General features: G+C 39.3%; 5 protein-coding genes, 2 long non-coding RNA genes and 1 pseudogene across 17 annotated transcripts; 4 read left to right on the plus strand and 4 right to left on the minus strand.

Moving 5' to 3' along the window:
- Nucleotides 1–10,718: 10,718 nt before the first annotated feature.
- LAMP2 (lysosomal associated membrane protein 2) lies at nucleotides 10,719–53,149 on the plus strand. Of its 3 annotated transcripts, none has more exons than XM_079123404.1 (9): nucleotides 10,719–10,927; nucleotides 23,757–23,875; nucleotides 24,612–24,825; nucleotides 28,723–28,881; nucleotides 29,470–29,657; nucleotides 30,524–30,646; nucleotides 33,399–33,462; nucleotides 34,048–34,212; nucleotides 46,531–53,149. In XM_079123404.1, the coding sequence occupies exons 1-9, from the start codon at nucleotides 10,723–10,725 to the stop codon at nucleotides 46,671–46,673; spliced, it is 1,380 nt and encodes a 459-aa protein (XP_078979530.1). In that variant the 5' UTR covers nucleotides 10,719–10,722; the 3' UTR covers nucleotides 46,674–53,149. The 3 variants fall into 3 exon arrangements, with proteins under 3 accessions (XP_078979530.1, XP_078979531.1, XP_078979529.1); XM_079123405.1 differs by lacking the exon at nucleotides 46,531–53,149 and adding an exon at nucleotides 36,656–38,282; XM_079123403.1 differs by lacking the exon at nucleotides 46,531–53,149 and adding an exon at nucleotides 43,865–44,385 and having other exon boundaries at nucleotides 10,720–10,927.
- LOC306650952 lies at nucleotides 37,131–43,858 on the minus strand. Its single transcript, XR_013761062.1, has 2 exons — nucleotides 38,066–43,858; nucleotides 37,131–38,035 (listed from the first exon to the last, which is right to left on the minus strand). It is a non-coding gene; the product is annotated as an uncharacterized lncRNA (long non-coding RNA).
- A 2,777-nt stretch (nucleotides 53,150–55,926) lies between the features above and the next one.
- On the minus strand, nucleotides 55,927–95,867 carry ATP1B4 (ATPase Na+/K+ transporting family member beta 4). Of its 5 annotated transcripts, none has more exons than XM_079123410.1 (8): nucleotides 95,487–95,867; nucleotides 91,281–91,545; nucleotides 87,119–87,247; nucleotides 86,755–86,859; nucleotides 83,157–83,353; nucleotides 82,456–82,512; nucleotides 80,093–80,188; nucleotides 55,927–59,164 (listed from the first exon to the last, which is right to left on the minus strand). In XM_079123410.1, the coding sequence occupies exons 1-8, from the start codon at nucleotides 95,547–95,549 to the stop codon at nucleotides 59,105–59,107; spliced, it is 972 nt and encodes a 323-aa protein (XP_078979536.1). In that variant the 5' UTR covers nucleotides 95,550–95,867; the 3' UTR covers nucleotides 55,927–59,104. The 5 variants fall into 5 exon arrangements, with proteins under 5 accessions (XP_078979536.1, XP_078979535.1, XP_078979534.1 ...); XM_079123409.1 differs by lacking the exon at nucleotides 55,927–59,164 and adding an exon at nucleotides 73,763–75,754; XM_079123408.1 differs by lacking the exon at nucleotides 55,927–59,164 and adding an exon at nucleotides 73,763–79,373 and having other exon boundaries at nucleotides 91,293–91,545; nucleotides 95,487–95,866.
- LOC306650943 (testis-expressed protein 13C-1-like) lies at nucleotides 59,143–64,020 on the minus strand. The gene has a single exon (XM_079123444.1). It carries the CDS (start codon nucleotides 61,240–61,242, stop codon nucleotides 60,682–60,684), a length of 561 nt encoding a protein of 186 aa, XP_078979570.1. The 5' UTR covers nucleotides 61,243–64,020; the 3' UTR covers nucleotides 59,143–60,681.
- On the plus strand, nucleotides 69,772–113,954 carry LOC306650960. Its single transcript, XR_013761071.1, has 2 exons — nucleotides 69,772–72,345; nucleotides 113,799–113,954. It is a non-coding gene; the product is annotated as an uncharacterized lncRNA (long non-coding RNA).
- Nucleotides 98,278–113,398, plus strand: LOC306651068 (histone H3.3A-like; annotated as a pseudogene). The gene is made up of 2 exons: nucleotides 98,278–98,370; nucleotides 112,596–113,398. The product of its transcript is annotated as a histone H3.3A-like (transcript).
- Nucleotides 113,955–158,803: 44,849 nt separating the features above from the next.
- On the plus strand, nucleotides 158,804–218,740 carry TMEM255A (transmembrane protein 255A). Of its 3 annotated transcripts, XM_079123426.1 has the most exons (10): nucleotides 158,804–159,028; nucleotides 165,593–165,735; nucleotides 174,147–174,209; nucleotides 176,365–176,454; nucleotides 181,396–181,464; nucleotides 182,896–182,967; nucleotides 183,378–183,466; nucleotides 199,574–199,736; nucleotides 208,160–208,303; nucleotides 216,366–218,740. In XM_079123426.1, the coding sequence occupies exons 1-10, from the start codon at nucleotides 158,971–158,973 to the stop codon at nucleotides 216,522–216,524; spliced, it is 1,050 nt and encodes a 349-aa protein (XP_078979552.1). In that variant the 5' UTR covers nucleotides 158,804–158,970; the 3' UTR covers nucleotides 216,525–218,740. The 3 variants fall into 3 exon arrangements, with proteins under 3 accessions (XP_078979552.1, XP_078979553.1, XP_078979554.1); XM_079123427.1 differs by lacking the exon at nucleotides 182,896–182,967; XM_079123428.1 differs by lacking the exons at nucleotides 181,396–181,464; nucleotides 182,896–182,967.
- Nucleotides 218,741–219,243: 503 nt separating this feature from the next.
- ZBTB33 (zinc finger and BTB domain containing 33) lies at nucleotides 219,244–227,566 on the minus strand. 2 transcript variants are annotated; one of them, XM_079123374.1, is made up of 2 exons: nucleotides 227,213–227,566; nucleotides 219,244–224,129 (listed from the first exon to the last, which is right to left on the minus strand). In XM_079123374.1, the coding sequence occupies exon 2, from the start codon at nucleotides 224,125–224,127 to the stop codon at nucleotides 222,109–222,111; it is 2,019 nt and encodes a 672-aa protein (XP_078979500.1). In that variant the 5' UTR covers nucleotides 224,128–224,129; nucleotides 227,213–227,566; the 3' UTR covers nucleotides 219,244–222,108. The 2 variants fall into 2 exon arrangements, with proteins under 2 accessions (XP_078979500.1, XP_078979501.1); XM_079123375.1 differs by lacking the exon at nucleotides 227,213–227,566 and adding an exon at nucleotides 226,980–227,197.
- Between the last annotated feature and the right edge of the window lie 55,307 nt (nucleotides 227,567–282,873).

The raw sequence follows: 282,873 nt of genomic DNA on the forward strand, positions 1-282,873 counted from the left end.
TGACACAGTGGTGCACACCTGCAATCACAATGATTTTGGAGGCTGAGGCAGGAGGATTGCAACTTGAGACAAGCCTCAGCAACTTAGCAAGACCCTGTCTCAAAATAAAAATTAAAAAGGACTGGGGATATGGCTTAGTGGTAAAGCACTCCTGGATTTGATGTCTACTACTGCAAAAAAAAAAAAAAAAAAAATCTAAAACAGAGAACTGAGAAAACAGAGCCATTCTAGTTGGGGTAGAGTGAAAGATGGTGTGTCCTACCCACCCAATCACCCAATCTCTCCCTCCCCCCTCGGACATACTACCCCTGAACCCAAGGACTCAATGGAACACAGTTTGAGAAACACTGACATAATTCAAACTTGTAGACAGTGGAGGGAAGACTGCTCCAAAAAGATCAAGTAGCCTGAATAGGCCACAAAATGAGTAGTGGGATCAGGAATTAGCTCCACTGAAAAGGGAATTCTTACACACTGCTGGTGGGAATGTAAATTTGTATAGCCACTGTGGAGAACGGCATGGAAATTCCTCTAAAAATTAAAAATAGAACCACCATATGATCCAGCAATCTCACTCCTGGATATATATCCAAAGGAAATGAAATCAGTATTTTGTTTTTGGTACCAGGACTGAACCTAGGGGTGCTTAACCATCGAGCCGCAACCCCAGCCCTTGTTTGAAAAATAGTTTTTAGTTGTAGATGGACATAACTTTATTTATTTTTTAATGTGGTGCCAAGGATCAAACCCAGTACCTCACATGTGCTAGGACGTGCTCTAACACTGAGCCCCAACCTCAGCACCCCCTAGCCCTTTTTATTTTTAATTTTGAGACATGGTCTCACTGAGTTGTTTAGAGCCTTGCTAAGTTGCTGAGGCTGGCTTTGAACTCAATCCTCCTGCCTCAGCCTCCCCAGTCAATGGGATTATAGGCATGCGCCACCACACCAGTCTGAAATTAGTATGTTGAAGACACATCTGCACTCTCATGGTTCATTGCAGCATTATTTATAATATCCAAGAGATGGAAATAACCTAAGTGTCCATCAACAGATGAATGGATAAAGAAAATGTGGTCCATATGCACAATGAAATACTATTCAGCCTCAAAAAGAATGAGATCCTGTCATTTGAAACAACATCAATGGAACTGAGATCATTATATTAAGTGAAATAAGTGAGGCACAGAAAGACAAGTATCACATGCTCTCACTCATATTAACTTTTTCAATTTAAAAAGTTGATCTCAACTGGGTATGGTGGCACATAGTGACTCAGAAGGCTGAGGCAGAAGGATGACAGGTTCAAGGCCAGCCTCAGCAATTTAGCAAGATCCTGTCTCAAAATAAAAAAAATTAAAAAGAACTGGGATGTAGCTCAGTGGTAAAGTGCCCTTGGGTTCAACCACCAGTACCCCCACAAAAGAAAAGAAAAGAAAAGAAAAGAAAGAAAGAAAGAAAGAAAGAAAGAAAGAAAGAAAGAAAAATTGATCTCAAAGCAGAAGAGATTGAATAGTGATTACTAAAGGCTATGAATGGTGGGGAGATAGAGGAGGTTGGATAATGGATACCAAATTATAGTCAGGAGAAATAAACTCTAAAAGGGCACAGCGGCACACGCCTGTGATCCCAGCAGCTCTGGAGGCTGAGGCAGGAGAATCATAAGTCCGAGGCCAGCCTAGCAACTCAATGAGACCCTGTCTCAAAATAAAACACATTAAAGTGCTGGGGATGTGGCTTGTGGTTAAGCATCCCTGGGTTCAATCCCCAGTACCAAAAAAAAAAAGCACTGCGTTCTGTGGTATAGGAGGGTAACTAGAGTTTGCAACAATCTATCATGTATTTTATAAAGAACTAGAAGAGAGAAGTTTGAAGGCGTCAAACAAAAAGAATAGAAAAATATATGGAAATGTTAATTACCCTGATCCGATTTATACACGTATACATGTATGGAAATATTGTGCTGTACCCCACAGATACATGCAATTATCATATGGTAATGAAAAATTTTAGAAAGTGTAAGGAGATGAAAATGCTAATTACCCTGATTTGATGAGTATATTGTACATATGTATCAAATTATCACATTGTATCCCATAAATATGTACAATTATGCATCAATTAAGAAGAAAAAAATAATAAGAAAGCAGCTGTCCCGACTTTTTGTTGAGAGGAGTGAGTGAAAATTGACCAAATTATGTTATGCACATATATGAATGTGTCACAGTGAATCTATTATGTATAATTATAATGCAACAATAAAAACATTAAATAAAAAAAGAGAGAGCATGTCTTAGGTGCAAGCACTATGCTAGATGCGACAGCATGATGCAGTCTCAGCAGGGCCTGCAATATCTAGCTCTTAGGTTTTATTGTCTGTTCCTAGAATCTAACCTGCATCTCAGAAACCACAGTGTCTGGTGACAAAGGACTGGAAAATATGGCCTGGGAAGGAATGGAATCAAATGAGCTATATTTATTTTTCTTTTGTCTGTGTGTGCAATATGCTTCTTTATAATACATTAAATAACCATATTTAGTAGCATGTCTAATAACTCAAAATTCCATCATAGCAATAAATATGAATACTCTTTCAAGATATCTGTAGCAGATCTATTATGTAAAAACATATGGCCAGTAGCAGTGGCACATGCCTGTAATCCCAGTAACTGGGGACATTGAAACAGGAGGATTGCAAGTTTGAGACCAGCCTCAGCAACTTATTGATGCTCTAAGCAACTTAATGAGACCCTGTCTCAAAATAAAAGATAAAAAGGGCTGGGAATGTAGCTCAGTGGCAAAGAAAAGCATCCCTGGGTTCAATCCCCAGTACCATGAATTAATAATTAAATAAAATAAAAACTTTAAAAATCTGCAATTTCTATTGCCAGCAAATCACAAGTACTAAAAATTTCCTTCTAGCTCATAGTGTACTGTAATAATTGAAGGAAGTACTAAATTTCAGTTAGAAATTATGAACATAAAAATGTTCATATATGTACATATGAACATATGCATGCACGTTCATAGAACCCTAAATTCTATCTCTGGACCCCAGATTAAGAAACACTGGATTAAAGGGTAAAATAAATCCCTGAGCTATATTTAAAATAAATCAACTGAGCTATATTTATTTTTCTTTTGTTTGTGTGTGCAATATGCTTCTTTACATGACATAGGAAAATTAATTGATGATGTAATTTATAACACAATGTATCAAAATATATTAGTAGATTTTTCAAAAGAAGAAAGCAATTATTTAAGTTTTTTTCTGAGGTGTAATTGACAAAAATTGTATACATTTAAGGTGTTTCACATGATATTCTGATGACTTATTTTTATTAACTTCTATTAAATCCTTAAAGAAGGGATTGACAGGATGCAGGTCTTCTGCAAAACCATCAAATACTTACATGAACAGTAAGCTGGAAAAGGACATAAATAAGATCTGCAGAGAGTGAAGTTGCTAGGAAATTAACACATTTAAATTCATGAGAGTGCTAAGGTCTCCACCTAATACATTGTGTACCAGCAGTAAACAGGGCCTTTAGCATTTTCCAGGCCTTTCTTACTGACATGAAACTTTAATGAAGGGTGCCTTCTAGAGCACAAGGCTTGAGCCAAGTGAGAATAGAACACTAGACAAGAAATACAGAGGTAAGAGTTCTATTCCCAGTTCTGCGGCATACTTGGGTGAGTAACTTGACCTCAGGGAGCAAAATGACAGGGTTGAAGCAGACGAGGGCTCTTCATGTCTATCATTCTGTATCACTAGTCTGCAACAAGTGGCTGCCATCTTATGCCAAAGGGCTATCGGCAACCTTTTCAGTCACACTTGCAGAGAAAGGTTATTTTCATCAATGGTGTCATTAAGGGTGAGGTAAGAATTTCTGAATCTAAAATTCTCCAAAATCCTCCAAACCCCTACTTCAAAGGAAGAGAAGAATATGATATTATTTCCATTATTTCTTAAGCAATATATCATTTTGGAGTTTGACAGATCATAATGTCTTGGGATCATTCTATTTCATAATCTATTGAGTGGAAAGAGAATATGGAAATCACAGTGGAGAGTTGAGTAAGGGTGGTGTGTGTGTGTGTGTGTGTGTGTGTGTGTGTGTGTGTGTGTGTGTTTGTTTGAAAGAGAAACAGCATGAAAGACATAGAGAAACAGCCAGGCGTGGTGGTGCACACCTGTAATCCCAGTGGCTCTGGAGGCTGAGATAGGAGGATCATGCGTTCAAAGCCAGCCTCAGCAACTTATAGAGGCCCTGTCTCTAAAGCTCTAAAGATAATATAAAAAGTGCTGAGGATGTGGCTCAGTGGTTAAGTACCACTGGGTTCAATCCCTGGTACCAAAAAAAAAAAAAAAAAAAAAAGACAGAAACAAAGGCTCAGAAAGAGTCAGACAAGGAGAAAGTAGAAGTGGTCAAAGTGGAAGTCAGAAGTTTGCCAACATCAGCTGGTTAGGATAGTGGAAAAAAAGCACATATCCTGCCACTTTCCCTAATGTGACACAAATGGAAAAAAAAAAAAAAAAGCCTGGGAAATAAGCTGGGGAGAGCCTTTCACTAGCTCAGCACTGAAGTCAGATGGTCTCCAAAAGCCAGAACCTATTCTTATATCTTCTGTGTATTCATTAATTCAGAAAACTTTTACTGAGCACTTACTATGAAGATAGACTGGTGAAAAAAATGACTACATTCTCTTCCCTAAAGAAGCTCATAACTAATACAGGGTCTGTACCAGTAAAGAGAAAATTACATGAGCAAAGTCCAGGGTGCTAGGAGAACCCATAGCCTAAATTTCTGAACTTCATCTTGGTTGGTTAGAGGCTTCCTCTGCCAAAAGTCATGTTCCCTGAAGGAGGAACAGGATCGAGCCTGGTGGGGAGATGGTGGGAGGAGAAGGAATGTGCTAGGCAGAAGTAGGACTACAGGTTATTTTAATTTTCTTTTTTGTGTGTGTGCCTAGCAGTGTTTTAAAGATGTTCTTCATTCCACATGAATTATATTTATAGAAAAAGAATTATAAAAATGAAGGGTAAGGAGGACTCTCAGGTCAACCCAGGTATCTTAATTTGTGTGTGGAGAGGTCCATCAGATGCACAAAAGGCATGAAATGACTTTCCTAAGGTTGCATGATAATTGGATGGCTGAATGGGTTCCAGAATTCTAGTTCAGCATCAGAACTACTAGATCTGGCTTTGCTCTGGCCACACCAACAATGCTCATCTTGTGGTACCTCTTCAATTTCTAAAACACTGAATGGTAAATTAAGATTCCCTATAAAATAGCTGGGTACAGTGGCCCATGCCTGTAATCCCAGAGACTTTATACATTTCAATTTCTGTTTTTGAAGAGTGATTGTTTGGGAGGCTGAGGCAGGAGGGTGGCAATTCAAAGCGGCCTCAGCAACTTAGTGAGACCCTGTTTCAAAATAAAATATAAAAAGGGCTGGGGATGTGGTTCAGTGGATAAGTACCTCTGTGTTCAATTTCTGGTACCAAAAAAAAAAAAAAAAAAAAAAAGCCCTATAAAACAAAATGGTGGTGAGTTGGGCTGTTCCAGGTACTCATAGGACTATGGCAGGAGAATCACTGGAGTCCAGGAGTTCAAGGCCAGCCTGGGCAACATAGCAAGATCCTATTTCAAACAAACAAAACCAAAAATAAACCAAAAAAATTAATAAAATGGTGCAGTTCTGTGATGCAATTTTTATACTAACAACATGGTGATGCTGCAGATAGACCTAGATGTGGGGATTTGTTGCAGGGGTGTTAAGAATATTTTAAAAATAAATTATGGTAGAGCTATACAAATAAAGGTTATGCAGCCATTTAAAATAATGAGGTAGAATGGACAGGGGATGTGGCTCAGAGATACAGTGCTTGTCTAGCAATTGGTAAGGTCCATGGGTTTGGTCGCTAGCACTGCAAAATAAATAAATAAATAAGAGGTAAAGCTATGTGACTTATAAGAAACATCTTCAAGACAGGCTGCTAAGTGAGAAAAGCTAATAACTAAGCAATATGAAGACTGCGCTCACATTTGTCTAATTTTAAAAAGGATATAATGCTGGTGTGTGCATAATTCTTTTCTAGAGAGTACATAAAAAGAAGCTATAGATAGTTGTTTCTTTGAGGAGAGGGACTGGGATGCAAGAAAGGGGATTTTATACTAATTTATTTATTTTTATTTTTGGTGCTGGGGATTGAGCCCAGAGCCTCATACATGATAAACAAGTGATCTACCACTGAACTACATTCCCAGCCCATATACTTCTCAGAATTATTTCATTTTTAAATGATTTGCCTTAATTAATTTAAAAATCATTATTATAGAAATAATCCGTTTGTTCCATGAATTTAAATACTGCAGAAATTAATATAAGTCCCTTCTCCCCCACTTTTTTTTTTTGTTAAAGCTTTGTGGTTATACATATATGACAAACTCATGTATGCATGGACAGCAATTTCAGTTCATGATCTCCCTTTTTCCCCTTCCCCCTTTTCCTCCCTTCTTTCCCCTTCCCTCTTCCCCTTCCCTCCCCCACTTCTCAATCACATCTGCCATCTGCCAGAGGACAGGGAATCCCTGATGAGTTCAGGATCACATGGCTCAGAGGGCTCAGAGCATGGTCCTAGGTCCAGCAGTATCTGGGCCACCTGGGAAGTTGCTAAAAATGCAGATTCTCATGCCCTACTCTCCCTATCAAATCCACAGTGGGACCCTCCAGGTGATTGTGATGCATGCTCAAAGTTGAGAAACACGTCATTTTAGCAGATTAGCTTGGATGTTTCCTTTTGCAGGGGAGGTTAAAGAGAATCCTGCTGGGGAAAACTAACTCAAAATGGCATACCTCCATTTATCCAGAGAGTTCCAGCTCAAGGGTTGGCAACCCCTCCATCCCACCTCTCTGTAGGGTTGCATGGTCACTAGAGTATCTCGGCCTGAAGGCATTATCCAGGAAAGGGGAAAATGCTAGAAGGAGAAAGGGAAAAGAGATTGTAAGAGAGCGGGCTGGGGTTGTGGCTCAGTGGTAGGGCACTTGCCTAGCATGTGTGAGGCATTAGGTTCGATTCTCAGCACCACATATAAATAAATGAATAAAACAAAGGTCTATCAACAACTAAAAAATACTTTTAAAAAAGATTGTAAGAGAAACTAAAAGGAGGATGAGAACATAAATATAGAGAGAATGCAAATTAAAAAATAAAGATCACATGGTAGCAAGTAGATGACACTATTCTCTCATAGCCACTTGTTTATTGACTAAGTGATCATCATTTTTCCATTCTTAATCTCTGAACCTTTAAGTTCATTTCTTCCTCCCATCCCTACATTTTATTGTCTGTCATTTACCAAATCCAATGGGCTCAACATTTCTTACACCATTAAGTGGCTTGACATTTAGGGAAGTGTTTGTTAGTGATCCCCTACTCTTTTGTCCACAAGTCATGAACCCTCAAAGTTACTCAAAAGAGTCATTATCTACATATAGTGGTAGGGGCAGGCCTGCTGAGGAGTTTTGTGCACTGGGAAGGTATGAGATATGATCAGGAAGCACATGGAAGTGCTCTGAATACAGAGGTATCAGCAAGCAAGTGAGCAGATGTGAAGCTTGGATAAGAGGGTAATCTCTCCAAATTACTCAGACATGGACCCCGGTCCCACGTTGATCTGCCTCTCCCACAGAAAGCCCCAGAAAAGTTCCTTCAACTTGGGCAGGGTAATGACATGCAGAAAGGGAAAGATCTCAGTGTTTCAGGGGTAAAGCATTAAACAATTGTGACTATGAAAGCTCAGACCCACCAAAGATTTGAGAATTTTTAGCCTATTTATTCTGACAAAATGTCTACCATGTTCCAAAACATCAGTCTGTCTCATGAGGGCGCATGTCCCAGTCAATTTTTTTTTTTTTTTTTTTGTGGGAATGGGGATGGAACCCAGGGGTGCTTAACCACTGCCTACATTCCCATGCCTTTTTATTTTTTATTTACAGACTGGGTCTGCTAAGTTGCTTAGGGTCTCTCTAAGTTGCTGAGGCTGGCTTTGAACTTGGGATCCTTCAGCCCCAACCTCCCAATTCACTGGGATTACAGCCATGTGCCACAGTGCCCAGCGCTATCTCAGTCAAAGAAACAGCAATTTTTGTTTGAGGGAAATGTTTACCTAATAAGACTGCTCATATTTCATTGTGTTCTGTTTCAAAAATTGTGCTGAGGATGAAATCCAGGGCCTTGCCTGTGTTAGGCAAGTGCTCCACCACTGAACTGCATCCCCAGCCCCTGTTTTGTAAATTTGATGACATTTGCAGGAGATAAAGGGCAGCAATGTACTAAACCAGGTATTTGACTGCTTGGGACACCTTGTTTCCTTATATTTTAAAAAAATAAATGAGTGTTGACTTATATAGAACCCTGGAATGGTGAATCTTTACCACTGAGCTACATCCCCAGTCCTTTTAATTTTTCATTTTGAGACAGGGTCTCTCTAAGTGACTGAGGCTGGCCTCAAATTTGTGATTCTCCTGTGTCAGCCTCTTGAGTCACTGGGATATAGGTTGTACACCACTGGTCCCAGCTGCCTTTGAGGGTTTTGAGAAGATTACCACACCTAGGCCTGACTCCAGAGCAACAAAATCAGGATCTCAAGGGATGGGACCAAGGGGCATCTCTATTTTTAAAGGTTCACAAGTGATTCCAATGGGTAGTCAGGATTGAGAAACACAGCTCTGGTCTTACTATTTCATTTTACAGATAAAGATACAGAAGCTCAAAGAGATGAAGCAACTTTCCCCAGGTCACACTGCTAGTAAGTGGTGTTTCACACCCAGTTCCTCTGACTGCCAATCCAATATTCTTTCCACTATGCTCTTTTGTCTTTTCCTCTAGAACATAGAGTTTTGCTGAGTATTAAAGTTATGCAACTTACTTTGAGAGAGAAGGGCCAGAGTCCATTAGTAAGGATTCTGAGGGCTCCACTCAGTCATGTGTTCTTTGAAGACTGCTATACTCAGAAGACAGGTCTAGCCAAATCTTACTGATAGTGTGGCAGTCAAATGACATCTTGCTAAAAGTAGTGACTAATACTGTAGTGGGTATTAGCCTTGTGTTGGGCAAGCCACTCGCTCATGAGTTAGTTTCACCCACAGTATTCTCATTTTCAGGAATTAACCAAGTTAGAGCAAATGATAGTGTGGGTAGATCAGTGGTTCTTAACATTTGGGTTGGAGTGAGAACTAGGGTGGGGAGTCAAAGGTTCCATTTGAGAATTAGTTAAAGCTATACACTTCCCCAGAAAAATACACAAACATAAACATTATATGTAAGTTCTGAAGATTCACTGAGGAGCCTTTCCATCCTTCAAACTTCTGCCCAAGCACATTTATAGACCTCAGATGAAGATCTCCTGAATGAGATGATTTTGAAGTTCTGTTTTAGTGTTTTCCAAATGTGGCCCAAGGACAAAAGCATCAGAATCAGAGTGTTTGTTTAAAAGAGAATAACAGGTTTTGCCCTGTGTGGTGAAGAATGCTTTCTCAGCTAGCCTGGAGGCTGAGGCAAGAGGATTGCAAGTTAGAGGCCAGCCTCAGCAATTTAGCAAGCCATTCCATAGTTTAGCAACTTAGATCTTGTCTCAAAATAAAAAATAAAAAGGACTGGAGGGGCTGGAGTTGTAGTCCAGTGGGAGAGCACTTGCCTAACATGTGTGAGGCACTGGGTTCAATTCTCATTACCTCATAAAAATAATAAGAAAAAGAATTAAAAAATCCAAATTGGTATTCAGCTTAAAGTACAAAGGACTGGAGATGTAGTTCAGTGGTAAAATGCTACTGGGCTCAATCCCTAGTACGAAAAATAAATAAATAAAAAGAAGAAAAAGAAAAAGTAAATAACGGATGTATATATAGAGCTACCATAGGTTTTTTTCTACTTCAGAATCTCAGGGGAATGAAGTACTGGAATCAGTCATGTTTTTAAAAATCCTGAGATGATTCTTTTGAAAACTAACATTTGAGAATTAGCATTTTATTCCAACTTGAGATTTTTATGGTGTTTGAATGCTTTGATCTGTTGCCTCAGGTTTTGTCTTTTCACTTGGAAGTATGTCAAACGTTTAGTATGAACTCATTACAGAATACATGTATATAATGTTAACAGGTCTATCTTGGTAATAATATGAATGAGCTTTAATTTTCCCCCTTAATCCTTTATTTCTCTGGTTTTTTTTTTTTCTTCCTCTATTTAAAAAAAGACAGTTCCTCTTTCTGAGTTCAATTTCCCCATTCGAGAAACAGTGTGTTGTAACTTGGTAAACTTCAAGATCACGTCCTCCTCTGGTGGTCAGTGACTCTATACTACCCCCTAGCTTCCTGGCCTATCTAATAGCATAAACTACATAGTTAACAACAGCGTTTAAAGAGTAATCATGTATTATTTTGTATGCCTAACACGACTTTTCAGCCAGCAAAACTCTTTTTCTTCCTTAAGGCGTCAGAACAGAAATAATCTACTATCTACAGTCTTCAAAAGTTCATCCTCTCTCCTTAGCTGTAGAAAATACCGTCCGCACATACCTCCTAGGAACACAAGAATGGTTGTGAACCAAAAAGTCAGGGCGTGGTCGCCCCGCCCACCAACCCCTACATCACCACCCCTCTCGCCGCTTTCAAGCGTGGGGATTGGTTGAACGCAAGAAAGAGCCCCGCCCCTGGTCTTATGACTCGGGCTGGAGCGGCGTTTCTTGGCTCTCACAGCGCTGTGGTCGGTGGTCATCAGTGCGCTGTCCCCAGGTCCAGTGAGCCGTTTTGCTGGTGTTGCTGCCCTTGTTGTCACCGCTGCCTCCAGCTCTGTGGGATCATGGTGTACTTCCGCCTGTCCCCGGTTTCAGGCTCCGGGCTCCTTCTGCTCTGCCTCGTCCTGGGTGAGTTGTTGGGGCCCTCTGATTAGTTTCTCAGCTTGGGCCCGGGGCGCCGGTTCAAAGGCCACAACCTGAAAGACTGGTCTTGGGGGGAGGGAGTCGAGAGGCTCAGCAACTGACACTGGGAGGCGGCAGTTGCCCCAGGGAGGCGAGCAGTGACCTAGAGAAGGCCTGACTGAGAATGGCAGGGAAGAAGGGCCCATGAGAGTAACGAGGGGCAAGGGGGGGGGGGGTGGACGCCAAGGGAGTAGGCAGGGAAGAGTGAGCGCGGAGCAGGTCGGGGTAGAAAGAGTAACTTAGGGAAGACACTAAGAAGTGAGCGCTGGAGGGCGGTCCATGCAGATTCTGGGGCGGCAGAGACAATTAGGGGAGTCTTGGTTTCCTGGGATCAGGGAAGAGTTTTGAAGATGGTGGAAGAACTACAGGGTGGGAAAGAAGATTGGGAGGGAAGACACCACCTGCGTGAAATAGCTGGCGGTGCAGCAGGGGGAGTTTGGGTGGGGAGCAGGGGACGGTAGAGCTGAGGGGCAGGGAGCTAGAGGTTTTGTAGGTAGGAATTTGAGGCTGTGGAGTAAGGATGAATGAAAAGATGAGGAATGATGCTGGATTTGGCATTTACTTCTCAGAGTTTTATGGGTCCCTTCACCTAGGTTATGGGACCTAGGTTGGTTAGGGCAATTTTCAGTAGAGAAAGCTTAGATCCAACCTCTAGAAGACTCAAAGAACGAGTGAGGACTTTGGTGGGGAATGAATATCCGACTTGGAGGTGTTGAAGATGTCGATTTTCTATCGGTTTTGCTACTTCCTCCCAGCCAGACCCTGACCAAAAAAATCCCTAGACGCTTCAGTTGGGAAAGTTTCCCAGATGTGAGCTTTGGTGGTTGTGTATCTGACTTTTGTATACTACCTCTTTGCTGTCAGAGTCTCTTGTTTTCTTCCTCTCCGTCACTCAGTTGGTCTGCTACCCCTTTTTTGGAGGAAAGGGTAGGTAATTTCTTGAGGATCAGGTTGTTACCGGGTCCTAAGAATGGCTAGATGAATGTTGACTGATCGTGCTGTGCCCCAGTAGACAGTGGGTCTTTAACAGCTTTAATGCCTAAACGTGAACTTCGACCACAATGTTTCTTCCTGACCTGATTTGTCCTGAGGTTGTTGTAACCCACTGGCTCTTGCTGTTTGTGACTTAAAAGAAGGAACAGACACAGATGGTAGTGGGAAGGAAATAGACCTATTTGGGGGTCCAAGAAGGCAATGTAATTCAAATTTTAGTAGAATAAAATCAACACCCTGTAAGACTGGGTTCTGCACCAGTGGATATTTGGCAATATCTGGAGATATTTTTGGTTGTCACAACTGGGGGATTGCTTTCTGGCATCTGGTGGATAGAGGCCAGATATGCTGCTAAATTCCCTATAGGCACAGGACAGTCCTTCTCAACAAAGAATTGTCTGCTTCAAAGTGTCAGTATTGTCTAGGTTGAGAAAATCTGCTTCAGAACCATAGCATTGGAAGGGATCTTGATTATCTAATCCATTCATTCTCAAGGACCTTTCCTGGGGGGTCTATGAGATCAAAACTTTTCAGAACAATACTAAGAAGGTGTTTGCCCTTTTTACTCTTGCCTTTCACCTGTGTACAGTGGAGTTTTCCAGAGGCTACATAATGTGTGATGCTATCACTTTCCTGATGGCTCTAATGTTCTTGTGTTTTATTGATTTCTCAATTTTAATTTCTACTACAGTGAATACCAAAAGTTTTAATTCACATAACCAAAATCTTTGTGAGGTCCTCCGTGGATAGGAAAGTAAAATGCTCCCGACTTCAAAATATTTGCAAATCCTTGATCTAGTCCAACTGACCATAGGGTGCAGAAAACATTAGCACTTTTGAAATGGGGCCATGAGGCTTTGCTTGAACACTTAATTTGAAGCCTTAGCTGTACTGCAAAGCCCTTACCGAGGGCTGACTGACCCTAAGAGTGGCTTGTTTACAATGGAAAACACCTTATCAGTGACTAGAACACATCTGACCAAGGCATCTGGTAATCAGTGGTTCCCTGCCAGTTGAATCTGTGCACAAAAACAACACAGTTATTGTTTAGAGATAGGGAGAAAAAAAGTAATAGTTGTCCTACTTGTTGGCTTTCATGTCATTAAGTTTTTTTTTTTTTAAATGAAAGCTTTTTTTGTTTTGGTTTTACAAAAGCAGTGCTTGCTCACTGCAGAAAAAAAAAAAAAAAACAGGCAAAAAGAAGCACATAAAAGAACCCATCAGCTCATCTGCTAGTTTGCCATTTATTGATTGGGACTAACTGGATTCATCCTCTTGGAACATTTCCAAGATTGATTCCCTCCACCTCCAAGCTCAGAACATGGTTTGGAGCAGTAAAAGTTAATAATATAGCTAGATCCCATTTTAAGACTCCAGGATGCAATGGAAAATATCTTTCTGTACAGCTGCTTTTTCTGACAGCTTTTGGTTCAGTGTGGAGCTCAAAGTCCTTCCATGCCCCTTTTTCTCCTAAGAATTTAGCAAGTCTTTAGTTGTTTGGTGGGTTTTGCACATTATTTTTCTATATTAAAGTAGATACCAACAATAAGTTCTCAAAAACTCTATAAGTAAATATTAGTCAAGTATTTTATATATATACACATATATATTATGTATATATGTGTGTGTATATATATATATATATATTATATATATTACTTTGTCAGGGTACTATAGAGGGTACCAGTGAAGAAAAGTCTGTCCTGAATTTGTAGTCTCATTAGCATTAGTGTACTAGGTGTGCCAGTTTCACTTTGTAACTTTATAACTCTATCCCAGCTCCATCAGTAGCCTTTTAAAAATAGCTACTTTAGGGCTTGAGATGTATCTCAGTGGTAGAGCACTTTCATGGTTCCATCCCTAGCACTGTGGAAAAAGAGTTGTTTTAGAATAAGAATAGAAAAGAATTCTTAGAGTCTATATATTGTTCTTTTTCACAGAAATTCAGTTATGCTGATATTTATTTGAATGAATTTTAACTGATCAGAGAACATTCTGGAAGAAAGCTATATAACTTAGAGTCATTATAAAAAGGGCAGTGAATGAAAGTACTTTCCTAGCATCATTGCTTAATTGTTTCCTTTGTTTCCAAATCAGAGATTTCAGAATTTTTCAGTGGTTTTTGATTCTTATAACTAGCTTGACTTTTGGTTTTTTCAGGGTTGAGTGAGGCTTTCTTTGAGCATTGATGCTCTTCTGGGTGGGAAAAATCTATAAATATCCTTAGTGTTTACTGGTGGGAGTGCCTCCATTCCACAAATGTTTTTTGAATGCCTATTGTGCATCAGCTAGGTGTAAGGGAGGGAGCAGTGGACAAGACAAATGAGGTCCTGCTCTTGTGAGACTTACATTTTAGTAGGGGAAGAGAGTCCAACGTGTAAATAATATGATTTCAGATAGTGATAAACACCGTGAAGAAAATAAAGCAGATAATGAGAGGAAGGAGAATGAGCAGATAAGAGGGGTGGGTGATGGGGAATGACCTGTTTTAATATTGTGTTGTCAGAGGGCCATCCATTGTTGAGTGACATTTGGACAGAGACCTGGGTATTAGAAGGAGGCCAACCTGGTGACCATTTGGGGGAATAAGAATAAATCTTGTCTTTCCCAAATGCTTTAGGTTATAAACACTGGCCTATTTTCTGTGCCCCCCCCCCCCCCCCCCCCCCGTTATAGTCAAGTCTCTTTTATGGGTATTAGTTTTGAAGAGCAGAAACAGTATGTAAATACTGTTATTTCCCATGGACTAGCTAGCACCAGGCCTAGTACATGGTTAACCCTCAGTAAATTCATGTTGAGGGTATTCATTGGTTGGCACTGGGAAATATAATGGTGAACTAGACTGACTTGGTCTCCTTTCTTTCTGTGAATCTTTTTTTTTTTTTTGGTACTGGGGATTGAATGCAGAGGTGCTTAACCACTGAGCCACATCCCCAGACCTTTTTTACATTTTATTTAGAGACAGATTTTATTTAGAGACAGAGTTAGCTGAATTGTTTAGGGTCTCAAAGCCCTTGCTGAGGCTGGCTTTGAACTCAGGATCCTCCTGCCTCAGCCTCCCGATCTGCTGGGATTACAGGCATGTGCCACAGTTCCTGGTGAGAAGTAGGTTTTCACAAAGAGCTAATATCTCTCCTACTGGAAGCATCTGTAAAAGAGAATGTAAGTGCTGAGATTTTTCTGCAGCCTTACCACATTTTGTTTAACCTCTAAATTTGACTTCATGGTTCTGTCAGAATTATTCTAGCTGTAATGGAGATACTTGAAAGGACACACTTGTTATTAGTTCATTATCAGTGGTTGCCACATCTGCTAGGATTATAAATAGCTATTTCCCATGTATACTTCCCCTATATTCTTGGTGGACTTTGTCTATAATCAAGGATTTTTTCATAGTACTGGAGCTGACTTAAGTGTCCCTGGGTGTGGGAAGTCTGCCCTTCCTTGTATAGTGACAAAAGTACTCTGATCATAATTTCATATTAAAGTGATCAGAGATCCCCTCAGATCCGAAAATTATTTTATAAGTACTTGTTGGTATCCTACTGTGCATTGCAAAAGAATGCTGGAGGTCTGCCAAACACAGCAATAAACAGTTTCCATTAGTTGAATAGAGTTGAATCTCTTTTTTCTTACCTACTGTCTGACCTTAAAAAAATTAAGTCATTTTGTAGGTTAAAACCATATTTTTATTAAATTTTAATGTTCCTTTTCACATGTCCAACGTTTGTAGCTTAAAATCATACTACTTTTCCATTTTAAGAGATTTACCAGAAAGCAAGAGTATAAGCAACTGAATGTAGCAAGTAAACCTATATTAGGAATTGTAAATGAGGAACAGTTAATCTGACTTAAACCTATAGGAAAACCATCACTGAATAGAAAAAAGAAAGAGTAAGTAGGTATGGTATGTCTCTATGTCCTGTTTTTTTTAAAGACTTTTTTGCCAATTATCATTCTGACTGGATAAAGTTGAGTGCAAAAGTTTTTAACTTAAAATGAAAATAAACATGCCTGAAAACTGGGAAGGATCCCTTTTAGGTATTGTGTTTACTAGAAGGGAGGCTTATAAACTGGACTCTCTAACTTCTTGTTTGGCAAAGTTCTTTTAGCTATGAAGACATGTAAATGTTTTCAAAAAACCTGTTAGAGGAATATAAAACTACAATTCTCTGTAAGAGTAACTTGCCTGAAGTCTCACAGCTACTAAGTTGGACTACCATTAGAATGCTAGCTCTTCAACTCCAGGGATGGTTTCTCTTTTCTTTTCTTTTTTTTTTTTTTTTTTAAATACGGAGTGGGATGGGGGAGGGTTGGAACTCAGAAGTGCTTAACCACTGAGCCACATCCGCAGCCCTTTTTATATTTTATTTAGAGACAGGTCATGCTGAGTTGCTTAGGGCCTCAGTAAGTTCCTAAGACTGACGACTTTAAACTCACAATTCTGCTTCAGCTTCCTGAGCTACTGGGATTACAGGCAGTGCTGCTGGGATTATAGGCATGGGCCACTGTGTCCTGCTGGGCTACTCTTAATCACTTCATTATAGTCTTTCTTAGGTCATTGTTTTTTTGTTGATTTCATTTTATCACTGATGTTACCATCTTCCTCCACTTCCAAGTTTTGTTTCCAGAAGAGTATTTTTCAGCTACACATTGGATCACACTAATTAAAACCTAGCCACTTTATCTTATTTCATCTTATTTGCTTAGACAAATAAGATCTCAGTTCTAAAAGGACCTATAAATAACCTCTTGGAAACAGGATTGAGAGGATATTTGAATTTGGGAGTATTGATTTTGAGGCAAGACTTGTGTTTTCTTTGGAAAATAAACTCCCAGCTCCATAATCATACACTCTAGGATATATTCAGCTATGGCTTTTTTTTTCTTCTTGGTACTGGGGATTGAACCCGGGGTGCTAAATTTTTTTAGTTGTAGATGGATACAATACATCTATTTTATTTATTTCTTTATGCTACTGGGGATTGAATTCAGGGGCACTTGACCACTGAGCCACATCCCAGCCCTATTTTGTATTTTATTTAGAGACAGGGTCTCACTGAGCTGTTTAGTGTTTCGCTTTTGCTGAGGCTGGCTTTGAACTCGTGATCCTCCTGCCTCAGCCTCCCGAACCGTTGGGATTACAGGCATGCACCACCATGCCCAGTTTATTTATTTTTTATGTGGAGCTAAGGATCAAACCCAGTGCCTCACATGCTAGGCAAGTGCTCTACCACTGAGACACAACCGCAGTCCCATCAAATTTTTTAAAAAATTTTGGGACAGTCTTGCTAAGTTGCTGATCCTGGCCTTGAATTTAGACCCTCCTGCCTAAACCTTCTGAATAGCTGGGATTATAGGCATGCACCACCACAACTGACTACGGCTTTGACTCTTTTTTTTTATGGTGCTGGGGATTGAACCCAGGGCCTTGTGCATGCAAGGCAAGCACTCTACCAACTGAGCAATATCCCCAGCCCTCAGCTTTGGCTTTTTATTGTATTTTATTTTGGGATGGATATATCACTGAGTCACATCCCTAGCCCTTTTTTATTTTTTTATTTTAAGAAAAGGTCTCCCAGTCCAGCGTGGTGGTGCATACCTGTAATCTCAGTGGCTCAGGAGGCTGAGGCAGGATAATCATGAGTTCAAAGCCAGCCTCAGCAATTTAGTGAGGTCCTGAGCAACTTGACAAGACCCTTTGTCAAAATAAAATAAAAAACAAAAGGTCTGGGGTTGTGGCTCATTGGTTAAGCACCCCTGGGTTCAATCCCTCTTCCAAACAAACAGACAGACAAAAAAAAAGGATCTCACTGAGTTGCTGAGGTTGGCTTTGAACTTGTAATGCTCCTGCCTCAGCCTCCTGAGCTGGTGGGATTATAAGTGTAAACCACCGTGTCTGGCTCAGCTATGGCTTTTTAATGTCATAAAGTCTTTTAAGCAAAAATGGTTTGGCTATTCCTACCTCAAGAACAGCAATAAGGATAGAAATGGCAATGTGGCAACTTGTTGTTGAAGTATAAATATTCCACCTGTAAATTTATCTTGTGTGAAAAGCATTTTTCCTAGCTTGAAATCCCTGCCAGAATTTATTGAGGAGAAAACTGACATGAAGTTTGAGGGGGTTTCCAGAAGACTAATAGGTTCATGATTTGAAAGTGCTAAAGGACTAGCCTTCCTATAATCAGATTAAGTTATAGTTCAGGTCTTTTTATTGCTGAGTATTTTCACCTTGATGTAATAAATCAGTATTTATTGAAAATCTAATATGTATTCAGTACTAGTAGGAATGGTAGGAAATAGAAGAAAAGTAATACACTTCATCTCCTCCATCATGACACGCATGATAGATGACATTCATTTAAAAGGCACACTCCTGAGGGCAGTGGCATAGATAAGATTATCTGATTAAGGGAGCATATTAGAATCCAAATGAGCAAGAGAAACATTATCAAAAGGGAGTCTTGAATCTGTCCTTATATATCATTCATTCACAGACTTTGGTACTTTTTTATTGGTAACAAATACTTGCTATAATTTTCCATGGCACACTAGCTTGTTGTAAAGTGACAGGTGAAAACTGCTGTTTTGGAGCTTTTAACAGTAAGAAAGTCAGGATTTTTCAGCATAAAATAACTTTGTGTAATTTAGGATAGTGTAAAATATACCAAAAAATGGGGATATGCATTATGACTTCTCCTCCAGAGCTTTTATAGTCATGAAAGCTTTGTGGACAGTGGTTGCTGAAAAATGGATAGCATATCAGTCCAGGTTCTTGATTTCAAACAAGAGAAATAAAATGATTGATTCTAAGAAGAAATGAAATTTATTTAAAAGCTACTGGGATATATTGCATGCCCTTTGACTCTATAGTTTCATTTATATAAATATACACCCAACACACACACACACACACACGTTTACTGGTATATTCACTAATGTTTACAGCAGCATTTGTAATAGAACCAAACTGGAAACTATCCAAATGTCCATCAGCAATAGCATGGATAAGTAGCACATCAAAAGCAGTGCAGGGCCAGGCATGGTGGCACATGTCTGTAATCCCTGAGGCTGGAGGATCACAAGTTTGAGATCTGCCTCAGCAGTTTAGTGAGGCCCTAAGCAACTTAGTGAGATCTTGTGTCAAAATAAAAAAATAAAAAAGTGTTGGGGATGTGGCTCAGTGGTTAAGCACACCTGGATCCAATCCCTGGTACAAAAAAATAAAATAAAATAAAATAAAAAGCTCTGCAGCAGTGAGAATGAATAAACTGCAATTATGTACAACATGGTTGAATCTCACAAAACAATATTGAGTAAAAGAAGCCAGACACAAAAAAGAGCATAGTGAATGATACCATTTATATTAAATTGAAAAGCAGGTGTATACTGTTGGAAGTCAGTGTGGTGGTTATTCTCAGGAGGGTATTAGTAACTCTGAGAGTACAGTTGGCCCTTCTTATGTGTGGGATCCTTATCCACAGATAAAACCAACTGTAGATCAGAAATATTAGGGGAATATTGTATCCTTACTGAACATGTATAGACTTTGTTCTTGTTTTATTCTCTAAACAATATAGTATCACAGCCATTTATAGAATATTTTTACATTTTATTAGATATAAATAATCTAGGGATGATTCAGAGGATATCGAGGATGTTCACAGATTATATGCACATACTATACCATTTTATATGAGCCTTGAGCATCCATGAATTTTGGTATCCTTCAGGGTCCTGGAACCAATCAATTCCCACAGATACTGAGAGGTGACTGGTGACTGTATGTGTAAAGTTCCATTCCTTGATACCAGAGGGTTCAATTTGTGAAAATTCTTTGAGCTGTATGCATTTTCCTTACATATGTTATGTCGTATACTTTTCTGTATGTATGCTATTTATCAGTAAGATGTTAGGTAACTCAGAAGCCTGGAGTTCCTGGCTCTACATCCCAAAGCCTGATTGATGCCCTTAAGTCACTGAATTGCACTACCGCCACCACCAGGCTGAAACTTCACCTTGCACCACTGACCACTGCCGCCTTGTTGCTGGGGCACTTGATCCAGCTGCAGCTACTCCCTGGCCCCTGGGGTGCTTCGTCCATTCCTGGCCCCATTCTTAGTCTTCCTATTCAAAGTCAGGTGTGTGTGTGTGTGTGTGTGTATACACCTTTGTTTAGGTAGAGCCTAATCTGAGTTCCTCTCCTTGCTGTAAGGGAGCTGGGAAAGTAAGTATCCAATGTTTTCAGAGTCTGTATTGGCCAAAAATTATAACCAGGTTTTATGGGAAGCTGGTTCAGATTTTGGGCAGCCCAGAAGAGGAATGTCTTTGAGGTGAACATTTAAGTCAGTAGAATAAAGTAGATTTCAAGTGTTAGGAACGATAAAAGCCTAGGGGTAGAAGTTGAATAGAGTGAGGTATCTGGGTCCAGGGAAAACAGGTTTAACTGGATTAAAGGGTGTGTTCTGGGAAAATGGTGTGAGAGGCATTGAAGAAATAGGGTGTGACAGGATTAAGGATTACTTTAAAAGTCAGTTAGAGGAATTTAAATTTAATATGGGAATTTTGGAAGCAGTAAAAGTTTTGAACATGAGAATGTCCTGAGAGGAAGTGGTATTTAAGGACTACTAATCAATCTGGCAGCACTTTCAAGGGCAGCGAGGAGACATCTATAGTAATTTAGGAGTGGGAGTAGAAATAAAAGGCAAAGGTTGGGTTTAAGCGAGATTTGAAGGGCAAAAACAATAGAACTTCATGAAGAGAATGAGCTAGAAGCTATGTGCAAAACACCTGAACCCTGTACTCCAGTGCCTGGCTCTACCTTTCACTTAGAGATAGAGGGACTAAGGGAGGGAGCCTGTTAGGAGGAGGAAATAGAAGAATGAGTTTTAGTTTTGGAATTATTGAGTTTGAGATGATGGATATTTGAGCAAAAGTGATTGCTGTGCAGTTGGAGATGGAGACCAAGAGTGGAAAAAATCACTCTTTCAGGCAGAAAGGGTATGAAAGGATTGGAACTGTGTGTTGGGTCCCTTGGGGCATTTCTCTGTTCTCTGTCATGGGCCACAAGGTTAGATAGATTATCTTGAATTTTATTTTAAGTGATAAATGTGAACCACAACCTGTGCCTTCTGCTTCATAAAGCTCCAGTTTTCCCACCTCAGGACAGCTTGATCCTATTACTATTTTACATGATTTTCTGTTACTCTAATATCTTTTTACAGAAAATAATTAATATATAAGATTTTTTTCTCGGTTATTTTTTAATTGCTTTGAATATGAGAATATGCTATTATTTATTTTTAAATTTTATTTTGCAAACTTAAAACATAACGAGGTACCATGTGACATTTTGATACATGTATATATGTGATATCTTTTTTTTTTTTGGTACCAGGGGTTGGACCCAGGGGCACTTAACCCTGAGCCACATCCCAGGGTACTTTGTTTAGAGACATAGTCTTGCCAAGTTGCTTAGGGCCTGGCTACGTTGCTGAGGCTGACTTTGAACTCGTGATCCTCCTGCCTCAGCCTCCCAAGCTGCTGAGATTACAGGCATGCACCACCATGCCTGGCCTCAGGTTACACATATCTGTCTCCTCACACATTTATCATTTCTTTATGATGAAAGCTCAAAGTCGTTTCTTCTAGCTTTTTGTAAAATGCAGTAGTTGTTATTGTCTATAGTTACCCTACTATGCAACAGCACAACAGAGTTTCTTACTCCTGTCTAACTGTAACTTAGTACCCATTGTTTAACATCTCCCCATCCCTCCCTTCCCGTATTCTTTTTACCCTTTGGTAACCACCATTCTACGCCTAACTTGTACTCCTAAGAACACAACAGAAAAGGCCTAACTTGTACTCCTAAGAGCACAACAAAGGCCTAACTTGGACTCCTAAGAACACAACAAAAAAGGAAATCGTTATTGCTAATGAACGTAGGTACAAAAATTCTCAATAAAATACCAGCAAAGCAAATCCAACAACATATCAAAAAGGTCGTTCATCATGATCAAGTGGGATTTATCCTAGGGATGCAGGTATGGCTCAAAGGCCAGGGACTTTAATGTAGACTGAGAGAGATAGTGTATGAAAAGCAAACCTGCAGATGATTAGAAAAGGTCGGGGAGTTATCTGCTTGGCTGTAGGGTAGCCCTAAGATGTATATGCCAGCTCCATTTCCATGTTGTACTTAGAAAAGAATGGAGGGAAAACAAACAAACAAACAAACAAAAAAAGGGAAACTAAAAAAGAGTAGAATGGATGGAAAACCTTTTTGAGTCTCACAAAGTCTTTTTGAGCCTAAGCCATTACATTTAGTCACAGTCAGTAACCACAAGCTTTAGCGTACTATTGGGGCTTGCTAAGGCAGCCAGGTTTCCTAAGCATGACGGTAGGCTTTTGTGTACAGCTTTAAAGCTGTTGCTGAGGCATGCCTTCTTGGTATTCTTCTGAGGATTTTATTCTCTCTGGTCTAGAGCATGTCCCTACCTGTAGATGACACTGGATTGCTCAGTTATCACTAAAGGGTGTGCAGCCATCTTAATAGGAAACAGATTACCCCTTGGGTAATGTGTGAGACAGTGAAGAAAATCTTCATATGGTTGCCAATTATTTATGCTGCAGGTGTGTTTTCTGGAATATTTCCCCTCTCTGCATTAGTAATTTGAGGCCTTGGGCTCTTTGGTTTAGTAGGGAATGTTCCTATGAAGATTAGAGTCAAGTTAGCTGTTGGCTGAAAATTCCCAAAGCCTTTCTGTCTCAGTAGCTCTGTGAATTTTGTCTGCCTAAAGAGGTAGCATAGGTTGGGGGAGCAGCTCACTGGTAGATGACTTGCCTGTAATGCTGTCATGCGTGAGGCCCTGGGTCCCATCCCCAGCACTGCAAAAAAAAGTAAAGAAAAAAAAGCAGGTTGAGAATTTAGGAAGCAATTTTGAGTACATGTCAAAAGATTTATCAGGCCTTCCTAGTCAATTCTATTTTAAAATGAAAGCGATAAACTTTGCATTTATAAAGATTAACCTTTTTCTTATTAATCTAACAGGACTTTGCAATACTCTTTGATCATGTAATATACATGCTTTGAAGAGCTATCCCATATCTAAATCACATCAGCGTCAAATCATTTGGGAAGAAATCTGTGTGCCCTAGGGCATGTACCTTACAACAGACCATAGAACATCAAATCTATTATTATTGCAGAGAAAATTTTACAAAGTGACTTGAGAGAAGCAGGAATTCAACGTCCCCTTCAGAAGCTCCCCCTTACTTCATTTATTTATTCCCCAAAAGGGAAACTATAATTGCCTAAGACAGAACTAGCAAGGTGTACAGAAGAATATGGAAATGATTAGGAGCCAGAAGGTGAATGTCACCAGTCTGCCATTACTTAAGCATCCTAAGTCTAGCAACCATTCTTTGGGAAGGGAAATACTACTTTTTAAAAATTATTTTTGTAGTCATAGATGGACAGCATGCCTTTATTTTATATGTTTATTCTTATGCAGTGGTAAGGATCGAACCCAGTGCCTCACATGTGCTAGGCAAGTGCTCTGCCACTGAGCTACGGCCCCTGCCCCAGGAAATACTACTTTTATCAATAGGATTGTATTAAAAATATATAAAGAGAAAACAATCACCAGGTTACTATATATATTTAAAAATACTTTGCTTCATTTTAGAGCTGGTTGAACTTAAGTAGTAGCTAGAACTTGTTTTATTGTATATGTATGTGTATATGTTTGTAGTACAATTATTTATTTTTTTTAAACAAATACAGGAGCTGACCGGTCTTATGCATTGGAACTTAATTTGACAGATTCAGCAAATGCTACTTGCCTTTATGCAAAGTGGCAGATGAATTTCACAATAACCTATGAAACTACAAACAAAACTTATGTAAGTAAATATTTGAGTTTTATAGTAGAAATTTAATTCTGACTCTTTTTATTCCTTAGGTACATTTTTACAAATAAGGTTTCATGTTAACTGACCTAACTCTTAAACTTTGTGGGCTTTTTTAACATTATACACTTGTAGGTATTCTGTTTGGTGTGGGAATGCATATTTCTTCTAATCAATTAGTTCTTTAGAGTTTTTCTTAGAGATGGGCAGATGATCTGAAGCTGCATGGTATTCCGGTCTAATCACTTCTTTAATGTATTTAAAATATGCTAGCATTAAATCTTGCCCTTTTAAAAAAATAGCTTGATATTAAAATCTCCCTTTTGGGGGATCTTCTCTTAATCCTTTCATATTATTTTCTTTTTGTTAGGGCCTACCTACTTTAAAGCCTAATTTTTAAAAAAAAAATCAGCTTTGGAGCTGCAGGTATAGCTCAGTGATGAGCATGTGTGAGGCTGTGGGTTCTATCCCCAGCATTGCCAAGCAAACAAACAAAAATCAGCCGGAGAACAGTAGATCAGGAAAGTTTCCCTTTTCCTTTAGACATACATGAATTTATCCAGAGGACTGGAGTGTAGCTGGTTTACATGACACACCAGGCAATGGGCAACCTGGCTGCAGAGAATGTGTGACATAGACTGAAGTGGTACACACAGCTAGTCTCCCCACGTTTGTTTGGTGCTCACTGTAAACTGTTTGTTCCTCATCCCTAACCTTCTCCTTCTTTTAGAGAACTGTAAACATTTCAGATGTTAGCACTGTGAGAGATGAGGGAAGCACTTGTGGAGATGACCAGAATGGTCCAAGAATAGTGATACACTTTGGATCTGGATTTTCCTGGATTGTAAACTTTACCAAGAATGCTCCTGATTATTTGATTGACACCATCTCATTTTCCTACAACACTAATGATCACACGATTTTTCCTGATGCTGAACATAAAGGTAACTTTAAGAACTGAGTTTGTGTTATGTTGTCTTGCTTTTTATTAATAACATGAGCAACTCAAAAACCATCATTATGCATGTCTTTCCTCCTAAATAGAATGGAAATCTCATGACTTTGTATCTCCTCTTGTGAGCCCATGCATAGCAGTGTTGGACATAGCAATGATGTTGACTGCGTGGCTTGAGTGCTTTACTCTGTACAGTTTATTACCTGGTGTTACCTGTGGCATCTCACTTAACAACCTCCTTGGGAGTTAGATATTATCAAAGTTTTTACAGGTAAAGGGAATGAGGCTTGATGACATTGACTTTCCCAAAGGTCACAAATCTAGTAGATGGACCAGCAGCTGGTGTTCAAACCAAAGTCTCTTTAGCTGCAGAAATTGTACCCTTATTATTTATTTTATTCAGTAGTAGGCTCTGAACAAATGTTGAATGAATGAGAAAATCCTTTGCTGATAACTGTTTTAAATATGTGCAAGTTCAGTAACCTGAAGCAAGAGGAAATGCCTCATCTTCAGATCTTTTTATCATTTAGATAAGCTTCTGACTAAAAATTAAATGATGATTAAAGTTAAAATGACAAGTCAACATTTGCTGCCATTTTGGGACAATTTCAAGGTCAAATTGAACTTGGGAAGGCATTGGCAATCAGGCTATTCTTGTAATGCCCAGAACAGAAATTTGTATTAAAACATTTTGAAGACATGCATAGTGGAGATTTTAATTTTATTGAAAACATAATTCTCTCCTTTCTTCTCCTCTGTTGAGATTAGCATGGTATTTGTGGTTGCATAGCTCTTCTCACAGATAGTGTTTCATTCTGACTTCAGAAACAGAGGCAGATAGATGGGCATTATTTGCCCAGATCTGGGGATTAATAACTCATTTGGATTTAGAATATCAAAAAAACTGTATTTTAAAGATTCAGAAGCATGTGAGTTCACATAAAACTTGGAAGATAGCACAGAATGAAACTTGAAAATCAAATCCTAGTTTTCTTTTTACTGATCTCTTAGTTTGAGGATAACTAAGGCAAGTTATTGGCTATATTATTTATTTACACCTTAGTGTCCTGCATTGTTTTTGAGAAGTAGGATAAAATTTGTCCCTCATTTCAAGGAGCTTAGAAACCAGTGGAGCTAAATTGTGTTCCCAGTTATATGGAAAATTTGGAAAACATTGAGCTCAGTCTGATTTTTTTTTTTTTTTTTGTACCAGTGATTGAACTCAGGGGCACTTGACCACTGAGCTACATCCCCAGCCCTATTTTGTATTTTAGAGACAGGGTCTCACTGAGTTGCTTAGCACTTTGCTTTTGCTGAGACTGGCTTTGAACTTGCAATCCTCCTGCCTCAGCCCCCTGAACCACTGGGATTATGCCACTGTGCCTAGCCTGTTTGTGTTTTTGTTTGATGTGGGAGAGTGTTCATAAATCTTTTCTGACAATGTGAGGAAAGCTCTAGATCCTCTCTCAGAAAAGAACAAATGCACAGTAAAGTCTGCATATGGCATGTAGTCCCTTGCACTCATCTGTGTGGCCAAGAGTGCCAGCTTCAAAAATGTTCTTATCAGTGGTCCTGATAAGAAGAGGTCAGTGCTAGGTGGAGGAGTGAGAGGCTGGGTGGCCAAGTAGGACCTGAGCTGAAATTGGGCTAAAGGTTCCATTTGAATAAGCAGAGGATTTTGAGTAGGATGTTTCCAGCAGGGGGAGGCATAGTATGTGCAACAGTAATTGGAGAGCTGCCTGATTAAAGTAGTGGCTGCGTGTGTAGCAGAAGGAAAACAAAGTTGGCCAAGTGCACTGGGTCTAAATTTATAGGGGGCTTTGGAAGCCAGGGAAAGACATTTAGCTTGATGGGGTAGGCACTGGGGAACCATTGTAGGTTTTTTAAGCCAGAGAATGATATAACAAAAGCAGAGAGTAGTTTGTAAAGAATATTCTGAAGGATTAATTCAGAAATGAGGAGACTGCAGGCAGAGGTGCCAGCTTCAGAGACTGTTACAGTTATCAAGGAATGATGTAATAAATCCTGAGCCACGTGGGCAGTGGTTAAAGGAGGAGAGGTTTATTCTGATGTATTTGGACAGAAAAACTGACATGCTTACATCTTTCTCTCCCCCTTTTATTTAAACAAGGGAAGGATTTTTTGATTACTATTTTCTATGTAATAAGATATCTGAAATTTATTGGGAATTTTAAATGGCTTCCTTAAATGCACTGTTGGTAATTGTTTTTGAAATAATTGAGTATTTTGAAATTGTAACTTCAAAGCTGTTATTTTTTTAAAAATCATTTTCTTGATGATTAAAATTCAAAAAAATAAAGAGATAATTTAACAGACCCACAGGTACTCATTACCCATAATTAATAAATGCCATTTTTTAGTGTTTGCTTCATTTTATTTATTTAAAGAGATAAAAACCTTACAGATAATTTGAGGGTTTTTTGTACTCACTCCCCAGCTCCATTTTTCTCCCTGCCTGCTAGGAGGCAACCACTCTCACAACTTTGGGGTGTAAACTTCTTGTCTTTGTGCTTATGTTTTATTGCATATGAACATATTCATAAACAAGACATAGTTTTAAAAACTTATAGTTTCATAGTATAACCCCAATATGTCTACAACTTTTGTTTTTTTACTCATTTGTGTATGAGGTCTGCTTATATGCAGCCAGTTCACATATCTGTTCATTTTTGTTAACAGTGAGAAACAGTTTTGGGAAAAATGTTCTAGATCATTGGTTTAACAAATAATCCCTTTGATCATTAGCCAGGTGCCATATGATGGAGAGGTAGCTACCTGATCGAGAGGTACAGAACATAAATATCCTGTATTATGGGCCTCAGAATACTTTCTTTTCTTGTTGCTTCTCCAAAATAAATGAAACTATATAGATGTATGTGATTGTAGTCTTTTTTCTTTTTTTGGTGGGGGGACTGGGGATTGAACCCAGGGGAGCTTTACTACTGAGTTACATCACCAGTCGTTTTTTGTTTTGTTTTTTTGAGACAGGTTCTCACTAAGTTGCTCAGGGCCCCACTAAGTTGTTGAGATGGCCTTGAATTGGTGATCCTGTTGTCTCAGCCTCCTGACTCACTGGGATTACAGGCATGCCTCACCACGCCCAACGATCGTTGTCTTTTGAAGTTTTACTCTAGGTCTTCTAATAAAACCTGAATAGAATGGCTGTAATGTCACTTTCACCTTCTGAAGATTTCCTGAAATGGAACAGTCTTTAGATTTCATCTAGGAAGAAGTTCTGTAAGCCCATTAGAGTTGATATTACTTAGGGATAGTAGCACAAAAGTAAGGATTTGCTATAAAATCTGTGATTAATCCATCTCTCTTTCTTCCTTATCTATAGCCACTAAGTCCTTTTAATTCTACCTTAGATAGATGTTTTCAAATAGACCCCTTTGTTTTCTTCCTACTGCCCCCCTTCACATTTCACCTCCCATGCCATTGGCCTTCTAATTGGTTTCCCTCTTAAGTGGCTTTCTTTAAAAGTTTTCTCCTCTGCCTATCCCCTACAAATTTGCTCCCATCCTTAAAATAAACTGTTTATGTCCTATTTCCTGCTTTTAACAGTGAAATTAGCCCTCCATTGCCAATAGAAAAAGCCTGTACTGTCCTTAGTCGGTAGAAGATTCTTCAAAATGAGACCACATGCAGCTTGTCTTTTCCTCTTACCCCCCATTCCATTATCCCTATTCCCTGTGTTTCAGCTACAGTGAACTTGTCATTTCCTTAAGCATGCTTGCTATTCCCTTCAACATCCCTTTGTCACTTTGTGCATGAAGTGAGGAGAAGAACGATATTACACATATATTTATATTATCACTCTTCTCTTGCCTTTTTGGAAACAGTCATTGTTAATCTTGTTTTATAGGAAATATTACCATTGACAAACGTGTGGCATTAAAAATTCCATTGAATGACATCTTTAGATGCAAAAGTTTGTTAACTATAGAAAAGAATAATGTTACTCAGCACTTTTGGAATGTTCTTGTACAAGCATTTGTCCAGAGTGGCACGGTGAGCACAAAAGGTAAGTACTTAAAGTATGTTTTTCTATACTTGAATCCTAATTTAAGAGTGGTATTAGATATATTCCATGCTTATATAATCACATCAAAATGGATTCTACTGTCATGTATGACTAAAAAGAACCAATAAAGTAAAAAAATAGTATATCAGGTGGTATTCATTAAGGTCAGTATCTGAAGCATAATGTTTTAAGACTTGTAGCTCACACTAGACTATAAAGTATTTTGAAAAGAATAGCAATTCTTGTGGAACTTAAAATTCAAAGTTTGTGATATACATGTGGAATGGTCTTTCAGTAAGTCTTTTTTTTTTTTTTTTGGTGTTGATGTTAGTGTTGGGGGTTGAACCCAGAATCTCATACTAGGCATGTGCTCTACCATTGAGCTACATCACCAGCCCTGGAATTGTCTTTCAAAAGGCTCTACCTATATTGTTTTCAGCTGATAAAACCTAATTTTTATTTGATCACATCCTCAAATAGCTTGATCATTTGCTTTTTAGTAAAAGCTTAAAAATTAGATTTCTATATTCTAACTTTGACTAAAAACACTTTTGTTTATTTTGTCTTTTGTTTGCTTGTTGGTTTTAGAATATCTGTGTGATGAAGACAAACATTCCACCACAGTGGCACCCATCATTCACACCACTGTGCCATCTCCTACTACAACACCCACTCCAACAGAAAAACCCAAAGTGGGAACCTATTCGGTTAGTAATGGCAGCAACACTTGTCTGCTGGCTACCATGGGGCTGCAGCTGAACGTCACTCAGGATAAGGTATGACTGCCTATTTTTATTGCTACAGCCTTCCAAATACTGCGTATCCTACCATCAGCTCAAGAGTAGTGTTACTAGAATGATTCAGTTTTAAATGCAGATTTGATGTTTACTTTTTGAATTTTGATTAGTTCAGAATTACTATGAGCATGAAGAGTTAATATTTCTTGCAAGGTATTGTCTTGGACAGCAGAAAACCTAGCAGTTTATAGGACTCTTTGGAGTTAGATTCTGTTTTCCCTTAGTGGATCAAAGTATACAGAGCTTATCTTTATTTCAGTAGCTTTAAAATCCTGGGCTGGGTATATAACTCAGTGGTAGAGTACTTACCTAGAATGCTTGCGGCTCTGGGTTCCATCCCCAGCACCACGAAAAAAAAAACTATAAATCCTTCACACTTTTATCTGAAATGTACTATAGGTTGTTTAGGAATAGTGCAGCTTTCAGATTTTTCCAGCTATTTGATGACTCAGGTCGTAAAGACACATTCAAGTACATGATAGCTTTTCTAGTTGCAGTGTTCCACTAGGGCTCCAGAGGGAGTGCCAGTGAACAAATCCTGTTTCCAGGATCCTGTGATTGAAAGAAACTAGACAGATGGCTCTTGTACTCCATAAAAATGTGTGTTTTCATTTGGCTCATTACCGAGGAAGCTTCCCTCTTGTTGTTGTTGTTGTTTTTTAAGTCATCTGAGTCATAGCTTGAGGGTTCCTGCCAAGTTTGTTTGAAAGTACGACACCATGAATTTAAGTATCCAAACAAAGGAGGTTTTGTTCTACGTTGAAGTTGGTCTTATTAGAGTGTAAGGCTTTGCTGTCAACTTTTATAGTTAATCTGTACCTTCCCCCCCTCTTCTTTCCCTGAAGGTTTCTTCAATTATTAACATTAACCCCAATACAACAGGCGTCACTGGCAGCTGCCATCCTCAGACTGCTCAACTTCGACTGAACAGCAGCATCATTAAGTATCTTGACTTTGTCTTTGCTGTCGTGAGTAACAGATTTTTCTAAAGTTGGATTCATTCTCTGAGAAACATATCTGAAAGTTTAAATATTTTTGTATGGGGGTGTTCATGTCTTGCTTTATTTTCCATTTCAACACTATTTAATTATACAGTATAGTCTGTTGATCCCTGTTCATCTGTCAGAGTCTGCTTGGTGGTCTGTGGGCTGGACTCTTGTATTAATATTCACCAACAGTGGCCTTTCTATTATATAGTCTCTAGGGTAGGAGCAAGAATTAACTCACATCAAAACTATCTGTCTAATCTCTCCACATTTAACTAATTTCCAGCATAATATTTTTTCTCTATTATTGGTCATCCAACTCTCATGTTTGTCTATTATAATATTTTCAGCCCTTTGGAAGTAATGCCATTTGTAATAGTGTCAGTAATAATAGTAGTTAACATTTGTTGAGTATGATCAGGCCTCTGTATCTGTGGGTACTGACTGCTTCCATTGATTCAACTAACCTTGGGTCACAAATATTAAAAAATAAAGGCTGAGGGTATAGCTCAGTGGCAGAGTGCTTTCCTAGCATGTGTGAGGCCCTGGATTCCACCTAGCACCACCAAGAATAGAAAAAAAAGAGTTATCTCTGTGCTGAATATGTACAGACTTAAGTTCTTATCACTAATCCCTAAGCAATATAGTATAACAATTACTTACATTAGGTATTATTAGTAATCTAGAGATGTTTTCAAGTATATAGGAGGATGTGTGTAGGTTAGGTACAAGTACTACACCATTTTATAATACTAAGGGATGACTGTACTTTCTATATACAAGGCACTGTGTAAGGGAATGTATTAACTCATTGAATCACGATAGTTTAAAATGCCAGCATTCAAGTTTGTGTCGTTGTTCATGTTTGTATCAAAAGCTGAACCCTGAACAGAAGGTTTCGGGTTAAGTACATCTGTCTGATTTGGGAAACTTAATTTCTACCATCTAAAAAGCAATTGTTATCCTCATAATATTTCTGTGAGGGGATGTATCTGTATACATGTTGTAGCAAATGGCAATGAGCAATAGGGGAGATAGCTATAGGTAAGGGAAAAATGAACCACCAATAGTTATCAAAATAAGAGTTATTATATAATTGGATAAAAGCAAGTTCTTTTAAATCAGATTATTGACATATATCTCATATGTAAATAAGAGGTATGTTGTAATTTCATATCTGAACTTGGTATCTTGAGTCTAAAGCCTTTTTCTCTATAGAATATGTGTTGCGTAATTGAGCATTATATTAGACAATTATATTTTAGAAAGGTTTGTGAAATCTTTCCTTTCTCACATTCAAATAATTCCTCTGTTATTGTACATGTATGGCTAGTGAGTCACTGTTTAAAATGTCCAAGTAGGCTACGGTGTGGCTCAGTGTTAGAGTACTGCCTAGCAGGCATGAGGCCCTGGGTTCCATTTCTAACACTGTAAAACTAAAAAGAAGAAGAAAGTTAAAAATGTCTAAACTTGTTTTCTTCAGATGGGGGTGGTAGAGTGCTTACTTAACATATGTGAGACCCTGGGTTCCATCCTTAGCAATATACACACATACACACACACACCAAAAAAAAACCCCAAAATAACAAAACTAATCCTTTTCAGTATGGTAAGAGTAGGTCCCCCTAGACATTCTCTTTTAAAGTTATCTCATAGAAGTTATGGTTAATAAAAATAAGGAAAGTTATATTTGGGGTCATTCCCTTTTGAGTGGTACATCTGACCTTTCTAGCTATGGTAGGCTTTTTAAAAGAACATGGCATCTTCTGACTCTTACAGGGAAATGTTTAATATTAATAATTACAATACTTATTTTGCCCTGAAGACGATTTTAAAATATAATCCAGCCAAGCAAGTTATAGTATGCCTATAATCGCAGCTATTCTGGAGGCTGAGGCAGGAGGATCACAAGTTTGAGACCAACCTGTGCAATCCAGCAGGACCCTTTTTCAAAATGAAAAAATAAAAATGGCTGGGTATGTAGAGCACCCTGGGTCCAATCCCTAGTACCAAACAAAAGTCTGGGAGTGTAGTTCAGTGGTAGAGCATATGTTTAGTATGCCCAAGGTCCTGGTTCCATTTCCAGCACCACAAAAAATAATAATAATAAAATTAAATTAAAATTTTTTTTAAATGTAGTAACAATTTCAGCTACCTGGGAAACTGAGGTAAGAGGATCACAAGTTCAGGGCCCGTCTGGGTAACTTATCAAGACCCACGAAAGTAAAATTTTATAAAAGGTCTGGGGATATAGTTAGCTGACAGAATTTGCCTACCATGCATTCGTTCCTGGGTTCAATCCCAGCACCAACACCAAATGGAAAAAAAAAAATACTAACAAGAAGAAAAATAAATAAAATTATCAAATGAACAAAAGAGAATAGCAGTAGAAAGAATAGAGCTGGAGAGACTGAAAGGCAGGGAATCCAGTGAGAGACTGTCATGATCCAGACTAGAGGTGTTTTGGACTCTGAAATTGAGGGAACAAATCACATTGTGTGTCTAAGAACCACATGACTACTCTGGTGGTCCACAAGCTGGAAATTAAATGCAGAGGAAAAGAGTTCTGCCACATTGAGTTCTCTTTTGCTTAGCTGCAGTTTATTTGGCCTAGGTCTAATCCATGGTTTCCTCTTCTCTGTATTAGTACTAGATTACTTTTCTTCTATAGATATTAACTCCACCTGTAGACAGTTGTGATATGTTGATTAATTGGATGCTCTTTTTCAAACAGAAAAATGAAAACCGATTCTATCTGAAGGAAGTGAATGTCAGCATGAATTTGGTTAATGGCTCTGGTAAGCAAAAAGCATTGGCCTGGGGAGAAGAGTGTGAGTTATACTGAAGGACTGGAAACTATACATATCTTACTATCAGAGTGCCTAATTCAATGGAATCTCATAAAAATGTACCTTAACCACCACTTAAAATATGTAACTTTGAATATTTGAGTTATGATATTCTATATGTTGTTGTATTCCATCTTTTCAAAGTATGGTAGTTAAGAGTTAAGGATGCAAATGATTTTTGAACTGTAGAAACATCTATAGAAAAATAAGGGAGGTAGTGTACACTTGTAATCCCAGCTACTTATGTGGCTGAGTCAGTAATATTGCAAGTTTTAGGCCACTCTGGGCAACTTAATGAGACCTGTCAAAATCAGATAGAAAGGGCTGGGGATGTAGCTCAGTGGCAGAGCATGTGTGAGGCCCTGGGTTCAATCCTTAGTACTGCCAAAAGAAAAAAAGTAGTGGTAAGAATTGCTTTGTTTAGGCAGACCATGTTTCCTAAGCTCCCATACTTTAGTAAAAAATACTGATAACTCTCCATTTTTGATGTTGATAGGATAAGAAGTTACTAATCTGTATTTTTTTTATGGAAAGTTTTCAGCATTGCAAATAACAACCTTAGCTACTGGGATGCTCCTCTGGGAAGTTCTTATATGTGCAACAAAGAGCAGACTGTTTCAGTGTCTGGAACATTTCAGATAAATACCTTTGATTTAAGAGTTCAGCCTTTCAATGTGATGGAAGGAAAGTATTCTACAGGTAAGAATCAAGCAAGTTTTATTAATAATTATGTTCTTATTGACTGATATATATTATATATTGACTGATAGGTGGTGTTTTCTTTGAGGCATGGAAATTTATATTGGAATAGAGAAATATGAACTCTCCCCTTGACTGTAGAGTTCTCATGGCACTGAGTGAGTTGTATAACTATATTTAGTTCATCATTTTGCTTAGATGTTTTTGTGATCTGAAAACCATTTGGAGCTTTAAGTGAGCTTATTTAAAATATAGTCCCATCTTGGTTTGAGTTTGGAGGGGATGGTACCTTGGAGCAGTAGCTTTGAGTATCTTATATGCCTTCTTGGGGCCATCTTCTCATTGGAAACATTTTCCTACCTGAATGAAAGCAGTTTGGTCTGATCTTAAGACACAAAGATGAAGAGGGACAGCAAAACTCAAATGCTGTAATTTATGTTTTTGCCAGCCAGAATGATCTGATGAGTCCTCAAAAGCATGTACCACTGCAAATGAGGCTTTTTGAAGATCAACTCAGAACTAATGATAGTATTTATAAGATTTTTGATGAAAGTTCTATGAAGGACTCATTATAATGTGTTCATGTGAATGTGAAAGATGTATTTAGCATTACAAGATGAAAATTTGCATCAAGAAAAAAAGTACACAAAATTCCTTAAGTAACTTGTCCTTTTAAACCAATTACTTAAAATTGGGGGTTTATGTCTCACAGATTTGCTGAGCAGAGCTATTCCAATCATCCATATCCTTTTAAACAATTAATTCTGTGGTTTAGAAGGAAATGTAGAAGCAGTGTTTAAAAGTGAATATGCAGTGAGCCATTCAACTACTTCTGCAAAAGTGATGAATAACTAGTCTAACTTGGTTAGGCCAAAATAAATTGGACTCTTCGCCCTGCCATTCTTGTGACTAGGGATGTTAATCACAACTTTACAAGTTATTTTTAAGAATTCATTTTTCCTTTTGTTGGTTTTACTTATGTACTTCATTCTTGATCCTTTAATAGCTTTATTTTTGGAGCTTTAATTTAGCTCCCTTAAAACATTACCATAATTTTAGGTCCAGATTTGTGTTTAGAATTTAGAATCATTTGCAGTGTTACTATCTGTTCAGACCTATTTATCTATTCAGTTATAATATAGATGAGCTGTTCTCTTTCTTTAACTTAAAATTTTGGTTTTTATGTGCATAGAATTTAAAATGTCACCCCAAGAGGTATACAATATTTAATACTGATGTTAAATGCATAATCTATTTGTAGAACTAGGTTCTTGGCGGTGAGTACCTATAAATACAGCACATAGGTAATACTTGAGTGTATGTGGGGAGGAAATAGAATTGCAATAAGGTAGAAGAGTGTTGATTGGATTTTATTGGATCAGGCTCTTCTCCAGAAATAGAAGAATAGTCCCTGTAGGCTGCTAGCCTGGACCAGATTGATAAGAAATGTAGTAACCACACTCAGGTTAGTAAGAGGTCCTAGTTTCTTGACTCATGCAGCTACTGAAATCATGTAGCTGATTTTAGAGGTCTGAAAACTTTTTCTTAAAAGATCCACTCAGTGTTTTTTAGGCTTTGGGGCCACACTGTCTCTGTTGCAACTATTCAACTCTGTCATTATAACACAAAAACATCCATAAGTAGTACATAAACAGATGAGTGTGGCTGTGCTCCAATAATGCTTTTTATGGATACTGAAATTTGAATTTCATGCAACTTTCATGTGTCACAAAATACATGTCTTCCAGGCTAGGGAGATAGCTCAGTTGGTAGAGTGCTTGCCTTGCAAGCACAAGGCCCTGGGTTCAAACCCCGGCACGATAAAAAAAAAAAAAACAAAAAAAAAACATGTCTTCCCCCACAACCATTTAAAATTGTAAATACAATTTTTAGCTCTTGGGCCAGATTTGGCCATGACTGTAATTCACTCCTGATGTAAAGGAACTCTAAAGCCAGCCTGGTTATTCTAATCTCATGATATCCTACTGTCCTGTTTTCCGCAAAGACACTTACAGTACCACTGGGAGGCTAATCTGACTATGTAGAAATAGGCTAAATTAGCTCTCTTAATTTCTGATAAAGTGATACTCCTATTTTGAAAAGGATTTGGAATGTAAACCAACACACAAACATACACACATAGGTATGTATACCATGTAATCCAGTGTGTGTTTATAGATATAAATGAATTTATACATTTTCATGTGTATGAATATATATATATATATATATATATATAAGCATAAGTAAAAAAAACAAGTTTTAGGGTTTTAGTTTTAGAACAGCCCATAATTTTCTATAGCTTTATCATAAAAATATACCTGTCATTATTAAAACTGATTTTATAGGAGCATTTCTGACTTTTGAATCAACATCTTTTACTTTTGGACATCCTTTTTTTGATTATACTCATTATTTGTTACACACTTTTTCTCACCTACAGCCCAGGAATGTTCGCTGGATGATGACACCATTCTAATACCAATTATAGTTGGTGCTGGTCTTTCAGGCTTGATTATCGTTATAGTGATTGCTTACCTAATTGGCAGAAGAAAAAGTTATGCTGGATATCAGACTCTGTAACACTAATCCACTTGTGATCTCTGTTATCAAACAATAAAGCAAGTACAAGTTCCAACCTGCAATACTGTTCAATTTAAAGTATATTTAGTTGTAGTCCTGCTCTTAGAATGGGTGGTTTTTAGAGATTTTTGAACTTAAACAAAAAATCCTATAAACTATAAGTTAGCCATGTGATTTTGGTTTCCCCAGCCAAGGAATCGTTATTTCTATAGTAAAGGACATGCAAAATCACCTGAATTATAGATTCTACTTTACTGTTTTGAATTAGTATTTCAGTGTTTTCACTTATCTGAGTAGAAATATACAGTTTAGGAAAAACAGTTTTTGAAAAGATATTTTTCCCCTGCATGAGGTTGAGCTGGGACAACACATACTATAGTGGATTTGTACTTGCTCCTTTTGATTTTTTTGTGATTTTGTTTGCAGGTTAACTTAGCTACTTTGGCATTGCTGCATATTTGACCTATGAAAGAGATGCTAGTAGATTTTAACAGGGCCTAGTGTATTATGTTCTTACAAATGAATGCTTTTCTCATGCTTTTTGGTTACATTTGTATTTAATGTGGCTGTAATGACAAAAGACACAATGCTTTTTCAATTTCAGAATAGGTGTTAATCTTATTGTTTAATCCTTTTTTAAAAACTGGACGTTTCAATCTTTTAAATTGCAAGACACAAGACTATTCCAACTGGGCATTTCAATCTATTTTTTAGGTGCTTTAGAGATAATTGCTAGGCAGTGCCAATTGAGGGCATTAGTCTTTTTGTACCCGTAAATTGGCCTCTACACGTAGCACTAAAATTAATGCAGATTTCTCTTTAACCTTCCAGTCTTTCTTATTGGTGGTAATATATTTTATTCTTTTCTTTTTCTTAAAGAAGAAATGCCAGTATGTCCTAGAACCTAGATAAAGTGCACTTACACTTAGAAAATAACTTGTACTCAACCCAAAAGTCTTGGTCTTCCCTTGGTTCATTAAAAAGTTATTCATTTCCAGTTTGCATTGATTGCTACATTTACTAATTTGGCTTTCACATTTAAATGGTTCTGTGCTAATCAAAACTTACATTGTTATTGTTCATTATGGTAGAATCATTATTAATTCATGTACTTTGTATTCAGTTTTGTGCTAGGAGAGATGTACCAATTGTCTGTTTACTGTGCACCACCTAATGCTTATGCAAGAAAGCAAACTATTTCAGCATGTATAGTTAACACATCAGGTATTCCTTGCAGCTTCTACACACACACACACACACACACACACACACACACACACACACATGCACACAGGTATGGCTGAGCAAATTATTTTTTAAAATATCAGTATGTAGCCATATGTGCAAGGTTCCTCTGGTTATTTGGGGAGCGCAGATTATAAGCCTCCCAGTCACTAGGAAATGAAGAACTAGGACTGGGGATACTATTCAATGCTGGAGTGCCTGCCTGCATGCACAGGGCCTGGGTTTCTATACACAGTACTGCACTGCAAAAGCAAAAACAAACAAACAAAAAACGAGGAACTATCTGAGTTCCAAAAGATTGATGTTGAATGCATCGGTACATACACACACACATATAGAGGTAATTGCACGTTAGCATGTTTATGTCTGTAACTGTCATATTGGAATGATAAATATTTGCTCATACTTAAATTTGCTGCATGTTTAGCCTGAAAAACCCTACTGGCTCAGAATCAGATTCCTGATTAATGTAACTCCTCTCTTAAGAGCTACTTTGAGCTGCATTGCCAGCTTAAATCACTTCCTAAAGACTAAATATCAATCTGATTTTTAAAAATTATTTTTTATTTAAAATATGTTTTAGTATAAAATTGTTAATCTTATAAGAGTAGGTAATGCTTTCAAGAATGTGAGCCTTAGAGATTTTTCATGAGTCAAAACAGCAGCTTTAAAAACAAAAACAAAACAAAAAATTGGAAGCACAAGTGGGTGTCTCTGGCTTAAAGCTGTTAATGTTTCTAAACATTTCTATCTTTAGATTATATATCTGATATTAAAATACCTCTAATAAGCACTGTTTTATAGAAAATCTGACTTCAGTGAATATTTTTGTATTCTACATGGGCCAGTTTATATACTGCTATTTACACTATTATTTCCTATAGCCACATGTTCTCTGTATCTTTTGTAGTATTTTGTTGTTGTTTTATTTTACTGGGTTTGCACCTTGATGGTAAAACTATTTGGTTTTGGGTGTTTTTCATATTATAGCATTTGTATAAAGAAACTGGTCCATGTAAATACTTTTCATGTTTTTTCTCAATGTTTAAACCACTAGTTGTTGTATGGTATCTCTCTTTAGATATTTGCCTGTTTGCTCAACATTGCCTCTAAAACAATAAAGATTCTTTTATTTCTGAAGGAAATTTGCTCACATTTTTTCCTGTTGTTTAAGTCAAGATTTGTATACTACAGAATCATAATTTCTTTCAAAGGGAAAAACTTTATAAATGCTTAGAAGTAGAAATGTTCTTCCTCTGGAAGAAGGGGCATACACAGGCCTTGACAGATGCCAAACTGGCTACAGAAGAAGAGTCATCTGGGAAGTGTGTGTTTAATAAAACTACACACTTTATTACAAACATACTTCCCAGGTTTCCCCAGGCTCCTTCCCTAGAGTATATCACTTAGTCTGGGTTGAGGACTGTGTGTGTGTTTGTGTGTGTGTGTGTGTGCGCACACGCGTGCGCACACACATTTCGCTGCTGAATCTGATGCATAGCCAGAGAGGAACCCAGTAATCTAGAATATTTATTTCATAGTAAAAGCTTCAGAGTATCTCTTCCTATACTTCTCAATTCCTAAAGTGAGGCCAATATTTAATATCTGTACATAGCAGCTTTTCATAGCAGCTATCCAAATTGAGCTATTGATCTGAAGCAAAGTAGGATTGTGTGCAATCCATCTCTTAACTCATCTTAAAATACTTCAATCTTCCAATTTCCAGATAGTTTCCTGGTCGCTGTAGTAATCACACAAGAAAACTTAGCTGGTAATTTTTCTCTGGGTTACCCAGTTAAGCCATAGGAATGCTATTAGTCATTTCCGTACTGCTATTAGCTACCATCTGATTTTGGCCAGGTTGCTTCATTCCTGGGATCTCAGTTTTCTTCATCTAGAGACTGGGGGTTTTAAAATCCTGCTACTCATTTCTTTGAGTGATAATTTCTATTTCAGAGAAGATAAATATACATTTGAGTATTTTTAAAAGGAACCTGATAAGAAGCTACTTGTTATGTATCAAGATTATACTTTACATTTAATGAAGCATTAACCCCTCAGTCTACAGTGTACCATCTTGTTTCCTGCATTTTTTTCCAAGAGGAATTCTTATAAGATTCAGATTTTTTTCTTTCATTTGGTACTGGGAATTGAACCCAGGGGCACTTTACCACTGACATACATCCCTATCCCTTTTTATTTTTTATTTTCAGACAAGGTCTAAGTTGCTTAGGGACTCACCAAGTTGCTGAGGCTGGCCTCAAACTTGTGATCCTCGTACCTTAACTTCCCAAGACTCTTTTTAAGATTAATAGCATTTCCTCTGATTTTTAAGATTAGATAATGTCAAATTTTCTTGCATTTGTTTCTCTCACCCATCTCCTTTTTCTTTACCTTGGCAACTAATTTCCTGCATCAATAACTGTCATACGTTGTCTTTGAAAAGCACAGACTTGCATAAGTGGTAGAAGCTTTTCAGCTTCATGTGATTTACTTCAGTTTGAGTATAGATCTAAAAGGAATATAACAAATAGAATGTCACATAAGAATGTGATTTTTAGAGTTGATCTTCCAAGGAGAAATCTTGACTAAATTGCTTTTTTAAGGGAGTTTTTATATTTTGTCATAAATGTATATCTCAGCTTTCTAATTCTTATGCTGAAAACTGTATTTGAAAATTTTCTGAACAGAAAATTGAAGATTAGCTGTTTATAATCTACATGAAACTTTTCATTGAAATTCCACTGGTCATGAAACTTTTTAGTCCTGAAAAATAGTCATTGCATCTGGCTATTAAACTCCTCCACAGATGCACTTTTCTTTTCCCCGGAAATATTTTCAGTGTGGTATTAAGTGTACATTAGGCAAATAGGTCAAGTCAAAATGATTATGGAATGAGAGTTTCTTTTTTCAGGATACAATCCTATTAAATTACTGTTTTCCCAAAATTTCTTTCCATTACCTAAAGAAATTTTAAAGGTTGAATTCATAAAATCAATAGTTATTATAAATTAATATTTCACACGCTAATTGAGAGCATTTTAAGTAAGTGACAGCATCTGGAAAGATCTTTGTATTAGCAGAATTGCCTTTTTGATCTACTCTGGGAATATTTGTCTTACATGAAAGCCTTATTGGCAGTATTTGTGAAAGTCGTTTCAGCACTAGGTCAAATACCCAATTTGGGAAAGAGAGGACTATGGGTCTGTTGCCAGAATAAGAAATTAATCTACTAATGAATTTTTTAAAATCCAAGAGATATTAAATTCAAAGCATAATACTTTATGATTCGTGTCACCTAATAGTTTATAGGCTGAATGGTAATTTGGGAAATTGAAGGGGTGGCTCTCACTGAAGACTCTTAACATCATCTATTCACAACTCACATCTGGCAATCTCAGCTATCTGGATTCTTAACAGAACCAAGTTAAAAAACATCATTGAGCTGGCAGCCAAAGTCAATGTCAAAAAGTCCATAAACTCCAGGGTTGCATCTTGTTCCCAGTTACTGTCCCAGAGGCTTACAGAAAAAGAAAAAAAAAAAAAAAAGCCTGGCACATTTCTTGAATGCAGGCAAACTCAGAATTGCCTTCAGCCTATTCATTCTTACTTTTGACCCAATTCAAATAGACTTAATTGCCTGATTTATCAATCCCTGGTAGATTGCAAGCTAGGAAGAGAACTAGGGCAGTAAGAGGCAAGGAAATGGGAAATAGAAGTGGCAGTTTAACATGTGGGCCCTCTTTTTCCCTTTACAGGTATGTGTGCATTTGTACTATTTCTCCTCTTTCTAGTGTCTCTGTAGGTTTTCTCTTTTTGGTCAGTGCTTCTGAAATACCATTCCTCCTGCCTCCTAGGAGACCTTGTACCATTCAACATCTTCAACCTCTCATTTGCTAATAGCTCTTTCCCTTATCCTGTAAACATTTGTCTCATCCAATAAATATATTTAAGTCTCTTCCACCCATCTGCCGTGTTTTGTCTTTGTGTTCTCCTTCTAACTACCTCCATATTGGCTTCTCTTTTCTTAATCATTCTAAACTTCTTTTTTTTTGCGGTGCTGGGGATTGAACCCAGGGCCTTGTGCTTGCAAGGCAATTCTAAACTTCTTGAAATGAGTATATATTCTCTATCCCACATTCTTGATCACTTCTCATTCACTTCTAATTCTGTGGTAGTTTGACTCATACTCTCCAACTGTCAGTATTCCTAGATTCAATGGACATTTTTCAGACTTCTTTAATACTTTCTTATTCTCCTATGCTAATTGAAACTTTTCCCTTCCTTCACTTCAGTGGCGCTGTTTTCTACCTGCTTTTTCTACTTCTTTTTCCTACTCTTGTCTGTCTCTCAAATATTGGTGTTCCCAAGGGTTTTGTCTCTGGTCCTCTTTTTATTTGACTTGCCCTCACTGAGAAATTTCTTTGTACATGGTTTTAACTACCACTTGCTTTATATAACCACTTGATTGGAACACAGGCATCTTAAACTCAATCCAAAATGGAGCATCTCTCTCTCTTTGACTTTTTCTCTCCCAACCCTCCCCTGCCAAATAACTACAGACACAATACTGAAGTGCATATATTCTTGGATTATTACCATGATGAATGGCAACAGCATGTACATAATCACTCAAGTGCAGAATTGGACACTGTCCTATTATCTCCTCCGCCTCCACCCTCTATGTCCATTTGGTCAATTCTGCCTTCTAATTGAATCTCGTCTGTCCTTTCTGCATCTGCACTTCATTAACCCAGTTCAGGACCATATTATTGGTCACTTGGACTCTAGTAATAGAGGTGCCTCCTAACTTAACTACCTCTAGGCTTCCTTCTGCCATCCCTTCTGAAACAAAAATATCCTGCTTAAAATCTTGATGCTGATTTTTTTTTCTATCAGGACAAGGCCAAACAGGTCACTGTTGTATTTCTAGGTATACAACAATACATATATAACAATACATATAAGTTGGTTCTAAATACACTTTTTCTGCCTCCTGTCTAGCTGACCATTGTTCTAGCTATGTCGGCTTGCTTGTGTTGCCCCTGAAGTGCTGTGTTTTCTTATTCATATTTTTGTCCATGCTGTTTCTTACACCTGGAATATACTTATTCCATTACCTGCATGGGTAATTCGTACTCAACCTTAAAAACTCAGCTCAAATGTCACCTTTTCACAAGTGTGTCTTGTATAACAAGGCTGCATTGAGTGTGCCTCTGAAACACTTCCATTGATACTTTGCATATTACTTGCCCCAAACACAACATATTTTGAAATTATAACCACTTATTTCCTTGTCTGACTCACATTAGACTGAGCATCTTGAAGCCAACAGGTATGCCACCAGGGTTAGTTTTTATCTTTTATCCTTACTTAATGACCCCAGATTTCTATGAATTGAGTTCTGTGTCTCTTTTGTGTAGTTGTTCATTAGTTAATTAGTTAATATACAATATTCCAAGCACTTTGCTTCTTCAACATCATAACACTTTGCCTCTGAAGCTCACAGCTTGCTCATCAAGGAAAGGTTAATTATATTCATTATATTCATTATCTTCTGTTTAAGAAATCTGAGAAAAATGTGATCATTTTGTCCATCTTTCACCCAAAAAGATTTTTGATATGTAAAAGTATTTGATTTGGTTATTTGGAAAGTCACGTCTGTGGAACATCTCATTTGCTAATACTGAATGCCAGTGACTTGTTATCTTGGTGTAAAAAACAAAATGTGTGTGCTGGGAAGTACTGTCATTTTAACTTAAAATAGAAAGATTTGAAATTTTGTCATTGTTTCTGTTCTCAATTGTCCTTTCTCCACGTCTAGCTCAAGACTGCAGTGCAGATGACGACAACTTCCTTGTGCCCATAGCGGTGGGAGCAGCCTTGGCAGGAGTACTTATTCTAGTGTTGCTGGCTTATTTTATTGGTCTCAAGCGTCATCATGCTGGATATGAGCAATTTTAGAACCTCCAATCTGATCGATTATATAAAAATACATGCAAATAATAAGGTTTTATTGCCTCTCGGTATAAGAAACACTTTGCTCCTTAAATGATATGTTGAAACTTTAATTCTTAAATTAGTCCCATCATTTTGAGATCAGTCTTTATTAATAAAACTGCTCTCTCCAATTAGCTTAAAATAAAAAATGTTTTATTTACTGTTCCTGAAGACAAATTTGTTAAAAAGAACATCGATATGCTGTGTTTCAAGGTCTGTCTTACGAAGCTTTGCCTAAATTTTGATCCTAACCTAAGATGCCTGAAACTTATTAACATGACCATTATAAAAACAAAATATGTAGTGTGTTTTAGTGGAATTAATAAATATTGTTTCACTATTGGTTTTCTGTTTCAATTATAAGGACTATCCTGATTTATACTCATCACTGTGCCTTTGCATATGGTTCATTAAATAAATATTGATGTGGCATAAATGCCCATCATGTGTACTTGAACTTGGTTTTCAGTGGAATGAAACAAACAGTGTCCTTAGGGCCATCCACATGTTTAAGGCTATGTGACTTTTGCTGATTTTTTGAGTCCCAGTAAAGAATGAAATCAGTGCTGTAATCCCAGCAGCTTGGGATACTGAGGCAAGAGGATTGCAAGTTCGAGGCCAGCCTCAGCGAATTAGTGAGACCCTGTCTCAAAATTCAAAAAAAATGAAATCAGTATCTTATGTTTGTGATTTTTTTTTCCCGAGGTACAAAACAGACCCAAAGGGCTACCACAGAACTTAAACTGGCTCCAGAATTAGAGTTCTTTATATTTATTTTTCAGCAATATAGACTGAAAACATTTAAGCATATTTACTTGCCTTTTATTCCTTGTGTTTTGCTCCTTCTTGGATGCCTGATTAGCATTGAAAGATAGAAATATTCTATGAACTAATTGGGACAGATTGTGTTGTGTTTCTCTACCTCATCTTGTTGCTCTCTGGAGCATTAAAATCTATTTAGTGTTGTCATCAGACTGGTACTTATGAAATGTAAGCTAACAGCAATCTCAGAAGGGAGGCAGTGAAGCATAGCAACTAGGCTCTTACTTCTTCAAGACAGCCCCCATGGGGCAGAGCATCGATGGGGGTATAGAGGCTGTTGGCATTAAAATGAGCTAGATAATCAGCCCTTATTGAAACATTTTATGGTAAAAGTGAGGTACAGATATTGAATGTATAGATAACTAAGAAGGAAGCCTAATAGATGAGAAGATTTTCACATTGAAGTGAATGTTTGAATGTATATATCAGCTTGTTCAGAGTCTATAACTTACTGATTAACTATTCAGTGTATCTTGGTACCTAGCTTTCAATCTCTGGTTGAGGGCTTGCAGTAAAACACAGTAAATCTTTCCAACAAAGGCTAATGTGGTTATTAAAATTCACCTTATGTTTTCCAAACCTTAGTAACTTTTTTATGAATGGGAAAAGTGTAAGAGGAGGTAAAGTTAAGATTAGGGGAAAAGTGCAAGTTATTGCTCAATAATAAATCACACCAAATATCACATTTTGTTACTTGCCCTAGAATTATGCTGGAGAGGACCTTTAAGATAATTTACTCTAATGCCATAGTTTTTGAAAAGGGGAGTGACTTCACTGAGGTTACACATCCTGCAAGCAACAAAACCATTGCATTTTGAAAAAACTTGCCCCAATGAAATCTAATTATTCAATAGTGAAACAACTGCTGGTTTAAACTTAAAATAATGAGATCACAGTTGGGCACTTTGAGCTGCTGTACCATATTTTGCTTAAGTGTTTTTAAGCATTGAATATTGGCCTTTTCAATAATACTGTACTGAGACACTCCTATTATGACCTCTGCTTGTTATTACTCAAACCCTAAACATCTTTGGATGGGATCACAAACATGGGAGGAAAAGAGAAGGGAATGAGTACTTGTTGACTGCCTGAAGTGTATCAGATACTTTAAAATACAATTCGAAGGGATCTTTAAATACCTTATAATACAGATATTAATATCTACCTTATATAGGTGAGGAAAGTGAGGCCTAGTTTAAATAATTTGACAAAGTCCATTAGATAGTACTTGAAGGAGTCAGGATTCAAATTCAGTTCTGCCTAAATTCCGAGCTTGAAATTCAAATTGCACCCGTTGCCTTCCTGGTGGTCCATTTTTTTTTTTTTTAAGTGTAGATTGCTCCTTTCCCTAGTGCCATTAGACAATTAAACCTAAAATCTTCCCATATTGGGCAAGCACAATTTGTATTTTGGACCTTTTCCCATTCATTTTCCTTTAACTTCTGCTTTTTGTACTGAAGAATTTGGTGTGATTTTAGATGATGATAATAGATGTAGGGTGATCAGTTGCTATGAGATGTTTGGATGGGTCTTAAGAAATAAGGATAATACTATGAAAGACTAACCTGTGTACACTCTCAAAATGCTTATTTCTTGTTTGCTTGCTTTGCTTAATTGCATTCTTTACTAATTTCCTCTCCTTGCTGTCTGTCTGTTCTTTTCTAACAGCTGAAGAATGTTCTGCTGACTCTGACCTCAACTTTCTTATTCCTGTTGCAGTGGGTGTGGCCCTGGGCTTCCTTATAATTGTTGTATTTATCTCTTATATGATTGGAAGAAGGAAAAGTCGCACTGGTTATCAATCTGTATAGTCAATGAGATCTCATGCTTTTTTTTTTCTTTTTGCAATCAAAAGTTATGTTTCCGTTGGCTAACAGCCAGGAAATACTGTGCAGTAGATTGATTAAGATCTATCGCGGACTAACCTCAGTGAGTTGCTAGCTAATTTGGGCATGAGTAGCACTTACTTAAGAAAACAAATGTATTAGGATCATTTTTTTCCTATTTTTCTTTCTCCTCCTTTGTTAAAATGTAATTGAAAGAAGAATTATGGCTCAGAATATGTCTTTTAAAAGTAAATAATTATTTTAAGCCTCTGGATCCAATTATGAAAGCATTTCTACTGAAGTATAATTTTATATGTTGTAGTTACTTGTATTTTGCTACTTTGATGTTATTTGCAAAATCAAAGCTGTTAGAGAATTTAACGTGCTTCCAGAAATAAATTCAAGAACATAATGAATTCATTTTCATTGGTGACAAACATAAAATTTGGTTCACAATAAGACTTCCTTTCCCCATTTCCTAATGAGGATTATTAAAATCTGTGTTTTTCTTTTAGTTTTAAAAGAGGACTGGGAGTGTAGCTCAGAGGTAAAGAAAGTACTTGTCTAGCATGAATGAGACCCTGGGTTCAATCCCCAGCACTGCAAGAAAATAATATTTTACAGTAATGTATTAAATAGCAAAAGTCTGGCAGTTTTTGCCTTTGCCATTAGTGGCTACTATATTTTAACAAGGATGTCCTTTTTTTTCCCTTTCCTTCTGGAGTTTGAAATAAATTGATGACTTCATATTTGACATTTATGCTGAAAGATAAAGTAAGAACTTCAGCTTTTTTCAGGTGTTAATTTAGAATGGACTATTAAGGTTATGATTTAGAATTTTTCCCCCTCAGAGCCTTAACTTGTTCAGAAAGTTAATTCATCCTGCACTTAAAAAAAGCCTCTGTATACTTTGCTCATGTTCCTCCTGTACTCTCCTATTCCCTGTATGAATAAGTTCAAATTGATATTTCTTTTTTTTTCAAATTGATATTTCTAATGCATTGATTTCTTTTTTCTCACAGCAGCAAGTGCTAACTCTAGAGGCTAGTGGGCCCTGATGTGTAATCAGTCATTTGGCTGCCTAGCCAAAGCTGGACCGGGATTATTCTGTAAATTTGTTGATCCTGATAGAGACTTATATCCCTGTAGAGACCTCTAATGGCTCTGGCTTCTGGAGTAAAATACTAGAGACCTCTCATCCCTGTGTCTGCTTGATTAGTTCAGCTGCTGAGTTGCCCTTTTATTTGGAAGCACAGTGCTATGGTTGTGTAGGACCCAAATGGCAGCTTTACACACCTGTCCTCGGCATAAGGCAGATATTTATTTTACCAACCTATTTTATCTCTACCATGAACTAAAAGCAAAAATTCCTAAAGATCTGCCTTTACTTCAGAAATTTTCAAAATTAAGGTTAAGCCTAAAAAATTGAGTTTAAACCTTAAAGCTAGTTTGTTATTAAATCCAAGGATTAAGTCCCAGTCTACCTCTCAGCACAATGCATATGCTCACCGCTGTATTACTGCCATTAACTGATGCCAGAACTCTGCCAATAACTGGAATTACAAAATTTTCTTAAAGAAAGAAAGTTCATCAGCATTCTTCCTGACAATCTTATCTATCTACACATATACTCCAGACTGGAGTAGGAAGTCAGATTACTCAATTACAACTCCTTTCGAACTCTGTAGCTCTGCTTTGCAGATCCAAATTCTCTGTTGCTATAGCATATAAAGAATGTTTTCTTTTAAAACATTCTTTGAAAACATTTGGTTATTTGTTATTTGGTAAAAGGAATTTGGTCAATATGGTACCATTAAGAACAGTGGCTTCATTTCAGTACATATTTTTGAGATGATTGTCTAAAAACCAGATTTGTTACCTTGCTTAGTATATGAATTGGATGTTCAGAGATGTTCAAAATTGTGAATTCATTTCAAAAGTTTTCTAACTTTTAGGCAGGAAACTAGTATCACTGATTCTTCATTAGGTATCATAACTTTTCTGAGATAATTAGCAAATGTTTAATTCCTTGATAATTAAAATACAAAATATTAACCAAGGGTTAAAACAAAAGCTGCTTTAACTCCAATAAAATATAGGAGGCTCAAAATATATGAACTGAGTGTTCAATTAGCTTTACTCGCTAAGTTCATTTTTTTGTTAGTACAACAGTGGATCAAACAGCAGGGCTTTAAACTCATGGATAGAATGAATTGTTTTTCACCTAAGCTTCTTTGGGAGAACTGATGTTTACTGCTACTTAAAAGTTTTGGACATAGCAATTTAGAGAACTCATTAATACCTGAAAAATAAAAGCATACTGTGGTATTCCTGTTTGATCTGATGTGTGACTTTAGATTGATGCATTAAAAATAATAAAGATCATGTATTCCATGTCATTATGGCTAACTCCATTTTTATTCCATAAGCTCAGCTTTAAGAGCATAAATTGATTTGTATAATTCAAGTTCCTTAAAAATCTATTCCCTTGAATCATCAATCGGAATCATGATCTCATAGATCTGCAACTCAAATAAGTCCCATTATTAGGAAGGCAGTAGAACTTTTTGTACAGACATTTCAAATATGGGGGCCTACATGGTCATTAAAATTCCAAGAAAACATTAAAAACAATGTGGAAATTTAATGAATGTAAGTGTTTCATGATAAATGTACTTTTAGCATTTGTCTATCTGCACTGATGAACTGTACTCTTGCATTTGTGGGACTGGTGAAGGGGCTCTCTACTGAGGTTCTACTGAACCTGTTTTTCTTCTCAGTTATTTCATTGAATAACTTCACAACTCTGTGCCTCCCTTTAAGGTTACTGCTAGCAAGAAGAGTGATTCTGTGTATGTTTCTTGTGAGGGTTACCATGCATCTAAAAAGTCAATTTGAAGGATCATGTTTAAGTTCAATGTGTCTACTTTCTGAATATTAGTATTGCCTTTAAAATTCTGAGGAAGTGTTTTTCTTTCCCTTTGCTTTTACTCTGTATTTTGATGGCAGTATGAATTTGGGTTGCTTTTTTTCAAGAGGTATGTATAACAAATAACAAATTATGGTATACAATGTATTTTTAGGAGAAAGCAGCTATAGTTTTATTGAGTGGTTCCAGTGCTATGTACTTCACATGCATTATTTTATTTAATACTCACAGCACCTCTCTAAGGTCGGGTGGTATTCCCAATTTACAGATGAGGTGACTGAGGCTTGAGTTTGTTACTTAACCAAAGTGGCATAGAAGTTAAATAGCAAAAGTGACATTTGAACCAGCTTGGTCTACCTCCAAAGACCATGCTCTTAACCATGCCCTTCTAGGAAACGGGAAGATTTACAAAAGCATATGCCTTATATTAGTTGCAGAAATCTGGCTTCTGTACTTTACTTTCTTGTATGTAGTCACTTTACCAATGTTCTTCAGTATTCTTAAAATAATTTGAATTTTGTCCAACCCATTTGAAGGGCAGACAGATGTTGTGACAGCATAACTTGAAAAATCAAAACCAAGGCCAGTTTGAACTGTGTGTCATCAATAGTGTTGAACCCTGAGTGTCACTTTTTTCAGAGTAGCCTCAGTTTGTTATTCTGATCACGTATCATTATCATTCTGCCCTCAAACTCTTCTGTGCCATGAATCATTTTGACTGTGCATTAGTGTGTTTAAGAGACTAAATGGAACTGTCTCTCTCCTCACATTCCTTAAATTAATGCCATCTTTACCCCTGCTCCCAGTCATCCCTAGGCTTCAAGCGCAGTGTAGACATGACACTCCCGCAGTCCCTGCTAGGTAGTTCTGAGCCCTAATACACAATCCCTACTCAAATCTAGAGCCTTTGTGAAAGGGTTTCAAAAGGCTCTTACTTGGACTGGGGCTGTGGCACAGTGGTAGAGCGCTTGCCTAGCATGTGTGAGGCACCAGGTTCAATCCTCAGCACCACATAATATAAAGTTAAAAAAGTCCTTACCTGCATATTTCAAATTGCCTGCCCATAGCCTTTACCCTCCCCCACAGCCTTTACCCTTCCCCCACTTCACCTTCTGCTTTCCTGTACTCTCCACTTCAGCCATACTAGCCCCCTTGACACTCTTCGAAGACTCTAAGGGTGCTCTCATGTCAAGGCCCCTGCACTTGCTGTGCCTTCCACCTCGAAAGATCTCCCTCCAGCTCTCTTCATGGCTCACCCTTTAACCCCTTTTACTCTAATCAAGTCTGTCAGGTGAATATCCCCTGACCACCCTGTTTAGGATAGCACTCTCAGCCACTTTCCATTCCCCTTATCCCTTTTCACCATCTGACATGTTGTATCATTTACTTGTTAATCTGTGTTTTTCACGTTTCTCACTGGAAGGTAAACTTAATGAGTAGGAGTTATTGCTTTATTTACTACTCTGTCCCAATACCTAGAACAGTGCCTGGCCCACAGTTCACATAGGATAAATGTTTTCTGAATGAATAAGTGGTCATCTTGTGTAACAGCTAAACATTTACTAAGCACTTATGCCTTATTTCATCAAATCTAAAATGACAACCATTGTTAAGATTAATACTGCCAATTAAAAACTGGTCATAAGAGGCTTACTGATTTTAAGGAAGTTAAAAATGTGAAAAAAAATGCATTTTGGAATTGATATGTACCAGGCACTGTAGAGAGTGTTGTACATGGAAATCATCTACCATTAATCAATTAATGATCAATTAACTAATAACTGATCACATATCATCCAAGCAGTCCAGCCAATGCCTTTAAGCACTTTGTCATTAAAGCCTTCTTTTAGTATAATATACTGATTCTGTGTCATTTTCAATTCCAAAAATAAGTCTGTATCTGTTTGCCATATTTTTGAATTTTAAAGCAAATGAAATATTCGATATTCACTTTTCCTTATTTTAAGTGCTATATATTATAGCATGGTGGGCATGTCAAAACAGAATTTGAATCCTAGCTCTCTTAAATATTGCAATAGCCTTGTGACATTAGACAAGTTATTTAATCTATCTAAGCCTAGGTTTCCCCATCTCTAAATGAGATAACACCTTTTTCTGTCCTGTAGGATTTTAAATAGAATTAAAGTAATGCTACCAAGTATACAGTAAGCAATAAATGTTAGCTTTTAATGATATCAATCTGAATTTTATTCCTAAAGACGATAAATATCAGATGTTTAGATAAGATCACAGAAGAAGGAAGTGGAGAAAGAATAGGGCTCAGATAAAACCTTAAGGAGCTGGACGTGGTAGTGCACACCTGTAATCCCAGTGACTTGGGAGATTGAGGCAGGGGGATCACAAGTCTGAGGCCAGCCTCAGCAACTTAGCAAGGCCCTAAGCAATTTAGTGAGACCCTGTCTCTAAATAAAATACAAAAAAGGGCTGGGGAATGTGGCTCAGTGGTTAAGCACCCCTGGATTCACTCCCCAGTACCAAAACATAAAAAAATAAAAAATAAAACCTCAAGGAACAGAAAGCTACTCAAACTAGGTTAAAAGAATGAACTGTGAAGTTACAGGGTAAGTTTCACAAAATCGTTGGACAAAGCATATCTTGGACTCAAAGGAATAGAGAATTCAATTTTTTAAGCTTTAACTGAAAGAGCACACCAGTGATCACTACCAAGAAAGTTGGGGAAAAGATGGATAGTGACAAAACCACAGCTAGAATGACTATTTCAAAAAAGACAATAACAAATGCTAGCAAAGGATGTAAAGAAAGGGAATTCTCATATACTGTTGATGGGGATATATATTAGTACAACTGTTATGGAAAGCAGTATAGAGGTTGCTCAAAAAACTAGCAATAGATCTACCAGATGATCCAGCAATTCCACTACTGAGTATGTATTCATAAGAAATGAAATCAGTATGTCAAGGAGACATCTGACTTCCAGTGTTCATTGGGACGCTCTTCATGATAGCCAAGAAATGGAAATAAGCTAAATGTCCATCAGCTGATGAATGGATAAAGAAAATATGGTCCATGTACACAATAGAATATTATTCAACTTAAAATATGAAATTCTGTCATTTGCAGCAACATGGATGGAACTAAAGGATGTTCTATTAAGTAAAACAAAATAGACACAAAGACATGTACCATGTGTTCTCACTGGTATATGGAAGCTAAAAGTTGATCTAATAGAAGTACAAGATAGAATAGTGGCTACCAGAGCCCAGGAAGGGTGTGGGGAATGGGAAGATAGAGAACGGGTATAAGGGTGCAGTTGGATAGGGGGAATAACCTCTAAAGTTCTGTAGCACAGTAGGATAGCTATAATTGACAACAATTAATGAATATTTCAAAATAGCTAATAGAATTTTGGATGATCTCAACACAAAAATGATACGTGAGGTGATGGATATGCTAATTACCCTGATCCGATCACTACATACTGTGTAGTGAAATGTATTAAAATGTAACATTGTATCCTACACATATGTACAATTGTATGTCAATTAAATTTTTTAAAAAATAAAATATTCTTCAGATTAATAAAAAAATGAATAATGAGTACTAACTTGCACTGCATTTACTAAAATGTGTTAAAAAGCTGGAAACTTTGTATAAGGGTATTCCAACAGCTCAAAGAACAAAACAGTATATACACATGTATACTCGTGTGTGTGTGTGTCTGGTATTTGTTAAAGATGTTATTTTCAGATCAGTGGAGAAAGAATGGAATATTGAAAAATTATGCTGAGATACTAAGATATTAGATTAATTATTTAGTGAAAAATACATTTAGACACCTCAACACCAAGATAAATTCAAATATGATTAAAGAATTAAAATTTTAAGCTATAAAAGATAATAGACTCAAATATAGATAGCTGTATATATTATCCCTAAGAAGATCTATGCATAAAAGAAAAAAGTAACAGTGGAAAAGATTTTAATATATAAAAATTTAATATTTCTAGCCATTAAAATGCCATCAGACACAAATTTAAAGACAAATGTAAAAACAGGAGAAATTACTTGCTATCTTAAAGTATGACAAAGGGTTAGGATAATATCCTAACTATCAAATACTGACAAAACAAAATGAATATTCCATGAGTGACCTAGAATAAAGATATTAATAGCTAAACCATTATAGAAATACAGATGGATAAGCAATGTGAAAAATGTCTGTCTTCCTAATAAACAAACGCAAATTAAAATAAGATACCTTTCAAGCCAGCTAACGTGTTTTTAATGACATAATATTCAGTCTTGGCCATGGTACAGAAAATTGCATGCTAATATAATGTTGAGAGTGAAAATGAAAATTTGGATACAGTCAAAATGCCAATTGGATAGAACTAGTTAACTATATTATGAAACATTGACATGACAGAATGTTACGCAGCCATTTACAATCACATTCTCAAATAAGAATATGAGAATCATGTCTTACTGTTAAGTAAAAAAATGAACATCGTAAAGAAATATGTCCCATTCTGTTTTGGCTAAGTAAAAGTCTATCCCCACCCTCCTGTGTTGTAGTTTGGATATGAGGTGTTCCCTAAAAGCTCCTGCTAATGCAAGAATTTTCAGAATTGAAGTGATTGGATTGTTGAGAGCTGTAACCTAATCAGTCCATTTTAGTTTGAATGACTGGGTGTAACTGTAGGCAGATGGGGCATGGCTGAGGAGGTGTGTGACTGGGGTCATACCCTGGAAGGGTGCATCTTCCCTGTGGCCCCTTATCTTCTCCCCCCTGTCTCTGCTTCATGGCTGCCATGAGGTGAACTGCTTACCTCCAGTGCATCCTTCAGCCATGATGCTTTACCTCACCCTGGGCCCCAGAGCAATGGAGTCAGCCATCTATGGACTGAGACCTCTGAAACTGAGCCCCAAATAAACTTTTCCTCCTCTATATAACTGCCCTACCACTAGGAAGGTATTTCTCCCTGTGCCTATACCTTCCTACCTGCTGGGTAGAGTCCACCACTGGAGGTTCCAGATTGGAGCCACTACATTTGAGGCATCTATAAAAGAATTTATCTTCTCTTTTGTGTATGTATGTGTGTGGGGGGGTAGATTTTATGTGTATAAAGTAAATACATCAAAGTACAAACTGCAGTCACCTCCAGGTTTTCAGATTATGGGTGGTTTTAACTTTTTTTTTCATACTAATGTTTTACTGATTCCAGTTTGCTTTGATAGTCAGAAAGTTCTTAGGAGAATGATTTCCTAAGAGTGGGTTTTGAATCTCCTTGGTTCATTCTTGCATTCTGCACATAAGTAAGAGTTGGCCCCATGAAAGAACAGTCTCCACTTCTATCTGATATCAAGGTACTCTCTTCACTTGAAACATGTTTTGATCAAGTTAAAAATCCTTTGTTTTACATGGGTCATTGGTCCAGTCACTTGGTTCTGATTCTGCACAGTCGTCATCCCAAAGAGATGCAGAGGCACACATTTCTGGCCTATTGTTGCCTTCTGTGACAGGTAAGAGGTGCTTCTCATCCTTATGCCTTTCCACATGCTGTCTGCGGATGCCTTTACAGGAAGGGTCTAGGTTGGGCCAGTACTTAAAGTTGAGTGAGACAAACAGGAGTGGAATCGTTGATGGCAAGGGCCTCTGGGGCTTCTCTGCCTCTGAATCTCTATGTGCAGGTTTTGCAAGGCCATCCCCCCTAGGAGCCATGTGTGCAATTCTCCTTGCACCACGTATGTCCTTTTCTAGCAACAAAGCCTGATTCTTTCACTACCTCCACCCACTTCCCTTTTCACCAGAAGATCTCTGCAACTCAAAGTTCCTCCATTATTTTCACATCTTTGGGTCAAGGTATTTATTGGCAGACCCTGTTAATTGGTGTTAACTAGTAAGGGTAGAAAGTTAAGGCATTGTGCTATAGTAGAAAGAGCATGGAGTTCAGTACCAGGCAAGTTGGGATTGGAATGCAGGCTTCACTGATTCTCAACTTTGGATAAGTGATTGAGTTCATATCTGTAAAACAAAGTCAAATATCTTTCCCGAAGAACTTAAATGGAGGCATCTATTAGACCTATAACATGTAGCTGTCATGATCACTGTATTAGTTCATTTTGCAGTGTTACAATAATATGCTTGAGGCAAGCAACCTTTATAAAGAAAATAAGCGGGGCTGCGGAGATAGCTCAGCTGGTAGAGTGCTTGACTCGCAAGCACAAGGCCCTGAGTTCGATCCCCAGTACCAAAAAAAAAAAAAAAAAAAAAAAAAAAAAGGAAAATAAACTTATTTAGCTCTCAGTTTTGGAGTTTCAAGGGCATGGCACTGACATCTGCTCAGCTCAGGTTAGGGCCCAGTTGGCTGCATTACATGGCTGGAGCACTTGCGTGAGGAAGAAATCTCATCTTGAAACAGGAAGCCAGAGTGACTCAGGGTCAGGCTCAGGCTTCTATAACACATTGCTCTGGCAAGAACTCCAGGAGACCAATATTCCTTTCTGAGGGTGGTTCCCCCAATGGTCAAAGGTCCTCCCACTAGGCCATCTCTTTAAGGGTTCCACCACCTCCCAATACTGCAGCCCTGGGTACCAAGCTTTTAACACATTAACCTTTGGAGGGATAAACAACACCCAAGCCTTAGCAGTCACCAATAGGATAATAGCCATAAAGTCTCACATAGTAGACACTCAATGATATGAGTAGGCCCTCAGTGAATATCCATTATATCTATTACTTCATCATTACAGAGCAGAACCCAGAGGGCAGGGAAAGGAGCCAACATTTGTGGGGCTTGGAAAAATTCAGTAACTTGTTTGAGGTCACACAGCTAGTGAATAGCAGAGCAGGTATCTGAACCCAGTTCTCTAGCTTCAAAACCCACAGTCTCTTCCAACAGACACCTCACTGCCTTTACCTGCTTGTGCTCAGCCTAGGATGAAGGGAGAATTGAGAGCCAACTTAAGTGACTAGCCAAAGATTCAGGCAGGTTGCCATGCAAAATGTCTTCCTGCAATATTAGGTAATCTCATCAAACTATATAAAAACTACACACAGACCTACAGATATTCCAATGGACATCAGAGTGTACTGTGAAACCCTTAATAAACCAACCATAATGAGATCTAGGGTGGTTTGTTCACATTACACTAGGGATTAAAACAAAGGTCCTCAAATTTCAGCATGCGGCAGAAACATCTACTAGGCCCAACTTCCAGAAGACAGAACAGATGAGGTGGAGCCTGAGAATTTGCATTCATGACAAGTTCCCAGGTGATCCTGATGCTGCCGGGCCATTAAGAACCACATTAAAATGTACCATAATACTCTCAAATATCATCTGTGCCTCATCTTCCCCAAATTCCAAGGAAATATCATTACTCACAAGAATATCACAAAACCATCCCCCAATCCAGAAAACCTAGCTTTAAGATCTGATGTCCATGATGTACCCCTTTGTAGACAGCACTCCCCTCCAAGTAACCAAGGCCCTCTCAATAATCACAACTCTGAAGGAAATGAGAATGCTGGTGAGGCAGGGTCACTTTTTACTCTCTGCCCCCATTCCTGTCCCTATTCCAAGTAGGTGCCAGCCTCTGACCCTTTTTGCCTCATGAAATGTTTATCTTGTGAGCAGACAGTGGAGAGCATGGCTGCTTCCCAGAATCATGAGCCCCTTGATAGGATTATGCACAGGAGTGAGGGGATGGTGTCTCGGAGGGCATAAAGGCAAAGGAAATTTCTGCACATGAGACATCAGGGGACCTTGGGGAGACAAGGCCTCAGGGAAATGACCTCTGCATACAGAGGGAAGATGTACCCCAGGCTTTAGGCATCAAGCTTAGACAGAAGCAACCTCCCACCTAAGTCCCCTTTCCCCCCATAAACTTCACCAGTCCTGGAGCAGCAGACATGACCACCTTCAAGTGACCATGTGGGCTTGGATAGTGAAGGCCCCAAAGAGGTGACCCCAATTCTTGGGTGACTGGCAAGAAGAGAAGGGGCCCTCCAATAGGGAATGAGATTGAAATTCCCTTCACCTCACTGAGACAGAGAGAAGGATTTAATCTGCCACCTCTGAGCACATCTGCCTCCCACAAGTCCTCCATACACACTACACAGAAGACACATGAGGCAAGTACAAACTCTTTATTACTAGCTAGGATATGAAAAACCCCAACAATGGTTGATCTTGGTGAGCTGGGCAGGATCTCCAGGGGAACTCCGGGAAACCTGTTCAGAATGGCACCTCCCACTCCCTGGGCTCTACCCTGGCTCCTCCTTGCCTTGCAGCTGCCTTGGTAGAGCAGAGAACCTGCAGATAACACATTCAGTGGAAGGCAAGGGGCCCAGGGGCATTCTGGAGAGTGCTGGCCTCATCCAGTTCTATTTTTAGCCCAATTAGTCCTTCCCAGAGAAGCATCATACATACATAGTACAGTGGCCCTGATGTCTGTCTTTGGAGTTCATTTTGTTTTTCATCCACTGTTCATCGAAAAGGATCTTGGGATGGGGGACAGCCTGGGGTTGAGGACTAGAGTGTGTAGCACATACTCCCCCCAGAAATGTCTTTATAAAAAGACAGCCCAGTGATCTTTCAGGCAGGCTGTAGGGCAGCCAGGAAAAATAGATGTGAGTCTCAAGATAGGAAATCAGTACAGGATCAGGAAAGCCCTGCCTGTCCTTTTGCCAGGATACTTTTCTGATTTTTTGCCACTGCTCATTCATCTTCTTTGGGATTAATGTGATAAACACTTGGTCACTCACGATCTTTCATGAAAGTGTCTTTGACATTGCCCCCAGAACCACAAAAGTGGATCTTTTTCTTTCTGAAAGTGGATCTCGATGTTGTTGTTGTATGTTATTATTGTTATTTGGGTACTGGGGATTGAACTCAGGGGCACCCAAGCACTAAGCCATATCCCCAGTCCTATTTTGTATTTTATTTAGAGACAGTCTCACTGAGTTGATTGGTGCCTCGCTGTTGCTGAGGCTGGCTTTCAACTCCCTATCCTCCTGCCTCAGCCTCCCAAGCTGCTGGGGATCACAGGCATGTGCCACCATGCCTGGCTTGATGTTATTTCAATTGGGTTTTTCCAAAGGTCACATTTAATGTAAGACAAAGGAGACACCCCTGATCCACATATCTTAAATTAGGCTCTCTCTTGTCATCTAACCAACCTTCCCTAACTGGATAGTAACATAGTTATAGTTTCTAACACATACTAGGCCATTAGTAAATTTTTGTTCAATAAACTAATAAATGAAATTAAATAAATGTGCTACAATTGTTAAGATTTAACACTCCTGTCTCAACCCTTCGGACTCTGCAATGACAGTCCCTTTTCTCCAACAGGATTGAGTTCTAACAAAATTGGTCTGTTCTGCCTTGTTCCAAAATTCTGTGCCAGAATGTTTCCTTATCCCTGAGGCCTTCATTCTCTTTTTAGCTCCAGCCAGTTGAGGTCTTAGATGAAGGCTGCTGAGAGCCAGAAGTGTGTATCATGAAGAGTCACACAGTGGGAGCCGGAGCTTCTTCAGCTTCGCCCAGAGTTCCTGGAGCTTAGAGACACAAAGAACAGACACTATGAATGTTATAAAAACAAATTGAGAAAAAAATGTGAACACTGCTACAATTTACAGTACAACAATAACATTGTCAGGAAAAAAAGCAGTGTTCCTAGAACATAATGTATCTTATGTTCTAAAAGCATTGTTATTCCCAGCAGAAGACCTGGTATTATGGGAGGAGGTTAAAGAGAGTACAGAAAGGAGAAAAAGAGAATGTTCCATAATATCAGCTTCTTCAGAATGTCAACCAATCAACAGCAGCCATCCAGAGTCCACCTGTGAACTTAAATGCAATTGGAGAAATTTTCCTTTCAAAGATTAATTAAGAGCCAGGCACGGTGTCGCACACTTGTGATCCCAGCGATTGAGGAGGCCGAGGCAGGAGGATCCTGAGTTCAAAGCCAGCCTCAGCAAAAGTGAGATGCTAAACAACTCAGTGAAACCCCCATCTCTACGTAAAATACAAGACAGGACTGGGGATGTGGCTCAGTGGTTGAGTACCCCCAAGTACAATCTCTGCTACCAAAAAAAAAAAAAAAGATTAACATATTTGACAGAACCTCATATTTTTCAAAAACAATACAAAATATATACACACATACACATGTATGATAGGAAACACTTTCTCCAGTTTGTATTAATGTGTTAAAAATGGTTATTGCAGGTTGGTGATGTAGGCCAGTGGTAGAGTGCTCGCCTAGCATTTGGGAAACCCTGGGTTCAATTCCCAGCACTGCAATCAATCAATTAATCAATCGATACCAGTATTACTTGATGGTGGGATAATGCAATTTTTGTTTGGGTTTTCACTTTTTTATGATGTAAATAAAGGAGATCTTTTTATTAGAAAGGGGCCTCCAAAAATTGATTTCTCTTCAGAATATATCTCCATTGTTTTTCTACCTCCTTGAGTTCAATAGGAACTTGTTTTGGGTGAAGTCTTCCCACCTCACCAGTTATCTAGATTTTTCTTACATTTATAGCAGGTCAAATATCAAGGAAAATGAATCATACTTTACATTGCAGGCAATCCCAATCCCTCCTCCTGAGGTCTGAGGCAAGTTTCTCCTCTTGCTGGGATTCAAAGGTTTTATCATCTTTTGGCAGTCTGGTCATCTGTCCCTAAGGCTGTTGTTTCCTTGGCTACAGCTATGCTCAGAGAGGTTTATTGAAGTGGGGCCTCACAGGACGTTCCTCCTGGCTTTGGATCCCTGAGGCTTCACCTGACCTATTCCCTGACCTTGGCTCCTCTGGTGGCACCAGTAAACTATTTTCCCCTGGGACTCCAATGCAGCCAACTGTAGGCCAGGTGAATAGATGTACCCAATAGGCAGCTCCAGCCACTTCTATTGAGATTACTCTGGGTAGGCAGGTGTTGGTCATGGGCATGCCATTGGGAATGGTGTAAAGAATGGCACTGGCAGAGGGGTTGAACGACCTGGGCCCAGGCATGATGGGGTGCCACACCTGTTTGGGATGCCATCTGGGCCTCAGACTGCATATCCTGCCTACTCTTGCGACCCTGTGGCAAGTGCCTCTCTCCGTTCCCCTGCATCCACAGGCCATGCCTCAATCCTGTGCTGCTCAGCTGGCGACTCAGGAGCGACTTCCTGGGACAGCTCAAACTGGATCAGCCTCTCATGCAGGGCGTCGCGCTCACCCAGCGCTGGCTTCAGGTCATCTCTTGTGCTATGCAATTGAGAAACCACGTCGTCCCGCTCCTCACGCAGCCACTGCAGCTCAGAGGCCAGAGCCCAGGCGGCACCCTCGCGCTCCTCCACCTGATCCTGCAGTCGCTGAACCTGACGCCCCTGCTGCTCCCACTGCCTAGCGGCCACTCGCACCCCCAGGGCCAGGGCGCTCCAGGCGCACGCCCTCTTAATGGCTCGTGGCACCTGCGGATCAGCCACGACGGAGTGCAAACTGTCTTCCACCTCGTTCCAGGGCCGTGATTGGAAGGTCAGGTAGAAGTCTGGGCTACCACCATTACTGAGCACCTCTTCATTGATGAACAACACCACCTCGCTGTGGCGGAAACCGCTCCTGGGGTCCCGGAAGTCAATGGCCATGACCGCAGCGGCCTAGTCAGCCGAGCTGCCCCGCTACTGTAGTAAGCCTTGGGCTACCAACTGGCCCACCCCTCACTTCCTCCCTCTGTCTCGTTTCAGTCCTTGCACAGTCCTAGCCTCTTCGTTGGCCTGCTACCTCCCTCTTTCTCCTCACAAAGGCCCTTTCCCTCTCACATCGACCCCTAAGGCAGCTAAAGCGGCAACGGCTTAGCACGTTACAGATGTGGGCACTGAGTCTGGCCGCAAGGCCTGCTGGGACCAACATTTCCTTGACAGAGCTCTCCCCTTCAGTCCGGTCAGTCGGGCTGCTGCTCTGCAGGGCAGGCCACATGGGGCACTGCAGTGGGTCTAGAGTGCACTCCTGTTTCCAACAGTTTCTGAAGGACAACTCCCAGCCACATTATATGAATTTCTAACCTGGTGAGGCAGGAGAGTACATGGGTGAACTCTTTTTGGCTCAACTTCCTCTCCTATAACTCTAAGTTGCTCTATCAAACCTTCTATACAGTCCAGAGCTGTGTCATTGTTCCCTTCTCATCTTAAGCAAATGACCTTGGGGCCCTGCTTATCAGGAAAATCAAGGGAAGAAGTTATGAAGTCCTCCAGCTTTCCTTGCTAAGCCCTATCTCCAATGTTTCCTGTTCTACTTCCCCAGGGATTTTGATGCATCTAATTCCCTCTTGACTTTCCTGCATTTCTCCCATGTCCTGGCTACTAGATATCCCATACAGTAAATCTGTTAAAGTTCTTTCCAGTCTTAAAATACTTTCCTCCCTCTAGCCCATGTCTTGGGTTTCTTCTCGCCACCCTTTTTTCTCATTAGAAGGATTGCCTATGCTATGTCCACTTCACTGTGTTCCCTTCACCATTCTACCTGCTGCACTTCACTTTTCACCCCCAAAGCTCCAGTGAAAATTCTAAAAGTCTCCAGCAGTTTTTCAACCTCAGTACCAACACTGGTGGATACTTTGAAAGTTTGTTCTCACGTTGTCTTTTAGCAGAGTGCAGTTGCATTGAATTATACTCCGTCCTGTCTTAGTTTCTGCAACATCAAATTCTACTTATGTTCTTCCATTGCCTCTGGCTTATCTTTCTCAGTTTCTTTGAACTACTTGTTCTTATACCCAAGGCCCCAAATTTGGTTTTTCCCCAGGATCATCTTCAGACCCCTCCTATTTACATTCTCTGTGTTTTCCTTAGATGTGCTGATTCACTCCTGTAATTTAAAATACTACCTCTATCACAACTCTGTATTTCCAATTTAGACTACTTCTTGGTTATCAGATCCATAATCTTTTCTTCCTTTGACACTTATTGAACACAGAGTAATTTTGCTTGACAAAAAGTGGTAAAAAATATTGAAAAATTCCTGACCCTCATGGTATTTATATCCCATTGGTACAACAATAAATGAAAAAAGCTAAACAAGTAAGCAAGATATTTATAAGTTGTGATGTGTGCTAAGAAGTTAATATACAAGCTACTGTGAAATACTGGGACTCCACAGGGGTTTGAGACTGTTGTGTGTACATAAGAAGTTTAGAGGGGCTGCAGTCATAGCTCAGGGGTAGAGTGCTTGCCTAGCATGTGTGAGGTGCTGGGTTTGATCCTCAGCACCACATAAAAATAAATAAATAAAACAAAGGTATCATGTCCATCTACAACTTAAAAATTTTTTTTAAAAAGCTTAAAGAATATCTCTGAAAAGATGACATATGATACGAGAGCCAGAACTCCAGTGGCAAAAGTATTGGTGTAGAAAAAGCTTCACATATCCAAGGAACAGAACAGATGCCAGTGTGACCAAAGCATGATAAGTTAGGGAGAAAACCAGGTGTGGTGGTATACACTCTAATCCCAGCAGCTTGGGAGTCTGAGACAGAAAGATCACAAATTTGAGGCTAGTTTCACTAATTTAAGGAAACCCTGTCTCAAAAAATAAAAAAGGGCTGTGGACATATCTCAGTCAGAGAGCACCTCTGTTCAATCCCAGTAACACACACACACACACACACACACACAGAGAGAGAGAGAGAGAGAGAGAGAGAGAGAGAGAGAGAGAGAGAGAGAATGGAATGAGATGCTGTTGGAAACAAAGGTGTCATCTCACATGGCCTCAAAAGCAATATTAAGGTGATTGAGTTTTATTCTAGATGTGAGGGGCTGACACTGTAGTGTCATTGGTAGTATCATTAGATCTGAAAAATTTGACTCTGAATTTTGCATAGAAAAGAGATTGTATGGTGTCCAGAATATAAATAGGTGAGACAGTTTTGAAGATATTGCAATTGACTGAGAAAGAAATGATCAAGGTTGGGCAGACGTGGGGCTCAAGGAGAGAGTGAAGGGTGAGGCTTAAAACTGTTAGTAGTCAAAAATAAAAAATGGACTTATGGGGCTGGGAATGTAGTTTAGTGGTAGAGCATATACTCAGTATGTGAAAAGCCCTGGGTTCGGTCCCCAGCACACACCCTCCTCTGGTGAGTCAGATTTTTCATTATAATTTACCTCTGATGTCTAAGTGATGACAAAAATGTACCATGCTTCATTTAATTGAATTTAAACTTATTTAAATAAACCATTATGGCACTCTATGAAGCCTGAAGCCTGTGGCCTGTAAGGAAGGTAAAAGTTCCATTGAATGCCTTGTTCAAGAGCCCAGTATTACACATTCTGAGAAATGAAATTAAGTACCTTGGTCACTATCGGTAATGTCTGGAACTCCAAAGGGGATAAGGAGTATCTGGGTGAGGTTTCATGTTGTATATATGTGTGTGTGTGTATATATATGACCTTGATTTATATTTTACCCAAAATTTAAGTCTATGAAGCAGTAGATTGCTAGAGTTCTTTAACTCAGAGAGGGAGATCCTGAAAAGAAATTATTATTGCTGCCATCATTTAAATTGAAGAGCTAGACCATTGGCAAGGGCCCAATAGTCTGTAAAATGGTGCAGATGGGACTGATATTCAGTTAGGAAGAACTGTGTTAAGAGGCCTGCATGAAGTTTGGCTGATTATGTTGACCCTTAGGTCCTATTCTTTATCAGGGATGTCCTTTTTAAGGAATGAAAAGCCACTCTCCAGTGAGTTCCACATGTATTGGTGAATAGCTATAACGTATATATTACTGTTCACTCAGTTTACTTCAGAGAGCTACCCAGGTATCAAGGGACCTTGTAGAGGGGTGTCTCAGTTCATTTTGCGTTGCTATAACAAAATACCCAAGATTGGATACTTTATAAGGAAAGAGGTTGATTTTGGCTCATGGTTTTGAAACTGAAAAGTCCAACTTGGCGTGGCCACATCTGATGAGGTCTTGGGCTGTGTCGTAGCACAGTAGGTGCCATCACACGGTGGGAGCACCTGTGAGAGCAGTGAGCAGGCACATGCAGAAGTAGTCAAACATATGAGGTGTCCTCACTTTATCACAGCCCGCTCTTTTGATAGCTAATCTAGTCTCATGAGACCTAACCCACTCCCACAAGATGGACATTAATTCCTTCTGAGGATGCTGCCCCCATGGTCTAGTTATCTCCCACTGAACTCTACCTCTTAAAGGTTCCACCACCTCTTTATACCATTATATTGACTGGAGACCAAGCCTCCAGCACATGAAATTTGGGGGATAATCTGCACCCAAATCATAGCAGAGGATGACCTCCTCCAGCACCATGACATCTGGCAAGGGACTGAGGACAAGGGAGACCACCCCTTCTACAGGTGGGGTATGACATAGGGCCTAGGTTTGGTTTCATCCTGTAGTAAGAAGATGTGGTGACCATGGCATGCTTGTGGGATACTGTTTTTATGACCAGTGTGCAGTGAGCATTTCAGTATGAAGGGCAATGGGCTCAAGGGCCTAATATACCTTTATTTAAAGGAAAGTTCAGTATGTAACCAGTAGTTGCTTCTCTAAAGACATACAGTATAGTGCTAGGGAGGGTGGTTTTTGCATCAAAAGCCCATAGTCAACTTATGGCCATTGTGAGGCATAAGAGGCAATTACTAAAGCCTCTATCATGAAAAGAGTCTGATAGAGGAGAACTAAAGGGAAGGGCTGTTGTATTGCAATTTTAAAAAAATATTTTGTTTTAGTTGTAGGCGGACACAATACTCCTATTTTATTTTTATGTGGTGCTGAGGATTGAACCCAGGGCCTCGCGCATGCTAGGTGGGCACTCCACCATTGAGCCACAACCCCAGCCCCTGTATTGCAATTTGAATAGAATCTAGAGCCTTTTGTTGGAGGAAGGCCTATTGGGGTGGATTGATTTGCAAATACCTGTACAAGTGGGCTTAAATGAAATTTATATAGGAGAAATATGTTGCTTCCTGAAACTAAAAGGCTTAAAAGATATTGGACTTATCCTAACTTTATAGGGTCTGAGAATATTGAAAGCTATTTATTTATTTATTTTATTTTTTGCAGTACTGGGGATTGAACCCAGGGCCTTATGCTTGAGAGGCAAACACTCTACCAACTGAGCTATATCCCCAGCCCAAAAGCCATTTTTTGACAATGTCAAATATAGAGCAAACCTTGGTCTGCCAAATAATTTTCGAGAATTTAGAGAGTTGAGGTCTTGTTCTATGTGTGAGGCAACAGTGTATCTACTTTTTGAGTTCCTTTGTACTTCTGTGTTCTTAAATGAGAATATCAAATGAATACCCTCAAAAGAGGATGCCATGAATATGCTTTCTGTTATGGTTTGGATGTGAGGTGTCCCCAAAAGATCATGTGAAAAACAATGCAGGAACATTCAGAGGTGAAATGATTGGGTTATGAGAGTCTTCACCCAATCATCAAATTAACCCCCTGATAGGGATTAACTGAGTGGCAACTGAAGATGGACAGGGTGTGACTGGAGGAGGTGGGTCCCTGGGGGGATGCCCTTGGGGTATATATTTTGTATTTGGTGTGTAGAGTCTCTCTCTCTCTGCTTCCTGATCATCATGTGAGCCACTTCTCTCTGTCACACTCTTTTGCCTTGATGTTCTGCCTCACCTGGAGCCCAGAGGAATGAAGCAGGCCTTCTATGGATTGAGACCTCTGAAACCATGAGCTCCAAAATCAACTTTTCCTCTACAATTGTTCTTATTGGGTGTTTTAGTCACAGCAGTGAAAAAACTGACTAAAACAGAAATTGGTACCAAGAAGTGGAGTTGTTGGCTGTGACTAACATGACCATGTGGTTCATAAGCTTTTTGGAATTGGTGGGAGGACTTTGGAGATATGTAGCAGTGCAAGCTGGGAATGCTTTAGGTTGTTGTAAGCAGAGTTTAATGGCCAGTTCTGGTGGGAGGTCAGAAGCCCAGAATGTCAATAGGACGGTGGACAGTGAAAACAGAGCTCAAGAGGGTGTAGAGGAAAAGGGGGACACTATTGGTAACTGGACTAGAGACCATTCCTGTTATGTTCTGACTGAGAAGTTATCTGCATTTCATCCATGTCCTGAGACTTTCTGTGAGACTGATTTTAAAAGCGACGGACTGTTTAATCTGGTAGAAAAAATTTCTAGGCAGCATAGCATTCAGGAAGTGGCATCATGGCAGAAGAGTGTGGTGGAGGGAAGAAGCTCACGTGATGATCAGAAAGGAGAGAGAGAGAGAGAGAGAGAGAGAGAGAGAGAGACTCCACTCATCCACTCACCAGATACAAAATATAAGTTTGCTTATAAATTGCTGAGCCTGGCCTCAAGCTTGCAAACCTACTGCCTCAGCTTCCCAAGTCACAGGGATTACAGACATGACTCACTGTGCCTGACTGCTTGTGTTCTATTTTATGTTCAGTAACTCTACTAAAATTTTAGGGGTTGTGTTGTTCAAATTTAGAAGGATTCCTCAGGTATTATTCTAATTTGAACCCAAGTATTGGTTAAGGTCGTGAAGGTTTCTCAATTGTTGCATTTTAGCAGGTATTAATGTTAATTTAGAAGTTACATTATAGAGATGCAAAAGCAATTCAGCATATTTATCTTTCTATTTTATAAATTTCTATGTGTTTCCAATTGAATCAAATTGTAGGTCTCTGTTTCAGCATTTTTCCTCCTCTGTATCCAGATTTCTCCTTTTCTCCCTCCTTGCTTCCTTCCTTCATTGCCTTCCTTTCTGCCTGCCTTTCTGTCATTCTGTCTTTTCTTTCCTTTTTTGTGATTACTAAATATACTCTGGGAAGTTTCTTTTTTTTCACTATTTTTTCAAGTTTTAAAATTTGTTCTAATTAGTTATGCATGATGGCAGAATTCATTTATGCATTTTGATAAATCATACATAAATGGAGTATAATTTATCATTTTTCCTTTTTTAAAATACTTTTTTAGTTGTAAATGGACACAATACCTTTATTTTATTTATTTATGTTGTGCTGAGAATCAAACCCAGTGCTTCACACATGTGAGTCAAGTGGTCTTCCACTGAGCTTCAACCCCAGCCTGAAGGCTCTCTTTTTTTAGTTTTTGTGGTACTGGGAATTGAACCCAGGGCCTCACGCATGCTAGGCAGTCACTCTATCACTGAGCTATAGCTCCCAACCCTGTTCATTTTCTTTTGAGGCAGGGTCTCACAAAGTTGTCCAGGCTTGCACCAGACTTGTGATCCTTTTGACTCAACCTCCCAAATAGCTGGGATTACAGACCTGTGCCACCATACCTGATTTCCACAGAGGGAGGGATGAGAGAAGAGATAGGGAAAGAAATATTGAATGAATCTAACAAAATCATGTTGTACAAATATATAAATGTACCAAAGGGAATATCTCCTTTATGTATATGTAGAAAGTACCAATCAAAAATAAATTATTACCTCATGCACATATATGATTGCATGGCCAATGTGATCCTACAATATGTACTATCAGAAAAATGAGAAATTACACTTCATTTATGTATGATCTATCAAAATGTATAAATACATTCTACTGTCATGTACAACTAATTAGAACAAATAAAAAATTAACAAAATATAAATGAATAAAGGGGTGGAAAGAAGATCAGTTAGAGTAGAAGAGAGAGTAAAGGGGGGAGCAGAGAAGGAAGAAGAGGGAAAATGTCAAAAGAAATCCAGATACTATGTATAAATATAATACTTATATTTGTCAATTATGTCAAGAGAAATCCAGATACTATGTATAAATATAATACTCTAATAAAAAAATTTAAAGAGGTTATGAAAGTTGTATTTTTTATGTAATGAGGCTTTCTGGGGCAACTAGTGAAAGCATCCCAAGATGATCTGAAAACGACTTGAGAGAGCACGGAAGGGGAACTTTGCAAGGATTGGGATGTTTATGGTGGTTGGGGTGGGCTGAGATTAGGGTTTTTGTGTTTGGGATGGTGTCTGCATGGATTGAACTCATGGCTGGTATAAAAGGAAGGAGAAACAAGGCTTTCTGATCAGCTTGTCAAGATGTGAGGCACAAGGGGAAGAGAGAGAAGTGAGGTTTTGATCCTACAATATGTACAATCATAAAAATGAGAGAAATTATACTCCATTTATGTATGATCTATCAAAATGTATAAATGTATTCTATTGTCATGTACAACTAATTAGAACAAATAAAAAATTTACAAACAGCCATCAGAAGTCAAACACTGAAAAACATAATTAGATTCTTTATCATATTGCAATAAAAGTATCAGAAAGTAAGAGTACTTGGGGCCTTGTTGATGTTATTCAACCTCTAAAATGACCTTGGAACCACCTGCTTCAGAGTTCTAGTGGTGCTAAATAATTCAATGTCTTTATGGTTGAAGATATTTTTATCTGGGCTCTCTCTGTTACTTGCAGCCAAAAGAACTCTAAATTGATGCAATGTCAAAGCTATAACCAATTATTACCATGTTGGATATATTCAGGTAATACAAGAGTGGTTCAATAGAAATAAATCTATTAATGTAATTCATAACAAAAATGAGTTAAAGAAGAATATCATAGGGTCATATTAATAATATATGTAAGAGCTTTCATAAAATTTAACACATACCTGTTATAGTTTGGAAATGAGTGTCCCCCCCAAAGCTCATGTGTGAGACAATATAGTAATGTTCAGAGGTGAAGTGATTAGATTATGAGAACTGTAATCTAATCAGTAGATTAGTGCATTTGATGGATTAATAATCTGAAAGGACTACTGTACTGGGTGGTAACTGTAGGCAGGTAGGGTGTGGCTGGGGGCATGCCTGTGGGGTTTATATTTTGTCCCTGGTGCCTTGCTGTCTCTCTGCTTTCTGGCTGCCATGAGCTGACAGCTTTCCTCTTCCACACCCTTATGCTATGATGTTTTGCCTCGCCTCAGGCCCAAAGCCATAGCCCTGTGTCCATGGACTGAGACTTCTGAAATCATGAGCCAAAATAAACTCTTCCTCCCCTAAGTTATTCTTGTGAGGTATTTTGGTCATAGTGATGAAAAGTTGACTAACACATACTCCTAATAAAAACACAAGGTAAAAGAGGAGTAGAAATTACCTACCAAAGGTGATGAATATACATGAATCAAAACATCACACTTTAACTCTTATATATGTGAAAATTTTATGTCAGTTAAAAAAAGTAAATTTAATTTTTTAAAAGTCAAACAAAAAGAGCAAATAGTTTGAAGAGTAAAAACACTAAAAAATGTTTTCAAGATAATCAGGAATTATGTTATATTCTTTGAAATTCCGATAAATGCAATAAAAAGAATATGGTATAGCATAATAAATACTCGAGTTATTTTTTTTATCATGTGAGTGTATACTCAGAAAGCGCAAGTGACAGTAATAAATATCAATGCAATTAATAGAATTGTCCAGACTGTAGGATATAAGATAAAAGAAATTTCCTTTATAATAGTACTAACTGGGGAGAAACAGATATGGGGAAAATATTTCATTTACCATGATGATTTAAATTATGAAATACTTCATGTGTTAGGTTTGTAATGGGTAAACTTCTTTAGGTTCAGCTACATTACCATTTCCTTTATGTTTCCAGTTAGGGTGAGAGATTATTGTGGGAGAATTGGAGGACAGAAGGAAAGCAGTGGCCATTTTCAAGAATATGCCAAGAAACTAATCTTGTAGGGAGGTCTCTTTGTTGTAGGAGGATGCCAGAATGAGGTTCTCATCTACCTCCCTTGCTCCAGTGGGGCATGGAACTATCCATTTTGGCCTTCTTATTTTATAGCTGCAGGCTACAACACCACTCAGTTGCAGTCTAGAATTGGCCCTCAGAAAGAGAGTGACCTACCAGTCATGTCATCTGTCATCTGACCCCCTGGTTCAGTGTCCGCCTGGGGGATTAAAGGTGTGGGGAGCTAACACTATTCTGATATTACTTGTGCTGTCTATGTAAGTAACAAACTGTATATCCATTTGGGCATGTTGTCACCTTACTGGCCAAATCTCTGACAGAGTAGCCAGCCAACCTAGCACCTGCTTCTGCTAGAGACTGACCCCCTGAGAATTTCTCCATGTTCCCATTGTATAACAGTAACTTTACCTCCTTCTGACAATCAGTGAGGTCAATTGACCAAGTTAAAATGGTGACTTTTCTTACCTCCTGGTCCTTGGACAGAAAGAGATCAAAATGTCCAAGTGGCAGCCACAGATTATAGTTCATATGAATCTTGCTCCATTGGTTAGAGTAGTAGTTCTTAACTTGGGAAAATTTAGTCCCATAAGGAACATTTGGTAATATCTGGAGACATTTTATTTGTCACTGTTGGGAGGGGTGTACTACTGGCATTCAGTGGGTAGGCATCTGGGATGCTGTTAAATGTCCTATAATACCCGGACAACTTCCACAACAAAGATTTATCCAGCCCAATGTATCAGTAGGGGCTTATTGAGAAACTTTAGGCTATAGTGAGTTCTCTTTAGGGCCAGGACCTCTTAAGTCTAAATGGTATGTTAGTCAGCCTTTCCATTGCTGTGACCAAAATACTGACACAAACAACTTGGAGGATGAAAGGTTTCTTTTAGCTCACAGTTTCAGAGGCGTCAGTCCATGGTTGACTAGCTCAATTGCTCTGGGCCTGAGGTAAGGAAGAACATCATGGTGGAAGGGTATGGCAGGGGAAAGCTGCTCAGCTCATGGAAACCAGAAGGCAGAGAAAAGGGGGGGGGGGTCATGCAAAAAATACAGCTCTTGAGGGTGTATCCCATTTACTTCCTTCCTTCAACCATGTCCTACCTGCCTACAGTTTCCACCATCTCCCAGTGGTTCATTAAAATTATTAATCCATCAGGGATGGGGATGTAGCTCAGTGGTAGACCACTTGCCTGGCATATGTGAGGCCCTGGTTTCAAACCCTAGTACTGCAAAAATGGGAAAAATTATTAATCCATCAATGGATTAATTTACTTGCATTAGATTCCCCCATGGCACGATCATTTCCTAAAAGCCCCACCTCTAACATTGCTGCATTGAGAACCAAGCTTTCAACACATGAATCTTTGGGGGATAGTCAAGATATAAACCATAAAAGAAAGCAAACACAAAATCCCCTGTGTCACTTGTAATGATGGTAAGTGTAGCTATACCTGCTTCTACACCTTTGTTTCTGAATGCATGTATTCTTCTTATTGAAGATATACACCACATAAAATTCTTCGATTCAATGAATTTACTGTATTCTGAATAATAGGACACTATCTTCATAGAACATTGACTTTGAGTTGGTACTTCAGTTGTGCTTCAGCAGGCAATTCCACTAGTCTGTCAAAATGCCATTTTCTGGGTGGTGGTAAATGGTATAGAATTAGTTGACACCATCATCATAGGCCTATTCCCATATTCTTTGCTATAAAATGAATCCTCTGGTCTGATGCAATGTTATGTGGTATCACATGCCAATGGATCAAGTACTCTGTAAGATTTCAGGTAGCAGTGTCAACTAGGACCCTGTGGTTAAGAAAGGCAAATCTTTACCAAAAATAGATGTTTATTGTTGTTAAAACAAACCACTGGTATATCTGGGATATAGATGGCCCGTTATAGACCCCTCATCATCAGATGGTCTGTTGGATACCTGAAGTGGTAGTGCCATTCAAGAGGCTTGAAGTCAGCTTCATGTGCTGTCAGGTTGGAGATTCACAGATGGCAATATCCACATCAGTCTTGGTAAAGTATGAGTCCATTCTGTTGGTCCCATATTTATTCTCCAAAGAAGTATCACTTTCCTTGATTTAAAACTATGTTAAATAGTTATAGTAATCAAAAGTGTATCGTGCTGGCATAAATAAACACACATAGACCAATAGAACAGACTAGAGAGTTCAGAAATAAACCCATACATGTATGACAACTAACTTTGACAAAGTTATATAATGAATATATAATGGGGAAAGAAGAATATATAATGGGGAAAGAATAAACTCTTCAATAAATGATGTTGAGAATCTCATGTGGCTATCCTACATGCAAAAAAAAAAAAAAAAAAAAAAAGAATTTGGACTCTTACACTGTACACAAAAATTAGTTTGAAATGGATTAAAGACAAACACAAGATCATGTTGTGGTTTTGATTGGAAGCTCCCCATGATATTGAACATCTTTTCATGTGCTTATTGGCCATTCATGTATCTTCTTTTAGAGAAATATCTATTTTTGTTGTTTGCACATCTTTAATAGGGTTGTCTTTTTATTAATGAATTGTAAGATTTCTGTATATATATTGGCTATTAGTTCTTTATTGCATATAAAAATTGCAAATATTTTCTCCCATTTTGTAGGTTGTATTTTTACTTTCTTGATGTGTCCTCTAAAACACGAAAGTTTTAAATTTTGATGAATTCCAATTTATTATTCTTTTGTCACTTATGCTTTTCATATTTAAGAAACCATTTTTGATCCATGATCACAAAGATTATATCTATGTTTTTTTTTCTAAGAGCTTTATAGTTTTATAAAATTTTAGATCTTTGATCCATTTTGGATGAATTTTTCATACATGGTATGAAGCAGGGATCCAAATTCATTCTTTTGCATGGTGGTTGTCCCAGCACCATTTGTTGAAAAAACCATTCTTTGACTATTGAATGGTGTTAGCATCTTCTTCAAAAATCAATGTGCCATAGATGTGTGGGTTTATTTTTGGACTCTCAGTTCTATTCCATTGATCTGTCTTTCCTATGACAGAACCACAGTGTTTTAATGACTCTAGCTTCATAGTTTTAAAATTGGGTATTATAAATATTCCAGTTTTGTTTTGATTTTTTCAAGATTGTTTTCACTGTTCATGTCTCTTCCATTCCTATATGAATTTTAGGATCACTTTGTCAATTTCTGAAAAAAAAAAAGCAGTTGAAAGTACTATATTGAATTTCTAGGTCAGTTCATTGAGTATTGCCATTTTAACAATATTAATCAAATCTATGTACACAAATGTGTTTCCATTTATTTAGTTCTTTATTTCAACAGTAGTATGTAGTTTTCAGCGTAAAAGCCTTTTTTCTCCTGTTCACCTTTCCCTATTTTATTCTTTTTAAGCTATCTTAAATGGAATTGTTCTGTAAGTTCATTTTTAAAGTGTTCATTGCTCATGTATAGAGACACAACTGATTTTTATATACTGAAATTTTATCTTGCAACCTTGATAAACTTGTTTATTAGTTCTAATAGTCTTTTATTCCCTTGTGGAAATAAAATGCTAGGGGCCTTTTTCCCTAAGCTACATTATCAGCCCTTTATATGTTTTATTTTGATACAAAGGTGACAATTTGAAAAGAAAATGAACACTAAAGAATGGAGAAAAAAAGTTTCTGTAATGAGAAAGCCTAATGTGTTTGACCTCAGAGCCACAGAACAGTGTGTGTGTGAAGATCAAATTGACCCACTGACTGGAGCTGGTTCAGTAGATGGTTTTAATATGGTACCAGGCTCCCATGAGTCTGCTCACAGAACCTCCACTTGATGACGGTTGTAGTTACCTCCTGATTAACTCTCTAGATGCACTCTCCACCCTTTTCCATCCTGCTTTCTTACTTGGGAGGCTGACCTATATGAACTAAATCAATAGGCTTCTTTGCCCCCTGAACTTTTGGCTAGATTTGGTCAAGGAGAATTACCAGCAGGAGATCAGAAGAAAAGGGGAAAATTGAGTTGCAGTGTTTATTCTTCTGTTTCTCTTCCTACAAGATCACTTTGGGTTAGCTTAGCACTTCAATGAGGTCACCACTCTTCCCAAGGCAGCCAAGTGCACATGAATCACTCCTTCTGGGTTCTGGTAACTACTTCCAGCTCCTGTAACTTAGGGTCCAGGTAAGAGCTCCTACCAGGCTGGGTTACTGTGCTATTTGTGGTTCCCCACATCTATGCTTTTATAGATAATCCCTTTGTAAATGAACCCTCTTCCAATTATGGTCAAGTGTGCTGTTTCTTGTTGGTACCCTGACTGATGTTATGGCCACCCCGAAGCCTGCAAGGAAGAATGTTCTGGAGAGTAACCTACCAGATTGAGAGCCCATTATATATCCTTCTTAAACATTTTGAATTCCCCTATCAACTTTCTAGCCTGCAACTAAAAGAACTTTGTGAGAAGTAGTCTTTCAACTCCTTTTTTCTTCCCTTTTGCTTCCATCTATCCTATCTATTCTCACTCACCCAACACAAACACATGTTCACTCACACACAAAAACCCAAGTCTCTATCTTCTACCTGAATAAAGCACAGTGTAAATCACACTTTTGTATGATTTGGTCAAAGTGCTTTGTTATATATGAATATTTTAAGGGTAAGTCAGTAAAGAAAATGACTTGAATGAATAACCTAGATGGGGGAAATATATTGGGATCATAGGAACCTCTCAAATCAAACCATAACATCCTAGTAGAACTTAGGTCGGGGCAGCTTCCAAGGAAAGAAGGAATTCTTCCTGCAACCTTGGAGTTGAATAAGGGAGATATTTGTTTTTTTTTTTTAATATTATTTTAGTTGTAGATGGACACGATGCTTTTATTTTATTTATTTACTTTTATGTGGTGCTGAGGATCCAGCCCAGTGCCTCACACATGCTCGGCAAGTGCTCTACCACTGAGCCACAACCCCAGCCCCCAAATATTTGTTTTATTATTATTATTTAGTACTGCAGATTGAACGAGGGGAGATTAGGCACTGAGCTACATCCCCAGCTCTTTTTACTTTATTTTTTTATTTGGAGACAAGGTCTCACTAAGTTAAGTTGCCAAGGCAACTTGAATTTGCAATCTTTCGGCTTCAGCATCCTGAGTTTCTGGGATTACAGGCGTGTGCCACAACACCTGGACTGGAAATATTTGCTTTTAATTGTACTTGCTACTAGAGATCGGCTCTGGGAGACAGTCTGTGGCCAGATGTGCCCTGAAGTCTCTTAGCCAGGCTTTAATCAAGCACTTGCAGTTTGTCTTTGGATCTTGGTTCCATTCCTCCACCTCAATTTTTCTCAGTGTTCCTCTACTACACAAACAGGATAATTGGTGCCAGAATTCAACCTTGATGAGGAAAGGAAGGCTGCTCTGATGAAGCAGTCTTCTGAGAAGCTGGAGCATAGAGACTGCAAAAGGAAAAATGCCCAGAAATGAAACAGCTTTCAGTTTTACTCTCCTGTGGGTGAAACCCCAAGAGGCAGTAAAGAGTTGGGATGAATAGGTTGTCAATTGTCAAATTTTCCACCCACACAGCTGCCCTGTATTCTTGTGGGAAAATCAGTGATATGCTCCAGAAAGAGGAAATCAGACATTTCTTTTTTAAGTCAATTTATTGTTGTCAACAACTCCCCAAGACAATATAAATGTTTTCTACATGAAGACCCCAGCAAATAGATGCCTAAGAAAGATTACTTTAGGATAATGATTTCCAAGGGGTGGAGAATGAAAAATCATAACCAAAGTTCAGCATGGACAAAAGCATGAAGGCATTTGAAAATAGTATTTCTCATTGACGATCAAGTATACAACCAAGTGCATTGCAACAGATGGTATACAAATCAAATCCTGATACAGTGCAGTATGGGAGACTGTTTAAAGTAATTGACGAGAAGTTTATTGAACAGTTAAAATCTAACATTAATGAATATGTTCATTAATTCAGTTCTGTATAAAAAAGCAATTTTTCATGTTGTAGCTGACAACTCAAACTATCTTAGTACTGTTACTTTGAAATTGTGGACATGATTGAATTCATTGAATGAGAAATACTGTGTGGCCAAAGATTCACAATTCCTTGTCTAACAGTCAACATATTTAACAGGATAACATATTATGTATAAAATATAGCACCAGAAGTTGAATTCCCATGAAATGTCAACAATTTTAACTCAAATTTGACATGTTTCAAGAGGTTTAGGATATCATTCATCGATTTTTAAAAAGATGGTACTTCCTGGTAAGCAGCAGCTCAGAGTAGAAAGAGCACTGGACCTGGAGTCAGATGCAATGCAAGTTGTTTACTCTAAATGCTCTTTAAGATTCTTTCCATATTTAATGTTCTATTTTCTCTTATTACTGAATCTTGAGTTTCATTGTTTGAGATCATTTTTAAATGGTGTTAAATTGTGTTTTTCATTTTGTTCTTCTTTTTAAAAGTTAATTTTGAAAATTGAACTTGTTACAAAAATGGGTTGAGAGGAGACAGTTCCATTTTTGTTTTGTATTTTCTATATATCTGTTGTTGTGTATGTCTTCTATTACTTGTTAACAGTGGTCAGTCCCCCTCTACTCTGTCAATAAGACTTGGAAAGTGTCTGGGAAGGAGATTCTGAAGATCAATAGCAGTCCTTTCTGCCATAAAGCCAAGAGAAATCACTATATTCAGGACAAAATTGGTGTAGTATGTTTACATAACTGGCTCAAATTCCCAAGATTAAATAGCTTAGGATTTCTAAAGTGAATTCACTTAGCCAAATGCTGTTTTTGTTCTCAGCTTTACTTCTCTCCAACTTTACATGTATTTTTATCTCCACATCAATGTCTGACCAAGAGAAACCACAAGCCTAAAATGTCCAGAACTGATCTCAACAACTTCCTCTTCAAACCTGCTTCTCTCTTATACCCAGTCTTGATCAACATCACCATTTCATTGGTTTTAGCCAAGCTCAGAAACTTGGGGTCATCTTTTGCTCCTCTTCCCATTCCCCAAATGGGTCCTGCTCCACTCTACCCTTCGAGTTGTGACTGCCAAAGTGCTCTATTTTTTTTTTTTTCTTTTGGTACTGGGGATTAAACGCAGGGGCACTTGACCACTGAGCCACATCCCCAGCCCATTTGGTATTTTATTTAGAGACAGGGTCTCACTAAGTTGCTTAGGCCTCACTAAGTTGCTGAGGCTGGTTTGAACGCGTGATCCTCCTGCCTCAGCCTCCTGAGCTGCTGGGATTACAGGCACGTGCCACGGCGCCCAGTCCAAAGTGCTCTTTCTAAATTGAAAATGTGATCATGGAGTTTCTCTGATGAAAATACTTTAAGACTCCTTTATACCTACTGAATAAAATTTGAAGTCTCTGAATACCTCTCTAGCCCAATCTCCTGCCACTCCCTGTCATTTCCTTCTGACCTCTTTATATTCCAATTTACAGTGACCAAAACACATGATGGTCTTTTCATGATTGTGGCTTTGCATGTGAAACTTCCTTCTACTTCTCACCTGGAGATGGTTCTTTTTCCTCATGTTCCCCATAGCATTTCCACATACTCATTTTTTAACTCTTGTTACACTATATCATAATTCGTTCTCCACTTGCTTATCTTCACTATCAGACTGCCAGTTCCCTGTTTTGGGAGAAAGTAAACATTGTAGAGGAGATTCACATGCTGGATGCTTCTAAGTGGCATTTAAGCTTGCTTTGGACCCTGAGACACTAATGATATTTCCCCCTGCCTTCTCTCTTTGTCCCAGCTCTCCCCCTGGTGGAGGTGTTAAGCAGCAATGGAATGGTCACATGGCCAAAGATAAGACAAAGGGAATTGGCTGATCCACAACATGGATGAACATCTGCCTCATGTCATTTTAAAAGTAAACCTAAAACTGACTAATGAGCCTTGGCTTCAGGGTGGCCTGACAGGATCTTTCTGTCTTGCCGTATATGTCAATTCCCAGAGCTGATTTCAATTCCCAGGACTGTAGTTGGGAGTCAACACACCCATCCTTGATGATCTCAAAGAATATCTTACTACTGTCAAGCAAATAGTCCAAGAAGAATTGGTTAATGGGCATATCCCATGTTTTCTCCTCTGCCTGAAGCTCAGTCAAACCTATTTGCAGGAATGTTTGCTTTTGGACAATTATACCATAGAGCATGGAATCAACCACCAATTACATCCATGTGCTAAGTGTTCTCCCCAATCACAGTGGGTCCCACCTCCCAAAAAGTCATACAGAAGGTCTTCATCTCGATCCCAGAACAATATCCAGTTATTACTGCTTTCTATCCCAGTTGAAGATAACCTAGTTTTGAATCAGTATTTAGTTGCCTATGAGAGTCAGTTTCTCAATCACACCTGGACATGAAGTTCTATAGGTATAGTGGCCCTAGGTGTAGTCTGGGTTGGTCTAGGTGATTCCCAAGGTAAAACCTTGCCAGGCATATAAAAAAAGGAAGGGGATTAGATTATCAGCCTGGTTGGGGGTAATCTCACCTCTAAAACCAACAAAATTTTGGGAAACATGATGAATTTATAAGCATTGTAGCATTCTCCTGAATGTGGCTACTTTGAATTTATCAGATACTATGTTTACACTATAGTGAGGTTCCTAACAGCAAGAATGAGTTTTGTTTTAAGTGGAAGGAAAGGAAATTAATATACTCTATTTGTCATCAGGAGAGACTACCTTTAAAAAATCAAACAGCTCCCACAATATCACTTCATACATATATCAAAGGCAAGGAAAGATGACCTGCTATCTTAGGCATCCATCTGGCTGTGTCCTAATTGAAGAATAAGAATTCAGGTGCTACCAGGAGTAACATGAAATAAAACAGGAATAGAACTGGTGGGAGTGGCCTCCTGGAGTTCTTAGGTTTCTATGTTCAGGGTAAAGATTACCCTACCGACAAAACGATCATTGATGACATCATTTATGATGCCTTTGCCCTTCAGTTGGCACTGCACAGGCACCTCTTGGTTCTTTACCACATCTGTAAAGTGCATTGCTACCAGTGGGGAGGTGTAGTTAACCTGTAAGTGAAAGAACAATTAATTTTAAGTGGGGCATGGAGTTAGTAAGAGGGAAATGATCAGATATTCAGTATAGGATGGAATAACCTCAACAAAGGGAACTGAGTAAACCTCATGATGCTAAGTCACAAAGGGCCACAGCAACTGACATGCTCTCCCTGACTTAGGAAAGTGTGGGGAAATTACACATTTCTCTCATAAGTCACTGTCAGGTGTCTGGTTTTCCTCTGGGGAAAACCAATTCTTGACTTGAATGATTTGATTTTCTGGGTATCAGACCATGAATCAAACCCTAACTAATATCCATCAAGTCCCTGTGCTTGAGATGACACCATCACTGCCCCAAGGATTCAAATGGGAGAAACAGAGAAATGTGATTATTTAAGCATGATTAAGCACGATGGTGTCTTAATTTGTCTGCTCCTGGCTCTGTCACTAATTAGCTGTATGACCTTGGGCAAGTCACTTCCTCTCTCTGGACCCCAATTTTCCATCTGAAAGCTGAAGTGGTTAGACTAGACATAGGATATTTTTTCAGATATGGAAAGTCATGTATTTGTGATAGAAATTTGTAGAGGGAACTCCTGGTTATGGACTACAGCTATTCACCATTCTGTTATTACCTGCTGCTCCCTAATTCTAATAAATCCCAGGCAGCTCTTCCTTTGTATTTGAGCCCTTTTTGACAGCAAAGAAGGAAAGGGATACAGCTTACTTACGTGAGTCAGCTTGCCATAGTAAGGGTAGTAGCGAAGGTCAAAAGAAGCTGACTCTGGGTAGTAATTGATAGATCTGATGTCATTTTCATCACCTCTCTGTAAGCAAAAGCAGGTATATGGGTGACACTAGATCATAAAATGTGTTAGAGTCTGGGCTAAAGGGATTTATGCTCCAGGTGAAATTACTGTGTGATCCATAATCAACTGTCCCAGAAAGAATGGGGCAGAGGTCTCCCCTGACCTATTCACAGAGGAGCATTTCCAGAGAATGGCTTCCCTTGGCTTTTCAAGTTCAAAGAATATTGAACAGAAGGCGTGGGCTGAGAAGGCTGAAGGCACTCAGTGTGGCTCTATTCTGGCTTTTAGAGAACCCAGACAGAAAGGCTCCAAAGGCGCACAGTACCTGATGCTGCTCTGGAAAGTAAGTCTATCACTCTAGCCCTTCTCTAAAGAATCACACTGGGCCTGGCAACCAGTCTTGACTTTGGAGCTGAGGAAGGTATAAATTGGAACACATTTATTAAATCTCACTCCACAACTTGCACATTGCAAGCTTGGTTCTATGATTCTTGGTTTTGGAGTCAGATCAGATACACAGCAACCCAATGCATAGGCACACAGCCTGCAGTTGGCTTGCCTAACCTTATGTCTCTGATCACATTCTGTGTAGTGCTTAAGTACAGGAGGTGGAGTCAGAAGAATGGAAGCAAGAGAGACGTAGGTAATGGAAATGATTAAACAGGGCTGCCCTTATCAGATCATCAGGTAGGGGGCTGCCCATTCTGCCTATACATTAGGCTTACCCTAAACTGCAGAGGTCTGCAGGATAATATGAATAAATAGTGCATCACTACTAGTGAATTACTCACGAGGGTCATGTGATTACTTCTGCCAACATACTATAATTATCCTTGGTATAAACTGAGATCTCCATGATTTATTCTAGTCATTACCTCATCCTGCTTGATTTCCACAAGTGGATGTGGATTTGGCCAGTATTGATTGTTATAGAACGTATAGAGACTCTTAATATTTTTTTTTAAAGTATAGTTCTTAGCAAGGTTTGATGTAAGCTAAAAGCAAATGAACAACTTCCACTTGGGAACATGATCCAATTAATAAGCTGGTTTAAGGGCTGGGGTTTAGCTCAGTGGTAAGCACTTGCCTAGTGTGCTCAAGGCACTGGGCTCCATCTCCAGTACAGAAAAAAGGAATGCTAATTTAAGTCTGCATTGGTCTTTATGACTTATTTATATATTCTTCTAAAAAGCAGTGAATTTGCTTTTCATGAATGGCCTGTGGAATCAATTCCACTAGTTGACAGTCACACCTCACATGTGTGACTATTTATACACACAAACATACATTTAAACAAAATGAATGTCCTTCCTACTTTGTTCACCTGGCAAATACTGCCTGATCTTTTGAAGCTCATCTTTAGCATCACCACCTCCCACCTGGAACTGACCTTTCTCTCTGACATGTCCCCCACTGTACTTTTCATTGTACCAGTGATATTTCATTGCCTGGGTTTCAGCACCCCAACACCTGGCAAAGTACCCACTATATAATAAGCGATCAATACATGCTTGCTGAATGTGGGATACTGGCTGGATAATTGCTGCCTTTTGCTCTTCTTACCTGCCACTACAAAGAGTGGAGTTTTGAGTTTGACTTCCAGTACTGAGAATGGGATTACCTGGCCTCTCGCATTGCCAGACAACTGTCCAGGGCTGCGGGAGCAGTTGATGTCACTTTACAGGAGGGAGCTATTGCCAGTTTAAGAAGCAAATCCAAGATCTAGGGTTTTTTCCTACAAAGGAGCTAATTGGTGCAGATGAGATGGGAGTTAATGGTCCAGTTAATTAGCATATTAATGAAGTTCCGTTTATACTTCCCTTGTAGTCATTTGTTATTGCAACACCCAGTGCCACTGGTCATTGCTGAAAATGCGAAATTCAGTTTTAAAATCAGGGACTAATGACTTTAATGAAAGCTGTTTGTTTAGTTCAAAGAAACAAGTAATTAGAGCTAAAAGCAAAAGTGTAAACAGAATTCCAATTAATGACTTGGCACATCATTGTTCCCTGCTGTGGCTCCTAGCTGAAGTTCAGTCTTTGGCTTTCACAGGTATAAATCATGACACACTGACTCTCTCTCTCACACACACATATGCACTGCACACACATGATTTGAATGCTTTGTGAAAAAAGAAGACCCAAAGGCACTAAGAGAGGTAGAGTTATGAAAAATATGAACACTTTCCCTAACATACCAGCCCTGTGTAAGTGCTTGGAAGGGCTCAATTACTTTTTTGGATGAAATGGGTGTGCTAACAATGCTTACTCAAAAGGGCACTTTACCTGAACTTTGCAGGAAACTTTCACAGGATCTCCAAGCTCAGGACGAAAACCTACAATCTAGCAAAAACAAACAAACAAAAACAAACAACAACAGAAAGCAGTGGTTTTTATAGAACATACTTGACAGTAAAAATGAGGCTTTTCTAAATGTCCCTTGAGTCATCCTTCCTCTGGCATAAATGTCATCTACTTTGCCCCCTCAGGAATGTCATGAATAGTGGAAAAGACTAAACATCTTTAGAGTGGATTAGCCCAGTTTACTCCATGTTGTATTTGTGCCTAATATTCATGCACAGGGAAAACTGCAGATAACTGTAAAGATGTAAAGAACTTTCTGGTTTCAAAAGGAGTGTGCTGGGTAAGGTTCTGCCCCAACTAGGATATGACAAGAGAAAAGGCAAATGCTTTTTTTCCCTCAATGATACAAGAACTGTCCCTACCACACCCCCATTTCAATCCTCTGTTCCAAACAGCTCAGGACCCTATTCTTGACAGAGACCATCAATGGGGTAGGTTTGAGAGTGGGTATGAGAAATGGCAATAGGAAATGTTCAGGGAGAAAAAGGAACTGATAGCTTTGACTGGTTGGTTGCATTTCTGATGCTGTTGATAAGAATGGCCAGAGTTGCAGTGTGTAAAGGTCAGAGTCCTTCTACCCAGCCCAACCACATATCACCATCAGGTATCAGGGGTTAATATACCCGGTTCATCTTTAGGAGGATGCAAGGCTGTCCAGTAGAGTATCCAAAAGTAGGGTCCTCCAGACCAGAGCAGTTTTTTAGGAAGGAGCGCTTAAATTGGCAAGCCTTCTTGTCTTCATCCTCATCGCCATCTTGGATGAAGTACTGCCCCGGGGGGCAATCTACATTCATTTCCTCTTGAAGACTGTCATTATAACCTAAAGCACATGGGTGGCAAAGGGTCATATTAGACAAGGGCTATGGGTAAAGGCCATGCTTTCAGTAGTCCTCCCCCCCAATTTCCTTTCTCTACCTTGCTTATGCCCCTCTGAAAACCCAAGTTCAATGTAATTCTTCTGACCTGCCATGAGGTGACCAAGGGCCTTCATAAGCAATATTCCTCGGGGGTGGGAAGCTTCATGGCTAGTAACCCCAGCCCACTTGATTGTCTGTTCTCTTGTTTCTCATTTGCTCGGAACTTCTGGATATCCATCTCAGGGTCACAGGTTGGCCATCTTATAAATTTTCTCTATTTCTTTCCAGATATGGTAAACTGTACATTTGAAGGGCTAGCTCCTCTACTTCTGGGAGAGGAATGGGTATACAGTTGGTAGATTTTGGAAAAGGGACGACTGAGTCGTGACAAGGCATGGCATGTACAAAGAAGCTAAGTTCCTAGGTTAAATCTCTTGAAGTTCAGTTTAGGAAATGTCTCCTTTTGAGATCAATGAGAGGTACCTGATGTAAGAGAGTGAGAATTATGTGTTGTGGGACAGAAGGAAAGTGAAAGAAGAGGAAGAGAAGGAAGAGGAGAAAGGAGAGGAGGAGAAGGATAGAATAAATCAGCTTCTCATTTTTTACAGTGGGCAGTTAGCACTGCAAAATAGGAACTTAGGTTAAAAGACAGAAATCAGTGACAACCACAGGGTGTCTACTGAGAGGTTGAAGGGGTGAGATCTTGTCTCCTGAGACGTGTCCCTTTGCATCAGATGGAATGTAATAGGTGTCCAAGGTACACACATGAGGGAAGAGAGCTGCAAGGGGCTATGTGTTCACTCTTTGAGCTACCAGATGCTCCAAAAATGGGCTTTGCAAATTACTGCATTATTTCCAATTTGATTCTAAATGATGGAACCCAGTTAATCCTGTTAGACACAGCCCCCCCCCCATGTATTCATGTTCAAAGTAGCAGTTTTTCAGAGGAGATTGTGCAGTTATGACCCACCAGAGGCAAAACTGAAAATGAAATGCTGGATCCATATCTAGACAGGTTGTGACTTGGGTTTGATATTATTAAGAGGCAACTGGGAATTTTAAGTCTATTCCAATTATGGCTATGCCTTTATTTTTCTTTGACAATGCTACATTAAATTCAAGTCTTTGTTTTACTCTTTTTTTTTTAGGAACAGGAGCTATGCTCAAATAATAACTTTCTAAATAGAAACTGCAATCATGTGCTCATCGTTTCTCTTGAGGTAGTTCCATTAAAAATAATGTGACATGGGCATGACCCTTATTGCAAAATCCCAGTCCTCATGGGAATGAAACTGATACTCTGGGATGTCTATTTCAGAGATGTGTTCCTTTTTAGCAGGACATATTATCTACTCTTAGGAACAAAACCCCCAATGCTTATCCTAACATTCCCTGCCTCCATCATCAGGTCAGAATTGGCATTTTTCCATTTGCTAGCTTTGCAGCAGCTAGTAAATGGGTTTCTTCAGCAGAGATTCTGGCGATATACATATTTGCAATACATATACATATTTGCAATAGCTTGCAAACATTTTGAAAGAAAAGAAGATATTGTGCTAGCTATGTGGCCCCCGAAATTTTTGTGGCCAAGAATGGAACTATATGGACTCAGAAAGAAACCAGGCCCCTTCATACTATAGGTAAAGAACATGAAGATCAGTTTTACCCAGAATAACACCTAGCATTATTGATATAAAGCTAAGTTTCTAACTCCTGGTCACATGATAACAGCAGAAACAGTACTCCTCGAACCTTAGAGTTCATACAGATCACCTGCAGATTCTGTTAAAATGCATATTCTGATTCAGCATCTCTGTGGTGGGACCAGAGATTTGGCTTTCTAAAAGAGCCCCAAGCAATGTCCATGCTTCAGATCCCTGGAAAACACGTTTGAGTAGCAAGGGCATCAATCACTGGCTATGCTTCTAGGAGAGTTTGATCAAGTTATTTCCCCTTTCTGAGTCTCAATACACTCATTTATAAAATAAGGACGATTATGCAGGGTTAAAGTTCAATGACAAAATTTTTTCATTTAAAATAACACTTTGTAGGCCTGGGGATGTACCTCAGTTGGTAGAGCTACTTCTTCACAAGCATAAGGCCCTGGGTTCAATCCCCAGTACTGCAAAAATAAATAAATAAATAAATAAATAAAATAAAATAACACTTCATGGCACATATAAGAAATTGTCAATGGATCTTTTTATTTCATTCATTTATATGTGGTGCTGAGTATCAAACCCAGGGCCTCCCATATGCCAGGCAAGTGCTCTACCACTGAGCCACAACCCCAGCACACATATAAGAAATCGTTATCCACCTAATTCAGTGTACATTCTTATAGCTACCCTTACCCCCCACTTTAGCCATACCAGGTCAACCAAACCAGTTTGACTCACCTTTTTTCTATGACAATTAGGTGCAGCAACACAAACCCCGGTGGGGCTCCTCTGACAGTTGGGTAAATACAGAACCTGTGTTCTCTGGATTTAATTTTAACCAGGCTGCTACAAGCTCAACTTTTACCATGTGTTGGGACTCCCACAAAGCCAATCATTTGTCCCTGAAAATGTATCTGATAACTATTGAGATAAGTATCTTCAAAATATTTGAGATCAAAATATTGGAGTGATGCCACCCAGAGATTATTCCTCTGACCCCTTTTTGGAATGCTGCTAAAGACACTTGCTTTATTCCTTTAAGATGGTCCATCTCCAAGAAACGAAATTTCTTACCTTGAGACAGTATAGGAGGCAGGGATTCTCCAGCTCTAGAGAACATTCTCCTTTACTCATCACTATTTCCCTCCAGATTTTTTTTCAGTGTTGGGGATGAAACCCAGGGCCTCACATATGCTAGGCAAGCACTGTACCACTGACCTACACCCCAGTCATTTTAATTTTTTTTAAATTTTGAGACAGGGTCTCACTACGTTGCTGAGGCTGACCTCAAACTTGTGATCATCCTGCCTCGGCCTCCTGAGTCTCTGGAATTATAGGTGTATGCCACCATGTCCAACTCTGAGTCATCTTTTATAAGGGAACACTACTGACCACCTGGATATGCTTAGGACTTAACTAAGTGCTGTAGATTGTTCATGAACATAAAGCATGTTTTCTGCCTCAAGGAGCTTATGGTCTAGCAGCAGAGTTGGCCTGTATGCTCTCAAGTCAACATACATCATATACTAGAGCAGTTTCAATAGTATGGAGGGTGCTGAGGAGGATGTAAAGTAAGGAAAGACCATGATGGACTGGGGTTGGTTAGTAAGGCTGGAATTTCTGGGTTAGATGAATTTTGAATTATGAATCCCCACTCATCACCTTTCAAGAGAGTTCTCTGTTATTCAGAGGAGTTTACTTACCCTGAAGAAAGCCGTTTAGGCTGATCACATAATGCTGCCAAGTGTCGGGTTCAGAAACGTTGAAGTTGAAGTTAAGACTATGAGCGAAGGGTCTGATCATAACTCCTGGCAATGAAAACAGGTCTTGGATATATTAACCCATTCTTGGATAATTTTTTTGTATTGATTCCCATGAAACCATTTCCCCCCAGGCAATCAAAATGAAAAGGATCATAATTTGCCAAGTACCATTTTACTTTTACTCTTAATAATTGAATCTCTAAGTCATTACCAGGAAGAACCAAAGTTAATTGAGGCTGAACATGCTGTGCAAGCGGATTTCTGTCCAGCGAGTCCTGACAACATAGGGCATTTGGGCACTCACCGGGAGGCTTCATCCGCTCAGTGAAGGTTGGCATGTAAGGACTGATGGTCAGAAATAGCGTATACATGCAGAGGGTGATCACAGCAGCCAGGGAGGCATAGAAGAAGAAGTAAATGACCAAAATCACACCTGCAGAGCAATTAAAAATGACAGTGGTCAGTGCCTGCCAACAAGCCTTGCCTTCCCACTTGAACTCATGATCCAGAACAAACCCAAACATGAGATGACTTTTTTTTTTAAGTTCCCCAGATTCAGTATGTCCTTGCTTATTCAGATTTCACCAATCCGGAACCGGTGAGGATTTTGTCGGGAGTCAGACTGCAGTTTACCTTTATAGTGTCTCTGGATGGAAGGGCTTGCTGAGCACATGATGACCATAAACAAGATTACAGGGAGTGGAGTTTAAAGTACTGCAGAGGGCAAATTGCTTGAGAGTCCTCTGGGCAGCAGTTGATGTCCTAAGTACAAATCATTCTTCACTATTCATTAAAGTGGATGCCCTGAAGTGTCCAAGCAGCTTGGTTCCAGTGATTATATGTATTTGCAAGTGATGAAAACAGCATTTCCTTTCACAGCATTTCAAATTTTTGATTAATTTCTACTGGACTTGCCTCTAATCAAGGCAAAGTGAGGTTTTACACTAATTATTTCAAATCTTAAGCATCTTTAGCAAAGTTTAAGTGGCTCTGCTTTTCAAAAAAGAAACTAACATAGGGTAGGGAAGGGAGGAGGAGGAAACAGTACTTAATCACTGACATTTGCTGTCTGTGAACTTAGGCAAATTCTAGAACCTGTCTGTACCCATTATTCTCCACAGGTAAAATGAGGGTAAGTTTAGCATCTACTTTATTTCCTTATCTATATCTCTAACAATATTTGAAATTCAGCCTTTCTTACATGGTAACCTGACTACCATTACATAGCTATTTAATCTTGGATGTCCTGTTCTCACTTCTCTGGGCCTCAATTTCCTTAGCTGAAAAATAAGGATAATAATAATAGCACTTACTTCTTAGCATTAAATAATGCATATAAACAGCATAGTACAGAGCCTGGCAGATACTAAGTGTTCTATAAACAGCAGTCATCATTATTAAGATTATCAATCTTATAGGACCAACTGAATCGTGAACCAGAAACTAGAATAAACCACACAACTGTGCTGTAGTCCAAAATGAATTCAAATGCTAATTTTTAAATGGAACCATAGACTAAATAAAATTAACTGAAGGAGGGAAAGGGGGGGGGAGAGAGAGAGAGAGAGAGAGAGAGAGAGAGAGAGAGAGAGAGAAACCCTGAGTAATCAAACTAGAAATGGAAATGACCCTTTATGTTTTATAAAATGAACTAAAGCAGAACTGGAACATGAGCACATTGATTCAGTTCGAGTCCCTGGAGTAGAAACAACAGTGCCAGTGTGCTTGTGATACTTGGCTGTTGCCCACAGGCTATCCTAATGGGTTGTACCCTGTGCTTCCTCCTCCATTCCTCCACCCGCATCCCCATCCTGGGAATGAATCAACAGCAGGAGTCAGCAGACCAAAAGGCTCAGTTTCATGCATGGAAGGGAAGCAATAAGACACAGGTATATTCACATATCAACATCTTCTTTCTTTTCCAGGATATGTAGTCAGGATGCTATAGATTGGAGAATGGCACTAGCAATGAGGCCCCTTGGCCTCACCCAGGATGGGATGCCCTGGAGGAATCTGTGAGAGCCTTATTATTTCACCTCTCCACAAGAAATAACAAGCATGATTCTCATCTGAACCTGTTGATCTCTCCAACTCTTTCTGCTCCAGATGTTCAAGTTTTAGTTAGGCCCCTCCTCTAGGCAACCTAGGCTTCTCTCCTGGATGCCCCCACCCAGGCCTGGATAGACCACTAGTACTCATGTTCCCAATGGTTCATTCCTCCCACCAAAACAGCCCATCTGGTCCTGAGGCCTTACCCTTCAAGGACTTGTTCATTGTTGCAATTCATGAAGATAGTATGATATTCTAGCAAGAGAATGAACTCTGGTGTTTGAATCCCAGCACTGACATTTGGTTACTATGTGACTTTAGATAAGTTACTTACCCTCTCTAAGCCTCAGTTTCTGCATCTGTAAAATGGGGATAATAATATTACTACCTCATATGATTCTTGTCAGTATCCAATAAAATAACATATAGGTCCTAAGAATAGGGGTTGCCCAGCTGCCAAAGGAAAAGCCCAGAGTATATTAATAGGCTGGGTGAATATGTTGGACATGTTGATGTCCAAGCTGGAACAGGGTTAGTAAATGCTCAAGTGGACATCTAGCTCTCAGGAAAGAGGGCAGCAAGGCATGTGCTTTAGGACGAGGCATTAATATTAACATTTGCCTTTGCGTGGGGGTAGTCAACAGAAGAAACCTGATTTGCTGGGCTCTCCTTAGACCTGCTACCCCGGGGGTCCTGCTCGAGCCTACCGTGCAGTGTCTCCACTGCCATATCCTCTCCACGTACTTGAAATTTCCTCCCTCATCCCCATATATTGGTCTATGGGATGTCCTCCACAGGAACAATTTAGATCAACTAATCTGGTGAAGTTCCAGCAGTTGGCTGTTCTGGGGTTAAAGCATGGTTCCTCCTCCAAGAATCATACTTGCATTTCACACGGTCTGTTTTCCAGTCCTCTTTAGGCAAGGGAGAAACAGCTGTGTCCCTTTGCAGCCCCAGTGAGTGTCCAGCATTTGTCTGCAGCTTCCAGAATGTTGGAATGTCTCTTAAATGGTACATTTGTTCCAGTTGAGAGTTCGAGGGATGGGCAGGGGTGGAGCTGGGAACTGAGGAGGGGTGACGGGAGATGAGCATTGTTCAGAGCCCCACACCTGCTATTCCTAATTCCAGGAAACAGGGCTGGCTGTTTCACCCTCACTGAGCTGAATTAGCCACATTAAATACAAAGGAGAGAATTATCAGTCACAGGGGCCTTTGGAAGGCATGGCCACCAACCTTAGCAACCTAGATGCTTGGCACTAGGGGACTCTTATTTCATCCATGGTGTCCTCTATTGTTTTCTCCTTTGGATTCACTGAGTTCCAAACCAGCAGCTGCTCTGTTTCTGGGTTTTGTAGAGTGTGGCAAGTGTGAATTTTACTACAGGCAAAAATCTCCTGAGGAGAAGGCCCAGCAGTAATAGTTTAAGTCGGAAGGACCCTGGGAAGTAGTGCTGGGGGAGGTTGTGAAGTAAAAATGGTGGCAACATGTGACAAAAAAGAAAAAGCTAAGGAACAAAATTCTGTCATAGAGCAAACAGCATGGAGGCTCAGCCCTAATCTTTGGTAATGATCCCCTTCAATCCAATTTCTCTGAGTCTACCATGGGACAGTAAAGCACCCCCAAGCTGAGGCCAGGGACAGGCATCTTAGTTCTCCTTCTCTAACATTAATGGGTGAAGTGATAAGGCTTTATAACCCTTGATCAGACTGGGGGCAGTGGCACACGCCTGTAATCTCAGCAGCTCTGGAGGCTGAGGCAGGAGGGTCATGAGTTCAAAGCCAGGCTCAACTTAGTGAGGCACTAAGCAACTCTGTGAGATCCTGTCTCAAAATAGAATATAAAAAAGGGTTGGGGATGTGGCTCAATGGTTAAGTGTCCCTGAGTTCAATCCCCAGTACCAATAAACAAACAAACCCTTGATCAGGTTAACAGGGACTTGGTCTCATCCTAGAAATAGTCTTCTGCATACTAATTTCAACTTTACAATTTTAACATCTTATTGGAGTATCACAGTGCTCCTGTGAGAAAGACAAGGCAGGGATTGTTTGCCTCATTTGGTAGGTGGGGAGACTGAGGCTAAGAGAAGGTAAATGATGAGCCCAATGTCACCTGATAGAAAATGACAGGGTTGGGACTTTTAGAACTCCTATGCTTTTTCAACTCATATTCACTATCTCTTTGCATTTCATGTTGAGCCAAGTGGATTTCAGTTACACAATCAAATTTGTTCATCTATTTGGAGTTTGTTTTGGTGGATCTGTCCATAGCCCAGGCATTTCCCTAGGTATTGGTGCCTTTATGTGAAATGTTAAGAGAAGTTTGCAAACAAGTCCATCCAGTGTATGGTAAAGGAGCCCTGGACACCACGCCAAAAGCAAAGGACACCAGACTGGGGCATTGGGACAAATGGGACTTACTCCAACTCTGACCTGTTCGGGCCAGAGACATCCTTCTCTCCGGGTCCCACAGGTATTCATTGATGATCTGCAATTTCTGCCACCAGGCATTGCCTGTTGGCTGACCCTGACCCTCTTCCTCCTCTTTTTCCTCCTCCTCCTCCTCCTCTTTCTCCTCCTCTTCTTCCTCCTCCTCCAAATTAGGCACCATCATCACGCGAGCCTCTTCTTCTGCTTCTTCTTCTTCATCTGCTAAGTAGTTCTGATTCACTTCATCCTGATCATCCTGGAACAGAGACAAAACAAAATCTACTTTTTGAAAAAAATTTCCAATGGCACATCCCATCAGCCAAAAATAAGTGGGAACAACTCAATATTTGAAAATGCTTCAAATTTCCACTTGCCCATAAACATCCATTGTTACAACAGATCTTCTTTCTCTGTTCTTTTGGAGGAAATGTTCTTTCTATGACCCATATTGAGTAAATATTCTTTCCATAGAGGTGTAAGCTTTAGTCTCAGCTTTAGGCATTTGGATTCTTCCCCTAGGATATCTCTCATCACTACTCTGTCCTGGGACCTTGGCCTTCTGCTTAACTTTGACCTGTCAGGGTAGAGTTGAGTTCACACTGAAGGATGGACTAGTCTTAGACATTTATGTCTATGATGGCAAATTCCCAGTCCTAGCCTGCTTTGTCCTAACACCCTGTGCACTTTCAGCTGCTCAACCTCACCATCCCAAGTTGTGCCTAAAAATACCCTGGGACAGGCATCAAGAGGAGAGGCCAACTGCTATACCCCTCCTCAAACCTTGGACTGCCTTCCCAATGGAAACAAGAGATGGGGATTTATTTGCTGCTTCTTTAACTATTGCCCTAGCTGGAACCCCTTTCTGCCTTAAGCTGGACAGACAGACCACCTGAGAGCTGGGACCCCAACAGATAACTTTCTTAGTCCCTCCCCACAGTACCCTAGACAAAAAGCTGGGCATATAGGAAGTACTCAGCACCTATTTGTTGATAGACTGATTGTGGCCATTACTTAAGATATGAAATTGTAATCTATTCTAAATGGTTCTAAGAAACTTTAAAAAATACAAAGAAAGGAAAAAGAAAAACCCAGACCTCACCAAGTGGTGTTTCAAATGCCTTCCAGCCACAGACTGGAAGACTGTATCTTTGCTTTTTGGGCATTTGCCAAGGCTCTCTGCAGCAACAGAAAATGAGGCCACCCTCCCTTCTCTCTGCTGTCCAAGTCTGAAGAGTGGCAGGGCCTGTGCACCTGTTGGGGCTGGATATGTCAAATGCTAGAGGCCAGGGGCTCCTTGCTGCCCCCTCCCTGCCTGATTCCTCAAAGGCCACTTAGAGGGCACTCGGCTAAAAATGCTGCCTTTGGTGAGGGAGTCCAGCAAATTGGATTGTTCAAAATCAGCAGAAGTGATAAAGAATGACAAGATTCTACTCTCACCATTCAGTCTGCCCAGCACTATCTAGCTCTTGATTATAAGCACTCTTGAATTGCTCCCTAATTTGTTCAAATGTATAGCTCTATATAACACACAATATTAGAACTGACAGGGACATCCAAGATTTGCTTGTCCATTTGAGGCCCAGAGAAGGGACAGGATCTGCCATACAGCGAATTCATAACAGAGTAGACAGTCTCAGAACCTGAGTCTTGATACTCTGGATGATGATGTTTCTACTCTACCAACATTAAGCATAAGTGCCTAGAAGTTGCTTAGCAGATTTATGAAGAATGATAATGACTTAGGTTCTGTGTTCCCAAGAGATTGTAGGCACTTATAACCAAAGATTTCTGACTGTAATATGAATTCACAGTGTAAGGCTTAGGAAAATAAACTTCATCTGTCACTCAATGTTGAATGGATTAAGAAAAGTTCTTAAATCTTCTTTCACTTGCATGTGAACCTATTACACACGTGGCCTCCCGAACGACATTTTGAGCACCCGGAGTGGGGGGGGGTTCATATTTTCTAACCTCATGCTGGCCTTTCACAGTGTGAAGCCCACAGCTAAGTACCCAGTGAGTATTGACCAAATATCAATGATACCTACTTGACTTTAAAGTCCTGATGTAAGACTCCAGGGGAAGACTCTCACAAAGCTTGTCACCTTAACCTCAGCAATCATGTGCACTAGAATGGGTAGTCATCACGGCCCTTAGAGAATCTACTATACCTGAGAATCTTCGAGAATTTGAAATGTGACATTTCATCATGGAGGGATTTATATTCCCTTTATATTTTCAGAACAACTTCCTTTTCCTGTTACCTACATCTGGCTTCTACCTCTACTCTACAGAGGAGACAGCCGGCCATGGCCTCAGCCTGATCTTATTTGTAGGTATGAGCTCTCATGATAATCCTATTTAAAATGGCTTGTCATTAAAGCTTTGCCCTCCTGGGAAGAATTAATCTTCTCAGAGCTTATTTCCCCCACAGAGTTTACACCACCTGAGCCTTACTTTAGGAACCTCAAATATCTTTTTTCCTCTTCTCTGCTTCCAGGGATAGGGCAGCGTCACATTGTACAAGAGAAGCCTTCCTCAAAAGTTCCTCATTAATTAAATCCTGTGTAAAATGCACTTTCATGCAACCAAACAAAATTTGGTAGAGAATCCTTTGATTATGAGAATGTTTACCCACAAGGTTCTGTTTTTGTCAGTTTCCTAAAGTGGTGCTATCCCCATGTGATAGAGTATGTGAGTGTGCTGGAGTATGATAGTGGGTGTGTGCCGAAGCCATCACGTTTCCCTAAAAGGGAAGTCTGAAGGACAGGGGGTGGCTCCATTTTGAGCAATCTAAATATATGAACATATAAACAAATATATAAACAAACAGTATGACCCAAAGGATAAATTTGTGCCCTGCATTGAAGAACACCCTGTAAACACTTGAGTGGTTGGTTAATTTAAAAAGAGAAATTAAGCATACAATTGCATCAAATAATTTTTTCAATTTGATCAAGTATTATAAAGAGTAAGATCCTCTGATGTACTTAAAACCCAAGTAATTGAAATTATCCACAACTTTAGCAGCATTACATAAAAAAGAAGCCAAGAAAGGAATGGTTATATATGTCCTACAGACCATGATTCCTCCAAGAGCTGGAAGGGACTTTGGGGATATCAAAAGAAAGATTCTACAAACTGTGGTTAGAAAGCAAATGGGAGCCCTGGGTAGTTGATGTGGGGTTAGAAGAATTCATGTCCTCTTCTTCTGGCTATTGATAGTCTTCACTTAATTCCCTCATTATATAAATGGTCATATCCAAAGAAAAATGGATTCTGCTTTGTTTCTTCCTGTGGCTCAGATCACAATCCTCTCTGAGGAAGGCTTCGGAATACCCCCACAAAGTGGGGCATATATTAGTGATTTAGAGCAAAGTAAATGCAAAGAAACTTTTGGATCAAATAAAGAACCTGGAGATAAATGGTGACACAAAAGAGATATGCATGTGTGTGTGTGTTTGTGTGTGTGTGTGTGTTTTAGGCAGGGTGCAGTGGCAGGCCAGGTGGTGGGTCAGGGGCATGGGGAATTGCATACTACAAATACGATGGAAAGAGGACAAGATTAGAAGTGAAGAGACTCATTCTCACTTTGGTTTCTCCACTAACTTGCAAGTCACTCTGGCACGCTGAGCCCCAGCAGCTTCCTTTTACATAATGATGGGGTTCTGGAGAAATGGTAGCTAGGATTCCTCCCAGCTCCTATCAAGGACTGTATGATTTTAGCTATAGTTTGGAATTTCTGCTTTAGAAAAACAGCAGCTGGGTTCTAAGAAGCTACCACCCAAAGGGACTGAGACAGCTGGGTAGGTAGTGCTTTTCATTTCCTCTTCTCCTTCCCTTCTCTCTTGGCTAATTTTTTTGCACTATCAGAATGAAATCTCTACTCTCACACTGCAAAAGGTCTGTTCAAATTCCAGACTCCCAAGAAAATACTTTAGAAAGCCCCTTATTCTCTGGCATCATCCCCTTCCCTTATCTTTGTTCCACAGGAAGAGGGGCTTCTTCCTTCCATTCAGCAATTTAGGGAGCCCTGGAAGGCTGGGACTTACCGCTCCTTCTGGAAACCCTGGCCTTCCTTAAACTTCACTGTTTCTGCACATTTCAACGAGAGGAAGCCTTAAGCCAAGGCCTAAACAGCCCTCAACCCACCCCGTTAAAAAGTGGCAGCAAAATATTCTACTCCCTGGAACTCACAAGTCTGTAGCGATAACCGTAAGGAAAGGCCGGAGCCCTTCTGGACCGGAGTTGTCTTCTCATTGCTGTTCGGTGGGCAAAGACGCCGTGGAGGCAGCAAGTGGGTTAGCGTTCTGGAGCTTCTTCTGCTGGTACGGGAGACACTGGTTGCTGGGGACACTTGGAGCCTGGTAAAAGTGAACCCTCCTGGCATGAGCCCTTCCCCAAAATAATCTAACATGCCCTTTTCTCATTGGTTGGCCCCTTCCCTGAATCAAAGGAAAGCCCTTATGGAAAAGCAAGCTCATCATTACAGGGAGGGGGAGATATTCTGGGTCACGAGGATGAGCCACTCACCCCCCCCCCCTTCGTGTGTCTTTCCACCCCTTGCTCTTCTCCAGCTCCTGAGATATGATGGGCCCAATGGAAATCTTAAGTCATATTCTTCTCAATTGAGAGTTGGCTATCAGTGTGTGCAGCGGGTGGGGCATGGGTGGGAGTTGGGGGTGAGGGGAGATGGCCAAGAATAACTTGCTTTTTTCATAAGGCTGATCTCATGCAAAAGGATCTAGGGTGTCAGGAAAGATTCCCTTTGCTCTCTCCCTCCCCCTCCCCATACACACTCTAAACCACCTACAATATTCCTTATTTGTGTCAATTCACGAGCTCCTTAAAATGTGGATTATGCCTTCTGATTTTAGAAGCAAGGCTCCTGCTTTACTTCTTCCTACCCTAAAGAGGGTCTTAGATGTAAAGAAGTCTTTTTCTAGCCCACATGTCAGAGTGGCCCCATCAGTCACTGCCCCTCATACACACACCCCTTGGAATCCTGGCCAAATTTCTGTAGTGGTTGAGATCTATATTTATCCCTTAGCATCAGGGCAGGGAACAAGCCAGAACTTTGCAGTGTCAGTTTCCCAGACATATGTAACTACTGAAGCCAATGTGGGATCCAACAAAAGAAAATTAGTAGAAACAGCCAAGAACATTGTATAGCATTTTGGTTTGTTTGGTCCATTCCGTTGGAGCCTGGGTGGCTAAAAGGCCTGGATGGAGTCTGTGACCCTTCCTTCAAAATCACCCCCATTATACTCAGGTGGCTGAGGATGTTGCAGAAACTCAGATTCAGGACATATTCATAACCAAGAAAAACAGCACAATCACTTATATTTAATAACTCCAAGTCTAGGCTATTCTGATGAAAATGGCTTCAATTGTGGTTAATTTTAAAAAAGGACTCCATTTACTATAATATTAGTAATCAGGACTCTTCCTTAACCAAGTCTCAAACGCTTCTTTGAAAAGAAAGAAACCCGTACAAAAGGAAAAATTCATTCTTCTCTTTGGATTTTAATAAAAGCAAAATATATTCTGGGGATATGGGCTTTCTCTGGCATGAGCTCTATCTCTTACACCTTCTCTACTCCAGTATTTTTGTGATTCCTGAAGGCAAATATGAGGATTCTGAGGTCCTTGGAAGCCTCAAAATCAAAAAAGAATAGGTTAACTGGTCTTGTCTTACTAAGACAGAAAAGAAAGCATGATCATGTTAGGAACATTTTAAAAAACAAGAGTAGGGGGACTTATGGTGACTTGGAGTGACATGACTTCAGGTAACAAGATATTCCATTCTCCAGGATCTTTCATTCCCTAGCATTCTGGGCAATTGGTGGTTTGATAGATACTTAATATATTTGCAATGTATTTCTACTATAGTCCAGACTGCCTTCTGGAATGTCAGCTGTTGGGTGGGGTAAAATAACCAAATCCCATAGGGTGCCAAAAACAAAAATCTGTATGAGTTCATGCTCAAAAGGCTCTAATTAAAGGAGAACCCATTTCTGCCAATTTTGAAAAAAAGGCAATATGCTTAGCAGTGCAGCGGAATGGAGCCAGAAGTGGCCAATGAGGCAGCAAATGGAGCAGTGGCTACAAAAGCAAGAGAGGAAGGAAAAAAATGAGACCTTGAATATGACAGCAGATTTAAAGGCAAATTATCCAAGCCTCTAAAACTACATGCCCATTGCTTGGGCACAAGTATTAGCAGTTGCTCTTATAAGCACTTTGTCCTGGTTGTCTGCTCTAGTAAAACTATATGGTTGCTGAGAGTGTTGGCAAATGGGAATAGAAACAGCCTTATGGACTGTTCCTGTTTTGTTCCCAGTGGAAGGAAGAGATGGTAATACCCTTCAGAGAATCTTACTTCACCATGAGATTGGCTAGTTCAAGGCATCCGTTCTTGTGGGTCATTCCACCAATGTGTGTGTGAATAGGAGTAATGTGTCCCAGAATCATCAAAGAGCACTTGTGAACTTTCCTTACCTCAGGGATTGGTTACATCCTTGGGAAGACTCTGGGCATATGCAGTGGAGCTTAAGAGTTGTTTGGCATTGGATTCACCCAGGCATTGTTGAGTGCTTTATAGAATCCCAGTCTCTTCTGGCATTAGTGACCTGTGGATTCTGAAGCCACTGGGTAAGGAAACTCTGTGTCAGGTTAGGGCCTATTGCTGTCCATTAATGCTGCCCAGTAAAGGGTGTCCTTTTCAAAATGCATTGAGGAAGAAGAAGGAACTTGGGATTACAATGATCAGGGAAGGCTTCCTGGAATAGGCAGGATTTGGGCTGGCCCTTGAAGGGCAGTCTTTCAAACTGGAACTGTTACTGCCTGACTTTGATGATGCCAGTCTGGTCTCCAGTGCCCAAAGCTCCCCCTCCCGAACAGCTAGCCTCTGAATAGTGGCCAGCAGGCATAGCCAGCAGGATCACTGGCTAAGGCCAGAGGGTTTCCTTGACCTGAATGGTCGTAGATAATGGCCCCAGATCCCTATTTCACTAGGTTCCAGGAAGAACCCTTAGCGCATCACATTCCTGAGCAGTTTCCATCTGTCGAGTACAGTTGTACAGTGAGAGATGCTTTCATTTCGAGGGATTGAAGGCCCCGGGTTTGTGACTGTATAAGCTTAGACCCCTAGGGAAAAAATGAAGGCTTGAGAAATTGTGAGGTCCTTGTGGAAATTCAAGCCTATTTCCAGTGGCTAAAAGGCACTAATGAGTATAATGCAGGCAAGAAACGTTGGTTCAAACAAACAACTAATTGGAATTAAGAGAAGAAGTGTGCAGAGGCCCGTAATGAATGGATATGCTAATTGGTCTTCTTTGCTAGCCCCTTGGGCTTTGGCTGTGACATAGACTAGCCTATTAGATGCCTGCTCTGTAATAGCTGCTGAACGCTGGGGCCCTTTATTGCCATGGTAACATTGATGTCTAGAGTCTAGCTGAGCCCCGGATCTCTTAATTTACTACTCAGGCGGCTACAATTCTTTGGGTTTTATTATTCTTCGTGCCCCGGGTGCCAGAGTGGCAGTGAATCATGCTTATTCATCCTCTGCACCACCCACAGTGTCTTTGAATAAGTCAGGGTGTCTCTTACTGTGTGTGATGAGCAGATTATTAAGTTAGAGCCTATTTCTGCCTCAGCTAGACTGGTGCCTCTCAGAAACCCAATGCACCTCTCTAACCACTTACTTACCTGCTGCCTCAAATGGCTTTTGGCAAGCAGATTGATGGTACTGCAGTGGACCCACGGGGGCCCAGAAACCCAGAAGCCTTTGCTTTCTTGGTGGGCAGAGAAAAACAGTACAATATAGGTGGGGCAGTATCAACTGGGAGAATTTAACCTTAGAAACGCCACCAAGATGGAACAGGCAGGAGAGAAAGAAGAGTCACAGCAGGAAGTCCTGACTGGGAACTGTGATGCTAGTTTTGGTCTCTCCAGGACAAGAAGGTTGAGCCTGTTTGGAAAAGGACATCCCTTGTTCTGAGTGATGCCAAAGGAAGGAAGCAGCCCTGAAAGGCCAGAACATATAGGGGAGATGAGTTTCACTTCATTTAATAAGACCTTTGTTTTAAAAGGCTGCCCAGAGAGACCAGCTGCCTCTGAAAGTCAGTGATCAACTTGTCACTGGAGCCGCTCAAACTTTGGTATTGCAGTGCAGAGATGCTCTAAGCATCCACTGCCAGGGGGCGAGGAGTAGGATGGAGGACTTTGCCAGATGACCTCTTAGTACTCTTCCAACCTTGAAATCTTTGTGTCTATATATAATGCTGTTTACTTTATCAGGACATATGCTAAACTTGGATGATACTTTATATGTACATGTGTTTGGCTCGACAGCACATATGCTAAAATTGGGATGATACTCTGTGTGTGTGTATCTGTCTGCCTGTCTCCAGACATCAATGAAACTTTGCAACAGGTGCAGATATGTTCTCCTAATACCTCTGTCACTAAGAAATGGGCAAACTGAAGATACATTGTTCAATAAAGCTCCAAATTACAAATGGCTCTTTTGAGCAGAGGAGAGTCTTGGGGTTGTTGGTTTTTGTGGTTTAGTTTGTTTGCTTTTTCATTTCGCTGCAGCGTTTGCAGCACTGCACTGGGCATTCTCATGAGAGACTCAGCAAACTACAGAGATAACTGTGAGTTGCCCAAAATTTGAGCACATTTAGAAGGCCTTTTTTTCCCCTGTTTGTTGAGGATGGAGGGTGCAGGGTGTGGGTGAGAGGTCTTCTTGCGCTAGCTAGATTCTAAGAAGTTTTTCCCTGATGACAGCCTGGACAGAGAGCTGTAAATGTAAGGACAGTCAATCAAGTGTGCTAGGCACAGAAGGGGCTGTTAGGCAATACTGGTCTTTTCCACCCAACTCTGCAAGTCTGTTTATTATCAAGCAGCTGCATTTTCCCACACCGAGGACAGCGATATTAATCCAACCTGAACTCACTCTGAATTCAGCAAGCACTAGTCAGAAATCACAGTGGCTCTCAGCTGCCTCTTAAATCAAAGTCAAATTCATAAGCAAGAGCTAAAGGTCTCTTCATCAGCAGCCCTGTTCAGTTACTCACTTGCTGTAAGACCACAGGAATGCCAATTGATTTCTCTGTTGCACCCTCTCCCCCACCCCCTTGAAAGTCTAATGTCTGATTCCTCACTCTCAGGAATGCTGTGGGCCTGGAACTCTTCAGAAGAAAATGGCAAGAGAATTCTCAAGTTGGGTGGAATTATTGTTTATTAAGGAGCATGGTTTAAAGCATGAGTTCTACAATTAGAACTGGATTTGAACCCAGTTCCCACTCTTAATAGCTCTGTGACCCTCACCTCTGTAAGCCTCAGTTTTCCTATGTGTAAAATCATTAGATTGGCACAAGGATCAAATGATTTAATTTATATAAGTACCTGGTCTAGTTCACTCCACAAAGGTGATGATGATAATGATGATGATGATGATGATGATGATTATCAGCAGCATTATTATTATATGTGTTATGTGGATGTTCTTAGTAAAGTAGCTCCCAGAACATATGACTTCTCAGGGTTATTCTTTGTCAAGACGGCAATTAAATCAATGGTTCTAAAACCACTGGTGAAAGTTTTGGGGAGAGCAGGATATTCATGCAGTCTCAAAGTATTACTCCAAAGATTGTTATTTTCAAAGAAAAAATGCACCTTTACAATAAAGAAATTCAGTAGACTTCCACCTTAGCTAAGGGATCAAATATAGTGTCACTAATACAGGGCAATGGATACATATGGGCCACCTACTGTGATGCAATAGGTCATCAACAACATTACTTCTGTGTAGTATTGCCAAAAATGTTTAATCTGAATGTAATCATGAGAAAACCACCAGAAAAATCCAGTTGCATTTAAGACAACTGATCTGGATTCTTCAAATAAATTGGTATCATTGATTGAAAAAAAAAGCTGAGCATTGCTCCAGAATCTAGATTAAAGAGGACTAAAGATGATCAAATAAAATCCATGAATTTTGACTGAATAATGTCAATAATGTCAACACAGATAAGCTAAGATGTTTTGTATGCAATTTGAGAAATTTTAATATGAACCCAATGTTAGATAATGTTATTCTATCATATTAACATATTAAATCTCTTAGATGTAATAATGGTATGATTAGGCAAGAAAATGAAAGAATGGTTTTGTTCTTAGAAGGTACATGTTCAAGTATTTAGTTGTGGAGTAGCATGACTGCAATTTAATTTCAAATGTAACCAAATACAGACATGTGCTGTATTTGTGAAATATTTGTGAGAAAGAGCATGTGTGCAAATATTGTTGAATGTTAACAATTTCTAGGTGACGATTATGCTGTTATTCATCATAGCTTACTTTCAGTTTTTAACATTTTTAAAAATAAAAATTCAGGGACCAAATATAAATCCTCATCCCAAGAACCATCCCAGATGTACCTTCTCATATATATCCCCAATAGGTACCTGTACCCCATTCTTTTTTTTTTTTTTTTTGCGGTGCTGGGGATTGAACCCGGGGCCTTGTACTTACAAGGTAGGCACTCTAGCAACTGAGCTATCTCCCCAGCCCCCGTGCACCCCATTCTTATATCTGCAATATCTTCCATCTCTCTGAACCAGTGAGTGTTAAGAGTTAAGGAGACATGAAATCAGGGAAAGATTCATGAAGGCAGCTATATCTAAACTTGGCCTCTAGGGATGGGACAAGATTTCACCAAGCAGAGAAGGAAGGGAAAGAACTTTCCAGAAAGAAGCAATAATTAAAACTTGAAGAATATAAGGTAGAAATTCTCAATGTTAGTATGCACAGAGTTACATGCAGTGCTTGTTAACTATGCAGATTTCCTTATCCCAATTTCAAAATTCTAATTATGCAGGTCTGAAGTATGGGCCCAGAAATTTGAAGGTTTAATAAGCACTAAGATGAATCTGATTCAGGAGTTCAAGGACCATGATTTGGGAAGCACTGGCATAGACATAGTACATACTCAAAGAACTGACTCTTCTGTTCAGTTGAATTGCTGAACAGCAAGTTGTTACCAAGGCTGACCTTTGGAAGAAAGCCCTCTGTATTAGACCTGTCAGTCATGGAGTCTGCCATGTCCAATACTCTGTTCACTGTCTCCTGCTTGGAAAGGCAAATCCAGCTAGTTGTGCATGGAGGTGACCTTTACTATAACAGGAATAGCTCCACAATTTGATGACAGATAAGGTAGCTTGGCACAATCCTATAGGATTGATAGTAACAAGTTAAGAGAATCAGACAAGCACCCTGTGGAATTGTTTCTACAGACTATGGAGAGACTTTTCCAGTGAGTGGCAAGAAAAGAATACAAAAAACTTACAGAGGGAAACAGGGACATTATGTGAAGAGCACAAGATGCTGCTGCTTAGAACTCTTTGGAACCTAGTGGTTTCCCAGGCCATGTGTATCCTCCCTATAATTTTACTTTTCTTGCAGTATTCGAAGTGAACCTTTATTATCTATGATAAAAAGATTAAATTAATGTACCCTCTATGAAGTTCCCAGTTCTTAAAGAACTCCTAATGCTTACATGACAAAAAAGTGATCTATAGGGAATATTACTGTCCACCTGAGGAGCTGGCAGGCCAAAGCTAAGCTAATTATTTTATACTCTCTTGCATCTTCAAGCAGACCACAAGTTGAAAAAAGGAGCACTGACCCCACTTTCTCAAGACCCTTCTTAACTTGAAGATGCCTGTGTCCCACGTGCCACACTTTCCTATCTCCAGTCCTCTGTTTGGTTTAAGTTAGTGGAAACCTCAACTCATGCAGTCCTTTTCTGAGATGTTTTCTTTCCACCACTCTGATTCCAATCTAAGTAGAGCTCAGTTTAGTAAATCTATGCCCAGAAATGAAGAAGTTAACCATTCTTTGTTCAGATAAGAGCAACAGCTGCTGGAGGGGTGTGAGGAAGAGATAGCAGAGTTTTGGAGAGGTCCACAGTCCCATGTCTTTGCCGTATGCCAATCTGTAAGCCACCTGAATAATCTTACCCTGCTTTTATGGAAGGAAGCATGGCTTGGAATTGACTTTACCCTGTTCTTTGCCTCCTGAGTTTCTGTCTTCTGGGCAGAATGACCAGAATCTGTCAGAATAAATGAATCTTCATCCTAATGCTGTATGCTTCTACCTCCTTGAATCTGTCCTCTGAACTTACTCAATATCCATAGTAGGGAAAGGAATTATAACCCAAAAGCTGCTACAAATTCACAGTGTGATATTGGATGAGTTACTTAGTCTCTTTGGACCTCAGTGTCCTTGAAGGGTTCTTGTGAGGATGGCATGCAATCATTTTGGTACAAGTGCTAGACAAATCATCGGGCCTTCTAGTAGAGTCATCTTCTGGGGACATGATAAGTGAGAATGGCCTCATTTCTCCATGGCTTCCTGTTCCTCCTCTCTCCAACCCCAAGCTGGCAGCTGTTTTTCTAGATTTAGTAAACAAAGAGAAAGATTGTCTAATACCCCAATGTTGTTGGGGATAAAAGGAGTTTGCAGACAAGGAGAGCAAAAGACCTAAATAAACAAAAGGGATATCTGGGCCTCCCAAGATTAAAAACCTCTACAGAAACTGCTTATACAGTTAATTTGGGGTTTAGAAATATGTGGAAAATGTGATCTTGGGATCCCATCACGTACACCACCAGGACTACCTATTACACTCAGGTGGTTCAGCAGGAATATATAGGAGGCTAGTGTCTGTTAATGTAGAGTCTGGCAAACAGCCCCCCAAAAGCTAAAACTAACTGGTTATTTATGAAGTGTCTAAGGTATTCCAATTGTGTCCTCTGGGAATGCCTTCCATTAATATGCATCTGCCTGGTAAAATCCTGACTATTGCAAGAACCATAGTCCTGAGAAAATAGCATGACTAAGAAAATGGGTCCATAGATAAAGCACTACCATTAACTTAGGAGAAGAAAGAAAGAAAATTGGATACTTTAAACCTCTTCTCTTTTTTCCTAATGGGACAGATACCTATCAAACTTGAAAAATGAGTTCAGGTCTAGTGTCAGATGGGTATGGAAGAAGAGCAGGGAGGAATGATGTCATATGATGTAGCAACTATCTGAGTACAGCTCAAGAAGCAACACCATCCTGGGGAAAGAGTGTGAGTTCCAGAGTGAAAGAGACATGGGTGCAATTCTGTATTCTGATGCTTTTCACCTATGTGGCTATTAGGCTGGGAGAAGATACTGAGATTTTATCTTTACCTGAAAGCTAACAAGTTAACCTGACACATTTTCATGAATGCTGGCAGAAGACATAAGATAAAGACCCCTAGGTCAGAGATAAGAGACTTTATTTCTCAAAGCAATAATATTAGCCAGAATATAAGCATCATCTTATATTGGTATCTCTTGCTCATAAGTCCTGTAGGCGATACTAAAAGAGGGTCAGGCAGCATCTGCACCTGCTCTGGGTTGTGTTACGGAGGAGCAACAGTGAATTTAATAAATTGTAATCTATTGCGATGGGCAGTAAGTATGCCTGATTTTGGGGAGATAGAAGGAGACACTCTATCTTTCAAAGCTATTCACTATACACATATCCTGGGAAAGGAGTCAGGAAAAAATGTCAGTCATTGTCTCTGCTCATAAGTTGTGCAGAAACATGAGAGACCCATGGGAGCTTATCACACAATAGTAATCATTAGAAAATTATCTAACCTCTTTTCATCTCTATTTCTTCATCTGTAAAACATACACCATAATAGTACATACTTCTGGAATTGTGAAGATTAAATGAATTTATACCTGTGAAACTACAGGCACTTAGCAGATACTCAATAAATGTTAATTTCATTCCCTCACCACTATTACTAGAAGACCACATCTCTTGTTCAGTTCCTATCATCAGTTCCTGACTCCCAACAAGGACCTCAGTTTATTCCACACAACCTTTACTTACTCATCTGTTAGTTGCCATCCATATCCTGTCAGGATTTAAGTCTCGATTAATTAGTTAACCTATTAGTTCCTTTAGCCAATAGTTATATAACACTTATGATGTCAAATACCAGGGTAGAAGATGAGGACATGGAAGAGAATAAAAAAGACATGATCACCACTCTCATGGAGTTTGCCCTTTTTTGGGGAGATGGAAAGTAAAAAATAAATCACATAAAATTATTGGTCACCAGGAAAGAATAACATCTGGAAAGCAGAACTATCCCCATTTTATTAATTTGATTTGCACTGCCCTACTGAGAGTTAAGACGGTGTCCACATAGGATCATATCTCTCACCACTTTTCCTTGATGGAGTCAAACTTCAGTCCTGGGCTCAAACTAGGTGAAAGGTTAATCTAAACTTGTGGACCAGCTAGGATATAGAACACTGTCCAAGGAGTGGAGTCCTATTACTTTCCAAGACAGGCAGCAACACTGGTGACAGAAAGGAGGGTCAGGAAAAGAAGGCTTCTAAAATCTGCTGAAGACTTGAAAGAACAGATCACAGTTGGCATTAGCAGAGCTATTCTTCAAGAGAAAATATAGCCTCCCACAAGGGTGTTCGAAAGCAAATCTGTTGGTTTTCACTCTTAAAAAATCTGCATGGTATCTTCATTTTTCAACATTAATTAGCTACACAAAACTTCCTCCCCTTCCTCAAAGGTCAGCCTAACCTCTGGATATAAAGAAAAGATCACACACTCCAAACTAGTGGGTATTTCACTGGTTTGCTTTTATCCTTCTTCCTCTTGGGTATTTCTTATCTCCAATTGAAGATAAGACCTGTGCCTTACACTTCTCTTATAACTCACTTCCATTCCTTCCATTTCCAGCAAAGCCTGCATCTGTTTGACAGTACAAACAATCTGTTCTTTAAAAAATAACTAACTAGGGCGCTCACCTAGTGCGTGTGAGGGACTGGGTTCGATCCTCGGCACTACATAAAAATAAATAAATAAAAATAAAGGTGCCCACCCACGACTAAAAATATTTTAAAAAATAACTACCTAAAAAAAGGAAATGATGCTGTGGAATGGCATGGTGTTTACAAGAAGATTCATGGTCATTTTATTTATAAAAATTCCCAGACTCCTTTGGTCAGTCACCCTGATGGTATCAACAGAAACAATTCAGTCTCCCTAGTTTCACAGATAGAAAGTCAAGTGTTAATGTGAACCAATCACATGCTAATACAGTACTGCTAGGAATAGAAGCAAGGAAACATTATCTCCAACTCTCACTTTAATCATTAGCTTGTCTTCTTTCTTAGTCTAATCCCCTTGACCATGAGTCAGGAACCTTTCCAAGTATAATGGCAAAGTTTCTGCCACTGTTCCTCCCTGGGGAAAGGGGCAGAGGGTGATTAACTTCTGGGGAAGAGTGGAAGAACAGGTTGTTACCTTTCAACTATTGTAACTTGGGGATCAAGGGGAGAAATCAATTGTTTGGAGAGAGCAAGATTGTCAGGAACTTTCAAATGTGGCAATAAGGATACCCTCACAAGTATGGAAGAAGAAGAAAGCTATAACAACTATAAAAATTACCCCAGGCACTGAATCTGGCTGTTCACTTGCCAGAACTGAACTTAAGAGACTTTGGAAAATAAATAATTCCTAACTTGATTCTAGAGAAGAAGGATAGTGCGTTGGTAAAAACAGAATTTGGACTTTGACAGTCCAATATATTTAACTAAGTCTAAAGTTAACATATTGACACATCTACTTAAAAAAATTTAGAGCACTATAACTACAATCACTTATCTCCAGACATGTCTCCCTTTCAAAAAATTGTGAAATTTACATAACAATTTTTATGGGGTACTAGGGATTGAACCCAGGCTCTTGTATATGCTAGGGAAGCACTCTATCACTGAGCTACATTCCAAGCCTTTTTTTAAATATTTTTTTTTAGTTGTAGATGGACATGATACCTTTATTTTATTGATTTTTATGTGGTGCTGAGGATCAAACCCAGTGCCTCATACGTGCTAAGCAAGTGCTCTATCACCAAGATACAACCCAAGCCCAATTCCCAGCCTTTTTTAATATTTAGTTTTGAGACAGGGTCTCACTAAGTTGCCCAGGCAGGTTTTGAACTTACCATCCTCCTGCCTCAGCCTCCTGAGAAGCTATAATTACAGGCATGTGCCACCATAACTGTCTCATAACATTTTTTTGCAGTGTTAGTGATCAAACAGAGTTTCACATATGCTAGGCAAGCACTCTACCACTGAGCATATCCCCAGTCCTGTGACAAAAATTTTAATAGACTTTATTTACATCAGTTTTAGGTTCACAGAAGAATTGAGTAGGAAGTACAGATAATTCTCATATTCTCCCTGTTCCTCTCCATCTCTATCAATATCCTCCATTAGAGTGGTAGATTTATTACAACTGATGACCTACATTGACACATCACTATCATCCAAAGTCAACAGTTTACATTAGGTTTCTCTCTTTGGTGTACATTCTAAGGATTTTTTTTAAAAAGTGTATAATGACACATATACAACATTATAGAATCATACAGAATAGTTTCACTGCACATCAAATCCTCTATGCTCCACCTATTCAGCCCTTCTTCCCTCCTAACCCCTGACAACCACTGATCTTTTTATGTCTCTATAGTTTTACCTGTTCCAGAATGTTATATGGTTGGAACTATAAAGTATGCTACCTTTTCATTTTGTTTTTTCTCATTTAACAATATAAAAAAGATGAATGATTATTCATATAACAAAGAATTTTTCCATCCATAATCTTAAGAAATATTAGTCTATATAGAAGGAGTATCTATACTTCACTGGAAATAAGTGAGTATAAATCTGAAAGTGAGTCTGATAGGATACATGTGGTAAGCCCTAGAACAAGCACTAAGAAAATAACTTAAAAAAGTATAAAGGTCATAAAAATATTAAGATGCTATATTTAAAATTATTTTAATGCCAAAAAGAAGAAAAGGAGGAAAACAGAAATAAAAAGACATGAGATATATGTAGTAAACAAAAATTAAGGTGGCAGACATAAATCCAACTATATCAATAATGACACTGAATGTGAATGTACTAAATAATCCATCCAAAAGGCAGAGGTTGCAAGGATGGATTTTAAAAATACAATATAGGGCTGTGGCTGGGGCTCAGTGGTAGAGAGATTGCCTAGCATATGTGAGGCACTGGGTTCCATCCTCAGCACCACATATAAATAAATAAATAAAATGAAGACATTGTGTCCATCTACAACTTAAAAAATATTTTTAAAATACAATATGCAATGTATACTTTTGGAACACATTTCAAATTTGAAAGTATGATTAGATTGTGCTGGTCACCATGATGCATGCCTGTAACCCAGTGACTTAGGAGGCTGAGGTAGTGATAGAGTACCCCTGGGATAATCCCCAGGTACAGAAGAAAAAAATAGACTGAAATTAAAAGGGAGGGAAAAGATGCAAACAGCAACCATAGGAAAGCTGGAGTGGCTATAACATCAGATAAAAATCAACTTTAAGACAAAAAAATATTACTAGAAATTGGAGACATTCTATAATGATAAAAAGGTCACTTCACCAGGAAGACAACAATTATACCTGACAACCGTGCATTACAATACATGAAGCAAAGTGGCAATTAAAGGGAGAAATAGACAAAAGCACAATCATAAGGGAGACTTCAACATATGACTTTCAAAAATGGATAGATAAGGAGACATAAAATCAACAAGAAAATGGCAGACTTATCAATAATATAAACCAAACAGATCTAACAGACATCTGTAAACACTACCCCACACCAGAAAAATATTAATCTCAAGTGCACATTAGAGCACTCTCTGGGATAAACCATATGTTAGGCCAAAAATCAAGTATTAGTACATTTAAAAGGATACACATAATACTAAAGATTAGAGTGGAAATCAAGAAAACAGAGAGTTAAAGAAAGCAATAGAAAAAAAATCAGTAAAACCAAAAGTTGGTTCTTTAAAAAGATCAACAACATGGACAAGCCTTTAGCTAGACTGACCAAGAGAAAAAAAGAAAGAAGAGTCAGATTACTAGAATCACAAGGGACATTACTATTGATCTTACACAAAAGATATGATTATCAAGGAATGTTATGAACAATTGTAAGTTAATAAATAATACGAATAGATTCCTAGGAAGACACAAACTGCTGAAACTGACTCACAAAGAAATATGCAATCCAAAGAGACCTATAACAAGTAAAGACAATAAATTAGCAATAAAAAAATTCTCACAACGAAAAGGTAGTTTCCTTGGTTAATTCTACCAAACATTTAAAGAAGAATTAACATCAGTTTTCACAATACTTTGCAAAAAAATTGAAGAGAATATTTTCCAAATCATTTTTGTGAGGCTAGTATCACCCTAATGCCACAACTAGACAACTATATCACAAGGAAGCTGTAGACTAGGCTAGGCACAGTGGCGTACGCCTGTAATTCCAGTCACTCAGGAGGCTGAGGTAGGAGGATTTCAAGTTCAAGATCAGCCTCAGCAACTTAGTGAGGCCCTAAGCAACTTAGTGAGATCCTGTCTCTAAATAAAATATAACAAGGACTGGGGATGTGGCTCAGTGGCTAAGCACGCCTGGGTTCAATCCTCGGTACCTAATAATAATAGTAAAATAAAAATAATAAACAAAGATATCAGAAAAGCCACATGATAACTCACTAGATGCAGTAGAGTATTTGACAAAATCCAGATCCTTTTCAAGATTAAATAATAAAAACACTCAACAAACTAGGAATAGCAGAAGCTTTCTGAATGTAATGAAGACATCCATAAAAAAGTACTCAGGTAACATTGTGCCTGGTAAAAGACTGAATGGTTTCTCCTCACGATCAAAAGCAAGTTTTTCCATACTCACCTGTTCTATTCAATGTCATTGGCAAGAGAAATGTGACAAAAAGGAAGGAAGGGAAAAGAAAGGGTAGGGAAGGGAAGGGAATCAAAGGCAAGGAAAGGGAGAAAGGAAGGAAGGAAGGAAGGGAGGGAGGGAGGGAGGGAGGGAAATGAATTGTATCCAGATTGGAAATGAAGACTATTCACATATAACACAATTTTGTATGAAGAATCCACAAAGTGTCAAAGAATTCACAGAAAACTATTAGAGCTAATAAGCAAATTCAGCAAAACTTTACAGCCTATAAGATTAATACAAAATCAGTTGTGCTTATATATTAACAATGAGCAATCTCATATAATTAATTTATATATTAACAACGACATTAAGAAAATAATTCCATTTACAATATCATCAAAAAATAAAATATTTGAGAATAATTTAATCAAGGAAGTATAAGACTTACAAACTGAAAACTACAAAACATTTTTGAAAGATATTAATGACCTAAATAAATGGAAAGAACCGTGTTCATGGGTTAGAAGACTTAAATTGTTGGGGAACAATACTCCCCAAATTGACCTACAGATTCAAGGCACTCCCTGTTAGAATCCCAGTTGGATTCCTCATGGAAATTGACAAGGTGATGTAGAAGACTCAGAATAGACAAAACAATCTTTGAAAAGCAAGAACAAAATAGAAAACATACTTCCTGATTTCAAAAATTACTACAAATCAACAGTAATCAAGACCATTTGGTGCTGGCATAAGAATTAATATAAGGATCAATGGAATAGAATTGAGAGTCCAGAAATAAATCCATGTTTCTATGGTCAACTGATTTTCAGTGAGGGTGCCAAGACAATTTAATTGTGAAAGAATAGCCTTTTCTACAAATGGTGCCAGAAAAACTGGATAGTCACATGAAAAGAGTGAAGTCTTGTCTCTTATATCACATCATATACAAAAATTAATACACAATGGATCAAAGACCTATATGTAAGAACTAAAACAATACCATTCTCAGAAGAAAATTTAAGGGGTAAATCATCGTTACCTCAGATTTGGCAATGGATTTTAAGAAATGACACAAAAAATGCAATCAGTAAAAGCAAAACTAGATCAATTCGACTTCATAAAAATTAAAAATTGCAAGGCATGGTGGCACTCCTGTAATCCCAGCAACTTGGGAGGCTGAAGCAGGAGGATCGCAAGTTCCAGGTCAGCCTCAGCAACTTAGTGAGGCCCTAAGCAACTTAGAGAGACCGTATATCAAAATAAAAAAGAAAAAGAGCTGGGGATGTGGCTCAGTGATTAAGCACCCCTGGGTTCAATCCCTGGTGCCATAAATAAATAAATAAATAAATAAATAAATAAATAAATAAATAAATAAATAAATAAAATTAAAAGATCTGGGGGAAGTAGCTCAGTGGTATGTTGCCCTTGGGTTCAATACTTAGTACAACACACACACACACTGAGTTAAAAACTTTTGTGCTACAAATGACACAAGAAGGGCTGGGGTTGTAGCTCAGTGGTAGAGTGCTTGTCTTGCATGTGAGAGGCACTGGTTTCCATTCTCAGCACCACATAAAAATAAATAAAGGTATTGTGTCCATCAACAACTAAAAAAATATTAAATAAAAAAGGACACAAGAAATAGAACAGACAGACCATAGAATAAGAGAAAACAATTTCAAATCATATATCTGATAAGTGATTTGAAAGTAGAATGTATATATTCTATAGAATATACATTATATACATACACACACACACTCATATATATATACACTCTTATAATTCAATTATACAAAGAGGAATAATCCAATTTAAATGGGGGGAAATGGATTTGAATAGACATTTCTCCAAAGAAGAAATGCAAATAGTCATAAGCTCATGAAAAAATTAGCAATGTCATGAGTGATTGCAGGAAATGCAAATCAAAATCACAATGAGATGCCACACATACTCACTAAGATGCCTATAATAGAAAGTCAGATAGGACACTGTGGTATACTCCCAGCTACTCAGGAGGCTAAGGCAGTAGGATTGCAAGTTTGAGACCAGCCTCAGCAATTTAGCGAGACCCTGTCTCAAAGAATAAAAAAGGAGGGGGATGTAACTCAGTGGTAGAGCACCCCTGGGTTCAATCCCCAGTACTGAAAAAACAAGTCAGATAATAACAAGTGTTGACAAGTACATAATAAAATTGAGTCCCTCATTCACTTTGGTGGGAATGTAAGATGGTTGCAGTCACTTTGGAAAGTAGTCTGGCAATTCCTCTGATGCTTAAACATAGTTACCACATGCCCAGCAATTCAACTGTGAATTGAACCAAGAGAAATGAGCCAGAAATTCAATTTCTAGGTATTTACCCATAAGAAATGATTTTACACGTTCACATAAAACCTTGTACGTGGATTGTGTGTGCAGCGCGAGCGAGCGCCACCTCTAGCTCGCCGAGCTCCAGCCTAAGGAGAAGCGGGGTGAGAAAGGAGGTCTTTCCACCCTGGCTCGTACAGAGCAGACTGGCCGCAAATCGACCAATGGTAAAGCACCCAGGAAACAACTGGCTACAAAAGCCGCTGGTGAGAGTGGGCCCTCTACTGGAGGGGTGAAGAAACCTCATCGTTACAGGCCTGGTACTGTGGCACTCCGTGAAATTAGACGTTATCAGAAGCCCACTGAACTTCTGATTCGCAAACTCCCCTTCCAGCGTCTGGTGCGAGAAATTGCCCAGGAATTCAAACAGATCTGCGCTTCCAGTGCGCAGTTATTGGTGCTTTGCAGGAGGCAAGTGAGACCTATCTGGTTGGCCTTTTTGAAGACACCAACCTGTGTGCCATGTATGCCGAACATGTAACAATTATGCCAAAAGACATCCAACTAGCACGCCACATATGTGGAGAACATGCTTAAGAATTCACCATGATGGGAAACGTTTCATTCTCAAAAAAATTTTTTTCTCTTCTTCCTGTTATTGGAAGTTCTGAACGTTAAGATATTTTTTTCCCATGGGATCAAAAGATCTCTAAGTATATGATTACGAGTGGAAAAATAGGGGACTGAAATCAGGTATTGGCCATTTTTCTATTTTCATTTATGTGTGAATTTTTAATATAAATGCCAGGATGTAAAGCATTAATGCAAGTCAAAATGTTTCAGTGAACAAGTTTCAGCAGTTCATCTTTATAACAATTATAAATAAAACTGTTAAATTTTTTCTGGACAATGCCAGCATTTGGATTTTCTTTTTTAACAAGCAAATTTCTTATTGACAGCAACTAAAAAAAAAAAAAAAAAAAAAAAAAAAAAAAAAAACAACCTTGTACATCACTGTTTACAGCAGCATTATTCATGAAAGGTGGAAACAACCCAAATGTCCATCAACTGATGAAAAGATGAAAAAAAATGTGACATACATAACAGAAGATTATTTGGCCATACACAGGAATGAAGCATTGTTATGGATGGGATTTTGTAACCCCTAAAATTCATGCATTGAAGCTCTGACCCCTGATGTGGCTGTGTTTACAGACAGGGAATTTAAGAAGATAATTAAGATTTAATGAGGTCATAAGGGTAGAGCCCTAATCCAATAGGACTGGTGTCTTTATAAAAAGAGGAAGAGACACTAGAGATCTTTCTCTCTTTGCAGGCATTCAGAAGAAAGGTCATGTAAAGAGACAGTGAGAAGGTGACCATCTGTAACTAAAGGAAAGAGGTCTTACCAGAAAGCAACCCTGCCAACACATTAATTTTGAACTTCCAGTATCCAAAACTCTGAGAAAATAAATTTATGTTGTTTAATTCACCCAGGTCTGTGGGTATTCTGTTACAGTAACCCAAGAAGACTAAGTATTAATACATGCTACAACATGTATGAACCTTGTAAGTGTTATACTAAGTGGAAGATGCCACATGTATATATGGTTCCATTTATATGAAATGTCCAGTATAGACAAATCTACAGAGACAGAAAGTATATTGGTACTTGTTTAAGTCTGGAAGGATGAAGGGAGAGAGAGTTGATAGCTTAAAGTAAGGGGTTTATTTCTGATGTCATGTAAATGCTCTAAAATTGAATATGGTGATGGTTGCTCATCTCTGTGACTATCCTAAAAATCATTCAACTGTACACTTTAAATGGGTGAAAAGTATGGGATGTGAATTATATTTCATTAAAGCTGTCAAAATTAATTTAGGTATAAATGAAGAGATGTAAATCAAAATGCCAAAATGTTGGCAATTGTTACTCTAACTGGAGGATACATGAGAGTTAATTTTATTATTCTTCCAATTTTTCCTATAACTGAAATTTTCTACTACGAAAAATTGGACAATATAAAATAATCTCTCCCATGTTTCCCTTCCTGATCACCTCCACTTTTCCTCTCCCAAGAAGTAATTAACATCCTGAATTTTGTGTTAATAATGTACTTGCCTAATAGCTGGGCATGGTGGTGCAGGCTTATAATCCCAGTGAATCTGGAAGCAGAGGCAAGAGGATTGGAAGTTGGAGTCACTCAGCAACTTAGTGAGACTCTGTCTCAAAAATAAAAAATAAAAAGATCTGGGGATGCAGCTCAGTAGTAGACTACTCCTGGGTTTTGAGGTGCTGGGGAGCACCTCAAAAAAACAGTACTTGCTTTTCTTTTACAGTTCTACTACCTATAGATGAGTCCCAACACATTACTTTAGTTTTGCCTGATTTCAACTTTATATCCATGGAGTCATATTTTGTATCTTTTTGTGTTCATCAATATTATGTTTGTAAGTTTCATTCACCTTGTTATATGTAGCTGTATTTCATTCATTTTTGTTGCTATGTAGTATTCCATTGTGTGAATATTTCATAACTTTTTATACTTTCTAGTGATGTACAACAATTTCGGTTATTCCAGTTTAAGGGCTATTAAAAATGCTGATAAGAACATTTTTGTAGCTGGGTGCAGTAGTGTACACCTGTAATCCCAGCAACTCAGGAAGCTGAGGCAGGAGGGTCTCGAGTTCAAATCCAGTCTCAGCAGATTTGCAAGGCACTTAGTAACTCAGCAAGACCCTGTCTCTAAATAAAATATAAAAAGGGGCTGGGGATGTGACTCAGTGGTTAAGTGCCCCTGGGTTCAATCCCTGGTACCAAAAAACAGAGAACATTTTTGTACATGACTTTTGATGAATATATGTTGGGTATATACCTAGAAGTGGAATTGCTAGGTCATATAAAATGCATTAGCTTCAAATTTATTTGATAATGCCAATTTTTTCAGAGTAGTTAAATCAAATTACATCTCCACTAGCAGTGTATCAGAGTTCCTCTTGCTCCACATCCCTGCCAACAGTTGGAATTGTATGGATTTTTTTAAATGATAGTCATTCTGGTAGATATGTGGTGATATCTCATAATGGTGTTAATTTGATTTCTCTGATAAAGTTGAGGACAGTTTCATATGTTTGTTGGGCATTCAGATTTCTACTTTTTAAAAATTTATACTCCAATAAAATAGACAATATTGAAGACATCAAGAAATTTCTAGAGACATGACCTACCTAAACTGAATCAGGTTGTCATACATGATTTAAACAGAACAATTTCAAGTAATGAAATAGAAAACGCCATCAAAAGCCTACCAATTAAGAAAAACCCAGGACCACATGGGTTCTCAGTCGAGTTTTACAAGACCTTCTAAGAAGAATTAACACCAATACTCCTCAAATATTCCATGAAATAGAAAAGGAAGGCACCCTTCCAAAATCGTTCTATGAAGTTAGTATCACCCTGATACCAAAATCAGACAAAGACACATCAAGGAAAGAAAACTTTAGACTAATATCCTTGATAAACATAGGTGCGAAAATTCTCAACAAAATTCTAGGAAATTGCATACAAAAACATTTTAAAAGAACAGTGCATCACAATCAAGTGGGGTTCATCCCAGGGATGCAGGGCTGGTTCGACATATGGAAATCAATAAACATAATTCATTATATCAATAGACTTAAAAACAAGAATCATATGATCACCTAAATAGATGCAGACAAAGCACTTGACAAAATACATCACCCTTCATGTTCAAAACACTAGAAAAACTAGGGATAGCAGGAACATACCTCAATGTCATAAAAGCCATGTATGCTAAACCCAAGGCCAACATAATTCTAAACTGAGAAAAATTGAAATTATTCCCTCTAAAAACTGGAACAAGACAAGGATGCCTCTTTCATCACTTTTATTCGACATTGTCCTTGAAACTCTAGCCAGAGAAATTAGAGAAAAGAAATGAAAGATATACAAATAGATAAAGAAGAACTCAAACTATCATTATTTGCCAATGACATGATTCTACATTTAGAAGAACCAAAAAATTCCACTAAAAATTTCTAGAACCAATAAATAAATTCAGCAAAGTAGCAAGATATAAAATCAATACCCATAAATCAAATTCATTCCTATACATCAGTAATGAATCCACCGAAAGAGAAATAAAGAAAACTACCCCACTCACAGTAGCCTCGAAAAATTAAAATACTTGGGAATCAATCTAACGAGAGGTGAAAGACATCTACAATGAAAATTACAGAAGACTAAAGAAAGAAATTGAAGAAGACCTTATAAGATGGAAAGATTTCCATACTTCTGGATAGGCAGAATTAATATTGTCAAAATGGCCATACTACCAAAAGTGTTATGCAAATTTAATGCAATTCCTATTAAAATTCCAATGACATTCTTCGTAGAACTAGAAAAAGCAATTATGAAATTCATTTGGAAAAATAAAAGACCCAGAATAGCCAAAGCAATCCTTAACAAGAAAAGTGAAGCAAGAAGCATCACAATACCAGACCTCAAACTATACTACAGAGCTATAGTAATAAAAACAGCATGGTATTGGCACCAAAACAGACATGCAGACTAATGGTACAGAATAGAAGACATAGAGACAAACCAACATAAATACAGTTATCTCAAAGGTGCCAACAACATACATTGGAGAAAAGATAGCCTTTTCAACAAATGGTGCTGGGAAAAATGGAAAGCCACATGTAACAAAATGAAATTAAACCTTTGTCTCCCACCCTGCATGAAACTCAACTCAAAGTGGATCAAAGATTCAGGTGCTAGAACAGAGACCCTGTGACTACTAGAAGAAGAAGTAGGTCCAAATCTTCACCATGTTGGCCCAGGATCTGACTTCCTTAACAAGACTCCTAAAGTGTAAGAAGTAAAATCAAGAATCAGTAAATGGGATGGATTAAAATTTGAAAGCTTCTTCTCAGCAAAGGAAACAATCAATAATGTGAAGAGAAAGCCTACGTATTTGGGGAAAATATTTACCACATGCACCTCAGATAAAGCATTAATCTGTAGGATATATAAAGAACTCAAAAAACTTAACACCAAAAAAACAAATAACCCAATCAATAAATGGGCTAAGGAACTGAACAGACACTTCACAGAAGATATACAATCGATCAACAGATATATGAAAAAATGTTCAACATCTCTAGCAATAAGAGAAATGCAAATCAAAACTGCTGTAAGATTTCATCTCACTCCAATCAGAATGGCAATTATCAAGAATACAAAGAACAATAAAAGTTGGTGAGGATGTGGGGAAAAAGGTACACTCATACACTGCTGGTGGGAATACAAAATGGTGCAACCATTATGGAAAGCAGTGTGGAGATTCTTTAGAAAACTTGGAATGGAACCACAATTTGACCCAGCTATCCCACTCCTCAGTTTATGCCCAAAGGACTTAAAATCAGCATACTACAGTGACGCAGCCACATCACTTTTTTAATCAGCTCAATTCACAATAGCTAAACTATGGAACCAACCTAGGTGCCCTTCAACAGATGAATGGATAAAGAAATGTGTTATATATGTGCAATAGAATATTACTTAGCTTTAAAGAAGAATGAAATTATGGCATTTGCAGGTAAATGAATAGAACTGGAGAATATCATGCTAAGTGAAATAAGCCAAACCCAAAGAAACCAAAGGCAAAATGTTTTCTCTGATATGAGGATGCTAATTCACAATAAGGGGCGGGGGTGCTAGGGAAGAACAGAGTTACTTTACATTAGGTAGAGGGGAGTGAAAGGAGGGGAAGGGGTATGGGGTAAGAAGGATGGTAGAGTGAAACAGGCATTATTATCCCATGTACATATGACTGCATGACCAATGTGATCCTACAATATGTACAATCAGAAAAATGAGAAATTACACTCCATTTATGTATGACTTATCAAAATGTATAAATGCATTCTATTGTCATATACAACTAATTAGAACAAATAAAAAATTGAAAAATAAGTAACTGTTTATGACTTTTGTTATTTTTAAAATCATTTTAAATTATTTAAATAATTTTCCAGCAGTTCTGGGTATGTTCCAGATTCTAGAACTCTGAAATCTTTCTTCCTTCTCTCTCTCATATCCTCTGCTACTTTATGGGCTCAATTTTTCATGCTTTTAATGATTGTCATTTGGTGAATTGACTAATTTTTTTTGGAGGGGCACTGGGAATTTAACACAGGGGTTCTTTACCACTAAGCTATATCCCCAGCCCTTTTTATTATTATTATATTTTTAAATTTGAGACAGCGTCTTACTAAGTGGCTGAGACTGACCTCAAACCTGTGATCCTCCTGCCTCAGCCTCTCAAATTGCTGGGATTACAGGCATGTGCCACCACAACGAGCTCTTTTATTTTAATGTGGTCAAGGTTAACAGTTTTTTCTTTTATGGTTAATGGTTTTGTGTACTGTTTAATAGATTTTTCACTATCCAAAGGTTGTGAATATAATTGTTTATATTTTAAAAGCATAATTTTCTTTTTAAATTTAGATTTCTTATCTGCCTATAACTGATTTTAGGGCGTTAATTGAAATGAGTCATATATACTTCTGCCACTCAATTCTGCTTTCTTCTCCTTCTCCTCCTCCTCCTTCTCCTCTTCCCCCCTCCTTCCCCCCTTCTCCTTTTCTTCCTCCCTCTCCTCTTCCTCCTCCCCCTTCTTCTCCTAACTTAAGATCCTCCTGCCTTTGTCCCAAATTGCTGGAGTTACAGGTGTGTGCCATTGTACCCAGGTTCCTGCTTCCTTCTTTACCTTTTAGAGGTGATACCCCACTTCCATTACTCTTTTTGCATTTCTAACCCCATTTCAGCATCTGTTTACCAGAGGTCTTAAAATGACATACCATCGTCTCTCCATTTTTCTGCAGTGCCATGTCTGTCATAAATTATGTCTCCATATATATGAATTTTTTTCTCTTCTCTTACATTTGTCTGTTTATCTACCTGTACCGATGTTACATTGTCTTGTTCACTATAGCTTTATGATATGTCTAGTATTTGGTAAAGCATGTCCTCTCGCTTTGTTCTGCTTCTTCAAACATCTATATTATCCTTTTTTCATATGCATTTTAAAATTAGTTTTTAATTTTCACACACACACACACACACACACACACATACAAGGAAGATTTGAATTGGGATTGCATTGAATCTATAATCGAGGGAAATGAATGGTTTTTGGGGAGGGTGAGGTAACGGACTTTGAATCCTGGTTCTCATGAATGCTAGGCAAGTCTCTACCTCTGAGCTACATCCCCAGCTCTTTTTATTTTGTTTTGGCAGGGTCTTGCTAAGTTGCCCAGGCTGGCCTCAAACTTTTGGTATTCCTGCCTCAGCCTCCAGAGTAACTGCACCACCATACCCTGCTCAAACAGCTTTATAATGAGTCTTTTAATTTTGGATAATGTTTCTCTTTTATATATAGATCTTTACTGCCTCTCAGTAAAGCATTATTAGTTTTCCATGTAGTGGTTTTTCACAACTCTTATTAGATTTTTTTCCTAGGAAGTTTCCTTTAACCTTTAACTTTGAGGTGCTATTGAATTTAAAGAAAAGTTACAATGAGCATATACTCTATACCCTTCAACACACAGAATGCCCAAATGTTAACATTTTACCACATTTGCCTTCTCTTTCTCTGTATATGCTTTCCTGAAACACTTGAAATTAAGTTACAGATATGATATTCCTTTACTTCTAAATAGATTTTTCTATAAACAAAGACATTCTCTTATATAACTTCAGAGCAATTATCAGAATCAGAAATTAACATTAATTCAATACTATTATTGAATGTACAGATCCTATTTAAATTTAAGTTTCATCAATTATTGCACTAGTGGCCTCGATAATAAAAGAAAAACATCTGGTCTGGGGTCCAATCCAGGATCACATACTGCATATAGTTGTTATATCTTTTTAGAATCTTTTTAGTCTTTCGCAGTTCCTCGGCCTTTATGTTGACTCTTTTAAGCAAGTACAGGACAGTTATTTTGCAGACTGTCTCTCAATTTGGGTTTTTTTTTCTCTTTGATGATTCCTCATTATTAGATTCAGGTTATGCAGTTTTGGCAGGAATACCACAAAAATGGTGATGTTTCTTTACAGTGCATCATATTCTCCAATAATATTCGCACATAATGTTAACTTTAGTTACTTGGTTAGGGAGGCCCCTGACAGGTTTCTCCACTGGAAAGTTACATAATAACTTGCAATTAATGCACGTTTTAGATTATAATTAACATGGATCTATGAGAGATACTTTGAGACTATGTAGTTATTCTTTTGCTCCTAATTCCACTTGCAGGGTTTAGCATCTGTTCATGACTTGGTGGTTGCCAAATGGTGATTTTCTAATTCTGTCATTCCTCCTACGTTTATTATTTGTTTTTTTCAGGGGGCGGGTACTGGGGATTGAACTCAGGGGCACTCGACCACTGAGCCACATCCCCAGCCCTATTTTGTATTTTATTTAGAGACAGAGTCTCACTGAGTTGCTTAGGGCCTCGCTTTTGCTGAGGCTGGCTTTGAACTCGTAATCCTCCTGCCTCAGCCTCCTGAACTGCCACAGTGCCCAGCTATTAATTGGTATTTTGCCATAAAATTATTTTTTATTTACCTCAGCATGTACTCATGAGCATTTTTTTTAGTGTATGAATTATAATTTGTTAGTATAATCTATTTTATTCATCAGATTATCATATATGTGGGCAGTAGATATTATTTCAAACTGGCTTCTGTGTCCTTTTGACATGTACCCATCATGTTTTGAGTAGCTTATTATTTTCTGATTCTATGAGTTATTTTTCCTGCCCCAGCCCTGGAAAGAGACATTTATCCAAGTTGTCTGGTCTTTTAACTGAGGAATAGTATTTAGCTACCAAGATCTGGACAGTGGGTTCATTCATTGCTATTAGGACATTATTACTACTAGACCTTATCAGTTGAAAGAGCCAGAAAATATGCAAGTTATATATATACAAGTTACACACACACACACACACGCACACACACACACACACACACACACACACATACATATATTAACAACCATGAATTCACACCGACCATAGTGATTCAAATTCAATACCACAGGCTACATTCTAGCGTTCTTCCTTTCCATTGTGTAACTCCCTTCTATGACACCAAGAAACCTCACCTTCATTATCCATAATATATGTATTTCCTCAATTCTAGAATATACATAACAGAGGTCCAGAATTGTTAAATCATACCACTAAATTAAAAATATATCTACTAACTAGAGTATATTATTCACTTACAAGGCATTTCTTTTTAACATAAGGGTGTTTAGTCAAAATATTGTGCTTAAAATTTCTTGGGTTATTTCTTCTGCTCCTAATCCCCAAAGTGGTTATGTTATTTATGTGAAATACTGCTAGTTCATTGGTTTCTGTTTGTATTCCATTTTGGGTTCCTCCCCTACCATCTTAATAGTGGAATTTATTTAGTGAAAGTAGAATAAAACAAATGATTTGTGTACAGTTTTTGCAGTGCTTGGGATTGAACCCAGGTCATCATACAGGCTGGGCAAGCACTCTACCATTGAGCTCAACCTCTGGCCTTTGTACACTGCTTTTTAATCAAGCAACCTTGCTAATCCTTTACATATTTTCACAGAATTACTGCCTAGTATTTTTATTGTATTCTTTTTTTATACCACCAATTATACATTATTGTATTTTGTTTGGATTTACATATTTTGTTTACATATTTCCAGTTCTTTCTATTTCTTTTTGTGATTTTGATCTTCTTTCAGCAGTCAATTTCTTTTCTTGAAGGACATCCTATATAAGTTTCTTTACTCAACTCTGTGTTAATTTAAAATCGGCTTTATTTCACCATTGTGAATGCAAGATGATTTTCTTGCATATGAAGTCATAATTAATAGATTTTGTTTAGTCTTTGGAGGATATTATTGTACTGTCTTCTGATTTTCATTGCTACTATTGAGAGGTCTGCTAATAGTTTATTTCCTTTGTAGCAGATCTCTTTTCTCTCTTGCTACCTTTTCTTTTAAATTAAAATTGTATTGATAACTGGGAGTGGTGAAGTGTGCCTGTAACCCCAGTGATTCAGGAAGCTGAAGCAGGAGGATTGCAAGTTCCAGGGCAACCTCAGCAACTTAGTGAGACCCTGCCTCCAAATAAAAAATAAAAAAGAGAGCTGGGGATGGAGTTCAATGGTAGAGTTCTTCTAGGGTCAATCTGCAGTACCAAAAAACAATTGTATTTGTAATAACTGTAGACTTACATACAGTTATAAAGCTATACCTTGTACACTTTGTCTAGTTTCCCAATGGTAAAAATTTGGAAAAACAATAATATGATATTACAACCAGGAATTTGATACAATCCATTGATCTTATTCAGATCTCCCCAACTTTACTTGTGCTCATTTTTGTTATGGTCTCTGTGTGTGTGAATATTAAGTCCTATACAATTTTATCACCTGTGTAGGCTCATATATATAAACCACAGTCACAATAAACAGTTCAAACACCACAGGGTCTCTCACATTGGCCTTTTAAATCACACCCATCTCCCTTCTACCCTCTACCTCTGTTTCTAATCTTTGAAAACCACCAATATGTTCTCCATTTCTATGATACTCTCATTTACAGAATGCTATGTAAATATAATAATAAAATATATAACTTTTATGGTTTGGATGTGAGTTGTTCCCCAAAGCTCACGTGTGAGACAGTGCAAGAAAGTTCAGAGGAGAAATGATTGGGTTGTGGGAGTCTTAACCAATCAGTGATTTAATCTCCTGATGGGATTAACTGAGTGGTAACTGAAGAGGTAGAGTGGCTGGAGGAGGGGGGGATTGGGGCATGGCTTGGGGGGATACATCCATATCTGGCCAGTGGAGTCTCTCTGCTTCCTGATCACCAAGTGACCTGTTTCCTTCTGCCATGGTGTTCTGCCTCACCTTGAGCCCTGAGGAATGGAGCCAGTCTTCTATGGACTAAGACTTCTGAAACCATGAGCCCCTAAATAAACCTTTCCTCCTTTACAGTTGTTCTAGTCAGGTCCTTTTAATTACAGCGGTGAAAAAGCTGACTAAAACAATAACCTTTCAGGTTGGATTTTTATTACTCAGTATAATTCTCTGAAAATGTATCCAGGTTGTTGACAGTACCAAAGTTTATGGCTATTTATTGCTGAGTAGTATTCCATAGAGTATATGCGCAAAACTTGTTTAACCATTCTCCTACTGAATGACATCTGGATGATATCAGTCTTTGCAAAAAAACAAAACTATAAGCAATCATGAACAGGTTTTTGTGTGAACATAAATTTTAATTTTAATTTCTCTGGAGTAAATGTCTTTAGTTACTTTTAAAATCTTTTAATTTTGGTACTCTGAATTTCACAATGTGTCTAGGTGTGGAGTTATTTTTTTAGTTATTTTTCTTGGTATACAATATGTTTCCTACATCTGTGAAATCAGGTATTTCATCAGTTTGGAAAATTTGCAGCCATTATTTCTTCAAATATTCTCTCTTCTCAACTCTTTAAACCTCATATATGTATATGTATACATATATATATAAAACATTTTTTTACTATTTTCTAATCTCTTAACTTCTTTCATATTTATCATTTCTTTATCTATACTGTAGTCTAACTTATCAACTCTGTTCTAGTATTACTCTAATATCACAATCATATAAAGACATCAGAAGGAAAACAAATTACAGTTAAATGTCCTTCTAAAATAATAACAAAAATTTGAAAGAGAATTTTAGAAATCAGAGTTGAACAACATATAAAAATGATAATATATCATCACAAAATTAGTATTTATTCCAGAAGCAAAATTTGGCTTAACATTTGAAAACCAATCACTGTAAGTCACCATATTAACAGATTAAACGCATGAAAGGATGTGATAAAATCTATCATACACTCCTGATAAAATCTCTCAGGAAATTGAGAGAACTTAACTTGAAGGAAATGACAAAGAAACTATAGCTAACATCATAATTCATGGTGAAAGAATGAGTTATTCTCCCATAAGATCAATGTCTTAGTTAATCTGTGCTATTATAACAGAACGTGTGAAACTAGGTAACTTAAAAAGAACAAAAATGTATTTCTCACTGTTCTAGAGGCTGGAAAATCCAAGCATAAGGTCCTAGCATCTGGTTGGTACCCTCTTGCTACATCCTCACTTGGTGGAAGGTGGAAGGGCAAGAGGGGATGAATGCTGTGTCCTCACACAAAAGAAGAACAGAAAAGCAAGCTAGTTGATTACTGTGTGAAGCCTCTTTTATAAGGGCCTAATCCCATTAATGAGGGAGTGGCCTCCCTGTCCTAATTACCTCTTTTTTTTTTTTTTTTGCGGTGCTGGGGATTGAACCCAGGCCTTGTGGCACTCTACCAACTGAGCTATCTCCCCAGCCCCCCTAATTACCTCTTAAAGGCCCCATGTGTTCCCTCTCTCTCCCTCTCTCCTCTTTCCCTCTCCCTCCCTCCCTCTCTCTCTCTCTCTCTTTCTCTCTCTTTCTCTCTCTCTCTCTGTACCAGGGATTGAACCCAGGCGTGCTTAACCACTGAGCCACATCCCCAGCAATTTTTTATTTTTTGTTTAGAAGACAGGGTCTTGCTAAGTTGCTTAGGGTCTCTCTAAGTTGCTAGGGTTGGCCTCAGCCTCTCGAGCCCCTGGGATTACTGGTGTGCACCACGGTACCTGGCCTCAGCACTTAATACTATCACACTGGCAATACCTGAATTTTGAAAGGGGTTTATCCAAACCATAGCATTCAGAAACAAAACAAGATACAGACATGAATTTAGATATAGACATACTGATAATAAAGGAAAAATAAAAATAGCTTCAGGGAGCTAGCATCAAGGATACATATTGCTTCTGTTTTAATTCATGTCAGAAGGCTTCATACAGAAGACAGGATTTGAGCAACAGTTGAAAACAATTAGTTAAACAGACAAACTAAAGGCTAGCAAACTGGATACATGATCTGAAGTCTTCATTCTGGAATGAGGAATAGTTGGCCTAAGGCATCCTTCTGCTCCTAGGTTAGGCTGACACATTGTGTATCCTATAACAGCAAGAAGAAAGATGGGAACTACACTGTATTTCAAACAATGGGCCATAGTCAAGGACAAACCCATTTTATTTTATTTTATTTATTATTTGTTTATTTATTTGGGGGGTACTAGGAATTGAACTCATGGGCACTTAACCACTGAGCCACATTCCTAGCCCTATTTTGTATTTTATTTAGAGAAAGGGACTCGCTGAGTTCCTTAGTGCCTCACTGTTGCTGAGGTTGGCTTTGAACTCAAGACCCTCCTGCCTCAGCCTCCTCAGACTTCCCAGCTGCTGGGATTATAGGTGCACATCACCACGCCCAGCAACAAATGCATTTTAAAATTCAAGTTTTTAGCTGGGCATGGAGGCACATGCCTATAATCCCAGCTGCTCAGGAGGCTGAGGCAGGAGGATTGGGAGTTCAAAGCCAGCCTCAGCAATGTAGCGAGGCCCAACTTAGCAAGACCATGTCTCAAAATATGAAATAAAAGGAGCTGTGGATGTGGCTCAGTGGTTAAATGCCCCTGGGTTCAATGCCTGGTACTAAAAAAAAAAAAAATCCAAGTTTTTCTTACCTTTCTGATATGCGTTCCTTCTCTACCTACTGCTTCTCTAAATGAAACACATTCATTCTCTAAATGAAACATAAATATTTCTTAAAAATCCAAGTTTTTCTTACCTTTCTGATATGCGTTCCTTCTCTACCTACTGTTTCTCTAAATGAAACATATTCATTCTCTAAATGAAACATAAATATTTCTTAAATATTGCTATTCCTAAAAGTTGTGTTCCAAGACCTCTATTCTCCATATCCTAGAAAATCTCCCTGTGTAATCTAATCCACTCTACTGTTTTAAAGTATTGTGACATCTTGCACATTTTTCTCTTTATACTAATTACTCCCCCAAGCTTCAGATTAGAACACACAATTTCTCAAAGGACATCAGTACATAGATGTACTACTGATATCTCTAACTGAAAATATTCAAAATTGCATCACAGTTGATGCCAGAAATAATGGTGTCAACAAAGAATTCTACATGAGCAATGAGAAAAGTGATAAAACTGCACAGAATCAACTTTCTTTTTTACATTAAGAAATTAGTCAAAGGCTTACAGGAATCAGGGAGTGTTTATTGAAGAAAATAGCTCATTTTGTGATAAGAACAACAAGCTGTATGCCCACCCCCTTGTCTGCAGCTCTGCAGTAGCCTTGAAAACTGACATATCACAGACCAGGAGCCTGGCAACTACTGGAGGAGGCAGACTAGGGTTAGAGCTCCTTCAAAGTCCTATACCCATATAATTGTCATTATTTGACCTGTGTGTTGGTTTCCTGGAAGATTCCATTCACGAATCTTTCTTAATTTGATCTGACTCAGAATTTGCCTCTTCACTAAGGGTGTCTGTTGAAAACAGTAAGGGGCAGTTGTCTAAAATTGTAGGTCACTGGGGAATTGGATAAAAGTTGGGGCAAACAGTATAGGCTGACATAAAGACTTAAAATGGAAAGTGGGGAAATGAAAGGTCCCTATGGGCCTTGACAAATTTGGATGGACTGCTGGGAACCTAGAAGTATACACACATACAATGGACTATATGGGGGCTTAGAAAAAAATGAAGTCTCAAAGCTCTCTCTTCAAGCTGACTCTGAGGCTTTACATAAGCAGGAGATGAAGGTTAAGACAGAGTTTTGAGTTGTCTAGATGAGTGTTGAGTGCCTCCAAATGAACACAGAGCTCCCCGATAAAGCCTGAGATACTTATTAGCTTCAGGCACTTAAAGACATTTCTTTCTAATTCTTCTCTGATGACCAAGATAGCCAAGCAGAGATTTCAATGGTCACAAATGACAAAGAATACAAATTTTATGGAATTGCTCCAGTAGGTCACTAAATAAGCAAATAGCAGCAATAACAAGAAAATAGCAATAAAAACCCTATGTCAGGCATGGTGGCACACACCTGTAACAGGAGGAGACTGAGACAGGAGGACTACAAGTTTGAGGCCAGCCTTGGCAATTGAGTGAGACCCTGTCTCAAAATAAAATTTCAAAAGGAGCTAAGCATGTAGCTCAGTGTAGAGCACCCCTGGGTTCTCATATCACACACACACACACACACACACACACACACACACATACACACACATACACACACACACACACACACACACTACCATGGGCTTAAGAGAAAATTTAATTCCAAAAATTTCAACAGGTTAAAAATCTGAGCTCTACAGAGAAACAACAAACAATGCATCATATATGGGGCATGGGAGAGATAGTTAATATGAATTGTCCTTGAGAAAGCCCTGACACTGGACTCACTACACAAAAACTTTAAATGTTTTATCTTAAATATGCTAGAATAAAGGAACTTATTTCTACAGACTAAAGGAAAATATGATAATGATGTCTCACCAAATAATTTATCACTAAAAAGATAGAAATTATAAAGATAATAAATTAAAAGTGTGGAGTTGAAAAGTACAATAAATGAAACAGAAATTCACCAAAGGAATTTGACAGCACAATTGTCAGAAGAAAGAATCGGTGACCTTGAAGATAGGTTAGTTGAGATTATCAAATAAATATAAGGGGCAGAAAAAAAATGAAGGAAAGTGAACAGAGACTCAGAAACTTATTGGACATGACCAAGCATAGGCATACAACATAGGCATAATGATAGATCTAGAAGGAAAGTAAAGAAAGAAGGGAGAGGAGATTATATCTGAAGAAATGTCAAACAATCATGAATTCACTGAAACAACATGGATCTACTATTATGGTTTAGATGTGGTATCCCCTAAAAACTCACATGTGAGACAATGCAAGAAGGTTCCCAGGAGAAATGATTAGGTTATGAGAGTCTTAATCCAATCAGTGAGTTAACCCCCTGATAGGGATTAACTGAGTGGTAACTAAAGTGGTAGGGTGTGGCTGGAGGAGGTGGGAATCAGGGCTTGGCTTTGGGGTATATATTTTGTGTCTGGAGAGTGGAGTTTCTCCCTCCCTTCCCCCACCCTCTCCCTTTCCTTCCTGATGATGAGAGCAGCTTCCCTCTGCCATGCTCTTCTGCCATGATGTTCTGCCTCACCTCGAGCCCCGAGGACCTCTGAAATTGTGAGCCCTCAAAGAAATCTTTCCTCCTCTATAATTGTGCTGGTCAGATCATTTAGTCGCAGCAGCAAAATAGCTGACTAAAACATTTACACATCCAAGAAACGAAATGAACTCTAAGTAGTATAAATTCAAAGAGTTCCATACCTAGACACACCATAATGCAACTATCAAAAGACAAAGAAAGACTTTTGAAAGCAGCAAGAGAAAAGTGACTCATTGGACAAGGATTGTTCAGCTGATTTCTATCAGAAATCATGGAGGACAGAAGGTAGTAAGATGATATATCAAAAGTGCTAAAATAAAGATTGCCAACTAAGAACTCAAGATCCAGCAAAACTATTGCTTGAAAATAAAAGAGCCAAGCACTGTGGCACACACCTGTAATCTCAGTGGCTCAGGGGGCCTGAGGTAGGAAGATTACAAGTTCAAAGCCAGTCTCAGCAACTCAGCAAGAGCTTGTCTCAAAATTAAAAAATAAAAAGGGCTGGGGATGTAGGTCAGTGGTTAAGTGCCCCTGGGTTCTATCCCTGGTACCTCACCCCCCCAAAAAACCTGAAACAAACCGAGAACATTCATTGGGGTCAGACCTTCCTACAAGAAATATTATAATGGGAATTTTCAGACTGAAATGAAAGGTCACTAGACAGTAACTCAAATCAACACAAATGAATGAACCAGTAAATTTAATTATTTAGGTAAATATAAAAAGTGATATAAGTGTATTTTTTTCTGTTACTCCTTGATCATTGCCTCTTCACCCCATTGGTGAGGGATCAATCCCTAACTTATGGTTATGAAGATGATTGAACACATGACACCTGACACTGAACAGATGAGATTGATGGCAGTTTATTGGTCACATATACTTGTAGCCCAGGGGAGGAGGACACCATGTGTCATGCAGGACTACAAGGGAGTTGTACTTGAGAAATGAATGAGAAAAACAGTATCTGTGGGAGGCAGATGTTGTAGCTCAAGAGGTTTCTCACAGAAGCATGTGATGGGCTTATTTGAATAATTCCATGGACTGACAGGGAATGACACCCATTACTTAGGGATAACTGTGGTTCCCATGATAAGGAAGTTTTTTTTGTTTTTGTTTAGGGGATATTATCTACAAGAGCAGAGTGGGGAAGGGAATTGTGGTTAGGCTATTTGAGGCCCTCCTGAATTTTCTGCATGTCAAGGAAGCACTTAATTTTAGGACTTTAGTCACAATTAACCACTTAATATTTTGACATCAATTTGAATCCTGGTGATGACTGAGATTCTTGGAGAGCAGAAGTGCCTTTCTAGGAAGTGAAGTAGGCATCTGATCAAGAGGAAGAGGGCCACAGGGAGGGATGGTCATCAAAAAACATGAGCATTAGAGATGCCCCTCTTTATTGCCAATAAAGGCATTTGAGGGACAGGTTTGGCATTTTTGGAGGAGTACATGTCTCCAGGGGGCAGGAACTTAGACTAATCAATACCTGTGGACTCAATGGGAGTTCATTTGCTACTTTGCAACCTAAATAAGTATTCTCTGAGAAGCCCATTGTGCTTTCATTTAAACCTGGGGGTCTGGGGCAGGGATAGAAGTTTCACTGAATGTCTTCTTCAATAGTTTGGCATTATGTACTCAGAAGTGAAATGAGTGCCTTTTCCACTATTGGTAATGTCTGGGACTACGAAAGGGATAAGAAGTGTTCTGCTGAAGCCATATACTGTGGCCTTAGAATTTGTAGAGACACATGTGGCCTTGATTTATATTTTGAGTATCTACGAGGTGAGAGATTACCAGAGCTCTTTATCCCAAAGGAGGCAACTTCAAGGCAATGATCCAAGAGAGCATAAAAATGTGCAAGGAGGACTGGTTTGTTGGTCAGGGCATTCAATGTTAAGATGACTGCCTGAAGTGCAGCCAATTGTGCTGACTCTTGGTCACATTCTTTTCAAGGCCATTTCTGGTTAAGGGATGAAAAGTAGCAACATTCCACTGAACTTCATCACATATGGTGGAGGATGTCACCCATAAAATACATGAATTCCCATTATTGATAATTTAATTGATCCTAAAGGGGTCCCCAGGTAACCATGGGTCTAGGAGAGGATCGACTCCCTCCAGCATCATGGCAACTGGTAAGGGACTGAGGATAAAGAGGCCAATCCATCCTACAGGTGGGGGTTCTACTAGAGGTCCCAGGTTTGGCTCTATTCTGTAGCAAGGAGGTATCAATAACTGTGCTGGGCTTGTGGTATGCTGCTTCCATGACCCAGTGCATAATGGGCAACCGGATATAGAGGATTGTAGGTGCAGGGGTTGCAAAAAGTCTTGATTTGTAGGAGAGGTCAATATTTAGCTAGTAATTACTGCCCTAATGGTGTATGGTACAGGCTGAGAAGGAAAGCTTCTTGCATCAGAAGCCTATGGAAGTCAGCTGTGGTGGCACAGGCCTGTAATCCCAGATACTTGGGAGGCTGAGGCAGGAGGATTGCAAATTAGAGGCCTATCTGGACAATTTAGTGAGACCTTGTCTCAAAATTAAATAGAAAAAGTAGGGGGGAGCCTGGGTCTGCAGCTCAGTGGTAGAACACTTGCCTAGAATATGTGAGGTCCTGGGTTCAATCTCTAGCAACACACCACACACACACACACTCACACACAAACTATGGACAACTTATGGTCTATAAGCTCTAAGAGGAGGTTGCTAAAGCTTCTATGATAAACAAGTCTCTTAGGGCACAAATAGGAGTGCCTATTGATTTCAATTTAGACAGACTTTAGAACTTTTGTTAGAGAAGGTGCCATTCAAGGTGGGTGATTTGCAAGTAATAGCATCAGTGAAGTTAAGTAACATTTATAAATGAGGAATATGTTCCTTCCAGGATCTAAAATGTACCAAAGGACATGATTGCTCCAATGCTGTGGATGATTAAAGGATCAATAGCTGTTTCTTTTTTTAAATTCTTTTTAGGTATACATGGTAATAGGGTGTATTTAGACATATTATACATACATGAAGTATAACTTCCCATTCTCGTGGTTGTACATGATGTGGAGTTTCACTACTTGTGCTCATATACTAACACAGGAAAGTTATGTCCAGTTCATTCAACTCTCTAATCCAACGAGTCTCTATTCTCCCCTCCACCCACTGTGTGCTAGTATCCACTTATCAGAGAGAACATTTGGTCTTTGGTTTTCTGGGATTGACTGACTTCACTTAGCATAATAATCTCCAGTTCCATCCATTTACTGGCAAGTGCCATAATTTCATTCTTCTTTTTGGCTGAGTAATATTCCATTGTGTATATGTACATTTTCTTTATCCATTCATCTGTTGAAGGGCAGCTAGGTTGATTCCATAACTCAGCTTCCATAGCTGTTTCTTAACAGTATCTGGAATGAATTAGCCCTTGATTTACCAAATAATTTTCAGGAATTTAACATGGCTGGTGAAGACTCGCACTGTGTGGGAACAACAGGCTATCCCTTACTTGTGAGCTCCTTTATATTTTTATAACCTTAATAAATGTGTCAAATGAATCTCTCTGGAAAAGGATGTCATCAATGTAATGTCAACCTGTGTCCTTAGAGAAAGATGAATGCAGTTAGGATCTTGCCTGCAAAGAACCTGTGCAATGGCGAGGTCTAGTAAAGGCATATTGTATCCTCTAGGAGGTGAAGACAAACTGCAGTTGGGAGACTGTTGAAATATACATTGAACAGAACATGCTACCCAAATGTATAATAGCAAAGCATTTACCAGTTGCTGATTGAATGGAGTCAATAATTCCACTGAGCATTGGGATGAGGAACTTAATGGTTAAGACCACCACTGAGGTTGCAGTTAGCTACTATGAGGCACCATTCATTCTTTTAAGATCAGGCCAAACTGGGATGGTAAAAATAAGAGCAGAAAGAGTAATCACCCCTACACTAATTAGGTCTTACATAATATGGTTTAGTCCTTGAAGGACCTGTTTTAAGTTTTAGGCCTTATTAACTATTTTAACTGAGGGATATATGATATCTCATTTAGTGGAGCCAAGTTTTAAGTGTCAAAAATTTCATTTAACTTTAATTTATTACTCATTGGGTCTGAATGTTCGTGCCCATTATAGGATATTTTAGGGTAATGAGTGCTATGACCATGAGAAATTTAGGCAAATTCTGATGGTAAAAGGGAAGCATACCTATTTGTCCTCTATTCTATAGCCAGTAATTCCCTTAAGATTATAGGGGGTACCTTGTTTAAATTTAATGGGTCCCCAGATAGAACTGTAACTTGAACCCCAGTACTGATTAAGTCTGTGGAAGTTTTGCTAATTGGTGCATTTCAGAAATGTTCATGTTAATTCAGAATCTATGGCGCAGAGGCACAAAAGCTAATCAGTGCCCTTTTGTCTTTTTGCTGTATAAATTACTTTAGTAAAATTTGGATTTCCAATTGTGTCAAATTGTAGACCTCTGTTTCAGTTTGACTTTTTCCCTGTAACCCTGAAGACAGAACTCTTTTTGTTGCAATGGAAGTATAATTAATAGAGTGATACAGCAGAAAAGCTTTAGGCCCACAATTCTACCATGGCCCTACTCTTTTTCCTACATGACCTTCCCTTTCCCCCGCTTTTCTCTCTAAAATTCCCTCATACTAATTTAGATTTCTGTTCGTGTGAAGTCTCTGTTTGTAGTGGTTATGGGACCCTGCAGATTGCCTCACAGGTAGCTGCTTCCTCCAGGGCATGCCTGTCTTCCCAGGGTCACAGTCCATATCTGGTAAAATAATTTTGTCTATGGCTTTGAGGAAACCATCAATCCCTGTTGTCACAAGATCAACCCTTTGGTGTGTTGGTAAACAGTGGTGCTAGGCAAGTCCCAGCACGTTGGCTAGGAGTTAAGCATTGAGAGAGCAATTGAATATAAATTTCTCATTTCCATTTTTAAAAATGGTTGGTGTGTGGGCCATGGGCCACCATAAATATGTACCTCAATATCTTTGGAAGTCAATACCTTTGGGAGTCAGGAGAGCACACACAAAAGCAGCAAGGGAAGCAGCGTTCTGGGAGAGAAGTAAGGTTGCTTCTTGCCAGCTCACCCATGACTACTGGACAACTGTTAGGGTGCCATGCTTAATTATCCCTAGGGTGGTGATCTCCTTTCCCACAAGTCACACAAAGGGCTGTTCCCAGGCCATCCTGGCCCAAACAGCCACTGATAATAATGAGGCTAGACATAGTGACCAGAGAACTCTAGTGCCATTATTGGTGGGATTCAGGTGCCAAGTGGCAGATGGTAAGGCAGAATTTACTCAGGACCATCATGATAGTTGTATGGACTACTGCAATGGGGTCTTGAGGTGTATAAAAGAGATTGGGATTAACTATGAATGCAGCATAGAAAATGAGAATTTATAGCAAGGAGCAGGGTGAGGGTCAGTGGATAGAAAATTACGAAATGGAAACGGCAGGGGTAAGGGGAAATTCTGGCTAAACTGCCCTAGCAAAATTCTTGCCAAAGACAGGATAGGGTGATAAAACATCACCTGGGGGAAGGTGGAGAATGAGGAATCCTGTTAGACATGGAGAGTGATCAGATATGAGGGATATGAGGTTGGGAGGTTCTGGATAAATGGACTTAGCAGTATTCTTGTTAAAATTGAAGATGAATATGGAAATAAAAAAGTCAGCCTAGTTGAAAGTGAGTCCTGAAAACCCTAAGTAGAGTTTCCTCAGTGAGAGAATCTTTGTTACTACTCAGGGAGAAGCAGGAGCTGTGCCTGATAATCGTTTGGTTAAAAGACCTTATCTATTTAGGAAAGTAGAGAGGAAAGGGGAATTTGCAGTTAGGCCAATTTTACCATGTCAAGGTAGCATATAATATTAATTTTAGGCCTCATACCACATTCCTTTGTTGTTGTTGCTGTTGTTTTGAATTTAAAAGACAGATGCACTTTTTTATAATATCTTTTAAAAAGTATGTTTTAGTTGTCAATGACCTTTATTTTATTTATTTACATGCAGGGCTGCGAATTGAACTCAGTGCCTCACACATGCTAGGCAAGCACTCTACCTATGAGCCACACCCCAGTTCAACAAATATACTTTCTGAGAGCAACTTGCACAGTCCTTCTGAGAATGTTAACCAAATTACTTCCATCAGCACTGAGCCAGGAGTAGGGATTGAAGACATCATCACAGATGCCTAAATCAACTATTTTAATAAATTGATTATCTGTTGTTAAAAAAACAAAAAGACAACCTCATAAACCAATCACAACAAATCTGTGTTGACATACATATAATGTGTAAAGATGTAATTTGTATGACCATAATAGAACAAAGGAGGGGAGAAGGAATGGCACTGTACTTGGAACAAAGTTCTTGTATAATATTGAAATGAAATTGGCAGGTATTAATTTCAAAGAGATTTTTTTGTAATTTGATATGTTAATTGTAATTCCCAGGGAAGTCACTAAGAAAATAACTCAAAATATAGCAAAATAAACAACAAGGGAATTAAAACGGTAGACCAGAATCTATCCATTTAACAAAAAAATAAAGCAGTAATTAAGAAGTTGGTGAACAAGAAAGATCTCAGTAACTCAGGAAGCTAAGGCAGGAGGACTGCAAGTTACAGGCCAGCCTCAGCAAATCAGCAAAGCCTAACCAACTTAGTGAGACCCTGCCTCAAAATAAAAAATAAAATAGGGCTGGGAATGTAATTCAGTGATCAAGTGGCCCTGAGTTCAATCCCAATACAAAAAGGAAAGAAAAGAACCCCCCACACAAAACAAACAAAACCCCCAGCAGATATAAATTCTACCTTTTGCCTATTAAATTTAAATAAATAGATTAAGTACTATTATCAAAATATAGAGATAAAAGAATAAATTTTAAAATGATCCAATTATATGCTGTTTACAAGAGACATGATTTGGATTCAAAGACACAATTATGTTGAAAGTAAAAAGATGGAAGAAGATATAGCATGCAAACAATAGCCAAAAGGGAGTTGGAGTGGACATACTATCAGATAAAATAGATTTTAATACAAAAATTGTTACTAGATACAAAGGACATTTTATAATTATAAAATTTTCAATAATTCAGGAATATTTAATAAGTATAAACATATATACACCTGAAAACAGACCCCCTACTATGTAAGAGCAAAAACTGTCAGAACTGCAAGGAGAAAGACAATGCAGCAATAATAGTTGAAGACCTCAATACTCCACTTTAAATAATGGATAAAACAATTAGACAGTAGATCAACAAGGAAGGAGAAGACTTGAGCAAAACATAAACCACCTAGAAATAACAGACATCTGGGGCTGGGGTTGTGGCTCAGTGGTAGAGTGCTTGCCTAGCATGTGTGAAGCACTGGGTTCGATTCTCAGCACCATATTAAAATAAAAAGCCCATCAACAACTAAAAAGTATTTTTTTTAAAAAAAAAGAAATAACAGACATCTATAGAACATTCCAACTCCACTATAGCAAAATACATATCCTTCTCAAATACAGATGAAGCATGGCCATAAATCAAGTTTAAATATATTAAAGAAGGCTAAAATCATACAATGTACATTCTAGAATGAAATTAGAAATCAGTAATAGAAGGATCTTTGACATATTCACAAATATGTGCAAATCAAACAACAAACTCCTAAATAATTAATGGATCAAAAAAGAAATCACAAAGAAAATTGGACAATAGTTTGAGGTGAATAAAAAACATCACAATATCCCAAACTTATGAGATGCAGCCAAAGCATTGATTATAGGGAACTTTACGGTTACAAATGCCTATATTAAAATGAAGAACAATCTCAAATCAATTACCCAAACTTACACCTTAAGCAACTGGAGCTGGGTATGGTGCCATAAGCATGTAATGCCAGCAGGAAGATGAGGCAGAAGGATTGAAGATTTGAGGCTAGTCAGAAATTTGTTGAGACCCTACCTCAAAATAAAAAGGTCTGGAGTTTTAGCTCAGTGGTAAAATGGCCCTGATTCAATCCCAAGTACTGCAAGAAAATAAAGAAAAAGAAATTGTAAAAAAGGCAAACTAAACCCAAAGAAAACAGTGATATCATTCCCCAGTACTTCCCCTTTCCCTCCACTCCTCCCTCCCCCAGTTCCTTTCCTCTACTGATCTCCCTTCAATTTTCATGATATCCACCCCCACCTTTCTTTTTCTTTTTCCTCTCCAGCTTCAACATATGAGAGAAAACATATGACCTTGACTTTCTGAGTTTGGCTTATTTTCCTTAACATAATGTTCTCAAATTCCATCCATTTTCCTGCAAATGACATAATTTCAATTTTTTGTAGCTGCAAAGAACTCCATTGTATATATAGTCCACATTTTCTTTATCCATTTATCCACTGACAAATACCTGGACTGGTTCCATAGTGCAGCTATTATGTATTGTGCTGCTATAAATATGGATATGTACATATCACTGTAGTGTACAGACATTAATTCTTTAGGATAAATACCCAGGAGTGGTATAGCTGGGTCATATAGTGGAACCTCCATATTGATTTCTATGGTAGTTATAATAATTTACAATCCCACCAACAGCGTAAAATGTTGCTTTTTCTCCACATCCCCTCTAGCATTTATTATTGTTTGTCTTCTTGATGGTTGCCATTGTAACTGGAGTGAGATGAAATCTCAGTGTAGTTTTGATTTGCATTTCCCTAATTGTTAATGCTATTGAACATTTTTTCATAATTTTGGCCATTCATATTTTTTCTTTTGAGAAGTGTCTATTTGGTTCATTTGCCCATTTATTAATTGGATTAATTGTGGAGTTTTTTTGGCAGTTAAGTTTTCTGAGTTCTTTATATATTCTGGATATTAACTCTCTTTCAGAAGAGTAGCTAGCAAATATTTTCTGCCATTCTGTAGGTTCTTTCTTCACATTCTTAATTGTTGTCTTTGTTGTGCAGAAGCTTTGTAATTTGATGCCATCTCATCTATTAAGTCTTGGAATTATTTCCTGAGCTTTACGAGTCCTATTAAGAAAGTTGTTGCCTATGCCTATATGTTGGAGTTATGTTTTCTGCTAGGAGTTGCATCATTTCTGGTCCAATTCCTAGGTCTTTGATCCATTTTGAATTTACTTTTGTGCAGGGTGAGAGATGAAGACCTAGCCTCACTTTTCTACATATGGATGACCAGTTTCCCCAGCACCATTTGTTTAAAAGACTGTCTTTCCTCCAATGTATTTTTGGCACCTTCGTCAAGGACCCGATGATTGTATCTGTATAGGTTTGTCTCTGTGTCTTCTATTTTGTACCATTGGCTGATGTATCTGTTTTTGTGCCATTACCAAGCAGTTTTTGTTACTATAGTTCTGTTGTATAATTAGAAGTCAGATATTGAGATGTCTTCTGTATTGTTTTTTTTGTTTGTTTGTTTTTTGGCTTAGAATTGTTTTTGCTATTCTGGTTCTTTTATTCTTCCAAATGAATTTTAGAATTGCTTTTTTCTAGTTCTGTGGAGAATGTCATTGGTATTTTGGTGGAGATTGCATTGAATCTGTATATTGATTTTGTAGTATGGCCATTTTAACAATATTAATTCTACCTATCCATGAATATGGGAGGTCTTTTCACTTTCTTGTGTCTTCTTCAATTACTTTCTTCAATGTACTATAATTTGCACTGTAGAGGTCTTTCACTTCCGTGGTTAGGTTTAATCCTAGGATTTTTTTAAAAGCTATAGTGAGTGGGATTGTTTTCTCAATTTCTTTCTTAGAAGATTCATTATTGTATATAGGAAAGCTATTGACTTTTGTGTGTTGATTTTATAACCTGCTACTTTGCTGATTTGCTTATTAGCTCTAGGTATCTTCGGGTGGAGTTTTTGGATCTTCTAAGTATAGGGTCATAGCATCTACAAACAGTGATAATTTAACTTCTTCCTTTCCTATTTTTATCCCTTTTATTTCATTCTCTTGCTCTGACTAGAACGTCTACTACTATACTGAATGGGAGTGGTAAGTGTGGACGTCCTTGTCTTGTCCCAGAATTTAAAGGAAATGCTTTCAGTTTTCCCCAATTTACTATGAGGGTGACTTTTGGTGGTTCATATGTAGCCTTTATGATGTTGAAGTAGTTCCTTCTATCTCTGATTTCTCCAGCATTTTTATTGCGAATTAGTGCTGAATTTTGTCAAAGACTTTCTCTACATCTATTGACTGTGTGATTTTTACCCTTAATTTCTTTTTCTTTTTTTCAGAAACATTAACTTTTTATATATTTTTGCAATACACATACTTGTTTATAAAATATACAAAGACTGGAAAACTCAACAATCAGCAAATAATGCAATTGAAAGTTAACCAAACACATAAACAGGTATTTCATTGAAGAGGATTATCAAGTGGCAAATAAGCATATGAAAAAATACCCAGCATTATTGGTTGTTAGAGAATTTCACATTAAAACCATAATGGGATACCTAAGAGATTGCCTATGGTAATATATACATATATATATATATATATAGATAGATAGATAGATAGATAGATATAGATATATGCACACATATATATATTATTCTTATTTGCAAAAAGTGTTAAAAACAGTAAAATACATCTGCTGCTGTGTACCATATGATAAGTGAGAGAATAAACAATTGCAACAAAAGCCTTCCACAAATCTTCTCTCTGCCTGACAGCAGGACTATCCAACCCGTTTTCCTAAATATTACATCATCAAACCTATTGTTTACCCAATTTTCCAGTGACCTTCATGTTAGGTGCTCTTTTCTTCAACAATATCAAAAATTAATTTAAATATAAATGATCTAGATATTTAAAAGGTATACATGTTCAACATGTGTAAAAAGCAAACAATAACTATATGCTGTATACATATGTCATGCTTTAAATATCAATACACCAATAGGTTAAAATAAAAAGAAGGGGAAGATAAGCATGAGAAATCTGAAGTAGAGCTATTAATATAAAATAAATTTCAAGAAAAAGTATTTTCAAAGATAAAGGGGAACTTCATAACCATAATAGGGTAACTTATTCAAGAAAGTATAACAATTCTAAATGTGTATGTACCTAATAACAAAATTTTAAATACATGAAGTAAAAATTAATGAAACTAGAAAGACAAATTCACAATAATATTTGGAGATTTTTAAGCCCTCACTTTGCTGGAAGGAGTAATGATATAGAAGGCTTAACAACATTATCATCCACCTTGACCTATTTGTTATTTATAACAAACTATACACAAAACTATACACAAAAATGACAAGTAGAAAATTAATAAGCATAGACTATATTGTCATAAAATAAGCTTTGAGAAATTTTAAAAATTTGAAATCATGCAGACTGTTTCCTGCACGATTTATTACATTTAAAATCAATCACCTTAAGATATATAGAACCCCATCCCCACATCTCAACTACTTCAAAATTAAATAGCATACTTATAAATATCTTACAGATCAAAGAAGAAAGCACAAGAAATCATCAGAATCTTTGGGATGAAGTAGTACTCAGATGCACACTTATAACTTAAATGTATAAGAAAGAAGCTAGATTAACAATCAAATTAGGTAGTAGGAAGGAAAAAATAACAGTAGGAACAAAATATGTGAAATAGAAAAGAAATAATACAGCTTAAAGTTGATAAAAATCTAACAAGTCTAATCAAGAAAAAAGCAAGAAAAAATATCAATGGAAAGGGAGCTATCAAAACAACCCTATAGATGCTAAAAATGTATTAAGGTAATATTACAATTGTATAATTATAATTATATAGCTTACATAACCTGGTCTATTTTAGAGGCTAGAAACCCCTGTTTGTTTACACAATCCATGTGAAAGATATGCTTTTCCCCCTCCTTTCACCTTCAGTCTGTGGATGTCTTTGGCTACTATGTGAGTCTCTTAGAGACAGCATATTGTTGGGTCTTGTTTTTTAATCCAATCTGCCAGTCCTGTGTCTTTTGATTGATAAGTTTAAACCATTAATGTTCAAGGTTATTATTGAGATGTGAAATGTGTTCCTGGTCATTTGGGTTTATTTCTAGTTTTTAATTTGACTTAGTTTCTCCTTTAGTGTAATTCCTCCCTTTGCTGGTTTTCACTTTTTTTTCATTTCATCTTCATGGAATATTTTGTTGAGAATATTCTGAAGTGCAGGCTTTCTGGTTGTGAATTCTTTTAAATTTTGTTAATCATGGGAGATTTTTATTTCATCTTACCCTAGTTTCATCTATGTGCTGAATTATATTTATTGATTTTCATATGTTAAATCATCTTTGCATCCCTGGAATAAAACTAAAATGGTCATGATGTGCAATCTTCTTAATAAGTTGTTGAATATGATTTGCTTATATTTTATTAAGGATTTTTGCATCTAAGTTCATCAGAGATATGGGTTTGTAGTTTCTTTCCTTGATATATCCTTATCTGGTTTTGGTATGAGAGTTATACTAGCTTCATAGAATGAGTTTGGAAGTGTTATAGCCCTTTCTATTTCATGGAATAATTTAAGAAGCATTAGCATTAGTTCTCCCTTAAAGGCCAGTTTAGAATCCATCTGGTCCTGGATTTTTCTTTGTCAGAAATCTTTTTGTTTCTTTTTTCCCCGCATTTTTGATTGGTGCCTTATAGTTCTGTATAGTGATGTGATTTGTTGTTACATATTCATACATGCACACAATATAACAATATAATTTGGTCAACTGGAAGATTTTTTATTATTGCTTCTATCTCATTGATAGTTATTGGTCTGTTTTAGGTTTGCTATGCCCTCTTGATTCAATTTTGGCAGGTCATAATGATTTCTTCTAGGTTTTCCAATTTGAGTGAAAATTTTCAAAATAGATCCTAATGATCCTAATGATTTCTGTGATGTCTCTGTTGATTTCTCCTTTTTCATCTCTAATTTTGTTAATTTGTGTCTTATCTCTCTTTTTGATTAGTTTACCTAAGGACTTATCGATCCTGTTTCTCTTTTCAAAGAAACTACTCTTCATTTAATTGATCCTTTGCATTGTTTTTTATTATCAATTTCATTGACTTGGGCTCTGATCTTAATTATTTCCTTCCTTCTCCTAGTTTTGCAATTGGCTTGTTCTTGTTTTTCAAGGACCATGAGATGCATCATTAGGTTGCTTATTTGATTTTCTTATGTAGGCACTCAGAGCTACAAACCTTCCTCACAGAAATGCCTTCATAGTGTCCCAGAGATTCTGGTATGTTGTATCACTATTCTTGTTTAATTGTAAGAATTTTTAAATTACTCCTTGATTTCTTCTACCACCTGTTCATCATTCAAAAGTATATTGTTCAAAGGCACCATAAAACATACACTGGAGAAAAGATTGCCTCTTTAACAAATGATGCTGGGAAAACTTGAAATCCATATGTAGGAGAATGAAATTAGACCCCTATTTCTTACCATGCACAAATCTCAACTCGAAGTGGATCAAGAATGTAGGTATTAGACCAGAGAACCTGCAATTACTAGAAGAAAAAGTAGGCCCAAATCTCCATCATGTCAGTTTAGGAACCAAATTCTTCAACAAGATTCCTAAAGCACAAAAGTAAAATAAAAAGCAATAAATGGGTTGGTGTCAAACTAAAAAGCTTCTTCACAGCAAAGGAAACAATCAAGAACATGAAGAAAGAGCCTACAGAATGGGAGAAAATCTTTATCACACACATCAGATAGAGCACTAATCTCCAGGATATATAAAGAACTCAAAAACTTAACACTGAAAAAACCAAATAACCCAGACAATAAATGGACAAAGGAAATGAACAGGCACTTCACAGAAGTAGAAATACAATTGGTCAACAAATATATGAAAAAATGTTCAACATCTCTAACAGGGAAATTCAAATTAAAACTACACTGAGATTTCACCTCACTCCAGTCAGAATGGCAATTATCAAGAATACAAGTAACAATAAATGTTAAAGAGGATATGGGAGAAAAGGTACACTCATACATTGCTGGTGGGACTGTAAATTATTGCAACAGTATGGAGATTCCTCAGAAAACTTGGGATGGAACCACCATTTGACCCAGCTATGCCACTCCTCAGCATATACCCAAAGGACTTAAAATCAACATACTACAGTGATGCAGCCACATCAATGTTCACAGCAGCTCAATTCACAATAGCTAAGCTATGGAACCAACCTAGGTGCCCTTCAACAGATGAATGGATAAAGAAAATGTGGTGTATATATACAATGGAATTTTACTCAGCCTTAAAGAAGAATGAAATTATGGCATTTGCATGTAAATGGATGAAACTGGAGACTATCATGCTAAATGAAACAAGCCAATCCCAAAAAACCAGAGGCCAAATGTTCTCCTTGATATGCATATGCTAACTCATAATGGGGTGGGATGGGGGAGGTAAGAATAGAAGTTCAATGGATTAGACAAAGGGGAATGAAAGGAAGGGAGAGGGAATTGGAAAGACAGTAGAATGAATCAGACATCACTTTCCTATGTTCATATATGAATACACGACCAGTGTAACTCCACATCATGTTATAGCTACAAAAATAGGAAGTTATACTCTGTGTATGTATGATATGTCAAAATATGTTCTGTCAGTATAATTAAAAAGAACAAATAAAAAAATTTAAAATGTGTATTGTTCAATCTCTGCTTATATATTTTATGTAGGGATTTTTGGTGTTGAGCTCTAATTTCATTCCATTATGATCAGCTAAGATGAAAAGAATTGTATCTTTTTTTGTATTTTTTTGGTTTTGCTAAGAGTGGCCTAAAATATGTTCTACTTTGGAGAACATTCCATAAGCTGCTGAGAAGAAATTGCATTTGGCTGAATACCAATCTTTTACAAATGCTTTCAAAAATTATAAGATGAAGGAACACTTCCTAATTTGTTCTGTGAGGCCAGTATAACCCTGATACTAAAACCAGAGAAATCATGAAAATAAAACTAGAGACCAATATCCATTTTTAATCTGTTCATCAAAATACACAACAAAATACTAGCAAACAAATCCAATAATACATGAAAATGGTTATAACCCATCATTAAATGGTATTTATGCCAGGAAATCCAAAGTTGGTTCAGATACAAAACCTAGTCAGTATAATACAAATACAAACAGAATAAAAGAAAAATAACATGACCATCTGAATAGATGAAAAATAAGCACTGGACAAAAGTCAACATTCTTTCAGAATAAAAACACTCAATAAACCCTTAACTTGATAAAGGGCATCTAAAAAAAACCCACACTGCACATCATATTTAATGGTGAAAGACTGGAAATTTTCTTCCTAATATCAGGAACAAGACAAGGATTTCCACTCTCACCACTTGTATTCAGGATGTCCTAGTCAGGATAATTAGGCAAGAAAAATAAATAAAAGGCATCCATATTGGAATGAAAGAAGTAAAAATATCTCTTTTATGGGTGGCATCATCTTTTTATTGTTTTGAAACATTTCTTTCTTCCTGTTATTACAAGTATTAACACATTAATCGGACCAATTAATGGGTTTCACCATTTAGATACATGGATATATCATGCCTTAATTATGTCCACTTTGCCTTCTTCCCTCTCTTTCTCTCCTCTCTCTCTCTCATTCCCCTTCCCACGAGTGGCATGGTCTTTGATGTAGACAATACTATAGAAGCCACAAGAAAACTATTATATCTGATAAGTGAGTTCAGCATAGTCACAGAATAAAAGATAAATAGGCAAAAGTCAACTGTATTCCTATACACTTGCAATGAACCCTCTGAAAACTAAATTGAGAAAATAATTACATTAATAATATTATGGAAATATTAAGTATTTAGGAATAAATTTAACAAAAGGATTGCAATACTTGTACACTGATGACCATATAACATTATTGAAAGAAAATAAAGACCAAAATAAATGGAAAGTAATTCCATTTTCATGTACTGGAAGCCAAATTGCTAAGATGGCAATACTCCCCAAGCAGATCTATAGATTCAGTGCAAACCCTGTCAAAATCACAGCTACCATTGTCTCAGAAATTGACATGCCAATCCTAAAATTCATATGGAAATGCAAGGGATCTAGAATTGCCAAAATAGTCTTGAGAAAGAACAAAGGTGGGATCCTCACACTTAACTAATTTTGAAACTTACTAGAAAGAAACAATAATCAAGACTACATTCCTATATGCTTGATTACTATAAGAACAGATATAAGATCAGATATATAGATCAATGGAATATAATTGGAAATCCAGAAGTAAAATTCATATTTATAATCAACTGATTTTGACAAGTGTGCCAAGACCATTCAGTGTGTGTGAGGGGAAGAATTGTATTTTCAACAAGTGGTTACGTACACCAAAAGAATGAAATTGGATTCCTACCCAAATTAACTCAAAATGGAACAAAGATCTAAGTGTAAGAATTGAAAAACTATAAAAATCTTAGAAGAAAACATAGTCATAAACATTTGGACCCTTGAATTAGGCAATGGCTTTTTAGATATGACACCAAAAATATAAGTGATAAAAGAAAAAACAGATAATTTGTACTTCCTCGCATTTAAAAAATATATAGTTTAAAGGATACCATCAATTAAGAAAACACTGATGATCCACAGAATGGGAGACAATTTTTGAAAATAATATATTTGATAAAGGACTTCATCTGCCTATCTACTGAAAGAATGATTATAGGGAAAACTGGCTCACATGACCACAGGCTAAGTCCCACAATTTGCCATCTGAAAACTGGAGTCTAAAGGTCTAAGAACCAGGAATGCCAATGCCCACAGGCAGGAGAACATCGATGTCCCTTTGCACAGAGAGATAGCAAGTTAGCCTTGTCTTCAAATTTTTGTTTGATTTGGACCCTCAATGAATTATGTTCCAGACACTGGTAACGGTGGATCTTCTTTACTCTGGCTACTGATTCAAATCCTAATCTCTTCCAGAAACACTCTGACAGATATGTACTCAGACATGATGTTTTACCTACTATCTGGGCATTCTTAGCCCAATTAAGTTGACACATAAAAATTAAACATAACACTAGAGAAATGCAAATTAACACCACAATAATATACTACTTCACACTCAGATGAATATAAGAAAGATAGATAATAATAAACTCTAGAGAGGATGTGGAGAAATTAGAATCCTCATATATATCTGATTGGAATGTATAATGGTGGAGCCACTTTGCAAAACAGTTTGGTTTTATGTTTATGAAGTTATCATATTTCATAGCTATTCCACTCCTAGGTATATAGCCAGGAGAATTGAAAATGTATATCTACACAAAAACATAAATGAATGTTTGTGGCAGCATTATTCATAATAATCAAAAAGTGGAAGCAACCTAAATGTTCACCAACTGATGAACTGATAAGCAAAAGGTGGTATATCCATACATCAAACAATTATTCAGCTATAAAAATGAAATAAATTCTGACACATGCAACATGGATGAACTGAGAAAACAAGCCAAACATAAAAGGCCCCGTATTGTAGAATTCCATTTAGCTGAAATATTCATAGTAGGCAAATTCATAGAAACAAAGTAAATTAGTAGTTGCCAGGAGCTGTGTGTGTGGTGGGGGTGGTAATGGGGAATGATTGCTAATGGGTATGGTGTTTCTTTGGGATGGGTAATGAAAATGTTCTAAAATTAGATAGTGGTGATATTTGCACAACTTCATTACTATACTAAAATCCACTGAATTGTATAGTTTTTAAATGAATTAAATGGTACAGTATATAAATTATATCTCAATAAAATTATATATGAAAAGATTACAATCAAATATCCTAAAATTAATTAACTCATTATTGCTCTATGCCATTGCAAATCATTCCTCTTCTTATATTCCCTATATCAGTAAGCAGTACTGCCATTCAAAGAATTATTCATACTAGAATTCTGAGAGAGGCACTCTTCTTCCCTTATATCCAACACCAAGTCCTGAGGATTTTACCCCCATATATGTTCTTCTGTATATTCCTACTGCCATTGAACTAGTCCAGATTACCTTCATTTCTTATGTAGATAATTGCAACAGTCTCCAAACTTATTGTCTTGCCCCCTTGCTCCCTGCTTGAATTCATTCTTCACATGGTTCCCAGACTAATTTTTCTAAATGATGCCATTCCTTTTCTTAAAACTCTAATACCTTGCCATTGTTTTCAGGATATGGTCCAAGTGCCTTACCGTGGCATACCTGGCCCTGGCCCTGAATAATCCTTATTCTTCAGCTTCATTTTTCAACATTGAACTCTGTGCTCTATCAATACTGAGATTTTTCTTTCTTTCTTTTAATTTCTTTTTTTTTTTTTTGCAGTGCTAGGGATCAAACTCAGGGCCTTATGCATGCTATATAAGCGGTTTACTGCTGAGCTATATCCCCAGTCCAATACTGAGACTTCAATAGTTTCTTAAACTCTCCATATAATTTCTGGCCTGTGTGTCTTTGATCGTGTCTTTTCTGCTTGCGATGGCATCTCTGTGTTCTTTATTCCCTGAATAATTCCTACCATTCCATATCACTGCTTTCCTTCGTGGTCAGCCTTGTTGAAAAGATGTATTTCCATCTCTCTGTTTACATTTAGTCTTTTTCCTATGAAAATTAGGCTTTTCACTTCCCACTGAAACTGCTCATGTCAATGTCACAAATTAGCTCCACTATCAAATTGGGTGACCATGTTGTAGTCCTTATGTAACTTGGCCTCTCAGTGCCATTCAAGCTAGTTGACAATTCATTCTTTTTTGAGGCACTCTCTTCTCTTGTCTTCTACAATACCAGGCTCTCCTGGTTCTCCTTATATATACATCATTACCTTCTCAGTCTTCTTTGCAATCTCTTCTACCCAACCTCTAAATGATGTTGTTCCTCAGGATTTGGCCATGGCTCCCCTTTCCTGTAGTTTCTCCACTTTCCTTGGGTAATCTCATCAAATCCTATAGATTTAAAGATTTTCTTTATGTTGTTGACTCCCAAATCTATGTATGTAGGCCAGATGTTTTCTCCCAACTCCAGACCCAGAAATTCAACTGCCTGCTTGACCTTTACATAACTATGACCTACAAATATCTCAAACTTAATATGCTCCAAATAGTACTCTTTGATGATTTCCACCCTCAAATTTCTACCCATCCCCATCTTTAGGCATCTGTATATCTCAGTCATTGGTACCATGGCCCACTCAGTTGCTCAAGAAAGAAACCTAAAAATCCTCCTTGATTCTTCCATTTCTGTCACCTATCCCCATGTACCCCAAATACTTAGCACAGTGCTTGGAATATTTTAAGCATATATTCATTTATTCAATGAGTATTTGTTTAGCTCCTATAATATTCCTGGTACTCTTCTAGACTTTAGACACGCAACAACAAATAAAGGAAGTACCAGACCTCCTGGGAATTACATCATAGAGAATAAACGAATAATTAAATATTTTAGCCTATTTTGTTCCATCATCCCAGAGGTGGAACACCTGTGAAAATTTAAATATAGCATATAATTATATAATAATAAAAATACTACATATAATATAGAAATACTTATAAATGAATATAGACAATGTATGTTATACTACACATATAATACATATGATTATGTACACATACAGTCATATAATATATAATAATATATATAAGCTCTAGATTATGATTTCCTATCTATTTTAATGCACCTGTGTCAATTTCAATGAAATAGTCACAGAACTGTAAACTTGGTACTTAATAGGTTAATACTTGACGTAGGTAGCACTTCCCCTATTACTCCTTCCCAGGAACCTCTTCTCAGTCCTCTCTCAGTACCAGCACACACCTTGGCCATTGAATTTATCTTTTGTGTGCTATTTTTGTGTGCTTTTGATAAATCTTTCTCCCCCACTTCGCTGTGAACTCCTTGACAGCAGCATCTGGGCTTCATTTCTAGACCCTGGAACAAAGCAAGTGCTCAATGAAGGCCTGTTCTATACTAGTCATTGTGTTTTTTAGCTTTGAATACCACCTCTACCCACTTAGATCCAATTCCACGTCTAGATCCCTCCACCCATCACAAACACAATTTAATATGGTGAAGAACACTTGTCAGGTTTACGATTTTATTGAATTCCAGGTTTGTTTCATACATAGGGTCCTGAGATTGTACCTCAGGCAAAACTTAGGAATCTTGAAGTATTTTTCAGAAGTATCTTCAGAGCAAAAGACTGCTCAGTCCTATGAGTTTAGAGAAGGTTGTTGCAACTCTATTGATTTTGATCCTGAAAGACTACCCTTTCCAGGGTAAACTTGACTTCATAGTTCCCAGTACAGACCTTATTTTAATGAATTTATTTGTTGTGGTGCTGGGGTTCAAACCCATGGCCTCAGGCAATGCTGGGCAGGTGCTCTACTACTGAGCCACACCCCCAGCCCTTCTAGCATTCACCTGATCCTGAGTCAGATCCCTATGGGTGATTTTGGAATACTCTCTGGAGGGATTCAGTGGAAATTTTTTAAACTAGGGTTACAAAGGCCAGCAAGAAATTGTGACCAGTTCATCCATCCTATCTCTACTATAGGTAAAACATCTTATACCACAGACCCTGGTGAGGGAGGTCAGCATAGTCAGCTTTCATTAAAAGTAACTGATGTCACTTGAGTGGAAAGACCACATCAGGCACATAGTCCTCTACTGTGTTTCCTATGTGTTAGGGAGTATAATACAGTCTACAGAATGTCTGCAAGTCAGTATGATAACCTCTGTGCTTTGGATGGAAAATAGGGCAAGGAGGGTTAATTAGACCAGGAGACTCCCGTCATTTTATGAGGAGAGGCCATTTTTCATTTCATTTAAGCCTTGAGAACACCTAAGCAGGGAAGGGAGGGAGATAAGCATGTGTGTATGTGTGAGTGTGTTGGGAGGAAGCTGTCAGTGAAGGCCTTGAAGTCAGGCTTGGGGGTTAGCACTAAGAGTGATTGATCAGTGGGGACTGAGGGAATGGATAATGATAGGAGGGGGTTAAGAGAGCTGACAGAGGACCCTGGGGCTGGGAAGGAGGCTGACAGTAAAGGTCCTCAGAGTGGGGAGGAACTGACAATCTGACAATGATGACCCTATGCAGAGCCATGGAGGGGCTGCTGCTGTTTGCAGCATTTCCTTACGAGTTGATCCAGTGTCCTAGTTGGGGCCCCTTGGGCTGGACTAATAATGTACGTGCCCTACTACAATGCCAACACATCAAACGAGCCACCATTAGAACAGGATCATTTTCCTCCAGGCAGCTGCTTGCTGCAATCATTCTGCTGATTAAATTTCATTCTGGAAAGTACTGCACAGACATTAATCAGGTGTCACAGCCACTCCATCCTATAGAGCCAAAGCCTCTCTGACCTTTAAAAATACACCAAACAGTTGCTAGAACACATCTCCCCAGGGAGGACAGATCCTCAGGCCAGCCCACAGAAACTGTGCTATCCCGCCCCCTTCCACCTGATCTTCCTTTTCCCTGGAGACAGCAAAGAGTAACAGACCTTTCTGACATTTTTGCCTGTGGGACTCTGGTCAACCTTCTATCTTAGTTACACTATCAACCCCCTACATATGTGGGTTTGAAAGCCCGGAAAGTTTTCCCTTCTTAAAAGAGTTTCCCACTGTCCTGTTCCACTGTCTGACATTTTCACCATAATAAGCACTTCTATCGCAATGTAGTCTTCCGAAATCTGATTTAAATGAAATAGAATAAAACTGGTTTATCTGGAAGAAATAATTAAAAAATAATCAGAGCACTTTCACAATCAGAGCACTTTTCCTTGCACTCAATGTACTTTCCCCACTATTATTTCATTTCATCTTTACCTTAACCTTGTGACAAAGATATTATAATAATCCCCATTTTATAGATGTCAAAATGGAGGCTCAGAGAGATTCATTGATTCGGCCAAAGGCCTAAGGTTAGAAAATGGTCTTCTAATGCCAAGCCTTAAGCACTTTCTGTCAAGCTAACATAAAAAAATACTGGCAGCTGAGAGTTCTAAAAAGCAATGTGTTTTGATGGGGAGGGGGTAGGCAATGGCTAAGGAGGTCATCTCCAATCATGATATCAAAGAAAGGGCATATTAGGACTGAAAGCAGCCTGGTCTCCTTCACCAATTTAGATGTTAATCCTTTCTCCCAAACCATTTGGTGACAAATAAAACACCTTTTCTGTAGTTGGGCCTTCCAGAAGTGGTGGTACAGAGATGCTGAATGTAAATGGAGAAGGGATGATCACGTTTGTGCTACCCTAGGTTGGGCCGCCCTTGGTGACATGAACCAGCAGCCCCTGGCTGTCCACTCTCTTCAGGTGGTGCTCATTCAAGTCCAGGATATTAATACTGAGATAGAACATTATAACACTGTATCAATAATATAAGACAGAGCCCTGTCCTTAAAGCATAATGTAATTTAAAATTCAATGTGTAGTAGACTGCAACTTAATTGAAAAGGATGCCTTGGACCATTCGGGATGCTACAGAACATTTGGCATAGCCATTAAAAACTGTTCTCCAGAGCCTGGGAAACTAATTGCAAATGGTTAGGTAATGCACAGCTGATGGAAAGATGATTTTTCCTTAAATTGATTCTATGGTATATGTGCAGGGATGTTTATTGCAACATTGTTTATAACTATGAAAAACTGGAACTAAATTAAATGTCCAATCATGGGGGGGTTGGTTAAATAAACCTGGCACATTCACATGATGGAATGTATACAAGGTGAGGTAAATTTATATTTAATGGTAACTTTTAAAATAGTTCCATGGAACAGTATTAGGTTTTTTTAAAGTAAGTTACAGAATAATATTTGTAGTTTGGTTAAATCTTTGTTCACTATGTTTATAACTGTGTGTTTATGTGCATATACTTGTGAATGTAGAGGGAAAGTAGAAAAGTTTGGGAGGAATACATCAGACTTTTAATAGAAGTTACACCTGAAGAGTAAGATTGGGGAGGGAAAGAATTTATGCAGTTCTGTATTATCTGAAATCTATGTGTGTATTTTACTTTTGTCATTGCTGGCTGTTAGAGGATGGCAGCCTTTATTGAACAACTCTCTCCTTGGGAACCTGGATTCCTGAGCAAAGCTAGGAGGCAGGCATGGGTGTAGATCTATTTCACCTTCAACAATACTTCCTACGGGTCCAGTTGTATTTCTTTTAAACAAAAACATACTAAACTACAATCTCAACAAAGGAATCCTCTCTAATAAACACAGTTGTTCATTTTAAACCTCTCTCTCTTCTGTCTTGCCCCAAATGTCCTCCTACCCACCCGCCTGGCAGAGTTCCTTTTATCTTCTCAGGCCAGTCAGTTTCCCAGAAAGCTGCTCCTTCCAGGCAATCCACAGAGTAGACAGCCCTCTACCGGTGTAATTTCAAGGGCATGGATGGAGCCAGACCAAAAACAAAGTTCTTGCCCACCTGCTAACACCAAAAAGTCTTAATCACACAAATGAGAAGTACAAATTCCTTTGAGAGAGGTGACACATTATCTGAAACTTGCACTCAGGCAAGGACGACTGATAATGGAGGTGTGTGTGTGTGTGTGTGTGTGTGTGTGTGTGCGCGCGCGCGTGCGCGCGTGCTCATGCATGTGTCTGAGAGAGAGAGAGAGAGAGAGAGAGAGAGAGAGAGAGAGAGAGAGAGCCCAAACCAAAGTAGGTGCATCCTGAGCAACCCTAGGCACACTGCAGGAGGGATATAATGCAATTATGAAACATTCACCTGCTTATTTAATTCGTTTATTAAACTGATTTGGAGGGTGTTGGTGCTAATTTTAATAATACATTCTCTTTAATATATTTGATAAATGTAGAAAAGTATAAAAAATCCCCTGTAATTTCACTATTCAAAGACAACCACGGTAAAGATGTTTGCGTCATTTTTCTCTGTATGCATATGCAATCTTAAACAAAATTGGGATCAATTTGCCTACTTTGTTTACTCATTATTATGCATATGTCCATGTTCTTCAATATTCAGAAACATGATTTTAATAGCTATTTAACATATGCATCATGTGGTTGTGGTAACATCTATTAATCATTCCCCGAGTTTGGGGGCATTTCAGGGTTTTTATCCAATTTTTTTACTTATAAATAACATTGCCATGGACATCCTTGCACATAAATCTTAGTCTAGATTTCTCTTTCCTTAGTACAGATTCCCAGAAGTAGAATTACTGGGTCACAGAGTATAAACATTTTTAAAGGCTCTGTGGAGCAGTTTGAACTGGTAGCAAACCTATTGATTCCCAGAAACTAGTGAACACAGAAATCCTCCCCAGTCCAAACCTGAACTATACAGTTGGATACACACACACTCCTGCCTGCGACAATGCCACATCTAATTAGGTGTTTAATGAATGTTTTTGATGGGGATAAGGGAAAAGGATGTACTGAGCTCTGTAATTAATTAGAGGAAGGAAACAGGGCTGTTACAGCTTAACTGAATCCTATTCTACTAACCCCACCAACTGCCATCTCTGGCAGGTAAACCAGGGCGTCTAAATTGTGAGATCCCCAAAATGATACCCCATCCTAGTTCCTGTGGGCTTACGGCCACACACCCGCATCCCCCGCCCTTTTCCTTGATGAAAAAGTAATAAGTATGGTGATTTTTTTCTCTGTATGTTTTCCCTTAATAAACGGTTTATTGTATTTCACTCTAACCTTAACATTTTGTGATTATTAACCTGTTAAATTTATTCTAAAATCCAAAAAAGTATTGTCTGGCTTTTTAATATCACACTGCCCCTTGTGTATTTATTGTTTCATGCATTATTATTCTCTGTTGCTGTTTTATGCCTTCAAATTAGGGAAATATAAAATTCTCTGGAAAAAAAGACTTCAACTTTAAAAAGAAACTACCTGTTTTCTATAATAGGAAACAGAGTTTCCTATCAAGAATTTAGTAAAAGATGTACACCAGTTTCATTTTGATATTATGTTTACGTTTACAAGCAATGTATTTTGAAATAAAAATAATTTCCTTCAGGGCTAGGGATGTGGCTTAGTGGTAGAGCACTTGCCTAGTATGAATGAGGCCTTGAGTTCCATCCCCAGTACCGTATAATAATAATAATAATAATAATAATGATAATTTCTTAATATTTATTTTTGTATTTTCACATTAGTGATCAGAAAGGAGATGGAATTTACATTCTCTGCTTGTGATAGCTAAATGGGCATCAAAATATAAATTTGGAAAAATATATAAGTTGGAGGAAGTTTCATTATGTAAGAGTGAACTACTGTTTGGTTTGATTGATTGAAGATGCACCTTAATGTGCTGTATGTGAAAGCTTTAAATATAACACAGTGCTTAAAATATAATACAGTGCTTTAAAAATTTGCTATTGTGTTATTTTGAAAGTTTATTTTGAAAGAAGTATTTAATCTCAAAATGAAAGTAAAAATGTATATGAAGAAAAATTCTGGAAAAATGTAATCCAATCTGTGTACTTGTTATCTCTAGGGAGGAGAGTTATGGGGAAGGGTAATATGCTGCATCACATACCTCTGCAGTTTTATTTCAGTAAGCAGGAAAAAAAGCAGTAAATAAAAAGTGTCACACGTTCAACAAGTATTTAAATGCCAACTCTGTACGAGGCATAACCAAGAGATCATTACAGAAATTTGAAATTTAAATATAAGGAAGACTTTGGATATGTACAACAGAGAAAAATAATGAATACGACAATGAAAACATATGAGCAGTTGGAGGATTCTAAGGTATTTGTGGACTGTGACACTATTTTTTGCCTGCTGGGACTATCCTCAGCCTCTGGCTCTTAGATCTGTGGCTCCCACTGGATGCCTTGTGTCCAGCTGAACTCCAATGTGGCTTCGTGACTTATTTCTGACTGTAACTAGGTGTGTCTTCAGTCCTAAAACATCTCCTTCTCAAAGGAAAACCAAGAGGATGTGGGACCCAGATGCTTTCACCTGCTGGCAATGGAAATGTGCTTTGCTACAAATATTTTGGAGGACAATTTGGCAACACATGTTCAAAGCCTTAAAAATACTTTGGCTTATCATGCTAAGTGAGATAAGCCAATCTCAAAAAACTAAAGGACGAACGATCTCGCTGATAAGCGGATGAGGACATATAATGGGGGGTGGGAGGTGTTAGCGTTAGGGTTAGGGTTAGGTTTAGGGTTAGGGATAAGGAGGGGGGCATGAATGGAGGAAGGAAGGACTGTATAGAGGGAAAAGAGGGGTGGGAGGGGTGGGGAGGAAGGGAAAAAAATAACAGAATGAATCAAACAACATTGCCCTATGTAAATTTATGATTACACAAATGGTATGCCTTGACTCCATGTACAAACAGAGAAGCAACATGTATCCCATTTGTTTACAATAATAAAAAAAATAGAAAAATAGAAAAAAAGTACTTTGGCTTGCTGATAAACATCAAAATAGTGGTAACCTCTGGGAGGGGAAACTGGGAAAGGGGCTCAAAGGAGCCATATGGGATGTTGGAAAATTTCAATATCTTGATCTGGGTGGTGGTGGTTACAAGAAGATTATCTATCGATTTATCTATGTATATGTATATATATGAAAATTCATCAGAATGTATACTTCACTATATACATGTTGATAAAAATTTAATTAGTAGTATGTATTAGGAACTTTTGAAATCAATAATTCCACTGTAGTATTGTATCCTATGGTAAAAAAAAAAGATGCAAAGATTTTGTTCATTGTGTTATTTACAGGTTGGAAAACTGGAAACCTCTAAAATATCCAGTAACAGTGGAATGGCAAGTAAATGATGTTCCATTCGCTTAAAATCGTATTATCAAAGATTTTTTATTGGTATTAGAAAACTGGTAACTAAATCTGCTGATAACTAAAGCAGATCACAAAATAGAAAACAATCACAAAGCAAAGACAAGTACAGTGTTGTCTTTTGGTGTTGTGGTTATTTTCCAGGTACCCAAAGTAAATGATGAGCTGACAATGGGAACCAGTCAAACTTTATGGTTAAAAAAAAAAAAAAAACAACTTTATGGTGCAATAACACCTTAAACCATGGTTCGCCTCAATAAAGATTCAGCTGTGTGTGGTTCAGGCACTGGATACTAGGCATTGACCTAAGGTAGTCTGGAGGGCACAACTCTGACTTCAGTTAGGGATGTTTGGACTCTATGAGAGGCTCCATTATTCTGAAGCTCCTCTGTGTCTTTGGTCAACCTAAGTCTGGGAACTAAAAGGCAAGTGTGGGCACTCAGTCAAGTTAAAAATGCATATACGTATATGCATTTGTGAATACTTGTATGGCTATAATTTAAATATGCATGTGGGTATGTACATGTGTGTATACTTGCAAACATGATCCCCTCTAACTCACATTCCCAGATTTGGAATCTGGAAGGTACAATGGTAGTTGAACTAGTCAGACTGATCATCAAAATAAGGAGGCGATGGAGTGTTATGGCTATTCCCAGGGTGGATGTGTTAGAGACAGAGCACCATCTGGCATTTTTATAGTGGTCTGAAGGCTTCTGGCGAGGGCCCTCATCATTGGCTTGAAGAAGACAGAGAGATGTAGGCTGCAGCCCCATTGGCAAACGTTTCCTTATGCTATAAAATAGTTTGCAACCTAGGACAACACTGTATGCTTGATTAAGCTTGCAATGAAAAGGATTTATTTTAAGCCATTTTAATAATTTCTTTTTTATCAGAAGCTAACCAAGCAGTTTTATAGTAGTCCTCACTTGCATGAAAGACTTATTCCTTCTTCTAGGTGACATGCCTATTGGTAATTTTTACCATGAGCCTGTTTATGTATAAAATCCACATGTGTTTTGACATGAAGAAAATCAGAAGGAGCCCAGGAAAGATTGTCTTTTGTGTTTTAACTGTCCAGCTCACTCTGAATTAAAATAACTTTCTTTTGAAGGGGAAGAGGTTTAAGTACTGAGCTTGGTTGAAATATGGGGTTTTCCCCCCTACTTCTCATTCTAGTCCCTCCCCTTTTCCCAGATCCAAACAAGCACACCATCTCTGGGGAGACGGCTGCTACTACTCTCTGAGCTGCTGCAGCTGCTGCTATTATCACTGCTACTGGTCTCAAAGTCATTTTTAACTTGACTGAGTGCCTGCTGTGTTCCAAGTCCCATAAGGCACCCCAAGAGACAGTACAAAAGAAATATACAGTATGCAGTTCTATTAAACAGCTAGCTCCTCTAGTACTTTTTAAAATAATGTTCAGTGTTCACACAGGATAGAGGAATATAGATGTTGCAAAAGCAAGGCTCACCCCAATTAAGGGTACCTCACTAGTTTGTGGCTTCTATTAAAGGTCAAGCTACATATGCCCTCTGCATCATTTATTTTCTAAAGTGAAACAGCCTCATTCTGTCCATTGAAACCTGCATGATACAGTAACAAGATTCCATTTGGTTTCTTTGGGGACCTCTAGCTGTATGGCTGCTATAGGGGAGCCAAGCATCTCTAAATAAGGTGTTAAATAATCTTTTCTAGCTTGTATAAAACCCTCTTTTCCTCAAGGCTACTTTCACAGAAGCAAAATAATAATGAAGTACTCCTGAGAAACGAGTGCTGGTTGCTGGAGTTCTCTATGATAAATATGAGATATTTAGAGTGGGAGGGGGAAGAGATAAGTAAACGGGACTGAAAGACAATCACTGCAAGAGTATAAATATGGGATTTCTCTCTGCCTTTGTGGAGACCATGGAGACACTGATCCAAACACCTAGCATTCTTAAGACACACACCCTACAAGAGTGGGCATCTTGTCTCTATCTAGGACATATATCGCAGATTTCTTAGCCACATCTATAGTGTAGGGCTGCTAATAATACCTGACACAGCATTCAACCTGGCCCCTGGGGGGCCTGAGTGCTTCACAAAGGGCTCCCTTTTTAACCTTCAGGAACCATCTTTTCTTCCTTTGAAAGATAGGAATGGGTAAGGGCCTTTGGTTCCATTTCCTGGATAAGGAAACAAAACCTCGCATTACATTAGCAAAGGCAGATCTGGAAAGAACCAAGTACCATCTCCCATCCCATTCGTTTTCAGGAGAGTTTTATACTTAATTTGGTTTGGATTTCTAGGGGGAGAAATGGGGGTATGGAGTCAATTGCCATAGGAAGAAGAGCACTGACCCAGGAGTCCAACAGATCTGGGTTGGAATTCCACTTCTCCCATTAAGAGCTGAGTAACCACAGGAAAATTTCACCTGAGACTCAGTTTCCTCATTTATAAGAAGGGATTATTGATAATTCCTCTTCCTCCTTTACATGTCTGCTATGATGAGAAAATGAGATCCTTGATATAAAAACACCTTGAATAAAAATTCAAACTCAGGTGCTGATGCAGAGTCGTATTTGCTTCAGCTTAATCTCCTCGTAGCTTTTAGGGGGCTGTTGGTTCTAGAATTCTCAGATCTGGTGAATAAGGCTGTGTTCTCTCTCTCTCTCTCTCTCTCTCTCTCTCTCTCTCTCTCTCTCTCTCTCTCTCTCTCTCTCTCTCTGCATAATTTTATACACTCTGGTCACATCCCTTCCCGGCCTTCATCGTTCTAGACTAAAGAGTCTGCATTTGTTTAATCTATCTTCATATGGCAGCCTCCCCTCACCATCCTCTTGATTATAGAGTGGCCCTTCTCTGGATCATCTCCAGCTCCATTATGTCATTCTGGAAGCACTAAGACCAGACCTGCACAAATGTGTGTGTGTGTGTGTGTGTGTGTGTGTGTGTGTGTGTGTGTGTTTTCTCACCACTAAACCTCTGACTCTGTCCCCCTCCCCAATTATAAGTCCTAGAACAGGATGATTACCCAAAACCCTCTCTCCAAACTACAGAGAAGGTGGGTTGGCACCAGGCTGAAGCCTTCCTCCCTTTCTCTGCGCAGCCCTGGCCCCAAGGGGCTAAAACAGCTCCCTGTCTGGCTTGGGAGGCTGGGAGGTGGATAACTAGGATGGGGAGGCCGAGGGGGAGGGAGGGGGGGTCTTGCGCAAGCGCACGCCGCTGCACGGACCGCCAATGCTGCTGCCTCCCGGAGCAGAGGGAGGCAGAAGAGGAGGGAGGGAGAAGAGGGGAAGGGAGGGGGGAGGCGGCACTTGGGCTGCAGCTCTCAACCAGAGGCAGTCTCTCTCAGCTCTCCGAGGGACCAGCAGAGGCAGCCGCGGAGTAGGATGCTCTGCGGGGCGCCCTGAGCTGGGGGCGCTTGAAGCAGCTTCGGGCACTGGGGCAACCGGGCAGCTTTCACCATGCATCAGTCCCTGACTCAGCAGCGGTCCAGCGACATGTCCCTGCCCGATTCCATGGGTAAGTCTTGCCTCCCTTTCTCCGGGCGGCGGCAGTAAGGGGTGAGTGCGCTGCCCTCTGGACTGCGAGCGCCCTGGTCGCCCTGAGAGCGAGAGAGCGGGAAGCGGGACTGGGGGGGGGGGGGTCCACAAACCCCAGAGTCAGGGTGACGGACCAGAACCCCAGGGAAGCGGCCCGGTTGCGGCGGGGGCGACGCGCGGAGATTGGAGCGCCAAGCTTGCGTCGGAGTATCCCTGCCCCAGAGTGCGGGTGTGTGCGTGTTTGTGTGCGTGTGTCTACAGACTTGCAGACAGTGGTAAATCCCAGCTGTCTGGGGATCAAAACACTTCGGTTCAACCTGCGCCTTCGCTTTCCATTCGACGCTCCCTCTTTGCAAAGTCCTCGTCACTTCTAAGAGCTCACGACTAGCGATAATTAGAAGAAGCAGGATCCTCGCCCCCTCCCAACTCTCTTGAAACCGCCTTGAAATTCAGAGCTGCAATGATGATGGGGGTGCTGATTTGCACCTCTCTGATGGGGGGTTTGCGCAACCTTGGGGGATGGGCGGGGGGAGGAGGGGGGACTGGCGGGAGGGGAATTCCTAAGGAATCACTCAAGACAGCCCAGCCCTGCCGTCTGCAGCGCAGGATCAACATTCCTTGAATTTGATTCCTATTCTATTCCAAGTGCACGGAATGTGCGTGAGTGTGAAAAACACGGGGGTGGGGGTGGACAAGTGAGAGTGCGAGAAAGAAGATCAAGCGCGAGCCCGCGCATCTTCTGAAGTCGCGCTTTTCTTCTCAGGGTGGTTGGAGGGGGAGGGGCCCCTTTCGACACCTTTCCTTCTGTAAACTGGGGAACAGCTACCTTTGGGCACCAACTTGGCTGTCCTCGAAGCGGCTATTTGGTAGTTACAAACAAACAAAAAACAAACCCAGTCCCCCTCAGCTGTTAGGCACCTTCCCAAGCCCTATGATTTCACTGGGCGGAGAAATTAATCTGGAGCCCAGGAGAGCAGGAGGGGATTGTCAAAGCATGATCCCACCTAATCTTAAAATTCGCCTCGGATACACTTCAACCAAATCGAATTCGCTCTTCCCAACTTACTTTATATCCTGCAAAATCCCTCCGACCCGGATTCCTGCCATCCACTCTGCTCAGGTTTTCTACGATGAATTTGCTGGAACATCTCAAGGGGAGGGGGCGGGGAGAAGACTGAATTTCCTATGCGAGCTCCCTACTGCCTGCAAAAGACACCATCTCAACAAAATTCGTTCACAGAAGGGTCCCCAGAAACTGTTATCTTCAGGATTGTAGAAAGATTCCTATTTTCAATGGTTCTGCATATTCAGCCTAAGAATTTGCTCTTTCATTTTTTTTAGGACATAGTTGTTTTGCAACGGGGTACAAACGGGAGCAGAGTCGAATCCAGAGCCCAGCAGTATCAGACTCCCCCCGCCCCCGCCTTAACCCGAGGGTTCTCTTGCTCCTTCTCTAACATGCACGCACACCACACACACACACACACACACACACGCACACGCACGCACACAGAATGTACTCCTTACCTTGGCCAGCTGTGGCGCCAGCACAGTCCTGGTTCCCCGACGCCAAGCTGTTGCGCCAGGGAGGGTTGAGTGGAGGAGTGCAAGCGTTCCGCAGCGCCCATTCCCGCTGCGGGCAACCACCTGCAAACCAAGCCTCATCGCCCTGGCGCATCTGACCGCGTGTGCAGATTGGAAGATCAGGGCATATAAGGTTGCTACTTAACACACTACACTGTGGGTTGGGGGAACAAGACGAAGAGAGTTATTTCTTGGGCTCCCAAGGACCCTCAGTCCATCTTGTGTTTCTCAGAAGGTCTGCACAAGAAGAAGCTTAAGTGGGCTTCGCCCAGTCTCAACACTGTGGGAAAGGAATAGATCTCATACGGACGCGGAACTGGTGCCACGCAATCCGATTTTTTAAGTCCGCTGACCGACGACACTAGCAAATTCCTGAGTTGAATGGTAACCCTCGGTTTCCAACAGTTTTGAACATGGGAGTCTCCCCGGAGTTCCCTGGCACTGGTCCCACACAGTCCAGGCCTGAATCAGCGTCTAGGCTACTTGGGAGCTACTCCCACTTAGATCTGGCAACACCATCCTTCTCTTGCGTGAGGGGAGCGGGAGTGAGTGGGTGGGTTAGTGTTTCAGCCTCCATGGGCGGCATTTCTGAGGGGATTCCCTGTTCAGTCAAGACACATTCGCAGCCAAAACAATAAAAATTTGAACACACAGACACACTGCACCAAGGTGCCTGCACTCTACGTTTGCTGGGGATGAGTGATTAGTCCAAGATGAGCGGAGCATGCGCTTGAAAATTACGAAGCCGGTAATTTGACTCCGGCGCCTCTCCACCCTCTTCCAGAAACCCCCTTCTCCATTTTGGCAACACTGCCCCCAGGCGCTAAGGCACTTCTATTACAGCAGGGCATTCCTTCCCTCCCAAATAACACATTTATAATTCACCGGGAGGCCTTGGCTATTTCCTTTCAAAGAATTGATTAAGGGGGTGGAGGTGGTGGATTTCAGCACCTTTAAAGAAATGTTTGGGAGGCTGGCAGGGCTTTGAAAGTCTTGCGTGGGCAGCCACCTGTTTGCACGGACTCCCAAGTGGGGGACTTCCTGGGATCCATCCATGACCTGTGTGGCAAAGCAGATTCAGGTAAGCAAATCCTAATTGGTTCGTTTCAAAAGATCAACCCTGAGAATTGGCCAGTCGTCAATAGCACAGCATATAGGACAGGATACTGGGCCTCCATCTTTGTTGCACTCCAATAAACATTACACACCTTACCTACTTTCTTGGGAGAGGATAAACAAGAATGTGTACAAGGTAAACTACAAGTGGGCAGAGACAACATCCTTTCCTCAAAGCAGCCCACACCTTGGTTCACGTCAGATACATACATAGTCCTGGAACTGGTGGGTTGTGAACCAGACCCACAGTTACAATTGTAATTGTAGCAGTTCCAGTTAAAATACTTAACTGAGTATGGTATCTAGGAATGTAGGGACAGGAATCAATGAGTGATTGGAGCAGAATGAGCTTGATCAAGAGAAACTTCTAGGAGGAGGTGAATTTTGAGCAGCTTTTAAATGAAGGGAGGGACTTGGATTCAAAGACCGCAATGCAGGTGGGGGCTCTGATCAGGAGGAAAACCCAGAGGAGGGAGAAGCTGGCTGTATTTGGAAGAGTGGAGATAGCAAATAATTGGGTGCCTCTAGAGCTGAGCATCCTGGTCCTCAGGATTCTGGAATGGAGGTGGGGCACTGCAGGGAGGGAGGGCTGCAGTAGTTCTGCAGGGAGACTGCTGGGTCGGGGGAGGCAATGCCAATGAAGAGATTTCAGACTCTCACTGCTGTTGGTTTTAGGAGTTGTTTAAGCATAAATATACTGGTTACCAAAGGGATGGGTCAATGAGAGATACTAGTGTTATGACGTGGATGTCCAGAAGGCTTTCAGTTCTGGGGAGTCCTCAGGTGTACCTTATTTTTAAACAATCAGTTCTATGATCATAACCAATATTTATTCACACAATTCTTCTCAAGCCTTTTTAATTAGAAGGGAGATAATTCTGAAATGTTGCCCCTTGTTTATTCAACAAGTACTGACTGCTTACTAGACACTGAACACTGTGACAGGCACTGTTTTCGAGTACCTACTACTATTTTTAAGTAGCTCATGGTGTCTTAGTTTATGATGTACTGGTTTACTAAACAAAGCTGGAACAAGACAGTGCTATGTTCACAGAAAAATTCAAAGGTAAACCCCAAGTTGTACCTTAATTAGAATAGGATTCTTCTTCTAAAATAAAATTATCTCCAGGAAAATGTTTAAAGCAAACACAATAAGTCACCTTTTAGGATCCCTGGCCACATTTTCATAGAACCTATAGGCATGTCTTTCTCTAGATGTAGATTGTATTAAGTCAAATTGACAATGAAGCTTAATTGAGGGGTGATTCTTCATTTTGAAAGGATTCACCCAGGAGCTCCTCCAAGCAGTCATCTCCCCCAGTGCAACTAGAAAAAATTTAATTTTACACAACTGTGGTCCTTATAGTGTCAAATAAGCGTTGACTTGGGGAGTGAGGGGTCTAAGGACAGATATTCAACATAATGAGGGGAGAGTTTTCTTAGCAATTTTATCCAAAACAAATCCTATCTGGAGGCAAGGCCCCTATGGGGCTGTAGGATCTTTGGGTTTCTCAACTGACTGAATTTTCAATTCAGGTTCTTAAGCAGAGGGGGGAAAAAAATAGATTTTCGAATGACACCATGTGGTTTGCTGAGTCACTTTTCTGACCTGGCTCCTGTGCTTTTAAGAGTTAGAGTGATATTTGCAAAGAAGACCCAGGAGCTGTGAAGAAAATTAAAGGTCAGTTAGTTGAGAAGGCTGGTGAAACAAACAAATTAGCAAGACCATGCATACACACACACTCCTGCAGTTTAATCTGTAAGGTTACATGTTTTCTGTGTAAGATACCTTTGGTGTATCCAGATGTTCCCTTACTCTCTTTTGCCAATTTGAGGCAGGAGAGGGCTAGAGATCCTATGAGGGTGACACAGGAGAAAGGAAGGCTTGCAAGAATGGAAGGTGGTGTTGCTAAGTTTACATTACAGCCCTTCCCTGGAAATGACTTACAGACTCACTAAGTAGCATCAAATAGTCTTAGGGGCCTTGCCTTAGAGACTCATTTAAGGTGCCTCAAAATCAAGAGGAAAGATAACTAATTTTCAGATAAACAGAAGAAATAAGTCTTATCCGTCCCACTCACCCTGCCCCTCTACTATTCTCTCCCCAGCACCAGGCTGTCTGTATGGCTTACTGCTCATCAGCTTGCCATTTGCAGCCCTAATATCCATCTCACACAAAGGCCCCTGATGTCACAGGTGTCTCTGGGCCTTTTTGTTTTTCCTGGATTCAGGTCTCACTGGAGAGGAAACATATTTCCCAACTCTCACCTCTCTTCCCAGGGTGAAATTGGCACATTACTGTATGGGTGCTTATAAAGGCTCAAACCATTTCTACATTTCAATGTAAAATGGTCATAGCACAATACCATATCAAAAATGACCCTGATGAGTCATGTCCCTCACTTTTGAGGCTGACGTCAGGGGAGACCGCCAGCCCCTCCCACCTCCGGTGGCTTGCACAGGGAAGACAAGATGGATGGTGGGGCTAACCCAGGGTGGCACTTCTGAGGTTTTTCTTCCATACTAGGGGCAGGAGTGGGAGGATTTGTGCAGAAGACTGCAAGGCCAGCCACAGCACCCTCCCCCTTTCACCACCAGGCTCTCCTGGGCCTGATTTTTCTCTCCTCCTTCCCCCTCTTCTCCATCCTCCCTCCCTATGGTGCCATCTGAGCAGCATCTCTCCATCAGTGCTTCTTGAGGCTGCAGTAAGGCTTTCCAGAATGACCTGGGTCTTACGAGCTGTCTCAAGGGATCTCTTCAGGGCTGTAAATGACAGTTAAGCCACCTGGGGCAGGCAACCCCATCATAAGGCTCACCACTGCTTCAGTCTCCCTACCGCTTCAGTCTCCCTACCTTCCATACTTCCATTAGATAACCAGACTCCCATAGCATTCAGCATTCCCATTTGATTATTCATCATAGCCCCCCAAACTCATATGTAGTAACTCCCCCCTGGTAATTCCTATTAAGGACCTCCTCCCCATGGCAGAGAAATGCCTGCAGAGTGTAAAGCAATGCTTGGTTCCTTTAAAAAATTAAATTGAAAATTGAGCCCAGATACCATTTTTCTATCTGACTTAATAAGCCAGTTTTTGAAAAAAATATATTGGTTTGTGCTATCATGTCTGATAAGCCCTGAGTAGGAGGATGGGTTTCTCATCATTTATATTTATGTCATCCCCACATAAGCCTAAATGTGTATAAGTTATAATCCTTCCCATCTACCTCCCCCGATAGATATCTTTGTGGACTAATAGCCTCCAAACACTTACTTTATTACACACATTTGTTATGTGACAAATCTTGCCAACACACCATTTTAAAGTTTATACATGAGGTGGCAAATGTCAGAAATAAATGAAAAAAAATCCCAGTACCTGGCTTGCTTCTGATATTTACACTGAAAATGAAATTTCATATCTCTAGCTTATGGAAAAAAAAACCTCCTTAGTTTCATATTGGCTTTAAAATATTTTCATTTAATATCTCCACACAAACACTTCTCATTCATCATATGCCTTATAATTTGGCCTAAAAAACCACTCTACTAAGTGGGTATGACACATCTTTTATAGAATGCCAACAGCACAAAATTTGTTTTGTTTTTATGTAACTGGTGAAATTTCTTCTGTTGTTTATTTTCAAACTGGAAATATATTTTTTATTATAAAAGTGGCACCTGATGATGGCAAAAACGAAAGTCCATCCCTTCCCTATAATCCCACTCCCCAGATAACCCCAGTTACCAGTAGGAACTGGAAAAGTCTTCCTAGTAAATTTTTTCTTGAAGTCACTCCTTTTCCTGGCTGAAATGAGCAATTTCAGTTCTTCTCTATGCTTTCAGGAGCCTTCAATCGGAGGAAACGAAACTCCATCTATGTCACCGTGACTTTGCTTATTGTGTCCGTGTTAATTCTCACGGTGGGCCTTGCTGCAACCACCAGGACCCAGAATGTGACTGTTGGAGGTTATTACCCAGGAGTTATTGTAAGTATAGAAGACATAGGTAGGTCTCCAGAGCTTGCTGGCTACAGAGATTCCTACTCTACTCTGATGGTTTTCAATTCTGTTGAATTTTCTAGTGTTTGTTTACATTTCTTTATATCTCTCTGTATACAGAGAGGCAACTCTGGCCCTGTTAAGAAACGCTGTAGACTAAACCTCAGAAGAATTCTAGGGCCATCCCTAATTATGAGTGTGATCATGAGCAGGTCACCTTGTTCTTTAAGACCTCTGTTTTCTGGTTTAGGAGATGTTCCTAACTAGCAGTGTTAACCTTAGGCTAAAATCCTTTCTCTGGGTATCTGACCTTACCTGAAATCTGAAGACCTTGGCAACTTGACATTCTTTGACCAACAACACTATTCTTCAAAAGGATCCTGAACTCCTATCAGGAAAAAGATGCAGGAATTGTATTCATGTTTATTCATTTATAAGGTATGTACATGTTCATAAAAGTTATACAAACATGGAAATTCAAAAATTAGATGAAAATGAAATAAATGATTTTTAATATCTTTATACAAACATTAAAATGTCACAGGATAATATTCACTTAGCATGAAGTTTTTCATTAAAGATAGTGGCGCTAAATTGTTATTTCAAATAACCCTGCTAGATATTTGTAGATGCTTTTGACTGACTTCTTATCAGATATGATTAGGTTATCTTATTAGATCATTGCTTTTTGTTGACCTCACAGTGTGACTGACAAAGAACTCTCCCTGGGAGTTGGAAGTATCAACTCTGCAATTTTCTTGTTGCTCACTTGTGCTTATATTATTAGGATCATCTTCAACTTGTGATTTCTCAACAATCTTTACAAACTTCTTGTTCATCTTACTGAATCTAGTTTGGTTGAAACTAGATAGTACAATCTGGGCATACACAAAATACCCCACCATCAACCCTTTGCTGCTTGGAACTTGCCATCTCCAGGAAAGATGGTTCACCTGACCACCTGACATTCACACTGAGGGAGGGTGCCAGTGACAGTCCATTTATTGACTATTAGTGACACTTAATTTCTGTCTTCTTATTTTAGACAAACAATAAATAGGAAATAGGAGTTCTAGTGGATTGTTTTACTTGCCCTCAAAGTACATCCAATCCACTTTGGAGACAATTGAATTCGTTGCATTAAAAAGATTTCATTTGCCAACGTGGACAATGTGAGACCCTGTCTCAGAAACAAAAACAAAAAGATCTTCTTTCAGGTCTGTGGACACTGCTGTTGAACCCAAAAACCTAACTCTGGAGGTTGTATCATATTTTAAATATCAAAGAGCTCCCCAATTGTAATTGCTAGAGAATAGGAAAGAAGTTTAGGACGGTTCCTTTTTTTATTAGGAAAACAAAAAAGGTCAGATGTATTTTCGTTGTTGTTAGTTGTCCTCACACACATGTGCGGGCATACACACACATATCTCTTTGCACTCCCTCCACCCACAGTGGAGAGAAACGCAAAGGGTGGAGAAAGGATTAAAGATGATGCCTTTGACAAGCCAGCACTGTGAGTGACCAAGCCTGGAGCCTGTTGCCTAGGTCACCGATTCCATTCTACTGTCAGTCTCCTCAATAGTCCTTGTGATGCTGGGTCCTGATGTGAGCTGCACCTCTCTCTAGCTGAAGGCTGCTAGGAGAAGTTCCTTCGAAGCTTTGGGGCAGGCAGTTCTACCCCCAGCCCCAGCAGAGGGCAGGTGTCTCACAGACACCGGTTGGTGTTCTGTACCCTCTGTTAAACACGTGATGTGAGAACTCACCCAGTCCACTTCCTGTGGCGAGGCTAGAAAAGCAGTCGTCAGCAGAATTGGGTTTTATTTTTAAACACAAGCAAAGGGAGGGGGAGGAAAAAAGGGGGTAAGAGAGCATTTTGGTGGCTTGGAAAAGCAATTTATAAGGTCTGTGTGACTTTGTGTGTTTCAGGTAGCTGCATTAGTAAAATATTTCTGACTGATGAGCAAATGTTCAAGCCAAGATTCACAGTCACTGTGGGTGAGGGGAAGGTATTTTCCCTGTCATTTAAGAGTACAAACTACTATTCACGAACAGTGGTTATAAACCTTCTCTGTAGAATATCTGACTGTGGGTGGCTAGGTTGGAATATATTAACAAAGGAAAGAGGTAGTGTGATTGTTGTTATTCAAGTACCTGATGTTCAGCTAGCATTGCAAGTTGAAGCAGTGGGGGCGAGTGTCTGTAGGCGTGGGTTTCACTAAAAGTTAACATGGAAGTGTTAATAGGAGAGCCATCCCAAATGGACCGTGTGTCCCCACGGTTTAAAATTTTGCTCTTATAGTTCCTATAGATTGTTCCTTTAAAAATGGGTTTTAATTACAGAAAATGAAGGGGAGATGATAGCACTTTGAAAGGTCAAAAAATCCATTTGAGTTTATAAGTCACATGATGTTATAAGGAATACAGTCAGGACTCCTACCTCTAAAACAGTAAATACCTGAGAATCCAGATTTGTCTGGGAATGGGGTGCTTTCACTAATTGAATAGTTTGGTTATTAGGGAGTAACTATGTAAACTCTAGACTAATGGTTTTCCCCACCCAGGGATGAATAAGAGTGACCTAGTGAACCTATGAAAAATACAGATCTCTCCTCCCTCCCCTCAGAGGTTCTGATTCTGGGTGGGGCCTACAAACATGCATTTCACAGGTTTTTCATGAGCTAACCTTTGATTGAAAAAGTAATGCATGTTAAATCTACATTTTAATAAGCACCCCAGGGGAGTCTAATTTTGGTGGACCAGCAACCACATAGAGAAATAAAACACAATAAAATGTGCTTAGCAATAAAACCAGCAGTATAATATGGCATTTTAAGATTCTGCACTGTCAGATTGGTTACTTTGAATATAAATTACCATTGTATAGAATTGTAAAAAAAAATTCAGTTTACTCAGAACCAGGCTATTTTGGAGTCTGGTTAAATGTGTTAACAATACATGAGAATTTTAAATTTCAAAACATAAAAATTAGGGAAAAGTTATTAGATTAAAAGAAACTTACCATAAAGTTCATTTAAATATTAATATTAAATCTGGCATTTAAATATAATTTAATTTACATATTTTCTTAAGTCACATTAGACTGTTCAGGGGCATTTTCATTTTGCCAACCAGATGCCCCTGGTACAGTGAGGTACATTATAATAGCATGTTAGCTTCCCTGCCTGAGCTAGAAGGTAGTAGCAGCATTCTAAGACACATAAATACATTTTTAAAAACACAACCTTACAGGATGAACAATAAGGTCTTAAAAAACTAAAACTGACAAAGATAAACTAGCTCACTGTTTTCCGAATGTTCAAGACATATTTCATTCCAGAAGAGTTCTGGCGAGCTTTCCACTTTGAAGGCCTAAAAACCAAAGACCCTTGATTGGGTCTTAGCAGAAAAAGGCAGGTAAAAGAGGTCTCTCCTTCCCTCTAACCTTTTACCTCAGATCCTGGAGAATGAAGCTTCTAAATGTGTTTCCCAAGTAACCCACAAGATGGAGTCGGCCCACTGAGTAGTGGGGAAAGGCTTTCATTTCAATAACTTCTCAGTTGTACTATTAGGGTGCATAGTAGCCCGAGTTTTCTTTCAGGAAAGAAACCAGGAGTTTCTGCTCCTGGAGCGGAGACAGGGCGGTGGGGGTGGGGGAAGTCAGTTGATTAACAATCACATCAGAGTTACAGTGAAGTATTAGGAAACAGGGACAGCAGGAATCATTCAAAACAGTAGTCTGGAAACCTATAGGCCAATGTGACTTCAGCTTCACTTGTGAAGACTCTTTTGATAATGCCATTTTTTTATTAACTTGAATACTGAGAAATATAAGAAGCTCTGGATAGTTAGTTTTTGTAGTTTATTGTGAATTAGGCAGAAACTTTTTCCGCCTCTTATTGAAAATGTTTCTAAAATCTAAGTTTATTCTAAAATATAAATCCCTAATTGGAAGTACATTTTAAAATGAGACTTAAATTCTAATTTTTCTGGATAAGACTTTTATAATGCCACAAGTTTCTAACCTTCATTGACTCCCTTTTGCCTCCTTCACATTCCATTTGAAGCTCCCCACAGATGCCCTCAGTCTGATCTCCCATTACTTCTCTTTTGCCAAGATTGTCATAGTTCCCTGAACATGATTTGGACCTTTCTGCCTTGGTGCAGTTGCTCACATTTTCCCCAAATGTCCTCCCTGCTATCTATCTAAATGCTCTATCCCATCCCAACTTACAGACATAGCTGGAACATTTCTCAGCTACTGGAGTCCACAGCGGTATCTACCATCTTTGAACTCCCTACTGTGGATTCCCCCTTCTTGTGATTCCTGGAAAATACCCTTTGTTTACTCTGTGGCATCTGTTGGGCTATATTTTCATTAGGTTTGTTTATATAGGTCCATTATTCCTTATCTGAACACTTGGGCCAGATGTGATTCAGAATTCAGACTATTTTTTATTTTAGAAAATTTATATGGTGCAAGTGCCATATATTACCTAGCACACCAGTGGGGCTTTGAGAAGTATCAAGTACCATAATCAAGTGCCTTCATATTTCTATAACAACATGTGAATTTTTACATTAAGTGGGATCAAGATCATAAAATAATCTCATATCAGTTCAAGGTCAGGCTTTGCCACCAAGTTAGTTACCAGAAAACCCTTTTGCTTTTAAGAGCTTTTTGGATTTCAAGATTATGGAAAGGGATTGTGTACTGGCTTACCTAATTATAGTTTGAGCTCCTTGAGCCTGAATTTCGTTGGTCTCAGTATTGTGCCCCATCCCAACTCTTAACTTCTAAATCACAGATCAAACACAGTGCTTGCTACAGAGTAGATTTCCAATAATATTTACCAAATGACTAATCCTTCTGAGCCTCAGCTCTGGGTGTCTGGGGCAGTGGATGGGAGTAGGCATAGGTGATGAGGTGCAGTCCAAACAGAGCCCTGGAATCTGACTTTGATTTCTAATGATCTGTCTTTTTTCTTCCACTTGTGGAGGGCAGCCAAAAACAAAGCAAACTAATTATTTGTTCAGGTAGTGGGGAATCAAGATGGAGGGCCAAAGGTCTAAACATGACATGATTCCATGAAGCTCTTGATGGGAGTACACCACACAGCTTACCTTTCTGAGGTCTCAAGAGAGCAGTTTATTAGAAGTAGCTGCTCATTTTTAGGAAACTCTGTTGATTCAGTTCTTTATTTTCTTTTTTGTTCTTTTTTTTTTCCAGCACTGGGGATGCTAGGCAAGCACTCTATCACTGAGCTACATCCCCATTCCTTATTAAAAATTTGAGACAGAGTCTCATCTAATTAAGTTGCTGAGACTGGCCTTGAGCTTGCAATCCTCCTGCCTCAGCCTTGTGGGTAACCAGGATTATAGGTGTGAACCTCTACATCTGGTCAGTACTTTATTTTCAACTCCCTAGCTCTTCCTCAAATAGGACTTCTCCTTCAGAGAACTTCTTCCCTAGCGGGCAACAATGGAGTCCATTGTTACTTGGAGGTTGCTATTCTACTAACACTGGCCGCAAATCCAGCAACATCTTTCTGATGTGGCAGAAAGAACATCAGCTGTTAGTCAGGGACCAGAGGGCTAATCCTAGGTAGGATGTTAACTTGCTCTAAGAGTAGACAAGTTCTCACACTTTTCTAGTCCTCCATTTTCTCATCTGTCAAATGGGAATGATACCAGCTCTACCAAACTCCATAGCATTCCTGTGACCAAAATGGAGGGTAAGTCCTTTTTTAATTTAAAATGCTTTAAATGTAATTTTTTAAAGTGACATTGATGAATTTCTCAACATTGATGAATTCCAGGTAAGTGAATTCTTCCAGACATGACTCAATCGAGTATTAGTTCTGCCTACTGAACTTTGAGCTCATATAAAATGTTTCCTTCTGTGTGAAATCTTAGAGCTACCATTTATTCAGCAGCCTATCTTATGCAAATCATTCTACATACATTATCTTAGTTAATCCTCACAGAAGCCCCATGTGGTAGATACTATTATGATTCCCATTTTATAGACAAAGAAACAAAGCATAGGGTAGTAAAGGGACTGGCACAAGGTCACAGAGTTTACAAATAGCAGAGCCAGGGATAAAATGCAGAATGAATTCTTCTCTATTCCTATAGCTCTTTGTTTTTACCTCCCCTGTGGTCCTTAACCCATCTATGTGCTCTGACAGGACAGGGACCATGTCTTCTTACACATTTGACACAAAGGTATTCAGTAAATGTTAGAAGATTGAATGTTTGGAGTAGAATAGAATGGTAGGGGAACTAGATAAAATGACTGACTGACTGAGGATTTCCAGTTCTGGAGTGTCCTGTCTTTCTAGTCAGTTCCTCAAGGACTTGACCCACTTCTTCTGGCCACTGCCATTGAAGAGTTATTTGAGTTTCAGGAATAGTCAGTGTTTTTGCTTCCTGTCTTAGGGAAAAGATTGCTTTTGAGATTCAGGAGACATTCTGTGAATATCTGTAGAAGCTGATGAACTGCTTGGGAAAAGGACTTATTTTTCCCCTAAGAAGCGGCATCCAGATTTCTTTGCATCTTCACAAGTGCCCCAGAGTGCCATAAGCATAGACTATCCATGGAATTCCTTCTAAAATATAAAAGCTGTGGAACATATTGGAAGGGAAGATAGAACAGGGAAACTGTTCTATCCTGAAATAGAGCAAATAATGATAGAATTTTCCAGCTCAAATCAGGGTAGAGTGGCTCAAAAGTTAAATGACTTTAAAAATAGTAATAATAACTTCTAGAGAAAAATAATATTTACTGAGTACTTAGTGCTGTGCCAGGCATTGTGCAAAGTTCTTTGAATGTATCATTTTGGTTAAGCCTCACAAAGTCCCTATGAAGTAGCTATTATGGTTCCTATTAAGGAAACGGGTTTAGAGAGTTTAATCAGTTTGCTCAGGGTTGCACAGACTTAAGGAGAAGAGCTTGAATTGCAAGCCAGGCAAATGTCATATCCAGGTTTTAATTAATATATTTTATGGCAACACATTTTAATTGTATTTGAAATAAGACTAGGTGGGAGACAGGTATAGTTTGGGTACTGAATGAGAATCTTCTCAGTAGAGTCTTGGGTGGCATGGAAAAATGCCTTTAATACACTTCAGTTTCTGTTTTCTAAGAATGATTGCTTGCTTGGGAGGCAGAGGCTGGAGGATCATAAATAAAGAGACTTGGGGGTGTGACTCAGTGGTTGAGTACTCTTGGGTTTAATCCCACAGTACCAAAAAAAAAATTGATTGCTCACTGAGTGGCTCTGCAGGAGTCCTTGGAAATTTGCATTCATTCTTGCCTTTAATTTTCTTTCATTCTTGGGATCCTGAGACATTCACTCAGTTCCCCTGCACCACCCCACCAAGCCCAGCCCTTGGGTTCATTAAATTTCCAAGCATCAGTGTAAGGCTTCAGAGCCTCAGACTGAAATAGATGCTCCTGTGAGCCAAGGTAAAGCTGCAGATGGAAACCCAGACCATTAGTGAGGCTAAAGAGAAATGTAACTACACCGCTGAACTTGTGTTAAGATTTATTGGTCCATTCTCACCACTTTTTACTTCTTCCATTTTCATCTCCATCAATAGCTATCGGTTAGTGATCATTTTCAGCTGAGACCGGCGGACTCAGTCCACTAATGGCAAAGCTGAGATGGCAGTGGGATCTGCTACACTGACCCATAATCCAAGCCACTTAGACAGGCAAATTGTTTTTCAGGGTTTTACACTGCCATTTCTATTCACCCTTTAATGAATGCTTTCTATCCATAAATGAAGCAGAGATGGAAGAAGAGGTGAATAAGTGCTAACATAAATTGCAGTGGGTCAACCACAAATATAGGCTTTCAAAAAAAAGTTCTTTTTTATTTTTATTTTTTTAGTGTGGGTTAAGGTGCTTGCTGATTTTTAAAGTACTTCCTGAGTTTGATTAGTATGCCAGATGCATCAAAAATTGCTATCGCAAACCTTTATACTATAACCCATGCATCAAAGTGGAAGGTCCTTTTCAAAAACAGATAAAGATCAGACTATGATGTGTGCTTTTCATCATTATATGTCTCTTACTGACTCACCAGTCACATGCTAGGTAATGGATATTGAAATTGAAATAGGCAGGCTCTGAAAAGCTATAGTTGACCTTTACTTTTAGTTTTGGGACACATAAGTTCTTTTTAGGTGTGATTCATTGTGACAAGGGAAAATTGACAAATGGTGGGAAAGAAAATACTTTTATTGCACATGTTTTATTTGTGTAAGTAACTGCATGTGGCTTTAGCAGTTGTACTCCAGTTTTTTCCCATCATCCTGAATCATATCCAGAATCCAGAATGACTGTGTGGTAAAGCTGTCTTCCCACAGACTATGTATACCATGTTGCTTTTCAGCTCGGCTTTGGGTCATTCCTTGGAATCATCGGATCAAACCTTGTTGAGAACAAGCGGCAGATGGTAAGTTTTCATCCCTATAGAATTCTTCTGAAAAAATTCAGTATTTATGTGGATAAGTAACACATCTCTTAAGCTTGCACAAATTTGGCCACCAAAGAAACTACTACTTTGTCTTTTCTCCTAAGCCTCCAGGGAATTGTTTTACAGTGAGCCTGTGGTATGGGACTTGTTCTCATTTTGCCTAATGCTTCCTCAATGGCCTAGCTAGTAGTGTCCTTAAGCCATGGGGATAGAATATTCTGGATCTTATCCTTTGCTTTCCAGAGCCTGTCCAGTCAGGCTGTTGTCCTTGCCTGAAATGCCTTTGCTTCTGTGATTTCTGCCACTGCAGCCCTATATTATTAGTGACCCTCGCATCTTCCTTTCTGACACATAATCTTTTGAGAAAGTTTTCACAGAGGGTTCCTTTCTTCTAGGAGATTACTTTGATTAAGAAAACAAATGTACTTTGGGCACAAAAAAGACAAACTAAAATTATGAGGCCAACCTAAACATCTTCATTACCCATAGTTCAAAACATGTCATAAGGTGGAAAGGAAGGATGAGTATATAACAGAAGGTGAAGCTTGGGAAGTTTGATGTCCTAATACTATCCCCCAAGGGCAAGCTGTTGGTTTTTTTCCTGGTTCACTCTGAGAAGGCTTCCTCCAGGGCAAGAGAAGAAGGTACAGAGTGAATTGAAAGCATATTGCAGTTTTATAACTTGTAAATCAAAGAGCTTGGTGAGTGAGTGGTCAGACATTGGACTGATTAGGCTCCCCCTGAACAAGTCTCTGTGGCATTGAAATTTTGATAATGAGGTCTATTTAACAGTAAGTTTAATCAGATAACGTAATGGCTCCAGGGACACAGAACTCTAACCATATGTTTTCCCCTAGCAATATGAAGAATCACCCTCAGGGGAGTTCTAATAGTTTTCTTTTTTCCATTTTACCTGGACTTTTCCCCACCCACTTGTGTTTGCACTTTGGTTTTAAATTATTCAAAATAATGGGCAAGTTTTAATTGTACAGCTGATCATAGCATAGCTAATAATGCCAATCTCATGACATTGTTCATCCATTATTTACCAATTCTCTGTAGTGCTGTGAAGTGAGATTTATGGAGCGAGGTTTCTGAACAACTCCCAAAGGAGATAAGTATTTCCTCCTAGCCTGTTGAAGTAGGGAGAACCCTAAGGTGGCCTTGACTTTGATTTCTTCCTTCTCCCTGGAGGGTAGCTTGATGCCATGCTATTTCTTCCTCTTTCCCCTCAAAAATCTCAAGAAAGAAAAATGAGGATTCCATCTAGTCCTGAGGATCAACAAAGGCAGATGGTAGACTTAGGTAGCTTGTATCCCTGCCCCTGGAAACACCTTCAAACACCTCTGCACCGACATATTGGGTTGTAGTATTACCTTTGGTATAGAAGACAAGTTATTAGGACAATTTATGTTACGTAACATGATTAGAGAATAGGGCAGTCTGGTTTGCACAAATGTTTTTCTTATTTGAAAGTTTCCATATATAACACACAGAAGCGTTCCGTTTCAGAGACTTCGGCCTTTTTAAAATGTCCCTGACACTTAATTCTTAGTAAGTTGAATGTTGTTTTTTCCAATGAAGCAGAAGGGCATACAGGGCTGTGCAGACCTCAGAATCACTCTTGTCTTCATCAGGATTCACTATGCTGCCCAGTAGCAGTGACAGGTAGCACTAGAGTAGGAATTGGTGGGCACCAAGGTCATCCATAGACTAGATGGGGACCATGGGCACACTGCTTGCCTCACTGTGCCTTCATTTCCACATTAATAAAATAGAGGGTTAGACTACATGATGTCAGTGGTCCAACATTTTTCTGAGTCTGAGCATGGAAGGACTGCACATGTCAAATCCCTCCAAGGACAGCATGTTTGATAGCAGCAAACCTCTCCATTTGGTGCTCAGAGAGTGAATTTCTTAGCTTTCCTGAAAATGTAAAAAAGTGCTTCAGTTGCACCTTCTCTCCCTCCCCACTTAGCCCCAGTCCCATTCACCCTGCATGACAAAAAAGAGCATCTCCATGGGGTGGCAGGCTAGAGTTGTGCTTTGGCTGGCAGTCTCTTGGGGATCTCCTAGTCTCCAGAAGCAGTAACTGTAGAAGACTAAGACACTTTTGTTTTGTTCCCCCTTGCAGCTGGTGGCTTCTATCGTGTTTATCAGCTTTGGTGTGATTGCGGCTTTTTGTTGTGCCATAGTTGATGGGGTCTTTGCTGCCAGACACATCGTGAGTATTATTAGCCCTGTGTTGAAGTACATGTGCACTACGGCAAGGTTCCATTGAATGTATGCTGGATGTTCAGTGCTACACCAAGTGCTTTGACGGGTACACATCTGATGGAGAAGGCAGGGTCCCTTTCCTCAAAAGCTGTCCTCAAGATGAGAACACCAGTGGACACATAAGCCATTAGAGAACCAGGTCTAAGCCAGGGGTATAAACTCCAAGGGCCACAGTAGCTCATCTTGGACTCTGTCAGGGAAGGCTGCCCAGTAGTAGTAGGGCTAGATCTAGACCTCAGGACATGTATGATTTGGAAAGGTAAAAATATGGGACTTGGGTCAGGAGAATGGCTTAGAACTAGTATTGTGGGTAGGGAGAGAAAGCAGGAAGCCACAAAACTTCCTGAGAGCATTGAAGGTTTTTATGGCTGGCCTTCCCTTCAACAGCAACAGCAGATGATGAAGACAAAGTCATTTTTTCTCAGGCATTTGAACCCTGATGTTCCTACAACAGTGGTCAGAAAGTGGTGATTTAATTGGGAGTCTGGAGAAAGGTCAGAACCAAAAGTCTCCATCCAGAGCCCAGTACCACAGTTCAGATGCCAAATGCTTGCTGCTCTGGAGAAGCTTTGCCTTGAGTAAGGACCATTTTACTCCTGAGTCCCAAACCTGTGCTCCTTCTCTGGAGAAGCCTGGGTCTCAGGGTACTCCCATTTAGCTTTCTGTAGGAGCCCTTGCCCCATTTCACCACTTTCTGCTACAGTAGTGCAGACTTCTGGCACAAGGCAAATTTCTCCATTAAGCAGAGTGAGCACAGTGCTTAGGAGCCATAGTATTTTCAGGGTCTCACAAAAATATTACCATTTCATTTCATATAAGAAGAAAAATGATGAACTTTTAGGTTGAAAAATTTTACATATATTTGGTTTTGTACCAGTGCAATCATAAAATATAACACATTTATAAAAAGTAAAATAAATTTTTAAATATTTTAATGGAGGAAGGGGCTCACAAAGGCAAAAGAACCTAAGCCCTGGGGAATCAAAGTATCTCACAGACCAAAATCAAGAGTGAGCCACAGCAATTTACTGAGCCCCCACAACAAACTCAAAGTCCTTTTCTTCCCAACTGAATTGACGTTGAAAATGAAAATATCACATGAACTATTGGAAATTATCTTTCCTAAAACAATTGAATCAGAGCAAAATTATATTATCAGAATTTTTTAAATTCCATTTTCAGCTACTGGCTAATTGTTGAGGTCATCAGAAGGAGTGTCATGGGTATGTTGGGTCTGGGTTAAGACAATTTGAAACATCACTATTTCAATTCCAACTCCTCCTCGGACCCTTCTCTCAGACAGAAGAGTCAGTCCCTCATTTGTCAAGATTAAAGGAACTTCTGTGGTCAATTCTGTCACCCAAGCAGTCTCTGAAATGACATCTCAGGACACAATTTCTGGGCAGGGGGGAAATACGGGATGGGAGAGAGTACCCTTAGCCTGATTTTCTTTCAGGGCCGGGAATATAATATAAGCCCCTCTATCAAACCCATCCCTTTAGATTTTAGCTGAGAACAGTCATATTTTTCTTCATTTTTTCCTCTTAAAAAGACAAATGACACATCAGCAACTCTTAACATCTACAATTTTACCACCCCAACATAGTAATTCTTATTGTTTTTGCATTTTACCCTCTGAATATATGAAACTATTTTGTAGCATGATTCAGTCAATCATAGTATGCTTGCTATTTTGTATTCAATGGAAGCCATCTTAATAACACTAATTCCTTGTTTTTGTGTAGTGCATTTAGCTTTTCAATGTGCCTTCACATCTATTATCTCATTTGAGACCCACAGTGATCCTGTGAGATATGTAGGGCAGGCATTATTATCCCCATTGGACAAGCAGTATTCACTCTGAGGCAGTCTCCATGGCAACATAGGCCTAGAGGCTAAGAAGCCTGCAGTAGATTTTGATGGCATCATGAGCTAAAATGGCTTCCTTCTTTTCCCTCCTTCTTTTATTCCTAATGTTTTTTAACAGCTCTGTTGAAATATACTTCATATTCTGTGCAACTCACCCATTTAAAGAGTATAATTCAATGTTTTTAGTATAATCATGGTTATGTGCAATCATCACTACAGTCAATTTAAAAAGATTTTTATTATCTGAAAAAGAAACCACATGCCTTTTATCTGTCACCTTATTCCCCCATTCCTCCCTGCCCCTAAACAACCACAAATCTTTCTTTTTCTATATATATTCCCATTCTAGACATTTCATATTGATAGAATCCTATAATATGTGGTCTTTTGTGGTTGACTTCTTTCACTTAGTATCATGTTTTCAGGGTCCATCCAAGTTATAGCAAGTATCAGTGCTTCATGCCTTTTTATGACCTAATAATGTTCCATTGTGTGGATATACTACATTCTGTCTGTCCAGTTACCAGCTGATGGATATTTGGGTTGTTTTCATCTTTTTGCTATTATGGATGATGCTGATATAAACATTTGTGTTAATGTTGATATAAACATTTGCGTACAAGTTTCTGTATGGGCATATATTTTTGTTTTGATTTCCTTTTCACCTAGGGATGGAATTGCTAGGTAATATGATAACTATGTTTAATAGTTTGAGGAAATGCCAGACTGATTTCCAAAGTGGCTGCAATATTTGACATTCTCATTAGCAGTATATGAGGATTCTGAAATTCTCCAAATCCTCACCTACTCTCATTATTATCTGACTTTTAGATTCTAACTGTCCTAGTGGGTATGAAACAGTATCTCATTATCATTTTGATTTGCATTTCCCTGGTACTCCGAAAGCTTTTGATCATTGACTTCAGTAAAAGGCAATGGGTAAAAATCCAAATTCTACTTACTGGAAGTTTCCTGTAATGATCAAATACTTGCTTCTGAGTCTAGGCCCTCTGCATATCCTGCAGTTAGTGACTTGTACTGTTGCATTTGATTCAGAGATTTTGGATAAGGCTAGATAAATCTTTAAGAAAATGTTTCTATTTACACTGCACCTGCCCTAAGACATCTGGCAGTTCTTATTGACACCCAAGAGTTTTGAGGTAGGAGGCTTTAGTAATCTATGGCAATATGTCAGCCAACTTAAATGAAAGGCATTGGACCCTAGTGCAGCTTAGGTGGGCTGGAGTCAGTGTGCCCTGTTATTGAGGCCATTTAGCAACATCTTGCCCGGTTCCTTTGGTTTGGGTGACTCTGAACTTCCTCTCAAGATCTATCTTCTCACAGTCTCCCTGTGATTTCTTCCTTCTCTCTGATCTCATATTTCCTTCCTTTTCCATCTCCCTACTATGGCCATTAACTAGCTGGGAAAGTCACTTTGCTTTCCTGTACCACAGTTTCTTTCTCTTCCAAATTTGTATAATGGTAACCTGCCTTTTGGGTGAGCACAAGGATGAAATTAAGCAATGAGTACGAACATTCCCTAAAAGATTCTGACACAGAGTAGACATTCAACATAAAGCAGTTGCCCTTTCCATGCCTTCCTGTCTAAGTTGGTAGACCTTCAAGTTAAAGAGTGTGCAAGCTCTGGCTGAGGGACCTTTTTCACCTCCCAATTTCCTGTTCTTGCTTTTCTCTTGAGGTCTCAATGAAGACTAGCAGCCAGAATCAGCAAAGGGGCAATCGTCATGTATATTTGTCTTCATTTAAGGCCCTTGGTGGCTAAATGCACAAAACCAGAAGGTTATGGGAGATATTAAGCCTCTTTTTCAGCAGAATCATGATTTTGCCATTACTCAAACATTGAAAATAAACTCTGCCAGCTGTGAGCACGAGAACCCTTATTCCTTTCCAGCCTCACTCCAGGCTGAGCTAGGGCAATGTACTTTCAGAGCATTGAACAGCCAGGATATTCATGCAGAATTACCTGATGGAAAGCCCTTGCTCTTTCATGTGCATGCTGGCTAGAAGACAGGGTGCTCTCGGGTACCTAGTATAGGAAATTCTAAATCACTTGTGTGGGAAAAAGCAGCCACCAGAACTGGGAATGGCAAAAGAAGTTGGAGCAGAAGGGAGAAAGGCAAAAATTCCCTCTGCCTGGGCACTAGGATCAAGCCCCGAAGGTCAGTTTGCATAAATTGTTGTCCCATCCTAAACTGCCTTTGGAAGAAACCCTCTACTGCTCAGGGATATTAGTGAACAGCATTCCATGGCTACAAGTTTCCAGACAGCCCTGGATGTGTCTGTTCTTCCCTACCCCCTACACTAAGAGCCCCCTCACCAGGAAGCTGACCACGCCAGCAGTTAAATCAACTGTCCTTGGGCCCACTGTTAGTTTTCTGGGCTTTAGCAGTATTTTTGAAGTTAACTGGTTTTATCTAATCTGTAGGTGAGTGAAAAACGGCTCATAGTTCAGTTGAGTTAAAATCTACAGCAGTCTCAGTAGCTGCCCATCCTCCAGGGACTTGCTTTCCTGAGCTCTTCCTTCTAAAAAAGCTTTGGAAATGACAGCAGGTAGTACGAGTCAGCCAGCCCTAGTCCCATCTGCAGGTGATAATACGACCTCATTGTTGGAGCTGTGCTCCCTCAGTTAGGGAGTGTAATGTCTCAGTAACCTGGAGTTTTGGTGAATCTTGGGAACTGCTTGCAAGAAGACAAAGACTAGTAGTAACAGAAAACCAGAGAGGAAATTTCAAGAAACCCGTTTCTCAATTGATTTCCTGATTTCTCATTAACTGAGTAGCCCAATAGCAAGCAGTTATTAGAACATCTTTGTCTGACCTTTACATTCCCAGGCTCCCTAGATGGGGGACTTTGAGTAATTAACCCCATCAACTGCCTCCTCTGGTGTGTGTGTGTGTGTGTGTGTGTGTGTGTTCATATATTTTATTACCAAGCAGAGCTCCTGATTTTTTTATTTTCCAAAGCCAAAACCCCTTTGGTTTGGTGTTTCCCTTTCCAGGATCTGAAACCACTCTACGCTAACCGGTGCCACTATGTCCCCAAGACATCCCAGAAGGAAGCTGAGGAGGTGAGCCAGAATGAGGCTGCATGTCTTTACCTCCTGGGAAAGTCTTCTGTTTTGCCTGAAACCCCCTTTCTTTTACTCATTTTCACAGGCCTAGGGTTTAGTGCTAGGTTTCTTTAGCTGATTTGTTCAGCAAGTCAGAGCACCGTGCTAATGAGACCATGTTTGGGGCCTTATGAGGCCTAATCAGATTTACTTTGTTCTGTTGTCACAGGCTGCCCCTATGACCCCAGCCAACAGCCTCTCAGTATGTGGCTTTGATCCCAAGAGAAGAGATGAGTACAGAGGCCACAGGGCATGCCCCACCCCTGTGTCTGTGGATGATGATTCAGTTACTTGGACTTGGTACCCAGATGGAAGAAAGGTGGGAGTCCCACCAAAGCATGAGACCTGGACTAAGAGCCTGAGCCTCACATATAGGAAAGGTCTAGAGGCCAAATGATGATAACCTGAGCAACCTGGTTTATTTCTAGGCTCTGGAGAGGTCCAGACTATCAGCCTGATCCCTTTCATAACACCCCCAAGAGACTCCCATAATGCTTGAGTAGGCACATGAGAGTATCTCTCTTCTGCATCATGAATCTCTCCTTGAGTTCCACAATGCCTCAGACAGAACTAGAGGCAACGGCACTGGCCATAGGTCATTTTTGGAGAGCTTTCGTTTCAATACACCATAATCCCTCTCCAACCTAGGGATTGCTTTATATAAAATTCTACCTATTTTTCCAGGACTATTGACAGTTTGGTACTCTATTCAAATTGAAAGCCAGTCTCTTGAAGAATACTTAGAAAAATGATAAATTAGTGATTGGGTGGGAAGAAAAGAGGAAGGCAAGTGATGGCAAAATGGCTACTGTATTGTACAACTTCAGGGAAAGCCATTTTACATAAAATACAGTGTGAATGGTGTCCTTAAAGTTAGGCAGAGGTGATAGTCCTGTCCGCAAGACATCATGGCAAATACTTTTATTATAGTTCTGCCATCCACTTGCCTCCTTTTTCTTTTACCAACCACAAATTTATCATTGTTTTCTAACTATTCTTCAATTAGAAGGGAGAAATAGAAATGTGTATGTGCTAATAGTTTCTCAGAAAGACAGTGAGCAGTTGGATGAGAGACCCAGTATAGAAAAGAGGGCCTATTTGCTGTGAATATTTCCTATAACAAAGCAAAACAAATTTACAGGTACTTCATTGCATCCGTAAAAATAGAATGGAAATTTTCTTGCAAAGAAGAGGTGGTAAAGGAAAATCTGTTTTTCAGTTTTAAAAAGTGTCGTGCAAACTCAAAATGTGTACAATGTCATTGCTATTTTCTTGATTTCATTGTTATGGCTCTCTTGTGTTACTTTGGTGACTGTAAAAATATTAATAATGACTTCCATAGGTTCACTTGTAACCCTGGTCCCCCTAACCCTATTTTTCCTGTGTAAGGTCATAAGTTCCTCAACCAAAAATTCTCCTTCCGCGAGGGTTATGAGGAACCTTACCCAGGCAGCTAGAGAGGTACTATTGTACTTCAGAGTGCATGTGATGGCCCCTCTGTCTTCTTTCCCACGTGGTCCTCTTTCCCCCAGTACCCTGATTTGCCCTTCCCTCGTATCCTCATTTCCTACTGTCCATTTGTTCCTCTGTCTGTCCTTCCATCCATCCTTCCTCCTCTCCATGTTCACCTTTCAGGGATGGGGCACTGAGGGCTATGGATGAGGCTGAACACAAGCCCAGCTCTACAGTGACTTGCCTCATGCACAAGTCTGGCCACCTCCCCACCCAGCCCCATCCCTCTCATGCGTGGGTGTGTTCATTTCACAGCCATCCTTACCATCTCCATCAGTCACTAACTTGCATTTCCAGTCTCAGAGGGTCCTTCTTCTTATCTAATGCTAGCTCATGTCCTCATTGTTATGTACCCTCAGGTGAACTGCCCTCACCTAAGCCGTGGATTCTGCACACCTCGCATCCGGGGTAACACTTGCTTCTGCTGTGACCTCTACAACTGTGGCAAGTAAGTGTCGAGCCTCCAGCACAGATATAACAGTTTGACCAAAATGGACACTAAAAAAGCCAAAAGTGGCAATGGGTGTGTGGTAGGGATCAGAGAAGTAGAAGACATTGGACTGTCAACAGATTTCAGCTAACAGTCCTCTCTGTGCCAGGCATTGTGCTAGGTACTTTCATGTACTTGACCTTGTTTAATTCTTACCCATGAGGTATGTGGAATTGTCTGCATTTTACAATTGAGGGAGGATCATGCCCTGCAAAGCTCGGAGGAAAGCCATCACTAACTCAAGTTCACACTGAATTTGAAAACTGTAGAAGTAGGAGTTTAATCCAACTCTGTGTCTAAGTTCAACACCATTCAATGAATAGTTAAGTACCTTCAGTGTGTCTGGACTTGTTCTGAACACTGAAGATTCACCAACAAACAAAGTAAAATTTCTTGCCCCATGGAGCTTCTATTCTAGTGGGGAGACTGTCAATAAACATGCAAATACATAATTTAATACAAGTTTGGTGATCGGCTCTAAAGAAAAATAAAGCAGGAGAGGTAGAAAGATCTTGATGAGATGGAGGAGTGTGTGTGTGTGCGCGCGCGTGTGTGTGCATGCATGCGTGCACACATGCTGTGTTAGAATAACCAGGGAAGACCTCTTTGAAAAAGTGACTGTTTTAGTCAGCTTTTGTGTCACTGTGAACAAAATACCTGACAAGAACAACTTACAGGAGGGAAAGTTTCTTGGGGGCTCATGGTTTCAGGGGTCCCAGCCCATGGATGGCCAACTTCCTGGCCCTGGACCTGAGGTAAGGCAGCACATATGGGGGAAGCCCAGTGGAGGAAAACTGTTCAGGTCTTTGGGGATCAGGAACCAGAGAGAGGGAAGGAGTAAGGAGCCACAGGGAAGTTGCATCCTTTGAGGGCACAACCCCGGACGCAGTGACCCACCTCCTCCAGCCACACCCCACCTGCCTATAGTTACCACCCTGTCAGTCCATTTAAACTAGGATGGACTGATTAGATTACAGCTCTCACAGTCAAATTATTTCATATTCTTCATATGCATATTCTTGCATCAGTTGGAGCTTTTGGGGGACACCTCATATCCCAACCATAACAGTGACATTTGTGCAGAGACTTGAATGAAACTAGAGGGCACTTCAAGTAGACATCTGAAGAAAGAGTATTTCAGAGGTTACAGCCGGTGCAAAGGCCCTGATGTAGAAGCGGGGTTGGTGATAGTTCTGTTATAACTGCTCTGGCTGTCTGCTTTCTAATTGCCAAAATATCATTTATTCTTTCTTTCAAAACATATATAGGTGCTAGGAATATATATTGCCACTGGGGAGCTCACAGAATAGTAGAGAAGACAGGCACATGGACAATTAATTGCAATGTAGTATAAGCACTGTGGGGGTCCATAGATATAGTAGAGACTCTGGTGATCGAAATGAATGAAATTCAGAGTTTTCCAGGGGAAGTTAATGTCACAGAGAAGGTGATGTGGGAGCTGAGACTTAAAGGGTAAGTAGGAAGTTAGAACACAAAGCAAAAGGGGCATAGAATTGGGGAGGGTATTCCTGGTAGTCTTTAGGAGGCAAGGAGTGAAGGTAGTTATAGAAGGCGTGGTAGGAGGGGAGGGCAGAACTGTAGCCAGAGGTCAGATGATGGAGCGTTCATTGGCCTTAAGAATGACATTGGACTTGACAATATAGGCAACTGGGAGCTATTGAAGGGAACAGCATGGAAGATACTCTTGAATGGTTAGAGACTGGAAGCAGCTAGGAGACCACTGTAATAGTGCAGGCTACGGAGAATGCAGTCCAGATTAAGTTGGCTTGGGGAATAATAGAAAGCAGGATATAATTTTAAGAGCAATCTAGAAGGTGTAATAGATAGGAAAGCAGAGTAGATGATACAGAGCCGAGGGAACACCTCTCCATGCCGGCCAATGCCTGCTCATGCGCACATTTTTTTTCACACTTAGTGTAGGAGAGCTGAGGGCGAAGGGAGGGAATAAATGGGCAGAGGGGAACTGGAAAGAAGTAAATCCAGAGGTTTCAGAGGGATGCAGCCTCCTCCTCACACACATTCTTCACTCTTGGCATTTGGGTGTTCGTTTCTTTGGTTTGAGGATTAAAACCTGACAGAAATAGGGAGGAAAAGGAGAACTCATGCCAGCCCTTTCCCTACTTTGCTAACATCAGTCTCATTTTGCTGAAAGGTTTGGCAGTAGAGGAAGAGACTCAAATGAGGCTAAGGGTTTATCTGCGGGGGGGTTCAATTATTCATGTAGTAATAATAGCTAACACTTGTAAGGGACTTCCCTCCTTAGCAGCGATGATTGAGAACTGACTATAATTACACTTCCCGAGCCCATGCTTCCCAAAATGATCAAAAGAATATAAAAGAGGTCCTAAGGGAATTGAGGTTGTTTTGTTATCTTTTCTCTTGGCTCTCCTTACCCCTCCCTCCTGTGCTCCATCTTTCCCTATTTTTAATCTCCTCCCTCCTCTGTCCTCCTCTTGCCACTTCCCTTCTCCTCCTCACTCTTCTCTGGCCTGCCTCCCTCTCCTTTTCCATTTCATGGCCTCCTGAGGTGGGGGCTGGGAGCTGGCTGGAACTGGGCCTGGGATCTGGAGAAGGAGAGAAGAGGCCCACAGAGAGGGCTGAGGAGTGATTTCTTGCAGACACACCTTTCCTTCTGAAATGGGTGTTTCTGAAAAAGGATTGAATACATCAAATCTGTCTTTAAATTCCGTTTAGCTGAGCCCTCAGGTGAATATTTCCTATTCTTTTGTTGAAACTGGAAGCTCAAACACAATTTACCTTCCTGTCAATCTGAACTTAATAATAACTGACTTGCTTTCTTAAAGCAAGTTGTACCAGTATTGTCGTTAATCAAGGAACTTTATGAGGAGCTATGTTAAACTGTGGGCTCCCAAAGGGCAGGGGACATGACTTAATCTTATTATCCCCTGACTTTAGCACAGGGAGAGGCATAAGTAAAGAGCTGATGAAAAGCAAGTGACATTTGCTGAAAAGTAACAAAAGAATTTCCTTTTCACCAGGAAAATAAAATATTAGATTAGGCAACTGACAGGGGTCATGGGAGCATTGCTCCCATGAATCTTCAAGCCTGGAAATGGCTTTCATCTACCTGGTGCCCAGAGGTGAGTCCCAGACATCTCTCAGTGTTCTTTTCCAAGGCCATTATGCCAAGATTTCAGGGGCAAAGCCAGTAGAAAAGGACTTGCTTAACTTTTCATCAGGTCATAAACCTAAGCCATGAAACTAAAGAGGGAATGGTTTCAAAGTTGAGGGAAAATTTTTTTTTCTTGACCTGGGGCTTTTTCCAGCCAGAACCAATGAGACCTAAACTCAAAGCCTAAATATAGCTAGCAACAAGCGTTCTGAGGCTTGGAGACTTTAATTTTGCCGAACGCATATTTGTTTTCCTCACACGAAGCCTATTTTTAATCAATTGCCAGCTCCTCCAGTCCATTTCCTGGAAAGGAGGCCAAGAAAAAAAAAAAAAAAGTGGGAACAAAAACATCAGGCAGTCATTTGTACAGTGCTACAGAAACAGAGATTCTACTGTCCCCTCGAACCCACAGACCTTGTTTGACGTCAGGGGTGGTGAGGTTTTAATACCAAACATAGATTATTCCATTTAGCCTTGTGCAGGAGGTGGCTTTCTCTAGGACACAGCTCCTCAGCGGCTGCCTTTCAGAGAACCTCTGGCTTTCATCTACTCACTCATCGTTGGAGAGGTCAAGTCAATATCACTGGTTTTCAGTGTGTAACTTAAAGGAAATGGAAGGAAATGGAGTGGTTCGTGAATTGCTTCAGCTGGTAATAAAATGAAAGAAGCTAGATTACTTCTATTCATTACTTCCTTTGACAAACTTTTATAGAGCTCCTACTATGTGCCACAGACTGTTCTGAAAGAATAGGTTTTGCCAGATGCAGTGGTGCAGGCCTGTCATCCCAGCAGCTAGGGAGGCTGAGGCAGGAGCATCACGTTCAAAGTCGGCCTCAGCAACTTAGCAAGACCCTAAGCAACTCAGTGAGACCCTGTTTCTAAATAAAATGTAAGAAAGGGCTGAGGGTGTGGCTCAGTGGTTAAATGTCCCTGGGTTCAATCCTCTGTACCAAAATAAATAAATAAATAAATAAGTATCAAGACTTGGTTTTGTCTTTAAGGCATGGACTTCACCAGGAGAATTGTAGGGAAGGAGACTTAAAGAATGTATATAATACATGCAGTGACAGAGAGATGCACAGATCGCCACTGCCTACCCACCCACAATTGCTGAGTGGTTCCAGATCCCTGTTGAAGAACAGAAGGATGCCCTCCTGCCTTATCCAAGATCTGCTCCCTTCTCCTTTGTTAAGTGAAGAATGAAATAACAGAGAAGTAATCTGTTTCTCCAGTCCCACCCAGCAATTTGAGAGCAAGTGGGGGCAAGTCCATATTGGACAGTCAATCTCATGATCAATGTAGTGATCAGCCGCACACTCAGTTATGCCTTCACCAAGTATTTAACCATAATCTTTAACATTTCTACCACTGTGCTAGGCACTGAGGGAGACACAAAGAAGTGTAAGGAATGACCCTCCCCCTCAAGATGTTACAATTTCAACAAACACTGCATGGTGACCTCAGCCATTGTTGTAGCACAGTATTCAGTACTGAGTAGGTTCTCAATACATTTTGGATTAGATGAATAACTGAATAATTCATCTAAACTAAAAGGAATATCCAGTCTGAGGATGTGAGAGTCCAGGGAAAAAGCTAAGAAACAGGCACTGAAGTCCTTGAAGAAGGGTACTATTGAAGTTTTGAGTGGTGGGAGGGATTACAACAGGCAGAGAACAGTAGGCAGTACCTCCCATGGAAGGGGAGAGATCTGACAAGGGTTTGGAATAAGTATCCAGCACAGCCAGTTTGGAGCTTTGGAGAACTTCATCCTAACTGGATTGTGGTCACCATTTTGGGGCCAGATTGTGGCAGACTGAGGAATTTGGACACTTTTTCCTGAAGATTAATAATGGGGAGCCATGGAAAGGTTTTGATTAAATGAATGACATATTTTAAAAAGTGTTTTAGGATGAGCAATCAGGCAATGCAGGGTCCTGTAAGAGGGGCTTATAGTCTTGGAGGCATGAGGGTAGGGGCAATGGCAATGGGAAACATACAATTCCAGAGGAAGCTCTGCCCAGAGACTGGACCAGATGGAATCATGAATCTCAAAACAGAAGCAAAACACATTAATTTGCCAAAACCTGGACCATATCTAGGTATTTTTATTATTTTGATTCATGGTACAGTTAAAACATTTAAATAGCTGTTGAACTCACTCAATTGAAACCAAACATATCTTCTATAAAAAAATTATTGAATACTTTTTTCTGTGATGCTGGAGATCAAATCCAGGGCCTTATGCATGTTAAGAAAGTGCTGTTTTACTGAGCCACATCCCCAGCCCCAAATTATTGAATACTTTAAAATGAACTATTCACCTATCTCCATGTTCCTATCTGTGCCTTTAAAGCATTAATGACTTTAGGCACAGGATCCAAAGGTTTGAACTGTGTTGCCAGAAAGTGACTCTTAGAAGGGACAAAATGTGTTTTGTGGGGTCTTTTATTATGTGCTGAAGTTCTGCTTTCATGCGTGAAATTTCATACAATTTCATTAAATCCCCCAGGCTCAGAGAGGTTAACAAAGTTGCTCAAGGTCAAACAGTAAATAGCGATTCAAATTTGGCCTGGTTCCAGAGTTTGCTGTGGTAAACTGCCTATGTATACTACCAGCCCAACTTTGTTTTAGGAGACAGGCAAAGATAATTTGAAGGATGTCAAAAGCTGATTCCCTAACCAGTACTGGCCCCTACAATTCAACACTCACCTTTATACACTGGCCTGCTCATTTCAGGGCATAGTCCTTGTTTATCTGTGCCTTTTACGGGCCATAAGTAATCTGTATATCCACCCTGCCCCATTCCCAAGTCTGAGTACAGTGCTAACTGAAGGGAGATACTTGAGGTATGTTTATGAATGGGCTCTTGAGACCTGTTCCCGAAAATACTGAAATCCAATTCAAATTTTGATGAATTGCAATACCCTTAAATTCTGTGGAAGCTCATAATTGAAAACAGTGGGTCTCTAACATTGATGGGCTTGCTAACACAGAGCCCTACTCAGAGATTCTGCCAGATTCAGTAGCATAGGGCCTAGGCCTAGGAATCGGCATGGTTAACCATGTCTTTCTACAAGACATATGTGCACATGCACATTTACACACACAGACCCTCATAGGCATATTCAAATAACACACTGACACAAGTAGATACACATGGGCACAAACACTGATGATTCTGATATAGTCGGTCCTGTAACCACACTGATTTCACTTCCTCAGAGAAACCAATTTTAAATATAAGTATAATAAATTCATCTGTAAAATTTAAAATATTTTCTTATATGAATAATTTCTCCCTGGTTCATTTTGGACATTACATTTTGAGTTTTATTTGTTTTCATTTTTGGTATTCCTATAAAGGACAGTCACATGCAATAGCCATCTTGATGGTGGGGCATTTGGTTGTGAGTTTAATTTTAAAAACTACAGTGTTTCAGATTCATGATCAGTTCCAGTGACCAAGTTGTAAACTACTTTGCAGCATCCAGGAAGATGAAGGAACTTTCATTTAATTAATTCAATGGGTATTTATTTATGTAACACCAAATATGTGTAAGGCATAGCAATGAACAAAATGAACCAAGTTCCTACCCTCTTGGAGCTCATATTCAAGTGGGAGGGTGGACAAAACAAAGTAGACACATCAGTAAGCTAATTTCACCTAAGAATGAATGGGTATAGAGAAATTTGGTGAGGGCAATGTGTTAGTTTGCTCAGGCTTTCATAACAAAGTACCATAGACTGGGTGGCTTAAACAACAGAAATTGATTTGATCACAATTTTAGAGTCTGGGAAGTCCAAGATCGGGGTATCAGCAAGGTGGGGCCCTGGTGAGAGTTTCTAGCTCTCTCTCTTCTTACAAGGCTATCAGATGAGGACCACATCCTGAAGACTGCATTTAACCTTAATTATCTTCTAAAAGCCCTATCTACAAATAGTCATGTCATTGTCCCTTGGTATAGGGTGGATGATTTGTTCTATCCCCCATGCCTATGCTGTTGCCAAAAAAATCAGTAGATGCTGAAGTACCTTATATAAAATGGCATAATATTTGTATATAACCTACACAAGCCCTCTGTATACTTTAAATCATCTCTACATTACTTATAATAACCTAAGGCGTCAGTATGGATTGAAGAGATGTGCACTTCCATGTTTATTGCAGCACTCAACTTGTTTTAGATTCCACATATGAGTGACATCACGAGGTACTTGTCTTTGTCTTTATGTTCTCTAGTTCTATCCATTTTGCTGCAAATGACAGAATTTTATTCTTTTTGAGGCTGAATATGATTACATTACATATATGAACCGCCTTTTCTTTATCCATTCATCACTTGATGGACACTTAGGTTGTTTCCATTTCTTGGCTATTGTGAATAGTGCAGCAAGGGACATGGGAGTGCAGATGTGTCTTTGACATACTGACTTTATTTCCTTTCAATATATACCCAGCAGTGGAATTGGTAGATCATATGGTAGTTCTAGTTTTAACTTTTTAAGGAACCTCCATATGTTTTCCATAATTTACATACCTATCAGCAGTGTGCAAGGGTTCCTTTTTCTCCACATTCTCACTAGCACTTATTATCTTGAGTTTTTGATACTCGCCATTCTAAATATGGTAAGGTGGTATCTGATTGTGGATTTGATTCACGTTTCCCTGATAACTAATGATGTTGAGCACTTTTCCATGTCTCCATTGGCCATGTGTATGTCTTCTTTTGAGAAATGTCTATTCAGATCTATTACTCATTTTAAATGGGGGTATTTTGTGATTTTGAGTTTTTGGAGTTCCTTATATATTCTGGATATCAACCCTTTCCAGATGTATGCATTGCAAATATTTTCTCCCATTCATGCATTATATTTTTGCTCATTGATTGTTTCCTTAGTTGTGCAGGAGCTTTTTAGTTTGATGTTATCACATTTGTCTATTTTGCTTTCAATTCCTGTGATTTTGAGGTCTTGTCCAAAAAAAAAAAAAAAAAATCCTTGCATGTTCCAAGTCCTGAAGTAGTTCTCCTGTTTCTCCTATGTTTTCTTCTAGTACTTTCATAGTTTTAGGTGTTACATGTAAGTCTTTAATACTTTTGGAGTTTATTTTTATCACTATTGAGAGATAGCGGTCTACCTTCATTCTTCTGCATTTGCATATCCAATTTCCTTAGCACCATTTATCGAAAAGATTGTCTTTTTTTTTCAGTATGTGTTCTAAGCGCCTTAGTTGAAAATCAGTTGACTGTAGATGTGTGGATTTGCTTCTAGGCTCTCTATTCTGTTCCTTTATTTTATTTTATTATTTTATTTTATTTTATTCAGGGGAAGTACTGGGGAATGAACTCAGGGGCACTCAGCCACTGAGCCACATCCCCAGCCCTATTTTGTATTTTATTTAGAGACAGGGTCTCGCTGAGTTGCTTGGTGCCTCACTAAGTTGCTGAGACTGGCTTTGAACTCATGATCCTCCTGCCTCAGCTTCCTGAGCTGCTGGAATTACAGGCGTGCACCACCACGCCCAGCTGTGCACCCAGCTGTTCCATTAGTTTATGTGTCTGTTTTGATATCAATACCATCTTATTTTGATTATTACAGCTTTGTAGCATATTTTGAAGTCATGTTTCATAATACCTCTTGCTTTGTTCTTTTTGGCCAATGTGGTTTTGGCTTTTTTAAAACAATATTTTTTGTGGTTTCATATAAATTTTAGAATTTCTTCTAGTTATGTGAAGAATGTCATTGGTATTTTGGTAAGGATTTCATTGAATTTGTAAATTGCTTTGGGTAGTATGGACATTTTAATGATATTGATTATTTCAATCCAGGAACACAGGGTGTCTTTCCACTTTTTGTGTTCTCTTCAATTTCTTTCATCAATGTTTTTATACTTTTCATCATAGAGATCTTTCACATCTTTGGTTAAATTTATTCCTAGGTATTTTATTTTTTGTAGCTATTATAAATGAGATTGTTTTCTTGGTTTCTATTTCAGATAATTTGTTATTGATATAGAGCAGTGTTGCTCATTTTTGTATCTAATTTTGTATCCTGTAACTTTGCTGAAATCATTATCACCTCTGATAATTTTTTCGGTGGAGGTTTTAGGGTTTTCTGTGTATAAGATTGTGTCATCTGCAAACTGTGAGAATTTAACTTCTTTTCCAGTTTGGATGTCCTTTATTTCTTTCTGTTGCCTAATTGCTCTCTCTAGGATTTCTGGCACCATGTTGAATCAAAGTGGTAAAAATGGGCATCCTTGTCTTGTTCCAGATTTAAAGAGATCACTTTCAGCTTCCCTCCATTTAAGATAATCTTAGCCATTGGCTTATTATAAATGACCTTTATTAATTTGAGGTATGTTCTTCATATGCCTACATTTGTTCAGTGTTTTTATTATGAAGGATGTTGGATTTTATCAAATGCATTTCTGCATCAGCTGAGAAGACCATATGGTATTCGTCCTTTATTCTATTGAGTTGGTGTAGCATGTTTATTGATTCATGTATATTGAAACATCTTGCATCCCTGGGATGTATCCCACTTGATCATGGTGAATAATCTTTTTTTCATGTGTGGTGCTAGGGATTGAGTCCAGGGCCTCACATATACTAGGCAAGTGCTTTACCACTGAGTTACATCCCCAGCCCATGAATAATCTTTTTAATGTTCTATTGGATTTGGTTTGCTAGTATTTTGTTGAGGATATGTCTATGTTCATCAAGGATATTGGTCTTTAGTTTTCTTTATATTTCATTGTGTCCTTGTTTGGTTTTGGTATGAGGATAATACTGACCTCATAGAGTGTTTCTGGAAAAATCCCTTCCTCGTCTATTTTTTTGGAATAATTTAAGGAGAATTGGTATTAGTTCTTTAAACTTTTGGTAGAATTCAGCAGTGAAATCATCTGGTCTTGGGCTTTTCTTTGATGGAAGGCTTTTTATTACTGATTCAAACTTGTTGTTTGTGATTGGTCTTTTTGGGTTTACTATTTCTTCCTAATTCTGTCTTGGTAAGATGTATGTGTCTAGGAATTTGTCCATTTTCCTAGATTATCAAATTTGTTGATATATAATAGTTCATAATAATCTCTAATGATCTTTTGTATTTCTGTAGTGTCAGTTGTAATCCTCCCATTTCATCTATGATTTTTTTTGAGTATTCTCTCCTTTTCTTAGCTTAGCTAAGGGTTTGTCTATCTTTTTTTACAAAATATTTTTTTAGTTGGCAATGGACCTTTCTTTTATTATTTATATGCAGTGCTGACAATCGAACCCAGTGACTCACACATGCTAGGCAAGCGCTCTACCACTGAGCCACAACCCCAGTCCAAGGGTTTGTCTATCTTGTGGGAGAACCAGCTTTTTGTTTTATTGATCTTTTGTACTACTTTTCTAGACATTTCATTTATTTCTTCTCTGACCTTTATTATTTCTTTCCTTTTACTAATTGTGGGTTTAGTATGTTTATTCTTGTTTTTAAGTTCCTTGAGATACAGTAGAAGATTGTTCATCTGAGAATTTTCTACTTTTTTGATGTGGGCATTGATTGCTATGAACTTCCCTTTTAGTACTGCTTTTGCTGTATTCAATAGGTTCCAGTATGTTGTGTTTCCATGTTCATTTATTTCAAGAAATTTTAAAATTTCATTCTTGATTTCTTCCTTGATCCATTGGTTGTTCAAAAGTAATTTTTTTAATTTCCATGTATTTTTTATATTTTCCAAAACTCTTCTTATTATTGGTTTCTGGCTTTTTTGCATTATGGTCAGAAAAAATAATACATTTTAAAAATTTTCTTAAGACTTGTTTTGTGACCTATCATATAATCTATGCTGGAGAATGTACCACATGCTGATGAAAAAATGTGTATTTAGCAGCTGTTATGTAGCATGTTCACAGATAGACTGTGAACCAAATTAGGTCCATTTGGTTTAAGGTGCAATTTAACTCTGTTGTTTCTTTGTTGATCTTCTATTTGGATGATCTATCCATTGCTGAAAGTAGGGTGTTAAAGTCCCCATCCATCAGTCTTTCTCTTCCTTTAGGTCTATTGATACTTGTTTTGTATATTTGGGTGCTCCAGTATTAGGTGCACACACGCACGTGTGTGTGTGTGTGCATGTGTGTGTGTGTGTGGTATTTCCTCTTGCCAAATGGATCTCTTTGTCATTATATAATGATGCTTCTTGTCTGTCTTTACAACTTTTGATTTAAGGCCTACTTTATCTGATGTTAGTATGGCTTTTTTTGGCTTCCATTTGCATGGAATATCTTATTCCATCCCTTCACTTTTCAATCTATGTGTGTCCTTACAGGTGAAGAGAGTTTCTTATAAGCAACATGAAGTTATATCTTGTTTTTTATCCTTTCAGTCACTCTGTGTCTTTTAATTGGAGAATTTAATCCATTTGTATTCAGGGTAATTATTGATATGCAAGGTCTTACCATAGCCATTATGTATCCTATCTTATAGTTTTGTTTTAGTTCCTTTTATTCTCTCTCCCTTATAGTATTTCTTAGTGGTTAAGTAAATTACTATAGTAGTGTGTTTTGATTTCTTGCTTATTTTTAATTTGTCTATATAGAATTTTGCTTTTTGGTTATCATGAGACTTACAAAAACATCTTTGATTATAAGAAGCTATTTTGAAATGATAGCAACTTAACATGAGCATAAGGATAAGAACAGAATCAAATAAATGAACAATAAAATAAGATGGCTCATAAGAAAATGCTCCAGTTTTGTTTCATTCCTCCCCACATTTTGAATTTTTGATATCCCATTTTATGTCTGTCTATATTGTCTATTACTTAATATGTTAATGTAATCATCATTTTTAATTGTTTTGATTTTTAGTTTACATGCTAAATATATGAATATCTTACGTACCATGCTCACAATATTAGAGCATTCTGAATTTGTATACTCTTGCCAGTAAGTTTTATACATTCAGATGTTTTCTTCTTAATCATTTATGTCTCTTTCAGTTTGAAGAACTTCCTTTAGCATTTCTTGTAAGACAGGTCTAGTGGAGGTATATTCTCTCAGCTTTTGTTTGTCTGGGAAAGTTTTTATAAAACCCTACTTCCTTTCTGAAGGATAGCTTTACTGAGTACATTGTTCTTGGTTGACAGTTTTTTCCTTCAGCACTGTGAAAAAAAATCTCATTCCACTCTCTTCTGGTCTGTAAGGTTTTGACTAAGAAGTCTGCTGTCAGGAGAGTTATGGCACCCCTGGGTTTTTTGTTTTGTTTTGTTTTCTCTTACATTCTTGAGAATCTTCTCTTTACCTTTCTTTCACCTGTGAGAGGAGCTTAATTGTAAAGCATCTTAGAATAGATTTGATTGAGTTAAATTTGACTGGTGACCTTTGATCTTCTTGAACCTGGATAGCTGGATATTTGTCTTCTTTTGTAGGTTAGGAAAGTTTTCCATTATTATTTCTTTTTTTTTCTTTGCAGTGCTATCTAGAGTCACATGCATGCTAGGAAAGCACTCTACCACTGAGCTACATCCCAGCCCCTGTATTATTTCTTTGAATAAACTCTCTACCCCTTTGGCCTTCTCAAGTGTTTCTTGAACCCCAGTAACTTGAATATTTTCTCTTTTTTATTGCTTCAGACTTTTCATAAGCTTTCTTCATTCCTTTTCATTCTTTTTTCTCCTTCAACTATGTATTTTCAAATAGCTTGCCTTCGAGCTCACTAATTCTTTCTTCTGTTTGATCTATCCTGCTATTGTTGACTTCTATTGCATATTTAATTTTGCTGAGTATATTTTTCAGATCAAGAATTTCTGCTTGAGGGCTGGGGTTGTGGCTCAGTGGCAGTGTGCTTGCCTAGTGCATGTGAGACACTGGGTTCAATCCTCAGCACCACATAAATAAAATAAAGGTAAATAAATAAATTTAAAATAAATAAATAAATAAAATAAAGGTATTTTGTCCATCTACAACTAAAAATATTTTTTAGAAAAAAAATTTCTGCTTGACATTTTTAATTGAGTGCATTCTTTGCTCAGTTTCTCTGTTAGAGTATTGTAATGTTTCTTTGTGCTTTCTTCAAGCTCATTGAGATTCCTTAAAACAGCTGTTTAAAATTCTCTTGAGACTTTCCCCATACTGATTACAGCCTGGAAGGTTTCTGGCACCTTATTTTTGAGTATTAAGTGAGGTTCTGATTTCCTGAAAGCTCTTGATGCTCATTGGCATGTTACATCATCATCAGGTATTTATTTCAGTCTTCAAAATCCAGTTTCTTTGTGCCTCTCTTTTGAGAAATTCTAGGGCAGACTGCTTTTTTTTTTTTGAGCCTGTAGTTATTTCCACCATTTCAACACTAGATTACACCCAAGTCCAGATTTTCCAGGTCCACTATTGGTGCATTGTCACTGTTTCAGTACTAAAGGGCAGTCTAAGCCGAGGTTTGTCCCATATACTCTGTGGGTTTATTGTTCAGAAAGAAACAGAAGAGTACCTAGAGAGAGTAATCTGTCCTCACAAACCTCTCCCTGGAGCCAGAGTAGGTCCATATGCCTCATCCAGAGTAATCGACTAATGGTCAGACACTGCAGGATTCTGCTCAGATCTAGGCAGTCACCATGGATGAAGCAGCCTCAGGCTCTTATGTCACACCTGTGGCCACCAAAGCCACCAAGCTGTGTCACACTTTGAGCCCATGGGCCACCAAGACCAACAACACTGGTGTGGGACCAAGGTCCACACTTCCATGGGCTGTCTATGGCAACCAGCCACAGGTGATATTGGCTGGAATAGAATTTCAGTTGTCTAGGGCCATGTGTCTTCCCCCAGCATTGGAGCTGTTCCAAAGGCTCCATCCACAAGCAGAGATGGGAATGGGGCCATTCAGATCTTCTCAGTATTAGATTTTAGCAGCTTAGCAGGAAGTTCTAGGGCAAAGATGAAAGCAGGACTTTGACCACCTGAGGTGATGCTAAGTTGGGGTGTGCCTGAGTCTTTTAACTGCAAGGATCTTCATAGTCTCAGGGATACAAGTGTGTCCCACTGGGGCACAGGTCTCCGCCTGGTGCCAGGGCAATTCTAGAGCCCCATCTGTGAGCACTGGCCTGGCAATAGCTGTGTTGTCTGAGGTTGGGGGATGGGTGTTGGAAACAGACTTTTGGCCCCCAAGGCTTATGTTAAGCTGGGTCACACCTGAGTCTCAGTCACAGAGGTCTGCACAGTCGTGTGAGGAGGGAGGTGTTCCTCAAGCCCATTCTAAGGCTGGAACTGATGCAACAGAAACTTGGGTCTGTCCAACTAGCACACAGGTCTCTGCCTGATGCCAGAGCTGATCTACAGCTCTTTCTCTGGGCTCTGGCCTGTGAGCTGTGGCCTGCATAAGGGGCCCTCAGTTTCTATTGGGTGCTTGGCCTTATCCCAGTGGGTCTGGCATGGGGCTCTAAGACAAAGTCCTTAACTAGCTTTTGTGCCCCATTCCCCAGAGGGTGAAATTCTGCTCCCTAATGTGCTTCCAGTGATTAGGGGAGGGATGGTGGAAGTAGTCTCTGTCACCTGGCCTAACACAGTTCCAAAGTCTCAATTCATGAGTATTTCCTTGGCAGTAAGTGGGTCGTGGGGCTTTGCCCATCACTGAGTTTCACCATGGTGTACCTAGTACTGAGTTTCAAGTCCACAGCCCAGACTTAATTCTCTGTTCCTTCCCCAAGTGGGAGGTGTCTCTCTCCATGCTGGGCTGCTTGGAGGTGGGGAGGGATGATACAGGAAACTCTTCCCTTCCTGCCTTCTTGCATGCATCTTCTAATTGTGTTATACTAAAAGCAGGAACTATGGTCTCTCACATGATTTCTTTAGCTCTTGTGCTGGTAGTTTAGTTCATGAATAGCTGCTTTACTTGTCTGTGAAGGGAGATCACAGGAGGATCTTATTCAGCAGCCATCTTCTTCCATCTCCCCATTTTAAAATATTTCAATCTGTGGTTGGTTGAATCTGCACATGCAGGACCTGCATTAACTGTACATTCCCACTTAATGTAAGGGCTTCAACATATGAATTCGGTTCACAGCAGGCAATGTGAGTGAGAGTGGGCTGGATGATGGGGTGTCTTTGGAAACAGTAGGGGGAGGAAACCTTTCCAAGGACATGATACTCAGGGTTTAGTGCAGCAACTGGTTTTGGGTTCTTTGTTGGGACACTGTTTTGTTTGTTTGGTGGGACTTTTGTTGTTGTTGTTTTGTTTTGAGAGGGGAGGAATTGAAGTCTTTGAAGCCTCAGTTGGACCCCAGCTTTACCACTTATGACTTGGGCAAATTCCTTAACCTCTGTGTGCTTCACGTTCTTTGTCCACAAGATGGGAATAGTAACAGTACCTGCCTCACAGAATACCATAAGGATTTGCAGCACTGTCCAATAGACCTTTCTGTGATGATAGGAATGTTCTGAAATCTGTGCTCTCCAGTACAGCAACCACTAGCCACATGTGGCTATGGAGCATTTGAAATGTGGCTAATGAGATGGAGCAACTGAACTCTAAATTTGACTTAATTTACATTTAAATAGACACATGTGGCTAGTGGCTGAAATATTGGAAAGCACAGATTTAATGAATTCACACATCTAAAATGCTTAGCCCTGTACCTTGTATATAACAAGAATCAATAAATGCTCTCCAGGATAGGGTTAGTGATGGTTACAAGTATTTATCTGGCAGAGAAGAGGGTTTTTTTCTGTTTGATTGTTTAGGTAAACAGCAATTACACCTTGCTTTATTATAGTGCCTTGCTCCCCAAGTGCATGGCTATGATGTCCTTTACAATAGCTCCCCACTTGCCCACTTGTATTTTGCTGAGCTACATGGTAGCCAAATCCCTGGGGGGATAGATAGTCTGTCCCCAGGGGTACTGACTATATAATGTGTTCCTCCCTTTGCAGCAGGGTGGAGATCACTGGTGGGTACTATGAATACATTGATGTCAGCAGCTGCCAGGATATCATCCACCTCTACCACCTGCTCTGGTCTGCCACCATCCTCAATATTGTTGGCCTGTTCCTTGGCATCATCACTGCTGCGGTCCTTGGAGGCTTTAAGGACATGGTAAGGAAGGAAGTGACTTTCCATTTCCCAGGGGTCCCTGTTGGGTGTAGGGAGCACAAGGCTAGGCAATGGAGACCCATATTTTTTTTAAATGTATATTTTTTTAGTTGTAGATGGACACAATATCTTTATTTTTTTGTTTATTTTTTTATGTGGTGCTGAGGATCAAATCCAGTGCTTCACACTTGCAAGGCAAGCACTTCACTACTGAGCTACAACCCCAGCCCAAGACCCATATTTTGAAGGGAGCAATCAGAAGCAATTGTTTCAAGGGTGTAGCTGCCTTCAAACATCTCAAGTTGAAGCAGTGTCATGAGTCTGCAAATATTTCTTGTTAACATGAATTACCTGTGTTCTTGACGCATATCTTGGGAATGGGATGTGAGTAGGGTGGCATGTTTTCAGTTCTTCCATTCATACAGGTTATGTAAACACTCAGGTATACCACTCCCTGACATTTTCAGGAGAAAGCTTGGTTACTTTTCCCCTTAACAACTTTTGGTAGAGAAGGAAGGGAAGAAGGTTTTTAGCTGTAGGTATGATTAATACCAGTCTCCCCCTCTCCGGGAATTTCACCCTGGAGTTTCTCCAGAAAAAGCATCTAGGCTCCTTTTGCATGTGAAGAGCCAACCCCCAGCTAAGATGCTTGCCCAGTCTTGCCTTCAACCTCAACCTCAGTCTACCCACATTCTCATTCCTCTCTTCCAAATCTTTTCCATATATTTATGTGTATCTGCAAAAGCACACCAGAATTCAGCACACAGTATGCACTCTGTAACGGTAGGTTTCCTCCTTTCTTTGCTTTTAAAGCATTTGTAAGCATTTATTTGCTAATTTGATAAGCCTTCATCTCTCATTATGGACATGATCATTTTGAGTTCTCAACCTGGCTTCATATTACAATCATCCAATGTGCTTAAAAAGAAAAACCCCAAACAGAAAAACCCAGATGCCTGGGCCTCTTCTCCAGAGATTATTAATGATTTAACTGGTCTAAACTGAAGCCTAGGCATCAGTGATTTTTTTTAAAAACCTCCACAGGTGATTCTGATCTGTGGCCAGGGTCGAGCACCCCTTCTTTAAAGGAATGTTCCACGTGTGCTTAGAGAATTCTTTTGTGCCTAAAAGGGGCTTGCTTTGTCCCCAGAAAGGAGATAGGCAGCCTTTAGGCCCATGCCTGCTTCTGCCCCTTTTCAGGTTCCCCCAGGCAGTGGAACCTGAAAGGCAGTTTGTAACTTGATCCCACACTGTCAAAAGGATGGGTGATGGAAAATGAAAGGAGGGGTAGGATAAGGGGGAAAAAAAAACCCTCTAGGTTTGAATAGCAAGTCCCCAGCAGGACTGGACTGACTGGAAATACTGAGCATCCCTGCTGGTGACCCTATGTCAAAAGAAATCCTTTCCTGCCCACCTTCAGACTGTCTTTCTCTTTTTTTCTTTCCCTCTCTCATGCACACATTTCTCATTCACACTCCCCTCCCCTCCCTACAGAAAGCTGAAGCACTAACATAGGTGGTGCCCTAGGAAGGAGAAGGATTTCCTGTAAGTTTGGGCCTGAGGGAGCTTTTAGGTGAGAGAGCTGCAGGAAATCTTTGTGGGTTGAGGCTTCTTTTAGAGAAAAGAATTCCCTTGGAGACTTTCCACAATGGGCAAGTGGAAGGACTGGAAGAGAAACTTCCTAGTTGGTAGTTGAGGAGATTAGGACCTCAGGACAGGTAGGAGTTCCCTGATTTGTTCCTAATACTTTCAGGCCTGGGTGGCAGGGCCATCATGATGCACAAATGGAGTAGGTGGTGGCTACTTGGTAGGCTCTGTGGTGTTCCTGCAAGATGTCCCCTCTCCAGTTTTATGCTTTAAAAGTAATAGTGCAGAAAATTCCACCACTTTTGGAAAACGGGCATTGTCCTCTTTTTCCTTGTCCACTTACAAAATGCATGTATTCAAAAAAAGAAAAAGGCTAATATGCCACAGACATGTTAATAGCTTGTTCTGCTAACGTCTCTGTGTGAAGGATTGGATAAGATCTTTTTCCATGGTGACAGAGGGGTTGGAATTTGAAGGCAAAGGGTACCTGGGGAAGACAACTTTTCTTCAAGAAATTTCTGGAAGTTGGAAAGAAGGAAGGCTTGAGAAGGTGGTGCTATAAGACATACAGTTTTGCCTAGCTTTTGGCCTTAACTTCAGACCCGTTATTCCTTATTGTGCCCTTTAAAAGATGGAGGAGGAAATCACAAACATAAAATCTATCACTTTGAAGTGTACAGTTTAGTGGCAATATATTCACAGTGTCATGTCATGCAGTCATCACATCTGTTAAGTTCCAGAACTTTTCATTACCTGAAACCCGTATTCATTAAACTGTTACTCCCTGTTCCAGAAGCTACTAATCTGCTTTCTGTCCCTGTGGCTTCACCTATTCTGGATCTTTCTTTTCTTTTCTTTTTTGTGTGTGGTACTAGGGATTGAACTGAGGGCCTCACACACACTGAGCTACATATCCCACCCTTTTTTTATTTTGTTGAGACAGGGTCTCACTAAGTTGCCCAGGCCAGCTGTAACTTGCAGCCCTCTTGTTTCAGCCTCCCAAGTCGCTGGGATTACAGGCACGTGCCACCACAACCAGCCCTATTCTGTGTATTTCATAAAAATTGAATCATACACTATGTGAATGTGTCTGTGTCTGGCTCCGTTCACTTATAACTTTTAGGATTCCTCTACCTTGCAGCATATATCAGTGTTTCATTTCTTTTTATGACTGAGTGATGATTCCATTGTATGTGTATACCACATTTTGTTTCTTTTTATCTGTTGTGGGACATTTGAATTGTTTCCACCTTTTGGCTATTGGGAATGTGCTGTTATGAACATTCATATAAAGGATTTGTTGGAATACATGTTTCCAGTTCTTTTTTGGCATAAACCTAGAGCTTGAATTGCTTGGTTGTATAGTAATTTTATATTTAACTTTTAGGGGAACAGCCAAACTGTTTCCCTCAGCAGCTATATCATTTTACATTCCTACCAACAGTGTATAAGGGTTTCAATTTCTCCACATCCTCACTGATAATTTCCTCTTAATTGTAGCCATTCTGGTGAGTGCAAAGTGGTACTACATTGTAGATTTGATTTGCTTTTCCCTAATGACCAATGGGTATCTTATGTGCTTGTGGGTGATTTGTAATCTTCATTGGAGAAATACCTATTTAAGTTATTTGCCCATTTTTTTTTAATTGAGCATTTGTCTTTTTTGTTGTTGAGTTGTAAAAATTCTTTAATGTATTGTGGATATTAGAACTTTATTGGATATGTGATTTGAAAATATGTTCTCCCATTCTATGGGCTGTCTTTTCACTTTATCAGTAATATCCTTTTATGTACAAAAGTTTTAAAATTTTATCTATTTTTGTTGTTGCTTGTGCTTTTGTTGTCATATTTAAGAATCCATTGCAAAACCCAAGGGCATGAAGAATTTTTCTCTACATTTTCTTCTAAAAATTTTACAGTTTCAGCACTTATATGTAGATTTAAAAATTTTTTTTGTTTGTTCTTTTTAGATATATATGACAGTGGTGTATTTTGACATGTCATACATACGTGGAGTATAACTTATCCTAATTAAGATCCCATTCTTGTGGTTGTACATGATGTGGAGTTTCATGGGTTATGTATTCGTATAGAAACTTAGGAAAGTTATGTCCAGTACTTTCTATTGTCTTTCCTAATCCCATCTCCCTCCCATCCCTTTATTCCCCTTTGTCTGATCCAGTGAACTTCTATTCTTCCCTCTCTCCTGCCCCCTTATTGTGTGTTAACATTCGCATATCAGAGATAACATTTGGCCTTTGGTTTTTTGGGATTGACTTATTTCACTTAGCATGATAGTCTCCAGTTCCATCCATTTGCCAGCAAATGCCATCATTTCATTCCTCTTATGGCTGAGTAATATTCCATTGTGTATATGTACCATATTTTCTTTATGCATTCATCTGTTGAAGGGCACCTAGGTTGGTTCCACAGCTTAGCTATTGTGAGTTGAGCTGCTATAAACATTGATATGGCTGTATCTCTGTAGTATGCTAATTTGATATCCTTTGGGTATAGACCAAGGAGTGGAATAACTGAGTCAAATGGTGGTTCCATTCCAGGTTTTCTGAGGAATCTCCATACTGCTTTCCAGAGAGGTTGCACCCATTTGCAGTCCCACCAGCAATGTATGAGTTACATGTAGATTTTTGATTTAATGTTTATTGTTACCGCCCGCAGCAACAATCCCGTGGATACTTGTTATCGCCTGCAGCAACAATTGCGTGGGTATTTATCGGAGGTGGACTGGAAATAAACTACTTCTATTTCTGTACTGCTTCCTTGCTTGCTTGCTTTTTTAGAGGAAGAGAGGCTTCTTTGAGAGGAAGAGAGACTTTGCTTAGAGGAAGAGAGACTTTGCTTTTAGAGGAAGTTTTTAGAGAAAGACAGCTTGCTACGCTTATCAGAGATCTATTTCTTCTTAGAGTTCTGCTGCTTCTTCTTAGAGGTGCGTCCCGCATCCTGTGAATTAGGTGCTATCTATCTGAGGTGCTTCTTAGTGGTGCATCCCACATACTGCGATCTGTGATCTATGACCTAGAGGTGTGTTCTCAGTTCTCCGTTCTACGATCTGCCATCTGCCTTCTGCCTGCTGCCTCCTGCTTGCTGCTTACTGCTGCTGCTTTCTGCTTGCTGCTGCTTCCTCTTACTGCTAGCTGCTTCTTCTTGCCTTCTGCCTACTGCCCGCTTATATTCCCTCCAGGAGGTGAAGGGCGGGGCCACACCAGTTGAGATCAGGCGAGGAGCCAGCTGCCCTATCACGGCAAAGGTTAAAATGAGCAGGCCCAAGCAGGAGCACTAGGAAACACCTGTGCACACCTTGTGTGCGTGGACTCACTTGAATACAGTCAATGACAAAGCACCTGAGTGTGTCTATGTTAACCAACTTCCTCACCACCGATGTTATCAAAACAACTTCTGGCTGGCTGCCAGGCACCATCTTGGCATATTCCACATGGCATAGCCTCCAACAGTTTATATCTGGTATGAGGTAGGGGCTCAATTTCACTCTATTGCATGTAGATATTCAGTTGTCCCAGTACATTTGTTCAAGAGACTGTTCTTTCCCAATTTTGGTTCTTTAGCCCCCTTGTCAAAAATCACTTAATTGCAGATATAGAGGTTTATCTCCAAACTCTTAATTTCAGTGTTATCTTTGACCTCGAGAAGAAAAATAAATTTGTTGATAGTCTGTCCTGATAAATGCAGTAGTGGCCCTAAACTTTCTAAAAGTATATTTGCACATTTACTTTTTTTGATCTTCATTATTACTCTCATGAGATAAGTATTACTGTCCCCATTTAACAGTCGAGGAAACGTTCCAAGAAGGGTCAAATCACTTTCCCAGAGCTAAATAGCAGAACTGGGACTGAAGCCCAGATCTGTCAGATGCTAGAGACTTTGCTCTTTCTACTCCATCCCTGCTGCCCCTAACATTTGGTTAGCCCTTTCTGGTTCTACAAGTGTTGTAACAGACATTACCTCCTTTGTTTAGTTGCTTTAATTTAAAAAAATAAAAGTGACTTGTTTCCAACTGTTGGGAGCTTCTTTAACAGTAAGGGTGGAGAGGGAGGGAAATACCAAGTACTATCAAATGACAAGCCTGAAAACACTGTCAAGGACCAGTAGAGAAAATGGAAGATGAAAGTAAAGATCAGGGGAGACAATACTTGATTCACAGCATGAGCAAACACTAGTGGGGGCATAAGATGGGGCCACCAAAGAGGGACTATTACTTCGATCACTTTACTAAAACAAGAACCATGAGGTACAAAGTTCTAGAACACTAATCAGGTGAGCCTAAATAAAATCCTTGGCCTAGGTCCAAAGGTCATTGGTGACTGTGTGTCTTCTCCCTGAGTAGAGTCTCCTGGGGTCTCCAGGGAGGTCCAGGGGTGCTGGATGATGGAAGTCATTTCCAGAGAGTAAAAACAAAGCCAAAGGCTGTGAGCTGGCAGCCTTCAATAGAAGCTGCTAGGAGCCACCATTTCCAGAACTGTGGAATCCTGAAAAGAAAAAGGATGTCTTCATTCCCTGACCAGAGGTGAAAAGGATCATTAAAAAATGTTTGATGAAGTATATGTTGACTAAAGATATGCAGACTTAAGATGAATCATTAAATAGTGAATATATATTGTCATTTTTTCTACTAACTTGTGTCTCTGGTTTGGAGTAAACTAATGACGAATAAAAGTAGCAGTCTTTCCAAAGTCCACAATCATTGTTTCAGAATTGACTCGGTTTTGTGTAGGCAAGATTGCTTTCACCATTCCCTGTGCTACCTAGTAACCTTTTGTTTTACTGGAACTCAGAATGCTGCTGATCAATAATGAGGGTCTCACAACTTGAGCCCAAGAATTTTAACAAATACGCACACACAGAGACTCTTATATGTGCACACAAATGGAGACAGAGCCCAAATCTGTTGTAAAATCAGAATTACTGATTTAAAATATAGCCAAACCATTCTTTGGGGCCATCTCTTTTGCCTCATACCTGCCCTGTTCTTTATGTCCCCCTTCGCCTCACTCCCTCTTCCTCTTTCTCTCCTGTTGTCCTGTCCATTTTCTCTACATCTCATTCCATTTTCCTCTTGTGTTTCTTTCTCTATAAAAGTTTCCTTTCAAATATGATTTTGGACCCTTAGCCTCACTGAACACACAAACACTTTTATAGATATAGTTGATGTTGTGGGATTTTTTTCCATAGTTGGGCTTAGTTTATTTGGATAAAAGAGCTAGTTTCATTCTGTAAGAGTTGTGAGGGAGTTTATGATGGACTGAAGATCAAGGGAACATGATTTCTGGTACTTCCCCCAGGGGTAAAATTTTCTTCTTAGAATTCTGGTGGAGAGATAAGGGCATTTCTAAGTGCTGTTCATCTATAAAGCAAGCCAACCCTTGGATTGGTCAAGATCTCACACACTAGAGAGTCTGACAATCATTTCTGTTTGTCTGTGAGCTGCATTGTAATGACTGAGGTCTGCAGCTCTTCAAACTTCCTAGAGATGTAAACAATAACTCACTGCAAGGAAGAGAGCAGTAGAGCTGTGTTGAAACTTGCTGTAAGGAAGTTTCCCCTGCCAACACCCTCACAGTTGCCTGTGCCACTGCCAAAGCCGACCCACATATTTTCACTACTTGAGTGGAAGCTTCTGCTTTCTGCTAAAGTGTTGTAGACTTGTTCCAGAAAGAAGACACGTTGATCTTTTCAGATAGCTCTCGATTATCCGCATGAATGAAGAAGGAGTCAATGACATGGAAGATGGAAAAATCATTTACCCCACATCTTGACCCATGTAGTCCAAAGCACAGTCCTACTTGGGAACTAATGAGCAGTAGTAACTTCCTTTAGATATTCTGTGGCCCTATGGAGAGCAGGGACTCCATCCTGAACATGATCACTTTAAACCCTTGAAGGCTTGAAGGGCTACATATACCATCAGCTTGTAAAAATGATAAATTTTCTTTCTGTGCTGTTTTGTTTGCAAAAAAAAAAAAAAAAGGATCAATATACTCTGCCTGGTCTTTCTTGGCTTCTGTATACTGCTAGCCATGCAGGGCTGAAGAGAAATTAATATCCTTCATGTCTGCAGGAGAGCTCCTTAGTAAGGTTGGAATTTACAAGAATCCTTGCAACTTATACAAGCTCTTTGTGATTGAATGCATTCTGTCACACCAAGAGCAGTAGCCTGTTCAGCCTTGTCTATTTGACATTTGACATTTTGAGTCTTTTTCTTTTTAAATCCTTGTTTTTAAACATCACATAAATAATTTCAATATCTCATAGATTTGAAATTTTCAAATTAAAAAGTTGCAGGAAGGGCTGGGGATGTAGCTCAGCAGTAGAGTGCTTGCCTAGCATGTGCGAAGCCCTGAGTTTAATACCCAGCACTGCCAAAAAAAAGTTTGGGGGAAAATGACCTGATGCATATTAGTTGTAAAAACTTTGTCATTTGTGGTGGAAAGTTAAGAGCCCTGATTCTCCTCCCAATATTACTCCCCTCCTCAGAGATAACCATAGTCAATGGTTTGTTGTGAAGCTTTCCAGATTGATTTCTTTGCATTAATAAATATGCATACATATACAACTGTTTGAATCTTTTTAAACATAAACTGGAATCATTCTGTATTAATGTATCACAGTGAATTTTTTAAAAAAATCAACAATATGCCTTGGAAATTTTTCTCTGTCACTAAATATAGGTCTATCTCATATGCCTATCAACAGCTACATGTTATAGATGTATAGATGTACATCTATACATGTACCCCAGTTTATTTAACCATTTTCCTAGTGAAGAACACTTATGTTGTTTCTAATTTTGTGTTTTTCTACAGAATCCTACTCTCCCGGCACTGAACTGTTCTGTTGAAAATGCCCATCCGACTGTTTCTTACTATGCTCGTCCCCAGGTGGCATCGTACAATACCTACTACCATAGCCCTCCCCACCTGCCACCTTATTCTGCTTATGACTTTCAGGTATGTTTGCAGAGAAAAAGAACTCTCTATTTCCCTTGTTCTTGCTCAGGCTATCTTGTTCTTTCCCCAAATTCATTTATAGAACCCTCCCATTGTCTTCATAATATATGTGAGGTAGCCAGACTCTATCCGTGATTGCCTTTAGCAACCTGTGGGTACCAGTGACTAGAATAAGGGCTACATGGGCAGGCCATGATGAGAGATGGGCGGGTGGAAGTAGCACAAGAGGGGAAGAAACAGAGATGGAAGAAAAAGGATAGGACCCAGGAGTCCCAAATCATCTTGAACTATACCCTTTTTCAGACTTCCTAAGACTACATAGAGAAAATATTTTTACAATACCCATCTCCTGTGCTGTATTATCACATAGGTCAAAAATACTGTTACCAAATTTGTACTTTCCCTTTTCCTTTTGAGCTCAGACCTAAGTGCAAAAAAACGACCAACAAAGACAATTAAAAGGGACTCATTGTGTGCAGACCACTGAACTGGGCACTTTATGGAAACAAACAAAGTGGTCCTTTAGGCATGTATAGTGGTTGTGTTCATCAGCTTTACTCCACTATGACAAAACACCTGAGATAAACAACTTAAGAGGAGAAAAGGTTTATTTTGACTCACAGTTTCAGAGTTACAGTTCATGGCCATTTGGCCCTGTTGCTTTGAGCCTGTGGCAGCACCACACATCATGGCAGAAGTGTGTGATGAAAGAGGTCTGTTCATCTCATGGTGACCAGGAAGCAAAGAGAGAGATAGGAAGGGGCCAGGGTCCAAATATCCCCATTCACTGTCCCAGTTACCTAACTTCCTTTACTAGGTCCCCTCTCCTAAGGCTTTAACTATATCCCAATAACACCACAGGCTTGGAACCAAGTCTTCAATACATGGGCTTTGGGGGGCCCTTCCACATCAGAGCAGTAATTCTAAGCCTTCTACCATAGAAGAGTGGGGCTACACTACAATCTGGTTAATTCAAAATTCAGGGACCATAGGAAAAACCTTTTGAGAGATAGAAATAATGAACTTGCCTCTGTTGAGTAAGAGCCTATGAATGCCCCCAAGGGGCCATAAAACATGATTGTTTGCAGGATGCTTCCAGTTAAGAGCCAGTTTGGCAATACAAAGCCCTCAGGCAACCTAGTTTCAGCTTCAGTTTAACAAAACAATTAAAACTTAAATACCCTATTTAGTTGAGTAAAGTATGATTGCATTTGGTTTAGATCCTGTTTAGAGAGGTCTAAGGCTTTATAATACAACGATAATACATATAGTATGAACATGGATTTGTTCACTCCTGTAAAAGACAGTACTAGTACAAGAAGGTATCCATTAAAGCTTAGAAAACAAACGTTAGAATTTGTTTTAAAGCCTACTGTGTACTGAGATAGAAAACTCGGGTAGCTTGTTATAGACTGGAAAATGCAAATATGCTCAAGAAGAGACAGATAAGTGCAGTACTGACAGAGGAAGGAAGTTATCCTTTAAGAGAATTCGGGTATGTTGACTTACGCAAGGAGGATCACCATTCTCTTGGGGTCCCTATAATAAAACCATTTTGGGATGGGGGCCACAAATGGGTCTATTCCACCTTCATTTTTATATCAAAGTAAATTACATTGATTTTTAGGAATTTACACTTTATAATGAACCCCTTAAGTAGGGACAATAATATCTCTGGTGATGGTTCTCAGAAACTCTAAGATAGGAAAACCCTCTTTGGGGTATAGAGCCATGTCTCCACCAATCATTTGTCACTCAAACATTACCCCAGGAATGAAAATGAGATTGACAGTGTCAGCGAGGACTTGGGCTTTGGGTTGCAGTTCATTCAGTGCTTACTCTGTGTTCCCATGTGCCAGGAACTGTGCTAGGAGCTGTGGATAGAGTGGTTGAATAATTGTCCCTGTGTTAGGAGATCTGCCTAGGGACATAGGAATGGGAGGGTCAGGGGATAGCAGTGGTAGCTAAAAAGTAAATGATTACTCAGAGTGCTAGAGAAACAGGGGACCTAATCCAGAGAAGGGATCCAGATTTAGCCACCTAGTACAAATTTACACTCTGGGTTTATAACAGAAACCAAAAGGACTCTAGAAGTCTCTACTTCTTAATAACAGTTACTATTCATTGAGCATTTACTATGTACCAAATCTCGTACTTAATAATTTAACATATGTCGTCATGCAGTCATTTAGTTCTTTGAGGAAGGTACCTTTGTCATTGCCATTTTTTAAGATATGATTGAATCATGGAGAGGTTAAGTGACTTCCCCAAAGTGATAGAGGTGGATAAGTGGAGGGCAAGGATATATATCTAGGGCTGTTCAGTTCTGGAGATGCACTTAAGAGATTCTTTGAAGAAGCTGTGAATCCGAGTGCCTATCCATCTTTTCCCCAGTTAATTTAAAGATATTTCTACTTTTTACTGGTTTAAACTGTGGATTTCCTGAATCATGACCTTGGAAAGGGTCTCTTTACTCATTCTTATTAAATCATTAAATTGGTCTTCACTGAAAAGGGGTTCCCTCCCTTCATGCAGTCCCCAGTTCAGGGGCTCCTTGAACACTTCTTATACAACTTCCCAATCTTGGCTTAAGCTCAAGCTGTCTTTTGTATACTTTATAGTTGTATGGTGTTGGTCTTCAGGGGGATTTTTTTTTTTTGTCGATTGACCTTTATTTTATTTATTGATATGCTGTGCTGAGAATCTAACCCAGTATCTCAAAACATGCTAGGCAAGTGCTCTACCACTCAGCTACAACCCCAGCCCTGTTTGTTCTTTTTAGATGTATGTGACAGTAGAGTGTATTTTGACATATTATACGTACATGGAGTATAATTTATCCTAATTAGGATCCCATTCTTGTGGTTGTACATGATGTGGCATGATGTGGAGTTTTGCTCATCATGTATTCATGTATGAACATAGGAAAGTGATGTCCAATTCATTCTACTGCCTTTCCTACTCCCATCCCACAAGGGATTTTTATTAGAGCACTAGAGTTATAGTAGTTGTGTTCTTCTTGACAAAGTCGTGTATGCACGGAATTCAGTTTCAGTTCATATCCCTCCCCTTCTCTCCTCCCCTCCTTCCTGGCATTCTCCTTCCTCTACTCTACGGATCTTCTTTTTGCTCATTTACTTACTTATTTTTGATTGGCTCTTTCTATGTATACATAAAAAAGAAATCCCCTGTGGTAAATTTATATATGCATATAGTCTTTTTAAAATTCATTCTGCATTTCCTCCAAGAGAAATGTTTTTAAGTGATTTGTCTCCCTCTAGAACTTAGTATTTGCATAGAGTTTTTCTTTTGTTCACCAAGGTCCATATTATAAGGTCATATTATAAGTTCATGGGAAGAAATACTAGCCTTTACCCAAGAAAGCCAATGGGTCAGGGAACATCTGCTTATATTCTCAAATGAATGAAAAGCAGTCAGCAAATGCACACCAGCTCTGACGACAAAACCACCAGAAACACAAACTTGCCCCCAAAAGTCCAGAGCTCCCCCATGCTCTTCTCTGATTGAAAAATGACCCAAGAGCTTGCCAGAAAATTGACCTTCTCGATTTTATTCTGAATGACTTCCCCATTTTTGTAATTTCCAAATAGAACTGTTTCTGTGTCTGTGGGTTTGATGATTTCTATTTCCTTTTTACTCTGAGGCCAATAGGAAGATGAGGAAAAAGATGCCCCCGAGTCATGCCCTTATTGCATAGCTGTCCTGTTAGGGAGCTTGGGAAATGTTTCTTGTGGTTAGACCTGAGCAAAGACTTGGTTCTGATCACCTGCCCTGAGGAAGTTTCGAGTATTGAGCATGGAGAAACAGAACTTTTCCAAACATGGCACTCCACAGTGTCCTTGCTTCTAATGAACTTCCCGTACTCCATAGCAAGAAGGACAGAAGCTGAGGCTACTTTTACCTCCCTGCTCATTTCCCTGCCACTCATTTCCCCACTACCCCTTCAGCTTTAGTCAAGTAGTCCAATATATGTATAGTGTATTAAGCATCAGTTTCTATTTCCTCTGGGAAATTAAACCCAGTGTGACTCTATATAAACCCCTGAAAGTGCCCGGTCATGCTTCCAAGTTCAGCATACTGGACCAGTTCCTTGACATTAACCATGGACTGGTCCCTTCCACTTGGTGAATTGGCAAGTGTGAGTTTAAAAGCCAGCCTATGCAGAATGCAAACACCTCTACTCATGCTCTTTATTAAGCACATGCAGGTACATTATGTTTCACCTCAGTCACTAAAATGACTCATTATAAATTGGGCCCATTTAATAAAAGGATTGCTTTAATTCTGGGGGACACAGTTTATGGCACAGGTTGCTGAGTGCCTCAGAAAGCTGTTGATGCTGTCACTCAACTTTCTCATTTTTCTCCGCCCTGCCAAGTTTTTCCTTTCTTTTCTTGCTTTCCCCCTGTTCCTCTCCTCCATTTGCTTCGTCTTCCTTTCAGCCACTCTTCTCTCCATCTCCCCAGCCTTTGCTCTCCAAGGAAGAACAGAGAGGGAATGTAAAAAATCAAGAAATCCTGGATTTTATCCTTAAGGCACAGTTCCTCTAGCTAGTGATTGTCACCAGCCAGCTCCAGGGCTCTTTTTGGAGTCATTGCTCCACAGTGCTCCTAAAGAGAAATGCATACCTTCACAGAAATGTATATTGATCTTGAAGAACGTGAGCCATCCATCAGGCAGAGAGGAGGCAGGCTATGGGGGGAGAGGTGGGAGAGGAGAGCCATGCATGTTCCTGAAGGGTGGTGTCCCTCTTAGCACCATCAGAATAGGTCATCCATGCCTCCAAGAAGAGACTCAAAAAGCTAGAGGTGACTTAGGCCCAGCAGTAGGCTGCTTAGATGCTCCTCATGCTTCATGGTGTGTGAGGATTCAAAGCTCTAACGTCAGACTATCAGGCAGGAACCAAAACGCCAGGCCAGCTCCCTAGCTGCAATAAAGCCAGCTCTTTCCCAAGGTGCTTGCCTGTTGCTAGGAAACCACTCACTGGCACTGTGGTCCTCCACCCCCCCACCAAGCCCCAAGGGTGTGTGGACTACAGCCAGTTAGCTACCTAGCTTTGCCAGGAACCCTTCAATTTTATCCTTAAGACTCCCAATTTTATCTTCAAAGGGAAGTGAGAATCACCTCCCCTCCTTTCCCCCATAATACTACCCAACCATGAAACTGAGAAGTGAAAACCCAAGGGCTGTTGTACCACCCCCTTTTATTATCAAAGTGTTCAACTGCCACCCATGGCAGCTGCTGCCCACAGAAGCCTTTTAATGCCTCTCAGGACAGAACTGCCTTTAGCTCTACTGCAGGAAACTTGCTCCTCCCTTCTGTGGTTGGGAACACCTTAAACTGGCCTATTGCCTCTCCCCATCCCTGTAGAGGGATTTAGAAGGGCAGAGTGCCACGTGCCTGGACACAGTTTCTTGGCCCCCGGGGTGGGGGTTGCTTTCCTTTCTGGTTAAGAGGAGAGAGTTCTTAATTGAGGAAAGAAAGAGAAAGAGAGACTTTGGGGAAATGCAGAGTGGAAAATGAAGAAATTGCTATATAGTCATGTACTCCATGTTTCAGCAATGACAGAATGCAAATACAGCATTGGTCCCATAAGATTATATCACCTAGTGTCATTGTAGCCATCTTAGTTTGTACAGATAGACTCTGATGCTTGCACATGATGAAATTGCCTAATGATGCATTTCTGTGAACATATCCCTGTACTGATGTTTTAACAAAGGGTATTTTTTTGGAGGGAGGAAAAAGACTGAGTTTTTAAAAATTATTCATTTATTTTTTACAGACTGCATTTAGATTCATTGTAACAAATGGGGTACATCATTTCGTTTCTACGGTTGTGCACAATGTAGAGTCACATCATTTGTGTAATCATACATGTACATAGGGTAATGATGTCTGCCTCAGTCCACTACCTTTCCTACCCCGCCCCCTCCCCCTCTCAGGTTTTAGGAAGGCATCTGGCTTATCATGAGTCCAATGCCTTAAATTGTTTTGCCTTTAAAGGCTCTCCAGGTTCTGACTCTGTCATTCCTTCCCTCAGTGAAATAATGAATGGAGTAGAGGAGGACAAGGAGGATGGCAGCTGCAGTCTCTTCTCAATCCTAACATTATGTGTTAAGGGACAGACATTTCAGTGACTTAATTAAGACCCAGAAACCTGAATACCTCATTCCCAGGAATGCAGAGGTCAGGATTGGGTATACAGAGAATTAGGCAGCAAGTCACAGGCTCCAGAAACCTCATGTCAAGGTGGACTTTAGATTGCTATAGGCCTGGAAAAATGACATGATCTACTCAAATTCTGGTTAGCAGTATAAAGTCACAGTGACCTCTTCACACCTCCCAATAGCATTTAAACTCTTCAGAAAATTTGGTATAAGTGGCTTTTAAAAATATGTACCAGCCAGGCATAGTAGTGCACACCCATAATTCCAGTGGCTCTGGAGGCTGAGGCAGGAGGATCATAGGTTTGAAGCCAGCCTCGGCAACTTAGTGAGGTTGTAAGCAACCTAGAAAGATGCTGTCTGAAAATACTGTAGAACCCAAAAGAAAAAGAAAAAGAAAAGAAAAGGGCTGGGGATGTGGCTCAGTGTTTAAGTGCCCCTAGGTTCAACCCCTGGTACCTAGAAAAAAATACACACACACATATATATATATATATATACACACCAAATATATATACACATATATATGTATGTACATATACATATGTAGGAGATATACATATATAGGTATATACCTATATATGTATACCAGCTCCTCCTAGAGCTAAGGCACAACATAATATCTGCAGTTCTTCCATCCTGTTTGTCAATTTATGTTTGCTCTTCCTGAGAGCCTAAAACTTCCCTCCAGTTTTCAGACCTCACTCCAGTCTTGTTCCACCACTGGAACAAGAAAACAGTACCCACAGGCTGTGGCAGTATTCTTTCAAAATAGATTTTATTTTTAAAAGGCACACCAAGCTCTTATATACACATGAAGATATATTCATTCACTCATTCAGGACTTATTGAGCACCTACTACTTGCCAAGCACTGTTCTGAACTCTGGGAGATATGGCACTGAGCAAAACAAGTCAACTCCCCTCGAGCACAAAGAGCATTAGGATTAAGGGTGGACGTGGGCCAGGGAAAGAGAGGGGGAAATGACTCTTAACCTGCCAGTGCACTGGATAGTTTTGGAATTTGGATCTGCTCCTTTCCCAAAGATAGACAGCACAAAGTAAAATTGAATCCTCGGTCTCTGCAACCTGCTTCTCCTTACCATTGGTATTCTCAGCACCATGCCTTTTTTACTCTTTGCTTTCCAACCTACCCTGAACTTGGAGGTGATGCAGTGGTAGTTCAGATGGAGTGGAAACGATGGACTCAGTGTCAGAAGATTCCAGATCCAAGAAAGTCATTTAATTTCTCTGGCCTTGTTTTTGTTTGTTTTTACGTGAGATGGGCTCCTGACCACTGTACTACTTCTCTGTGATATATTCTTGGAGTGAAAACTTTCCCAGGAACCAATAACTTAAATGTTCTTAAGTCCCCAAATACCATTTTTAAGACTAGTTGAGATGTAATTGCCACAGTTCAAGTGAGACTTATTGATGGCCTGGGTTATAGAGGCAGTAAAGGGAGAGGCGTATTCCAGAGACAACACATTAGAAGCAACAGGATCCAGGGACCGACTAGATGCACAGTTCAAGGGTAAGGAGAAGAGGATCATGTGAGGCTCACAGCCTGAATGACTAAGCGAACATGGGACCACCTGTTTCACATTCCTTGTTAACTTTGTAAGGTTTAGAAGCTCTCTGAAACAAATCTGGCCCATATTCATTTTTTAAAAATATTTTTTAGTTATCGATGGACCTTCACTTTACTTATTTATACATGGTGCCGAGAATCGAACCCAGTGCCTCGCACGTGCCAGGCAAGCACTCTACAACTGAGCCGCAACCCCAGCCCCCATATTCATTTTTAAGTAGTAATGACAATTTGGGGAATTGCAAACTCACCGCCTAAGCTGATGTTTTCTTTTTGTTACACAGCATTCCAGTGTCTTTCCATCCTCCCCTCCCTCTGGACTCTCTGATGAGCCCCAGTCTGCTTCTCCATCGCCCAGCTACATGTGGTCCTCGAGTGCACCACCCCGTTACTCTCCACCCTACTATCCACCTTTTGAAAAGCCACCACCTTACAGTCCCTAAAGATGAATGCCTGCTGGCTATTGAGATTTTTGTGGCTTTTGTATTTCTGCTTTAGTGGAAGTGTGTAGGGTACAAAATTTAAAGTGTGACTCTTACACATAAAGTTTTGCAATGGCCTGCCAAGCTAGGGAGAGATAGGGATGAAGCATATTTGTTATCAATGCAGAGCAGGGGTGGCTGAGCTGAACTCCCAAGAAGAGCAGCTCACACTTTTAAGCAAGGCTGGGGAGCCAACCCAGCAAGAAGCTTGTCGTGTTTGGACCTGCATTACCCTATGCTCCACCTCTGTATTCAGCAAAAGCATGGTTGCCATCTGTTTCACTTTATGTAAAGGAGTGTTGTCCTCAGGCTCTTGGCAGATTGCCACCCTAGCACCTTGGTTGAAGCGCCCAGCTTATAGGCCCTATCTTTCCCTATTACTAATGTCACAGTCCTTAAGGAAAATTTCCCAGCTGATGGGGCCACACGGTAGTTCCAATACAGAGAGTTCTAGCTCAGATTTTGTTTGCTCATCTGGATGTTGAAAAAAGCTGCCCATATCTTACTCCTTTCTTCTCTGTATTGTAAAAGTGGCTGTTGTGATCATTCAGCTCAGCTTGTTATTGGTACCTCCTAAAGGGAAAAGTGCAATATTCCCTCATCTCGAGTAGTGGGAAACAGGATTGATCTGGAAGCACTGAAATACAGAGCAACATGTAAGCTGTTTTAAGTAGATCTCAGTAATGCATCTGATAATTTAGGAGACTGTGGTTCTACTACATGTTGCATCATTGCAAAATGCATTTGCTACAGGAGATACAAATCTTACAGTTGAAATTCAGAGTTTAAAAATGCTAGATTAGGTTGGGTCGCGATATGAATTGTTAACTAATCTTTGTGACTATTTAATCTTCAAATATTGTGCTTCAACCCCAGCAAACCGCACGTATCCTGCACCCCACCCTAAAAGAATCATCTGTATTTTAATGCCACTGCTCTTATGGGTCCTTTTTCCGTTGAGACCAGTCATGACAGCATTCAAGATTATGAAAGTGTTACAATGCCGCTTTAAGTCTGCAAAACCTCAAATGTAGCCAACTTGACAAATTCTTAAGTGTTACGGTAGATTTAAAATCCATCTGGCACATTGTGGTATTTGTACAGTTCTTTTAATTATACATAGCTTTAAACCATCAACCTGATGAGTTTAAGACACTTTGGCACCCATGCCTTCACTTCAGAATGAACACTTTCATTAGGATCTTATGTTAACCCGAGAATTGATTGGTTTAAAGAAAGATTGTTAATCCTACACTTGTATAATGTAAAAATACAGGGGCTACATGAGGGTACCTAATTAGACAGTTCTGCAAACACGAAACACATACTGGAAAATTTTCCAGCCAATTTTGCTACCTCCCGACTTGATGGATTAAAGGTAGCAGACAAATGCTGGTGCTCCCATCTACCTTGTAGACACCCAATCATCAAGAATCATCAAGGCACAACTAGTGCACTCATTGTTCACAGTAAATGTTTGCAAAATATCGTTTAACTTTCAGCATCATGAATGTCTTATCCAGATTTCAAATCTGAAAATCTATAATCTGTATGCGTTATACAAAATCACTATTATTTTTTACAGTTCTGAGCATATTAAAGTTCTATTGGATTTCAAAAAGGGACTAGTAACCAATTGACTTACTACACAAACATCAACTTGTAATACTCAAATGAATTTTTTGCCATTTACACTTTACCTTTTGCTTTAGTGAATGTGTATATTTTTAAAGGCACCATTACACAGTATATCCTACATTTCTTAAAGTGTTAAGATTCTATGACTCATTTCTATGTATTTTTCTTACTTTACAAAATAACTTGAAACAGTATAGATTTTGTAACACTTAATTTCAGCAGCTTCTTTTTTATTACATTGAATTATATAAAGTGCATGTTACCTTAGAAAAATATTTGCTGCTTTACTCTTTTGCAAAACATTTGCTGTAATGAAGGAATTTGTATTTCCAATATGTACCCTGACTGCATTTTGTAATATTTACTGCTTTATTCCTAATTCTGCTTTAAAGTATTGAACGGGGCATGAAACATTAAATATTAATCCAGAACCTGTATAAACTGGATGTTGCTTAAAATCTGTATCACTGCCATGTTGGAAACCCAGACTGCTTTTGTGATGATTCAAATTAATAAAACTATCCTTCTCCTTATCCACTTACAGGTGTCCTTACGGTATCTACGAAAGTTTAGCAGATGCTCTCAAGTGACTCATTTTGACTATTATAGGTCAAGAAACAATGACATGATTAACCAATACATAAAATCTAATGGGGCTGGGAGTGGTGGCACACACTTGTAATCCCAGCAACTCGGGAGCCTGAGGCAGGATCATGAGTTCAAAGCCAGCCTCATCAACTTAGGGAGGCCCTAAGCAACTCAGTGAGACACTGTCTCAAAATTAAAAAAAAAAAAAATATATATATATGTGTGTATATATATATATATATATATATATATATATATATATATGAGGGCTGATTCAGTGTTTAAGCCCCTCTGGGTTCAATCCCTGGTAACAAAAAGAAAAATCTAATGGGATATTTTGCCATGCTGTCATCAGAAACACAGCTCCACTCCCCTGCTACAAAAACTGAAAACAATAGAATATAAACTCCTATATAATTTCTGAAATATAATTTATAAGAAATGCACTCAAAAGTTAGAATTAAAACATTTTATTTTGCCATAAGAAGCTCTATGAACTAATATCAGGTAATGGTTAATGAAAAGTAGAACTTAAAGTCATGATAGGGAAGATTGTACAAGTAGGAACATTACAGTATTAGGGGAAATGAACAAGGTTTCATTATGATTGACAGAGGTGAGGAAGCCAGTGCTGTTGAATTAGCACTTAATTCTTTAGAATATGCATGCCTTGACAATACAAAATACCTTGATCAATGTTTACCATTTGTTTTATCTTCTTAGTACAGTTGAAAAATGTGGCATTATTCCCTCATAGTGGTTGTAGATGGGGGATCATTACCACCCAAATGGTAATAATCAATTAAAATATTGTTTAATCCCGCAAGACTATTATAGCATTTTAAAACCTCTGTTTAGTCTGAACATTTTGAGTAACAAATTTACTACTTCAAATAGTTACTGTCCAGAATATTTACAAGTAATTTCACTTTAGAGCAAATTTGAAGCCCACCTGAAAGAATAAAGGAAGTTCAATGGCCATAAAGCTAAGTATGAAATAGAAAAACCCCATGGTAAGTTTTAAACAGCAGCTTGCTACAAATTTCCAATACAGTAAAGACTGGGAGTGAAGAGTTTTTGTCCAAAAGGAGTATTCCACATGAACTCTTGAACTTTGAATATGGAAACTTCTAGAAAAACTGAAGACCCTGAGACACATGCAAGTAAGAGTCTTCTGGCAAAATTGCAATTTAATTTTCCAGTTTTCCTCCTCCCAACAAACTCCAGAAGATACCTTTAGTAGGCACAGATTTTTAAATTTTCATATTCAGAATTAGCACAGCAGCAGCAAATAATTATGCCAATATTATGCAGAATTGATAAGTTTTCAATTATAGAATTAATTCCTGGTTTGTCGCAATAGGCTTGCAGAAATTACCAAGTTTTATTATGACAAACTAATTTATCTACAGTTGAGTCTGAAAGATCTGGAAGCTCTGCTGGCATCAGTATCATTTACAATGGCAGAAGTCATTATTAACTGCTGAAATAACATTAATGAAATGCAAACAAATTTCCACTGAGAACATTTTATAGTCAGAGAATAATGTTATCATTATCTACACAGAAAGGAAACAGATATTGTGATTTCAGAGATCAGAGTCTTAAGTTATGATTTCAAATTTTCTAAGGTTTAGTTGATAAAATGGTTTGAAGGGCTAGACTCAGAAAACAGACAAATGCACATCACTCCACCCCTTGGTAAACAAAGGATTATTTTTCCTTTTCCTTGTATTATTGCAAATCTTGATGCCCAGTACCCTCAGCTACCAACTTAAGATACACTGAATGATGTATATGTGAGAAGTTGTGATTAAAGCTTTAAGTTCAAAGTCAAGAAATAGACTATTTTTAAAAATACGTGGTGAGAAAGAAAATATCTATGTTGAACTAAGAAATACTTAAGCAAGGTTATGAATGACTAATAACTATGCACAACAATCTTTTTCAGTTATCTATTATTTTTTTCCTTTGCAAAAACCCATTTACAGTTCAACAAGTTAATTCTGTTATAAATGCTAGACTATATATTTGTGCCAACCCACTTCCTTTTAGTACTAGCGCTTAAGTTTTAACTTTATTTTCTAACTATTTAAATATGTCATTTTAAAAGGAAGAAAGCTGGTATTTATTGTTGTCAAGATAAATGGGAATTGACAAGCCTATATACCATTCCATATGTAGTTTCCAATTGCCATGTTGTGGTAATTTGCAGATGGAATGGAACTTACTTTAGAAGGGGTAAAAAAGTAAAAGATCTTACCGAAAGAAAAATACTAGATCACAGCTTCAGCTATTCCAAATGAAAACTTCCTATAGAGGATCTAAGAAATATGAATATTTAAAAATATATGCCAATAGCCTCCGCCCAAAATACGAGTCTCATCTATGAAATCTATCATTTACAAAGATTTATACATAATTAGGTTATGTATAAAGATTCATTTGGTGGATTTCAGATTCAAAATTTCTAACATTTCATGGGAATATTTTTAACCATATCAAACAAAAAGGAAATCTCCACTTGATTCCATTCTCTTTCTTATCATGTAAGAGCAGAGAATTAAAAATAAGTGCGACAGAACTTTTCATCTCCTGTCTGCATTATGAAGATTTGTTTTTCCACTAGTTTTTTGCCTACACAGATCACATTGCAAAGGTAGAGAGTGGCCTAGCCACCAAAATCTTTTACACACTATGGCAATAAAGGCAAGGATTAATTCTAATTAACTAAAACTAACTCAATCTTCATACAAGACTTCTCTGCATGGCTATTTTCATGAGGGGAGGCAGGAGGTTGCTATCCATTTGGACTAGCAGAATACACAATCAAGTGGAGACTTATTCTGAAATATTCTAGACCACAATTTCAGAAGCTTTTTTATGTCATATACAAGACAACACACATTTATAGTCTCAATGTTAAGAAAACTGAGAATTCAGCAGTAAAGTGCTAACATGGAAGGGGAAAGTTGTATGATGTACTAGGGTAGCTAGTAACTCCAGTTATTTTCAAAAAACATTCAGACTGCTTCAAATTCTAGTCAGAAAACTATCTCTCCGAGCTTTTTTATTTTTGCCTCTTTTAAGTGAGCTGAAAGCTAACTATATAAACATACTGGGAGGGGGAACTTCTCAACCTCTACTCAAACTTTAAGAAAAAATTGCTTCTAAAAACCATCAACAATAATCCAACTAGACTACTTTCAGATGATATGGCAGATCAGATTAACTTGTTTTCACCTTAATTGGTTTTACAGGTCTTCTGAAAGCCCTGCCCCTTAATCCAAACCAAAACTTCCTGATATTTCAAAGGAGTTCAGTAAGATTCTGGTATTATAAATTCAAACTCGGTACTACCATCTGTTACATTCTGTTTAAAAATTGAATCATTTTCCTGCTGAATAAAGATATCTTCCCAGGTCATTGGCTTGTTCTGAGTAGATGTGGTCCCTACTGGAGGTTCCTTTCCAGCATCAACCTTATACCCAATACCATCATCCTTCATTACAGGCACAGTGCTTGACCTATCAGAAAGGTATGCATATTGTCTGATCTGTAAAGATTTGCATGGATGTAAACGGTAAAGCTTCGAGTCCCCAGAAGGATCTTGACTATGAACTGACTTTATATGTGAAGACATAAACTGATAGTTGATGAAAGATTTGCCACATGCCAAACATTGATACCTTCGCTCCCCTGTGTGATGAATTTCATGCTTTGTGCGATATTCTGCGAGAGGAAATACCTTCTCGCAGTAACGGCATGGATACTTCTTCTCCCAAGAATGAATGTTAAAATGTCTCCGCAAGCTTGTCAGACAGACATATGACCTTTTGCATACAATGCAGATATAATAGACCCTTCCATCTACTATTAACTCATAGTGATCATCATGTTTTACTTTCATACGTTTGCTTGCTGACTCATTGCCAGACGTTTTTGGTATCTCATTCTCAAGTCTGGCCTCCCCTTCGTCAGGGTCATCTTTGACAGGGATCACTATGTCATAAGTATCTTCACCAATATTTGCATAAACCTTGCAACCAGTCGACAAGCCTTCAATTTCAGTAGCTGTGTCTAAAGTAATGATCTTCTGACCCTCCATTAGGTGTTTTGATCCTAAACCTGGATCATTAGTGTTTCTAGTAATTATATCTGAAATTTTTAAAGAATTGGAAAGTGGTTCTTGCAGAAGTGTAGGAATCTGCATCTTCTGTATCAATGATCCATCAAAAGTGGTATTTTGGGAGGTATCAGCCTGTGGGACCAAAGATGTATTACTGACTGCCGAGTCTGGACTGGAGCTAATAGTGTCATCATCATCATCTATAATTTCCTCCTCCTCCTCTTCACTGGCTTTGTTTTCTGTTAAAACAGCACTATTTGGTGTCTGCTGATTCTGCATAAGTAAATTGATTGAAGAAGACATATGATTTGGAAGTGAAGAACTGACATTTGGTGGTGTAGTAAGTGGTGCCTGATTTAACAAAATAATGTTGGGAGTCAGATGTGTTGGAGCCGAAGATACCAGCAACTTTTCACTTCCTTGTGTCTGGCTCAGAGTTGCCTGATTCACAGGAATAGGAAGTTTCTGAGTAGGTGTGATATTTGTTAAAGGGGGAGAGTTATTGCTAGCACAAGGTGCAACATCTGAAATAGCAACAGGGCCTGGGTTAGGCTGGACCTGTGTCACTGCATTGTTACTTGGCAAAGTCTCCTTTGCAGGCAAAATCTCAGAGCAGAAAATGACATCATCATCATCATCATCATCTGAATCAGTAACAATGATCTTTTTCATTTCATAATCTTCAGCAGATAACGAAAATGACTCTGTTATAATAGGCATTATAGTCGCCCCATTATCTTGGGTTTCATCTTTTGATTTTTGTATTACAAGGTTTTTGTCACTAGAATCAGGAGGCAAGGTTTCAGCATTACCATCCTGAGGTGTACCTGAGATGCTTTTAACCTGTGATAGTGGGACACCAAGCTCTGCTATAAATTTCACTCCTAATAACTGCCCTGATTTAATTAACTCATCAAGTAAATCTGCTCTAACTCGGACAATTTTAGAACTATAGATATAATTGAGGATTTCTGCAAAGATCTCTGCTCTTATAAAGCTCAGTTCAACAACTTGCCCAGCAACTGAGAAGAGCTGATGGAAGTATGTACTAGAAGCTGAAAGAATATTCCTGTGGGCCCGGAATTTTCGGTCTTCCACAATAACAGTAACATCACAAAAGAGTCCATGGCCTCGTTGCTCATTCAAGGAGTTCAGCAGACTGCCAGAGTACTGAATGTCTGTAGCAGAAATCAGTTTTCTACTCTCCATGCCTATAAGAGAAAGGGAGGGGGGAGGGGATGGGAAGATTAAGGAGAAAAAACAAAAGTACTTTTATCAGTCAGTATTTAAGCCACAGAATCATTAATAGTTTATTCAAGTTTTAATTGAAGTTTGGCATAACTTTTTGGCTTTTTCATAAATTGTTCATACAGACTGGCTTTTGGACCATGTATCAAATCTCATGACTTCCTCCTGAAGAGTCAAGCAAGCTTTAAGTTGCTACACAGACTGGAACAGTAATCTCCATAGTCACCTTTCTTCGAATCTGATTCAGGCATCTCCACTAAATGTTTTTTAAAGATTAGAATTCATTTACTTAGTCCCAATTTGGTGTTTCCTCCTCAAGAAGAGCTAAGAGGGGTTTTTGTTTTCTTTTCTTTTTTGTTTGTTAAGAGTACTGGGGATTGAAGCCACAGGCTCTCTACCACTGGGCAACACACATCCCCAGCTCCCAGCTCCCTTTTTAATTAAATTTCGAGACAGTTTCACTAAGTCATGGAGGCTCACCTAGAACGTATGATCCTGCCTCAGCCTTGCAAGTGCTGGGATTACAGGTGTGTGCCACCATACCTGGCAAGAGTTAATTTGGCTCTCTTAAAATTGTTTTAAGGAAAATCTTCACCATAAATGCATAATAATTATTTCATCTGTAAATGAATGATTTAAATGTCAATGTTCAATACTGAGTCTGAAATAGATACTATTCCTAAATTTTAACTGTTTTTAAGATTATATTAAAAAGTTCCTCTCTGCAACCAAGGACACATGCGAATGCTGACAATTATTATCTCACAACTTTCAATTATTTTTTTGTTCTTAAATTGGGGTGCCTCATCTTGATGAAATATTAAATACTTTTTTGTCCCTTCCTCTTTTTTCATCTCCTTGTCAATCTCCCTCACCTCTCTACCTTTACAGTCTCCAGAAGTGGAATGTTAAAAACAGTGCTAAGTTAAGACCATTAACAAATGCTATGGTGAAAAAAACAAAATGTAAAAGGAAAGCATATCAATTTTTAATGCTTATTTGTATGAAAAGCTGAAATATTTCACTTTGTTGGTTAATTGTGTGCACTGGTCAGGCACAATGGCAAACACCTGTAATCCCAGCTACTCAAGAGGCTGAGGTAGGAGGGATTGCAAGTTCAAGGCCAGTCTGGGCAACTTAGCAAGACCCTGTCTCAAAATAAAATAAAAGGAAACAGGCTGGGGGTGTGGCTCAGTGGTAGAGTGCTTTCCTAGCATGCACAAGGCCCTGTACTGTGAAGAAAAAAAAAAAAGAATTTATGTTCACTGGCCAGGCACAGTGGTACACATATAATCCCAGTGACTCAGGATGCTGAGGCAGGAGGATGGTAAGTTGAAGGCCAGCCTTAGTAATTTAACAAGACCCTCAGCAACTCAGCAAGACCTCTGAAAATAATAAATAAATAAATAAATAAATAAAGGGTTGGTGATGTGGCTCAGTGGTAGATTGTTCCTGGGTCCAATTCCCAGTACTCCAAAAAAATTGTGTACTGGTATGAAAACTTTTTTCTTGTCAAATGAGTTAGCAAAAAACTTATTGGCTCAGAGGAGACTCTAGAGTGTGGGGCATGCCATTAAATCACACTGCTGTGTACCACCTCCAAAGCACCTTTTCTTGTACTTCACAGAAGATATCTCCAGTAACAATGCCAAAGCTGTAAAAAAAATTCCCAATGCCTATTTATCTATCTATCTACACACACACACACACACACACACACACGGAGATATTATATATTAGCCATCACTTGATAAATGCCTTTAGTAAAGACATTTTTATTGTTAATATTCTTTCCCTTTGAAGTTACCCAAGAGTATCACTGTCACAGTTAACACACATGAAAGGCAGAACATCTCAAACAAATTTTTTAAAATCATAGCTTAAGAACAAAAAAATAGACAAAAAGCTTAAAAATCAAGGATATAAAACATCATCTGCTAGGTGTTGCATGGTTAACTGTAACAAGGAATTCTAGGTTACCAAAGGCATTCATCAGAAAGGGTGACCTTTGGACAACGTGCCAACAACCAGAGATTCCAAAATATGGGGATTTCGACAGAAGTCACTTTTAAGCGGAGAGACAGGTTGTCTGAATACAGTCCCACGATTTGTGTCGTTTGCAAACAGATTTTCCCAGGATGGGAATGCGTCAAATGTACGTGTCTAGGTGACACTGGGACTGGGTTTCATTTGATTTGTGGCCCCCTCCTGCCCATCAGGGTGGGCCCAGGTCAACACAAGTTGGTCTGCACCCTTCCTCCCCCAAGATTTGCAACCTGACTGAAGAAAAGCCATTCCACATCATTGTGTGACAAATCCTTGACCGAGGGCAGGTTCAGCGGGGTTGGTGAAGGTGGAAAAGAGAAAAGCCATCCGCGAGGGAGTGAAACCGACACGCGGCTCCCTGCAGCAGCTGAACCCCCATCTCCCTTCCTCCGCCTCCCTCTTCTCCATTTGCACCCTGCCAGCTGCAACCGAGGGTTTTTAACCCCATTTCACGTGGGAACCCAGCTTCTTGCAAATACAGAGAGACGTAGGTACAGACGGCGAAGCGAGGGAGGGAGGAATAGGGGTGCCGGGGAAAGTAGAAGGTGGCGAACAGTAGGGTGCGGTGTTGGGGTGGGGGGGCGAGGCGAAGCGGGCGGCATTGTTATGCCCCGGGAAGGGGACGGAAGGGGAGGATGGGCCAGGCAGGAAAGCTCCAAATCAAAGTAGGGGGTAGGCGGAGAAAAGGAGGCCCCAAAAGGAAGGCAGCGGGGCGAGGTAAAGCCAAGTGGGTTTCTGTAGTGGGGTCCCCACGCCCCGGGGCCTACCCAGGGCACCGGCAGCCCTTCAGTCCCTGACGGCGAAAAGGACCGCGCCGCGGCCCTCCGGGTTCTTCCCCTCCTTCGCTCCCTGGCCCACACAAAGAAAGCCGGAGGAGCGGAGCCTCAGACTCCGCCGCTTCCTGGTTCAAGTGAGGCGAACGCAAACGCAGGCGCGGCCCAGGGACCAAGGAGGCAGGCGCGCTCCTTCGCCCCCTCCCAGATTGGGACCGGGTCCTCACCTGCTTCCTGGCGCCGCCGCCTCTCCTCCTCGGGCCGCGGACGGGTGGGAGTCCTCCAACAACAAGAAGCCGGACTCCCGGGCGATTCTGCTGCTTCTTTAAACGTCGCTCCAGTCTTGGTCGACGTCGACGCGGCTACCGCCTCCTGCCGCCACGGCTGCTACCGCTGCCCCACGCCACCGACAGAGGGCACAGCGCGGGGGCGAAGCGCTGAAGTCAGAGGCGCCCTCCTCTTCCGAGCGCAGTCCGAGTGTGTCCGGAAGACCCCGAACTCGACGCGACTCCGCTTCGGCGCCCTACTCAGCCTTCGGCTCTTTCCGCAAAGGGGCGGAGGAAGACTGCGAAGTTCTTGAAGCTCTTTCCGGAGGGCGAAAGGGTGGGAAAAGGGAAGGGAAAGATCAGGTAACGCTGTCACAAGCAGTGGGAGTGGAAGGGGTGCTAGTCGCGTTCATCTAAATTCAGTATAAGTTCATAGGACATAAAAAAAAAAAAAAAAACTTTTAGAGACTATATGGGTTTCCTTTCTTTTCCAAGTTTGAACTCTGCTGTATATTAGCCTGATAGACCATCTTGATAAACCACCTTGAAATATAATTTGAATAAATAAAATTCATCAACTCTTGATAATACAAGTTTTAGAATAAGAAAATAAGTTACAGTTACTATTTTTAAGGAAGAAATCTAGTGTTTGGACAGGTACTATCTTAATCGAATGCTAAATGGTGCAGCACTATTAAATCCTTCATTTCGACTAACATTTATTGACCACCTGTTTGATCTGTAGCATGTACAAGGCTTTGTGGAATACAAAAAAAAAAAGGAAAGCCAACGGGTCTCTGCCTTTTCAGAGGACTCAGTAGACAGGCACACAAGCATTGACAAATTTGTACAAGGTATAGAAGCACAGAGAAGGGAATAACCAACTGAATATTGATTGCCATTTGAGCTGTATCTCGAAAGGCGAATAATAATGATATTTGCATTGTCAATTTATTATTTCCATAGCATTTCATCCTCAGAGGACTTTACAGTCCGACACATATTAGACTGTCAGTAATTGTTTAACGAATGAATTAAGTTATGAAATATGTAATTTTTAAAAATCCTCTGGTAATGCCCTCCTAAATACCATTATGAATGAAACAACAGGATGAGTGTTTGGAAAGCAAAATATTTCCCTTCAGGCTGATTATTGATCATATTCAACTCAGGAAACAAATAGTAACTTTCCTGCCACAAGGCCATGCACTACCTTCACTGTATTTTTTTTAAAGATCTGTATAGGATAGGGCTGGGGATGTACCTCAGTGGTAAAGTTCTTGCCTAACATGTGTGAAGCCCTGAGTTCAATACCCAGTGCTGCAAAAGAAGTAAAAAAAAAGTATAGGATAATAATGATCAGTTTAGTTTCCAAAAGCTTGAATGGGTATCTAGTTACCTCTCAGTTGGAATTCCTATGCTTCTTTCTACAAAAATCTTGCTGAAAATGTCCATTGGGATATTCTAGTGTGAAAACAGAAGTAGCTATATCTAATTTTCTTCAGTAGGAAAATTTATTCCTAATCTATTGTATACTCTCCTCGATAAAGTAAAGCCACTAATAATAAAACATCAAAGTGGTGCAACACAGCTTTATTTTCACTTAAAAATGTGAAATTCCTTAAACTCTTCTCTAAGACTGTATTGTGGAATTATTGCATTATTGATTTTTTTAATTAGTTTGACTGGTATGATTGTGTTTGAAGATTCAGTCAAGCAATACCAGCCTAGTTTTACTCACCAATCAGGAAAAATAAAAATAATGCTACCCCAGATTTTTTTTTAATCTGCCTTTTTAAATTGGTTCTTTTTAGTTATACATGACAGTAGAGTCCATTTTGATAAAATTATACATGCATGGAATATATCTTATCCTAATTAGGGCTCCAGTCTTGTGGATGTATACAAGGGTGGGATTCACTATATTCATATCTGTACTTAGGAAAGTTATGTCAGATTCTTTCCACTTTCTTTTCTATTTGAATTATTGATTTTTGTATTAGGACTTAAAATTAAAATCTTACTGTTTACACATTTCACAGGAATTAGGAGTGTGCTGTTGTAAAATAAACTAAGATTGGTATTTTCCTAGCACTTGAGAAAACTAGTTAGCAGATTAATGACCATTTTTCTGAGTTACATACTCCCCAAAAACAGTAGCAAAAAAAAAAAAAAAACCTTAGGAAATAGGACAAAGTATATATTGAAAATTTAGAATCTGTTTACCTTTCAATAGCTTAATGGAAACTAAAATGAGATATATCTTTGAATACAGATTACAATGGCAGTAGATGCTACTCTTGATATCATGTTTGTTGATTTCCTTTTGGTAATCGAAAGGCACAAAATAGTTTCTTTTGCACCAGCATTAACATCACCAGGGCTACAAACAAAATGAACTTGCCCCATTCTTGGAAGGGTTTCCAAAGTGTTGAGACCCAACTGAGGCATGGTGAAAAGCTGTTCATCTTATGGTAAATGGATGGAGCTACAGAATATCATGCTAAATGAAATAAGTCAATCCCAAAGAACCAAAGGCCAAATGTTTTCTCTGATATGTGGATGCAAATTCACAATGAGGGACAGGGGCTAGGGAAAAATAGAGGTACTCTGGATTAGGCAGAGGGGAGTGAAGGGAGGGGAGTGGGTATGGGAATAGGAAGGGATAGTAGAGTGAAACAGACATTATTACCCTATGTGCATATGTGACTGCGTGACCGATGTGAACCTACATTATAGAATGAGAAGTTATACTTCATTTATGTATGACGTATCAAAATGCATCCTACTGCCATGTATAACTAATTAAAACCAATTTAAAAATAAAGGTGAGATACTGTGAGACTCTTAAAAAAAAACTGTTCATTCTAAAGCACAAGAAACCTCTTCTGCCCATGCCCTTCACACTGCAACCCTGAAAAAAATTGAACTGAAGTTTAAAAGCTCCCTATAATGAAAGAAGATCAGGAAAGGAATTCTGTTTGTAGTCCAAGAAACTTGACTGGCCTTAATAATTGTCTTTGGGGCAGGATCATTGGGAAATTTCATTAGTTTTCTGTTTCTCAATGTATTATTTCATCTTTTACCCTCCTTTTATCTGAGAGCTTAATGCCACTTCAAACAACCCAGTAAATTTTAAAGAGAAGAACCTGTGTCAAATGGATATGCAGGTATCAATTATTTTACATTCTAGAAAGGTTTTCAATTGGTTGATTATGGACAATTAGATTTTATAACCACATTGTTGGTGTTTACTTGCCTTGTCCTTAATTGTGAATTCCATGAGTGCAATAACTGTCCTATCCTGTGTTGAAATGCCAAGAATCTTGTGGGTGCTTAATATATATTCATTGATGGCAATAAAAGATTAAAAAGTGATGTTCATTCCATCCCAGAGTCCTTCCTCTGAGTTATATTTAGGGTTACAAATTTGGTAAGGTCATTACACAAAAAGATCTTCACCTGATTCTCCATCTGTAAAATACAGATAATAATACCTCCCCACGGAACTGTTTTGAGGGTTTGTTTTTTTTTTCTGTTTTGTTTTGTTTACAGTGCTGGGGATCAAATCCAGGGTCTCACCCATGCTAGGCAAGTGCTCTGCCACGAGCTGCATCCCCAGCCCTGTTTTGAGGTTTAAATGAACTAACCATGTATAGCGTCAAACTGCTTACAGTTTCCAGAATATGCCATGCTGCTTACTGCTTCCAAGTGTGTGCCTGGAACCCTGAACCTGGATTAGTCATTCCCCTGTTTCTACACAGCTCCACCTCACCCCTCCTGTTGTATGGTGATTACCTGGTTTTTTTTGTTGGTTTGTTTTGGGGGTTTTGGCTTTTTTTTTTTTTTGGTACCAGGGATTGAACCCAGCAGTGCTTACCCACCAAGCAACATTCCCAGCCCTTTTTATGTTCGTTTGTTTTTGAGACAGGGTCTTGCTAAGTTGCTCAGGGCCTCACTAAATTGCTGAGGCTATTGTATTTGTGATCCTCCTGCCTCAGCCTCCCAAATCACTGGGATTACAGGCATGCACCACTGCACCCAGCTGCCCGTTCTTCCATAAGAACCAAATTCAGGCATTAATTTGTGAAGCCTCACTTAGCCCAATAAATAATAGATATGGTACTTAATGTTGAACAAGTGAGCATCTAGAACAAAGTAAATGCTAAATGTATGTTTGCTTTCTCATCACTACCCCTTATTCTGCTTAATCCTACAAATCTCTCTTTAAGTCACCTGTTTAATGCTGCTAATTGCTCTTTTCTTCTTCAAAACCTTCTAAAGTCAACTGGATAGGGATATATAACCCTCCTTCTCGGGAAAAGGGAGAAGATAGTTGCTAACAATAATGCACTTTCCAAAATAGACATCTTATTACGAACATAGAAAAAATGAGGGAAAGTACTACCCAGGAATCATTTGTGAAAAATTACTTGGCAGTTTGCAGTCAAACCAAATAAGAAATGAGTCAAATAATTAAGAATGGAGATTTTACAGTGATCCTATCTATTTAAAAGAAGGATGCGTTAGTAAGCTTTTTGTTGTTGTGACCAAAATACCTGACAAGAACAAGTTAGAGAAGTAAAATTTATTATGGGCTCATGGTTTTGGTTCATGGTTGGCTGACTCCATCGTTCTGGGTCTGAGGTGAGGTGGAATATCATAGCAGAGGGGCAAGGCAACCAGGAATCAAGAAGAGAGAGGAGAGGGAGAGGGACAAGATATATAATCCTCAAGGGCATGCCCCCAGTTACCTACCTCATCCAGCCATACCCCACCTGCCTACAGTTACCACCGACTCATCAATTCAACTTATTAATCCAACAAGTGGATCAATCCACTGATTAATTATGGTGATCATAATTTGATAATTTCACCTCTGAACATTACTGCATTGTCATGTGAGCTTTTGAGAGGGCTCCTCATATCCAAACCATAACAGAGGACAACTAAGTTCAAACAACAGGATTATGACTACATGACAGAACACAATGTCTAAGACCTGACACAATAAAAATTCATCCACTCATTTGTTCAATACATATAAACATATCATTTAGTACTTACTCTGTGCTAGGCACTGGATGTACAGAGTCATCCTTAAGTCAAAGTTCCAGTCTTCATGAAAATTGCATGTTAATAGGAGAGACATACAATAAACATATGTTTATGTAATTTAAATATATCAGACAGTAATAAGTTCTATGATGAAAAATAAACAGGGGAAAATAAAAGAATAGAGAATGATAACAGTGCTAGTGTAGATATTATGTTCAGGGATTGGCCTTTCTGAAAAGATGATGTGTGAGCAAAGAATGAAATGAACTAAGCGAAAGAGCATTCTAGGAAGTGGAACGTGCCAATGCCCTTCAACTAAAGACCATATCCATGGTGGACAGGTTGAGTTTATAACTCTTTGTAGGGAGGGCAAACACACACCACAGGAAACTGTGGAGTGTCTCAGTAAGAGGATTTAGGAAGAACCTATTAGAGGATTTGGGCAATTTGAAGACAGGTCTCAGGAAGAAGGACTTTAACTCTGGGGCTGGGGTTGTGGCTCAGTGGTAGAGCACTTGCCTAGCATGTGTGAGGCACTGGGTTTGATCCTCAGCACCACATAAAAATAAATAAACAAAATAAAGGTATGGTGTTCATCTACAATTAAAAAATTTTTTTGAAAAAGGAGTTTAACTCAGATGCAGAGACAATTGTGTGCTTGAGCATTTCAATAAATCATATCTATAAGCAAAGACAGACTAGAGTGAGATTAAAGCTGTCATTGGTGGGGCTGGGGTTGTAGCTCAGTGGAAGAACACTTGCCTAGCATGTGTGAGGCACTGGGTCAAAAAATAAATAAACAAAATAAAGGTATTGTGTCCATCTACAACTAAAAGAAAATTAAAAAAAAAAAAAAAGCTGAAAAGCTGTAACTGGTGAACTAGCAGACACCTATCTTGACCAAGAGAGGTTTGTTGGTTTTGGGTGGCACAGTGACCTTATTTTTGTCAGCACTTAGACAAAATTATGTTGTGTTTTGCTCACTTGGTGTGCTTGACCTTGTTTTAGGTTGGTGTTCTGTGCCTTTATGTGCAACAGAAGAATAACATGCCAAAGTGTAAAGGCTACACTAGCTTCTGGATTCAGGGACTGCCAATCCCCTTTTCTCAAAGAGCAAGTGAAAAGCCTTAGAATATAAGGAATGGATTTTAGAAGTGGTGAGAGAGGAGGGATACAACAGTGCCATCACCTTATCTTTAACAGAAAGTAGTCATTTAATACTGCATTATAATTACATGGGATAAACTTATACTAAAACATTATTTGTTCTTTATTTGAAATTCAGGTTATTAGTGGGTCTACTATATATTTTCTTTGTGTTGAGTCTGACAACACCACAATAAACACACTGTGGGTTACATAGGCAATACTTTGGATACTTTGTCCCTTTTCATCAAATTTTTTTCATTCTAATGAAAAAAATATTCAGAAAAATATGTGACCACCAATGTGTGTCATTCATATGTATCATATATGTACGTATGGTCACATAATTTTGTATATTACACATCATATATATGATGCAGTACACACCCAACATGTATTTAATAACACACGCAAGGAAAGCACCTGAAACATGAACAGAATTGAGTGTGTGGTTGGCAAAGCCACTCTCAGAAGTGCATCCTGTGACCCGTCGTCCTACCTTTCAGTTATTTTGAAGTAGGAGTCTGAGAAAAACGTGGTCTCTGGTTTAGACTCACGAGGAAACTAACGATGAGCAGAACTGGTTGCAGTGGTGGCTTATTTACTCTGATACACACAGTCCTTCACCTCCCAGGAGGGCTCAGACCTTGTGAAGCCTTTTGCCATCATATTCACAAGGGTTTCCATAGCATTAGGCAATTTTGTCAGGCGGGTTCTTGGAGTCAAGGTAAAAGGAGGTCTTCTGAGGCTCTTGGGAGTGTCCCCTATTTTTGTGGCTCCAATAGATTCAGTGCCCTGTTCTGCAGTTCCAAGGGTGGCTCGGGGAGAGGAGCCGGGTGGGGGAAGGACATCGCAGTTCATCAAAGAGTCCCAAGCCCGGCAAAGGCACCCACTCCCCACGGGCTGTCACAATTACTCTCAGTCCCCGACAAGGGCAGGTAAATTTGATTATCAATAGGCTCTGCAGGTCCTTGACTTTCCATTCTCCCAGGGCAGTCTCCAGCTTCCAGAGGCAGATGGCTTTCATGGCCTCCATTTCCTCCATCTGACTGGATGCCCTATTTGTACACTAACTGCCTGTCCCCAATTCTGGCTTCAGTACCAGAGATTGAACCCAGGGGCGCTTAACCTCTGAGCCACAACCCCAGCCCTTTTTTCTATTTTATTTAGACACGGGGTCTTGCTGAGTCACTTGGAGCCTGGCTAAATTGCTGAGGCTGACTGAATTCGTGATTTTCCTGCCTCAGCCTCCTGAGCCGCTGGGATTACAGGCATGCACCACTGAGTCTGTTGCAAAGTCTCAATCTTGACCTTGAAGAAGGAGGGGTGGGTGAAATCAGTTTTCCTTTAAGGAGAGCAAATATTGGAGTGAAAAAAAAAAAAGAGATGATTTGAGGAGAAGGGTAAAACAATTATAATTATTGCTGTGTAAGTATTCATATCTAATATTATTGAGTGTGTCAGGTACCAAAGTAAGTACCTTACACGTTCTATGTGTTAAAAGTGAAAAGATTAAAATATTACCGGCATTGAGAGGTACGTTGAAACTTAATGTGTCTTTTCTTATTTCCATGCTCCATTCACAGGCTGTTCTTTTACGCCTGGTTCCCTTAGTTCCTGTTAAGATGCTTGGATGGTTGTTCAAATGGATATTTCTTTAAGTGAATGAACTATTGGGGTTCAATATTGACCGATCCCCAGAGAGTCAAAGTGCACACACGATAATGCAAGACACACAACGAGCTCGAGCTTGGACCGCAACCAGCCTCTCAGACCACTGCAATGGCTGAGTGGGGAGCGGCCCCGAGGGGTGAGAAAGCACTCTATTAAAAAGATTTTCAAGCATTCACGCACAAAGACCTGTATATTATTGGTTAACATTCGAACAGCTAAACATTTGTCCTCTTTGATTGGGTCCCAACAATCTATGTGATTCTCATTGGGTCCTGCCAGAACTGAATGGTCCTGGAGGAAGAAGGGAGGAGGGAAGGGGTGAACTATGCAGGAGATGAGTGGGGCTAGGCCCCCCTGTCCTTGATAGATAAGTAAGGTTTCCAGGCAGCTGCCCATTTCTCGGACAGATATCTCTTAACAGCCTTGATAAACCCCGGGGGCCCAGTACGTCCTGTTTGTCCTGTACTGGCTCTTGAGGGCAGCACCTGTGTGCCCTTTCCTGGGGGGGGTGTTTACGGGCCAGTTCCCAAAATGGCTTGTTCATACAACATGGCTGCACAGATGTCACCTTGTTCTCAACAGAACATTGCAAATTCCTATTCTGCTATCTTACTGATATCACTCCTCTTGTTTTTCCAGGCTGCAATTCTCAAATGGCTGCTCAGGTTTTGATAGTTTAATCAGATTATTAAGTTTTAAGTTTTGAGTTTTATTTATACCAAATTTTATTAAAGTTTAAAATGTAAAGGGAGACCAAGACTTACTGAATCTGTTGAATTTTATTTTATAAAATAATATGTAGTTAAAATTTGTAATTATACATGATAAAATTGTTATAAAATTATATTATAAATATGTATTTTAAAAAACAAAATTCTGACATCGAGTCATAAATTACTTGCCTATATCTTTGAGGAGATTAAGTGAGAAAGGGGATTAGAGAACTGGAAGCTTATAATGAAAGGGGACTTTGCCCAAAGAATCTTTGTTATGGAATGATTATGCCCCCCCCACCAAATTCATATGTTGAATATCTAACTCCCAATGTGACTGTATTTGGAGATAGGGCCACTAAGGAGGTAATTAAAGTTAAATTAGTTCAGAAAGGTGAGCCCTGATCCAATAGGAATGTTGTCCTTAGAAGAATAGGAAGAGACACTAGAGATCTCTGTCTTCATGCACATAGAGGAAAGGCCATGTGACCATACAGCGTAAAGCCACTGTCTACAAGCCAGGAACCAACCCTGATGGTGTTATGAGGCACAACTTAAGAACAGACCGATCACCACTGAGAAGTCCAAATTTGAGAGTCTTTACTAAGCCGGCCAGCTGACTGTCTCATACAATACCCCAAAAAATGGCTATTGGGAGAACAGCCCCGACCACAGGGTTGTAGGGGTTCTTATACCAAAAATCACATCAATTATAAGTGTCTGTTGCTATGATTCGAAATTACACATTAACATCATGAGATCATCGACAGAGGGGGAAGTGGGTCAAAACTTTAGTTTGTACCTTACCTAGGTACAAACTAAAGAATGGTTACTAACATCCACACAATCACCATTCACATGGTACATTGTTTAGGAGCAATAGGAATCAAAAGAGAGCAATTTTTCATTACATAAGAATCGTCATTTTGTATTGCTAAACATGTCATGCTAAGCAACTACTGATGGGCACAGAGGTGGTGTGCTCCCATGGGAGAAGCTAAGCAATTGTTTATGAGTACAGAGGTGGGACGTTCCCATGGGAGAAGCTTATTTCCTACATAAGATGGAGTCTCAGAGCAAAATGGAGTCTATCCAGTCATTTCCCTATAGTCTGGCCTATAACATTCTCCTGGAGCCAGATCTGTCAGCCCATCACAATGGTACCTTGATCTTGAACTTAATAGCCTCCAGAATGGTGAGAAAATAAATTTCTGTTGTATAGGCTGTCCAGTCTGGTACAAAACCCTAACTGACTAATATAATCCTGAACCAGACTAAGTTTTTAAAAAATATTTTTAAAGTATATTAGCACATTTATTAAATTTGGAATCTATCATCAACATTTTTATTGTTTTGATTTTTGGTGTTGGGAATTGAACACAGGGCCTTCCACATGATGAATGAGAACTCTACTACTGAGTTACACCCCCAGCCCTCAAAATTCTTATTAAGTGAAGAATTTTTGGTATATTTCACACTTTTTCATTTTCATTTTCTGTCTTTCTTTCTTTTTCTGCCCCTTGAGTTTTAAAAATAGAATACAGGCCAGGCATAGTGGTATATGCCCATAATCCCAGCAACTCCAGAGGTTAAGGCATTGCAAGGTCTAGGCCAACTTCAGCAACTTAGCAAGACCTGTCTCAGAATAAAATGAAAAAGGGTTGAAGATTAGGTCAGGGGTAGAGCACCCCTGAGCTAAATACCCAGTACTATGAAAGAGAGGGAGGAGAGAGAGAGAGAGGGAGGGGGAAATAAAACATGTTGCTGGTCAATTTTTTTTTTTTTGGTACTGGGGATTGAACCCAGGGGCACCTTACCACTGGGCTACATCCACAGTTCTTTTTTTTATCTTTTATTTTGAGACAGGATCTCACTAAATTGTTTAGGGTCTTGCTAAATTGCTGAGGCTGATATTCCTCCTGCTTTAGCCTCCCAAGTAGTTAGGTTTACAGGCATGCCCCACCATGCCCAGCTGTTTTCTTTACATTTTTTTAATGTGTGTGGTGCTAACTGCCTGTTAATTGAAGGGTTTGGTGATAAAACAAAAAATACACTTATATTATTTTGAAATTTTTCTTAACTAACCCAGTAGCAGATTTCATACCTGATAATAGTATTACAAAGGGATTTTTGAAATGAATATTCCAGTATGTTTTTTAAGTTGATTTCCCTACATCCAATACTATCAAAAGATTAATATTTTGATTTTTTACTTATTTCTTTTCAGAGTTATTTTAAAAGTTTATTCTTCTTCTACTCTAGTTCTGGGGTCCACATTAGGTTGAATTGAGACAATGTGTTTGACAGGTAACCTGTAACTTGTGGTAAGATGATTAAACATTATCGGAAATTCGTTCTTATAAATACCTTTCGGAAATGCTCAAAAGACTTGAAATCATAGAATTAGTGTTGGAAGGAATTCTCAAAATATTTTTGGGGCAGTACCCAAATTATCACAGATGTAATCTTCGAAGGAAAAATGATTTTATATGGAAAAATCCCTTTCTAAATTATTCTAGAATTTTAATAATACTCATTTCTTGAATTCTCTACAACAGAATGAAATTTTTAGACTGCAGTTTGTCAGCTTCTTCTTGCTCTGGGGAAACAGGACAATTGTTGCTCTATAACATATCCTTGTCCATTTGTAATAAAATCATGAAGTCTTCCCTCAGTCTTATCTCGTTTCTTTCAGCTTTCATTATGGTTCCTGTTTCCCTGCTTTTGCATTGTGATTTTTTCTGAAAATATAAATCTTCCATGCTGCTTTGTTTGACTAGCACTTTGTAAACTCCGAAAGACTGTGCAAATGTGAAGTATTTTATTATTATGAAGGTGGAAGACCCTTGAACTCTATTTTTACAAAAGTGTTCCAGTGCTTGCTTTTAATGGTTCTTGGACAATCAGTGCTGTTACTGGAAATTTTAAATTCCATATTTTAATACTCTTGTGGTTCATTTTGTCACTTTTCTAATTATCATACCCATTTTCTTTAAAGTCACCCCTGATGAACATACATCAGTAGAGGATGAAAAGCAAAAGAAAAGTATGATTTCAATATCTAGTTCAACGGTAGTTTTTAGATACAGAGCCTTTTTTTACTGAGGAGTTAAAAACAAATTTATAAATGCTTAAATATTAGACTTGGCTTTTTCTCAAATTGTAAATTAATACACTAAAATCGATGTTCAGAAATACTTCTTTAGAAATTAGGTTTTTTTTTTAACTTGTATTTTCTCCAGTTGAAAAGAAGTCTAGTCATTGAGAAGGTCCAAGAAAAGGAGAAAGAAGATATCATGTAAAACACAAATATTTTGAAGATAGTGACAGTGATTTTGATTCTGAATCAGAATCTAGTGGTAAGAAAGCCACTTTTTGTGCCCTATCCTGGCTGATGATTGACCAGAGGTGCTTCCTTTGGGGTTGACATATTACACAAAGGTGCCCCTTCCTCTAATAGTACCTGGGATTCTTAATCCCCATTGCCACTCTTTTTCCTCATTGCTGGAAGATCAGATTGTCTTTTTTTTTTTTTTTTTGGTATTGGAAATTGAACCCAGGGGTGTTTTACCACTGAGTTACATCCCAGCCCTTTTTATTTTATTTTATTTTATTTTGAGACAGGGCTTAACTAAATTCTTTTGGCTGGTCTCAAATTTATAATCCTCCTGATTCAGCCTCCAGTGTCACTGGGATTAGAGGCATCTGCCACCATGCCCGGCATGAACTGTCTAAAAGCACAAATCTGAGCATGTCAATCCCCTACTGAAAATCCTTTGGTACTTCTCCCTAACCTTCAGGGTAAAGTTCAGACCCTGATTGATCCCTGTCTAGTCACGTATGCCCTGTCATCCCCTCTTGCACCATCATCTGTAGCTTGAGAACTACTCTGAATGTCCTCAGTATCCCACGTTCTTTCTCTTGACTCTGTCACTTAGTACAGAGAGGCCCTTTGCCTACAGTGCTGGTCTGTTTCTGCGTCTAGCTTCACTCACTCATTTCAACCATGTAGTATTTTTGTAATAAACTGATTTTTAAAAGAACTATCTTAAGAATCACCTTTTCCTAATCGACCATTTCTCAACCACTCTCCCAAAATCAGTCTAACTTTGAGACTTCTCTGTATGTCCACAGCACCCAAGCTTCCGTTTGTTACTCTGAATTGTATTTATTTCTTTACCTATCCGTCTCTTTTAGTACGCTCAGTTCCTAGAAAACCATTGCCCTCCTCTGCCACATACACATATTTTTTTCTTTTTTATTATGAAATTTTCAATTTTTCAGAAAAGTAAACAAAATAGTGCAATTAATACCATAAACCTGTCATGCATGGTGGTGTATGTCTGTAATCTCAATTTATTTGGAGGCTGAAGCAGGAGGATCATAAGTTCAAGGACAGCCTCATTAACTTAGTGAGACCCTGTCTCAAAATAAATAAAGAAAAAATAAGTGGGGTATAGCCCAGGGGTAAAGTGCCCTAGGTTCAATCCAAAGTACAAAAAAAAAAAAAAAAAAAAAAAAAAACCATAAATTTATCACTTGAGTTGTTAGAATTATGACATATTTGCTTCAAATATGTTTTGTTTTGTTTTGTTTTTTGCTGGGATATTCAAGGTAAATTATAAATGTCATCACACATCAATGATAAATATTTATGTATGCATCTTTTTAAAAAGGACATTTTCTTACTTGAAAATAATAAATGCCATAACTTACTGACCAAATTAATAATTCTCCATATCATCTAATATCTAGTGCAATTTTAATTTCTATGTCCCTTGCCTAGCACAGTTCTTGACATGTAGCAATAAATATTTGAATGAATTAAATTCTCTATAACAATGAATGGGACAACAAAAATCTATTTAACATTAGGTTTTAGGGGTAATAGTTCTCAATTATAACATGTCAAGTGAAGATTAAAAAAAAAAAAAAAAAAAAAAAAAAAAAAAAAAAAAAACAGAAGAAAGCCAGGAAAAAGCAAAGAAAATTGCAGATGGGCCGTCTTTTTTCCCTTTAATTTTCATTATGAAAAAATGAAATGTATATAAAAGGAGAAACTGGTGTAATCATCCCCCATGTACAGAGCACCCAGTTATCAACTTTTGACAGTTGCCACCCCCCCCCAATTACTTTGAAACTAATCCTAGGTATTATTTCATTTCTAAACAATTCAGCATATCTCTCTACAAGATAGATTTTCTTTTTTGAAAACATAACCACCATGCCATTATCATATCTAAAAATTCCTTAGTATTCATCACACTTCATTTTCTATTTTTGTTTTTTTCTAGCCTGGAAGTTTCCCATGAGGAAGACAGTATAAGGAAAGCCAAGGTCTGACAGCTTCTTTATAACAATTGATTAATCATTGCAATATTAATTGAGGGATTATCTCCTTTTTGTTTTCAGCATCACTAAACCAAAATGCTCCTTTTTAGTGTTTAATCATCAGGGTCCTCTCAAAGAGATTGAATAAGAGAAAATACATCTGAATGTATGATTACCAGTTCCCTAGATAGGCTGTAGGTGTAATAACATGTTTCACTGGGCTGGGCTGAGGTTGGGGGAAAAGGGAAGAAGAAACTTACTATGGTTTTGATGGAGTTTCTTCTGTTTCCTTTAAAGCAACAGGACCTCTGGGCCAGAATTGCTCCTATTCCCCTATGTCCTCCACAAAATGGAAGGATAGTGAACAGAAGTGAGAACATACCAGATGGATATTTAGCCACCACCTCCCCATATATCCCTATAAGTGGCTTCTTATCAGATTCCTTTAGAATCTGTAGAACTGTGTTTGAGCTCCTCAGCATAAATGGAGATGGGCCATATCTTGAAGCACACTATTCTCTTATTAGTTATTTCTCTTTCCCATTTTGTGCATGTATGTACCTGAGATGGGCAGAGATTGTTGATGGTGATACAGGAACATCATCTCATGAAATGAGGCTTCCTTGCAATTCTATTTGAATGGTTTTTCCTTAGCAATTTTTATGCATACCCCATTTGGCACAAAAAACCACAAATGTATAGAAAATTTACATCTTTATTGAAAATACAAAATGTGCCTTACAAAATAAATGAACTGACTTTTTTGTTTATTCATCTAACAGACATTGGGTAAATTGCTCTTGATGATGAGCTATGTAGCATTTGAATCTGGCAGAAAAACACTTAGGAAAAATTATCATAAAAGCTGACCTTAGAAAATGGAATCTACAAAATGGATGACAATGAAAGTGGCCCATGCCAGACCAAACAAAACCAAAGCAAAGGAAGGCACAGGCAGAGGAAGCAAGAAATGATAACACACTGTGCAGGTCATATTGTAATATTATGAAGACCTGGTTATAATACAGAAAATCTTAACTGGATTCTAATATATTCATCTTTACATAGTGACAAACAACCGATTATAATGCTATTCTTAATTCTTATACTTGTAGTGTAGGTAGACTGCACACACCAAAAATTACCTCCAAGTTATTGCTAATATGATTAATATGATTTCCACGTGCTTGACCTTCTCTTCTCACTGGCATGTTTTGTATATTTGAATCTAATTGAATGACATCTCTTCATTTACTCATAACAGAATTTTGAATTAGGTAGCCTGATTTGGGAAAAGGTCCCAGTGAAAGAAGTTACTGGAGAAGTCACTGGAATGTTGTGTAAATAGAGTTACCCACATTTGATGAAAAACTATGTTAAAATGGGAAAGAGTTGTTTTTAAATAAAAGAGAGAAATAGTTTTGAGTGGAAAAAAAAAGAAATGATAACACAAGGACAACGTGGGTATTCTGGATGTTTGGGATACGGTGTCAAAAGAACCCAACTCCAATCAAGTTCTAGAACAATGATAGCATTATAGGGCTCATCCAAGATTTTGACAACAAGGTGACCCATTACTATGGGTGGCATATATTGGAAAACTGAAGCTTTCTGACAACTCTTCCACTTGATCCTCTTATTCTTAAACTAAACCATCAGAAAGAACAAGATTGGTTTAGTATATTGAATACTTTCTTAATAGAAAAATACAACATGCAATTTTATAGGCTACTGAAATTTTAAACCATAATGGAAGAAGCTATTTCTTTATTGCTGAACTATCTTAGGAAAGTTAACACTCCCTTCAGGTCACCTTTAATGAGCAAGAGCTATTTGCCCAGTTCTGGACTAGGCTTATGGCTTTATTTCTATCCTCCCACTTTTACTATTATTTCATATTTTCCAGGTCTTTGAATGCAAATCTAGCTAATTAACTGCACTGTGCATGTCCTTGCTGTCAATACCATGCCTTGTAACAGAACAAATAAATGTTAGAATCCTGAAAGCTGACTGTTACAGTTTGGCTATGAGGTGTCCCCCAGAAGTTTCTGTATTGATGCAGAAATGTGAAATGATTGGACTGTGAGAGCTATAATCCAATCAGTCCATTCCTAGTTTGAATGGATGGGTGGTAACTGTGGGTAGATAGGGCATGCCTGGAAGAGGTGGATCACTGGGGCCATGCCCTGGAAGGGTTGTTCTTCCTGCACCCCCTACCCCTATCTCTTTACACCACCATAAGTTTAGAAGTTTTCCTCCACTGGGCCTTCCCCCATGATATGCTGCCTCACCTTGGGCTCAGAGCAATTGAGTCAGCTATCTGTGGACCGAGACTTTTGAAACTGTGAGCCTAAAATAAACTTTTCCCCTCTAAGTTGTTCTTGTTAGGTATTTTGGTCACAGCAACACAAAAGTTGATTTAAACAAAAAAAATTGGTACTGAGAGATGGGGTCATTGCTGTGTCTAACCTGACCATGTAGTTCAGAAGTCTTTGGAGCTGGGTTGCAAAAGGAACTTTGAAATATTTAGTGATGCAAGCTGGAAAAGCTGTAAAATGTCACAAGTGGAGCTTAGTGAGTAATTCTAAGGTGGGAACTCAGAAGACCAGAATGCCAATAGAAATATAGACTGTGCTTATGAGGTTTCAGAGGGAAATGAGGACTCTATTGAGATTTGGACTGGAGGCCACTCATGTTATATTCTTGGAAAGAACTTGACTATGTTTTGCCTATGTCCTAAGATTTTATGTGAGGCTAAATCTAAAGGTGATGGACAAATTAATCTGTGGAGAAAATCTCAAGGCAGCACAGTAGTCAGTCTGTGGCAGGTATATTGCTGAAAACTTTTAGCCAGGTGTACTGTTAGAATTGGGAACAGAAATTAGGGCTTAAGGATTTTAAAACTTACAGTTTGACCAGAAAAGTGCATGTAAAACTAGGGCCAAGGAAGATGTACTTGTTGAAGAGATTATAGATCCTAAAGAGATGCTGAGTACTTTGCACAAAGACAATAGGAAAGATGCCTCAAAGGCCTCTCAGGAACTAGTATGGCCATGCCCACTGCAGGCTCCAATACATAGAAGGGAAAATTCCTTTGAGATGGGATCACATGGGGGTGCCCTGACTGCATGGCAGTGGGGGGAAGGGGCTAAGAAGTTGTTTGACCATGCTCAGCTGTGCAGACACTCAGAGGCCACTACTACTGTGATTTCAAGGGGTCCAGGTATTGAGGGAGCTGGCAGGAGACCTTGGCATCATCCATATGGTGCTCGTTCTGCAGGAACACATGATGCTGGAGATAAGGGGTCATGGAAGCTTCCACGGATATTTCAAAGGAAGGCCTGGGAGGACAGGCAAAGTGTAGCAGGATCAGAAGTCCTGTAGGCTGCTCCTGAGATGGGCAATGCATGAAGCTGTAAAGGTGAAACTGAAGCTGGAATGAGACCCCAGGAATTGAGAGATGCCAATAATGTGAACTGTCTGCCAAGAAAAACTGCAGGCCAAAAGAGAGCCCATGTGCACTGCAACTAGCAAGACCAAAGGGGAAGGGCTTCCCATGCCCTTTGGAAATATCATCTCGCAGCCAACTGTCCTAAATGCTGTATGTGGAGTTATGTGACCTGATTGCCTGGCTGGGTTTTGGTCTCATTTTGGCCTTATCCCTTCTTTCTGTTCCCTATTCCTCCCTTTTGGGATGGGAATGTTTACTCTGTACAACTATATATTAAATATATGTAACTTTCTTTTTTACTTTTACAGGGACTCACAGCCAGGAGTTTGCCTTTTGTTTCAGGGGAGATTTTGGACTTGGACTTGGGCAATGCTAGAAATGTTAAAACTATGGAACTCTTGGAGATGGACTAAATGCATTTCACATTGTGAGATGGACATGAGACTTAGGGGCCAGGGGAGGAATGTTATGGTTTGGATATGAGGTATCCCCCCAAATTCCTGTATTAATTCAGGATATGAAATGATTGAACTCTGAAAGCTGTAACCTAATCAGTCCATCCTAGTTTGAATGAACTGGGCATATGGGGCATAGCTAGAGGAGGTGGGTCACTGGAGGCATGCCTGGAAGGATGTGTGTTCCCTGAAGTCCCCCTCTGTTTTCTGATGCCTCCTGCATGAACTGAGCAGTGTTCCTCTGCTGGGCACTTGTCCCATGATATGCTGCCTTACCTTGGGTCCAGAGCAATAGAGTTGGCCATCTATGGATTTTTTTTTTCAGGTTGCAAGTCTATGAATTCTTTTTTTTTATTATTTAAACAAATGTGATACATGTTGTTTCTCTATTTGTACATGGAGTCAAGGCATACCATTTGTGTAATCATAAATTTACATAGGGCAATGTTGCTTGATTCATTCTGTTACATTTTTCCCTTCCCCCCCACCCCTCCCACCCCTCCCCGCCTCCCACCCCTCCTTTCCCTCTATACAGTCCTTCCTTCCTCCATTCTTACCACCCTCCTTATCCCTAACCCTAAACCTAACTCTAACCCTAACGCTAACCCCTCCTACCCCCAATTATATGTCCTCATCTGCTTATCAGCGAGATCATTTGTTCTTTAGTTTTTTCAGATTGGCTTATCTCACTTAGCATGATATTCTCCAATTTCATCCATTTGCCTGCAAATGCCATAATTTTATCTTTCTTCATGGTGGAGTAATATTTCATTGTATATATATATACCACAGTTTCTTTATCCATTCATCAACTGAAGGGCATCTAGGTTGGTTCCACAATCTGGCTATGGTGAATTGAGCAGCTATGAACATTGATGTGGCTGTATCTCTGTAGTATGCTGATTTTAAGTCCTTTGGGTATAGGCCAAGGAGTGGGATAGCTGGGTCAAATGGTGGTTCCATTCTAAGCTTTCTGAGGAATCTCCATACTGCTTTCCAGAGTGGCTGCACTAGTTTGCAGCCCCACCAGCAATGTATGAGTGTACCTTTTCCCCACATCCTCGCCAACACCTATTGTTGCCTGTGTTCTTGATAATCGCCATTCTAATTGGGGTGAGATGAAATCATAGGGTTGTTTTGATTTGCATTTCTCTTATTACTAGAGATGTTGAACATTTTTCCATATATCTGTTGATTGCTTGTAGATCTTCTTCTGTGAAGTGTCTGTTCATTTCCTTAGCCCATTTGTCGACTGGATTATTTGTATTCTTGGTGCAGAGTTTTTTGAATTCTTTATAGATTCTGGAAATTAGTGCTCTATCTGAAGTATGAGTGGCAAAGATATTCTCCCACTCTGCATGCTCTCTCTTCACATTACTGATAGTTTCCTTTGCTGAGAGAAAGCTATTTAGTTTGAATCTATCCCAGTTGTTGATTCTTGCTTTTATTTCTTGTGCTATGGGAGTCCTGTTAAGGAAGTGTGATCCTAAGCCAACAAGGTGAAGATTTGGACCTACTTTTTCTTCTATAAGATGCAGGGTCTCTGGTCTGATTCCCAGGTCCTTGATCCATTGTGAGTTGAGTTTTGTGCAGGGTGAGAGATAGGATTTTAATTTCACTCTGTTGCATATGGTTTTCCAGTTTTCCCAGCACCATTTGTTGAAGAGGCTATCTTTTATCCATTGCATATTTTTGGTACTTTTGTCTAGTATGAGAAAATTGTATTTATTTGGGTTTGTGTCCAATGGTATTCTGTACCATTGATCTACCTGTCTATTTTGGTACCAATACCATGCTGTTTTTGTTACTATTGCTTTGTAATAGAGTTGAAGATCTGGTATTGCGATACCCCCTGCTTCGCTCTTTCTACTGAGGATTGTTTTAGCTATTCTGGGTTTCTTATTCTTCCAGATGAATTTCATAATTGCTTGCTCTATTTCTGTAAGGTAAATCATTGGGATTTTAATTGGAATTGCATTGAATCTGTATAACACTATAGGTAGTATGGCCATTTAGACAATATTAATTCTTCCTATCCAAGAACATGGGAGATCTTTCCATCTGCTAAGGTTTTCTTCAATTTCTTTCTTTAGTGTTCTGTAGTTCTCATTGTAGAGGCCTTTCACCTCTTTTGTGAGATTGATTCCCAAGTATTTTATTTTTTTCGAGGCTATTGTGAATGGGGTAGTTTTCCTAATTTCTCTTTCTGAAGATTCATCACTTATGTATAAAAATGCATTTGATTTATGAGCATTGATCTTGGAACCTGCTACTTTACTGAATTCAGTTATAAGTTCTAAGAGTTTTCTGGTGGAATTTCCAGGTTCCTCTAAATATATAATCATGTCATCAGCGAACAGGGATAGTTTGAGTTCTTCTTTTCCAATTCATATCCCTTTAATTTCTTTGGTTTGTCTAATTGCTCTGGCTAGAGTCTCAAGAACGATGTTGAATAGAAGTGGTGAAAGAGGGCATCCCTGCCTTGTTCCAGTTTTTAGGGGGAATGCTTTCAGTTTTTCGCCATTTAGAATGATATTGGCCATGGGCTTAGCATAGATGGCCTTTACAATGTTAAGGAATGTTCCCACTACCCCCATTTTTTCTAGTGTTTTGAGCATGAAGGGGTGCTGTATTTTATCGAATGCTTTTTCTGCATCTATTGAAATAATCATGTGATTCTTAACTTTTAGTCTGTTGATATGGTGAATGACATTTATTGATTTCCTGATGTTGAACCAACCTTGCATCCCTGGGATAAAACCCACATGATCGTGGTGCACTATCTTTTTAATATATTTTTGTATGCGATTTGCTAAAATTTTGTTGAGAATTTTTGCGTCGATGTTCATTAAGGATATTGGTCTGAAATTTACTTTCCTCGATGTGTCTCTGTCAGGATTAGGTATCAGGGTGATATTGGCTTCATAGAATGAGTTTGGGAGGGATCCCTCCTCTTCTATATCATGGAATACTTTGAGAAGTATTGGAATGAGCTCTTCTTTAAAGGTTTTGTAGAAGTCGGCTGAGAACCCATCTGGTCCCGGACTTTTCTTTGTTGGTAGGCTTTTGATGACTTCTTGTATTTCATTACTTGAAATTGGTCTATTTAAATTGTGTATGTCCTCCTCATTCAGTTTAGGCAATTCATATGTCTCTAGAAACCTGTTGATGTCTTGGAGGTTTTCTGTTTTGTTGGAGTATAGATTTTCAAAATAGCTTCTGATTATGTTTTGTATTTCACTCGTGTCTGTTGTGATATTTCCTTGTTCAGTCCGAATTTTAGTAATTTGAGTTTTCTCCCTCTTTCTCTTTGTTAGTGTGGCTAAGGGTCTATCAATTTTGTTTATTTTTTCGAAGAACCAACTATTTATTTTGTCAGTTTTTTGTACTGTTTCTTTTGTTTCAATTTCATTGATTTCAGCTCTGAGTTTAACTATTTCCTGTTTTCTACTACTTTTGGTGTTGGTCTGCTCTTCTTTTTCTAGGGCTTTGAGCTATAGTGTTAAGTCGTTCATTTGTTGATTTCTACTTCTTTTGTTGAATGTGCCCCATGAAATAAATCTTCCTCTAAGTACTGCTTTCATAGTGTCCCAGAGATTTTGATATGATGTGTCTTTGTTCTCGTTTACTTCTAAGAATATTTTTATTTCCTTCCTGATGTCTTCTGTTATCCATTCATCATATAATAGTGTATTATTTAATCTCCAGGTATTGGAGAAGTTTCTTTTTTTTTTCTGTCATTTATTTCTAATTTCAATCCATTACGATCTGATAGAGTAGAAGGTAGTATCTCTATCTTCTTGTATTTGCTAACAGTAGCTTTGTGGCATAAGACATGGTCTATTTTAGAGAAGGATCCATGTGCTGCTGAGAAGAAAGTGTATTCGTTCTTTGTTGGATGGTATATTCTATATATGTCAGCTAAGTCTAAATTGTTGATTGTGTTATTGAGATCTATGATTTCTTTATTCAATTTTTGTTTGGAAGATCTATCCAATGGTGAGAGAGATGTGTTAAAATCGCCTAGTATTATTGTGTTGTCGTCTATTTGATTTCTGGAATTGAGAAGGATTTGTTTGACATACATGGATGAGCCAATGTTTGGGGCAAAGATATTTATGATTGTTATGTCTTGCTGATTTATGCTTCCCTTAAGCAGTATGTAATGTCCTTCTTTATCCCTTCTGACTAGTTTTGGCTTGAAGTCCACATTATCTGAAATGAGGATGGATACTCCAGCTTTTTTGCTGTGTCCATGTGCCTGGTATGTTTTTTCCCATCCTTTCACCTTTAGTCTATGGATATCTCCTTCGATGGGATGAGTCTATTGCAGGCAGCATATTGTTGGATTTTTCTTTTTAATCCAATCTGCCAGTCATTGTCTTTTGATTGATGAGTTCAGGCCATTAACATTCTGGGTTATTATTGTGATATGATTTGTATTCCCCTTCATTTGACTCATTTTTGTTTTTTGACATGATTTGGTTTCCCCTTTATTTGGCTATTCCTTTAGGCTAATTCCTCCCATTGCTGATTTGCATCATTGTTTTTCATCTCTTCCTCATGGAATATTTTGCTGAGAATGTTCTGTAATGTCAGCTTTCTTTTTGTAAATTCCTTTAGCTTTTGTTTATCATGGAAGGATCTTATTTCATCGTCAAATCTGAAAGTAAGTTTTGCTGGGTATAAGATTCTTGGTTGGCATCCATTTTATTTCAGGGCTTGAAAAATGTTGTTCCAGGCCCTTCTAGCTTTTAGGGTCTGGATTGAAAAATCTGCTAATATTCTTATTGGTTTCCCCCTGAATGTAATTTGATTCTTTTCTCTCGCAGCCTTTAAAATTCTGTTTTTATTTTGTATGTTAGGTATTTTCATTATAATGTGCCTTGGTGTGGGTCTGTTGTCATTTTGTGTATTTGGAGTCCTATAAGCCTGTTGTACTTGGTTTTCCATTTCATTCTTCAGATATGGGAAATTTTCTGATATTATTTCATTGAATAGATTGTTCATTCCTTTGGTTTGTTTCTCTGTGCCTTCCTCAATCCCAATAATTCTTAAATTTGGCCTTTTCGTGATATCCCATAGTTCTTGTAGATTCTGTTCATGATTTCTTACCATCTTCTCTGTTTGGTCAACTTTGTTTTCAAGATTAAATATTTTGTCTTCAATATCTGAGGTTTTGTCTTCCAGGTGTTCTATCCTATTGGTTATGCTTTCTATGGAGTTTTTAACTTCGTTTATTGTTTCCTTCATTTCAAGGATTTCTGTTTGGTTTTTTCTCAGTATCTCTAACTCTTTATTAAAATGATCTCTTGCTTCCCGAATTTGCTCTTTTAACTGTCGATTGGTGCGATCATTTAATGCCTGCATTTGCTCTTTCATCTCCCCCTTCAATGCCTGAAAATGCTCTTTCATCTCCTCATTTTCTTCCCTGATTGTTTTAATTATGTACATTCTGAACTCCCTTTCTGACATTTCTTCTGCTGTGCTGTCAATGGGTTTTATAGATATAGTATCTAGGTTTGTTTGGGACATTTTCTTCCCTTGTTTTCTCATATTGGTCAGATGTCAGTGGGACTCTGTGATATTGCAGATTTCCTCTATTGGCTTATAATGTCCCTGTAGATTTCCAGTGTATCACCTCCCAGTCTTCAGTAGCCTGAAGTCTTGGAGGAACTTGATAATGAAGTTCTTCTGAAGACAGCTGCCCCTAGCCCGCTACTGGTTCCAGGGCTTCGAGCTGGCTCTGTGTGGAAAGGCTCTCACTAGGGGGCCTGTTACGAGAAGCTGGCCGTGTGGGAGGAGCCCACTGCTGGAGTGCGCAGAGCTTCCTGGGGAAGACTCTAGCTGCCCTGCCCTACTCTGATAAGCTGCCCCTATCTGGGCCTGCCACCCATCCCGTGCTTTACCCGGTGGGGGAGACTCATCCCGTGGTTCTATTTTAGTCCGAGCCTCTCAATGCCTCCCCTTCTTGAATCCTGGGTTCTGGAGCAACTGAAGATGCAGTCAACCCTCTAGTCCGCCATCTTGGATCACCACTTGGCAAAAGCCTGTGGCCGGAGGGGGCAGGGCCATCTGGAGAGGTCTCTGGCTGCCCTGCCCTGGTCTCAGAGGCTGCTTGCGGGCCGGAGCTCTCCGCTGGCTCGGGGACTTGTGGCTGGCTCTATGTAGAAAGATTCTCACTGGGCAGTCTGCTCTGAGAAGCTAGCCTTGAAAGGCGCTTCCCGCTGGAGGGAGCCGGGCTGCTTGGAGAAGTCCCTGGCTGCCCTGTCCTGGTCCCTGAAGCTACCTGCAGGCCAGAGCTCGCCACTCGCTGGATCAGGGACTTGGAGCTGGTTCTGTGCAGAAAGGCTCTCACTGGGGGGCCTGCTCCGAGATGCTAGAGAAGCTTGCCGTGTGGGAGGAGCCCACTGCCGGAGTGTGCAGGGCTGCCTGGGCGAGACTCTAGCTGCCCTGCCCTACTCTAATAAGCTGCCCAAATCCGGGCCTGCTGCCCGGGCCGAGCTTCACCGGGTGGGGGAGACTCACCCCATGGCTCTATTTTAGTCCGAGTCTCTCAATGCCTCCCCTTCTTGTATCCTGGTTTCTGGAGTGACTGGAGATGCAGTCACCCTCTAGTCCACCATCTTGGATCCCATCTATGGATTGAGACCTCTGAAACCATGAGCTCCAAAGAAACTTCCTCCTCTACATTGTTCTTGTCATGTATTTTAGTTACAGCAACACAAAAACTGACTAAAACACTGACTATCAGCTGTGCAGCTCTTTACCCGCTCATTACTAGGGATAGTGTTACTCTGGTCTTGGGGGAAACTGAGCATCATGAAAAGTCATATTGAAGGAAATAGCCTTGTGGTATAATAAGAAACATTTGTTTTTCATCCCTGATTCTCATCCCAGAACTCCTATAACCCTTGTAGTTTCCTGAGTGATGAGAATATCTTTTGTTACTCATAATGAACCCCTTTTGATCACACCTGAGTTTATACTAACAGAGAAACTTAGTTTCAGGCCTTTAAATAGCCAAAGATGGGGCTGGTCACCTGAAAGAATAAGCAATATGGGATTGGATGATTAGAACTTTTGTCCTCACCTACCAACCTCGAGGAAAGAGGGTACTGAGGCGATAAGGTGTATGGAAATTCTTGAATAACAAGATTTGATGAGCTTCCAATTACTAAACACATGGAAGTGCATGGAAGGTGCTATTCCTGAAGAAAGCAAGTAATCTTCATGCCTCCGATGCCATACCTTGCCATTTACACCTCTTCCATTTGTTGTTCATCAGTATTCCTTGTAATTCTATCCTTTATAATTATAATACACTGGTAAATTGTTTTTCTTAAGTCCTATGAGCTGCTCTAGCAAATTAATGGAACTCAAGGAGGGGGTTGTGGGAACTCCCAATTTATAACTTGTCAGTCAGAAGTTTAGGTGACAAACTAGAACTTGTGACTGGCATCTGAAGTATAGTGCAGTTTCATGGTACTGAGCTTTTTACTCATGAGACCTTTTGCTATTTCTATAGAGAGCATCAGAACTGAATTAAATAACAGGGCAACAAGTTGGTGTCTGCTGAAGAATCTGGTATCAAAAGTGTTCTGTGTTGAGTATTGTATTAACTGTGAGAATAGAGGGAAAATGGTTTTTTTCCTTTAAAATTTCCCTATTTGAATAGTACATCTTTAATCTGAATTAACTAATCAATGTGATCATGTTGAGTTTTTAGACATCAGGTTTCCTTCAACTGTGATTAAAGGACACTTTATTCTCTGAATCATTTTGAGAGCTAAAATTGTATGGTAAGGGATGCTTGGTCATGGGGCCAGAGTGGGGGTTATGGCTTGTCTTACTGAGATACAATAGTTGCTAACGTTCTGGATGCTGCCATATTACCCATTAATGCTATGGAAAGTACAGCTCAACTGGATTCAAATTCATTATAACTCAAAAATTCTGTACAATGATTTGAAGAGACAGAGGCATACAACTGTCAGTTCTGCATGCTTTAATTTGCCACCACTCTCCAAATCTTCCTGGGTTCAGAACACTGTCAGCTAGCCCTGTTCTAGCTGTAGATTCAGGATTCTTGAGAGAGACTGATATTTGCCCAATGTGGCAGGGAACCCTAGATTCTGCCAGCCTACTCCTGATCAGCTAGGAGATCCCACTCTCATCACATCACCAATTCCTAGGGTAAGAAAGTGGAACTGGGCATTTACTATGCATTTTAGTTCAAGATCAACAACAGACACGGCTTTTCCCTCAATACCTGGAAACTGTTTAAAAACAGAACAAAAGGAACTGCACCAGAGCTGCAGGGAGTTGCCAGAGGAGGAGCTGCGGGGTGAGCTGTTTGGACTCAAAGCCACCGCTCCTGAATTCCAGGGCCTGCCCTGAGGAGGAGGAGGAGGAGGAGGAACGCGGCGGGTTGCTTGGACTTGGAGTGACTGCACCAGAGCTACAGGCGGTTGCCAGAGGAGGAGCTGCGTGGTGAGCTGTTTGGACTCAGAGCGACCACTTCTGAACACCGGGGACCAGCCTGGAGGAGGAGGAGGAGCACGGTGGGTCGCTTGGATTCGGAGTGACTGCATCAGAGCTCCAGGCGGCTGCTCAGAGGAGGAGGCGAGTGGTGAGTTGTTTGGACTCAAAGTGACCGCTCCTGAACACCGGGGGGCTGCCTGGAGGAGGAGCGTGGTGGGTCGCTTGGTCTCCAGCGGCCACACAAGAGCTCTGGGCGGTTGCCGGGAGGAGGCATGCAGCAGGTCGCTTGGACTCACAGCGACTCAGAGCGACTACTGCTGAATACCCGGGGGGCTGCCCGGAGGAGAAGGAGGAACAGGGCGGATCACTTGGATTCAGAATGACTGCCCAGGGCTATGGCGTTTGGTGGGAGGAGGAGGCACGCAGTGAGTTGCTTGGACTCCTAGTGACAGCACCGGAACACTGGGTGGCTGTCCGGAGGAACAGGCGTGCGGCAGGTCGCTGGGTCTCAGAAGGACGGTATGGGGCTCCAGGTGGCTGCTCAGAGGAGGGGCCACATAGCCAGGCGATTAGGTGCAGAGCAGGGTCCCAGGACCTAGGAAGCTTCTTGGTGGAAGAACCGTACAGAGACACGCTTAGGGGGGAGCGAAGGTTCCAGGACTGCAGGCAGATTCTCTGAGGAGAGGCAGCCTAAGGAGACTCATCTGCAAAGGGTGAGACTCCCAGGCCCTGGAGGTAGGTTCGGGCCCCTGGGAACGTTGCAGAGGAGGGCAGCCCAGCCCAGGCGGTAGTTATAGATTGAGGGGAACCTCTAGGAGAGGAACTGACCAGCGAGACCTCCCCACTGGGTGAGTCTTCCCTGCCCGGTGAGGTTTTCCCACAAGGACGGTAAAACCAGAGACACAGGCCCAAACAGGCCTTGCCTCAGCCCACAGCCTAGATCCCCTTTGGATGACCATTGGTCAACAAGTGGAGGCACCTCTGCCCACTAGCAGGGAATATACCCCACCTGAAGGCCACCACTCCTAGAGAGGCAGCTTCCTTGTGGAGCACCACACAATCAACTTCCTCCAAGACTTCTGCCTACTGAAGGCTAAGAAGGGATATACTAGAAATCTTCAGGGATATTATGTCAATAGAGAAATCTGCAATATCTCAGCGGTCCACTGATACCTGAACAATATGAGAAAACAAGGGAAGAAAATGCCCCAAACAAATCTAGATGTTACATCAATAAAACCCAATGACAGCATGGCAGAAGAAATGACAGAAAAGGAGTTCAGAATGTACATAATTAAAATGATCAGGGAAGCAAACAATGAGATGAAAGAGCAAATGCAGTCCCTGAATGGTGAGATGAAAGAGCAAATGCAGGCATTGAATGATCGCACCAATCGACAGTTAAAAGAGCAAATACAGGAAAAAAAGATCATTTCAATAAAGAGTTAGAGATATTGAAAAAAAAAACAAACAGAAATCCTTGACATGAAGGAAACAATAAACCAAATTAAGAACTCCATAGAAAGCATATCCAGTAGGATAGAACACCTGGAAGACAGAACCTCAGATATTGAAGACAAAATATTTAACCTTGAAAACAAAGTTGAACAATCAGAGAAGATGGTAAGAAATCCTGAACAGAATCTACAAGAACTATGGGATATCATGAAAAGGCCAAATTTAAGAATTATTGGGATTGAGGAAGGCCTAGAGAAACAAACCAAAGGAATGAACAATCTATTCAATGAAATAATATCAGAAAATTTCCCAAACCTGAAGAATGAAATGGAAAATGAAGTTCAAGAGGCTTATAGGACTCCAAATACACAAAATGACAACAGACCCACACCAAGGCACATTATAATGAAAATACCTAACATACAAAATAAAGACAGAATTTTAAAGGCCGTGAGAGAAAAGAACCAAATTACATTCAAGGGGAAACCAATACGGATATCAGCAGATTTTTCAATCCAGACTCTAAAAGCTAGAAGGGCCTGGAACAAAATTTTTCAAACCCTGAAAGAAAATGGATGCCAACCAGGAATCTTATACCCAGCAAAACTTACCTTCAAATTTGACGATGAAATAATTTCCTTCCATGATAAACAAAAGCTAAAAGAATTTACAAAAAGAAAGCCAGCATTACAGAACATTCTCAGCAAAATATTCCATGAGGAAGAGATGAAAAACAAAGAAGCAAATCAGCAAAGGGAGGAATTACCCTAAAGGAATTGTCAAATAAAGGAGGAACCAAGTCGTGTCAAATAAGTAAATAAATAAAATAAAATAAAATAAATGAACCAAATGACCAGGAATACAAGTCATATCTCAATAATAACCCTGAATATTAATGGCCTGAACTCATCAATCAAAAGAGAAAGACTGGCAGATTGGATTAAAAAGAAAGATCCAACAATATGTTGCCTGCAAGAAACTCACCTCATAGAAAAAGATACCCATAGACTAAAGGTGAAAGGATAGGGAAAAACATACCATGCATACGGACTCAGCAAAAAAGCTGGAGTATCCATCCTCATTGCAGATAATGTGGACTTCAAGCCAAAGTTAGTCAGAAGGGATAAAGAAGGACATTTCATACAGCTTAAGGGAAGCATAAATCAGTAAGATATAACAATCATAAACATCTATGCCCCAAACAGTGGCTCATCCATGTATGTCAAACAAATCCTTCTCAATTTCAGAAACCAAATAAAACATAACACAATAATACTAGGTGATTTTAACATGCCTCTCTCACCACTGGACAGATCTTCCAAACAAAAATTGAACAAAGAAAAAATAGATCTCAATAACACAATCAATATTTAGACTTAAAAGATATTTATAGAATACATCACCCAACCAAGAGTGAATACACTTTCTTCTCAGCAGCACATGGATCCTTCTCTAACATAGACCATATATTATGCCACAAAGGTAATGTTAGCAAATACAAGAAGATAGACACACTACCTTGTATTTTATCAGATCATAATGGATTGAAGTTAGAAATAAATGAAAGAGTAAAAAACAGAATCTACTCCAACACCTGGAGATTAAACAATATGCTATTATATGATGAATGGATAACAGAATATATTAGGAAGGAAATTAAAAAATTCTTAGAGGTAAATGAGAACAAAGAAACATCATATCAAAATCTCTGGGACACTATGAAAGCAGTACCTAGAGGAAAATATATTTCATGGAGCGAATTTAATAAAAGAAGTAAAACTCAACAAATAAACAACCTAACACTACAGCTCCTAGCCCTAGAAAAAAAAAAGAAGAGACCAACACCAAAAGTAGTAGAAGACAGGAAATAGTTAAACTCAGAGCTGAAATCAATGAAATTGAAACAAAAGAAACAGTACAAAAAATTGACAAAATAAATAGTTGGTTCTTCGAAAAAATAAACAAAATTGATAAACCCTTAGCCACACTAACAAAGAGAAGACGAGAGAAAACCCAAATCACTAAAATTCGGAATGAACAAGAAAATATCACAACAGACAGGATTGAAATACAAAACATAATTAAAAGCTATTTTGAAAATCTATACTCCAACAAAATAGAAAATTTCGAAGACATCAACAGCTTTCTAGAGACATATGAATTGCCTAAACTGAATGAGGAGGACATACACAATTTAAATAGACCAATTTCAATTAATGAAATACAAGAAGTCATCAAAAACCTACCAACAAAGAAAAGTTCGGGACCAGATGGGTTCTCAGCCGACTTCTACAAAATCTTTAAAGAAGAGCTCATTCCAATACTTCTCAAAGTATTCCATAAAATAGAAGAGGAGGGAACCCTCCCAAACTCATTCTATGAAGTCAATATCACCCTGATACCTAAACCTGACAGAGAAACATCGAGGAAAGAAAATTTCAGACCAATATCCTTAATGAACATCGACGCAAAAATTCTCAACAAAATTTTAGCAAATCGTATACAAAAACATATTAAAAAGATAGTGCACCATGATCAAGTGGGTTTCATCCCAGGGATGCAAGGTTGGTTCAACATCAGGAAATCAATAAATGTAATTCACCATATCAACAGACTAAAAGTCAAGAATCACATGATTATTTCAATAGATGCAGAAAAAGCACTTGATAAAATACAGCACTGCTTCATGCTCAAAACACTAGAAAAAATAGGGATAGTGGGAACATTCCTTAACATTGTAAAGGCCATCTAGGCTAAGCCCATGGCTAATATCATTCTAAATGGTGAAAAACTGAAAGCATTCCCCCTAAATATTGGAACAAGTCAAGGATGCCCTCTTTCACCTCTTCTATTCAATATTGTCCTTGAAACTCTAGCCAGAGCAATTAGACAGACCAAAGAAATTAAAGGGATACGAATAGGAAAAGAAGAACTCAAACTATCCCTATTTGCTGATGATATGATTATATACATAGAGGAACCAGGAAATTCCACCAGAAAACTTTTAGAACTCATAAGTGAATTAAGTAAAGTAGCGGGATATAAGATCAATGCACATAAATCTAAAGCATTTTTATACATAAGTGATGAATCTTTGGAAAGAATAATTAGGAAAACTACCCCATTCACAATAGCCTCGAAAAAAATAAAATACTTGGGAATCATTCTCACAAAAGAGGTGAAAGACCTCTACCACGAGAACTACAGAACACTAAAGAAAGAAATTGAAGAAAACCTTAGCAGATGGAAAGATCTCCCATGTTCTTTGATAGGAAGAATTAATATTGTCTAAATGGCCATACTACCTAAAGTGCTATACAGATTCAATGCAATTCCAATTAAAATCCCAATGATTTACCTTACAGAAATAGAGCAAGCAATTATGAAATTCATCTGGAAGAATAAGAAACCCAGAATAGCTAAAGCAATCCTTAGCAGGAAGAGTGAAGCAGGGGGTATCACAATACCAGATCTTCAACTCTACTACAAAGCAATAGTAACAAAAACAGCATGGTATTGGTACCAAAATAGACAGGTAGATCAATGGTACAGAATAGAGGACACGGACACAAACTCAAATAAATACAATTTTCTTATACTAGACAAAGGTGCCAAAAATATGCAATGGAGAAAAGATAGCCTCTTCAACAAATGGTGCTGGGAGAATTGGAAATCCATATGCAACAGAATGAAACTAAACCCATATCTCTCACCATGCACAAAACTAAACTCAAAATGGATTAAGGACCTCGGAATCAGACCAGAGACCCTGCAGATTATAGAAGAAAAAGTAGGTCCAGATCTTCAACATGTCGGCCTAGGACCAGACTTCCTCAACAGGACTCCCATAGCACAAGAAATAAAAGCAAGAATCAATAACTGGGATAGATTCAAACTAAAAAGTTTTCTCTCAGCAAAGGAAACTATCAGCAATGCGAAGAGAGAGCCTACAGAGTGGGAGAAAATCTTTGCCAATCATACTTCAGATATCGCACTAATCTCCAGAATCTATAAAGAACTCAAAAAACTCTACTCCAAGAATACAAATAATCCAGTCGACAAATGGGCTAAGGAAATGAATAGACTCTTCACAGAAGAAGATGTACAAGCAATCAACAAACATATGGAAAAATGTTCAACATTTCTAGTAATAAGAGAAATGCAAATCAAAACTACACTAAGATTCCATCTCACCTCAATTAGAATGGTGATTATCAAGAATACAAGCAACAACAGTTGTTGTTGAGGATATGGGGAAAAAGGTACACTCATACATTGCTGGTGGGGCTGCAAATTAGTGCAGCCACTCTGGAAAGCAGTGTGGAGATTCCTTAGAAAACTTGGAATGGACCCACCATTTGATCCAGCTGTCCCACTCCTTGGCCTATACCCAAAGGACTTAAAATCAGCATACTATAGAGATACAGCCACATCAATGTTCATAGCTGCTCAATTCACAATAGCCAGATTGTGGAACCAACCTAGATGTCCTTCAATTGATGAATGGATAAAGAAACTGTATACACAATGGAATATTATTCAGCCATAAAGAATGATAAAATTATGGCATTTGCAGGTAAATGTGTGAAATTGGAGAATATCATGCTACGTGATGAATGATATCGCTAATAAGTGGATGATGATGACACATAATGGGGGGAGGGAGGGGTTAGTGTTAGGGTTAGATTTAGGGTTAGGGAGGGCGGCAAGAATGAAGGAGGGAAGGACTGTATGGAGGGAAAAGAGGGTTGGGAGGGGTGGGGGGAAGGGGAAAAAAACAATGAATCAAACGACATTACCCTATGTAAATTTATGATTACACAAATAGTATGCCTTTACGCCATGTACAAACAGAGAAACAATATGTATCCCATTTGTTTACAATAAAAAAACAGAACAAAAGAACCGCATAATTAAACTTTCCTGTCCACTTAGAAACCTAGTTATGCGATTTACATTATATTTAATATTTTAGGAAGTTCCCAAACTGCGAATTGTGACATTCTGGACCTCTTCTACCTGCCTGACTCCTTGCTTTCACTCTCCTATTTTAGGATTTAAGATCCATTTCTATGAATATATAATTTTAAGAAGACCAGTGAATAGAGCTCATGTTGGGGGGATTCGAATGTACCAGCAGTCAAATATTTCTAGGTCGAGGGCTGTATGGTTCTACAAGAAGTGTTTTTTGTTTTGTCTTTTTTTTTTTTGCAGTGCTGGGGATTGAACCCAGGGCCTTGTGCTTGCAAAGCAAGCACTCTACCAACTGAGCTACATCCCCAGCCCCCAAGAAGTGTTTTACAACTTGACATGACTACATCCATCTTGATCATAACCACCATTTGCCTGCCAGGTAACTCCGGCATGCATTCCTATAGGAAAAGCAAAGTTAAGTTCAACAGGCAAGATTTTGTACCAGCCATGGACACACCCAGACTTCTTAGTTGACATTTGACATCAATTTTGTTGTTGTTTTGAGAAAGCTCAGATACGTTCCACTTGGCTGCAGGCCATCTTTCTCTTAGTTTATAAACCCCTTCCCTCTGCCTCAAGGTTCTAGGATCCTCCTGTCTTGCTGTTATTCAACACTTGGGTGTGTCTGTAGGTTTCTAATAAATTGAATTCTTCACTCTCCTGGATTTGTCTACCTTTTCCTTCAGTCTCCTAGCATGTTCTACCCTTGGCAGTCAGTTTTCATACACTGGGTTTCCTCAAATACCCAGAACGTGTTAATCTTGTGAATATTGAAATTAATTTCTAACCATGGGACCTATGCTTGACACTGTACATTATTTATCCTATTTTTATCAGCACAACCACCCTTGTCATAATCCCCATGATAAATAAATTAAACCAGGGTAGAATGGCTCTACCTCACTCATAGGAAAGCCATTTCTTGCCTTGATGAATGAAGTGGTTCCACTCACTGGATTTAAAAGGATATGGCCCCTTTTCCACCAGCAAGTTGGAATAGAAAATTAAGGGTGCATAGACAGAGGCCAGGCTCATTGTGTCATAAAACCTGCTTTTGGAGAACAAGGAAATTTGATCAAACCATCTCTTAGCTTCTTTTATCCTGGAAGACATTAATCATCTTTTTCATTAATTAACAGTGCCTGGCACAGTTAGCACTTGATCCATGTGAGCTATTATATGCATTGTTAGTCTCATGTTATTGATGGAAATTATCTCTAACTCAGAGACTCTTACCTAAAACTTTCAGTTATGAATGAGAACTGAGCCTGGATATGGGGGCCGATTAGGGATTCAATGTAGTACATAGCTCAAGCAGAAATGAGTGAGTCAAGGCCCTAGGCCAGGAGCATGCAGGAACATCCAAGAAATGGAGAAAAAACCAGGGATTCATAGACTGTGCGTGTGAGGAAAAGGAGATTAAAGTATAGTTGAAAGTAAGGTTGAAAAAGAAATCAAAATATGGCCATGTCGCACAAAACTGTATATCAGGGGAACCAGGAGACATTTTGAGCAAAGAAGTTATTTAAGCCCATTCATATTTTGGGAAGGTTAATGCAGGCTGCAGCGGGTAGGGAAGAAGAGAGGTGGAAGCTAAAATTTGGAGTCAAGTAAGAATTCGTTGCAATGGTAAAATAGGAATACAACTGAGTGGTGATATGGCAATGGGAATTTCATAAAAGGGAAAATCAGAGAATTCAAGGATTTAGAGACTGATTACAGGGAAAAGTGTTGAATAACTCTGAAGTTTTGAGTGGGAATGTCTGAGTGCTAATGCCATTATCCAAGTTAGGGAACATGGGACATTGTGAAAAACAAATCATTCCCTTTTTATAGGTTGAATTTGAGAATCATGTGTGAGTCAATGAACTGTTAGTAACATGACCCTGGGATTCAGGAGAGAGAGCAGAGATAAAGACATCGATCTTGAAAGTCGCAAGTGTGAAAGGATAGTGGTTGAATCAATGAGAGTAGAAAGGATCTTTTTTTTTTTTTTTTTTTTTTTTTTTTTTTTTTTTTTTTGCGGTGCTGGGGATCGAACCCAGGGCCTTGTGCTTGCAAGGTAAGCACTCTGCCGACTGAGCCATCTCCCCAGCCCTAGAAAGGATCTTAAAGGCAGGGAGGACAGAGTGAGGATTCAAGGGTGCCAAGAATTGGATTTGGGACAACAAAGTCTGGGCAACATACTTCTACACTTTGTGGAGAGTAGAAAAGAGAAGTTGGCAAATCAGACAGAGAGGGAACAGCTAGAGAGATAGGAGATAATCTCAAAGAATACAGGTCATGGAAACCAAGAGAAGAGAGAAATTCAAAAAAGAGGAAGGATGCAACGATATTAAGAGTATGAAGAAATAGCCAGGCCTGGGGGGGCACACCCATAATCCCTGTGACTCAGGAGGCTGAGGCAGGAGGATTACAAGCTCAAAGCCAGCCTCAGCAACTAAGCAAGGCTCTAAGTAACTTAGTAAGACCCTACCTAAAAATAAAAAATTAAAAGGATTAGGGATATAGTTCAGAGGTAAAGTACTACTGGGTTCAATCCCTAGTAACCCCACCACCACAAAGAAGAAATAAAGTAATAAAGTGTACTGAGACTTGGATTGAGTGTTTTTTTTTTTAAAGTCCCTGGAGAATTGAAAGAGTGTTTTGTAAGACAGAAGTCATAGCCAATAGATTGCACAGAAAATGAGAAGAGAAATAAGTGAAATAAGTTGACAAAAAATTTCAAATACTATTTAAAGAAGTTTGACATCAAAAAGAAAAGAAAGCAAGGGTAATAAATGGTTACTTAAGTGTCATGTACAAGACTTTTTTTGCAAAATAAAAAAAATTCTTTCATAGTATGTATGATCCTGTATCTGAATTACAAATTTGGGTGTAAAATAAGAATCACCTAAGCTCAGTTGTAGAGTTGATCAAAAAAGGAAAGTGAAAAGCAATGTGATTACTATAGGGATTAGACCTTGTGCAATTGTGGGAGCTTGGAAAGAAGTCATTGGAAGGCTAGTGCCTTTGTATTTGATGGTGCCTTGAAGTCCCTGTAGTTATATTTAGGGCCCATGGTTGGGAAGAAGAGATGTATGTGACATGGGGGATGATCTGGAACCTACGAGGATTCACTTGAATCCAAGGAGACAAGCTAAAATCTATGAAGACTTAATGGAACCTGCATCTGTCTCTTACTACCACCAACCTGGCAAAGGATCTGGCAATGTCCTTTGCCATGGAGTTGCACTTATATCCAACCCAGTACATAAAACTTTTGAGGAAAGAGATCTTGAAGTTGTAGTTACTGCAGGCCCCACTGCTGCCCCACATCACCAGTGTGCCACTGTATACAAGTGGTAATAGCACCCGGTTCTACACCAAATATTAGAATATAAATGTCCATTTCTAGTCAGGTGTGATGGCACAGGCCTGTATTCACAGAAGCTCAGAGGCTGAGGCAGGAGGATCACAAGTTCAAGGCCAGCCTGGGCAACTTAGAGACCCTGTCTCAAAAAATAAAAAAGGTCTGAGAATGTAGCTCAGTGGTAAAGCACCCTTGGATTCCATTTCCAGCACCCTCTCCCAAAGTGTCTGTTTCTCCATTTCCTCACTTTGACCTCCCAGACCTTGCACAAATTCTTCTAGCCAATCTTAACTCAGAACTATATAAAGAAGGCAGTCTTGAGAAACCTAGTTCAGCTAAGTTGGCAAAGCCACCACAACAGATGTGAGACATGACAAAATGTCACTAGTCACTATTGATTGGAAGGATGGCATACCATGGCAAAAGACACATGTAGGTCATTCTGTGCATCAGTTATAGAAAAGGACTTCCCATTGTTTGGTACTCAAAATCAACCAAAACTGTGTCCAGGAAGGACCCATTTAAGTAGTCATATCCACCCCAAAAGTCCTGTTGAGTGACTATGTCTGCAATGTTCAGTGGAGCAGCAGAAAAAAAGAATAGTTACTGGCAAGATTTGGGGAAGCTTCTGGTCACTATGAACTTTGGTCACTGACCTCTGACTTCTGAGATAGGTCATCTAACACTGAACCTTCCACCCACCTTTTCAAAGAGATGGTATTCCCTTATTGTTTTCACAACATTTGGAGAATAAGGGTGACACATAAGTAGGGTTAACTGTATAGGCTTTGGTACGAATAGTGATTCGTTTCCAAAGCGTCAGATGGGAATATGAACCTGAAATCCATCCCAGTGTGACTCATGGATATCTTCCTAGATTAAAAACAAAGTTTCAGAGGCAACAATTTCTGCCTCTGTGCTTTCAGCAGCTCCTATTAGGAATATGAAATAGTGGTAGGCCCCAGGGATACAAGGGAAACATGAGAGAATATCTTGAAGGTACTAGGAAGCTTGGTGGGGAAATGCAAAGATATTTTGCTAATTTCATGGGATAAGCTGTGCATTGAGCATTGTTGTTGTTGTATCAGGGATTAAACCCAGGGGCTCTTAACCACTGAGCAATATCCCCAGCTTTCTTTAATATTTTATGTCGAGGCAGGTTTTCTGAGTTGCTTAGGGCCTCACTAAATTACTGAGACTGGCTTTGAATTCACAATCCTCCTGCCTCAGCCTCCCAAGTCACTGGGATTATAGTTGTGTTGCCACTGCACCTGGCTCACTGAGCATTTTCTAAAGGGGAAAGCATAAGAAAAGGCTTCATCACAAAAGTTGATTTTTACTTAAGAACCTTCAATGAAATACTACATTCTTCTTGTTTTGACTGTCATTAAATCATAACCAGAACATGGTGAATAATTAAACAGCTTACACCTACTTTAAATTTATTGTTTCCTCTGGATAAATTAAGCTAGAAAAAAGGAAATATTAATTTAGCTCTAAAAATTTGCACCTAAAAGCATCTTCATGAAATTCTTGTTATTCTCTTTTAAAGAATAATAGAGAAGTTGGGCATGGTGGGCCATGCCCATATTCCCAGCAGCTTGGGAGGCTGAGGAAGGAGGATCAAGAGTTCAAAGCCCACTTCAGCAAAAGCAAGGGGCTAAGCAACTCGGTGAGACCCTGTCTCTAAATAAAATACAAAATAGGGCTGGGGGTGTGACTCAGTGGTCAAGTGCCCCTGAGTTCAACCCCCGGTAACCACCCTCCCCCAAAAAGAGTAATAGAATGTTGGGAGAAATCCTAGTTCTTGGCTGGCAGCAGTTAATGTCTCAAGTGTGTAAACTTGCAGGGAGTAGCGTTCCGCTTCTCCCACTTAGTAAAGTAAACAACTGCCCCAAGTTGACCTAGTGTTACCAAGGGAACCTGTATAGGAGCCTGGTGGTCTGATCCCCTGTGGCACATTGTGATTGGGTGAGAAACTTATAAAATGTATACCTGTTCCCGCAATAAATGAGTTTGCAGGCTGCTCGCCACAAGCCTGCTTTCACCCAACTCCGGGAGTCTGGGGGTCTTGACTCCACAGCCCTTGCCCTGCGTCTCAGCTAGTCCAGCACCCCTACAATAGAGAATGGTATTGGTCAAATTTTTACATATATATTGTTATGTTGTATGCATGTATGTGTATGTAACAATGAATCCCACCATTATGTACAACTCTAATGCATCAACAAAAATATGGAAAATATTTAAAGAGTAATAGAGATTGGTGTTTGTTTGAAAAGCCAATATTCTTCAGGGGTTGTGGCAATAACAATAATACATAATATTGATTTAGGATTTGCTATGTGCTAGGCACTAACCAATTATTTACATATATTACCTCATTAGATCCTCTCAACATCCGTAGGCAATCGGTAGTATGACACTTTCACTTGAAGATGAGGAAATTGGAGTCCAGAAAAGTAAAGACACACAGGAAGTTTCAGAACCAGAGTTCAAACCCAGCCTACACCATTGCATTACATACCTACAAAAATTTGCACTGATCAGTAGGTAGACACTACTTCAACAAAAGATGTATGAGTAAGAATGGTTTATTGTGGTGTTTTTTTTAACATTTGTAAAATTTATATGTCTATCAATAAGGGATTGATTAGCTGGTACATCCATTCATCGGAATTTTTATGCATCTGTTAGGAATCATATTACAAAGAACTATGGTAGTGTAACCCATTTTAGTAAATTAAATTTTACCAGTATTCATGTACATAAAACATCTGGAAAACTGCAGCAAAAATACTAACAAATATCATCTTGTGGTAGTGGGACCCTAGGTAATGTAAAACACTAACTTCTTCGAATTTTTCTTACAATAATCATGGGATAAGGAATAGAACAAGATCTTTAAAATGCACACCATTGTGCTTTGGCTGAGAAACACTGCTTTCCCTCTTAAACTGCAGACTGGAAATCAGCCCTGACTGCACTCAAGTGCTCTTTGACCTTCAACAAGTCATTTACCCTCTCTGGGCCTCCAGTTCTACATGTATAAAAAGAAGTTGGTTTAACTTCAAAGGTTCCTTTCAGCTCTAATATTCTTTGACCTCATGAATCTCATTTGTAGTGAAATTTTAGAAGAAAAGAGCAAATGGCATATGGGGATTTAAATGTTGATAAATGGCCTCTTCGTGTCTTATCTGTGTTCTTTAGCACATGAACTTTTTGTTCCTGTTATTCACTTCCCATCAATCTTTTGAGAAGAGTAAGTTAATGTGTTTTGCCAGAAATGTATCAAATCACTCTGGAAAAGTAAGTGCCTTTCCCCTGAAAGACAATTTTTACCCAATATATTAACAAACAGACAAATAAAATATTTTGAAACATCACACCCCACAAAAAAAGAACAAAAGCAAACTATTCAATCTCCACTCACCCTTCTTCCTTCTTAAAATCACCTATTGCTGACACACCTGATTAATGATAACAATGATGATGATTTGCCTTTATTTTACTGGTATCCGTAGGGCCATTTTTAATTTTTTCACAGGCAAGCATAGTAAACTCAATGCCAAGCAGAACGGATTAAAAAGGAAGAGTAGTTTACTTTCTAGAAAGGCAGTGACTGGCTGGCTTGGCTCACCATCTGTCAAAGAATTAACCCAGACAGGAAGGTGGCAGGCACCTGCAGAAACTCCTATCCCTATGTGCCCGGCCAGTCAATGTCCTCGGGTGCCCTCTGCTGTTAATTTGGCGCTGTGTCACCTCTGCCCAAGGGTCTTCTCGCAGCTCACCAACTCTTCCCACTGCTGCCTTCTGTATTTGCTTTTTTCCCCAGTTGTTGATAGACCTTTTTAATTAATTAATCAACTTTATTTATTTATTTTTATGCGGTGCTGAGGATCAAACCCAGTGCCTCACATGTGCTAGGCAAACTCTCTACCACTGATCCACAACCCCAGCTCCCCATATTTGCTTTCCACAAATGGCCATTTCTTGACATTTTGGGGATGACATGGGTCTGCCAGTTGTTATGAGGCCTAGGGATGGTGTGTGGTGAAGTGAAGCTTGGGGATGCTGTCACAGGGTGCTTGTGGAGACTGAGAGGTAATGTAGTGACAGGTGTGTGTGTGAAGGGAAGCCTCTGGGGTGGTGGTGGGTCACGTGCAGTTGGGGAAGGAGGACGTGCAGCCTGCAAGGTGGGAACACGCAGCCCCTAGGTTGCCATGTCACTAAGTCATACTTTCCTCTGTGTGAGCATGGTCCTGGCACAACGCATGCCATCTGCATCTGCAGCCCTTTGCCCTGCTCAGGAGAATGAAATTCCTAGTGCAGTTTCCCAGTCACCTTTTCAATTGTGATAAACCATAAAAACCGAATCTGCCCTCAGATAAGAAGTGCTACATTTTCTGTTATCTTTCCCAACCAGGGGAGTCATTGAGCAATCTCTATTATGAAAACAAAAGCTATTTTTCAACTAAGGTAAATATTGAATATGTGTCTTACTCACTCTCACCCTCCCACCCCCAGACAAACATCTCCCTGAGAATCGAAGGTCTGGAATCTTCTCACATGCATGTTCCACACTTCATACCCCCTTCTCTTTTCCATCCTCCTAGCCAGAAGTCTCCTAAATGGTCTATTCACCAGGAACTGTAATTCTGGGTTCTTATCCATTCACGTCTGCTTGCTGTGTGGCAGCAAGTAAATACACTACTCTGAGCTAATAACATCAACTTCATAGAATCCGTTCATTTATTCACTTATTCAACACATGTCGACTGGGAACCTCCTCTAGATGAACCTAGGCTAGGTGTTGGGAATACACAGGTGAACAAGACAGATGCTTTCCTTACTCTCATGAAAATGTCCACCCATTTGGAGTGTCAGACAATAACCCAATAAATACAAAAATGGTGGTAAGTCTGGCAATATAAGGAACATGGTACAAATAGAATACAATGGATTTTTATTTTTATTTATTTTATTTTATTATTATTATTATTATTATTATTATTATTTGGTACTGGGGATTTAACCCAGAGGCACTCCACCACTGAGCTATGATCCCCGGCCCTTTTTTATTTCAACACAGGGTCTCACCAAATTGCTGAAGCTGGCCTCAAACTTTTCATCCTTCTGCCTCAGCCTCCCGAATCACTGGTATTATAGGATCATGCCACCACACCCAGCTAAGTGCAATGGATTATAATTTTGGTTGTAGACCATGGAAGTTCATTCCAAGGAAGGGATATGAAAGCTGAACCTGAAGGATAAACAAGAATAAGCCAGGTGATAGATGTTGGTTAAAGATCCTGAGCTGGGAAATGTTATGGTTTAGATTAGAATGTCCCCCAAAGGCTCATGTGTTGAAGGCTTGGTCCCCATTGCAGCAATGTTCAGATGTGGGAAGTGATTGGATCATGTATCATGAAGGAATGTTCTGAGGTGAAATGATTGGATTTAGAGAGCTGTGACCTAATCACTGTATCCTAGTTTGGGTGAATTGATGGGGTGGTAACTGTGGGTAGATGGGACATGGCTGGAGGAGGGGGATCACTGGGGGCATGCCCTGGAAGGGTGTATCTTCCCTGTGGTCCCTTACCCCACCCCTCTGTCTCCCCAATCTGCTTCTTGATCCTGCTTGAGCTGAGCAGTTCTCCTCTGCTGGACCCTTCCCCGGTGGGGTGCTGCCTCACCTTGGGCCCAGAGCAATAGAGTTGGCTGTCTTGAACTGAGGCCTCTGAAACTATGAGCTCCAAATAAACTTTTCCTTCTCTAAGTTGTTCTTGTTGGGTATTTTGATCACAGCAGCACAAATGCTGATTAAAACAGTAGCTGAATGGACTACTGGGACATGGTGGAAGCTGTAAGAGGTGGGCCCTAGTCAAGGAAGTAGGTCACTGTGAGCATGGCATGACTCTATCTTGTCCCTGGCCTCTTTCTCTCTCTGTTTGCTGGCTGCCATGAGGTGAGAAACCTCCTCCACCACACACTTCCACTGCCATAATACTCTGCCTCACTTCAGGCCCAAACGATGGAGCCAGCTAACCATGGAATGAAACCTCTGAAACTGAGCCAAAATAAATTTTTCCTCCTCTGAACTGATTTTCTCAGGTATTTTGTCACAGTCACAGAAAAATAACTATCACAGGAAGGTTTCGTGTATTCTAGGAGAAGTTATATGGCCAAATTATGAGGAGCAAAGACAAAACATGGTCCAAAGGAGTTTGGAGAATTAAGCAAGGGACAGATTAAGTAAAGTCTTTAAGGATGTGCTAAAAATTTGAATCAAATCCTAAGGTATGGTGGAAATTCATTTTGTTTATTTTTAATCACTGACCTGATCTGATATAGGTATTCAAATGACCACTTGGTCAATATATTAGATGGGAGAGAGGAAAGAGTGAGAGTTGGAGACTAATAAGGAGCTACTACAAAGGTTCAGAGAAGAGCTAATGAAAACAACTTGATTGTGGTAGTGTTTTAGTCAGCTTTCTCATCACTGTGCTCGAAGGACCTGACAAGAACAATTTTAGAGGAGGAAAAGTTTATTGAGGGCTCATGATTTCAGAGGTCTCAGTCTATAGATAGCCAACTCCATTGCTCTGGGCCTGAAGTGAGGTGGAACATAATGGCAGAAGAGTGTGGTGGAGGAAAGCAGCTCAGGACATGGAAATCAGGAAACAGAGAGCTCTGCTCACTAGGGACAAAGTACAAACCCCAAAGGCATGCCCCCAGTTACCCACCTCTTCCAGCTACCTTCCTACAGCTACCACCCAGTTAATCCATTCAAGTGCATCAATGCACTGATTAGGTTAAGGCTCTCATTATCCAATCTTTTCACCTCTAAATTTTCTTGTATTGTCTCACACATGAGTTTTTGGGGGATACCACATATCTAAACCACAACAGGGTGGTAACAGTGAAAGTGGTAAGAAGTAATCAGATTCACAGCATATTCTGAAGGAAGGGAAGACAGGATATGCTGACATGATAATATGTGGGGATTGAGGAAGAGGAGAGCATCACAAATGGTGTCTTAGTCTGTTCATACTGCTACAGCAAAAAACCATGGACTGAGTGGCTTAAACAAAACCTGAGTGGCTTGAAGTCTGAGATCAAGCTGTTGACATAGATTCTGTTGTGGTTTCTTTCTGGTTTACAAATGGCTGCCTTCTCCCTGTGTGCTTACCACATGGCCTTTCTTCAGTGTATATGAGAGTGTGTATGAGAGGGAGAGGGAGAGAGAGAGAGAGAGAGAGAGAGGCCCTTCATCTTCTCATAAGACCATCAATCCTATCCTTATGACCTCATTTAACCTTAATTAGTTCCTAGGGACCCTATCTCTCAATATGCTTACATTGAGAATTAAGGCTTCAACATATCAATTTTTGAGAATAGATATAATTCAGTCCATCACAGGTAACATCTAGGCTTTGGTTTTGAGAGTGAGAACTTGGGGAAGAATGGTTTCATGGAGTTGTTTTACAAAGATCATATACAGGAAAATAGCCCAGTAGCCTGGTCATGTCTGCAGGTGCATCTAAAATATGTATTGATAAATATACCCAGAAACATTGTTTAGGGAGACACACTTGATGCCAAACTTATGTATTAATAGCACTTGATGAAGTTTGTTGAGTAATACTTTGTTATGTACAGGACAAATATGAAAGCAACTCTAGACATGCATTTTAATTTAGTGAATTCAAATTTCATTTATTGGAAAGATAAGGACAGCATGTATTTAACAATGTCAAAAGAACTAAAGTGACAGTGAACATGGGATATGGGAATGGCATAGGGAACATGAGGAAGGGAACAGTTAAGCATCTAAATCAAGTTGGGTCAGACACTATGCAGTCTTTGGGAATTTTAATCAAATGACACAGTCTCATACTTTGGAATCAATGTAGTGCTTTTATTATTTTTACTTTAGTCAATGATAACCTTCAAACTAATTAGGCCCTGAAATAAGAATAAGCACCAGGTACATCTGAATTATGCCACTCTTATTGTAATCTCTAACTGGTAATTGATATAATCATAATAAACAGAAGGATCACCCATTATGACATCTAGTCAACTAAGAATCATGGACTGAGCAGGCATAGGGGTCAGAATCAACCTGCAGCCCATCCACCTGTGTGGCAGGAACATTAGGAAGAACATTCTTGCGCATTTTTTCTAACTTCTAGGTTCTTTCTTTGGGCACGTGGGGGAAGACGAAGGAAGGAAAAGCAGAGACAATGAATTCCAAATACATTTCAGATTTCCGTGAAAGCCAGAGCATTTGCTAGGTAGACCCAGAATCATTCCATGATACCTGTGTGAGGTTCTCTTCAGGGTCTCTCTTGTTCCTACTGGACTGATGACCACTTTGAAAGGTTCCCCAACTGCTATGGTTTGAGTGTTTTCTCCTCTACAAAATTCACATTTAAACTGTTGCCCCAATGCAACAGTATTGGAAAGTGTGACCTTTGAGAGGCGATTGACTTATGTAAATGAGATTAGATGCTCTTGTAAAGGGAGTTTGTCCCTTTTGCTCTTCTGTTCTCTACCACATGAGGACACAGAATTCCTCTGCTTTGGAGGACATACTATTTAAATGCCATCTTGGAAACAGAGAGCAGCTTTCACCAGACAACCAAACCTGTCACCATCTTCATCTTGGAGCTTCCAGCCTCCAGAACTGTGAAAAATGAACTTCTCTCATACATTAATTACCCAGTCTGTGGTTTTTGTTATAGCAGCAAAATCAGACTAAGAAAACCAACTACTGTGGCCATGCACTATCAGGAGATGCTGCAACTTTACAGTTTTGAGTACCTACTTTACTATCCTAAGTCAGAAAGTTTTGCCTTCATAAGTTTCCTTAATTCTCAAAGAAGGTTCTGGGGTTCTTTAAATTCCATTCCTGAGATCTGAGTTAGGAAGACATGGACCTTCAAGTACTTGCACGGAATAGAATGTTTCAAATAAACTCTGATATACTCCCTCTGGTTTGAGGAAGGGAATTGGGAACTGGGTTTCTGCCTCTTCCAAACAAGAGAGACCCTGGAAAGAACCTCACACAGGATTATTCAACCCCAGAAATGCAAAGTCCCCAATGTTGTTTTCTGATCCCAAAGAATTTGGAGGACACAATGGAGAGGGTTTGGACATTTTATTATGTATGCCTTCTTGACAATAGCAGGCTGGGATACAATGGAGGGACACACTAAGATTGCAAGCAGTGGAAATATGCAGGACAGGCAGACCCACTGCCCGAGTGGATTTCTTTAGATACTTTATGAATAAGTTACTTTACGACCAAGGTCGCTCTGCTTTGATCTTCACCTAAAAACTGGAGACAAGAGGCCAGTTTTTCCTCTCCTTTTCTTTCATTGTCATGTTCTTTAGAGTCCTTCTTATCACTGCCTGCAACAACAAGCTTTCCTGAGCAGTGACTAGTGTTTACCCCAACACTCTACCCCTTTGGTGCCTTGGAAACCCCTGATGTTCCTCACAATCTTATACTACCGTATATCTTCCACAAAACCCTATGGACAGGGCTCCAGGGCACAGGGCATCCATTTCCTACGATGGCAGTACAAAAAGCAGGAATCTATCAGCAAGCATACTAAGGTGGTTAGGATAGCATTAATTTGTTTAGACACTTGGGTTAAAGTATGAGAGATATTGTGTTTTTCATCCAATTCTGTTTTATCTAAGTCCATTTGGTCTCATTTGCAGGTTGGATTACCCAGAAACTTCTTGTGCTAAGATCCCAGGGAATTCTGAGGAAGTTAAATAGTCAGTCTGATTGGCATGATGCACAACTTTCATTGTCCCATCCTGGAATAAGTTCCTTGGAGAATATGACAAATGTTTAATAGGCACCAATAATGGCAAATTGGCTGAGGCAGTATACAGATTATTGTATGATCTTGGGTTAGTAGAGTCGCCTGCACAGTAGGCTTTCCTGGGCAAATGTACATGTTTGCACTTTGTGGTATAAAATAAATATAAAACCTCTCTGAAATATATAACTGTCTTAAATTGATACAAAGTGTTCATCAGGTGATGATGCCTGAGGTAGCATTACCTGTTCTTGCAAGGGCCAGGTTGCCAACACAGTACACTTGACTCGTACGGTTAGACATTCTCTCTCCCTGCAAGGAGGCAGTAGGGCAACCACCAGGGACTTACTTATACATTCCATGGCTCCTTGTCTCTGATGTGATGTTTTGAGATGCTAACAACAGTGAATTGTTATTTGTTCCCCAGGCCAACTTGAGAAAATGTTCAGTGGAAGTTTCCCTTATCTATAACCTTTATGCTGGTGGCTACCAGCGAGATAACATAGAAACAGCTGCAGGCTGCTGATGTCTGGGTTTCTCCTTTAGCGTCCTCAGTGCCTCAGGCAGATAAGCAAGCCATCCCTGCATAGAGTTACTCTCGGTTCTTAAGGCTTGTTCCAGCAGGCCATGCATTCTTTCAATTAATCCAGCTCCTGTTGGATTGTACGGCAGGTAGGAAATCCATAATATGTCCTGATCTTGAGCCCACTGTTGTATGTCATGGCCTCTAAAATAGATACCTTGATCACTCTCAATTACCTGTGATGTGCCATACATGGCACCCAGCCAGATGGGTCCCTTAATAGCTGCCTTTTGATTGGCTCTTTTGTTTGGGAAGGCTTACATCAAGCCTGTAGCTGTGTCCTCACAAGTCAAAGCATATTTATTTGGTCCCTTCTGATAGTGGGCCTACAGTCTATCTTCCCTCACTGAAGAGGGACAGCACCTTGTTTTATATGCCCTCTCAGTGGCATCCCCTTGTTGTGGGTAGTACTGAGATCAAGCAAGACAGTTGTGGCATGCAACAACAACCTGGGACATCTGTATGGGCAGTCCCCAACATGTCACCACTGCCTACACAGTCTTTTGTCCTGCATGCTTTGATCTCTGATGTAGCCCACTGACAATTTCCTCTTCTGGGGCTTCCTCCAGCTGTCTTATCTTTACCAGTTGCATGACCTTGACTGATGCTTCTCTGGTGATGAGTTCCATGGCAAGGGAGGCAGCATAAATGGCACACAGTTGTCTTTCCAACAAGTTATAACATTCTTCTGCCTCATTCTATAACTGACCAAAATCCAATGGGAGTCTTAGGTCTCTTAATCCACTGCCATAATACCTAATCATAGCTGTCTAAAGCGACATGGACAATAAGTTCAGTAGGTTTTGTTGTGTCTAGTGTTCCAAGGACTGTGCCTGTTCTGTTGTTCATTTGACCTGATTAAATGCTTCAGTATGCCAGTCAGTCAAGTCCCATACTGCACCCCTCCTACACAAATTATATATAGGTCATAATAATTGAGCCAGATGAGGAATAAAAGCCCTCCAATAATGTAGTAGCCCCACAAATTCTTGAACCTCCAAACTGTGTTGGAAAGTGAAAACACCTGAACTTTATCCATTACGGCCTGAGGTATAAATTTTATCTTACCTGACAGAAACAATGACAAATTTCACAGATAAGCCAGGACCCTGCACTTCCTTGGGGTTCATGGCCCGTTCTTTCCTTTGCAAATAAGTCAAAAGTGCATGTGCAACTTTGTCAAGTGCTGGAAATGATTCAGAAGTGAGAAGGAGCCAGGTGCAGTGGCACATGCCTGTAGGACCAGTGGCTTGGGAAACTGATGCAGGAGGATTGCAAGTTCAGTCAGCCTCAGCAATTTATTAAGGCCCTAAGCAACTCATTGAGACCCTGTCTCTAAATAAAATGCAAAAGAAGCTGGGGATGTTGCTCAGTGGTTAGGGGCCCCTGGGCTCAATACCTGGTACCAAAAAAGAAGTAGAAGGAAGGAGGAGGAGGAGGAGAAAGAGTAGAAGGGGGAGGAGGAGGGGAAAGGGAAGGAGGAGGGGAGAGGAGGAAGAGAAAGAGAAGAGGGAGGAGGAGGGGAAGGGGAAGGAGGAGGAGGACAAGGACAAGGAGAAGAAGGAGAAGGAGAAATGATGTCATCAACATGCAAAAACTTTTTACCCGTAGAAGTCAGGACAGGGCTGGGGGTATGGCTCAGTGGCGTGTCTGCCTGGCATGCATGAAGCCCTGGGTTTGATTCTTAGCACCACAAATAAATAAATAAACATACAACAGTGCTTCCTGCTTGGTGAAAAAAAAAAATAAAAATTAAAAAAAACCAGAAGTCAGGACCACATTTCTAAAGTTTGTGCTACCATACCATCACACTAGATGGGGTTATGGAGACATCCTTGAGGTAATATGGTAATTGTTCTTTGCAGTCCTTCTCACATGAAGGCAAATGGGTCTTGACTCTCAGGGGCTATATCTGTGCTAAAGAAGGCATTAACAAGACCTAATACATGATGATATGCTCCCAACTGGGTACTGAGCTCTCCTAGAATGGTGGCTGTGTTGTGAAAGACTGCATAAGTGAAGGAATCCAACTTATTTAATTCTCTGTAATCCACTATCATGTGCCAAGTTCCATCCTACCGGCCACACAGTGGAGTTAAAAGGACTGAAGGTTGGGCCAATTATGCTTCCTTTAGCCAATTAGAGTATAGTCTCATCTCTTGATGGCAACCAGGGAACCAATGGGACATGGACAAAACAACAAGGTGGTGTTTGCCATGCCCCCATAATATTGACTTTACAGCTGGCACATGCTTAATCTCCTGGTAATGACTATGAAACTCCCCTATATTAATTCATAGGTGTTTTCCCCATAAAATATTGACACCTATAATATATTCAGGAAGGGAAGCTATGGACACCAGGTAGAGGGTAAGTGGTAGGCTCCTAAGTCACAGTGTCAATGTTAGGACTCAGATTCACTGTTTTCTCCCCATATCCATCAATAGCAGTTAACCTGCCTGAGAACTTGTCAAGATTACCATATATCGATGTACATCCAGCTCCCATGTCCACCAATGATGTTACTCTCTGAATTTTACTTATTTATTTAACAGGAGTGGGCCTTGAACCCAGGCTTCCCTTACCACTGAGCTACATCCCCATCCCTTTATACTTTTTATTTTGAGATAAGATCTTGCTAAGTTGCTGAGGCTGACCTCAAACTTGCAATCTTTCTGCCTCAGTCTCTTGAGTCACAGGGATTACAGGTATGCACCATCGCACGTGGCTCTGTGAATGTTTTTGCAAGACCAGTGTACTATGGTCTCTGGTCCAGAGACATGGTTCAGACCACTGAACCTTGACCTCCCCCCTAGTCAGCCCCTATCCAACGGCTCAAGTCAGGGGGAGCTGTGCACTCTGCTTGCCTTACATCTCCTAATAGGAGAGGCTTGTCTTTGTTCCCTTTTGGAGTAGGAGTCCATTCTACATTTGTCTCCTCTGTTTTGTCCTTGTTGTAAAATAATGACTTAATCCCCTTGTCCTTTGGCAATTGCTTCCAGAGTGTACCAGAGTGGCATTGAGTTATTCATCTATTTTCCTTTCATCTACCCTGCTGCTATTACAACTACCCACATCTGTCTACTGGACACTTGGAGAGGTCCTTCCGGTTTGGGCTGGGGTTTCTTTCTTTTTTTTTTTTTTTTAGTATGCTAATTTTATTTTATTTATTTATTTTTTTAATAATGTATTTTTTTATTGTAAACAAATGGGATACATGTTGTTTCTCTGTTTGTACATGGCGTAAAGGCATACCATTTGTGTAATCATAAATTTACAGAGTAATGTTGTTTGATTCATTCTGTTATTTTTTCCCTTCCCCCCACCCCTCCAACCACTCTTTTCCCTCTATACAATCCTTCCTTCCTCCATACTTGCCCCCCTCCCTAACCCTAACTCTAACCCTAACACTAAGCCTTCCTTCCCCCCATTATGTGTCATCATCCACTTATTAGCGATATCATTCGTCCTTTGGTTTTTTGAGATTGGCTTATCTCACTTAGCATGATATTCTCCAATTTCACACATTTACCTGCAAATGCCATAATTTTATCATTTTTTATGGCTGAGTAATATTCTATTGCATATATATACCACAGTTTCTTTATCCATTCATCAATTGAAGGACATCTAGGTTGGTTCCACGGTCTGGCTATTGTGAATTGAGCAGCTATGAACATTGATGTGGCTATATCTCTGTAGTATGCCGATTTTAAGTCCTTTGGGTATAGGCCAAGGAGTGGGATAGCTGGGTCAAATGGTAGTTCCATTCCAAGTTTTCTAAGGAATCTCCACACTGCTTTCCAGAGTGGCTGCAACAACTTGCAGCCCCACCAGCAATGTATGAGTGTACCTTTCTTCCCACATCCTCGCCAACACCTGCTGTTGCTTGTATTCTTGAAAATCGCCATTCTAATTGGGGTGAGATGGAGTCTTAGGGTGGTTTTGATTTGCATTTCTCTTATTACTAGAGATGTTGAACATTTTTCCATATGTTTGTTGATTGCTTGTAGATCTTTTTCTGTGAAGTGTCTATTCATTTCCTTAGCCCATTTGTCAACTGGATTATTTGTATTCTTGGAGTAGTTTTTTGAGTTCTTTATAGATTCTGGACATTAGTGCTCTATCTGAAGTATGATTGCAAAGATATTCTCCCATTCTGTAGGCTCTTTCTTCACATTGCTGATAGTTTCCTTTGCTGAGAGAAAGCTTTTTAGTTTGAATCTATCCCAGTTATTGATTCTAGCTTTTATTTCTTCTGCTATGGGAGTCCTGTTGAGGAAGTCTGGTCCTAAGCCGACATGTTGAAGATTTGGACCTACTTTTTCTTCTATAATCTGCAGGGTCTCTGGTCTGATTCTGAGGTCCTTAATCCATTTTGAGTTTAGTTTCGGGCATGGTGAGAGATATGGGTTTAGTTTCATTCTGTTGCAGATGGATTTCCAATTCTCCCAGCACCATTTGTTGAAGAGGCTATCTTTTCTCCATTGCATATTTTTGGCCCCTTTGTCTAGTATGAGAAAATTGTATTTATTTGGGTTTGTGTCCGTGTCCTCTATTCTGTACCATTGATCTACCTTTCTATTTTGGTACCAATACCATGCCGTTTTTGTTACTATTGCTTTGTAGTAGAGTTGAAGATCTGGTATTGCAATACCCCCTGTTTCACTCTTCCTGCTAAGGATTGCTTTAACTATTCTGGGTTTCTTATTCTTCCAGATGAATTTCATAATTCCTTGCTCTATTTCTGTGAGGTACGTCATTGGGATTTTAATTGGAATTGCATTGAATCTGTATAGCACTTTAGGTAGTATGGCCATTGTGACAATATTAATTCTTCCTATCCAAGAACATGGAAGATCTTTCCATCTTCTAAGGTGTTCTTTAATTTCTTTCTTTAGTGTTCTGTAGTTCGCATTGTAGACGTCTTTCACCTCTTTTGTGAGATTGATTCCCAAGTATTTTAATTTTTTCGAGACTATTGTGAATGGGGTAGTTTTCCTAATTTCTCTTTCTGAAGATTCATCACTTATGTATAAAAATGCATTGGATTTATGAGCATTGATCTTGTAACCTGCTACTTTACTGAATTCACTTATGAGTTCTAAGAGTTTTCTGGTGGAATTTCCAGGTTCCTCTAAATATATAATCATGTCATCAGCGAACAGGGATAGTTTGAGTTCTTCTTTTCCAATTCGTATCCCTTTAATTTCTTTGGTTTGTCTAATTGCTCTGGCTAGAGTCTCAAGAACGATGTTGAATAGAAGTGGTGAAAGAGGGCATCCCTGCCTTGTTCCAGTTTTTAGGGGGAATGCTTTCAGTTTTTCACCATTTAGAATGATATTAGCTATGAGCTTAGCCTAGATGGCTTTTACAATGTTAAGGAATGTTCCCACTATCCCTATTTTCTCTAGTGTTTTGAGCATGAAGTGGTGCTGTATTTTATCAAGTGCTTTTTCTGCATCTATTGAAATAATCATGTGATTCTTGACTTTAAGTCTATTGATATGGTGAACTACGTTTATTGATTTCCTGATGTTGAACCAACCTTGCATCCCTGGGATGAAACCCACTTGATCATGGTGCACTATCTTTTTAATATGTTTTTGTATGCGATTTGCTAAAATTTTGTTGAGAATTTTTGCGTCGATGTTCATTAAGGATATTGGTCTGAAATTTTCTTTCCTTGATGAGTCTCTGTCTGGTTTAGGTATCAGCGTGATATTGGCTTCATACAAGGAGTTTGGGAGGGTTCCCTCCTCTTCTATTTTATGGAATACTTTGAGAAGTATTGGAATGAGCTCTTCTTTAAAGGTTTTGTTGAACTCGACTGAGAACCCATCTGGTCCCAGACTTCTCTTTGTTGGTAGGTTTTTGATGACTTCTTCTATTTCAGTACTTGAAATTGGTCTATTTAAATTGTGTATGTCCTCCTCATTCAGTTTAGGCAATTCATATGTCTCTAGAAACCTGTTGATGTCTTAGAAATTTTCTATTTTTTTGGAGTATAGATTTTCAAAATAGCTTCCAATTATATTTTGTATTTCAATCCTGTCTGTTGTGATATTTCCTTGTTCATTCTGAATTTTAGTGATTTGGGTTTTCTCTCGTCTTTGTTATTGTGGCTAAAGGTTTATCAATTTTGTTTATTTTTTCGAAGAACCAACTATTTATTTTGTCAATTTTTTGTATTGTTTCTTTTGTTTCAATTTCATTGATTTCAGCTCTGAATTTAACTATTTCCTGTCTTCTACTACTTTTGGTGCTGGTCTGTTCTTCTTTTTCTAGGGCTTTGAGCTGTAGTGTTAGGTCGTTTATTTGTTGAGTTTTACTTCTTTTATTAAATGCACTCCATGAAATAAATTTCCCTCTAAGTACTGCTTTCATAGTGTCCCAGAGATTTTGATATGATGTTTCTTTGTTCTCATTTACCTCTAAGAATTTTTTAATTTCCTTCCAATATCTTCTGTTATCCATTCATCATATAATAGCATATTGTTTAATCTCCAGATGTTGGAATAGTTTCTGTGTTGTACTCTTTCATTTATTTCTAACTTCAATCCATTATGATCTGATAGAATACATGGTAGTGTCTCTATCTTCTTGTATTTGCTAACATTAGCTTTGTGGCATAATATATGGTCTATTTTAGAGAAGGATCCATGTGCTGCTGAGAAGAAAGTGTATTCGCTCTTGGTTGGATGGTATATTCTATAAATGTCCGTTAAGTCTAAATTATTGATTGTGTTATTGAGATCTATGGTTTCTTTGTTCAATTTTTGTCTGGAAGATCTGACCAGTGGTGAGAGAGGCATGTTAAAATCACCTAGTGTTATCGTGTTATGGTCTATTTGGTTTCTGAAATTGAGAAGGATTTGTTTGACATACATGGATGAGCCACTGTTTGGGGCAAAGATGTTTATGATTGTTATATCTTGCTGATTTATGCTTCCCTTAAGCAGTATGAAATGACCTTCTTTATCCCTTCTGACTAACTTTGGCTTGAAGTCCACATTATCTGAAATGAGGATGGATACTCCAGCTATTTTGCTGAGTCCATGTGCATGGTACGTTTTTCCCCTCCTTTCACCTTTAGTCTATGGGTATCTTTTTCCATGAAGTGAGTCTCTTGTAGGCAACATATTGTTGGATCCTTCTTTTTAATCCAATCTGCCAGTCTATGTCTTTTGATTGATGAATTCAGGCCATTAACATTCAGGGTTATTATTGAGATATGATTTGGTTTCCCAGTCATACGGTTCATTTTTTAAATTTTTTATTTATTTATTTGACACTACTTGGTTCCTCCTTTATTTGACAATTCCTTTAGGATAATTCCTCCCTTTGCTGATTTGCTTCTTTGTTTTTCATCTCTTCCTCATGGAATATTTTGCTGAGAATGTTCTGTAATGCTGGCTTTCTTTTTGTAAATTCTTTTAGCTTTTGTTTATCATGGAAGGATTTTATTTCATCGTCAAATTTGAGGGTAAGTTTTGCTGGGTATAAGATTCTTGGTTGGCATCCATTTTCTTTCAGGGCTTGAAAAATGTTGTTCCAGGCCCTTCTAGCTTTTAGAGTCTGGATTGAAAAATCTGCTGATATCCGTATTGGTTTCCCCTTGAATGTAATTTGGTTCTTTTCTCCCACGGCCTTTAAAATTCTGTCTTTATTTTTTATGTTAGGTATTTTCATTATAATGTGCCTTGGTGTGGGTCTGTTGTCATTTTGTGTATTTGGAGACCTATAAGCCTCTTTAACTTGATTTTCCATTTCATTCTTCAGATTTGGGAAATTTTCTGATATTATTTCATTGAATAGATTGTTCATTCCTTTGGTTTGTTTCTCTAGGCCTTCCTCAATCCCAATAATTCTTAAATTTGGCCTTTTCATGATATCCCATAGTTCTTGTAGATTCTGTTCATGATTTCTTACCATCTTCTCTGTTTGTTCAACTTTGTTTTCAAGGTTAAATATTTTGTCTTCAATGTCTGAGGTTCTGTCTTCTAGGTGTTCCATCCTACTGGATATGCTTTCTATGGAGTTCTTAATTAGGTTTATTGTTTCCTTCATTTCAAGGATTTCTGTTTGGTTTTTTTTTCAATATCTCTAACTCTTTATTGAAATGATCTTTTGCTTCCTGTATTTGCTCTTTTAACTGTCGATTGGTGCGATCATTCAATGCCTGCATTTGCTCTTTCATCTCATCATTCAGTGCGTGCTTTTGCTCTTTCATCTCATCGTTTGCTTCCCTGATCATTTTAATTATGTACATTCTGAATTCCTTTTCTGTCATTTCTTCTGCCATGCTGTCATTGGGTTTTATTGCTGTAACATCTAGATTTGTTTGCGGCATTTTCTTTCCTTGTTTTCTCATATTGTTCAGGTATCAGTGGACCGCTGAGATATTGCAGATTTCCTCTATTGACTTACAATGTCCCTGAAGATTTCTATATATATCCCCCCTTAGCCTTCAGTGGGCTGAAGTCCTGGAGGAAGTTGATAATGCGGTGCTCCACAAGGAATCTGCCTCTCTAGGAGTGGTGGCCTTCAGTTGGGGTATATTCCCTGCTAGTGGGCAGAGGTGCCTCCACTTGTTGACCAATGGTCATCCAAAGGGGATCTAGGCTGTGGGCTGAGGCAAGGCCTGTTTGGGCCTGTGTCTCTGGTTTTACCATCCTTGTGGTGAAACCTCACCCGGCAGGGAAGACTCACCCCGTGGGGAGGTCTCACTGGTCAGTTCCCTCCTAGAGGTTCCCCTCAATTTACAGCTACCGCCTGGGCTGGGCTGCCTTCCTCTGCAAAGTTCCCAGGGGCCCGGCCCTACCTCCTGGGCCTGGGAGCCTCACCCTTCGCAGATGAATCTCCTTAGCCTGCACCTCCTCAGAGAATCTGCCCGCAGTCCTGGAACCTTCACTCCGCCCCTAAGCATGTCTCTGTGTGGCTCTTCCACCAAGAAGCCTCCTAGATCCTGGGACCCTGCTCTGCACCTAATCGCCTGGCTATGCGGCCCCTCCTCTGAGCAGCCACCTGGGGCCCCGTACAATCGCTCTGAGTCCCAGAGACCCGCCGCTCGCCTCTTCCTCCAGACAGCCACCCGGTGT

Source organism: Sciurus vulgaris (genome assembly GCF_902686455.1).
Source record: "Sciurus vulgaris genome assembly, chromosome: X".
NCBI lineage: Eukaryota > Metazoa > Chordata > Mammalia > Rodentia > Sciuridae > Sciurus > Sciurus vulgaris.

What these genes read in the sequence shown, in the direction of transcription:
- LAMP2 (XM_079123404.1), top strand. Translation starts at nt 10,723, where the DNA reads ATGACTCGGGCTGGAGCGGCGTTTCTTGGCTCTCACAGCGCTGTGGTC. An exon ending in AAACTACAAACAAAACTTAT is followed by an intron (nt 23,876 to 24,611) that starts GTAAGTAAATAT and finishes TCCTTCTTTTAG; the next exon opens with AGAACTGTAAACATTTCAGA. An exon ending in TGGCACGGTGAGCACAAAAG is followed by an intron (nt 28,882 to 29,469) that starts GTAAGTACTTAA and finishes TGTTGGTTTTAG; the next exon opens with AATATCTGTGTGATGAAGAC.
- LOC306650943 (XM_079123444.1), bottom strand. Translation starts at nt 61,242, where the DNA reads ATGGCCATTGACTTCCGGGACCCCAGGAGCGGTTTCCGCCACAGCGAG.
- ATP1B4 (XM_079123407.1), bottom strand. Translation starts at nt 95,549, where the DNA reads ATGAGAAGACAACTCCGGTCCAGAAGGGCTCCGGCCTTTCCTTACGGT. An exon ending in CCGAACAGGTCAGAGTTGGA is followed by an intron (nt 87,248 to 91,280) that starts GTAAGTCCCATT and finishes ATTGCTCTGCAG; the next exon opens with GTGTGATTTTGGTCATTTAC. An exon ending in ACTATGGCAAGCTGACTCAC is followed by an intron (nt 79,374 to 80,092) that starts GTAAGTAAGCTG and finishes TTTCACTTACAG; the next exon opens with GTTAACTACACCTCCCCACT.
- TMEM255A (XM_079123426.1), top strand. Translation starts at nt 158,971, where the DNA reads ATGCATCAGTCCCTGACTCAGCAGCGGTCCAGCGACATGTCCCTGCCC. An exon ending in GTTATTACCCAGGAGTTATT is followed by an intron (nt 165,736 to 174,146) that starts GTAAGTATAGAA and finishes GTTGCTTTTCAG; the next exon opens with CTCGGCTTTGGGTCATTCCT. An exon ending in TCTTTGCTGCCAGACACATC is followed by an intron (nt 176,455 to 181,395) that starts GTGAGTATTATT and finishes TTCCCTTTCCAG; the next exon opens with GATCTGAAACCACTCTACGC.
- ZBTB33 (XM_079123374.1), bottom strand. Translation starts at nt 224,127, where the DNA reads ATGGAGAGTAGAAAACTGATTTCTGCTACAGACATTCAGTACTCTGGC.